Below are 239,706 nucleotides of genomic sequence, written 5' to 3' on the forward strand. Positions count from 1 at the left end.
TAAAACCGGAGCTGAACGCTACGTAACTGTTCGTTTGGTGCGTAAATTCACATTCCTTGGGAATAATCATTGCAATAGGCCATCTCACGAGACGGGTTACTGCGATCTTGAGTTTTCCTGTGACTTGCATGAAGCCTTGTATGGCGTAACCATGGGGATGTTTCCCATGGCTACCTTCTGTTCCATATGACATGAATGCATCAGGGTGGTCATTTGTCAGGTCTAAAGTAGGATCATTTCCTGTCACAATGAATTTATACTTCCAAACTGCACGTGCTCACGCCTTTTACCTGAAGAACTCTGCCAATAATTTTCCAAAATACTATAAAAAATGGAATATTATGCGGATATGACTACATTCACATAAATTATACAGAAGCTCCACTTGCTGAGGCCAGAAAATACCTTTTAGACTACTGCTTGCAGTTATTCGAGTCTCACACAACTTTAGTATGAGTATCCAAAGTTTTGTTAAATAGGTTAAGCATTAGCATGACCGGGGGTAATAAGTTAAGCATTAGTATGACTGTGAGTAATAAGTTAAGCATTAGTATGACTGTGAGTAATGGGTTAAGTATTAGTATGACAGGGGGTAATAGGTTAAGCATTATCATGACCGGGGGTAATAAGTTAAGCATTATCATGACTGGGGGTAATAAGTTAAGCATTAGTATGACAGGGGGTAATAGGTTAAGCATTATCATGACCGGGGGTAATAAGTTAAGCATTATCATGACTGGGGGTAATAAGTTAAGCATTAGTATGACTGTGAGTAATAAGTTAAGCATTAGTATGACTGTGAGTAATAAGTTAAGCATTAGCATGACTGGGGTAATGGGTTAAGCATTAGTATGACTGTGAGTAATAAGTTAAGCATTAATATGACTGTGGGTAATGGGTTAAGTATTAGTATGACCGGGGGTAATAGGTTAAGCATTATCATGACTGGGGGTAATAAGTTAAGCATTAGTATGACTGTGAGTAATAAGTTAAGCATTAATATGACTGTGGGTAATGGGTTAAGTATTAGTATGACAGGGGGTAATAGGTTAAGCATTATCATGACCGGGGTAATAAGTTAAGCATTATCATAACTGGGGGTAATAGGTTAAGCATTAGCATGACTGGGGGTAATAGGTTAAATATTATCATGACCGGGGTAATAAGTTAAGCATTAGCATGACTGGGGGTAATAGGTTAAGCATTAGCATGACTGGGGGTAATAGGTTAAGCATTAGCATGACTGGGGTAATGGGTTAAGCATTAGTATGACTGTGAGTAATAAGTTAAGCATTAATATGACTGTGGGTAATGGGTTAAGTATTAGTATGACAGGGGGTAATAGGTTAAGCATTATCATGACCGGGGTAATAAGTTAAGCATTAGCATGACTGGGGGTAATAGGTTAAGCATTAGCATGACTGGGGTAATAGGTTAAGCATTAGCATGACTGGGGTAATAGGTTAAGCATTATAATGACTGGGGGTAATAGGTTAAACACGATATGAGAAAGGTTAGGTAATAGGTAAAGCATTAACATGGTATGGGTTCAACGGGTAGGCATGATCTGATAAAGAATAATGGGATTGGCAATGGGTAGGGGAGGGTAGTTTGTGAGCAGTATGTGTGAGATTGTGTACACACGTATGAGTTGTGTGTGTGGGGACTTCCATGTTCCCTTTGGCTTCACTGTGAGTGTGTGCTTGTAAATGTCGTTGACAAACAGGAAGCCTCTCTCTGTATGCACATAAACCTATAAACCTACAGTATGACATAGCCCTGGGGCCTCATTTATAAAAATGTTCTTAGATTTATACTTGAACTTAGTCTTAACATCATTTCTGACGGTGTGCTTACGTTCGATTCATAAAAGATACTGAGCATAAAAAACCTTGCTTACGCAGGTTCTAAGAAGCCCATTTGTAACTTACGCACCTGTGATCTATGAAACTCAAATTAACTTAAAATTGACGGCACCTGAACATGCCTTACAATCAGCGATTTCCCCTTACATAATGCTAGCACAAAAGAGGGTTTAGTCAGGAATAACCATGGACCAAAAGAGAAAAGCAAACTTTTTGGAAGATCATCATGCGCAAAAAAGTCATTCCGGTCTCTGAAAACTCTCTCCCTTCTAAAAGCACGGTTTTCAATATATTCCAATAACGCAATTGAATCCTCCTATTCATCTTCTCCCTGTTGTTTTCCTTTATTCTCTTTCTCCTTCATCATTGTCATTATTACAGAATAATGGTCATGGTTTAGCAGAAGATGCATGCATTTCACCATGCGTTTTGGTAATATCTCAGCAGATCTATACTTCAGTAGCAGTGGAGCCACTCCTTCATCGTCAACAGTGTAAGTATTTCCTGTTTTCTCAAAGTGTCTTTTTGACAGTTTCTCTGTTAAAAGCACTATGCAAATGTAATTTACGTGAACTGAACTGTCAGTGGAGAACTCTGAACACCACGGTGCACCCTACAATGCTACCTCTGCACCTCAGTCAATAAGAAAAGCCACCTGTAGAAAGTCCCATTGCACCATCCATCCCTTAACACCAGTAATTTATTTAGATTTGTTTACACAAATTGGTGTTTTATGACACATGTAAAATGTTTTCAGTCATAGAAACCAAGAAATCAAATTTTACTCTTCTCTAAGCCTATTTGCACATGCACGCAAACACACATATGTGCAAACATGCACAAACACACACACACACTCTCTCACAAACGTAAACGTGAACGCTGGAAACAAAGGTAAGAAATGCCATATGGTTGGATGTTTTGAAGGGGGGATGGGGGGCAATTAGTATCACACACCCCCGGGAGTAGCGTCGCTTAGCGATGGGGTCCCTTAAGGAGGGCGTCCACCTCCTCTTCAGGCTGGAGGGTGTGCCACTGGGCTATAGGGCGCCTGGGATTGGCCAGCATGTCTGACCAATGGCGGAGCCCCACGCCGGAGGCCCCGTAGCCAATGAAAGTCTTGCCAATGGCGTCATTGCTGCCCAGCTTGTCGTAGTCGTAGACCGTAATGATGACTTGCATTTTCTACATGGAAAGAGAGGCAGGTCATTAGTAACGTACACTATCAGACTGTCAGAATACTTTTTTAAAACCTTTACCATTTAACCAGGCGGGCCAGGTGAGAACTAGGTTCTCTTTTACAGTGACCTGAGGACTCGATGTGGGTAGGAGATGCAAGGGATTGTGTAGCCAGTCAGCTACATGGGGAATGATCATGTGGCCAGATGTTGACAGTAATTTTTTTTTGTTGGCCCGTGCTCAGGAGATAACACCCCTACTCTTTCCTAAAGTGCCATGTGATCTTTCACGAGCGCACGTATACAGGCGCAGGTGTGGAATCAGTGCTCAGTCTCACCTGTATCTGATCGAAGGGAACCTCAAAACTGAAGCTCTCGTTGAAATAGGGGTTGAGGGTGTTCTTCTTCACCGTGGTCTTCTTCTTCTTAATCCTTTTCCCATTGTGCTGGAGAACCACTTTCACGAAGGGATCTAGGAGGAAGACAGAAATGCATTTTCATTGGCTGAATTCAGGACGTGGAAACACTGAGAGGGAAGGTGCACTTGGCAGCTGGGGGTGGGGGTGGGGGCGGAGCCCCACCGTTTGAGTGAGTGCCATTCATCTCAGCACTCTTTCTCATTGGCAAAGCCTTTAAACACCTGCCGTTCTCTTATCGCTAGGAAACAGAGCAGGCCATTATTTAGGGAGATGTAAAAAAAAAAAAAAATTGAACTGTTGAAACCATAGTAACAATGATGTAACAATGGTGACTGAAACTGAAGCATAGAGTTCCATAAGGCAAAGGCTGTGGATAAGTGGATAAGTTGTAGAATTCAGTATTACAGGACCAGGTTTAAATTTTCTTAGTTAGAACATCGGGTGCTGCTGTTGCACTTTTCAGAAACTTCAAAATTTATTCAACTGTACCAACAAAAAATAATCTGTAGAAATTGTTTACAAAATATGTAACACCAAGAAAGTCATGATTATCCTGAGTAGGGAATATGTATGCATCAAACATGAAAAAAAAATGATGTGGCCATTTTAAAGAGTGATCCAACATTAGCTCTTGAGGATTCATGCGTTCTGAAAAAGGAATTTGCACCAGTTCTGTCTTTGTGTTAACTTGACTATTACACGTTGAATTGTTCGTGTTTGTGGGTGAACACCAGACCTTTTCCGTACAAGAGCAAGATGGAGAGAGGAAAGGTGTAGGAACGAGGTCATCACCTGACAGACCGCCCACGTCCATCTTCTTGAGGTTCTTGGCCTCCATCACGTTGACGGTGAGTTTGCCGGCCGTGGGGACGTAGCGCAGGGAGATGCAGACGTCGCCCAGCCTCTCTTGCTAAGGAGTAAAACAGTTAAACAGATGGAGATTCAACATGGGGCTCTGAGAGGATGCAATCTTAGAGAGGGGGGGGGGGGGGGGGGGGGAGAGAGAGAGAGAGAGAAAGAGAGAGAGAGAGTGGGGGAAGAGGGAGAGAGAGAGGTGGGGGAGAGAGACAGAGAAAGAGGGAGAGGTGGGGGGGAGAGGGAGAGAGAGAGAGAGAGAGAAAGAGAGAGAGAGAGTGGGGGAAGAGGGAGAGAGAGAGGTGGGGGAGAGAGACAGAGAAAGAGGGAGAGGTGGGGGGGAGAGGGAGAGAGAGAGAGAGAGAGAAAGAGAGAGAGAGAGTGGGGGAAGAGGGAGAGAGAGAGGGGGGAGAGAGACAGAGAAAGAGGGAGAGGGTGGGGGGGGGAGAGGGAGAGAGAGAGAGAAAGAGAGAGAGAGAGAGGGGGGAGAGAGACAGAGAAAGAGGGAGAGGGTGGGGGGAGGGAGAGAGAGAGAGAAAGAGAAAGAGTGAGGAAAGAGGGAGATAGCGAGAGTGGGGGGAAGAGGAAGAGAGAGTGGGGAAGAGCGAGAGAGACAGAGAGAGAGGGAGAGAGTGGGGAGAGAGAGACAAAGAGGAAGGGAGAGAGAGTGGGGGCAGAGGGAGAGTGACACCATGGACAAAGAGAAAAGGGGATGCAATGAGAGAGAAAGAAAAAGGGATGTGATGGAGAGAGACAGAGAAAGGGATGTGATGGAGAGAAAGTGTGTGAGAGAGAAGAAGGGATGTGGTAAAGAGAGAGAGAGAGAGAACCCTCGATGGTGTAAGGAGGACACACTGAGAAACAGCAGACAGGGAAGGTAAAAGTAGAGAGCTAAGTGGTCTGAACCTGCTCTTTTTCTCCGCTCTGCAGGTCCCTCCACTCGTGCATGGGCTGGGCCAGGTCCACGCTGTTCATGGGGATTTTCACCTCACCGATCACGTCGTGTTTGGAGAAGCGGTCAAAGTCGTAGACCTGCAAGACCAGGGTCTGGCCACCCAGCTCAGCATAGGGGATCTGACTCAGAGACAGAGGGAGAGAGAACGCCCATCTAAAGCACCATTACACAAAGAATGCCCATCTAAAGTACCATTACACAAAGAATGCCCATCTAAAGTACCATTACACAAAGAATGTCCATCTAAAGCACCTTTACACAAAGAATGCCGATCTAAAGCACCTTTACACAAAGAACGTCCATCTAAAGCACCTTTACACAAAGAATGTCCATCTAAAGCACCTTTACACAAAGTATGTCCATTTAAAGCACCTTTACACAAATAATGTCCATCTAAAGCACCTTTACACAAAGAACGCCCATTTAAAGCACCTTTACACAAAGAATGTCCATCTAAAGCTTGCAGCTTTCCAAATTGGGAGGTCATACAACAATTACTTCAACTATTCAAATAAATATAGATCAGGGCTACCAGCCCTGTTCCTGGAGATCCACGGTCCTGTAGGTTTTCACTCCAACCTTAACAAAGCACACCTCAACCAACAGCTAGAGATGTTGTGGAGCTGATAATTAGTAGAACCAGATGTGCCAAATTGGGGTTGAAATGAGAACCTACAGGGTGGTAGAAACAGGATAGAAACAGGGTTGGGCAGCCCTGATAGAGATGATGACCCACACATCCAGATGGCATCCCTGACCCAGTGCTCCGAAAACAATGAGTAATAAAACATAAAACTGGCAACCCTGCAGAGGTCAGAGGGAAGGTCATGCAGAAAGGTAATGCCACACAAACACCACGCAGACCTTAAAGGTGAAGGTCTCGTTGAAAACAGGGCAGAGGTTCTTGCGCTGAATCTTAGTCTCAAATTTCTTCTTCTTGTCGGGCAGCATGTAGACCTTGACGTAGGGGTCAGAGGTCCCCCCCATGTCCATGGCAGCCAGATCCTGGGCCTGGAGAATCCCCACTATGAGCTGGGAGCGACCAGAGAGAGGGCTTCAGCACTGGAGTCAACAACCAACACCAAGAGACACAGAGATACTCTATACTGAGAGAGACACAGATGCTCTATACTGAGAGACACAGATACTCTATACTGAGAGAGACACAGATGCTCTATACTGAGAGACACAGATACTCTATACTGAGAGAGACACAGACGCTCTATACTGAGAGAGACACAGATGCTCTATACTGAGAGAGACACAGATACTCTATACCAGTGGTCTCCAACCCTGGTCCTGGAGAGCTACAGGGTCTGCTGGTTTTCACAGTGGCTCTGCTCTTCATGAATCAATGACAGCAGTTGATTACACAGTTAACTCAACTCACCTGGTGTCTTGGGTCTCAATTGGGTGCTGATTTTAAGGTGAAAACAAAAACCAGCAGACCCTGTATCTCTCCAGGACCAGGGTTGGAGACCACTGCTCTATACTGAGAGACACAGAGATGCTCTATATTGACAGACGACACAGATAATCTATACTGAGAGAGAGACTACTACACTATACTGAGAGAGATACAGATACTCTACACTGAGACACAGAGACACTATAATCTATAGTGAGAAACACACACAGATACTCTCTACTGTGAGAGACACAGATACTCTATACTGAGAGAGACACAGATACTCTATACTGTGAGAGACACAGATACTCTATACTGAGAGAGATGTACAGTTACAGAGACACACCTGGGAGTCAGTGAAGTTGTAGTCCAGGGTGAACTCCAACTTCCCCAAGTTCTCCTTCTCCTTCTCTGCTTCTCCCTCTTTCTTATCTCCCTCTTCCTGTGGAGGAGAAAAAGAAGACAAACGTGCATTATAATGATGATAATGACGATGACTCCAGCACTGCAATAGAGGAGACGAGAGATGCCCTGTATATGATTCAGCAATGAATGAAGAAATGCTATCCGAATTGCTCTGCCCAACGAAACACATCATAACGACAATCCTTCCCATGTTTGTTCCATTATAAGGGCTGTTATCCCCTTTATACAATATTTCTTAGGAACTATTGAAACACCTTCTATGTAACATGGAAGTACTGTCGCCTCAATGTTCAAAAACAAGTTAAACAGACTGAAGATTACCAGGTAGCATAGCGCAAAAAGAATTCCTTTTTTATGATTTCTGATTTTGATTTATTTGAGTGTCCTACATCATAAAGATGCCCAGCCCACACAGTCTTACAAGACACCATAACTCATACAAATCCATGCTTGAGACAGGGCACAGAGAAGAAAAACAAAAGGATTATCTCAATTCCTCATATTCACCCTTGCAAAACAACCCAGGATTAACAATAATAGGCATAATTCTTGAGTTCTGAACATGAAGGATCCTCTGTCATCTTTTCTGGGCATTAGCTGTAAATTTAGTGCTAAAGGACTGTCCCTCCAGACTAAAATGCAGAGATTCGCTGCATTATCGGGGGTGTGAGGTACGGCTGACCCCCCCCCCCTCTTATTTCCCCCACCCCACTCTGTGTCCCGCTCACCTTCTCTCCTTCCTTCTCTCCTTCTCCTCCAGCCTTCTGCCGGTGCCCCGCCTTCCTCTCCCTCACTTTCTTGGGCTTCTTCTTCTTGCTGATGAACTTCTTGAAGACGCAGAAGGTGAAGCAGCCCACCAGCGCCAGCACCACCACCACGAGGGCGCCCACCGCCCACATGGGCACTGCGAGGACCAATCAGAGCGTGAGACGCCGACCCGCTGTCAGCGCGAAGGGAGGGGCTTCACCGGAGGAACACACGCAGGCACGCAGAGGGACGGATTGCTCCACAGACAGGTGGACTTACGGGTAGGACTCAATTACAGACGCACAGGCACTTAAACCAACCAGGCAACATTAACATTGCATTTTAATGACAACAACAACAGCAATACTACTACTAATAATTATAATAATAAAATAATATAAAGTCTTGTTATTTTATCGTACAATAAATTATTATTTTTCTTCTTCTTCTTCTTCTTCTTATTATTATTATTATTATTGTTATCAAGTTATATATTTAGTATACAGTATATAAGTTATATAAATTATATTTCATGATGTTGTAAACTGGAAAACCAGCTTACAGAGCAATGTTATGTTTTATATATATAATATATAAAATTCAGAAATAGATACATAATATAGGTATTATCCTTTTAATCTGGATAGCATGAAGGTCACCTTGAAAATGCCTAGAGGGAAAACTGCAGCACACATTCAAGGGGTAAATGAAGCGTACATATGCCACAGATATGACTACACATTACGGCAGGAAAGCTGATTGGTAGAACATGCAGGGAATAATGGACGTGGAAGTGAAAGAGAGGAGAGAGGTGGATGAAGGCAGGAAGGTGACTGAAAACATGGACTTACTCTTCATATGGTGGTCTGTGACAGGGGAGAGAAAACAAGGACAAGAAAAGAAAGGGATGTTAATGATGGAAGGGTGAGGTGGGCTGGATTTAAATGAATAAAGCCACTGCATGTTGCCCGTGGTTCTGTTATCTCCACACTCTGCTAAATCCCCTGCCATGCTTTCTTTACCCGTTTTTCTCCAGTCAAACTGCAGTGCTCATAATGACCTCTAAACCCTGTTTCAGGAAGCAGGATTACTGAGTTAACTGGATAACTGCACTGAGTAAAACCCAGAACCCTCTCAAATCTTGAACATGGACTGAAGTAAAAAGAGCTGTTCCGGGTTTTACTCAGCGCAGTTATCCAGCTAACTCAGCAATCCTGCTTCGCGAAATACCCCAAGCAGCACATTCTCTTCCGATGGACACAACACCAAGCAATGCTTCTTATCACGCTGCAAATAGCTGGTCGGACTCACACACAGACATGAGTCTGAGGAAGACTCCTTGTGTGCAGCGGATCCACCAGTAGGGACTGACTGAGACAGTCCCATAATCCCTGCCACTGGTGAAGACCGCTGGACACAGCCGCCATTGGCGCAGTCCGGATTCGATACTACACCAGAGCGTCCTTACTGGAACAGTGACTTAACAGGAAGAGCCACCTGGCAGCTCTGTCTCTTATAACCTGAATGCAGAACCCATTTTATATGACAGGAATACATTAAATTTCCTTCCACTAAATTACAGTACTCAAATTTAGTGCTTAGCAGTGTTACACAGTGAATCACAGTGTAGTGGTGTTCAGTATAGAAGTGTCACACAGTGAATCACAGTGTGGTGGTGTTCAGTACTCATATGTAGTGCTTAGCAGAGTTACACAGTGAATCACAGTGTGGTGGTGTTCAGTATAGCAGTGTCACACAGTGAATCACAGTGTGGTGGTGTTCAGTACTCATATTTAGTGCTTAGCAGTGTTACACAGTGAATCACAGTATGGTGGTGTTCAGTATAGCAGTGTTACACAGCGAATCACAGTGCGGTGGTGTTCAGTATAGCAGTGTCACACAGTGAATCACAGTACGGTGGTGTTCAGTATAGCAGTGTTACACAGTGAATCACAGTGGGGTGGTGTTCAGTATAGCAGTTTTACACAGTGAATCACAGTGGGGTGGTGTTCAGTATAGCAGTTTTACACAGTGAATCACAGTGGGGTGGTGTTCAGTATAGCAGTTTTACACAGTGAATTAGAGTGTGGTGGTGTTCAGTACTCACTTGGCAGTTGCCCATGCTCATTTTGGAACTTGTTCTTCATGTGTACGTAGTTGTGCCCGTGATGGTGATGGGGTGGGGTGGGGGCCAGCTCATGTTCCCTCTCGTGTTCCGGGTTATGTTCCCGCCCGTGTTCCCACTCATGGTCTGGCCTATGTTCCCGCTCGTGTTCCCAATCATGTTCCTGCTCATGTTCCCACTCATGTTCCGGTCTATGTTCCCGCTCATGTTCCGGTCTATGTTCCCGCTCCTGTTCCCACTCGCTCGGATCTGCCGTCCGTCGCCGCCGGCGTTCCGTGGCGGCCAATCGCATCGCAGCTATAGGGGAGAGAAGGTATTGCGGGAAGTCAGTCGCTGGTCCGGTATATTTTATCTGAGCTTTGTGACTTAGATGCTTTAAGTCCCCTGTGTGTAATACCCTATATCTCTGAAAGTACTAATGTACTGGAAAGCCCCATCTGATTGGTTGACTCTCCTCCCTCCTATCCTCTATCCCTCAAGCTTTATCTTCTCCGGACCCTCCTCCGGATCAGGCTTGTGTGCACAAGTGTGTGTGACATCACTGCACTGATACACTCCACATATTTAATGAGATCTGTGTGGCAGACTAAGTCTGTTTGCGACTGCTTACAACTTAACTGCAGTATCACAATTACAGGGACATTGCAGTGATATATATGTCAGTCTTTTTATAAAACTAAATGTCCCTTGTTAGCTGTGTGGACACTGAAAATTTCTATTCAACAATTTTTCATTAGAAAATCGTTAACATTGGTTTGTAAACATGCACCCACTTATTTTATACATTTATTTTGCACATATCTACGCTTTAATAAGAACTTCCTATGAGGATTTGTGCTTTACATTCATTTTAAATTTGCAATATTCATTTAATATGAACCAGAAGGCTATGAATTGGCAGAAATGTATATAGTGTTAAAGCAGTGGGTGTTCACATAACCAGTGTTACAAATCTGCTGACTTCAGTTCATTTATACATACATATCACCACTGCTACATTCAACATTTTTCTTATTTGTAAAGAAATGTATTTAACTATAGGCCCCAAAAGGCCTGACCTTTGCTGTCTGTTCAGTAGTTTTTCTCATTCAAACGGATGTAGCTGAATGTATATGGAGCTACTGTGACAATCAACAGGTTGCTTGCTAACATGCTAGTTAGCATATCAGACTCACAAACAGTTTTTTCTATCCAATAGCAGTTCATTGATAGTTATTATGGATTATTATTATTAGTAGTAGTAGTCATAGTAGTAGTAGTAATACTGTAATGCATTGCCATTTTCATTCATTTTACGTCTAATATGTTTAACAGCATATTCTGAAGTCACCCTGGTGTTATGTGTCATTTACATGTTCTGTATATGCTTTGGCAATACTACCTAATGACCCTAATCTCCCCCTACAATCTGATACTCTGTCTGCGCCTCCCCCCAATCTCTCCGCATTATCATGGCCTCTCCCTACAGACACATAACAAGATTAATTGCAGAAGGTAATCCAACAATCCAAAAGCTTATCTAAATTAGGGATGACTGTACACAGTTGTAAACAGATTGTTTTTCAATGACTGGTTGAAGGCCTATACATCACAGGCATTTAGCAGACGCTCTTATCCAGGGCAACTTACACATCTTTTTAACATAGCATTTGCATTGCATCTATTTATACAGCTGGATATATACTGAAGCAAACAAGCAGGTTAGGTACCTTGCTCAAGGATGCAATGACAGTGTCCTAGCGGGGAATCGAACTTGCGACCTTCAGGTTACAAGACCAGCTCCTTACCTATTAAAATACACTGCCGCTCATTATACCACACTACCCATAGTTTCACTATGACAACGTAACCGATATCAGTTCCGACAGAATTCCAAGGCTGTGCTGATGCATCAATAGATGAGAATGGGTCGGGAGTAGATCTGACGTTAATAGGCTTGTGATTTTAACAGCCAATGTTACAGGGACGTGGTTTGCAGAGTGCACTTTCCGTTGTAATCGTACAACAAAAGAACAATCAGCAACACCTTCTACAGGCTGCCTCGGGGTACATATCCATAATGCAATAATTATGCGTTAGTAATTATGTGTGACACTTTCCCCGCCTATGGTTCACTGCGAGAGAATGCAGGGCCAGCGGAATCTCAGTCTCTGTTTGACCTCTGGATCTAAGCAATTACACTGACTAATTACAACAAATATCCCTGTTAAACCTTTCTTATGAATAATGACTTTAAAACTGGCAACACTTCACAATAAGGTCACATGGTTTACCATTAACTAATGTAGTTGTTAACCGCTAACTACTGAACTACTAAAGTTAATCTGCTTTGTTAATGTATTTGTACATCATCAATTCATGTTAACAACTACGTTAGTCAATGCCAATTCTGTTGGATGAAGAGAGGGGGCAGAATTATTATACAGTATAAGGGGAGAAGGAGAGTAGTGGGATGAGACCTGATGATGGGGAGAGAGATTATATCTGGGAACCACGGATTGGAGTGTGATTGGCCAGTTGAAAAGGCAATGGGTGTGGTTCAGGAGAGTTCAGACAGTGATTGACAGGGTGTCACAGGGAAGATGTATGGGGGGTGGAATGGATGGAATCTGAAACGCCAGTACATTGATTTGACCTGGATTATATATATTATATACGCATAATTTTAATTTATGTTTTATGTTAATAAACAAAAAAGGTTCCTCCAACGAGGGGTGGACGAGGTGGGCCAAAAAACAATGTGAAGCATGACACGAAAGATGTTCGATTTAAAAGGTGATAGACTTCACTACAGCGCTCTAAACGAATTTATCCCAGATTCCCGGTTGACAGATAAAGCTTGGGATTTTCTAGAAAATAATTTTGCACATTTCTGAGTACATAATTTTGCTACCCATGAAAGATCTAAAGACTAACACCGCATAAAGCAACCTGGACAATCGCATATGGTTAAAAGCCTATTTTTAAAAATAAAAATAAAAATAAGATCAAGCACAGGGACACTCACAATAATAATATTGTACATTTCAGCTACGACTCTCCGCTTTGTCTTAAGACAAATGTGCACGTTACATCTTTGATGGAGGGTATGTGGGAGGGAAAAGGGCTCAGGCGGAGGCTGTAAGATTTATTCAGCTGTGACCACGTAAACACGCTGGCACTTTTATAAACACAATGGACTAATGAACCATCATACATGCAAAATTATTTAACTAAAACACAATTTTCCCACATTTCCCAGGTAAACATCGATCTTGAAAAAGTATAAGCAGGCTGTTTTTCTTGGGAGTAAACATTTTCTATTCCACCGTAGGAAATTAAAACCAATATTTTGACTGAACGGAATATGATCTAGCTTCTAAATACGCGAATAAATTGACAACTTTTAATTTAGAATTAGTTCTAAAAAAAGTTTGAAAACAACCTACCCGAGAAAGTTTTATCCTCTCCCAATTCTCTTGACTCTTTTATTGTCGTCTTGGGAATACCTTTGCCTGAAAAATCTGTTGCACCACCTCATATCTCCTACCTCCCCCCCCCCCCCCCCCCTTTCTCTCTCTCTCTCTCCCACCCTCTGCAAACCCACAGCTAATCTCCTACATTTCCCGAATCATGTGCGCATCATCGTTCCTGTATTCTCAGTCTATCTAAGGCGCATCGAGTTGCTAAACCAATGCTCGACTTAATCTCTTTCTATCTGTTTGAGTCAGAATTATTTTGTTTTTACGATGTACGCCTGCCCAGCCATTACGGGAAGAAAAGTAGCTGACGGTTTCTGCCTTGCTTTATTATGTCTCAGCTACAACCCGCAGCGCGCGCTCACATCCTGCCCTCTTCTCTCTGATCTCTGCAATATCCAAAACAATCCCAATCCCAAGGTTATCCATCTGGAGTCAGTTTCTTCTGAAAACAGTTTACCTGTCAATTCATCAACATGTGATACTGGCAAAAAAAGCGAAATAAATATGTAAACAGAACAGAGCTTTGCTAAACTTTACCATTCGATGTTATAATTTTTCAGTTGTTATTCATTGGAGTAATTCAGCGTTCTGTCACTATTCTATTTTCTTGTAGGCCTACATCGAATTAGGATTACGGTTACAGGACCATATTGACCATATGCCACCCCGCAGTCCATCTCTTATATAAGTCAAATTATTTTCTTTGCTATATTTTAGCACGTTGCTGATTTTTTTAGACGCTTTGCTAAACTACCGGTTTGTACACCGTAAAATGTTCGGAGTTAAATCAACTCTTACTGCGTAGGTTACATGTGGTCCCGAATGGACTCAGAGTTGAATTTGCTCTGGGAAATTTACTGTGTAAAGAAGCAATTGCATGTATTATTATTATTATTATTATTGTTATTATTATTATTATTATTATTATTGTTGTTGTTGCTGTTGTTGTTGTTGTTGTTGTTGTTATTATTATTATTTCGGCCAGATACTGTCGCTGTCCACTTTTAATAGTGCTGAACAGCGTATTGCTGTATATCACCGCTACTTTAGAGTCCCCAGTGACAAAAGTGTAACGGACGGAAAGACAAGAAGGTGCTGACTTTCCTGGAAACATGATGTTGGTAGGAACATGTGACGTATAAGTTCAGCTCGCTCCACGTGATATCTGCTTTTCTGCACATCAGAATGGGGTAGGGTTCGTGTGAGGTGAGCGGACTGTCTTAATGTTGTTGGTTGCGTTGTAGCACCTACAGCCTGTAATTTATTTTAACAATGACAAATAATCAATATAATACAATCTTATCATCAACGTGATCTCTCACATAGGCCTACAACGCATGCAAAAAAACCTACCAATATTTCTGAGCTAACATGAACGGGGGGGGGGGGGGGGGGGGGGGAATGGGTTCTGTCGATCTACAAAAGAAAGTGTAGCTGTTGAAGAAAGTTATAACTGACCGGGTACCAAACCTTTTACATGGGCCCTATTCACTTCAGTTTATTATTCTGAATTTATAATAAATGTAAATAAATAGTAATCATGCGGTAACCATGCATTGCGTAATGTGCATTCAGATGTTGAGTTTAATTTTGTACAACTCTGAGGTCATATTGAGTCCTTCAACTCATTGGGCCTCGTTCACAAAACTTTTCACAAAATTGTTTTGACTTTTGTTCTTAAAAATGTTCCTACCTTTGATTTTGTGCATATCCCATGTGTATGAGATGATGAATGCTGACCGTTTATACATTTTATGTGCAATCCTGTTCATGTGATTAAATACAGATAAGAAAAAAAAGATGAATGCCAAAATATTCTTGGAAACGATGGAAATGGATATTAACAAATGTGATCGTACACATTTTGTGAATGACCGGAGGTGTCCAAACTTGCATACAATGGTACATAAACAGGATAAATAATGGTTCCTTTCTGGCAGAGATGTGTTAGACTGTGTGCCCCCAAGTTGCCAGGTTTTGATATGTGAGATATGACTGACGTAATGATATGTGTAATTGCCCTCTGCCAGTCACAGCTTCAGCCTATCATACCTGGGCTGAGGCGTGAATTAGCCTCTTCCACTAGAATCACTGAGAGATCCTCTCATTCACTCTGATCCTTTGTCTGTTTAAAGTCACTTTAAGATGCCCCTCCAGTCTTGTTACCCACTTGCATAAGGACATCACTCTCAGCCCCAATAGATTCTCTGAATACCAATGCTACTCCTCCTCCAATGCTACTCCACCTCCAGTCAATGTGAACAGACAAAGAAAGACCATCGCTTAATATTTTTTTCAATGAACTTTATTTTATTTTTATAAGACTGCTTTCACGGCTCACAAATGCATTTTTGTTGTAAATACGTCGGTGGGGGTGTATTGTATGCAAGAATGCATGCAGCACCGCCATCACCCCCAAACGAATTCAGAGGGACTTGGGCTGAACAAGCAGAGAGGCTCAGCTGCTCCCCAGGGACAGCTTGTCGAACAGGTACTCGGCCAGCTTGTTTTCGGCGGTCTCCATCTTGGAGAGGTTGGTGATGTAGTCGCCCATCTTCTTCATGGTCTCCACTTGCTCGTTCAGGTAATGGGTCTCCAGGAAGTCGCACAGCTGCGGCGGAAAAGGGAGAGAGAAGAGATGTTAGAAGCTAAGAAGAAAAGAGAGGGAGACGGATTCCACCAACGCCACTCGCGACGCTAATAACTGGATCGGCGACCGCAAGGTTTTAGACTCAGATCAGATGCTATATCCTAAAACACCATACTAAAGAACAATTGATGCTGGTTCTCAAAAAAATGTGAAATTGAAAAGCAATGTCCCTTTGTTCCAGATCATGTTTTCAACAATATATGGGAGTTTCCACTGACTCAGATCAATTGCTCTTATCAGCATAAATATGGACATATGGTCTGATATCCATTGATAGCCTGCTCCAAAGTCCAGTCTTCCCACTGCGTTTAGACCCTGAAACAGCACGCAGCACGATTGCTATCGCAGTTAACGTGTGTCTGCAGGCCTTGCGCTGCGTTAAGCTGGGATTGGCTCTCGGGCAGCTGGTGAGAAGTACAGCTCTTCCGTCGGACAGAGATAACGGGGACTCACGTGGGGGTCGGTCTTGTCGGCGGCCATCTTGTGCAGGTCCAGCAGGGCCTGGTTCACGGTCATCTCCAGCTTCAGGGCGCACTTCATGGCCTCCAGACCGCTGCTCCACTCGTCCCGCTCGGGTTTCTGGGGAGGGAGACCGCATCACAGGGAGGTCAGACAGGCACCCCGGTCAGGCTGACCGCATCAGACTGACTAACCCCGCCCCCACCTTCTGCCAAAAGGTACATCAGTATGACCCTTATTAGGCCTCTAAACCCCTCTATACCTCATATATTAACACCTAAGCTAGCTCAAAAGCTGCACGAGCACTCTTAAGTGGATGACTAAATTTGATTGGCCTTCATTGGGGACAATTCTGCTTCAATTCAATCAAATGAAAAATGCGCTATGGTGACATTTCAGGTCATGAACTGAATTTCAATGCATTTCCTCAACTGACTGAACTGAAATGGAACTGATCCTGACCCCGCTGAACAAATTTAACTGAAACTGAAATGTCTGCTAATTTTGATGTACCAGGGGCGTGCTACGTAAAGAAACAATAAGATATTAAACGCCAGTCACGGTGAGGCGTACTCTGGACAAGACAGGAGGGTACGCAGCGCTACGTTTGAGGGAAGCGAGTGCTCGTTCACTCAGCCAGCGCTTCGCGTCTGGGTCCGTCGCGCGGTAAACGGCAGAGCCGTTCTCCAGGCCACTGACCTTGACGTCCTGCAGGAAAATGCGTCCCCCTCTCTTGGTCTGAAAGGACATCAGCTTCTCGGCGTGCTCCCTCTCCTCCTTGCTGTTCTCCTTGAAGAAGTGCGCGAATCCAGGGAGAGCCACGTCATCCCGCTCGAAATAGTGAGCCTGACAAAATACAATAGATTTAATAATACATACAAACACAGGTACTACAGAAAACAGGTTATGAGGTGTGTGGGTATGTGGCCTGCCCTATGACAAAAGGTAAGCCAGTCAATAATATATAACATCATAAATAACTTGACTTTTTAGTAAGACAGCACTGCAGCATAGAGAAAGCGGATAGAGGTTTTTGGCTGCTAAGCTGCTACACAGTAAAATGTCCAGTGTTAATTCAACTCTTCACAGATAACATTTGGTCCCACTCTGGAATGTGGGATCAAATGTTACCTGTTGACAGCTGAATTAACACTGGACATTTTACTGTGCATCGAGTTCAATATCAATAGATGCTCACAGACTGTATAGTAAAATTAGTCATCTGTTTAAATAAAAAGGTAATGTTTTTACTTAGTAAACGGCCAGACGTGACGCACATTGACCTCAGACACTGCGGATTGTTAAAATGACTGCTTCTGTAGTCTGTCATTAACTTATTCTCCTGTCGTAGGTCAAAGACAAATACATGACACACTACTTAAACTTCAATGCATCCTTGTCCAGGGTGACTGACATCGTCATATTTGTTCATTTTTACAGCGGGGGATTTCTCCAAAGCAACTACTTTAGGCTGTCAACTTTGCCAAATTCGTTCACAAATACATACAACCTGCATCCTCCCGTTTCCACAACCTCCAAAACGCTAGTAGGCTACAAATGCCACAATGTCCAAGCGCTCAACACAGGTTTTCTGCGTAATCGACATATCAGGAAAAGCCGACACAGTTTGCCGCAGATAAGAAAACTCACCATAGACATGTAAGTGTAGGATGCGAAGAGCTCCATATTAACCATCCGGTTAACTGCTGCTTCGCTGTCGCGGTGGTAATTCTGGCGGATCTGAGAAGCTTCCATCTTGTCAGTTGATTAAATAAATAAGTTTATAAATACGAACAAGCAATAAATATTCCTGCAAAAACAAATATTCAAGTAGAGTAGTACAAGTTCTGTTCAAGCACTGTTGACCCAAGAACTTCCCTGTTGTCTGTAACTTCAGGTGACGGGCTTCAGTATTTATTGTGTTGGCAGGAGTATGTGGCAACCAATCAGCGACAGTCTGAAAGAGGAAACCGCGGGCGTGAACGAGTACATCCCAGGAACTGGTACAGCCAGGACATGACAAAAAGACATATCATGTGAATGATCATGTGATTTTGTTTCCCCTAAAATCATGCAGTTGTGAGAACATCTTCAAAAAAATCTAAATAATATACCCATATGCATTTTTCAACACTGCAGAGATTACTGAATTCAGTTTCAGAATTATCTGGATTTCAATGTACTATTGAATTATTCCCTTGTGAGAAAGTTGGACAAAGTATTGCAAACGGCTTTTCTCAATAAATTCCTTCATGAGATCTAGTGAACAAGAGTCATTTTTACCTGTCTTTTATCTGATTGGTTTAAGAGCTTGTGGCATTGATGCGGCATTTTGGGCAGCAGTGTAATATAGTGGGTTAGGAGCTGGTCTTGTAACCTAAAGGTCACCAGTTCAAGTTCTGGGTGGGACAATGCTGTTGTACTCTTTAGGAAGGTTCTTAACCTGCATTGCTTCAGTATATATCCAGCTGCATGCATGGATAAATGTAAAAAGTGTAAGTCGTGCTGTATAAGAGTGTCTGCTAAATGGCTGTAATGTAATGTAAAGTTGTCACAAACTTATGTACATTATATCAGAAATTAATGATATTTATTGCTGTGTCACATTACTGATCAAAGCCGAGTATAGAACCTCTTCCACAGAGTGCCAGTCTATTACATCTTTTGTTTACCCTAATCAGAAATAATTTCTGTCATAGGTTTTTAGCAGGGAGTACCTTACTACAAAGTGAATGAACAAAAATGCGTGTGACAGTGCAGGTTTCTGAATGACCAGGGTTTTCTAATGTATGATTAAGTATGTGGGAAACCTAGCCAAGCAATGGCAAATGATTGCTTTATCATTTCTAGAGGAGAGAAGATTTTTTCCCCCACAAATTCATATTCAGTTGTTATTAAACTCATTAAACTCCACTAAATATCTGTGAACATTTCCACTGACATGGCAGTTGGTTTTCAAAGAAACAGCACCAGCAATAAAGATTATATCATTGTTGTATATTCATAGACCTTTGTTCTTTAACAATGTGGGGATTCAGCTATTTCATTGACACAATAGCTTATTTCATAATAAGGTGGAGTGGAACTCTGATTCTAGGTGTTGTTTGAGGTTTGTTCAATTCATCAGTTGCCCTAGTTGTATATTACAAAGAACCAATGCAATGCAATAAAGCAGTTAACCATCACAAATCATATTTTGTCATAATGTACTGTATCAAAGAGTGCACTTTGATGGTGTAATGTATTTTAAGGCAATACACTAGCTGCAAAAGAAGACAATTATGCTGATGTGTAGTGCGATGACTTTGCCTTTTGTGTTACTGCTCAGACTGAGTCATCTCTTGTTATTGCCGTGTCATGATTACTCACCTTCTCCCTCCATGCAGAGTTAATTCGGGGACAGAAAACAGCTGCCTAACTGTGACTCAGCACTTTCAACTGTAAAGGTAACCGTTGGGAGAAGAACCGCCCTACATTCAAGGAATTGTGGCGTGGCTGTTAATGGGCCGTGACTAGTTTTAAAAATTTATAGAGACCTGAGAAACCTAGGAAGTCTGAGGAAGTACAACCAAGCCCAGGTCATGGTTCTGCGGCAGAACAGATAGTGAGACTTGCCTGTGCCGGAACATTCCTCACGCTTTTTAAGAGAAAATACAGAAATAATATACCATGGACGTAGTCGTGACAATGGATTTCCAACTCTATATTAATGATCCTCCCTCAGTATGTGAACATGCAAACTGCCTTCTTTACTCTTACAGTGCTACACTTTTCCTCTCTGAGCAGAAAACAAAATCATTTTAAATCAGCCAAAGACTTGCTTTCCTTTTTCAATCGTTTATGTGATAATCATCTGTCTATAAATGTTAAGAAAACCGAGCGTCTCCATTTCAGATCTTCACAAAAACAGCTCCTCATAACCAACCCCCTCAGCTAAACGATGACTGGTGAGCACTAACACATAGATATCTTGGAATTACCTTAGATACAGTTGAGGCCAAATGTCTACACACACCTAGGCTAAAGACATTCAAACTCAATTTCACATTTCATGTTTCCATTTCCTGTGTTAAATCAATTAGGGTATGTACTTTATTTCCATAAGAGGTCATTTCAAAATAATAGCTAAGAGACAGATTTATTTCAGCTTTTATGTACTATATCAGACTTTCAGTGGGTCAAAAGTTTACATACACTGTTAGTATTTGGTGGCATTGCCTTTTAATTGCTTAACTTGAATCAAACACTGTGGTAGCCTTCCACAAGCTTCACACAATACTTTTCTGGAATTTTTGCCCATTCTTCCTGACAGAACTGGTGTAACTCAATCAGGTTTGTGGGCCTCCTTGCTCAGACATGCTTTTTCAGTTCAGGGATTCAGGTCATGGATTTGTGATGGCCACTCCAATACTTTCACTTTATTGTCTTTAAGCCATTTTGGGGGTATGCATTGTTCTGCTGGAATACCCAGTTGCGACCAAGTTTTAACTTTCTAGCTGATGTCTTGAGGTGTTGCTTCAGTATTTCTAGATAATCCTCCTTCCTCATGATACCATTTATTTTCTGAAGTGCACCATTCCCTTTTCCAGCAAAACACCCCCACAACATGATACTGCCACCCCCATGCTTCAACGTTGGGATGGTGTTCTTCATGTTATTACATACTATCAAATGTAACTGACCTTGCTTAATCAATTGTTCTCAGACCAAAGCTGTTTATACTACGTGTGTCTTGGCCATGCTACTTTTGTTGTCTGCTACTTTATCAGATGCACTCTGGCTGCGGGTGAAACTGAGTATTGCACTACATGACACAGAAAAAAATACATAAAGGTCACTGACACTGCACTTCTTTAGAGAACTGCCGATTCTGTATTTCTCTCCATCATGTTATGTATTAAAGCTTCTCAACCTTGACAGACGTCTCCGCGTAAAACTGAATGTTCACTTCGAAAGTTACCAAACAACATTCTTTCATGAGTCATTTGCAGTCTCTTACCCGAACAATCTAAACAGAGCCGGCCTTACATTACAAGCTCTACCACTAATCTTCAGATTCCAGTTCCTGGCTTTAGAAACAATTATGGTCATAGATCATTTTTTTGTACATATACTAAGACATGGAACATGATTTTCAATCAGAATCAGACCCCTGCTAACAGCCTTCAAACGATCATACCAGCACTTTCTGATTTCATTGATCTTTACCTGAACTTATTGTTCCTCTCCTTTATATTTATAGATTTTCTTTTAATTTTACTCATATGCTTGTTTTCTTAATCTTGCAAATTTGTTCTTTCATTTACCAGGACAGGTCTAGCAGGAAAGAAATTTGACAAACTGACTTGTTGGAAAGGTAGCATCCTATGACAGTGCCATGTTGAAAATCACTTCAGTATGACCCGTTCTACTGCCAATGTCAGTCAATGGAGATTGAATGGCTGTATGTCTGATTGTATGCACCTGTTAGCAATGGGTGTGGCTGAAATAGCCAAAACCACTAATTAGAAGGGGTGTCCACATATTTTTGGAAATAGTGTATGTCTTGTTGGTTAAAGTCGCACAGTAGGCCTACATACACCTCTTTGGTCCAGCTCTATGGTTCATGTTCTGTGAATACTATGTGTATCTGAACTGTCACATCACTTGCGTGTCTGTATGGTAGTTATTGCAATGCTCATTTCTGTGTGAGCTGTGTTGAGTAGCTGCCTTTGGAAAACTACCACTTAAAAAAACTACCACACTGAACTTGGAGAAAAACACGGCTTGTCCGCTGAATTAAGCCAATAATAATAATTGAACTGACGTTGATCAAATAATTATTAAACACAGAAAAAACACTGAAATGTCAGTTAATCGCTCAGCACTAATAACACAGTACAACCCATCTGGGCAGCAGGTTTCAATAACCAGGCTGTGTTCACTAAGTCAAGGTGTTTCTTTTTGTTTTGTCTTTCATCATTAAAAGTGTAATCTCTGACAGTATAGACCGGGGGGTGTCCAATCTCATCCAAAAAGGGCGAGTGTGCGAGCAGCTTTTTGTCTTAGCGCAACACTAAGACAACTTATTGTACTTACCAATGTTTTCATTGAAAGACCACGATTAGTTAATCACTTGAATCAGGTGCCGTAGTGCTTGGCTAAAGCAAAAACCTGTTTACCGGTTTAGGGCAGTGGGGCCCAATCGTGCGACATGGAGGGCCGAGAATATCCAGATTTTCATTCCAAGCAATAATTTCACCTTCCGATTTCATTTATTAACACACCTTCAACCAGAGAGCAGGGAATTCATTACTGAAATCAACAGGTGAAGTGATTGGTTGGAATCCTCCATAGCACATGACTGGGCACCATTGGTTTAGGGCCCAATATTAATGTTGAAACTGTATCTTCAGATCTGCTTATTTTAGCATTTCCAGTTTATATTTTGTAATGATTCTTTACAAACCACACCCAGGTGAAAAAATAGATGGGTCGTTAAGGTTTTTGCCGTAGCCCGCCATTAACGAAAGAATAGCAAAAAAGACTACTCACAAATATGGACAATTTCAAGAAACAACATTATTTCCCATTGTAAACAATCCTTATATTTTACGAACTTCACTGGTTGGCTGCTACACTACTTTTTTCAGCGAATCGTACGCCCTCAACTCTGATTGGTGTAGCCTCATTACTGCCTACTTTTGGGCCAATCAAAGAGGAGAACGCGCACAATGCGATGAAAAAAACAACTTCTCTTTCGACAGCCTGTCCGGCGATGGGGCTAAATTGCTACTGTTATATTAGCTCCAAGTAGCCTAGCCTATTGATGCAACGGCTAGTTGAATGTAGACGGCAATACTAAGAACAGTCGTTTATTGTTTACTCAAGGTAGGTAGCATAAGTAAACGTTGTTTTGACTAACTTTAGCTAGTTTCCTAAATTAAGCTGGCCTTTATAGAAGATCAACCAGCTTACTGTAGGTCCATGGTTGGCCCACTGTAGGCAAGCCGACATTTGCAAAACTATTACGGAGTAGCCTACGTATAGCTAGCTAACTAAATGCGACATACGGGCTTACATATGGGTGAAAAGATGAACAAAAATGTTAAAAAAGCTAGGTCGGTCTGCTGGTTGTTCAGTCATCGATACGAATATGATCTTAAAGCCAACTTGATTGTAATAGCTATGATAGTAGCTAACACGGGCAGATACATCGGCAAGGTCCTTCTTGCATAGACTACGCGCTAGGTTGCTCAAGGGTTAGCTGACGCTAATTAGATAGCTAGCTAAATGTATACGTCTTCAGTGCTGTAGACTCGTAAATAACGCCGAAGTTTGGCAGCTGCATAGCAAATCTGATACCTTATGCTGTCAGAAATCATTAACACACTTTGAAAGTTGTAACACGGTACCAATTGACACTTGGCAAAATCACCAAACGCCGTATTTTAATGTTGTTAACCAGATGGGGTTTGACCTGCGCTCAGTTAACACTGCAAGTTCGCTGCATGTGAGTTCATCATCGAATATCATAAGAATGTGTGACACTTTATATTTAAAAGCACCGTGCTTTTGGGTCACTGAAACTGCCCCTGCTATATTTCCAGGTCATCAATTAATTTCGTTTGGTGAACATGGATGCCTATGCAGTGGTCATGCTCACTGAAGAGGATGTTATGGCAGTTGTCCCAAAGTCCTGGTGTACTGATCAGGGTTGTTACTGGCCACCCTACGCGTCGAATGCTAGAATTCAGAGAGCAGTACAGTCCCACGAGATGCCGTCAAGTACGTGGTATTTACACAAAGCACGAGTTCTTGCTGTTAAAAGTAAGTTCCTTTTTTCCTGTGTCATCATGTTTGAATGAAAATTAGCACATAATATGGTTTCACTTTTTCAAACGTAGGCTATATTGAAATACAAGTCAGAGTAATTTAATGTCCAGTAATTGCATAAACTGTTGAAGTTCATGAAGTTACAGTCAAGTTTTTTAAAAATTCTTTTGGTAGGTTCCTATGAAAAAGCAACTGCATGGTTACGCCACACTGAAGACGCACCAAATCCTGCTACTGAAGATGGGATAAAGTACAACTTAAAGAGGACGAAGAGGTGTGTGAAATGAAAATGAGAAAAATATGTATTTTTATTGGTGGTTGAAATGTTTATTTATCATGAAAGTACGTCACACAAAGGAATTTAGAAGACACCCCTACCCAGACTTAAAATGGAGGGTAATTCTTTGATGTGGAATAAATGGAGGATTGTTGGCAATCTGTTTGGGAGGAAGGGGTGGAAAATGTAGAACGCTGAAGAAAGACGGCAGGCTAAAAGTTATATTAGCATAAGTTTAGCAGTTTAACACAAAATACCCCACCAAGCTTATTTTGAAGCGTGCTTCTAGTCACCATGCTAACATTTTTATTTATTCATAATGCAAGTACTGAATGATCTCACTTCAAAAATATGGTCTCTTGAGTAACAAGTCTAACCTCACAAGTTTCTAACAAGTTTTAACAGCTTGGCTGTCGACATTGCAGTTTTGTTGCTGGGTTTAAATGGTGATCTGTGAAGGCTAAGTTCCATTCACCCTGTTAAAGAGTGCAGTTATTACATTACAGGCACTTGGCAGACTACATAGCATTTACATTGCATCCATTCATACAGCTGGATATATACTGAAGCAGTGCTGGTTAAGTACCAGTACCCTACCCGGGAATCAAACCTGTGACCTTTAGGTTACAAGACCAGTTCCTTACCCATTACACAATACTGCCGCCCTAACAGTGATGAGTCAGACCAGAAGCAGGCTACTGACAGCTCTGTTTTCGATTCGCTGCACTTAAAACGTGCCCTCGTTTCCTTACAGGTCAGTCTCCGAGTGTCTCCCTAATGCTTCCAATGGGCCAATGGCTGCCACTGGTGAGTTTCATTTACATACGTGTTCCTGTCCATTTCCACAATGGCTGTGTATTAACATGTTTCAGAGTTACTATAGCTACAGCTGAAATGTTCATAAAGACCCTGAGAAATCACTTTTTGCTTTGTTGCATTTAAAGTATTCATTAAGCAACAAAATAAATACTCATATTTCACAAATGTATAAACAAATAAGGCAAATAATAAAATGTGCTTTAGAAGTAAAGTATATAACCTTTGTAACGTAAACACCAGAGCTGGGGATCTGACATAGCGTGTCCATTCTGATTGGGTGTTCATTTGCTTCAAGTTCACTTCTTATTGTCAGCCCACTTAGCAGTCAAAACACGTTCTTTTATGTTTTCTGGTTCTTTACGTTCAGTATCGCTTTTGGAAAACGATTTTGATTATAATAAGTCTAATGTAATGCTACGATTTGCCTATTGAACGTCACCGTTCAGATTTATCCAGCGAGTGACACGGATTTCTAGGGCGCTTTTGGTAATGCCGGGGCTGAGTCTGTAGTGCTTACAGATAGCAGTTGTTCAAATACCATCTGTCAGTCAGGGTCATTCATAAAGTACAGCTGCTGACTTTGGGCACCGGCATTAAAAAAAGATAATACATCAGTTGAAAATCATGAGTGTGTCATAAGTATGTTGTACATGTTGTGAAACGGTTCCAAAATAACTGATGGAAAAATGGATTACGGGCTGCACTTCCATAAAATATTGTTTTGGTGCAAGCAAAAAAAGATACGTAAAAATATTTAACGGAAGTGCGGTCCTCATCTCATTTTTGCTCGTCTATCGCAGGACCGGCACCCGAGTTCACATACTGTTGAGTCCAGCGCGTTTCTTTTCCTTCGTTATAAAATGGCTGACGTAATAATGCCAGACAGTGGTTAAGGAAGGCGAATGTGAGAGAAGTGAGAGATGAGTTTCCTGGGCGTGGCCTCAGATTTCCAGGCGGTGGTGCTGCAGCGGCTGGCGGAGCTGGACGCGGCGGTGGCGGAGCTCCGGGCGCAGGTGGAGTACAACACCCTGCTGCTGCAGAACCTGCAGGGCGGGCAGAACCCCGGGGGCGGCGGCCGCGGGGGCGGCGGCGGGGTCGGGGGGGAGGAGTACGCGCTGCCCGCCGACCTGCCGCTCCCCCTGCAGAGCAAGCAGCAGCTGGGCCAGCTGGAGAAGCGCCTGGCTGAGGACCCGGGCCTGCAGGAGTACCTGGTGTGTGGCCCCCGAATCGCCGCCGTCGGACCGTATCTCACCGTCCCGTTCTAAAGCACGGGGTTCCTGATCCGGGGACCCCCCGGGATCCCCTTGATGCCTCTGAGCTCAGGCTCAGAGGCATCAAGGGGACCCACATTATGAGTTTTACATGGTTATGTTTAAACCATTAAAATTAAAAATATTTTCCCAAATCTGTATATAGTAGTCAAGACCTGAAAGGGAGCCCCTACAGTAACCCACCTGTTGAAATCTCAGGTTCTAAAGCAAACTTTTTTTGGCTTGACAATACATTTGGTTCATTGGTATATTGGCTTTAATATTGCAAGCATAGTTTATGCCACCTAACGTGGGTGAGATTCCAGGTAAAGTGGGTGGGAATCCAGGTAAAGTGGGTGGGATTCCAGGTAAATTTGGTGGGAATCCAGGTAAAGTGGGTGGGATTTCTTGTTCTGTGAAATCATGGTTCTGTCTCTTCTCTACACCCTCAGTGCTGGAATCATGTATTAGGCCAACATTAGGACTGTGTAGCTTTATATACTACGATAAATATCATGCCGTACATTTACTTTGCTTTATGAATCTGTTCAAAAACCTAAAACCATCCCTCAGCATGTTTTTAATCAGCTTTTTTTAAACCTAAACTGTGCTGTAACTGAACATATTCTTGTATAAATTTCATATTTAGCATTGGTTTAGCATATCTAGCGGTGCTAACGGTGGAAAAGGGCCGCGGAGAGCTGGAACGAACCGCAGCCCAGGAGCCGCGATGGCCGCGGTCTTAACCGGCGCGTCCCGCCCGTTTCAGGTGTGTTCCCTGGCCAGCAAGGGGGGCCGAAGTGTCCGAAACGCCGTGCGCGCCATGGTCCCGTGCCTCGTCTCCAACACGGTGGCGCGAGGCCTCAACTGGACCGGCGCCGGCGAGAAGCTGGCCTTTCGGGACCTGATCCTCCGGAAAGTACTCAACCGTACGTCGCGGCCGTTTCGCCCGCCGCTGGGCCGACTGTTCAGCCGTTTCCTAGTCTTCCAGTGTCGCGGGAATAGTCCGGCGGTTTTTTGCGTTATTGATTTTCGACTCTCCCACGATAAGCTGATTGGTTGATTGGTCCTGGTATATATTTGAATAATTCTTTTAAAAAATAATGAGCAGTTACATTAATTCTCATGTCGAAAGTCTTAAGATGTAATTGCATTGCTATGCACATTGCGTTGGGCGATGTGTGTGTGTGTGTCCGAATAACGGGAGTGTTTTGCAGGAGGCGTCCGGAGAAACCTGGCCACCAAGGACGCCACCGACGAAGAAATACAGCGGGAAGTTTCGGTGTTCCTGCGGGGGGCCAGCGACAGGGAGGGGGGCAGGAGGGAACGGATGCTCCGGTCGGTCGCCAGGGAGATGGTTTCATCGCTGCACCAATAGCAGCCCCTCACCCACGAGGCTCATAACATTGTACTGTTCACAGAGGCCGAATAGGGACACTGGGATGCGGGAGGAGCTCAGGACAGTTCACAAGCTGCTACGGCGTCGCACAGGAAGCAGTGCTCTGGTATTCTGGAAGTAGCATTCTGGAACTCAAAAGGGATTTCTTTTCCCAACCTTGACACAGGTGAGCTAATTTTGCTCAAAAAATGAGGAGCCATATTTTTGGAATAATTGATGTCTGCGTTGGTGGTCAAGAAGATATTTTCAGGAAAATGCAGGAAAAAAGTCAATTTTTGGAAAAATTATTGACAATAAGGTCCTGAAAATTGAAACCTACTCCCATGTTACACGGTGCTTTATTTACGATATTTGTTAAGTAAAGTTGACATTTTTGGGGGAAATTTCCTTGCTTGGTTGAAAACTTCATGCCGTCACATTTTCTTAAACAACTGACAAATGAACTTGATAGCTGGCTTGCTAGCTTGTTTTAAACCAAGCTCCTAAGGCCAGTGTCCCTTTTATTGACCACCTGCTACTTGATAATTGTGAATATTTATATGTCAATGTTTCAATGTTTTTTTGGTTGCAATGCATGTCCATTAAGTACTCTGACAGAATACAGTACAGCTTGGATACTGATCTTCATTGGCTTCCATTATATTGTGTCCTGTTGCATACCACCATGATCTTTGATTCTTAGGCTGGGATTCACCCGTAAACATCCGTCCTTAACTTTGACGAGAAAAAAAAAGCAAGAATTATTTTTTGTTCACAAGTGGTTTGGCAAGTGTAGCAATGCGCAGAGCTAATTGGCAAACTGAGTTTGTGTAGAAAATGTGTACCCCTTGCATTTACATGCAAGTCAGGACATGTTGATTGAATGCAGTCCTAAAACTTTCAGGGATGTGTTTTTTTGATAATCACATGGCCACTTCTTACAAATCGTGATTCCGTGTTGATGAAGAAAGTTTGGAGCAAGTGATTCAAGACTCACCCAAACTCATGCACTGTTTTCAACTGTCTTTCATTTGTAGCAATCCCATCTACATGCTTTTTGAACCTTTGAGCATGATGATCTTGATCATTCCAGTATGATGATCTTGAATTTTGTGCAGTGTTTCCCACAGGAAAATTTTATTTATTTATTTTTTTTTTTACTTTTGATGAAAATGAGATCTGTACGGCACTTAGCGTAAAGTTGTACCGACAACGGAGAGAATGAACAGAATGCAAAAGGAATCCAAATGAAAACAATTTCTACACTAATGGTCTCAGTTACAGGCAAACTTTTATGGCATCAGAATTATTTGGAGGATAATATAATCACACACAAATTCTAAACATAAATTATAAGGGCTTTAAAGTCATCGGTGCCCTCATTTCTAAACACAATTATTCTCATTATTCTCTATTTAAATTAACGTAAGTAGGCCTAACCGTTTACCGTGACTGTTACTATTAGTGTATTATGGCAACCTCTCTGTGGTTCAGTTTTCGTCCTCCTCCTCTAGCCTTTTTTAAAAAGTATATTTTTTTTACACTCATATGTGAAAAGTTAACGTATTTTTTTTTAGCAATCCTAACGTTAGCTGGGTAAACGCTAATGCTTGGTAAATGCTAACTTAATCCAAATAATGTTGATAACTTTGCAGTCTTGGTTAGGACAGAGGACATGTTTTTTTGGAAGAAAGATGCATAACAACAGGTACATTTTTACATTACAGCATCCAAATCCAGAAGTGTTGCACAAAAGTGTATTTCATGGTCATGGACAACCACCAGTTTTGAAAAACTATTTCGTTTCCTGGCACAGATACGGTCGCATGACCGTCCTAATTATGTTCGCGTTTAGGCACGGTCCTCTCTGCTCTGCTCTGCATACGGCAGCTTCGAGGGGGAGGGGGGAGGGCCAGCTCACTCGGCAAAACGAGTCTGCTGTATGTCACTTTGACATTCAAAAGAAAAATAATTAAGACAAAAGTATAGTGTCTAGCTTATAGGAATAAGTATTTACCTTCAACATTTTTCATTATTTGTATACAAATTAAAGTATAATAAAGCATGGAATCCAGGAATGTTGGAAAATGTATCACACTATTACAGAAATTTGATATTTTATGTCATTATTAAATTATGATTTATACACAGATAGTACAGTCTTGCTTATATTCTCCAATATGGGGTATTGTAGTCACTTGTTTGATGTTTTTGTTGTCAGTACTGAAAGATAAATTCTTTTGCAATTACTTTTTTCATGCATTTAAAAAAGTTTAAATATTTACTCCAAATTTATACAGAGAAAAAAACTAACATTTAGTTGATGTGAATTAGGCATTTAGCAGACGCTCTTATCCAGAGCGACTTACAGAACTCTTACATAGCATTTACATTGCATCCAGCTGGATATACACTGAAGCAATGCAGGTTAAGCACCTTGCTCAAGGGTACAATGGCAGTGTCCTACCCAGGAATCAAACCTGTGACCTTTAGGTTACAGGACCAGTTCCTTAACCATTATACTACACTCCTACCATTTAGTAGTCTGTTGCTAATGCTTGGCTACCCTGCACCCTATTTTGAAATCGTCACCCACACAAATTACTCGTGTATTATAAGTAAAGCATTTATTTGAAATGATTCCTCTTGAACAAATGAGTACTTGGTGTATTGTGGATCAGTCAGACTCTCATTACCTTGAATCCCATCACTGACAGGTCAGTTTCACAGGCAATGATGGGGAAACGCCATTAACGGCACGGCCAGCTATTTTATGGAATAATTTAACGTATTTTAAGACCTTCGATTCTGTTTAAAGACCCGTTTTTTAAAAACTTTATCAATTTTTTGTGTATTACATTTCTGTTCAATGTTTATTGTTTTCATTTTGTTCCATTTATTCTATGTATATGTTTATGGAGTGTGCTCTACAATTATCATTATTATTATTATTATTATTATTACTGTGTGGTGGGGCTCACAGTGACTGCACCAGAGTCCTTTAATCTTCAGGTGTCCTCAGCTGGTTTTAGTGCCGCTTTAATGATGCATTTCATTTGCCCTGCACTTCCTGTCTTCCAGACGACTGCTAATCTGTGTGCACCTGTCACAGCTGTGCTTGGCTTCCGGGGCTGTGCTCCACTGTCCTGATGCTAATGACTCAGGCAGGGAACACAAGCCTGCGGTGTAGAATGAGGTTAGAGAAAGAGAGAGGCGCACAGTCCTCTGGCCTAACTGTGCTTTTATCCCACCCTGGTGAAGACTGGTCGCGTCGACACAACCGTTACATAAACATCTGCGACTTTCTTTTGTACTGCTACTATTAATAACAAACAACCAAGGGGCGGTTCCAATTTAGGATTTCATGCTAATTTCAGCAGTTTATTATTAGCTATTAACATTTTCTTTTGATGCATTTGTTTAACCATCAGCTACAGCAGCAGGATGAGTGTGTATCCTGGGTGGAAATACTTTACGGTGGTCCAGGACAGGACTGCAGCACTGCTGGTGTGTAGACTGAAGTTTAGAAAACCGAGCCAGGGTGACTGCTTTAACTAGCCTGGGACTTACCCCAACGTACAGCTACCGGCTGTTCAAGGTGGGGGGGTGTGCACCCCTGCGTCAGCACCCACAGGGCCCCAGCCCCAGAAAAGCACAGACAAGCCTCAGTCAACTCATGCTTACTTTATTACTGGAACAAGGCTATCCTCAGTCAGGACAGTGTGCAAAGAAAACATGGCAAAATGTGAAGATGCTCAACACATCATTGCTATATTGTCACAGCAATGCCTTTGTTAGTAATGATAAAAATACAGTGATGAACAGCTTTAATGTTAATAGTCACATGATTTCTATATTTTATGTACGGTGTCCACACTAAATTTTCTTTATTTTGAACAGACCAATTTCTAATATATTAGTAAATTTCTCCCTCTTTATTACATAAATGTAACACATTCGATAAGGAGGGAAATAATATTGTGTGTGTGTATGACAGAGGTAGTTATCCAATCTCTCAAGCCATTGGAATGGCTCTAATGATCAGACGTTTATCGCCACAGAAACTGATGTAGCAGACAAACTGCAGTACTGTTTGGACACAAAGTTAGTGTCCCAGTCAGAATCCCTTTCCTTATCAAATGTGACCTTCAAATAGCAGAAAGACGCTTCTAAACTACTCTACTCTTTTTAATTGCCTTGTAAAACCTTAATTTTGGAATGATCATGTACCGTGATGTAAGATTATTTAAACTACGGTGCATTTCTAAGGCTGTTTGAGGGAATAATATGAACCGTGTTCTTTCGGTCACACTTCCTGTGTCCCCGCCCCTGCCTGCTGTCACTCGACATGGCCACGCCCCCTCCCTAGGCAGTGGGGATCCACACACTCTTCCAGTGAGTGGCCTGCCTCCACATCTCCTCCATGAGAGAGGGATGAGAACAAGCCCAGTCCTGTCCTCCGTCCTTCCCTCTCTCATCCCCCACTTCCTCTGGGTGAAGCCACAGGCTCTTCAGGGGGCTACAGCATGTGTACTGCAGGTACTGGCAGCCCTGAGAGAGAGAGAGAGAGAGACAGTGGGAGAGAGAGACAGAGAGAGTGAGGGAGAGAGACAGAGAGAGATAGTGGAGGAGAGCGAGGGCAGGAAAGAGAGAGAGAGTGGGGAGAGAGAGAGAGAGAGAATGAGGGAGAGAGAGAGAGAGAGAATCAGGACAATGTTACACGGCAGAGCCAGTAACTCTATATGCCAAGGCAGGAAAATGGAGCTCACCTCTTTACTGCCCCAGTACCAAATGGCTTGTATGACACTGTGATTGGCCAGTGCCCGGGTCAGCTGGTCTCTGCCACCTGTTATGATGCTGACCACGCCCTCCGGAATAGCAGAGGACTGTAGGACCTAGAAGCAGCGAGAGAGGTTGCCATTTTGTGTAACTACACTGGCGTAGATGACGCAGTGAATTCAGAGAAACAATTTGAGGGGGGAAAAAAAAAGCGCTTTTATAAATTATGGTGCTTTTCACATTCCTAAAATGCTACCTGTACATTTCATCATTTACCTGAGGAATGTATTTGTATTTGTTTATGTAACACATGATTTGATGGTGAACCTTTCTTTTTTGCAAACCCAATTTAGTTGCCCTTCTTTGTGCTTTTTCCTATAGAGTTTCTACATCTTGCGGTGTTTTGAAGACAGACCGCCAAATGGATGATCACAGATGCACACGGGTGGACTCACACACGTCCAGACTACAGGCAGGCGCAGGTGACGGTAATTAACACACACCTGGATAAACTCTAGGGCAGGAAGTGGGTACTTCTCACTGGGTATCATGACCACGGCGTTACCGGCTGCCAGGGTGGCCCCGAGCAAAGAAACCAAAGAGAGGAGGGGACTCCTGTCTGGGAGGACCACGCCCATCACTCCCATTGGCTCTGGGAAAGAGAGGGCGGAGCCAGACTGGGGGAGAGACTGGAAAGAGAGAGATGGCAAGAGGGTCACTTATGATCCATTTCGAATGTAGCTCACATTGCCTACAACTACAATGCGGAAAGTTAATCACAGCAGTTAAACGTTGCTCTTGTGCAGTGATTATAATCATACGGAAAGGAAATAAATGGCAAGTGCTGCAATAAACCATGGAAATAACATCACACTAAGAAGACTTCTGACCTGCACTCCTCCCCCTTCTTTGTCACAGTGGGCTGCCCAGTCGCAGAGCCGAGAAATGCTGAGATCCACCTCCATTTCCGCCTCCTCCAGTAGAATGCCGGTTTGAGCCTGGAGTGACAGGGCCAGGTCCCGCCTCTTCAGCTCCAAGCTCTCGGCGAGGGAATAGAGCGACTGGGCTCGGGAGACAGCGCTTCTCTTCTTCCAGCTGCAAAGCAGGAAGAGAGATCCTTCATTTTCCTGCTGTAGAGAGAATGTAGTCGCTGTCCACGCCGTAAACCACACCGAGCGAGTTACCCCGGCTGAGATTTTGCGGCCGCCTCCACTGCGTTGCGTACGTCCTTCCGCCCCCCGTCAGGGCAGTACGCGATCACGCCGCCACCTGGTGCCAGGACTGCGACACTGCGGCCAGAGTCCGCCTTGCACGGCCGGCCTCCCACGAAGTGGAGATAGGAGCGCGGGTCGCTGAGAGGGGAAAGGGTTAACGCCGTGAACACACTCGCATCGTACTCATCAAAACTCAAAGACACGGACCAATGGCAGAGTCAGCTTGAATCGCGTCCTCCAACTGAAGCCCCGCCCCCAACAAAAGATCACGACTTTTCAGCAGAACCACCCGATTGTTAGCAAAATGCATCCTTTTAAGTTGGCAGGTCTCAAATCAGTGTCACAAGCCTTAAACACAATCCTATATAACCCGCGATAACAATTTAATGTTCCTCCAGTTATAATCCCAGCAAATGTGAAAATATGAAGTTACTGAGCGAGGTCCGCAGGTTCGGGTGCGCCCGGTAGTGCGGGTTGGGTCCCGTCGGTCCCGAATTTGGCATAGTTGACAGGCACAGGAGAGGAGCGAGACAGGGAAGGAGAGAGAGCCGGACGGAGGAACTGAAACAGACCCTGAGAGAGATAGAGAGATAGAGAGAGGTTAGCATCTGCAGGCTAACGGCACAGGACAACAGCATCGCAATTTTTAACCTGAGACACAGGCCAAGATGCTGGAGTCAGTCAGCAATGACTGTGCTCAAAGGTGCCAATACATACCCCCTCCACCCTCCCAAAATCTCCCCCTTAATCCACCCTACCCCCTCCACCCTTCCCAAAGAACCCCCTTAATCCCCCCCCCAATCCATCTCTTTGGTACCTTCAAGCCTGACCTTGTCTCGCATTAATTCCTCTCCTTTCCACAAGCCGCAGATATCATTCCTAAAATTCAGTCCCACACATAAGGCGAGCGTTGCATTCTGGGGGACTGAGTCAGGAGAGGCAGCAGGCAGAGATGGACTCTTACCGCCGGTCCTCCGTTGGCGCAGTTCCCGCTCTCCTTCGTGCCGGAGAGACACAGGGACGGGTCGAAGACGGAGTGTGAGTTCACCCACACCGTGCCGACGGACAGACTGCAGGGGAGAGAGAGAGAGGAGGAGGGGAGGGTGAGAGAGAGAGGGTCATTTGCAGACATTCGGACTTACAGACAGACAGATGTAGACAGACAGACATGTGTACAGACACACAGTCGGATGTAGACAGGTGTACAGACACACAGTCGGATGTAGACAGGTGTACAGACACACAGACGATGGAGACAGATGGGTGTACAGACACACAGAGACGTGCTGCGGAGCCGTTACCTCTTGGCGCACTCAAGGCTCAGGGTCAGGTCCTCGGTCCAGATGGAGGCGGCCTGCCCGTGTGGGCTATGATTGGCTGAAAAGGAGCACAAGCAGCCAGCGGTCACTCCCTCTGCAGTCAGGGCCCCGGGGCCAGCTGATTACCCCCAGGGCCAGCTCATGGGCCCCAGGGCCCCAGCGCCAGGTCATTACACTCAGATTAACTCTCAGGCCTAATTCATTCATTTTATCAGAGGAGCATCTATGAGCCCCTAAATCACTCATATAACGTGAAATAGCAGACATTTTGGTGCTCTGTCAATCCTCTAAAATGTAGATTTACTCCCCTCCAAATTAGTTAATAAATAATCAGTCACTCAGACAAAATTATCATTAGGTTTAGAATTTGCGCCGGTCACATACAATAACATACACCATAAAGAGAAACACCATAAAGAGAAACACAAACACATAAAGCAATGTCATGCACGCACATGCCGCAAAAATGATATTAAATATGATGCTACCCAATAAAGACTGTACCTAATAGGGCTAATGGTTAGAGTGCTAATACACCGTACAACAGGCTCATAGTGTTAGCCCAGTGAGCATTCATAAACTGAACAGATTTCACTGTGCTTACGAGCTGCTCCAGCTCTGAGATCTGAGGTTCCTGTCGGAGGGAAGGCCTGTGCAAAGGGATTTATTTGCATTGTTTTTTTTTTTTTAAACCGATGTTTTGTCTACACTCTATAATATTTACCAACTAGATCCAACGAAGGTGTATAATGCCACTGCAAGTTTTTAATGAAAGTGATGCTGAGGTTATTTCAGTGGAGCGATGGCTATTTCAGTAGAGCATTGATTGTTTCAGGAGAACGTTGGTTATTTCATTAATGTTAGTTATTTCAGTAGAGTGTGGACTATTTCACTATAGTGTTGGTTATTTTAAAACAGTGGTTATTTCAGTAGAGCATGGGTTATGTCAGTCGAGTGTGGGTTATTTCCTTAGTGTGGGTTGTTTCAGTACAGTGTTGGTTATTTCAGTAAAGCTTGGGTTATTTCAGTAGCGTGGGTTATTTCACTTGAGCGTGGGTTATTTCCTTAGAGTGTGGGTTTTTTCAGTACATCGTTGGTTATTTCAATACAGTGTTGATTATTTCCGTAGAACAGTGTTATTTCAGAAGAGTGGTGGTTATTTCTATAGAGCATGGGTTATTTCCGTACAGTGCTGGATATTTCAGTAGAGCATGGGTTATTTCATTAGTGTAGGTTATTTTAGTACAATGTTGGTTATTTCAGGACAATCGTGATTATTTCAGTACAGCGTGGGTTATTTCATTAGTGTAGGTTATTTTAGTACAGTGTTGGTTATTTCAGTAGAGTGCTGTTTATTTCAGTAGAACGGTGTTATTTCAGTAGCATGGGTTATTTTACTTGAGCGCGAATTATTTCCGTAGTGTGTAGGTTATTTCAGGACAGTGTTGGTTATTTCAGTAGTGCATGCGTTATTTCAGTAGAGTGCTGTTTATTTCAGAGGAGTGGTGGTTATTTCAGTATTTCAGAAGGCTGAAGTTACCGATGGTGATCCCCTCTGTAGCGGTTCTGAAGGAGAGGGTGGGTAATAGAGGGCCAGCAGGGGGCGACACCACACAGGGGCATGAGGGGGCAACCCCCCACAGCACGGTGGGGGGGTACAGGGAGAGGGAGGAGGGCGGGGGGCAAGGCTGGATCACCTGAGACAGCGAGAGAGAGAGAGAGAGAGAGAAGATGAACTGAACATCAAAACTACACACATCTCCTTCATAATTGTCACACACACAAGTCACTATTAATATTACTTACATGCTAAGCTTAATATGGACAACAGTACAAAAATTTAATTCTATTTTATGCACTACTTATTCTTATTTGTATATTACTAAATCTGTTTGACTTACAGTTGCCCCCTGCTGTTGAGCCTCCTGTACTGCAGCATCCACAATAGGTCTATCAGATTCAGCCAAGAGAGGAAGACACTTCATTCCTGCCATTCGAACCTTCAGCCGCGCTACGACACCGTCCCAAACTGACTCCTGGACGCACAGTATCCACTGCCACTGAGAGCAAAAGAAAGTGCCCAAGACTGAGAGTGCTGGCCAGCAAACATACACTTATTAAGCAACACTTCTACCTTGTGGCCATGCTTGGAACTGTACGTCATAAAAACACATCATGGAACGTTGAAATTATCCAGACATGGCTCCACCATGCTACACAACACAAGGCACTCCAGGGGAGACAGTAAAGATAATTGAGTAATTGCAACTTTAACTCACGTTTGCAGAGGATAATAAAACAATTCAGTGACCTGAAGGAAAAGAACTTACATCTTTTTTCTTTCTAAAGGCTGCCTCTATCACACCATCCACAGCGCTGTCGATATCAGCAGAATCAAAGATGATGAAAGGGCAGATGGCACTGGTGGACAGAGAGAGAGAAAGAGGGACACCCAACCCTGCAGTCTCCCTGCTCAGAATCTCACCATCCTGAGAGAGAGAGAGAGATAGGGATTAGGTGACATGAGGTTGCTATTATAATATTATTGTAATAATTGCATGAGTAACAGTTTTGTTTGTACTGATGATCCACCTCTCATTATCAGAGACAGTGATTACACAGATACACACAGAACTGAGCAGTACATGCAAGCTATCAGTAAATGAATGGATAAAGTTTCTCATTTAGGGACAAAGCCATGGTCTCCTGTTTCTGTGTCTCCTGGTACTGGTCCGGCCCAAAAGAGTTGCTCTCAATCGCTCACCAGCTGACGAGGCTCAATCAGCTTATCGAGATCACTGGCCAAGCCAATCAGAGCTCAGTCAGTTTCAAGAGATCTCCAGCCAAGCCAATCAGAGCTCAGTTAGCTTAATGAGACCACCAGCCAAGCCAAATAGGAGCTCAGTTAGCTAAATGAGATCTCCAGCCAAGCCAATCAGAGCTCAATTAGCTTAATGAGACATCCAACCAAGCCAAACAAAGCTCAGTTAGCTTAATGACACATCCAGCCAAGCCAACCAGAGCTCAGTTAGCTTAATAAGATCTCTAGCCGAGCCAATCAGAGCTCAATCAGCTTAATGAGATCTCCAGCCAAGCCAATCAGAGCTCAGTCAGCTTAAAATCTCCAGCCAAGCCAAATAGGAGCTCAGTTAGCTAAATGAGATCTCCAGCCAAGCCAATCAGAGCTCAGTCAGCTTAATGAGACCACCAGCCAAGCCAACCAGAGCTCAGTCAGCTAAATGAGATCTCCAGCCAAGCCAATAGTGCTCAGTTAGCTGAACGGGCGGTGGAATCAGTAGCGCACCTGTTTATTTCCGGTGTAAGTGACACAGCTGACGTTGGGGTCCCGGGCCACCCTAACCCCGAGGCTCAGGTCTTTGCCTGTGAGGACGTTCAGGACCCCGACAGGAAGTCCCGCCTCCCTCAGAATGCTGGCAGTCAACAGCGCAGGAAGGGCGGTTCCAGAGCCAGCTGCTACGATGACCGCATTTCCTTGGAAACAGAGTGGCAACATCATTTCAAAGTGAAATGTAACAAACTGTTTTTTAGATATGTAATTGGCGACTGACCAGGTTTCTGTGTCTTTTACACATTAAAGCCAAATCAGGGGTGCCTAATCTTATCCAGAAAGGGCCGGCGTGGGATTTAACTATTTAACCAAACACGGTCTTCAATCAAGACCTTGAGAAGTACAAATCAGGTGTCTTTTCTGACATTTCCTTATAGGGACAAGTCTTGTGAACAAATTATTACATAAACATAAACCTGTTTAGTAATGTAAAAAAACTGAGGATAGTGGGGAAAAAAACATCAACATCACCTGGTGCAGCTCTCTAAGGGTTAACTGGCTATCATCCCTTTCCATCCATACTCACCCACTGCTAATGCTGGCAGGACTTTCAGCAAGAGGGCATACAGGGAGCAGTCATCTGAAACAGCCACAGCCACCACACCTGGGAGAACCAGAAAACACACATACACAAAGAGCACAGTCACATGACCATAAACACAGCCAATAAGCATGCACTATTTCAGCAATGTGCCCAGAATGAAATATTGTCCAATATTTCAGTGAAACGTGGACAGTGGGCATCTTTAAGACTAATGAACCTTTTTCTTTGATGCACTGCTTCAGAACAACTGGCAGTGCAATAACGGTATCAAACACACAGGTCATCAGAGATTAGTGACATTAGTGACTATGATTCTGGAGGAGAGAGAATCAGAGACTGGCACTACAGGTACTGACTGATTCTGGAGGAGAGAGAATCAGAGACTGGCACTACAGGGACTGACTGATTCTGGAGGAGAGAGAATCAGAGACTGGCACTACAGGGACTGACTGATTCTGGAGGAGGGAGAATCAGAGACTGGCACTACAGGGACTGACTGATTCTGGAGGAGAGAGAATCAGAGACTGGCACTACAGGGACTGACTGATTCTGGAGGAGAGAGAATCAGAGACTGGCACTACAGGGACTGACTGATTCTGGAGGAGGGAGATAGGGGAGGAGAGAGCGGGAAAGAGGCAGAACGGTCGGCACCTCGGGGGGTCCAGTCGGGAACGAGGGCGTCCTTGAGCTGGGCCCAGCCGGAGTAGTACTGGGCCAGTCGCACCAGAGCGGACACAGAGCTGGGGGCCTGGGCTAACTCACACAGCTCAGTCAGGCACTGCCCGTGTCTCTGCAGGCTGCTAACAAACCTGAGGGAGAGAGAGACAGGGGCTGCTAACAGCAACACTGTGTGTGTGTGTGTGTGCGCGCGAGTGTGCGTGTTTGTGTGCGGTGTGTGTGCGTCTGCATGTGTGTGTGTGTGTGTGTGTGTGTGTCTGCGTGTGCGTGCGTGCTTTTGTGTGCACGCGCATACGGGTGTGTGTGTGTACAGTGTGTGTGTGTGCGTTTGGGGTATAGGTGAAATTAAGATGACCCTTACATGCACTCATCTCAAAATGTACATAATTCAGCAGCCTGCTTACCTGTGGAAGACTCTGGCTCGCTGGTGGCAGCTGAGCTCGTTCCACACCTTGAACCCGCCGACCGAGGAAGAGGCGGCGAGGGAGACGTCTTCCTCCGCCGCGCACACAGCGGTCCACAGCCTCTGGCCTTCAGAGAGACGAGCGACAGGCGGCTCAGAGTGGCCAACATCACGCGGAACTCAAATGCGACCTATCAGTGGTGGATTATACGCGACTTTACAGCCACAGCAGGTTGTGGTCCGCAGTTGTACTGACATTATGGAAGCTGTCTCCAGCCAGTGTGGCTCATATTCAGACCAGCAGGGGGTGCTATGAAGTAATATGTCTAGCAGGACAAGGCTCCAGACTAAACTCATAAACTGGCTTTGGAACTCACATTCCAATGGGCATATATAGATACCATTTATGTGATACTGTAGGCATTGAATGCAAAGAGATTTGCATAGTTAATATTAATCACAGCAACACACATTTAAAGGTACAGTGTCCTCAGTAAATGATACATTTGTGAGATGTAACAAACTCAGATGCTAACTCTGAAAATCAAATACATATGGAGACAGTTACAGGACTGGGAACATTTTTAAACCATGCACTGCACTGATTTTAAAAAAATAATAAAAAATTACCTGAAGCATCATTTACAGTGCTGGTCTGCCTGTCGGACGGGCAGACAAACGTCCCATCCAAAAACAGACCGAGTGAACGAGAGTGACTCTCCAACCAGGACTGAAAGAGAGCGGTTCAAACGACGATTAATTACACGCAGATAACGCTGGGAAAAATAGGCTGCATGCAGAAAGTGCGGGTATTACGTAAAGGTTCAGACTTCAGGTATCATTCCGACACCACCCCCCTCCCTTCGGTTTTAACTTCCTGTTGGGAGACGTTTCCTCCCACCTGTAGAAGGCGTGGCCATAATTCGGCAGCTGATTGGCTGCAGGGGGTTTCTCCACCCCATGATAATCAATCAGTAACAAAAAAGGACAAACGCCTCCCGTCCTGGTCAATAAATCTCTAAATGAAATTTTGACTGGGATGAGGAATGAGGTCTTTACATTTGATATGCGCCAGTTTGCACTGACATTTATGAAGGCAACAAAGATAAGTCTACATTCTGCCACACTGTCAGTACGATTAGCCAGCCACACAGACTGTTTTGTACTGTACTTAGCTGGCATGTCTCTGTCACATGTTTGTCTTGTGGGTTACAGTAACGAATATCACATGGCAACTCTTCGACACGTACAAAGCAACAACTTGACATACAATAAGAATTATGAACATGTGCTGCGAGAGGGGAAATGTCCATCAAACCGGACAGTTGAGACGAAATTTAGAATGCATCTAAAATGTGAAACTAACAGTTACTGTCAGTAACAATTTTCTGTTCTGCTAATTATCTAGCCAGGCAGGTTTAAGTCAGAGAATATGGCTAGCTATTTATTCTTCCAGAAGAGTCGCAGAGCTGAACAGAATGACAGGCTACAGAAAAGTGCTTAGTTACATATTTACCTGTGCAGTCGCTGTGCTGGAACTAGCTGGTCCGTACTCCATCGACTGAAAAATATCATGCACCGTCTTATTGGTGCTACCTGCCATACTAGTTTGTGAAATTGGCAGAAATGTAGCTATCTAGACGACAGCTGCGCGACAGAAAGTTACCTGATACCAGTCTAGGTATGTTAATTACGTTATATGGTATGATGGATTTATTTAGCTCAGTAAAGTTTATCACTATATTAGCTTGCCAGTTAAGGATCTGTACCCACTGACTGTTGATAATCGAATCTAGATAACGTCTTTAAAACTCCAGGAGAGCATAAATAGCTGGCACTCGCCAGATTTTTTTTTTCTGAATTATGAAATAAGTCTTCCTGGCTTTCAAACAGCTATAGCTATATAACGTCGCGCTAACAAGCTATGAGTTATCGATTTATTTGTATCACCGAATAACTACACAAGCGTCAGCTAACCAGTTTTGCTATTTAAATAAAGTTACCGTGCAAGCTTACAAGCTTGCTAGCCTGCTGTAACGGCGTGCAGAAAAAGAAACTGCCTTCACGCTTCAGCTCAACAACTGCACATGCTCCCTCCCACCCCAATGAAACTCAAAGTTTTCTCAGACGGAACCAATATTTTAGCCAGTTAAACCGTATAAAACGTGTGGGAGTATAGGATTTGTTTCTACAGGGACAAATTAAAAGAGGTACACAGTGAAAAGTCCCGGCCAATGAACATCTGTATTGATTAGCTGATGCTTTGCTTTGGCCAATCATAATCATTTAATTCTGACCCTGCCCCCAGAGCTGTTTAGCTCTCAGATACCGCAGCGGCGGAGAATGATCTTCTGCACTCTGCGAGTCTGCGATCGACTTGGCCTTAGTAAGAGTTCCAAGTGAAACAGTAGCAGCAAGGCTATGTAAAATTGTTTTTAGTTACATTGTCTTTCACTTGCGCAATGCTGTGTGTTGTCTTAGCCGAGCTGATAATACCGCGAGGTTAAAGTAGATACTTTGTGCATGATTGTGTGTTCTGGAGCATCCACGATTTTCCATTTTACACTGTTGTCTTCCAGCAATTTAATTAGGGGCCCTGTCATTGAGGATTGGACTCGAGTATCCACTGCTTTGAAGGAAATACCTGCAGAGAATAGTTTGTTCACATTGTTGCATTCCCCGTTTTTATAGACAAACGTTGACTGGACACGCTTCTTGTTAGCATTTAGATAAGCCTATTTCACTGTACAAATATCGTTGATGTTTTGAACCTAAATTAGCCTCCATTACCAATGGTTTAGAAGAAAATTAAGTGGAAAGGGAAGCACATGCACGCACACAGCTCTGGATCACTTAAACCAAACTAGGTTTTAGGAAAAGTGGACACGTTTTATGTTATAAATAGCCTACCCGTTTTTGTACAAGTCACTAAAATGCAACGGTCACGAAGGATTATTTATTTCTTTATCTTTCAGCGAAGAAAAAAATATAGTAAACTGTTCGCAGCGAACCTTCCCAGCGAGTTGCCAACCACGATCGGGACTTTTCATAGACGTAGATTTTTGTGCACTGTCAAAGGCTGTTTTTTTCACATACTCTACGTCTACATGGATTTCTCAAAATAACCACCGGAGGGTAGTATTGTTTTAGAAATGAACCTAGAACGATCACTTATCTACCGCAATATGTGGGCTAAGCGATTTAACGCTATTAAGTAATGGGGTTTGGATGAAGTAAACTGCATTGTTTTGCCCGTTTGCAGAAAAATGTGGACCGATTTGCAAGGAAAACGCAGAAATCGTTTGTAAGCTGCTGCTGTTCATATAAAATAATAGATTGGTCTCACGATAAATTGGACGTATGACTGTATTTGTCGAAGCCGCTGTAAAGGTGAATGTATTCCCCCCCAACCATTTTCTATACGCGACTTGTCATTGCAATTAAACTGTGTCTGCTGGCTCGAAACGTACATTGCCATCCACAGCGTAGGGTAATCTGCCTTTCCAGTGGAGAGTCATGTGAAATGTGATGTCATCCTGTATTATGCGAATATGTTAGCCTAAATTATGATTTTGTTGTGAAAAAACTACACCTTTTATTTGTCGCACCGAGTCCACTTGACTGTATCCCAGGCATGAACTCAACATGATGTAATTGTCTTGCTACAGCTTCCATACTATCCTTAGTGTCCCACCAAGGTTAAACGTGATTTTAGATCATCATCATTTTGAGCTGTTTATTGAATATGATGATCATTGTGCGATACTAGTTATTCCACTTTGTAAAAAATGATTGACCTTGACGTTTTTATTAAGTTGACTGGTCGGATGCAAAATGTGGTATAAATATGCACCGAGGCTAATGTAAACAGTTGGCAATGCGCGGACGATTTAGTCCGCATATTGCCGGCATTAAAGAAATCGCATGTATTCTCTGTGACGAATGATAAATTCCAGTCAGCCCTGAAAGCTAAAAACAGGGCTCGGATCACATGGATTTTTAAAAAAAGAAAAAGTGGCTTGGAATCACCAGTCTCTGCTATTTTACGCGCGACCGGCAACGTTTTTTTCAGCCCTCGAAGGTAGTTCTCGTGACGACATGGAAACAAAGATTGACAACATACTGATTTAAGAGTACATTCTGCGAATTAGCCCTTTTTTGCGCGACATACACTGTTAATGTTCTCGTGGCCAAAACAGTTTTTTTTGTTGGAGCCACGGTCTGCTTTAGTCAGATAAATATTACATGGTAAAATACAGCTCTGTTTATATTGAAAGGGTAACTGAGAACGGATTTACTTCTAATAATAAAGCAACAACAACAACGATTTTTTTTTACTACTACTTGTGAGGGAGTTGGAGTTTTGGGAGACCAACCGCGACTGAACAGGGGGTTCTTTAAGCTATTAACCCGAGGTAAAATAGCCACAAAGTCTCAAGAGACAAGGGAAAGGAAAACAATACTCCTTAGGGAGAGTATCCCAAAGAAAAGCTCTACACAACCCACGTACTGGGTAAAAAAGAACTAAGGCTTAAGGAGTATGAAAATAAAACAAAACTGCCGGAGCAGAAAACGGGGCAACTCAAAGAAAACAGACCTCGAACCGAGGCTGAAAAAGTAAAACCCTAAAGAAAGAATACTGAGCTTAGATTGTGGCACTAACTTGTTGCCAACAATCTAAAAAAGCTAAAGACTGTTGTGCTAATTTTATAGCCACAACAATCCGATATCGCAGCTCAATCCTTTACCTTTACCTTTACCTTTACCTTTACCTTTACCTTTACCTTTACCTTTACCTTTACCTTTACCTTTACCTTTACCTTTACCTTTACCTTTACCTTTACCTTTACCTTTACCTTTACCTTTACCTTTACCTTTACCTTTACCTTTACCTTTACCTTTACCTTTACCTTTACCTTTACCTTTACCTTTACCTTTACCTTTACCTTTACCTTTACCTTTACCTTTACCTTTACCTTTACCTTTACCTTTACCTTTACCTTTACCTTTACCTTTACCTTTACCTTTACCTTTACCTTTACCTTTACCTTTACCTTTACCTTTACCTCGCTTGACAGAATACCGGCTCTCATGCAACATAAGTGACACTGAAGCAAAGCTTATCGGCTTGCTCAGGGTTTAAATAGAACACCAACAGGTGCAAATAGTAAAAGGAAATTTGCACGTGTATAATTCAATCAACTCAAATGGCCGTAATAACTGAAGAAAAGGTGCATTAAAAACCAATGGCCGTAATAACTGAAGAAAAGGCGCAGGAAGAAAAAGAAATGGTGGCATCAGCCAAAACCATGACACTACTAGCCTACTATTACTACTACTACTACTAATAATAATAATAATAATAACATCCGTGCAGTTACTATTATTATTATTATTATTATTATTGATAAGGCCCCAATGAGAAAGTACAGTGATGCATCTTGTGGCTTGGATAGATTCTTTTATCTCTTCGCAGCTTGATTATTGCAATTTTCTGTGCTCACACTTGAGCCAAAATGCCTTTTCCCTGCTGCTAGGCTTCAAACCAAAGCAATAACAGATCTCATGTTGCACATATCTTAGCCTCACTACACTGGCTTCCTTTGGAATCAGTTTTCTAATTTCAAGGTAAGCTGCGATCTAGCCCCAGATCTCTTAAAAGCAAACACCACACCACAATCCCCAAAACACCCAAATATGTAAGACTATAGCCTTACATCCAAAAAGTGAAAAAATGCAACAATCCTGAATTTGAATTTTCTGTTTTATTTTCAGATGGATAATCTTTTTTTTTTCTTCCGTTTTTGGATGTAAGATGATAGTCTTATATACACTACATGGCCAAAAGTATGTGGACACCTGACATCCAACATCTCATCCAAAATTATGGGCATAAATATGCTGTTGGTCTACCCTTTGCTGCTATAACAACCTCCTCTCTTCTGGGAAGGCTTCATACTGGATGGAGCATTGCTACAAGGATTTGCTTACATTCATCCAGAAGAGCATTAGTGTGGTCGGGCACTGATTGTGCAATTAAGCCTGGCTTGCAGTTGGCTTTCCAATTGATCCCAGAGGTGTTGGATGAGGTTGAGGTCAGGGCACTGTGCAGGCCAGTCAAGTGCTTCCACACCATTCTCGACAAAACCATTTATATATGGACCTCACTGTGTGCCTGGGGGCACTGTCATGCTGAAACAGGAAATGGCCTTCCCCCGACTGTTGGGGAAGCATAGAATCTTCTAGAATCTCATTGTTTGCTGTAGCATTAAGATTTGCCTTTCCTGGGAAATAAGGGGTCTTGCCCAGACCATGAAAAACAGCCCCAGACCAAGGGGTGTCTGGGTAGTTTTTGTCATATGGTGTATTTTGGTATTATGTATTTTGGTATTCTTCTAGTGAAACATCTTTTTCAAAAAAAAATATATATATATAAAAGCACATTTTCATTCATTTGTTTTACAGTGGCTGCGGAAAATTCTCACTTCATAACCGACCTGAGAAGAAAAAAAATAAATAAATAAATTTTTATTTTTTATTTTTCAGTTTTTGAATCTTACTTTATATAGGATAGTCTTATGTATTATGATGCTTTTCCTGTGAAATGGGAAAACATCTTCGAAGACATTTCATGTCTTTCACAGTGGTTGTTTTTTAATTAAGATTTCTCATCCATCTGAACTGGGGAAAAAATTCAGGATTTTTGCTTTTTTGTGTGTTTTTGTAAAATGTATAGGCTTACATTTTAGAGTTTTCAGGTGAAATAGATTTTAATCAAAAATGTTCAAATACATTTTCATTCATTCATCACATGGGTTTTGAATAAATATGAATCCTTATCCATCTGAACAGTAGATTTTTGCACTTTTTGGATGTAAAGTGTCTTTACCTGGCAAAATAGATTTTTCACAGCAAATATTTTTTTGGTTAAGGCACCATTCTGTGGTGCGTGGGTGAGCCTCATGGACTGTGCTGGAGCCTGGACTGTGCTGGCGGGGCGGGGGCTGACTGTGGCCATTACCCCCATTGGGCGATGCAAAATCTGCAACCGCTTCACTCTGGAAAGGGGAGGGTTCAGTCAGAGGGGGGGGGGGGGTCCATGTCCATCCCTCTCTGGTGACCCCTTCTGGTCGACTGGGCACCCGTCGATCGCAGTCAAAGCCACATGCAGTAGGTCTTCTGACCCCACTGTATGTGAGCTTAACTGTAGTCTGCAATGTGAAGATACAGCTGGTGGTGGAGAATCGTTGACGTTTACGCTCCCCCAATCAGGTTTGCAGCATGGATCTGCCTGTGGTTGCACAGGATCGGACATTCCAGATTGGGTTGGGAATCGGATATAATCAGCCCCATGATAAGGACCATATTGATACGTATAATAGATGTAAAATAATAGATTCTTCATCATGTGTTCTCCAATGCATTCTCACTTGTTTATGGATAATTTATGGACGACACAATAGGCTTTGAATAAACTGCCTTTTTTATCCATCTGACCGGGAAAAACACAAATTGGATTTTTTGATTTTTTCAGTGTTTGAAGGAAAGATGTGAACCTTATGTATTTATTTTTTTCGGTGAAACAGATGGTTCAGCAATAGATATTTCATTCAGTTAAGTCACCGTTGTTGTTGTTGAAGAAAGACAGTTTCTCATCCACACTGAATGGAAACTCACACAGTTTGGATTTTCGCCGTTTTTAACTTTTGGGATGCGCAAATATATTCATATGTTTAAAAAAAAAAAATGGAAATTGATTTTTCAGTGTAAATGTCATCACTCTCGTTTTGATTTATTTCATCATGGTTGTTCAATAAGACGATTTCCCACCCTTGCATGGTGCTTGGTGCAGTCTGTAGGCCCATGGACTGTAATACCTCCTGTAGATCCCCAGTGTGGTTGGGTACTCAGTGCCTTTCCAATGCACTTTCCATGTTGTGCTTCCATCTCCACTTTCTCCCATCTGAATAATTAAAAATTACATAAGGCCGCCTGCTCTCCTCTTGCGCTAAAAATTGATAGTGCAATTAATTCCTGGACAAAAAATTTTGTTGATTGTTTTAATATTCTTTAATAAAAAAATATGTCAAAATGCATATCTAAAAACAAGGCTACAGTAATTAGCATTTGGAGAAGATTTCTTGTTTTTTTATTAATATTTTTATTTATCATTTTTTCCCCAGTTGCCTCATATCCATATTGAATACACACAAATATATAGCCCAATGAATTATGAAGGAAACCAGTTGTAGATCGTGCCATAGCAATTTGTGTTTGGAGAGAATGTTTTGTTGATTTCAAATTATTTTTTTATGTCAAATATTTTTCAGTAGCTTCCCATATGAAATGCAGATCTCAAACCAAGTGCATTTATGAAGGCCACACATCCTAGATCATGCTATGGTATGAACGGTTTTGACAATCACTTATGGAAAAAAAAATGCTTTTTTGATTTTTAAAAATCCAATCGATAATGAAAATAAAGATTATTTTTTGCATTTATTGGCAAAAGACAAGGAATAATATTTACGCATTGAATCAGTAGGGCTTATCTTAATAATCAGAACTTAACGATTATCTTAAGCAATCTTTTCTAAGTTAAGACCATTAATTGAAATCGAAACTACAGTTGTAACCCTTCCTTAGTGATGACCAAAATAATGAAAAGATACCAGATGTAAACAACACAAACTTTGAAAGTAATAAACACACTGGACACATATTGAAAATTTTGGCATAAGCTTTTGATATTTTTATTGAATTTTAAAAGATATTTTCTTTTTAAATTTGATTAATTTGTTAGATTTTTCAGTGATTTTGTGTGTTTTTTAAATCATTTTATTATTTTTCCTATCTGCAATGGAGAAGATTTGAGCAGGTAAGTTAGCATTCACGTTCAAACTTTCATACTTTTAATAATATAGCTGTTAAGTCTCATTTTTTCCACAAACTTTGTTAAATTATTGTTTTATTTTTCTTTACACGCTTCAAAAATATAAAAAAGATAAATAATAAACATTCCATTGAAATATATTTTTTACAGTTCTCAATATTTCTTCTTTTTTTTTTGAGTTCTGACATTTTCAAAATTTGAATCCAGCATCAGTCATTATAGCTTTAATTGCATTTACTCCAGTAACTTTCTCTTTCTCTCCTCTCTTTTTCTCATTCTCTCTCTTTCTGACAGGAGAGAGGGGTGCTTGCATTGTGGATGCTGTGCTGTGCGTGCTTCATGTTAACCAAAACCTCTGAGTGTGCATGTATGTGTGTGCGTGTGTGTATGAGTATGTATAAGAGTGTATGTGTGTATGAGTGTGTATGCGTGATGAATGTGTATGAGTGTACATGAGAGTGTATGAGTGAGCATGAGTATGTATGAGAGTGCGTGAGTGTGAATGAATGTGTATGAGCACACATAAGTATTTCTGAGTGTGCATGAGCGTGTACATAAGTGTGTGTCAGTGTGTGTGAGTGTATGAGTGTTCATGAGAATGTATGAGTGTGTATGAGTGTACATGAGTGTGAGTGAGTGTGCATGAGAGTGTATGAGTACGCATAAGTATTTCTGAGTGTGTGTGAGTGAGTGTGTGCGTGAATGTGTGTGTGAGTGAGTGTGCATAAGTGTGCGTGAGTGAGTGTGTGCGTGAATGTGTGTGTGTGTGAGTAAGTCTGCATGAGTGTGTATGAGTATGCATAAGTATTTCTGAGTGTGCATGAGTGTGTGAGTGTGTGCGAGTGAGTGTACATGAGTGTGTGTGAGTGTGCGTGAATGTGTGTGTGTGTGAGTGAGTGTGCATGGGTTTGTATGAGTACGCGTAAGTATTTCTGAGTGTGTGTGTGTGAGTGCACTGTGCTCAGCTTCAGTGTGAGTTTAGACATCTGTGCGAACACCTTCCTTGACATACAGACACACACATGTACTGACCTACGTTGTGCACACTTGCAGTTTTCATTGTAGTCAACAAAGAACAGCCGCCAACCATTATAAAATATAGTTGTTGCTGTTTTCCTCAGTATAAATAATGCCCTCAGTGAATGGCACAACATTAGCATTAGCGGCAGCACCAACACTGGCATGATGTCATTTTCTTCAACACACTGAACGCACCTAATTTATGCAGGTAAATGGGTACACAAACCCCCATATTGAAAATAAGAGCAGAACAGAAAATCTCATAGGGGCGTGTGACAGCTTGCTAGCGATGGGAGCGGGACATGCACGGGCACAGCACTACAGACAGCGCGGTTACCGGGGGGCGTGTCCCACGGTAACACGTCCTGGTTCTGGACCGGGGAAGTACCCTGCTTCGGTCACTCATCCAATCAGGGCTATGGGGACCACGGGAGCCAATGGGGGGTGAGCAAAGCTGTTAGCATCCTCCATACATTTATCAACAGAATCACGAGCGAAGCTGAAGTGGTTTGTTTAGCAAACGGTGATGTTGAAGAGAACTGAAGCCAAAACTACATGCAGGGAAATGGCAGCAAATTAACGGATGGAGACAGACAGAGGTTAACAGACAGATGAGCAGACAGGCTAATCCAGGCAAGCCTGGATTCAGTAAATTTGTCCTGAACTTTGATACGAGATTAAATGCAAGTTTTTGTTTTTATTCTTGAACATAGTTTGGTGAGGTCAGCGCTCAGCAAATTGAACTGAACAAACTGTGAAGAAGAAAGCTAGTGCAGTTTAGTGCAGTTATTTATGCCAAAAGGTACAGGACAAATGTTGTTTGAATGCTGGTACAGACAGACATATGTATCAGTGAACAGATGTGCCCCTTTTGTTAGTTGTATTGTCACCGTGATGCTGTGAAAATGTCACCTTAATCGTATTTTCCTTCATTAAAAATCCACAAGGGTTACCTGCTTTAGTCCAGAGTTGGCCCGTCAGTCTTAATTTGGACCATTGGCATTAATGTGTAATCTAGCACAAAAATCTATACTCCGTATCTAAAGACTGATGATCAACTGATATTCTTGACTGGTTCTCAAGGTTTAACTGAACATACGAGCAATTACTAGCTTGTATAGCAGTACAATACAATTACAATCAAATTTGACCATTTAAATAACCAGTGAAAGGATTCAAAGTAACATAGCATTACGTACATGAAGAAATGAAGATAATCTGAAATGAGTGATAAGAAGGAGTAATAATTATAATAACAACAATCATAAACATTCTGCTTGTGTGCTACCCTCTGTTTCCTGCCACAACAAAGAGAGGTAAAGAGAGAGAACAGGAGTGAAAGAGAGAGTCACAGAAAGTTCTTTCTGGCCATTCAGAAATAAGTTTAGTTTTCTCTTTTTTTTTCACGCATGCGTCATAGTTCAACTTCAAACAATGTGATAGAAAAACGCAAGAACAAGGGATGCAAAAGAGCTTCTTCCTCAAAAATAGTGAAGGAGGGAGAAAAAGAGAGGGACAGGAGGGCGAAGGAGTGTGGGCCTGGAGAGAGGGATGAGAAGACGTTCGGAAGAAAGAGAGCAGGTGCGTCTGCAGAGGGGACTGGACTGCAGGTTATTTACATCGCACGTTTCTGATATGTTCTGTATTTTGTTTTCAAGTAAAGGTATGCAAATGTTGCTCTCGTTTCCATGCTTTTTTTCTCCCCTCCTGCTTTGATCAAATACCCATTGGGTCGGATACCCACGATGCTTTGCGAGCCTGTAGGGAGGCCGAAGGCTACAGGTGACGCGTCCACAGCCCTGGGCGAATCACAGTCCTACGCAAGTCACAGTCCTATGCAAAATTTGGATGGACGTGCCCATGGGCTTATTTTGTTAGGAAACAGAATTATTGCTCTGATAAATGAACTTCCTCCCCCCACCCCAAACAGCCGAAAAGGACAGTCTGCTTTTTCGCACTGAGCTCGAACGAGCCCGTTAGCCTAGCATCAGCCCCGGTGAGCTGCGATACCGAGCGGCGTCGGCAAAGGGCGTTCCACACAGTTCACTTTGTCTTTCTTCCCGTCGTTCGCTCAGTCTTCCCCTTCTGCTGGCTCCCCATCCCTCTCTCTCTCTCTCCATTCCATCACGCAATCTCTCCAACTTCAATATAGCCATTTCAATATATATTACATATCTCTGTAGTCTATTTATGCACGTGTGCCTTATTATTTCACATGATTCTTCCATTCTCTTAGTAGCAAACGTTGTGGCGTTAACAGACACCGTGACGGACGCCATGACGGACAGGGGGAGCGTGAGAGGGGGGATGGAGGGAAGGAGAGGGGAGAGGATGTCAGAGACGAGAGACGGCGGGACCATGAGGTTATGACCTGATGAACGATCGAGGTGGAACCGTTTCAGGAGCCGAAACGAGAACTAAGAAGTACAAAATTCGGCGAATTTGCGTTTCCCTCGTTTTGCCCTCTCGCCAAGCTACATTGTTCCCCGTGTGCGTGGAGCATGAGTCTGTAAAAACGTATGTGAAAGAGCCGCAGGCTAGGCTACTACAACAGTGGACTCTGCTGGCTATTAGTAGTGAGAACAGAAGCTGCCTATTTCATGCCTAATGCTAATTTCTGACTGAGTTTTCCAAACGCCTTTGGCAAGCGGTGAAACATGTCCCCTTGAAATAGTCTTAAAACCTCACATTGCATAGGTAGTTGCTAGGATCCGTCCTCGTCTTAATCAAAACTCGCAGACAATAAAGATAGCCTTGAAAAGATATCCTTTAAAATGCCTCATAGTTAAACAGTTTATAAATTATAAAGCTATTCTTTAGGACCACGTTTCCCTTAATGAGTTAGCAAAATAAATAATTCAAAATAATAAAATGAAATAAGTTGCTCGACTTAGGTAATGCGTTTTGCTTCGGTCTTCTCTGTGTCTGTGATAACGTCAACACCAGGCCGCCAAGCTGGTGTCCCTGAGTGCTTCGCTACAGCTGACCACGGTCAGGGCTCTGCCTGTCTCTGTCCGCTAGGGGGTCTGATCTTGTTCCCGGCAGGACGTGGGACTGAATCTAAGGTAGGACACTCCCATCACAAAGACGATCGACACGCTCATCTAGACGTGCGAATGGATCCCAGACCTGGTCTTGATCCGAGTTTCAGATGAGTGAATGGATGTGGAGTATGGTAATGGTAACGATCATAACTGTGACTTTAACAGACCTCTGTGGTTGTCGCGTTGGACTTTCATTCTGATTGCGGAAATGTCTCGGTGAGCGTTCCTGACGACGGTCCCAAAGTTGAATGGAACCGCGGACGTCTCACGAGCTGAAAAGCACTAATGTGTGCGTGACCGCCGTGGTTTGACCCGGTCAGATCCGGGTTAGATCTTGGATTTCCCGTTCAAACTGAAATTACCAGTTTTCACTCGTCCAAAAGTGCATGATGTGTGAAGCGAAACGTTAAAGCAGCGTTGCAGCGCTGTCATGGAGACGGTCATCTGATCCAGCACTGTCCCGGAATCCAGGTCATGTGACCGCAGTGCATACTGCCCCAGAGTTCACAGTACGTCCCGTATCTTCTGTGTGCTTACGCATGTGAGGATGACTGTACAGATGGCTCAGACAACTGTTCGTGAATGAGGAAGGGGGTGTAAATGTGTATATTGAAATGTAATGGGAAAATGTACGGTTTCCTGTTGGCAATCCCTGCACAGCCTCCCCCTACCCACACAAAGTGGTACAGTCCACAAAGGGACACTAAGGGCGCACTGGAAGCGGCACAAAACTCCTGGATATACCACTGAAAGATGTGTGGGGGGAGTGAACGACAAATCAAAAATGATAACGTAGAGCAAATGAAAGAATATGTGAGAATGAGGAAAAGAGTGAATAAAATCCTTCTCTAAACTGTGGTTTTCATTTTGTGCATCTGAGAAATAGGGGTGACTTCAGATTAGGGGTTACTAACAACATCTACAGGAACGCTGTCAAATGCAATTTTACTTTTTTGAACCAGAACACACACTGTGCAATCCCTGCATTCTCCTGAGATCGTTGAGAGCGTCCAGCCTGGGAATATTTTTTTAAATTTCTTTCTGTAACCCCTAAACTGAAGTCGAATGAACGTTTCCCTTCACAAGGTGAGTACAGAAATCACACATTTGCGAATACAAGAAGCAAGTAAATAAAAACTTTTTTTGGCAAGTGAACATAGTAGTTGGCACCATTGGGACAAAAATGAATATTTGAATAAGTGTATGAATCGGTCTGATGCCTTCGCTAACGTGCTAACGGCAGTCATTGGGATCTGAGCACTCTCTCACTCCACAGGCCACTTTATCTCTCTGATCCCTCTGAGCAGAACACAACACCGTCAGCGAGGTTATTCTGGGTCCTGAACATATATCCTCCCCTAAGCTGCCGTCAGACTCGCTAGCGAGCACAGCGCTGATGGGTTTGGGGCCGTGGTCGTCCGGAAAAGGGGGTCAGGTACGAATGCCAAGCAGCTCCCTCAGTCACCGGGCACCTCAGGACAGAGGACAACCAGACATCGAGACATTTTAAGAGTGGGGTTTTTCACGTTAATCACCCAGGGACCTTTCCAATGCACGGGGCCTGTAGAGCGACGCACGTTTGCTCGAACGAGCCCGTTAGCGTAGCATTAAAGCAGTATCGTTTCAGAGCCAGCACTGGCAGTCTCTACGATTGCAGAGACCGATTCAGCCTGAAGGGGGAGCTCTCTCTCGTGGGACCCGCTCTGACCGTGACAGATTGGGCGGTAACCGCCAGGCGGGGTCACATGATGCAGAAGAGAGAGCGCACGCCACAGCTGCGCTCGTGCGCGCCTTTGAGCTTACAGGGAGGAGGGCGACGGGACGAGACCTCGTGTTCTGGGACCAGGCCAGAGGCGCACGGCCATCTTGTCCCTCCTCCTCATTAAAGTCACATGATCTATAAGATCTAAGGAATATATTTCAAATATATGTCCAGACATATTAAACATATTAGAAAATATACCAATGATTGCCACTGTCATATATATCATTTTCAGCATATATTGTAAAATTACACAAATTGTAAAATACATTCAACAATATATGCAAATATTGCATAATATGAACATGGGAACGACTGATATATTTTGTAATAAATGTCGCAATGATGTGCATCGTGTTCTGATATTTGTTACCTCTGCCACCATGTGTTTATCTGTCCGATGAACCTGATTACTGAGATGATGTTCCGGGATGGAACCACAGCTGGCTGCTATGGCAACGTTTGCGAATGGAAGCAGTATGATCACTCCCCGAGTGTCACTCAAGTTAAAATATGCATTTCATAACGGATCTAACATGTAGGACTTTACACTCAGTGATTCACAGCAGCTACAAACAATTTAACACTCGATAGAGTGATATCCTGAACCTGACTGCAACCCCCCGATAACACGACAGCAGGAGGTTTGACACCTGGCCTGCGACTGATTTAGGTAGCTGAGCTTTTAGCCCGTCAAACGATAATGCGACTGATGTGCGTTTCTCGAAGAAGGAGACCTACTGGGATATAACACCATTCTTAAAGGTGGCAGTGGAGAACAGCTTTGCCTTGCTTTCTCATTGGAGCGCTAACGTACGCTAACTCAGGGTCAGCGGAACCCAGCGTGGGGGGACTCTGGGGCCCCGCAGCGTAGCTGCAGGCCGAGCTGGTGTGCAAGGGATATCTGTGGTGGTTACAGGGCGAGGCCGCCATGACTGCAGGGAGAGGGGGAGGGGTCCGAAGCTGTGCCTTTTTTTTCCATTTTACACAAAAAAAAAAAAACAAAACCGAATAGCGTTTCGCCCTCATCGGTGTTTGTTGATGAAGGCTGGCGGACCAGAGGTGGCGGGCGGTGAAGCGGCCATTTTCTGCGCCGAAGCATCGGTCGCGACAACAACAACGACGACGACAACAACAACAGCGAAGCTCGTAAGAATGAAAAACAGCGAGTAGGCATACCTTCACCCTTCAGCAATGGGCGAACAGGGTGGCAACACGCTGCCCTGGCCCGAACACAGCAGAACAGCCTGCTTCCCCGGGAGCGGCTCCAACCTGCACCTTTCCACAGGTAACTCTCGGAAGATGCGCGCTACAGAGAAGTCCCTCGCTTACGACCCTTTCCCCAAACGGCCTTGCCGCTATTATTGCCAAAAACAGGTGTGGGCGCACAGTACATGCTCTGCACTGCAGGGGGGTTCACTTCGGTCCGACCGTAAATGCCACCCCGTACCCTGGAAGCACTCTAGGGCAAGCGAACTGCTCGGGATTTTCTTTTTTTTTCTTTTTTTTTCTTTTCAAACACGACCTTCCCAAACGGTCGCTGCGGATGGCGGGAAGCGGCAGCGGTCCCGCGGAAGGGCCGGGAGTCGAGGCTACGTACACGAACACGGGCGTGAGGCGATGCCGAAAAACGGAGCAACTGCAGAGCAAAGGGGGGGGGGGGGGGGGGGGGGGGTTATGGAAAGAGTCCAGGAAGCTGGAGAAGAAGTTTGCAGGATCACCGCGAGAAAGACGTATTTGCCGGAGTAGCTGTAGCAGTAGTAGCAGGAGAAGTTCATAGAAGTGTCCATTTCTGGTAGATTCTGTGGGTTTCAATCTTATATCTAAATAAACTAGTCTGACATGTATCTTGCAATCCTATATATTTTTTTTAAATTTCTTAATTTTTTTATATTCAAAAACAAAATATAGATCCTCTTTTTAATATAATCGTTTTGTCATAGTATTTTTTTTTCATTTTAGTTGCATATGACATAAAACCGTCGTTTCATTTCTCCTTGAATTTTTTTTTTTTTTTTTTTTTGTTCTTTTTTCGTTTTTGTTCCCGACCCTCCTCTATCTGAAGTCAGGACTTGCAGAAGTCATGCACAATAGTCATGCTGGTAAACAAAGTAACAAAAATGCATTTTCAGTTGTTTCAATCTTTTTTAAAATAGTTTATCAAAGCATCCATTTTTTTCCTGCTCCTCTTGACCATGTGTTATAATCCCTTTGGAGGTGCAATGAATGCCCTTTTGTACATTTTTCTGAATTTAGCACGTCCTCCTTCTGGCATGTCCCCTTTATCAGTTCAGGAGAAGTTCGCTCGACACCAGTTCCATTAACTCGGTTGTTTTTCAGTTTTTTTTCCCGCCTTTTTTTCCCTTTCACTTGCTTGCTGTTACCCCTTTGCTGTTGCGATTATACTTCGGGATTGTTGGTAGCAGCGTTGCTGTGGTAACAGTGTAAATTCCTTTCGCCGAAACCACGCCCTGTGTCTTTTCCTTTGCATGGATGAAGCTGCTCTTCTCTCCGCGCGGATTGTACGCCTCACGCGTAAATTCCCCCCGTCGAGGCCACGCGACGACGCGGAGCTCAGGAGAGCAGGGATGAACGCTGGGATGTTAAAGGGTTAGAGCGAGAGAAGGAGAAATGTGACCGTTTCACTCGTTGGTGTTTTCGCTCGTTTGTGAGTTCCTTCCGAGGTTTGCAGGAGCGACGCGCGGCGCGTGACTGAAGAACTGGTTCCGATGACTCAGAGCGTCCTTTTCACGGGGCGCGACTTCGCGAGTCTCCGAGTCTCCCAGGGACGATCGGAGTCTTCCTCTGTCGCGGCTGGGTGTTTCACTGGGTCTGATACGCTGTGACTGGCAGGGGCAGTCGGTGCTTAATGATGCAGAGGTGTGTGTGTGTGTGTGCGCGCGTGCATGCGTGCGTGTGTGTTTGTGTGCGTGTATGTGTCAATACTTGCATGTAGTCGTGAGATGGATTCTCATTTGTTGCAAAAATGTAAATCTGACAGTTCAAATCCCTTTGGACCCCATCGGTTAAACGGCATTGCTGAGTGGGGGAGGGGCCGGGGGGATCGAGAGAGAGTGAGAAACTGGGAGATGTAGCTTTAGCGTATTAACAAATTGCATCCATCGTCTATGTAGAGAGCATCATTTTGGTTTGTGTTTGTGTGCTACTCCTCTGGTTCGAAGGTAGTTCTCTCGTGTCACCTGCAGAGTATTTGGCTGCTTTCCTATGTATTAACACACGGTTGAATGATGAAGACAGATGCACTTGGTAAGGTAGTAGATGACAGTGAGAATTAATTTTTTCGAATTCCTGCTGTGCGATAATTCACACTTGGTTCCCAGTGAGTGTCAAATATAACTATTTGACATTTGGGATGAGCTTGAGGCACTTGCCAAATCTCGTTGTGGTCGGTCGTTTGGCTGTGGCTCAACTGAGCTTCCTTTGACTGGATTTCTGAATTAAACTGGAGTTTGGGCGGGTTGTTCGATAAAGTTTTTTTCTTCAATATTCATAGCTGCTGTACTTGAACCAAATGGTTTGCTAAGGTTCACCTAGAGTGAATTGTCCATTAAAGTCTTTGACTTGTCACGTTGGCGACTGATCCACAAGTGCCTGTTGAGATACGGCTCTGCTGAGGGTCAGCTAAAGTCACGGCAGAGGCCCCAACCGAGGGGTGTTGCTTCAGTTGACCCGGAAACCATCTAGTCAAGTTTTGATGCCTGATTTGACTCAGAGGACCCTGTCATAATTTCATAAGTCATAATTTTATAAGTTAACTTTACGAAAGCTCAGATGTGTCATTGAGACATTAGACGAACACTTCTCAGGTCTTTTCCACCCAAGCCCCCGAATAAATTTGTGGGGTAGGGGGCAATTTAAGATTTTCTTGCGAGTTTATCTTGAGTCACATAAGGGTCCTGGCTTGGGCAAATAACGTTTGACCAGAGAGAGAGAGAGAAAGCGAAAGAGAAGGTTCGAAGGACTGAAATGATTTGAGTGGTGGATGGATGGAGATCAAGCTCAGTTTGACTGAATGTAGAGTCCAGAAGTGTCACAAAAAAAAAAACGGCCAATTGCTGTTTGTTTTCTTTGCTCTTGGTTAACATTACTTTGACATGAACCAAAAATCACCCCTCTCTTTCCTTTACCCAGAATTCATTCCTGACAGACATCCTCATCTCAGTTCAATCTCCATTTTTCCCAGAATTCCAAGAATGCAACCGTAATCCCAAAGGCTCAGAAGCTCAATCCCGAATGTTTTCTCCCTGCACGTCCTCTCTCTCAGCTGCTTTCGTTGTATCCCAGTCCGTTCCTGTGGTCCACTGGGAAAATGGAGGTGAGTCCTTCCTGCCAGAGTGGACAGGGTTGAGTTGGAAGCCTCGCTCTTTCTCTTATGAGCGTACGGTGCCACGGTAGGGGATGCCAAACATGAGATGCCTTGCCAGTCTGTCAATCGGAGAGTCGTTCCCTTTTCAGCAAGTGCTACAGTGTGCCAAGATGCATCCTACACAGGCATCTGTTCGATGGGGATTCTGGGTCATGCAGTCATTTGACATATGGTGATGCGTCAGTTAGATGCCAGCCGAGCCTGTGGTTTGCTCTGGTGGTCAGTCAGCGGCAATAGTGAAAGCTGATTGGACGGTCATGGTTTTCCGGGGCGTGATGTTGAGAATGTCCAGCTGTCTGTCAGAGGCCGATCTGACTCGAGTCCCAATGAGGTTGCTTTGGTTACGGTGCAAAAAAAGTCAGACTTCTTTTGTTCTTCTCTTCTGAACGTCCTCCCGTTGTCATCCACACGCACTTTCTCTCTCTATCTCTCTCTCGCTTTCTTGCTCGTTTTATCTCTTCTTCAGGCAAAAAGGGGATTTTAAAAACTCAAGACTGAAAGGCAGAAAAAAACAGGGGCATGATTAGGAGTGAGGTTGAGGTGGTGAAAAAACTGTTCATCAAACTGTTTGACCCCACCCACCCCAACAACGCTGTTACCATAGTAACCATGCAACAACAATTTCCCAACTACTGAGGGTTTTTTCCAACAGTAAACTCACTGATACATGTAACTATGGTATACTTTAACATATCACAGTAATTCGGGGCAATTAAATAATATCTGTTGGTCAAATATAAGAAAATATATTTTACACAAATAGTTAAAGAAATCTTTTTCAACTTTAAGGAAATGCATGCAGACCACAACACACATTTAAGTTTACAAATATCTTAAGGGGTTTTAATGGGCTATTTCTCAAGTATTTGTTCAGTGATTCCACTGCAATACAAGGAATGGCTAGGAATGTCGAAGACATAGGAATTGTAATCTGTATCTGTAATCTGCACCAACATACTATATATTTGCATTGTCATATTTCTGCTTGATAAAGGACAATGAACTAGCTGTTTACTGATGAGAAAACTAAACCAGTTTGTGTTCAGCTTGCAGGTTATATCTTCTTTTAATTGCCTTTACAGAATATTTGTTTCAGAACAGATCTTTTCTCCAATCTGTGACTGGAGGACAGAAAATATTAATCCTCCTCTTCTAACAGGAAAATATGAGGATGAGGAAAAGGAAGATGTACCTGCAGTCTATTTGCTCAGATGTACCTGCAGTCTATTTGCTCAGATTGGATGTCCGCATAGATGCATGTGTGTGTATACTTGAGTGGAGTGGAAGGGGAAGGCTACACAAATGTGCTGTTCCTTAGCTTAGAGTGGAGAACTACACCGATGTGCTGTATGCAGTCTCAATGGGCCTCATCCACAGAACTTTTCTTAAATTATTCTTACTTTTGTTCTTAAAAATGTTCCTACAAAAAAACCAATATGGGATTCATGGACACATGTGCAGACCTTTGTTTTTTGTGATACCTAAGAAAACGGCCATGAACAAATACAGATAAGGAAAAACGACGAATGCCGAAATGTTCTTGGAAATGTTCTTATGCGCAGTTTTACGATCAAAAAGCGATCGTACGCGTTTTGTGAATGAGGCCCGACGTTTCCCCCTCAAAAGCGCGCTGGAGCCCATTGTGGCGACAGAACAGTACGCTAACCGGTCCATCGTCCCAGTGGGCTCCAGGGAAATCCTGGCGCACGGGCAAGGTTAACAAACGGCCCGTCCAGTGCTGCGCCGAGCTCATCTCGTCCCTGATTGGTGGATCGTGCCCTCTGCGCGGACGCGGCCGGCAATCCCCTAAGAGCCCTGCACTGCGCTGGATCGGAGCCAAGAAACAGAGCCAAGGTCAGCGCCTCCGTCCCCGATAGCGCAAGGGCGTCCGCTCCAGCTGCTGGCTTTGATCGTTTATCGCTCTCAGGTCTCAGACGACGTGAATACTCGTCCGATTTGTAGACGTCACAACTCGGCGAAAAAGCCCAAAGGTTTATCGGCGGAAATAGCCGCGATTAAAACCCCCCCGATACGCACAGACGTACCTGTTAGCATGTGCACACGAAATCACAACGTCCACGTGCGTACGCCATTTTGATTTTCACACACAAGTACGCACGTACGTTGAAAATTACGCACACGGGGGTCACGTTTAACACGCGCAGGCACGCACACACTCGCGCTCGCCAGCGCAGACGTTCCCAACGCTCACACCAGCACACCCACAGTTAAATGCACAGGCGTGCGCTATGATTTATACACAATGGGAATACAGAACGAAAAAATGACACAAAGTAGAACACAGAACATAACACGTAACACGAAACAGACAAACATACACTCTTACACTGAGAAGCCATCAGCTTCTTTGCTCCTTTCTTTTGTTCTTTTCCTTCTTCCACAAATCGCTCTCCATGACATCCCTCCTTCTTCCTTTGTCGACAATCCTCTCTTTAATATATAGTTCCTACTCGTCCCCCAGAACATAAAATCTGTCCATCTTTCTTTCTTTTCATTCTTTTTTTGTTTTGCTCTGTCCATTTCTATTCTTGTTTTCTGTAGCTGGTAATCCGTTTTTGGGAAGATTTCAATTTTTAGTTTTTTGTTGATTTCTTTCCCCCAATTTTGTTGTTTTGCTTATTTTAGGTTTTAAAAGTTGTTTTTTTTTTCCGTCCACCCCACCCCCAGAAGCAGTGGAGTTACGTGTAAAAAATACCAAGAAAAAAGGGAATAAGAAGAAGGAGTAGATGGAAGAGAGACACAGACGGAAAGAGAGATGGGGGGCGACGGGTCGGCAGACGGGACAAATAAAAATATCAACATTTACAAAACAGAAAAAAATAGAATACGATCACAAATGATATGAAGAAGAAGAAAAAAATGAACCTTTTAAGGCCATATTTGAAGGATACTGAGATAAAGTATAGCAGGAGAGAGGCGGATACAGTTACTCAGAGTAAGAAAACATTTTAAAACTCCCTCTTCAGTTTCAGAAGGACCGTGGAAGCACTAAGAAATAAATGCTAGAGAAGGGGTAGCCAATGGAAGGGGAATTCCTGAGTTTTGATCAGGGATGAGATCGAAAATGAACTAGACCAAGACAGCAGGAAGAGCGGTACGGAGATGTAGAGAAAATAAACATGAGTGAACAAACAGGGACATGGTTTGGGGGTAATAAAATAAAATAAAATAAAATAACGGGACTAATTAAAACCTGATTCGACCGTACAAGTCAGTACACCGAGCAATAACTAAACTCAGGCTCGGACGATGCCTGATTCCGGTGTCCCTTAACCAGCCTGTGCGTTGCTCTTACTCGTTATTACTTCTCTTTTTTTTTTGTTCCGCTCTAAGTTCCCTCCACACTGCGGCTTTAATGGCTGTGACCCCCTCCGGCCAGAGATCTCCAGCCTGGGTTCTCGTTGTGTTCCCAGGCTCTGTGTGGTGAAGGTCTGAACACGCCTTCACCCTTTTCTCTTTCTCCTGTCTCAGTCTCACTAAGCAAATGGTGTTCTTATCTTCCGATTGGCCCTAGAAGAGCCCTGAACTCTGTAACCTGGCAACGCTAACACAGTCACAAATTCCAGCCAATGGCGGTGCCTCATAGTGGAGCAGTGGGGCCGGGCTACTTACTTAATGGGAGGAGCCAATAGATTTGGCCAACGGTCCAGCTGAGCTCAGTTCCTCCTTTTCTACATTAATGACCAACCTCCCCATATACACAACACTGCAGTGACCAACATCCTTTACATAACCAATCTTGCAATGCTCACAACAAATGCTAATGTTGTGCATTTCAAACAGTCACTGCAAATAAGCATGATGCATGGAATTTGGATAAGACTGTGTTAAATGGTATTTGGTAAATGGATATTTATATCCAGGTACATTTTCTATATTCCGATGAGATCATTTAAGTTTTCTTTCCACAGTTTCTGATAAATGCATTATATAAAATATTCTTTGTTTAACAACACTACTCACTAGCAGCCTGGCTGTCTGTACACCTTGAAATACACCCGTGCAGACTCACTTCTAGAAAACAACATCTCAATGAACTGCCTATTCTTCTGTCGGGCCATTGAGAACATAAGCTAGACCACAAAATGCGACAATGTATTAAATAAGCCGTCCTGTTTCAATAAAACTCATGCAGTTTTGCGTCACGTGGTTTTAGCCACTGGGGCTACAGTCCACACACCGTGGGACCGTGTTAGTCTCTAGAAGACAACATCCAATCAAACATTCTGATATAAAAATACATCTAACTGGCTCACACCATTTGGAATGAATAGGTTTGCTGAGAATGGTAAGAAATATGGTCTGCCCTGAATGGCAGCAATGGCGCAATGTACAAACATTTAACTGGTGACGCGGCCGCAAGGCAACGTTATTTAAACAGCGCCGCGTACTCAAGTGCAGAACCTCGTCTTAATTATTCATGGTCCGGGGCTGAGCCGAAACTCGAGCGGCTCTCTCGGGCTGCTGGCCCATTAGCGCCAATTTCGGTACGCAGTGATTTTCGCGATCAGATCAGATATCGTGACGCCGGCACAACGCAGCCCGTTGTGCGAGCACCTGCCTCGCCCGCGTGCGACCCCTTGATCAGATCAGAGGTTCGGGAGGAACGCGAATGCTACATTTAAATCTGAGGAGCTTCTCGGCTTCGTCTGTTTTTCCAAGACATCTCCAGAGAAGGGGAAGACGGGAATATGAGCGATGGATGGATAGAACGTGGATGGAAAGAAAGGAAAATGAGAGCAAGGATGACAAGGATGGGAGGAGGGGAAAGGAGGATGCATTTAGGGTTAAGAAAAAAATCGGATAAAACGCATGAAGGAAGAAGTGTTTTTTTCTGTTTTAGCATTAATTCACAGTAACTGCTTCATTTTGCATATATCTGATAAGCACGGGGCTTTCAGAATAGTTCTCTGTGAAAAAAGATGAAAAGGGACAAATCATAAAATAATAGTATTAATTATTATTATTAATTATAATAAATCACGAAAAAAGAGAACATATACTTCTATAATAAGTCTTCTATAATATCCACTATCTCCCCCACCCATACCCTTTAAAAAATAATACTATCCCAATTACCCCACCCCACTGCAGTAGTAAAGACCTCCCCCACCCAACAGGCTGTAAGCATGCAGATACAAGCCCCGCCTCTTGCCTGTCAATCAGCAACAGCAAGAGGAATGGTAACAAATCACCTGTCCATTCTTTTCAAGCATGCAGTCAGCCAGTATGTATATATAAATATATACATACTCATATGTACACAGTTATACATACACCATTAGATAAAATTATTTGTCTTATCAAAACATACTCATAGATTATAATATAGATAATACAGACATATTCAGTTCTTATTGCTCGCAATGGAAACCCCATGCATGGAGAAATAACAAACACAAGTTGAAAACTATACATGTGGTTTAGACCATCGATAGGCCTAATCTGAGCGTTCCTTACTCAGGACAAACACATGGAGAGGAGCGGAGGGGAGGGTGGGGTGGGGTGGAGTTTGGGGGGGGGGGGGGGGGGGATGCAGGAAAATAGATCCAAGAGACAGGAAAAGAGAGAGAGAGCGAGAGACTCCACCCCCTGTCCATTTGGCTCCGCCCTCCTGCACTGCACATGTATAAAAACGCGTTTTCTTTTCAAATCATAGATAAGCTCACATATACAGAGATAGACACAGATATGTACATTTCACACAATGACGTAACACCCGTTAAAAACATACCGAGAGTTACTCTGCGGGTGCAGTTACATAAGTCTCTAGTCACTGGCCGATGCATTTCTCACGTTTTGTCGCTACCTTCCTAATGGCCTTTACTTTGGAAATGATATGGTTTTAAATTTCTGTCCTGAGTTTTTTTTTTTTTTTTAATTATTCTTTTTTTTTCACTTTTTGCTAAAATAATTGAGCAAAGTTGCCTTCTCTGCCCCAGGTGACTCATCACAACCGGCGTCTCTGAAAGAAAGCTCTACTTTGGGCGCAACTGTCTTCATTTCACTGAAATTTCGCTTAGCTTTAATGACTATACACTAGAATTGAGAAATTAAAATCATATCATCGAAAGATACTAGTCCCAGACATTTGAATAATAAGACCACAAATCCCTACTATTTTAGTACGAACATTATGTATGGACTTCACTGCCTTTCTAGTTTAAATAATTTAAAATCAAGGCTAAACCTTTTTTTTTTTTTTTTTTAAGCAGAAAGTAACAATGAATTACTCTGGTCTGGGGTTTTTTCTTTAATATCACATGTAGCGTTTGTGACGCTGATTCGGAGCGAGGTGACCGGTCCTCGCTGGTTTTGCGATGGCCCCGAGCCAAAGCTCCGCTGTTTATGACAGGGTCTTGGCTCGGGGTCCAAATGACATCCAGCTGTTTGGCAAATCCAGCGGATTGCCGTCAGCTCGGGAGCGGGCGGGGGCCCGCGGGGGCCTGGCTGTCCTCCAGCACGGCGCTTATTGATTGTATTCACCCTTCACCGGAATGAACTACAGCTCTTTCAGAGGGTCGTCTATAGATCCAGCATTTAATCATTCAATTATTGGAGGAGAATGCAACCTTACTCAATCAATTTCTATTTCTCTCTTTTTTTTTTGTTCGTTGTGAGAAAAAAGGGGGATGAGGAAAGAAAGAAGAGAAGCCAGAGGGGACCTCTAGAAAAATAAATAAATAAGAATGGGAAAACTACTAAAGCGTAATCAATCCATCAAATGAAAGGAAACATCCTTATACGTTAATACAGATGCGTAAGTCAGGAACATTGGTAAAGTAAACATTAATTATACACGCATGTTCCAAATGCATGAGGAAAAAAAAACGAAAAACTAATTAGAAAAATAACTGTACCTTTTCTGCAAATTAATTCTAAAATAAATAAATAAAAATAATGTTTGCTCTTTAAGCGGAATGACCACATACATAATTATAACAATATGGGTATAAAAATAGGTTCTTATCATTACATTATTATTGTCCTATTTTTATGTATATTTCAGAAAAAGAGAAAAAAGGAAAAAGTAACGGCTGATCTCTTGCTTCTGTTGTCCTGCGGTCCCCTCCTGTGGGGGAGGTTCTTTCACTCCCTCTTTTTTTCATTCCTTCGTTTAAAGAGCAGCAACAGAAGAGAGCAGGTCGATTGCATATTGAGTCCATACATTGCGTCTCAAGTAAATAAAAATATATATTGAAAGAGCAGATGTATATCTGAATATACATTTATAAAACATATGCACACATATCTGCAGGATCTCTAATATGATACATACACATACATATGAATACACAAACGTTGTGCATATTTATATAAATGTATATGTATACTAAAAAAAAAATCTGTCATCTTTCTCTTCGTCTACCGACCGCTGTCAGTCCAATATCTGTTCATTGATCCCCCTTTTTAGTTTGTATCGGAGACCGTCGTTCCGGAGGAAAGGGGGGATGGAGAGGAACAAGGGGGAAAATAAAAATAAAAAACAGAAGAGAAAGCAAAAAAGAGAACTAAAAATCCGCTACATCTAAATAATAACTCGGTCTTATAGTAATGTTTATAAAAAGTGAAGCTCAACCAAATCTTAACAAAGAAGTATTTGTTTTCCTACATGAATAAAATCCAGTTCATGTCTAGTAGCATTACTGATCATAACCAGGGGGGAGGGAGGCGGGGATGAGTTTGAGAGAAATACTATAAATTGATATGTATGTATATTTATGATGGACTACAATAAAATAAAATAAAAAACTACATATCTCATCATGCATCTGGATGGGGGTGGAGTGAGTGAGGAGCAGCATTGGCTTTTGATGGACTGACTCCTCCCCTTTCCTGTCTCCCTTCTGATCCACTCCCAGTCCCTCGAGTCATTGCACGTGTGTCGGATCATCGAGAGCAGAGTTCCATAAGCATGCGTCCGAAAAAAAACACTAACGAGTCCCCTTTTTCTCTGCCAACTCCTCCCCTCCACTCTCCCCCACCCCCAAAAAATAACAAAAATTTTTGAAAGAAGAAAGTTCACAGCCCGTCTTCCCCTCCGAGTTTTCGTTACCCACCCCTCCCCTTTAAAAAAATAGTGAATTGATCTGATATTCTTCTCCACGGCGTCTTCGTTGACAGCAGTTCCTCAGTCTTATATTTTTCGCCATTCACGTGGATACGTGTAATGCCATTGCATTGGTTTAAGAATCTGTGTATTGCGCAAAAGCCTCTAGGAGGAGTCTGTCCTTCTGCTCCTATTATTAGTAATAATATTAATAATGATAATGATAATAATTTTTTGAATGCCCTTTTGAAAAAGTATACTTTATTTTTTGCTTTGTGCAGGGTGTCTTCTGTTAAGCATGATGTGTGTATGCATTTGCGTATATATTACATGTATATGTTGCTTGTACACATGTGACTGTTAGTAAAGTGACTTGCTACTTTTGAATTAGTGACAGATACTAACAATCCTCTATAAAGCTAGCTTCAACGGTGCAGGACTGATTCATTCATTCTTTACTTAGACTTAGCAACCATTTTAAATAGTTCGACGTTTTACTCGTATTTTGTGATTTTTTATTTATTTATAGGCTATCTATTGTATTTTGTTTTTGTTTCTGAGTGTGAATCCATGCAAAATTAATTCAGTCAGATGGTCGCTAAGTCTATTTGTGGCTCGTTTATCGGAGAGAAAATGGAACTACTGCGTGTTGTCCATAGGCTCAGTACTAAGGATCTAAAGAGACTGACTTTCAAATGTGCACACTTAGATCTGCCGGAAAAAGACAACCCTTTGGAGTTGGCCTATAGCCATTTCAATCACTGTTTAATTCGGGCACCGCCAAATCATTCAGAATTCATTTACTGCAGGAGTAAACTCAGCAGGTGGGGCATATAGATAATCCTGGAAAGAAAACTTACCGCATTTTATCTCCTAATTGTAAAATAAAGAATGACATGCACCCTCCACGAAAAAGTTAAGAAATCAGTGATTACAATATACCCATTCTTAATTGCATTCTTGTTTAATTTGGAGGGATCTATTTATTAAATAACTACTTACTTATTAACTATTTGTAAACTGTTTTACAAATTTTCTGCCACATTGTAATAATGTGACCATATTAGAATGGTACTTCATTAATGTTAGATGTCATCAGGTCGTTTCATGGGTAAAATGAACATCAAAATATTTAGATGGACAGAAATAAAAACCTGTAATGTTATCACGGGAATTTAGCAAAGTAATCGGCATTTTAAATGTGCACACGTTTTATCCCATGAAAGTATAATGCTGTGCAATCGCTGAGTAATGCTGGTTTTGAAAGCATGTATAATAGGTTATATCCATCTAACACTGTCGTGGATAAAACTACTCGTGAAGGTGATCATTTTTGAAAATGGATATTTGCTTTACTAATCCTTCAGTCTATTCATATGTCTCAGTTTATGTTTAATTATTTTTTTCTTTCTCCAGTAACCCTCTACTCATACGCACGCATCTAAACACCGTGTTTATAATATTTTAATACCCTTTGAGAAGACATTCCGGCCTCCTTTGAATCCATTATCAATCGTGGTCATTATTATCATTATCATCGGTTACAGTATATTACTATGGTCCAGGCAATGGCCCGTTTTTTCCCCCGCGTTGGTTCAACGGTTTTTTCGTTTTAATCTCTTTTCGCTACAAAATGGAGGGGATGGGGGAGCGGCAGCGGCGGAGGGGGCCGGGGGATTCGTAGGGTTCGTAGGGCGAGTTGGTGATGGGCGCGAGGCGCATGGTGGCCCCCGTCATCCCCGAAATGTTATTCAGGCTGCGAGATTTCTCGTAGCCAGTCGCTATCGTCCGTCAGATAGGAAACATTTGTCGAGGGGTATGGGGGAGCGTTTTAGAATTCGGAGAGCCAAATGTTTGATATGCGAGCATTTTAAAAGATTATATTTTTTAATTATTTTTTATTTTATGAATTTACATCGATTAAAGAGTGATCATATAGATCCAATATTCACAGGTTGAGGTAGAAAAATGGTGTATTTATGATTAAGGAGAATTTGATAACAATAATATATAATTTATTTTGAATTATTTCAATATTTATATATTGGAAGTAGAGGGGGAAAATCGATTTTTGTTATAGGAAGAATATTATCAATTTTTTTTAGAGTAAGTATTATTTGTGATATTTCAGAATCAAAATTACATTTTTAGGAATGAATAAATATGAAAGATCATGATAAGGAAAAGAAAGGAAAAAGCAGTTTAATTAAAGTTGGCAAAGTAAAAAAGTAAACAAATAAATTTTAAAAATAAAAAAAAATAAAAAATGAAAATAAAATGGGGGGACAGACAAAGACAGACAGACAGACAGACAGAGACAAGACAGGACAAAAGAGGAAAATGACAGTTATGAGTTATGTCACTCAGTTTTGACCACATCAATAAACACATTTCCTCTTGTAATGAAGCCAAATACACGTGAAATAGTTCAAACATCTTGACCGGTATGAATAAAACACCTGAAGTCGTCCTTCATTAAACAGTGCTGAACACTCCATACACTGGCTGACACCAAAAGGCTCTTGTGTCAAATAATGAGGTTATTCAACACTCAGGTGTTTTATACAATTTTATAATGAGCAACTTTCTTAGCAACATTTGTAAACACAGCGCTGGAAGCAGCATAGACAAACAGAAAGCTCATATTTTACTAACCATGTGACCCCTTTGGACAAAGTGAAGTTGTCAAAGAAATAATGAACCAAGTCTCTACAGCACCATTCTTTAAAAGATAAATATTTTCTGCACACCTCCTTTAATTAATTGCACAACAGACCACTTCATATTTCTTAATCTATTCAGTCTAACCTCTGGGTAACAGTTTAAGGTGGCAGCAACCGAACAAATGGTTTTTTTTTTTGATATATTAACAGTGAGTCACTGACAGTGACTTGTTTGAGTGAAGAATGTGATCAACTGTTTTACTATAAAAAGTAAAACTGGATTTCTAGAGTCAGTATGCTGGGTTGAGTTTAACCTAACCATGGTTTTATACCACATTACCAGCTGACAGGTATACCATTGAAATCAATGCGTAAAACAGAACTGTTTGCTTTTCGCATGCACATTTATCCACATACTTTGTGAACTATAGTATTATTCTTGCCTACGCTGGAACACAGAACTCAGTGTTCCATTTCATACCTGCTTTATTCTGCATTCTTAAGGGTGTTGAGGATATTCTATACCCAGGAAGAAATTCTAAAGAACAGTACACAGTTTCGCAGAAAAGTTTGTCGGCTGGCGATATTTTCTCATATTTAATGTATGGTGTATTTTTTCCCAAACGCATGACTTTTCTTTAGCACCATGACAACTTCACAGGCCCAAATGCGGGTGGCCGCCTACCTTTACATTCATTCCTCTCTCCTGTGATTGGTCCACAAAAATCCCAGCTCAACAGTCCGAGGGATTAGGCTCAGAGATCACGCAACGCCGCTCCGCGTTTTCGCCTCTTTTACGTGACCTTTAGCTATTCGTTCTTCCGCGAGGATATTTATGTTTCCGAAAATGCGGCCCACACACAGAAATGATTACGCAGGAAAGGCTGTGGATAGGTGCGTGGTGCTCCGGCCTAATTTCCCCTGCTCCCTGGGTGAAGGACTGCCTGTCGCACGGGCTCATTAGCGAGAGAGGGGGACGCTAAGCGCTAATGGCACTCCAGCGAGCGGGCACGGCACTCTCCCGCCACAGGGCTGCTTCAGAAGCGGAGGCAGGCGACTTCCTCTAAGAGGCACTTGAGCCCCTGTTTCGCTCTCTGACCTCAGAGAGAGTTTTACATGTTGAGCCTTTTTTAATTTTTTTTTTGTTTGACTTGCAAAGCGGGACTGTCTGAGTTTGGTGTGACTGGCTGAGTTTGGCGAGACTCGTTGAGTTTGGTGTGACTGTCTAAGTTTGGCGTGACTCGTTGAGTTTGGAGTGACTGTCTAAGTTTGGCGTGACTCGTTGAGTTTGGAGTGACTCGTTGAGTTTGGTGTGACTGTCTAAGTTTGGCGTGACTCGTTGAGTTTGGTGTGACTGTCTAAGTTTGGCGTGACTCGTTGAGTTTGGAGTGACTCGCTGCGTTTGGCGTGACTCGCTGAGTTTGGCGTGACTCGCTGAGTTTGGTGTGACTCGTTGAGTTTGGTGTGACTCGTTGAGTTTGGTGTGACTGTCTAAGTTTGGTGTGACTGTCTAAGTTTGGCGTGACTTGCTGAGTTTGGCGTGACTCGTTGGGTTTGGCGTGACTCTGCACGCTGAAATGAAAGAGGGACCAAACACATGCTTGGAAGGAGTGAATGCAGACAGGTAGGCAGCTCTATTTTGTGATCAGTGTATTCTGACCTGAACCTTTTTTTATAAAAAGAGAGAGAAAGAGAGCGGGAGAGACAGAGGTAGGCGTCCCCACGCAAACAGCACCACGCTTTGGGAAAAGAAACTGAGACCAAAAGGAAATAAGAGATCAGTGTTCTTTGTTTGTCAGTCATTGAACCCCAGTCCCCAGTCCCCCACTCCCCCCCCCACCCCCCAAAAAAACCTCGTCTCTACCTTTGCACTTAGCTCCATCATGGTACACTGTTCACCCTGGCATGCCGTAGCACCACACACACACACACACACACACACAAACACACACACACACACTGCTTATCACAGGGGAAGCCTGCTGCACAGTATCAACCGGGCCTTGCCAGCAGCTGCCTTCAAAAAAATAAAAAATAAATAAATCTGCAGCAGCATTCTGCATTCAATGCGACGACGCATTCAGCGCTGCAAACTCATCCCCGCGCAGCTGCGGAACTGGAGTCGGTTGGCTGTCGTGGTCGCTTACTCTGCCTCTATAAATAAAACCGCAGTCTGCGTTCTTTGCGAAACGTGCAAATCGCACAAAGCAAGTGCGACCGCGCCTGCAGAAATGCTCAAGCATGGTTTATATTGAATCAATATTTTTTTTTTCCAGAATGCATTAGGTGCAGTACACTTTCAGAAACCCATCAACTACGGGTTTCTGAAGTGCGTATGTTCTTTTTGAACAGCAGTAAGAATTGGATGCAAATTATGTGGAATAGCTGGATGGTAATTTGAGGCTGTAGAAATAAAACCAGCCTTAGCCTAACCTCCCTGGCCAAGGCGTTTTGAGTTAACTCCAGGTCAGATCTGGCCCAATCTGGTCATACTGTGCAGCGAAGCTTCCCTTGGTTGGTCTGTCTCTCTCAACAGCACTATAAGGGCCATGCAACATGCACTCTAAAAGGAATGAGGGAGAGGGAAAGAGAGAGAGAGACAGACAGACAGACAAAGACAGCGAGCGAGAGACACACACGCACAAAAAAACACACAAATCACAGACGGCACACATAATAAAATCAATCAAAGCAAAAGTCATCTACAAAAATGCAAAAACAAATAGATAAATCAAAAGTAAACTGAAGTATTGAAGTAGAAAGAGGAGTTTACGGTTAAAATACTGCGAACATCTCTAAGGTCTCATTGTTCCGTGCTCACCAAGCTCACACTTCACCAGCACAGTTGACTTATTACGCTTGTGATAGGACGCACACACACTCAAAGGCTCACTTATTCCAGCTGTCATTTCAGAAGGCAAATGGTTTAGCTGTAATCAGGACAGATTAGGGTGTGGATATGTGCTACGCTAGACACTGTGTCCAAACTCCCCTAACCTTAACTCCCCAGGGGTTCATGTTCAATCTTGGGTCACAGTGAAACGCGCCGGACGGGCTTAACCAGGCTCTTCATAAGGCTACGGCAGAACCTGAAACCGTCACAACAGCCTCGCCAAAGATGGCCGTGCCGTGACTCCACTGAAACTCTGATACCCGTGGCCAAGCTCCGCCTCCCCCCCCCCCCCCCCGCCGCCCCCCTTCAATTGGTTGCTTCTTAACGACGCAAGAGTGAACAAAAATGCAGCTGAAACACATTTCACGTTCGTACACCAGTTGAGGGAAAATCAATCCTATTTAATTCCTCTTGCTGCCAGACGCTCTCGCGTGGCTTCGCCGCGATATTCAGATCGGACGCCGCGCCGTCGCAGCTCAACGAGGCAGCAAGCGGCCTCGGAAAACGCCGGAAGGGACTGCCACGCCCAGCGCCTGCCGACGGACCGCGCGTCTTATTTCAGACGAGCATCAGATTCAGGTCTAAGCCCTCGTCACTCTGGTTCAGTCGGTGGACAGAAAAGACACGTCTTCAGGAGGCATTCAGGTTAACTGCTGTGAGCGTTTGAAGGGCTAGCTGGGGAAGATTCTCAGGCTAGCTTCCGCAGTGCGGTTCAGCACCATCAACCCACTGTCTGTCACAGAGCCATCGCTTCAACGCTAAGCGCTAATGCAGCTTCAGCTAATATATGTAGCCTGGTAGGTGCTGCTAAGGAACAGCCTGCTATTCAGAGTAATGTTACACCTTAACTTACATAAACTCCCAAGTGACCTCCTCAGTGTCTTATGCCATAGTAATGAAGACATTTATAACTTTAAAAAAAATAAGGGTTAGGGTTAGGGTTATCGCGTTGGCGATATTTTTGTGGAGTTTTTCCCAAAGAACACCTTTTTTATTTAATGTTATAGATTTGGCACCAAACGTGGCCCTGAGACTGACCAAATCCCACCTCACTTTGGAATGGCCAATCGTCTGCAACCGTGTTCATGCGCGATTCGGGAGAGTGTGCACATCCACGTTTCTCCACTGGAACGCGCAGTGTCACCAGCATGCTTCTTTTCACACCGCAGACCACAGCCAGGCGTGCACAGAGTGGAGTCTGAGGAAGACCTTTCATATGCGGTTCAGCATGCGGCCCGCGGGCGCTCGATCGACCAGCGAGGGGCGCTAGATAACGTTGAATGTGGACCCCTTACCGACTGAAGCTTCCCCTGGGCGATGCAATTCCTCACCTCATTCTGCAGCTACTGCAATGCTCCTTTTGTTTCATTTTTACATCTTTATCTTTAAACATTTAATTCATTCACCAGGGTACGTGCAATAACCTATGTTCATACTGATCATTTTAACATTCAGCGCTCTTACGATGTACGTTTCTGACATTTGAACAGTTTCAGAAAAATTAATCAGCGAATTACCTATATGTTCTTTGTTTTAATTGTTTTTTTAAAATTATGTAATACATTTATGAAAATGGATATTTACAGTAGCATTTCAGATCACTCATGGGCCAATAAAACGTTAATGCTATTCTAATATCACTGATAAATTCCTCCTGAACAGTAAGAAAAATGTATTTGCGGATACAGTATTAAAATAACTGAATGGCATAAATTAAGGCCTTATGTTTATTTTTAAAGACTTGCTGTTATATCCAAAAAAATTTTATCACTGTTGGATCAACTCAGCACACATGTAAGCCTTTCATTATAGGACATCAATAATTATGACCTCAATAACACGTCATGTTTTTCATATAATGCGCAATATAAACCAAAATGTCAAACTAAGGTTTTGCCATTGAAAAATCCCGTCAGAATCCATACCCGATGCTAACGTGGCCTTAAAACACGTAATAAAATGCATCCGTTTCAAGAGATATGGGTGGGCGGGGTCACAAGGGAACTCCAATAGGAAATGAGGTCAAATGTCATAGAAACATAATTGTGCTGGTGGGAGTCTGGTGGGGGTAAAGGTCAGCTACCCGAGGCTTAGTATAGGCCAACATGACAACCTTAGAGCGGACGTGCTGTGTGTAATGCATACAACATGTGGTACTATGCTCCTGCAGATAGCAGCCCGTGTTCACCAGAGTTTAATCTTAGCAGTTACTTTGAATGCCCCCTTTCATGTCATTGAAACCTTTGTGAATTTTCACTTATATGGATAGACTAAATTTGGACATAAAATTGGGTGGAAATGATCCTGAGGGAACAGGCTAAATTAAACACCACACACGCACACAATCCCCTCCCCCTCTCTCTTCTCAGTGGAACCTCCAACCTCAATTTTTCATCTTTCAGAAGGTCACAATTGACAGGCATTGATTAAAAACTTCAATACCACCACAATCAAAAACTCCCAAAAGGTGTTGTGATGCTCTTCTGAAATGATCTCTTGCGATACACATACTTTGTATATATAAACCACTATGACTGACAAAATGTCCTGCGACAGATAAAATAGCTTGGTATAAATTGTGTGAGATTAGGCATAAGGTTGGTGACATCACCCTTAAAAATGCACCATAATAAACTGACACGTAGGTATTTTAGAGCACAGTCAGTTCATTTTGTTAATTATTTTCATTTAAGTGTGTGAATTGCTATGCACTTTTGCAGAAGTTTTATGCCATTTTTAATTTGACAAGGTCTTTATGTTCTACTGTGTTATAAATAAACTTTAAAATAAAAAAGAAACCTACATAAGCAGGGAACTGAGTTTATGCTACTTTTTAAAAATAAAAATAAAATTTAAATTTAGCTTCCCATCACAACTCAGATTCAATTTCTGCATATTCTAAGAATGCAACATGGCTCCAAGTTGCTTTTCTTGAATTCCAGGTGAATGCTTTGTGACATCACTGAACTCTATAAGATAACATTTTCCATTGTTCAGAATGCTGGTACATCTTCTACTGCTAGCCAATAAGCTTTAACTTTATTGTAATACAGGTCAGCACTAGACAAATAAGAGCAGCGGAATATGACATCACAAAGAATATGACTCCCCTCAATGGTGTACAAATACCCACCTCTAATCAGACTTTTACACTGTGCAAGTGTCCTGAGAATGGGGTGTAAAATGACTGTTAATCTGGGATGGCAATGGAGAAGCATGACAGGAATGCAGACGTGCAAATATTAGCTCTGGAGCTGAAAGATAGCCAAACAGATAACAGAATTTTAAAATCGAGAAAATGTCAAATTTACAATGCTATGTCCTGAATTCTGAGCAAATAATTATATTCTATTTGTAGTTCTTTCACAATTATTACTTGTTAATTGCATTGACCACTAAATGTGCAATTATAAAAAATGCATAAAGACAGCTTTGATTTGTTTGCACATTGACTGAAATCATCTTCAGCTTAAAAAGCAGAACATGTCATTTTTACCATCCAGATCAATATTTGCGAAAATAAATTTTAATTTATCATTGTATGCTACTGAGAGAAAAACAGTGTCATACAAATATAACGCAGATGCAGTCTGGGTTCCACAGAATTACTGTACATCTATATATTCCAAAGTCCCAAGTGGTTAAACAACAGCAAGTAAAACAATGAATCATTATGATATTAGAGGTTAGTACATACAGACAGACATACAGATGAGTAAAAAATAAACTTATTGGGACATCAGAGAGCAAAGACATAAATGGAGATGATGACATCTGCACAACTGGACAGGTGTACAGACAGGTGTACAGACAAGAAAGACTTGGCGCAGTAGATGCAGAGTTCTGTGCTACTTCAGGTTCATGCATGTACACACACACACACACACACACTAAAGTGCAACATCCTTCACATTTACTTTATGTTTGTATTTGCATGCATTGTGTGTGTTTGTGTGTATGTGTATATAACTACAGACGTCTTCATACTTTCTCCATTCTTTTAAATGGCAAATACTGCAGACATTTGTGTTTGTAATAGAGTTGGAGTTGTGAATTCCAGATATGTAGATTTAACCCAACAAAACGACAGTCTTTGTTGCACTAAATAGTCCACTCAATTTCACACTCGACACCCATGATGCACATGAACAGATAAATACATACCAGGAATGACCACTGTACATATCTGATGAGTCCATGTCTGAAGTGGAACAGCCAACAGGTTTGGTTTGCTCAGATATGAATGAGATGCGCCCATATTGCACTAACAACCCCACTATTGCCTTAAAATATAATACAAAAGTAATCCATCACTGAATATATTTAAAGACATTCCCCTAAAGGGTTCGACAGCTGTGTACAAATCCCCCACCTATGCTCAGATATGATTGGCTGCCTGTAACAGCCAATGAAGAATACAGCTGCATTTTCCATTTAGCTTAACGAGGAACTTATTAATTATCGATTATTATCAATGAATTATCTCAAAATTAATGTGTCTCAATATATACAAAATATGTTAAAATATATAATCTGAAATGTGACACAGCTCAAAATAGGTGGCATATATTAAGAAATTTTCCATGATTTCATGTATTTATTTTCTGTACATGTTGTATAATATACTGCATACAGTGTATTTGTTTTTATACAACATATGCATAAAATGACATGTACGAAAGCACCAATATTACAAGTATTTTCCATTAAAGTTGAAGTACATTGTTGATATAATCCTCAAATTTGGACTTTGAATTTTGCCATGGAATTACTGAAGCCTACAAAACAGCTAAAGCAGAAATCACGATTTTTAATTTTAGCATAATTGATTTGCCTCTGAGACTGTGGTAAACCCAGTTTAACAAGAGAAACACAAGGCAAATCAAAAGTAAGTGCTTAGTAAGCGCTCAACTCAAATTTAAGACATCCATAAAATCTGAGATGCATTTTTATTCCATCATTAGGATGCTGCTTCATTAACGCAGAGCAGATCTGAGCACAGTGCCTGGGCATTGTTCAGCAACATTAACATCGCCCATGTTTTACAGAAGAAATCAATTACGCTTCAGCCTTCCAAATTAAAAGAAATAAATTAAAACAATGACGCCACCCTCCGTCCCCAACGGTCATCAGACACGATGCAAAGCAGTCGGCGCCAAGGCTACATCAGCAGTGCTGAGTGAATTCTGGGACATGCTTCCTTAGGGTTGACCAACCAGCGTCAGGAATGCCTCGACGGGCTTGTGTCGTACTTCTGAGCAGTCAGAAAAACATGTACAGTAATGTTACTAGTCAAATGCCAGACTGAAAAGACAAATCATGCTTCCCAGCAAATTAAAGGCAAGAAAAAACATAATCAACAAAAAGAGGGTATTTAAATAAATATTCTTAGAACACTGTAAATGTAGCCTTAAAGCACTTCCTTGTATCATTCTAGAATATTATAGCTTCTCTCTCAACTGGAAAATTGACTTAAGTGCATTTTAGCTGCTTGTGTTCAACAACCCTTGAACTCAAGATGCCCTGAAGGGGGATTTTAGCTGGCTTCTATTGGACAAAGACATATTGCTTTTTGGTCTGCTGGTAATTCTGCCACAAAACACTCATTTTCGGCAGTATTTCAGAGTTTCAAAGGCTGGAGTCAGAGTTTTGATTTTAGCGACGTCTTGACTGGTTAAGATGAACCAGTGTGAAGACAATAAATAGTTTGTTACATTTAAAGAAAAGAAAAAATTAAATAAAACAGATAATAATAATAATAATAATAATAATAATAATACATTTAGGGGCAGTGCATCATGGGAACATGGTTTAATGGCAGTTTGTTTTTTATGTTATTTGATTAGTTGCTATTGGCATATATAAATAAACATATTTAAACTCAAATTGATATTATTGTATTTTTTCAAATAACTACTTTATTTTTCTTTCCCACAATTCTTTGATCACAAGTCCCAGAATGCTCTCTTCCACTGTTTCCTTGACAACAGTGGGAATCAAGAAGGGAGGCAGAAAGAGAGAAAGAGTGAGAAAAGGAAAAAGATGATGTGAGAGAGGATGTTTAGGGAGATGTTTGGGGGGAGAACAGCAGGTAGAAATGAATGTTTACAGACAGGGACACAAAACAATAAACAGGGAAAGACAACTACACAAACAAAATCCACACAAACACATACACAAACAACATCTACACAAACAAACAGCTTTCACACAAACAAGTACACAAATAAAACAGAATTCACAAAAACACCTAAACAAAAAAACCACACAAACAAAATCAACACAAACAATATCCACACAAACACGCAAGCAAACACCATCCACACAAACAAACAGCATCCACACAAACAGCATCCACAGACATGAACAATAACACAAAAACAATACACACAAGAGGAGGCAGAACATGACCAATGAAAGTGTGGGGTTGAAAGGGAAGGAAACTGAAGTGAAGGTCAGTTGAAAACTGACTCAACCTTATAACCTTTGACCTTTTTTGACCCCTGTCCTATTCATTTGGTCAAGTGAGGTCAAAGGGGACAACGTCACACAGGAAAAGTCAAGGAGCGACAAACCAGCAAACACACTTTCAGCAGAAGGACATCAAGGCAAACCAGGTCAGGGTTAAAGGAGAGACCTCCTTTAAAATGAGAAGGTCAGTATTTTTTCCGCGGTTCATTCTGGAGTTCTGCGGGATGAATGACTGGTCTCTGGTTTCGTTTATCGGCCCGGTGTGCGCTCTCAGCCGAATTAGCGCACATCGCTCAGAAAAATCACTGCATACGGCCTCGCTACGCTCAGAAAGTACAAGTCCTCCCCAGTGTTTTGTTCCAATCGCCTGGATTTGCTAATTAGCGCACTTCTGCAGCCAGGAGGCTAGAACGAATCAGCGAAATCGGCCGGCCGAGTTTGTGGGCGGCGGGACTTGCTTTGAACTTTCTGACCCCGTAACTCGGCTGCTCTGCTTGACTGCCTTCTCATTTCAAAGCTCTATGCTCGGGGCTCGGGGCAGATCCGTCAAGCAGCTTCCGCCCGGGCGAGCCCAGCCTCAAGCTCCGCCCACTTACCTTCTGCGTCCCCACGGCAACTTGCCCGTCAGTCAGTCAGTCCGTCCGTCGGTTCGTCCGTCCGTCCATTCGTCCGTCACACAGTAGCACGGGGTCTCGGTGGGCATATCAGTGGGTACTTGAGTCCCTGAGTGTCGGCTTCGCGCCCCTTTGAAAGCTAGCTGCGCGGGGCGGCAGTCTCCGCGTCAGGAGCGGCCTACACACTCAAGGCTGAAGTACCAGTTTTGGAAGGTCAAGTGAATAGTATTTCATTAAAAATGCTAGAGCTCGCGTGGGAATCGATGTTATTCCCCCCCTTCATTTCACTCAGGTTTCAAAGCAAACAACCTGCCGTGATGCACACAATGGCATTGGCCTAACGAGGGCGGCGGCCTGCTCCAGCCCCGCCCCCTCCTCCCCCTCCCCCCCCTTCCCCGGGGTGTGACGGGCACCTGGCCACGCCCACAGGAAAGAGAGCACGATTCCTCCTTGCGTGTGGGCGGAGCCTCGGTCGTTCATCAGTAACGGAATACTATTCAGTCCACCTCAAAGTGGTGGTCTGTGTACAACCAGCACCACCCATGACCTCTGCTCCTTTACCCTGGGGAGAGAGACGGGGCGTGACACGGTCTTAGCGACTCCGAATTTTTTAAATACAGTCACAACAACTGTTAGCAAGGAGCAGAGGCTAAACGCGTGAAATAAATCACGAACGCCGCGTTTCGTTTGTTTACGCACGTTTGTTTTCTCAAAATTTGGGCTGTTGCGTCAGAGGCCGCGGTCACACCGCCAGGGTAAACACCAGGAGCAGAAAGAGAGGGCCATAGCAACGCACAAAAGAGACGGGAACACAAAATACGACACACAAAAAAAAGGAGTCGGGAGGACGGCAACACAATATAATACAGAACAACAATAGCCGACATACAAACGCACGATATGACACAACCTGCGAGGGAAGACACAACAACACAAAGTACGTCAGACAACACGCCATCCCTGAGCGACACTGCAATGACAACAACAGCCAACGTACAGATGTGACACACACACACACACACAGCCATACACACACAGCACACACACACACACACACATATACATACACACAGCACACACATACACACACAGCCATACACAGTACACACACACACACACACACACAAACAGCCACACACACACAGCCATACACATTACACACACACATACTCACAAACAGCCACACACACACACACACACACAAACAGCCACACACATACACACAAACACAAACAGCCACACACACACACACCCATTGACTTACATTCATTCCGTAACCTCTAACCCTAACCCTAACCCTAACTCTAACCCCAACCACTACATGCCTAACCTTAACCCTAACCTTAACCTAATTGTAACCCTAACCCTAACCCTAAGTCCTAACCCTAAAACAGCCTCTTGAACTTGTGGGGACCAGCAAGTCCTCATCGTACTATCCTTGTGGAGACATTTGATTCTCACAAAAATAGTAATACATGCCCACACACAAACACACACACACACACACACACAGCACACACACACATACACACACACACACACAGCATACACACACACACACACACAGCACACACACACACACACACACACACACACGCACACACAGCACACACACACACACACACACACAGCCCCACACACACACACACACACACACACACGCACACACACACACACACACACACACACACACACACACGCACACACAGCACACACACACACACAAACACAGTCGTGCCGCGCTGACCCACAGGGGATCCCACGCTACGTCGCTGCGTAACGCGGTTAGCTTAGCGCAGGGACCAGGTCTGATGAGTCACGGACATGTAATTGGCAGACTCGCTCAGAGCAGATTTCGGGTTCTTTGCTTGCGCTACATGCGCTCCATGGACGCTCTCAGCTAGCCTGCGGCTTTGGCTAGCTGAGAGTGTGAATTCTGTAACACCAAATACCGGCCATGGGTTGGGTTAATGCGGGGGTGGGGTGACAGGGGGGGTGGTACCAAATGGGCAGGGTGGAAATCTGGGGAGATGGCAGGAACACATAAACATGACCGGGTTTAGAAATGACAACATTAACCCAACCTTAACCATGTCAAAGCAGTATTTGTCACACACACGTACACACGTACACACACACCCACTCACAAGCGCACATATACAAACATACAAACAAATATTCTCCTGCATACAGTCTTAATACTTTAAGTCATAAACATAACCAAAGTCGATAAAATAGGATAACATTTTAACTCATTGCATTCACCAGCAATCCATTGTCATGCAAAAACTCACACCATTTCATGAATGCTATTTTTTGTAAAGTCTGTGTGTAGTGTGTGTGTGTGTGTGTGTGTAACTGCAAATGGTAAATACTGTTCAAGTTTGTGTTTGTAATAGGGTAGGAGTTGTGAATTCCACAGTGTGATTGTGTATTTTGTGTGTATATGTGTATGTGTGTGTGAGATGAAAAAGCATGTGTGTGTGTGCATGCAAGAGTATGTGAATGTGCACGTATGTGAGAGTGTGTCAGAGTGTGTACGTGCCTTTGTGTGCATGTGCGTGAAATTGTGTGCATGTGCATGTGTGTGAGAGTGTGTGTACAGTTTGTGCGTGCATGTGAGAGCGTGTGTGCAGTATGTGCGTGCGTGTGAGAGTGTGTGTACAGTATGTGCATGCGTGTGAGAGTGTGTGTACAGTATGTGCGTGCGCGTGAGAGCGTGTGTGCAGTATGTGCATGTGCGTGAGAGGTGTTACCTCCGTGCTCTATGGTTTGATCCAGGAAGAGGCGGAGTTTGCATTGAGGTCCTGTTGTAACAGGGGCCCCTCCGGCTTGAACCATTCCTCACTTGGAGGGGAGGCAGGGCTGGCTGCTGCAGCTTCTGGTGTTTGTGTCAGGGATTTAAGGGATTGTTTTAAGGACAGGGGTGGAGTGGGTTGGGGGTGAACCATGTGTGGTTTTTTTGTGGGGGAGGGGTCGGGGTTATTTTAAGTTGGTAATGGGGGTGCATTTGGGAAACAGATTGGAACCAGGGAATAAGCCAAGGAGAAGGGGAGGGAGGGATTGGGGACCAGGAGAAGGAGTCAGATGGAACAGCCAGCAGAGGACAAAAAAGAAGGAAAGAGAGAGAGAGGGCAGAAGGAGAGGGGGTGGAGAGAAGAGGAGAGAAGCAGAGAGAAAGGAGAAAAGGAGGAGAGGGGGAGGAGAGGAGGTGGAGAAACAGAGCGGGGGAGGAAAGGGGGTGAAAAAAAAGGTGAGGGATGGAGGGATGACATGAGCAAAGATGGTGTGCAGGGAGGAGAGAGGAAAAGAAAGAAAGCAATGACCAACAAAGCAATGAATGACAAGAGAGGAAGCAGGAAGGAAGGAAAGAGAGAAAGACAGAAAGAAGGACAGGAGGAGGAAGGACAGATAGAGGGAAAGACAGAAAGACCAGCGGTAGAGAGGAGCAGAAAACAGCAGGCTGCATGTATGCATGTCCAACTGTACTGCAGTGAAAATACGAGCCGTTCACAGCTCAACAGGATAACAGGCTGCTAGTCGAGTTAATGCAATACTACATAAAGCACTGTACAGTACAGCACAGACTGTTTATGAGCTTAATGTTGAATGTGTCAATGGCTGGTTGATAAAAAAAATATGGAAAATATCAATAGCATTCTGATATTTTCCTTGTGCTGTTTTTTGATGTTAAAACTGTTGAAGGTTAAACTCCCTAGAGTGGTCCAATTAGAGTCTTTCACATTTTAATCTCTCCAGGAGATGCTGGTGTTATGTAGGCTGGATTATGTAATACCAGTGTAATGGACTGTAAAATGAAATGAAACGCACAGCCATTACAGTACTTACCATCTGCCTGTTCCAACAGCTACAGTCAGAGTTCTATCTACAGACAGAGAACCGCACCCACCTCTCCCATTCCCATGCCTACAGTCAGAGTTCTATCTACAGACAGAAAACCGCACCCACCTCTCCCATTCCCACGGCTACAGTCAATACTCTCTACAGACAGAGAAGCCCAATGATTTGTGTTTCCATGGCTACAGTTAATTCTCTATCTACAGACAGAGAACCCCACCGACTCTTCCATTCCCACGGCTACAGTCAGTCCTCTATTTACAGACGGAGAAGCCACTCCCATTCCCATGGCCACAATCATTGCTGAATCTACAGACAGAGAAGCCTAATGACTGTTCTGTTCTCATGGCTACACTCAGCGCTCTATCTACAGACAGAGAAGCCCAACGACTCTTCTGTTTCCACGGCTACAGTCAGCACTCTATCTACAGACAGAAACCCACTGCCTCTCCCGTTCCCACGGCTACAGTCAGTGCTCTATCTACAGACAAAGAAGCCCAACGACTATCCCGTTCTCATGGCTACACTCAGCGCTCTATCTACAGACAGAGAAGCCCACTTGCCCCTTCCATCTGTCACGACAGCTTCACACCTTTACCACATGAGCAGCCCATCACGCGACAGAGACCGATCATGTGACGAGGTACCCTGGAGTCACCCGTCGCGTGATCTTTCCCTCTCCCGTGACCAGAGCTCCTCGGGCTCCCCGTCACGCCAAGGTCTCCATAGCGCCAGACGGACGGCGTTCCATGCCATTCCCGTTTGATCAGACACGGATTTCCCGGCTCCTCCGTGCGGAACCCCCAGCCTTTCCACTGGGGCACGGGGCACAGGGAGCCTGTCCCTTTTTCGGCTACCCAAAACCAAAAGCCAAAACCGGCCGGCCAGCGGGCGGGCAGGCCTCTCTCGCCTCCTCTCCCCCTGACCCGGCACACCCATGGAAGAGTAATGAAGCGCTGGGATGGACGGTGAGGGACTGGAGAGAATGGGAGAGGTCCCACGGGGATGAGGGGATGAGGGGGGAAAAGAGGATAAACTTGCGGGATGGCGGGGAATGGGGACCGGGATGGGATCAGGACTGAGGAGACTTCTCTGGTCTGGGAATAAGAGTGACTCATCCATGATGATCAGAACTTCGGGATGAAACTAATACTGGATCATAGAGGGCTCCTGTTGGTGCTCCCTCCATCGTTCTGTCTCTTATTTCAAATAGGAAAGCAGGGGGATCACTGTGTGTGCACTACTCATGTTACAGGCTTGGGAGGAATAAAATCCAGCGGGATTATGCAGGTTCCTGCGGGCCTAAAATGCTTCCTGTCTAACAGGAAGTGGATGGGGAAGAGTCGGGGTGAAAGGGAGCAGGGCCAGGGAGTCTGCAGTCTTTCTTACTGTCAGCATCATCACTGTGTGTGTGTGTGTGTCTGTGGGTGTGTGAGCGAGAGAGAGAGAGTGTGTGTGTGGGAGGGTGTCGGTGTGTGTGTGTGTGTGGGGAGGGGGGGTGTACACGTTTGTGAGTTTATACATGTGTGTTAGCATATGTGTTTGTGTGCATATGCATGTCTTTGTGAGTGTGTATGTGTATATGTGAGTGTGTGTGTGCATACGTGTGTATGTTTATGTTGGTGTGTGTGTGTGCACATAAGTGTCATTTGGAATTAAATAACAATTTGGTCATCAACTACTGACTCAAATTGTTTTTTTTTGTTTGTTTGTTCTGTTTTGTTTTTTCTTTACCACACAGTGGCTTGCTACAAAGGAATGACAGTAAGCTAAATTTCAGTTTAATATTACATTACATTCCATTTATTTGGCAGGTTTCAAATACTACAGAACAGGTCAGATAAGGTACGATATGAATTAAATGTTTAGTAATGTTAATTAAATTTAGATTGTTGCCAAAATTTTTTAGCAGACCCTCTCTGTAATTACCCAGAGTACTCTGGGAATTATAACTCCTCTGACCAATGAGGACGGAGATAACTGCTGGGATGATGACTGCCATTGGCATAGGAACCGACTGGGACGGGTGGGACGAGGTGATTGCTCAAGCCGATCATACTATGGACTTCACTTCCCATAACCCTTATAGAAATTAAAATGGTAAGAAGAAATTTTAGGATAGCGCTTCCGAATTTGCTTGTGTCGAAAGTTCTGCGACGGAAACAGCGATAGATTACCCACTAGCATCTGTCCAAAATGTAAAAAGCCAGGCAGTTCTCACGGTCGGGAAAACTTTTATGATAACGTCAGCTAAAGTCAGTGATTCACAGCGGCTGGAAAGAACGGTAACGGTAATCTTATATTTGTAACGTTACCTATCAATATGCCAGCTAACGTCATTGTTAGCTAGCTAGTTGTCAATGAATGGACTATGATATCTGATAGTATGATAAGTAGCTAGCTAGTTAATAGCTGTCGGTACACTGTCTGAATGTGATGTTCACTTAACTTAGAAAACTACCTGGCGATAGTTGCACTCGGTTGCTATGCAGGGAATTAACGTGACTCCCCATGTTGCAGTGTTAGTATTTTAGCCAATGTTTTGTGTAATGTTATGGACACGTCTTGTAAAATTACAAGTTTGTTTTAGCTATCGATATCTCTTTTTAACGTTCGCTCCCCCTCAATATTTAGAACGTGTGCATTTGTCCCCCTGAATTTGTTTTCCTTTACATTTCCACCATAAATTGATGCAGAAAAGGCACAAATTGGTGCATAAAAATTCACCAGAATGCAGGAAATGAAGTGTTTGACGCTCAAAATTTCCTAGGGGAGTACCCCAGACCCCCCTTAATGAGTCCCCCCAAATGTTCAAACTAAACCGACGCCACTGAACACTGCTTTGAGCCCATGCTGGTGACGGCAGTTTGCTTAGCTGTCCCATGATTGCGCCTGAAAGTTGTTCCGCCTAGAAAGTTTAAATCTGTACTGCACAATTATCACGTCGTTTCGGCTAGCAGAAGACTTAAAATAACCATTACCAGTAGCGGCCCAGCTTTGCTCACAGAGATTAGTCAACCTGTCTAACGTCAACCTCTCTTGAGTTATAACGTCCATATTAACGTGGGGTTTAAAATAAGAATTTGATGGAAATTTATCCTTGCTATTCATTTGCATTATCCGTATGTGAGTAAGTCAGTATGTGTATGTACATGTGTGCATGCGTGTATGTGTGTGTACAGTGTGTATATATGTGTATGTGTGTACATATAGTGTGTATGTATGTACAGTGTGTGTATAGTATAGTGTGTATAGTGTCCATGTGCACAAGTATATGTGCATGTGTGTTTGTGTATGTGTGTGTATAGTGAGCATGTGCATACAGTGTATTGTGTATTTGTGTTTGTGTGTACGTGTGTATAAACTGTGCATGTGTGTATAGTGTATGTGTATACTCCATATAGTGTGTATAGTGTGAATGTGTCTGGTGTGTGTGTATAGTGTGTATAAAATATGTGTGTATAATGTGCATGTATGTACAGTATGCATGTGTGTGTATAATATGTGTATAGTTTGGGTGTGTATAATGTGTGTATAGTGGGTATGTTTATATTGTGTACAGTGTATAGTGTGTATAATGTGTATGTGTGTACAGTGAGTGTGTGTATAGTGTGTAATGTGTATGTGTGTACAGTGAGTGTGTGTATAGTGTGTATGTGTATAGTGTGTGTATAGAGTGTACCATGTGTGTACAGTGTGTATAGTGTGTATGTGTATACAATGAGTGTAGTGTGTATAGTATTTGTGTGTATAATGTGTATGTGCACAGTGTGTGAGCGTATAGTGTGTATAGAGTGCATGTGTGGGTAGTGTGTATAGTGTACAGTGTGTATAGTGTGTATAGCATGTGTGTTTAGTGTACAGCATGTATAGAGTGAATAGTGTGTGTAGAGTGCATGTGTGGGTAGTGTGTATAGTGTTTATAGAGTGTATAATGTGTGTATAGTGTGTACAGAGTGCATAGTGTGTATAGTGTGTACAGTCTGTATGGAGTGTATAGTGTGTATACTGTACAGTATATATAGTGTGTTTCGAGTGCATGAGTGGGTTATGTGTATTGTATAGTGTGTACAGTGTGTATATTGTGTATGGATTGCATAGTGTGTGTATAGCATATATAGAGTACATAGTGTGTGTGTACGGAGTGTACAGAGTGCATGTGTGGGTAGTGTGTGTATAGCGTGTATGTGGTTAGTGTGTATACAATGCATAGCGTGTGTGTACTGAGCATGTAGAGAGCATAGTGTGTATAGTGCATAGTGTCTATAGCATGTATAGTGTGCATAGCATATATAGTGAGCATAATGTTTATAGAGTGTATATAGCGTATAGACTGAGTGCACAGTGTACAGTGTATATAGAGTGTATAGAGTGTGTGTATAATGTACAGTGTACATAGAGTATATATTGTATAGAGTGTGTGGATACTGTACAGGGTATATAGAGTGTATAAAGTGTGTGTATAGTGTATAGAGTGTGTGGATAGTGTACAGTGAATATATAGTGTATAGAGTGTGTGTATACAGTATATATAGAGTGTATATTGTATAGAGTGTGTGGATAGTGTACAGGGTATATAGAGTGGATAGAGTGTGTGTATAGTGTACAGTGTATAGTGTGTATAGAGCGCATTGTGTGTATAGAGTATAGTGTGTATAATGTGTGTATAGTGTGTATAGAGCACATAGTGTGTGTAGTGTATAGTGTACGGGTGTATATAGAGTGTATAGTGTGCATAGCGTGTATAGCGAGCATAGTGTGTACAGTGTATATAGAGTGTATAGTGTGTATAGCGTGTATAGAGAGCATTGTGTGTATAGTGTATAGTGCACAGTGTATATAGAGTGTATAGTGTGTATAGCGTGTATAGAGAGCATTGTGTGTATAGAGTATAGTGTGTATAATGTGTGTATATCGTGTATAGAGCGCATAGTGTGTATAGTGTATAGTGTACGGGTGTATATAGAGTGTATAGTGTATAGAATGTATAGAGAGCATTGTGTGTATAGTGTATAGTGTACAGTGTATATAGAGTGTATAGTGTGTATAGCGTGTATAGAGAGCATTGTGTGTATAGTGTATAGTGTACAGTGTATATAGAGTGTATAGCGTGTATAGAGAGCATTGTGTGTATAGTGTATAGTGTACAGTGTATATAGAGTGTATAGCGTGTATAGAGAGCATTGTGTGTATAGTGTATAGTGTACAGTGTATATAGAGTGTATAGCATGTATAGAGCGCATGCTCGAGGGTCTGCGCGTACCTTTCCTCACATTCCCGTCTGTGGCTCTGAATTCGCCGGTGCTGAGGAGGAAGCAGGCGCGGTCGTGGGGGAAGCGCTCGCGGCTGACCGCGCTTGTCGCCGGGCTCTTCTCGTCCGGCCCCAGCACCTGGTCAATGGTGGGGCAGTCCTCATTGGCCAGCGCGGCGTTGGCGGCATCTCCGTTCTGCTTGGAGTCTGAGGAGGTGCGCGATTGGCCGTCAGAAAACGGGGGGGGAGACGGGGGGGGGGGGGGGGGGGGGGGAGGGGCGTGTGTAGGTGGCAGAGAGTGGAGGCGGAGATCGGGAAGTAATTGAGGATTTGGGTGAAGACGAGGAAAGGAAAGTAATATTGGGTAGAAAAGGGAGGACAAGGAGAAGAGAGAGAAAGAGAGAGTTGAGGTGGAGGAGGTTAGGATGAGAGCAGGAGAGAAGGAGGTGGTGGTGAATATACCGGGGAGGTAATGCAAGAGTAAGGGATTGAGGAGCACATGGAATGATTCGGGGGGAGGAGTTTAGGGAATGAAGGAGGAGGGAGGGTCAGAAGAAGAATATTAGTTTCCCATAGTAACGCCAGTCATTACAATAACATCACAGCACAGGAGGAATCAGGAGGAGAGCTATACAAAATGAAGCACCGCACTTTACTCAATGGGGGACACTCTTCTGCCAGCTGTTACAATTTACTGCAAACCGAGAGTGAGGCATGCTGGGAAGACAGACACAGACACTCAGCCAATACTGTCGCACAGAGCACAGGCCACATACAGACTGGCTCCGCCCCTCTGGGTCAAGCCAATCTGAACTGAATTGATATCAGGTCGAGCAGTTTGTTTCCATAAAAGGCAAGATTTAACAAATCAACATGTTTTTAATGTTGGAGTTTGGGTCCGATTACACTGACAGGCACTGAAACACTTTTGGCAAATTCAGTGAATAATCTGTTGAGTCGACGTGGACAGAAACGTGGGGTGGAAACAATGCTGATTCAGCGATGCTCTGCACAGTGGGAACAGCCTGACCCTGAGCCACGGGTTGGGTCACACCCAACACTGCGCTCACAAACGCAACCAAGAGAAGAGACAAACACCGCACACAGCACAGGGCACTGACTGGAGAGGACACTGCAGCACATTTATACTGCACTGAGAAGGGGGGGGGGGGAGAGCAACAGAGAGAGGGGGGGGGGAAGAGAGCATCAGAGAGAGAGGGAAGTGAGAAAGAGGGGAGAGAGCAACAGAGAGAGAAAGAGAGAGAGGGAAGAGAGCAACAGGGATAGAGAGAGGGGGAAGAGAGAGAAGACAGGGAAGGAGAGGGAGAGAGGGTGACAGAGAGAGGGGGAAGAAAGACAGAGAGAGAGGGAGGAAAAGAGAGACAGAGATAGAGGGAGAGAGCAAGAGGAGACAGGGAAGGAGAGGGGGACAGAGAGAGTACAGAACGAAAGAGAAAAAAGGGAGAGAGGAGATAGGGAAAGAGCTTGAGCGAGAAGAGAGACAAAGCAAGAGAGAGAGAGAGAGATAAGAGGAGAGAAGATGCTGCAGGGTTGTGCTTATAGCTTCCGACACAGCTGTCAAATCTAATGTGACATGAGTTGCTGCTCAACAATTCTCAGGAATCACCCCTGGCAAAGTTGACAAAGAGAGAGAGACGTAGGTAAGGAGACAAAGTGACAGGAAAGGGGTGTTTGCAGGGTAAATAAAAATTGTCTCACGCTATCTGATCTTTAAAGAGCAAACAGCTGAGCTAACTCTTTAAAATTAACCCAGAGCATAAGAACAGTAATACACACAATATGTACCTCATATTATAACATAGCAGTAGTACAATGTTACACCAATTGTCATTCTAAGGGGAAATCTGCTGTTCAGAGGTACATTGCCATCCCCACAAATTCAGTTGGCTGAGAGAAGCTTCTGGACAAGTTATACCAAATAAAACAGTGTATAACATGGAAGAAGAGGGTTGGAATGGACAGTTGCTACACAGTAAAATGTGCAGTGATAATTCAACTCATAACAGTGCAAATTTAACATTAACAAATGAAGTGTGGCCCAACGGTGTTTATGACACAATATACCTACACAAAGGCAACTAAGTCCAGAGTTTTGGGCTTTCTGCTAAATATTGTGTTTGAAATGTATTTAAAATAGAGAGCACATACAAAGAAATAAGAGGTAAAAGTGCTTATTTTAATTAGATATTTGTTATTCTTCAGTCTGTTGCATGTGCCACTGGAAAGGTGTGTAACTGTTGGCATAGGCCAGAGTTTAACCAGGATGAGGAAATCACACTGCCCCTGGTCACACACACACGTACACACGCACATGTACACACGCACACGTGTACAAACACACGCACACACGTGCACACACAAACATAGACCACAAAGCCAAATGAAGCCACTTTTTTAGTCATGCCCAAGAATTTCTGAATGTCCATTTCTAATAAGGCAACCAATATTCACAAATCATCATAAAATTTGTCTTCAGTAGATCATACCAAATATGTCCAAAATACAGTGCAGGTGGTATGGACGCTTCATATTTTCAGTGAAGCAGTATTTAGAATTAAGTACAGTGTTTAATTTGGAGCACAGCAGGATACAAGGCCATCCAGATTAACATTGCTTGCCAAATGTTTGATTAATTAGTCATTTTTAGGTGAAGGTAAATGAATAATATTATGCCAAAGTTGATTTACATTAATGAACATGATAATAATTTTAAAAAACATAAATACAATGTATTAAGTATTGCTTTGACATTATTTATGTTGTTCATATTATAACTCTATATTGTTCAGTTGAGAGCAAAACCATGTCCATTAAAGTGTGCTTTTGACATCCATCCATTTGACTTTATGACATCCAGAGTTTCTGGGGGAAAATATATCTAAATGGATGGTTAGTAGATCCTACTAACTGACGGTTAGTATAATCGCCCTCGGATTAATTTTGAAAATATTTTCATTTTTTCACCGTATTTAATACTTGGCTGACAGACGGCACGCTCTCGGCAACATGAGCTCACCAGCCAATCATAATTTCCAACTCAGCGAGGAAGATGGCTGCCCTCCGGGGTAAGAACCCACCACCCCCCCATCCCCACCATCACAAGCGAAGCCACCCCTCGGTACACGCTCTGAAGAGAACGATTAGCGGGTGGGTGCGCTTTTGATTTAAATACATTTTATACGCCGGCGAGGCTCTCGACAGGCATAATCCCCCGGTCTAAGTTTAATTACATTTCTGTCTTCCATCAAAATCAGCTGTATGACAACCCCATTTTACAACCAAATATTTATACTGCACGCCGCGCTGAGGCGCCAAAATAAGAAGCAGCAATCAGAGATTACTGGATCACGATGGGAATCCGGAGCTGCGTCTGGTTTGTGTCGAAACGAACTTTTCACAGACCGTCGTTTTTTACCGTCTTATAAATCTGTTTAATTAAAGATGCGGTTAAAGGATGGACTCGCGCGCAGCTCTAAACACACACAGAAGCAAATATGCGCGCGCACACAAATACGAGCAAATCTGTTTCCATTCCCCGATTCTTTAAATAGCAGGTCTTCAATTTCCTTATGACAGCTGTGCTTAACTGTTCCCTTTTTCTGTCGCCAAATACTTGGCTTCAAACAGCCTCGCTAAAATCAACGCAGTGATCCTCAGCGGAAAATTCGCACACGGAAATTGGAATCACGCAGACTTTGATACAAAATACTAGACTCGTCAATTTAAGGCTCCTCTCTGCTGCAGATGTTATTTAATCTTAAAGCACATTTATTCAATGACAGGGCCGGCGTATTCCCTCCATTTTAGTGTTTTAGGGCCTCTGTGAGAAAACTTAACACTGTCACAAATCCTCATGCTGATCAGATCAGATTTCTATCAGCCTGTAAAGGAGGCCTGGACCATACAGCTCTGTAATTGAAAACAGGAGAGCGTAGCCAACTTCATACAGAGACGTACAAGGACCGTAATTCCATGTCCAAATAGTATCTAATAGGTTTGTGCTTTAGACATTGCTAACCAATTATTTGACTTAGAATCAAGGTTAACCGATAACATTACAAAGTTTAAATGACAAAAATGTAATAAATGTTTAGAACATCCTCAAAATTGATAAATGTTCATTTGATTCTTTTCCACTCTGTGGTATTTTGCCTCATGAGAGCTATATGGCACACATGCCCTATAGACCATTGAGAGATGCCCCACTCATCAGTAATTTGATCACATCACAGTCACTTTCAGACTTGGTTTTAGTTAGATTAAATGACTCTAACTAAAAAAAAAAAAATCATAACCAGACAGCATCAGTATCAGAATTTCAATAATGTACATCTGTTTATATATCAAGTGTGCTTTTTACTGCACGACAGAGTGGTGGTCTGTTTCTAGTGGATGCATCTTAAATGAACTTTTCCTCTGAAAGTGTGTGAGTTGATGGTGACTGTGTATGGGACACAGCCCTTAGATTAGGATGCATTCCCAAGGAGAGGAACGCTAAGCTGGCTGTCTCACAGTCTCTCTTCTCCAGGTTCAAGTCCCGACAGGGAAAAGTCCTTTCAAAGAGGGAATATCTGGTGACAAAGCTCACGGAATTCCGCTTATGTCAGCACCAGTTGACAAAGCCAAGCCCTGATATAGCTGGCCTAAGCTAGAGAACAGAAAAGTGCTTCTGAGTTACATATTTGTCAAATCATGAACTTACTGGGTATTATGGACATTTCAAATTCACTTGAACTTCAAACTGTTATTGTTTAATTATTTTTGTACTTAAACCTTAAAAATATTCTGTTTAAAGGTCTGTTCATTTTTGCACATCTGTAAACAAAGTTGAAATAATCGAAGTGTTTGGATTTTTGTTCCATTTTGTTTTCATTAGGCAAGTTTCTTTTTTTCTGGACCCTGAGAGAATGTCAGGGGGTCTTGTTCCTACCTACCTCATGAGAATATCTGTTGTCTTCCTTCATATCAAGGAAAAATAGTAATGAGGAAATATCGTGCACATAATGAAGGAAAAATACAGGAAGACAACCAAGCCTAAATATGCACGGACACCGCTTCATCATTGGCCAAAAGAACAAGAGCAAAGAAACCTTAAATAAGCACTCACCCGCACGATTGATTTCGATAATCTCCTCTTGCGCCAGGGGACAGTCCCCCCCTACGCTTCCTGACCCGACAACCCCGCCCAGCACGTTTCCCATGATCCTGTGGGGCGAGGCGGTGGCCATAGCCAGCGCGTCGGGCTTGCAGTAGTTGGGCGAGCCGGGCTGGGGGGCCCGGGGGATATGCTTGTTCTTCTTCTTGGGGAGCTTCTGCTTGGCCATGGCCAGGGAGTAGTACATCCCGAAGTTGTTGACGATGACGGGCACGGGCATGGCGATGGTCAGCACCCCCGCCAGGGCGCACAGGGCGCCCACCAGCATGCCCGACCACGTGACGGGGTACATGTCCCCGTAGCCCAGGGTGGTCATGGTGACCACCGCCCACCAGAACCCGATGGGGATGTTCTTGAAGTTAGTGTGGGCGCTGGCGGTGGGGTCCCCCGGGTCGGCGCCGATCCGCTCGGCGTAGTAGATCATGGTGGCGAAGATGAGGACCCCCAGCGCCAGGAAGATGATGAGGAGGAGGAACTCGTTGGTGCTGGCCCTCAGGGTGTGGCCCAAGACCCGGAGGCCCACGAAGTGGCGGGTGAGCTTGAAGATCCGGAGGATTCGGACGAAGCGCACCACACGCAGGAAGCCCAGCACGTCCTTGGCGGCCTTGGAGGACAGGCCGCTCAGCCCCACCTCCAGGTAGAAGGGCAGGATGGCCACGAAGTCGATGATGTTGAGGGTGCTCTTGAAGAACTCGGCCTTGTCCGGGCAGAAGATGACCCGGAGCAGGACCTCGATGGTGAACCAGATGACGCACATGCCCTCCACGTAGGTCAGCCAGCTGTCGGTGACCACCTCGAAGACCACCTCCTCCCGCGTGCGGTTGTCCACCGTCACGAGCTCCGTCTTGTTGTAGATGGTGTTGAAGGCCTCGTGCGTCTCCAGGCAAAACGTGGAGATGGAGATGAGGATGAAGAGGAGGGAGCCGAACGCCACGTACTGGAGGGAGAGAAAGAGGGGAGGAACAACGGTTTATGACATGAAAACACTTGAGATATCGAGGCAGTTGTGCCAGAATCACACTCTACTTTATCACCAGGGAGTGTGTATGCGCCTAGAGGGTCTTCCTAGTTAGGCGCTAAGGAACTTCAGTTTTACACAAAGGAACTTCAGTTTTTCACAAAGGAACTTCAGTTTTACACAAAGGAACTTCAGTTTTTCACAAAGGAACTTCAGTTTTACACAAAGGAACTTCAGTTTTACACAAAGGAACTTCAGTTTTTCACAAAGGAACTTCAGTTTTACACAAAGGAACTTCAGTTTTACACAAAGGAACTTCAGTTTTTCACTAATTAACTTCAGTCTGGCGCTAAGGAACTACAGTCTGGCGCTAAGGAACTGCAGTCTGGCGCTAAGGAAATACAGTCTGGCGTTAAGGAACTATGGCCTGGTGCTAAGATACTTCAGTCTGGCGCTAAGGAACTATGGTCTGGCGCTAAGGAACTTCAGTTACTGTTTAAATCACTACAACAGCAAGAGAGACGGAACCTTCAGCTCTACCGCACAAGCGCATAACCTCTGCGCTGAGGCTCAAGAGCCGTTGCAGAGACACAAGACGACAAGACGACGCTACCGTAGCTCTAACCCCGGAAGCTGAGTACATTGCTGCAGATTAATAGAGAATGGTGAGACATTATCATTGAACCCGGAGAATAAAAGAGACTGTGCGAAGACACTGCAGAAACACCACGCTTGGCTGCACAGATCTGCAGAAAGAGTCGGAAGACAGAGGGAGCCAAACACCATGAAATGGCAGAGAGGGAAAGAGGGGGGAGAGGGAGAGGGAGAAGGAGAGGGGGAGGGAGAGGGAGAGAGGGGGATGGGGCTAATACAGTATAAGCACGTTGAATGCTGCAATCTCATTGACACTGCGCTGGGGGAGAGGGAGAGAGCAAGAGAGGGGGAGCAGGGGAGAGAGATAGAGAGAGAAGGGGAGAGATAGAGGGGGGAGTGAGAGAGGGATAGAGGGCTGATGGGGATGTGAGATTCACGGGCACCATTATCAAAGCACAGACGTCATGTTCGCTCTTGCGCAGATATATGTCTATTGATCTGTCTGTGTGTGTAGCCACCAGTATAAAGTGTGTGCCATTCTCTCTCTGTCTCAAACCTATCAATCTAGATCAATACTCCTCCGTTAATCTGTGTGTGTCAAGGCTACCTCTCAGTCTTGCTTACAGTTTATGTGTGTGTGTGCCTGAGTGTGTACCTGTGTATGTGTGCGTGTGTGTGAGTGTGTGTGCCTGTGTGCATGCGTGCGTGTGTGCCTGTGTGTCTGTATGTGTGTGCGTATGTGCCTGTGTGTGCATGTGTGTGTGTGTGCCTATGTGTGCATGCGTGCCTGTGTGTACGTGCGTACGTATGTGTGTGTGCCTGTGTGTGCATGCATGTGTGTGCGTGTGTATGTGTGTGTGCGTGTTTTGTTTCTCTCTCTGCAGTCCTCTCATCCTCTTTTTCCTCTAAGACAAACCATTTATTTTACAAGCAGCACCCCCATCTCTCTCTCCTTCCCCATCTCTCCCTCTACCTCTCCCTCTCTCTCTCTCTCTCTACCCCATTTGCTCTGCCTGCCTTCCCGCTCCACCGCCCCCCACTCCCACCTTCACGCACTCTCCTGACATCTATGCAGCAAGCTGCCTGTGTGACTAGGGGTCCTTCAAGAAGCTTGGCCATTGTTCAGGAGCTGTCTCGATAACTGCCTGATCAGATCTCTAGAGACACGGTGCAAAGGGGAGGGGGGGGGGGGGGGAATTAAATAAATAAAAACCCACTAGCTGTTTCCAGGTTTGTACTGAATGGATAACAGGCAGAGACACATTCCATTGGTATATCGATAGATGGTGCCTACCGTACACAGGTGAGTTAAAAATACACATAATTAAAATACAGGCACCAATTTGCAAGGTTGTGCTTTGGGACGTCTCTCGTTGGCATTAGCCAATTTTCGCGTGAAAGGAGAAGGGAGTGAAATCCAGGTCTGATTTTCTCCTAGGAGATTCCCAGCTATGTCAAATTAAATCCCAGTCCCTATTAGCATGGACTAATTTAACAATCCGTCACAGGACGCCCTCATAAATCACACGATATTACTGTTGATACAGTGAATAAAGCGAAGCACTGACAGAACATTCTAGTTTCTTTGCTCACTTCGGACAGTCACAACACTTCCTCCACCAAACACTTTGCTGCTCTATGAAAAATATATAATATAATATACAAATGTGCCTTTCAGATAGCAAAGGGCTATAACCCGGTACATTACATCTCTCCTTGTTTTACATAAGGTTAATGTTCTTTGTACACTGTCCCTGTTCAAATAAACTAAATGAATAAAAATAAATTAAACAGATACTGTCAGTGAGTATTCAATGCAAAATCTCAAACATGGCACAGAAACCGTCCTTTGCGTTTAGAGATGGTGGTATCCCATCAAAACCCGTTAAAATTTTTTGTTTGAAAATATCCACATAAATCCTTCTAGAAAACAGAAGTCAGAGTAAAATTATTTGTTCTACCAGCTGTGACCCTTGTTTTTTTTATTTATTTATTTTTTATTTTATTATTATTTTTTTTTTAATATTGCTCATCTCAAAAACCGGTAGCCGGGGTCGTACGGTAGGTCGTGAGTACGTTAATTCTCTCACCCAGTCAGATTTCCCCTGATAGCAAAGCTGACAAGCAGCCAATGAAATGAAATATCCACACAGAATTGACAGGGTAACCTGCTCCTGTCCACGGACTTGCCCAAACCTGCTCTGGGTGCTGCCTGGCGTTTGGGGTGTACGGAAAACAGACGAGGCATCGTTTCTAGAGTGCAATATTGGGCAACCACAGGACGCAATTAAACGCGCTAGTTAAGGGCTATCTTCTGTGTACCGTGGCGCTGTTGCACATTTTACCGAATGACTGCGTTTTCCAGGCAGGACGAGGTCTGCGTCGTTCCCCATGCCGTGGGGTGTGAATCGCAGCAAAGAAAACCGAACCGCGTCAAGATCCGCCGCGCTTTGCCTTTTCTCAATAAGGCGAGGCTCACAGAACCACGCTCGCTAGGAGAATTACGGCCAGAGCCCGTGCTAACGATAGCATCATGGAACAGAGGACAAACCCCGCGAACCCAGGAAAGAGAGGTGAGCATGCCCTTCTCTAATTCCTCTCCTTCTCCCATCCTTCCTTTCCAGCTCTCCTTCATCTCCATCTCATGAACGTCCTTTTTGTCTGTTCTTACTCACTCCTTTTTTTTGATTTGTTCCCTCCTTCAAAACTTACAAAAATTGTCACTTCTCGCCCTCTCTCTCTCTTTTCTTCATTCTCTCTTTTCCTTTTAGAGGCGTTCACTGCTTCTTAGTTTATCAGGAGCCTCTTGTGTCCCCCTTCCCCTTTCCCTCTTCCCCCCTCTTGTTTCCCTCCTTCATCTCAGGGGTGTACGTGCGTTTCCCCGTCCCTAATGAAGCCCCAGTGCGAAAACCCGAGTGTGTGTGGGGGGGGGGAGGAGTCCGAGTCGCAGTACGCGGGCGCGCTAACCGGGTTTCGGGGGGGTGGGGGGGGGGTGGGCTGGTGATGCATGCCGTGCACTCCTACCAGGACTCCCAGCTGTTTGAATCAGAGTCAAATATTTCGGCCATCGTCTTTGGTGACAAAGCACTCCATTTCTCCAGCCTGTTCCAGTCAGGAAGCCTATAGGAGCAGGGTTGTGCGGCTCGCTACAGATTGAACCTTTTAGCAAAAACGATAGATTGGCCCCAAGGTGATTAACACTCCTGGAGGTCATCAATGGAGGCCTTCAAAAGTAAGAGACGGGTCCCTCAGCGAAGGGAAACGGTTCGTGGGTCCCATGTCTGCATCATTCCCCCAAACGAGAGAGATCCCCACAGAGATTATTTTCATCACAAATGACGGCAAACGGGTGGCACGGTGGTGCAGTGGGTAGCACTGTCGCAGGTATGAGCGTGTGAGTGAATGATGTGTGTGCCCTGCGATAGATTGGCGGCCTGTCCAGGGTGTATTCCTGCCTCTCGCCCGATGCACGCTGGGATAGGCTCCAGGATCCCCCCGTGACCCTGCTCAGGATAAACGGGTATCGATAATGGATGGATGGATGGATGATGGCAAACAGTGATCTTGCAAGTAATGGAGGACCATAAACTATGGTAAGGTAAGATGATATATATCATATATTTATGTGTTTTCTGAGAATAAAACTATTTTCCAGAGAGTTTGATTACTATTTGAAAAGAAAAAGTAATAATAAAAACATGGATAAGAAAATACTGATAAGAATGTTTTTAAATATTTATCAGCCATAATTTAGTTCAGGATACAATAATGCATGCATTCTTAATATTTTACCCAAAGCAAATAAATAAAACCCGAAAAAGTATTTAATGTGATGTGTTGCAAGACACACTAACGTTCTGAGGGTTTAAATTTGGGTTGGACGTTGGCGATCGGAATTGTATCGGAATTTACCACCGCATGTGAAGAAGGTCTGCATTTGTTCTAAAAAAAAAAAACATCAGATACCACGTGTTGTTCTGGTGTTTACACTTAGAACAATTATAGCCCAGCTGTGTCAGATGTGTGGGGAAAATTCAGGTCGGAGTGAGAGAGCAAACGCGCCCTCAGTTAGCTCCTTTATTAGCCAAGTGAGTCATCAAAGGGCAGCGCTGTAGCATAATGGGTAAGGAGCTGGACTCGTAACCTAAAGGTCACAGGTTCAATTCCCGGGTGGCACGTTGCCTTGAGCAAGGTACTTAACCTGCATTGCTTCAGAGTACGTCTCTCTGTATAAATGGATGCTGTGTGAAAGTTGTGTGAGTCGCTCTGGATAAGAGTGTCTGCTAAAGGCCAGTTATGTTATTTCAAAGCCTTGGCAACTGTTATTCCGCCACGACCCCATTCCGCACGGTGTACTCCGAATGAGCCAATCTGATTGGCCGATTGATTAATCGACCCATCAATTGATTGATCGACCGGCTGATTGATAACTTGACGGTGATAACTGATTGATTCTGCGGCCGTGGGGCTGGGGGGGAGGGGGCGGTGCTGACATTTTCCTCAGAGCCCTCGGGCACGGATATATCGACGTCACCTGACATTTCCCAAAAGCTCTGGCTCCGACACCGGCCGCCCAGATCAGACCTTTTGGCCCCCGAAAGGCCACCGTGAACGCGCAGAGAAAAGCCCGGTCGAGCCCAGAGGCGGGGATCCAAGAACAAGGTGCAGTGTGGGCAAAAAGAGGGCGGAGCCATAAGGGACAGATATTATGTTGGGATTGGACAGACACAGGGGAATCGTGATTAAATTGGTAAAACGAATAAATGACAAAAAAAACAATAAATTAACAAACAGAAACGCCCTAAATGAGTAATGCATCCATACATACTCTATAGGAATAGTTATACTGACATGAAAATGGAGGATTAAGTAACCCAAAAAAGCCATAGAACAGTGAATAAACAGCGCAGCCCCTATGCAGTGACTGAGCGATGCATGCTTCACTGCATTGATGAGAGTGTAGTTATGCTGTGCTGTGGGCTAGCAGTACGTGCATCGCGAACGCGTTTCATCTTCGTCTTCGTCGTTTCCTCTTCTGTCGCCGCGACGTGCGTGTGCAGCGGCTACGCGCACCTTTAGACACGAGGTGGAAGAATCCGGAAGCAAACAGAAACCCGCGGAGTGACTCAGACCTTCTCCAGTTATACTCATTTTTTTCTCCCCTTCCAATCTTCTCCCCGTCGGTTTTCTCCCCTCTCCTCCTCCCTTCCCCTTTCCCTCGCTCTCTCTCTCTCTCCCCCCCTCCCTCCCCTTTGCTCTCTCCCTCTGCTGTCTTTCCCCGCTAGTCGCAAAGTGACCTACTTTCCCCATCGCCGCAGTGCATTCTCTCCCTCACAGCCCAGCTCCTCTGCCGGCTCGCGTCCTCTCCCGAATCCGAATCCGAATTCGCGGACGCTCCTTTGGATCGGTCGCACCAGCAAAACGTACATTTCGCACAAACAGCGCGGACGATAAGGTACAAGGGCCTCAGTGATCAACTGATGCAATAATCGCAGTCATACATTCATTCAGAGGCGCTGAAGTCTCAACACCAGTCAATCAATCAAACATAGAGTATCTTTGTCTTTCGGCTGGTCTGCTCTTTGAGCGATGGGGCACACAGTGTCCGTTTCACTCTCTGCAGAGGAGAACGTCCTAGGCACATCTGCGCAAAGCTGTGGCATGTCACACACACACACACACACACACACGCAGCCGCAGCCGCAGTCAGTCTCAGTCAGGACCCCACCATTATCACACAATTTTAAACAGGCCTTTACAGTGGGCAGCTAAGCCCCTGATCCTATAGACCCGGGATATGCACAGAGTTCTGTTCCTGTCCCATGCAGAGCCTGAGTTCTGCCAGACTGCAGTTCTATGGTAGCAAGGAGGGCCTGCTCCTTCTGGGGGTCCCTGTGGGACTTCAGGACCCCGTAAGGCTGTGTTTCCTAGGCAGGCACACCAGGGTTTGCAGAGTGAGGTTGGAGTTTTGAAAGCGGCCAGTACAGTGAGGCCTACTCTAACATACACAACACACATGCACACATGCACACACACACACGCGCACACACACACACACACCCATACAGTGCCCTCCAAAAGTATGGGAACAGTAGAGTGAACTGTCCCCATGTGAACGCTTGATCACACTTGCGTGCTTGGGCGCTTGCCGTACGCGTTCATGTATTTAGCATAAGTTCGCAAGTGTGTTCCATTTCTCGAATTAGACTTTATCCAGACTTACGCTGAGACCGCTCTGGAGCGGTATTCAGCCAAGTACACAGACCCACAATGCACCAAGTTGGTGATGTTTACTGTTGACACCAGGAGGAAAATGCCACAGAAGAAATATCAATGAAAGAAAGATGCAAATGTGGTAAGTTTATATGTTACTTATATCGTAGCAACCATGGTTCTATTGTTAATGTGAATATAATGATAGCTGTGTCACTTAATTTGTCTGTAGTAATCAAGCCCAGAGCTTTGCACAGCTATTATTAGCTATTAATAGTAGTGTGACTACAATAAATTATTTGAAATAGGGACCACAGAAGAAAAAGTGTGTCCCAATTGTTTTAAAAATTGCAGTGCACTTGGGCACTTAAATACATACTTTCACACTATATACTAATTTATGTTCCACATCACAGTACATCCCCAAAGTGTATGTACTGTGTAAGTACCCATGCACACTTAGCCAAGTGTGGAGAACTGGGAGAGGCCCTTTGTTATTTTTTGCTATATACTTTTATTTGAGATCATCTTTGATTTGAGATCATCTTTCATCTGTAGAGATTATAGAGTGGACAGAATTCACCATGATGAAGACCAGAGGACTAACTATGGCTGAAAAACAACTAACATGTAAGCTGAGAGAACAGAAGAATTAATTAAGAAGGACAGAACAGAAACTGGGTATATCAAGTACAACAGTTTGAAGTCTTGAAAATAAAAAAAATAAAAAACACCGACATTTCTGTTTCAGAAATAAACACTGTGCCGGTTGGTCAAGGAAGACAACTGCAGTTGACGACAGATGAATCTTAAGAACTGTGTAGAACAACAGTGACATCACCATCAGTCTCCAGAGGGCAGGGGAGAAAACATCACAAGCCACCGTACACAGAAGACATAGAGAGCAGAACTATAAAGGCTAAACTGCAACGATGCAAACCTCTCATTTGCAGAAAAAATTGGAAGGCCAGAAAAATGTAGAGATGAGCCAAAAGAGTTCTGGACCTAATTTTTATGAACACGAGACCAAAATAAACCTTCTCCAAAGCAATTGAAAGCCAAAAGTGTGGAGAATCGAAAGAACAGTCTATTATCCAAAGCACATCCCTCATTTGTGAAGTATGGAAGAGATAGTGTCATGGCTTTGGGCATGTATGGCTCAAGTCTTAATTGATGACAGAAGGAAGGATGGCAGCAGTGGGATGAATTTGGAAGTGCAGAGACAGATTTTTATCTGGCTATGTACAAAGAAATCCCTCCAACCTCATTGGCCTGTGCTTCGTCGAGCAGCAAGACAGTGACCCCAAACACTCTGCCGATGCAACCAAAGTATTCATCAATGAGTAAAATGGAAAAATTTGGATGGGCTCAGCCATGTATTTCCTATGAATGTTGGACAAATTCGTCAAACTCACTCCAGCGCGAATTAGACACCAAAAGCTCACACCGTGGCGGTCAATAGAAGCGGGCAATAACATTTCACGTTTTTCCCGGATCAAAAAACTTTCTAGGCTGAACAGAAAAGAGGAAAAACGTGATGAATCATCAGATCAGTAGTCAGATTGCATTGATTAGGTGCCCTGATCTCTGATTGGTTAAGAATAAAACTTAAGAGATTTGTAACAGGGTCACGAGACAACCATACTAGCTTCTCAGCTTCATCACACGATGAGGCCTAGCTCCACTGTAGCCTCAGGTTAGTCTCCAAACTACTCCAAATCACCTAGCAACTACATAAGTTACAGCTAGCCACTTAATGTAGGTGAATAGTTTAATTCTCTAGCTTACAGCTAATGGCAATTACCATTGTCTTGTTTCCATTGTGTGCATAATAAAATGGTTTAGTGTCAAATGTTAGACTATGGAGCATGACAATGAAAAGTATCATATTGAGCCTATTTACTTTAGGATGCACAGCATCAAGCTTGTTGGCTAAATAGGTTTCCAGGCTGTTCACACTGCAACCAATATAATGGCGAGCAGTGCACTCAAATATTATATAACCAAACAGTCCATTCACTAATATAGTAAACTAAGTAGCTGACTAAACAATTATTTCAGTAGCTAGTCTAATCGCGGCTAATTTTTCCAGTTTCGCGATGGCATTTTAGAACGAAGGCTGCATCGAAAACAAATTGTCAGAATGCGCCAGTCTTGGCCTGCCTCCCATCAGAGATGCCACTCAACTGCAACGCAGTTGGGCTTAGCATCGCTTCTTGCAAAAACTGTTCAAACTGGAATGCGACTAAAGACACTAGCATTTACATTAAGGAAAAATACTCTTTTTTAACATATGCATATGTCAGGTTTATTTCCTTTAACATGTGTATCGAGCTGCCACTGGTCTGGTATTGTCAAGTGTTGCTAATGATAGCTAACGTAGTGTAATTTAGCTGTTGTCACTGGCAAAAAATGACAGCAGCAGCCATTACACTATGCAAAATGGACAATATGACCATGTTCACATGACGTCACGTTGCCCAATCAGAGAATGAACTATGGGTCATGGAAAATTTTTTTAACAATATACTGTTCCGTGGTATTTACACCAAACATGGCATTCTTGTGCCCCTCTGACCAGAAGTCATTCAATTTGCTCTTTGTGGGTCTCTTGATTGGCTAGCTGAACCACCAATTAGAGAGCTCCTGTACATAGCAATTGTTGCACTCTTGTAGCAGGTAATGTGATCTGTACATCAAAACTAGAATAAAAAGACGGTTAAAAGGTGTGCACAGGGAGCAAGGATCAGCAAATAAATTTCCCATGTCAAATTGATTAGGTAAAAAATAACTATAAATATGTCAAATGAAATTACCCAGCTGTCAGATACCTAGTGTTTGCATTAGGACCTTACAGAGAAACTAGAGAATTGCACACAATATTATTTTGCTTCTAAGAAGCCTGCCTGTTCACTCCTCCACAAACATCAAAGGAAACATATTAGGGGCAATTAAAAGTCATGCTGATACATGTAGGCATGCAATCTATGGGTCCCACCTCCAGCAGAGTTAAGCTCTGAAGCGACACCAGAACGTTAAATGATTTATGGGGTGTCAGGGCCCAGCATGGTTAGAAAAATGCACAAAGATCAAGATTATTTTGATTTTAAGTTTGAACTCAATCTGTGACATTTAATTGAAAGTGGTTGATTGAAATTCTTAATGTCTATATAGATAATGGTTGTTGAGGCCTGGAAGTTGAAATGTTCCAGTTTCAGGCGGAAACCAAAGCAATGCGATTTGGCTTTTGTACATGGAAAATTTTTTTGCCTGAAGGTATAAATTAGAAGTGCTGAATTTAACTATCATTTGTCTACAAATATCACCTCTGTTTTTAGAAGCAGAAGTAAACTTCGATGCTTTTTATCGGTATTGAATAGCTGAACTGAATTACCTCCTAACATATTCAGCTATGGTCTAATTAGAAAGAGGCTTAATTCACATATCTTTTAATAATAATATCATGAAGCCTTGGAAAAGAAGGGTTTTCCTCTTTTCATTTTGGCGGTGGTTCCTTGGTTATGTGTTTTCAGCTTGCTCCCTTTCCTATGGTGCTGAAACTGGAAGAGGGCAATACCCTGGCAAGGTATGTCATATCAGTCTCTCAGTCTTTTCTGATCATTTCAAATTAACGTCCTGCTTAATGTCTTCTGTTTTGTAATTTAGAAGTTGTGAGGCTACCTTCAATAAAGACTGTATGATTTTAATGCACTACTCTAACAGACTCCTTATTTAATTATATTATCTAATCTTAAGACCTGATATAGTTTGTTTAGACCAGTGGGTTCATTCCACCAGGTTACTGTAGACTGGCCTATCGAGGAATTTGGCAATTGATAGTTGTCGTTTTCCAGAATAATTATTTAATTAAATCACATAAAATATGCTTTATATGTAGGTTAAGTGAGGGGTTCTAGCACGCAACACCACTTGTGATCAGTATTCAGAGTGGTGAGTATATTAATGAGGGCATTGACTGTTAGAACCACTGCGCTCAGACAATAAACATATTTTTTTATTAAACTCTCGCCTCCCTGACAGAGCAGTGCAGGAACAGCTCTTCTCCGTTCGACAGTGCCGCCCCCTTCCAATGACAGTAGATGAGGCTTACCTTAAACACAAGCTCTAAACGTAAACACAAAATGAGACCAATAATATTTTGTGCTCAAATGTTCTTTATTATGCGTTATGTCATGAATATAACCCTGGACAGCATACTGGAGTCCCTCCTGTTGACGTTTGGATAAGTGATATTTGGCTCCAAAAGCGGTCATTAATATTTGGGAGTAACTCAGCGAGAGGGATGTTGGCAATAGCCATTTTTAGCTAACGTTAACATTAATAAAACTTTTTTCACGTTGTATATAAATTTGAATGGCAACTGTGGATTGTTGCCAGATTCATATCTGTGCAAACAGCTTCAAATGCGGGATTGTGATTCATTGAAATAGGAGAATGAAAGAGGCTAGCCTGCTTAATGTGATACTAGCATTGGGAGAAAAGTAGCCTGCAGAACAATGACCTCTAAGGAGGAGGGAGCTCAATATGGCATGCCAAATGTAAAGTAAAACACATTTTCCCTAATTTTGTCCTCAAATCTAGCCTAAATATGGTAAGACTTATAATAAATATCAGGTTTTTTCCCTCATATTTAACGTACATACTAAATACTACTTTTATTTCATATTTTCAGATTTTATTAAAAATAAATATACAACCTATATCTCAAATCTGATTTTTTAAAATAAATATTTTATATCATATCTCTATATTTTGTTAAACATAAATGTTTCATTAAAATCTTAAACCTTTGTTTCAAAAACAAATATTTGTTTTAAATGTATATATATTGAGCGTTTTTAGTTCATTAGTATTACATTTATATTTAGCTTATATCTTAATTTACAATTACGAAGTCACTTCTCATTGGAAGATGAGTGGCTTCGCCCTCAGGATTAAAGTAGCGACTGTGTGATCACCCCCACTCATCTCAATGGCCTACCATCTGAGCCATAGGACTACTATTACGATTATCATGATGCAATGATGCAGTAACTGTATGGCCTGGACTTAATAGGACACATGGGCAAGTTGGAAATGAAACATGCCAAATGAAAGTATAGGTATATTGCCTCCAGCTTTACTATCCAAAATTGCCAATGTACTGTACAGAGCAATGCTGTAAGACTAAGAATTCAGCTGTCTGAGAGAAGGCTTGAATCTTGAGCAATCTGCCCTTTGATGAGTACATGTTGTTTGAAGTACAGTAGACATATGCAGGGCTCTAGCAGTTGTAAAAGAGCTGTGCTGGTGCAGTTTTTTGTGTTGTGCTTTGTGATTAATATGCAGTATATACGCATACACATATATACACACATTCAGATGAACAGTTGCATACACACTCACACAGGCTCAGAGATGCACAGCTAATGCACCCATATGCTTGGAAACACAGACACACAAATACACATGAATGCTCATATACTGAGAACCCCCCCCCCCCCCCCCCCCCCCCTATACACACACACACACACACCCTGGATATGCACACACATACACACACAAACACACACCCTGGATATGCACACACACACACACACAAACACACACCCTGGATATGCACACACACAAACACACATGCCCTGGATATGCACACACCCTGGGTATGCACACACGCACACACACACACACAAACGCACATGCCCTGGATATGCACACACGCACACACACACACAATCACACATACCCTGGATATGCACACATGCACACACACACACACACACACCCAACACACACACGCGCACACACACCCTGGATGTGCACACACGCACATGCACACACACACACACACACACCCGGGATATGCACACACACACACACGCACACGCACATGCACACACACACTGGATATGCACACACATGCACGCACATACACCCTGGATATGCACACACACACACACACCATGGATATGCACACACACACACACACACACACACCCTGGATATGCACACACACACACACACGGACACACACACACACGCACAGACACACACACATACACACACACACCCTGGATATGCACACAGACACACACACGCACACACACACACACACACACACACACACACGCACAGGCTCTCTGCACTTGCTGACTGTACGCTAGCGGTTTGACAGACTTTGCTGCATTGATTCTTCTGCAGTGCTTCTCACAGAGGGGAGGGGGAGACAAAACAACAGATATAAGCTGTGGTCAACGCTGCCCTCTGTTGATTATTGGTGGTATTGCCCCGGTATTTTTTCCCTGAAAAGGTATAAAAGGTATGAAATTTCCTTCCTCGGGTTCTCCTTTCGCCTGAGTTGCATAAAACATGAGCGGAGGTCTTCCATTGTGAAAGCCCTTATCAAACAGACTTTGCATTAGCGCCTGAGTCATTAGGCATAGCACATTAACTCCTCCTCTGACCCTGCGGTTAGAAACTCTGCACTAATCTGCTCTCTAATCACTTTTCAAAGTGAAACAGCACCTGCCACCTCAGCTGTGCACACACACGCACGCACGCATGCACACACACACACACACACACACACACACACACTCACTCACACATGCACCCACACACACACACTCACTCACTCACTCACATAAACACACACACACTCACTCACTCACACATGCACCCACCCACACACACACACACACACACTCACTCACTCACACATGCACCCACACACACTCACACACATGCGCACATTTACTCACTCACTTACTCACACACACACGCACACACTCACTCGCCCACCCACTCACCCACTCAGTCACTCATGCACACATACACACACATATGCGCACACACACGCACGCACACACACACATACAAGCGCACACACACACACACACACACACATTCTGGTCTCAGACCTACTGTGGAGAGAATCACACTTAAAAGCCCTGGGCTGATTAGTTAGCTCAGCTCAGATGTGTGTACCCCCTTTACCAGCAGGTATGGCCCCTGACTGCCCCGATTTCCTCTCCCAGACCAAGCCCCACCCAAAACAGGGACAGATTAGCTCTGATGCCTCAGGTACTAGGGCTGAAATGAGCACATCTCAGTGCGCAACAGGATGCTAATCCTGTTGGGCTAGTTCTCTCTGCCAATAGAGGACATGTCAAGGTCTAAACCAAAGTGTGGTATTTAACTGGTCCCTCTTTCTCTCATAAGATCCATAATGAAGATCACTGATTTTACAAACGCATTTGAGACAACACTACTGTTGTTACTTATTAGTGCACTTCCAAAAGAAAAGTTACATGTTGAACTGCAAGTACAATTTCTGAACTCTTGCAAATACAATCCATGAAGCCATTTCCATTACACCTCCTCTTCCATTACACTCCAATGCCATTACACCTCCACTTACATTACACCGCCATTACCATTACACCACCACTTCCATTACACCACCATTACAGTTACACCACCACTTCCATTACACCACCATTACAGTTACACCTCCATTTCCATTACACCTCCACTTACATTACACCGCCATTACCATTACACCTCCACTTACATTACACTGCCATTACCATTACACCACCATTACAGTTGCACCTCCATTACATTACACCTCCACTTCCATTACACCATCATTTCTTTAATTTGAATACCACACATCTACTGTGAGACCAGCCTAATGATTCACTCCCACAGCGGCATGCTGAAAATGATTTTCATATTATAATACACGCGTTGCTATCATTATGATCATCATCGCTGCCATGAATACTGATATGAAACAAGTCAGGGGTAATGGCAGCACTGAAACAGCAAAACATAAAATCAATCGCACTGTCTGTGAGTAGAACAAAGCAGTCTTCGCTTACGAATCGATACGATTAAATCTGCCAGCTAAACATGTCTGATTAAATCTATAAAAAGGTGTTTTGCTACGAATGTGAGCCTTCAGAAACTCACTGCTTTCCAGTCAGAGATGAGCTTAGTGTCTTTAATCACTTTGGAGTGGTACGATGGAGAATATGACTGAAAAATTGACATTTAATAATATATAATCTCTGAAGCATATGCCTGTTTAGAGAGGGACTGATTGCAGCAGTACCCAGGTGAGACTGATTGCAGCAGCAGTACCCAGGTGAGACTGATTGCAGCAGCAGTACCCAGGTGAGATTGATTGCAGCAGTACCCAGGTGAGACTGATTGCAGCAGTACCCAGGTGAGACTGATTGCAGCAGTACCCAGGTGAGACTGACTGCAGCAGCAGTACCCAGGTGAGACTGATTGCAGCAGTACCCAGATGAGGCTGATTGCAGCAGTACCCAGGTGAGTCTGACTGCAGCAGCAGTACCCAGGTGAGTCTGACTGCAGCAGCAGTACCCAGGTGAGACTGATTGCAGCAGTACCCAGGTGAGACTGATTGCAGCAGTACCCATGTGAGGGTGCAGCAGCAGTACCTAGGTGAGTCTGACTGCAGCAGCAGTACCCAGGTGAGACTGATTGCAGCAGCAGTACCCAGGTGAGACTGATTGCAGCAGTACCCATGTGAGGGTGCAGCAGCAGTACCCAGGTGAGTCTGACTGCAGCAGCAGTACCCAGGTGAGACTGCAGCAGCAGTACCCAGGTGAGACTGAATGCAGCAGCAGTACCCATGTGAGGGTGCAGCAGCAGTACCCAGGTGAGTCTGACTGCAGCAGCAGTACCCAGGTGAGACTGATTGCAGCAGCAGTACCCAGATGAGACTGATTGCAGCAGCAGTACCCAGGTGAGATTGATTGCAGCAGTACCCAGGTGAGACTGACTGCAGCAGCAGTACCCAGGTGAGACTGATTGCAGCAGCAGTACCCAGATGAGACTGATTGCAGCAGCAGTACCCAGGTGAGACTGATTGCAGCAGCAGTACCCAGGTGAGACTGACTGCAACAGCAGTACCCAGGTGAGACTGATTGCAGCAGCAGTACCCAGGTGAGACTGATTGCAGCAGCAGTACCCAGGTGAGACTGATTGCAGCAGCAGTACCCAGATGAGACTGATTGCAGCAGCAGTACCCAGATGAGACTGATTGCAGCAGCAGTACCCAGGTGAGACTGATTGCAGCAGCAGTACCCAGGTGAGACTGATTGCAGCAGCAGTACCCAGGTGAGACTGACTGCAACAGCAGTACCCAGGTGAGACTGATTGCAGCAGCAGTACCCAGATGAGACTGATTGCAGCAGCAGTACCCAGATGAGACTGATTGCAGCAGCAGTACCCAGGTGAGACTGATTGCAGCAGCAGTACCCAGGTGAGACTGATTGCAGCAGCAGTACCCAGGTGAGACTGATTGCAGCAGTACCCAGGTGAGACTGATTGCAGCAGCAGTACCCAGGTGAGACTGATTGCAGCAGTACACCACAGCTTGTCAGCTTTTCAGCCCATTATTCTCACTATTGCCACTTAATTCTGAGAATCAGACCTGTGAAATTAACTGCGGTGATAATAATGAGCATTGCTAACGTTTGTTAGCAGCGATGCAGTTATTGATTATTGATATCAATAAGCACTTTTCAACCGAAGACAATCAATCGAAGGAAGGATAAAACGACTGAAGCAAAAATTGAAAAATAGATCCGTCACTGCCACTATTGACAGTATTTACAAGCGGTAATAAAGATCGAAATGAAGAACCGGGACACAGCGGGACGCGTGCGGTGTGTGTGTCGCTGGCGTACTGAACTGCGACCCTCGTCACATCCGCGCGGTGTTGACCATGTGACCGTGTGACCACGTGACGTGACGTACCGTAGGCGACGCGGACCTCCCTTACCAGAGCTTTTCCAAAAGCGGTAAGGCCCGAATCCCCTAAGGCCTCGGAGCAGACCACGTTTTTATAACGATCGTGCCGCGGTCGCCCACGGTCATTCTGTGGTCGAACTACAGTCTCCCACGGTGATCATTCTATGATGGCTAGCGATGGGTATAGCTGTCAATCATGCTGTCCCAGTTGGATTATGTGAAAAAGGAGGAGAGCAGAGAGCTTGTAAGAAACTTATAGGGACAGAAAGGGGGGGGGGGTAGGGAGGGCGGGGTCAAAAACAATAAAAGACCTGAGAAGCTAATATATAATACATTTCTTACATTTATCAAGAACAATCAAATGAGCACAAACAATTGAAATGAGAAAGAAGCACATACATTATCTTTTCACAAGCTAGCCTGGTTGAATACATTGATGTAAGTTTAAGTGAGTGAACCACATGGGACACACACACAAACACACACACACACGTTCAGCTTACACAAACATTCAGCTTATGAGCACAAACACACACACATACAGCGTGCACATACTCAGTAAGACACACACAGTATTAACTAAGGGACGGAGCATGTGCACACTCACACGCACACAGCACTAACACACTGAGCTTGACTGAAATCCCCATAAACACATGCTCACACACACTCCATACACATCCTTCACCTGTAAACCAACTGCATCTGTAGCCCCACTGCACCTGTAACCCCACTGTCGTGTAACCTAACTGCACCTCTAACCCAACTGCACCTGTAACCCCACTGCACCTGTAACCCAACTGCATCTGTAACCTAACTGCACCTCTAACCCAACTTCACCTGTAACCCCACTGCACCTATAACCCAACTGCACCTGTAACCCCACTGCACCTGTAACCCCACTGCACCTATAACCCAACTGCACCTGTAACCCCACTGCACCAGTAACCCAACTGCACCTGTAACCCCACTGCACCTGTAACCCCACTGCACCTGTAACCCAACTGCACCTGTAACCCCACTGCACCTGTAACCCCACTGCACCTATAACCCAACTGCACCTGTAACCCCACTGCACCTATAACCCAACTGCACCTGTAACCCCACTGCACTTATAACCCAACTGCATCTGTAACCCAACTGCACCCGTAACCCAACTGCATCTGTAACCCAACTGCACCTATAACCCAACTGCACCTGTAACCCCACTGCACCTATAACCCAACTGCATCTGTACCCTAACTGCACCTGTAAGCCCACTGTTGCAGGTCTGAATCTCCAGTGTTCCAGAGCTAGTGAGCCCTTGAGAAAAGTACTTGCTTCAAAAAACATCCAGTTGCACCAAAGGTGACATATAAAAGAAAAGCGTAACCTTTCCTATGGAAATAACACTTTAATAACTGAGATGAATATGGCAACGATGTCAAGAGGACATAAGTAAGTAGGGAAGCTGTGGGAAGTCCATGTGTGTGTCTGTAAGAGCGAGCTGTGTTGAGCGTGAGTGTGTGCTTGTGTGTGTGTGTGTGTGTGCGCACGTGTGGGTAAAAGCAAGCTCAGCATTGAGTGTGAATGTGTGTGTGGGTGTCTGCATGTGTGTGTGCGTGCGTGTGTGGGTAAGAGCGAGCTCAGCATTGAGTGTGAATGTGTGTGTGTGGGAGTGTAGGAAAGGATGAGTGTTGAGTGTTTAACAGTTGTGAATGGTGGATCATTTCCCATTGAAAAATATAAACATCAATGAGAGCAGCTTGACTACAATTCCCTGAGAAGGACTGCAGTAAAGTGCTTCTTAACACCCACCTCCCCTGCTCTCTATTTCCTCTATACCCCTCCCCCCCTCTCTCTCTCTCTCTCTCTCTCTCCCTTGCCCTTTCTCTTTCCCTCTCTCTCTCTCCCCCACCTCTCTCTCTCCCTCTTTCTCTCTCCTTTGCTCTCTCTCTTTCCTTCTTCCTTTCCCTCTCTCTACCCCCCTTTCTCCCTCTCTCTTGCTCTCGCTCACACTCTCTCACTAACCCTCTCTCTCCCTTGCCCTCTCACCCTCTCTCTCCCTTGCCCTCTCTCCCTGCTTCATACACATTTCAGGCAATCATTCAGACATATATAGGCTCAGACACTGACATGCAATCAGTGCATTTATATAACCTGGCTCATTCAAGAGTAATGAAGATGTGATAGTGATGTTTCTCCCTGGGGCAGAGAGAGGCTCAGGCCGCTGATCCTGAGTAATGGGTCTGCTACCGACTCTCTAAGACCTTTTACATTAGTGAGTGTGTCACTGATTCTGTAACAGGCTGTACATTGGTGAGCTTGTTACTGATTCTGTAACAGCCTTTACATTAGTGAGTTTGTTACTGTCCTGTAACAATGTTCACATCAGTTTACAGGCATTTAGCCAGAACGACTTACATTGTATCCAGTTATACAGTTGGATATATACTGGAGCAATGCAGGTTAAGTACCTTGCTCAAGGGTACAACGGCAGTGTCCTACCGGGGACTCAAACCTGCGACCTTTAGGTTACAAGACCAACTCCTTAGCCATTATACTACACTGCTTATCAGTGAGTCTGTTACTGGTATCAGTGAGTTTGTTACTGGTACTTTAACAATGTTTACATTAGTGAGTTTGTTACTGATTTTGTAACGACATCTATGTTAGTGAGTTTGTTACTGGTACTGTAACAATGTCTAAATTAGTGAGTTTGTTACTGATTTTGTAACAACGTCTACGTTAGTGAGTTAGGGTTACAGGTCCTGTAGCAACGTTCACATTAGTGTTGTATGTTACTGCTGCATATTTGGCTATATCAAAGGATGCTGACACTACTCGGGTTTTATTTGCGTCAGCTGTCTTCACAAAACCTAACAACCACAAACGGGCTTAACTGGCGGTATCACAAAGGTGGTTATCAACTTCGCTAAGTGAACTAGGGGTTTGTTAATCAAGCTCTGTGTGCGCGTTCCCATAAAAGTGGCAGTGTGTGCAAAAATGAGCCTACTGCAGTACAGCATGGACCGTACCTGAGCAGTGTATGTTCCACCTGAGGCAAAAAGACTCATATAGATGGATATGAAAACCATAGAACAATCATAATGTCAAGAAGTAACACCGTAGCCACCCACAAAACCAGGGAAGAGGGTTTGCAAAAAGATTGCTAATAGTGTAAATTCATTAGCTAATACCTTATTTACCTCACCACCACTAACAAATAAATCAACACACAGTAATTATCCTACAGTTAATTTTAAATGTGAACACTGCTCATTCTAGAGCTCCTAAACCTTACACTTGAGACAGCATATTTAAAATATTGCCTGAACCAATCACACCAAAGTTGTTTTTTCATCACCTCAAAAAGTATGGGGCCCATTGTCCCATAATTAAGGGAAGTAGATATGGATGAGTAGGTTTCAAGAAGCTTGCATATGCAGTGTACTCCGTCCTTTGACAATCAATATCTTTCATATTGGGTATCCACAAAGGAAGCAGCAGATTAATTTGGTCCCTAAATAAGCTCCACCCTGCAAAAACACCCCAGAGCCCTGCAGGAATGAAGATGCCTTTTTCCAGAAAGTTGATTGGTCAAAGGGCAAAGCTTTAATATGTTTCAATCTGAAAGCCTGAACATAATCTACCTCGGACCAGGTTAGCCATAACTTACCATGGCGATATACTCCAATTTAAAGTGAGTCCGCTTCGTGATACAGAAAACCCAGGGTTAAAGTTTCCTCACTAACATTGTCCTGTTACAATGTTTACATTAGTGAGCTTGTTACTGGTCCTGTAACAACATTTGCATTACTGAGTTTGTTACTGGTCCTGTGACAGCCTTTACATTTGTGAGCTTATTTTTCCTGTAACAATCTTTGCATTAGTGTGCTACTCCTGTGTTAAAGCCGACAGCTGTGCCCTCCTGGTCCCTCGGTGTATAGCACTAATTTGCATCTTGCAAAAGAGACTTTAGCAGGACCGTTACGTGTACAGATATAAACCCTCACCACTCCAGGCCTCATGACTTCCTGTTAAATCTCTCCCATGACTTCCTGTTAAATCTCTCCCATGACTTCCTGTTAAATCTCTCACATGACTTCCTGTTAAATCTCTCTCTCTACTGGATGTATTCTTGTAGCAGTGTTTTAGGGGTGTTGACCTTAGGTAACTGAATAACCAATAGCTTAAGAGTCCGATATCTTAAAAGAAGGGGGAAAGGAACCAGGAGTTAACCGAGCAAATTGTCCATCTGACCCAGAAAAAACAACATAGGCATGGGATGCTCTTTCCTCATCTTTATTCGCACGCTCCCAGGATTCAAAGCGTGTAAACTCTTTGAGCTTTTAAGCCCCCAGGGCAGCACCATGAATGAAACCATGACGTTCGAGCCGGAGGCGGAGTCAGAGACAAGGGCACAGAGGTAGCCAATGGGAATTGATGAAAAAAAAAGCCGAGAGGAAGAGAGCAGAAGCTGCGGAACGAGGGACACGGGCACAGAAGAGAGGAAAACGGCGGGATGAGCGGCTGGGGATTTGAGCGGGATCGAGGAATCGTCATGGGAACGGAACCCGAAATAGCACAATGAGCGGAGGCGCAACTCGGAATAGGACCGGAAATTAGGACAGGAGTCGGGAATACAGAGTGTGTGAGGAGGAGCGTTGGAGGAGAGGGCAGAAAAGGAATGTGAGAAGGTGGAGTGTTCGAATGTAAGAAGTCCAAAAAGTCACATGCATATGGGGACATTCATGCACACAGGGACATTCATGCATATGGGGACATTCATGTATATGGGGACATTCATGCACATAGGGACATTCAGGCTTATGGGGACATTCATGCTTATGGGGACATTTATACATATGGGACATATAATTCATACAGGGACATAGAACGCACGCAGGGAAATGAAAGGGTGAGTGTGTAATAAATGAAAGAATGAATGAATGGGGATAGTATCTCTCCTCCCCATGCTCAGGAGTTAGAGGAAGAAAAAGGGAGGATAGGGACTCCCGTCGTCTGCCTTGGTCCACCCCTCCACCCCTCCTTGGTCTCACGAATGTTGAAGTCTTTGGCAAATGGGATTATAGGTCTTCCGGTCTTTTCCCGCCGCCCTGAATGCTGCCGTGGCTAACGCTGCCGCTGCTGCGTCTGCAGCTGGCCTCCTGCTATCTCCTGGCTGCCAGTGCTGACTGACTCTCCTGCTCTCGCTCCTCATTTTCTCTCAGTCAAATGGCTTTCCGGCCCTCTGTGTGGCGCTGTGCTACACTGCTCCTGCGCTGCTGATACTAACTGCGTTGCTTATGCTAACTGCACTGCTGATGCTAACTGTGTTGCTTATGCTAACTGCACTGCTGATGCTAACTGTGCTGCTTATGCTAACTGCACTGCTGATGCTAACTGTGCTGCTTATGCTAACCGCACTGCTGATGCTAAATGCCCTGCTTATGCTAACTACACTGCTAATGCTAACTGTAATGCTTATGCTAATTGCAATACTAATGCTAACTGGGCTGCTTGTTCTAACTGCAATTCTAACTGCAATGCTTATGCTAACTGTGCTGCAAAAGGTAATTGTGCTGCTTATGCTTACTGCAATGCTTATGCTAACTGCGCTGCTGATGAACACAACTACTTTACTGCACCTCAGTAAACTCTGACCCCTTCTGCTCTCGGGCTACTGCAAACACCAGCCAGGCTCCTTTTCCTGTACACACACACCAACACACACACTCACAAACACATACACACACACACACACATGCACACATACACACACTCACAAACACATACACACACATGCACACATACTGTACACACACACACACACACTCACAAACACACACACGCACACCTACACACACACTCACAAACTCATACACACACACCAACACACACTTACAAACACATACAAAACACATGCATTCACAGACACATACACACACTGAAACACACGCATAGACAGTTGTATTTCCTGCTTAGCATTCAATCCAATCTTTGCAGCACACAGAGAATTTGTCCTTGCACAGTTCCCCCTCTCCACTCTCTATCTCTCCCTCTCTCCTTTCTCTCTCTCACCTCCCTTCATCTCTCTTCCTCTCTCTCTCTCTCACACACACACACACACACACACACACATCGTTCCAAAGCTAGTTTGGCAAAGCTGCCCTGCTTCCCCGTTCTATTAGTTGTGAAGACAGAGTACCTCTCTCCCTTACCCTTCGCCCTTACTCCCACAGAGAGGCTCACTTTAAAAAGAACGGAAGAGGAAAGTCACGGACACACAGCAGCCCTGTCCCCTTCTGACGGGCCGTAAAAGAGACAGACACCCCCGCAATCCCCAGAGTCCGTTCTGGGGCTGAACTGTAGACAATGTTATCACCAGCCACCCCCAGAGTGCCTCCCCTGCAGGCTGGTGGTATTAGACACTAGCAGGGGCAGTTCACACTGCAGGCTGGTGGTATTAGACTCTAGCAGGGGCAGTTCACACTGCAGGCTGGTGGTGTTAGACACTAGTAGGGGCAGTTCTCACTGCAGGCTGGTGGTATTAGACACTAGTGGGGGCAGTTCTCACTGCAGGCTGGTGGTATTAGACACTAGCAGGGGCAGTTCTCACTGCAGGCTGGTGGTATTAGACTCTAGCAGGGGCAGTTCTCACTGCAGGCTGGTGGTATTAGACTCTAGCAGGGGCAGTTCTCACTGCAGGCTGGTGGTATTAGACTCTAGCAGGGGCAGTTCTTGCTGTAGGCTGGTGGTATTAGACACTAGCCGGGGCAGTTCTCACTGCAGGCTGGTGGTATTAGACACTAGCCGGGGCAGTTCTCACTGCAGGCTGGTGGTATTAGACTCTAGCAGGGGCAGTTCTCACTGCAGGCTGGTGGTATTAGACACTAGCAGGGGCAGTTCTCACTGCAGGCTGGTGGTATTAGACTCTAGCAGGGGCAGTTCTCACTGGAGGCTGGTGGTATTAGACAATAGTGGGGGCAGTTCTCGCTGCAGGCTGGTGGTATTAGACTCTAGCAGGGGCAGTTCTCACTGCAGGCTGGTGGTATTAGACAATAGTGGGGGCAGTTCTCGCTGCAGGCTGGTGGTATTAGACTCTAGCAGGGGCAGTTCTCACTGGAGGCTGGTGGTATTAGACAATAGTGGGGGCAGTTCTCGCTGCAGGCTGGTGGTATTAGACACTAGCAGGGGCAGTTCTCACTGGAGGCTGGTGGTATTAGACTCTAGCAGGGGCAGTTCACACTGCAGGCTGGTGGAATTAGACACTAGTGGGGGCAGTTCTCAGTGCAGGCCGGTGGTATTAGACACTAGTGGGGGCAGTTCTCGCTGCAGGCTGGTGGTATTAGACACTAGCAGGGGCAGTTCTTGTTGATTAGCCAGTAAGGCTGATGCAGTTCATAACACGTATAGGGGAGTACATGTAAAGAGACCCCACAGCCCCTTCCTGCTGTTCTCTGTCACAAAGCTCCTCCCCCTATCCTCCCCCGTTCCCTTTGCCTTTCCCTCTCCCCATCCCCCTCCCACTCCCTCTCCCCCTGCTTCTAACCCCCCCCCCCCCCCTAGGGCTGCAGTGGTCTGCTCATGAACGCCTGCAGGAATCTCTGCCATTGTGTCCCACAGCGGCCTGGGCTTGTGGGAGGGGGAGGGAGGGGGGCACAGCTCCAATGAGACTTGAGAGTAAAGCTGCTGTTCTCCACCTTCCTCAGATGCACACACACAAACACACAGACACAGACAGAGGCGCACATACACAAACACAGACACACACAGACACAGGCGTACATACACAAACACACACACACGCAGACACAGATATACACACACAAACACACACACACGCACACGCAGACACACACACACACACACATACACACACGCACACGCATACACAGACACACACACACACACACACACAGCTTGTTAATAAGTGACGGGGCCTTTCTGTGTCCGGGACCCACAGCAGGTGGGTGTGTTCTCCACACGCTCAGCCCAAATGCTGCCCTGCCTGTTAGTTTCCCCCGCACCCACCGCCCCCCCCCCCCCCCCCCCCACTCGGGACGTCCCGGGCAGGGGAGTCATCCTTCTGACGCCACTGCCGCATTCCAGAGGGATGGGCACAGATTAGCATCGTGTCCCAGGAGCCGCTAGGCTCGACAGCTGCCGGAACTGTGCACCAAAATAACCAGGCTGCGGTGCTCGCCAGCACTGGCAGAGGTGTGGGTGCCTGTGCCTGTGTACATATGTCTGTGCTTGAGCACCTGTCTGTATGTGTATATGTGTGTGTGCTCAAGCGCCTGTGTGAGCGTGTGTGTATGTGTGTGTGTGCGTGTATGTCTTTTTGTCCGTGTGTGTGTGTACGGGTGTATGTATGTCTGTGCTCGCGCACCTGTGTGTGTGTGTGTATGTGTATGTGCGTGTATGTCTTTTAGTCCGTGTGCGTGTGCTTGCGTGTGTGTGTGTGTGTGTATGTGTGTGTGTGCGTATGCGTGTCTGAGTGTGTGCATGTGTATGTGCATGTGTGTGCGTGTGTGTATGTCTTTTTGTCTGTGTGCGTGTGTGTGCGTGTGCATGTGTGTGTGCGCATGCATGCGTGTGTGTATATGTGTGTGCTCTGCCACCACATGCAACGAAAGACCCCTCAGGTCAAGCAATCAAACGTGTGGGAATCACACAGGCCACCCGTGCTCTGAAGCGCATGCAAAGCGAACGCCTTGGCACACGCACACACACACGCACACGCGTCACACGCACGCACACACACACGCACACGCGTCACACGCACAGTCAGTGAACGTGCACTGACCCTGAGAGCACAGCACCGCCCAGACTCACAGATGCTCACAGACGTGGCTCACAGACCACCGATATGGCCTAACAGGGGTAAAAACTACGGGTTCGCCAGTCACTCGACTACACACATCTCATATGACAGCACAGAATAGCATCGTATACCCCTCATCTGGGCCCCTCTGCTAGCAACCAGCACACCGGGAATTCAATTCCGTACAGACGCCAGTTTCATCCTTCGGTACCAGTGTTTACCATGCAGACCCTCTGCTCTATCAGGAAAGCCCAAGTGCTCCGAGGTTCTGCCGTCTGGAGACGGTGCGCTGGTGCAGTGGTGCAGCTGCCAGCGCTGAGCGTGGACGCGGTCATCGAGGGCAAGCGGGCAAACCAATGGGAGTGAGTCTGGGAAAATGAGCTGGCCAATGAAAGAAGGCATCAGCACTCTTAAACTGCTCGCTGGCAGTCTAACAAGAGAGACGGGGGGGGGGGGGGGGGTCAAGCTTGATTTTATTCCGAACGCAGCACTTAATTTTCTCCCCTGCTCAGCTTCCATTCATTCTAGAGCAGACACTGGCAGCCGCTCAGTCTCACACGTCTCTCTTTCTCTCTCTCCCATCCTTCCCCCCTCTCTCTCTCTCTCTTCTCTCTCTCTCCCATCCCCCTGTCTCTCCCATCCCTCTCTCCCCCCTCCTCTCTTTCACCTCCGTCCTCTTCATTTAATTACCTAATCTATACCTTTAACCTAAAACCCTGATCTATACCCACAATCCCCAGCCCTAATCTGTACACTTAGCCCCCAACCCAAATCTATACTCTTAACCCCCAACCCAAATCTATACCCTTAACCCCCCGCCTTAATCTATACCCTTAACCCCCAGCTTTAATCTATACCATAACCCCCAGCCTTAATCTATACCCTTAACCCCAACCTTGATCTATACCCCTAACCCCCAGCTTTAATCTATACCCTTAACCCCAGTCTCAATCTATACCCCTAACCCCCAGCCTTAATCTATACCCTTAACCCCCCGCCTTAATCTATACCCTTAACCCCAGTCTCAATCTATACCCCTAACCCCCAGCCTTAATCTATACCCTTAACCCCAGTCTCAATCTATACCCCTAACCCCCAGCCTTAATCTATACCCTTAACCCCAGTTTCAATCTATACCCTTAACCCCCCGCCTTAATCTATACCCTTAACCCCAGTTTCAATCTATACCCCTAACCCTCAGCCTTAATCTATACCCTTAACCCCCCGCCTTAATCTATACCCTTAACCCCAGTCTCAATCTATACCCCTAACCCCCAGCCTTAATCTATACCCTTAACCCCCATCCTAAACTTTATTTCAACCCCCTTAATGTGTGTGGGAGATGTTGGATCAATGCTGAAAGATCCTCCATCTCTTGTCAAAAGCCCACATTCTGTCCACTATGCGCACATCTGCACGGGCCAATCAGGTACAGCACAGCCTTCGGAGATTCCTCCAAAATTAAAATTCATTCATTTTCTCCATTTAAAAAGTAAAATCTGCAGAATGCCTTAAGAATTTCAACAAGACCGCGTTGTTTGCTCTGAGGCAACCCAGCAACGAATATTAAATGACGCAAATGTAGCCTAATGGAGATTGACAGCCAGATCAGAAACAAACAGGAACTACTATGTTTTATTTCTGTCTAAATGCGGATCCCCCACCCGTGACGATCTTATACACATAATGGTTCTAATTTTGGGGGGGTGTGTGAGCCAGCCTAATTTGGTTGTTTGGCGGTGTAAAGTCAAGTAGAGGCGAGCTACGTAGCTTTTAGTCACATTGACTGAGATTACGCAGCCTACGTTCCTGATGAAAAAATGATTATATTCGGACGGCTCCTGGTGACTCACCGCCCAACAGATTTATGTAGCGCAATCGATTCCGAAGCTAAAATGTATGTGTAGTCTGCTCATGATCGCATTTTCATTATTTCAGCAATCTGCTTAATGCACGAAGCAGGGATTCCGTCGCAGCCGCGCTCTCGAGGGCGAAGCGCGAGCCTGGACGCTGTTGCCTCGCGAAGTTCTGAAACACGAAAACGCGTGGTACTGAGGCTGGGCCGTTCGCTTATCGCATTTAAAGACAACATGCTCCTTGCCAGATGGATTGCAATCACAGGAAAACGTTTAGCATGACTAGCACTGTATATGTAAATAAGGATTCCCGATTACATCACAGATTCTGGATTTTTTTTTTTTTTTTTTTGCTGATGACAGAAAAAAGCAAATAGTATAGTGTCACTATTGTCTCATAAATCATTAAATAATTTGGTGTACTAAAATAATTGGTTCACAAATGAAAATAACTGGCTCACAAATATGTGTTGGCACTCCCAAACAAATCTCCTTACCAGAATACATTTTAATTTCGTGACAGGTGTTGTTTTTCAGAAAATATTTACCAATATACGGGCATTCATTTGACAATGACCGGATGTGGATTTATGCATCGCCCGGCACGTGTGGAATCGCTTGCATTCATTTGTAGATTTTTCAGACATTTCTCACAGAAAGCTGTGCAAATTCATCCACAAATAGTTTTTTTTTTCACTGCGACTGATTCTACTTTAGCCAAACAGATTTTAAGACGTCCTTTTGCTAACGGCCACGTTACTCCGACCAATCACGTAGGCTATACGCTCACGATCCGACCCGACATCAGAGTTCAGGTCAGGGTGCATATATCACCTTGCCAGTACTAACCTGTCAGATAGCTAGCTAGTTTCAGCAGTTAGGTTGCTAAAACAAGAGAATGTGATGAATGAGCCAAAACAATGCATCAGTTAAATCATCTTCTGCAACTCATAAAAAGAAGGAGATATTTTAGCTTGCATACGTTTATTTAAAAAAATCACACGGGACATTGGTGAAGCTGTTTGGTGTAGCTTTGTCACTTAACGCTGCGCCTGATTCCTCTATCTTGCTAGCACCACAGATTTTTTTTTTAGAATATGAAGAGGTGAGAATGGGTGCTGCATTGCTGTTCTGGATCGATTGGTCGGGTGGGGAGGGGGGAGTTTAGAGGAGGGAGGGGAGGGCGATCCTTTGGACCGTGTGCGGACGTCGTCGCTTTTGTTTCGAGAATGCAGAATGCGGTTTGCGGTTCGTTCCGCCAGGAAAACAGCAAGCTCTGCATTGTGCACCCGGTGCCTTGGCTCGGGCGATCCCGGGGGCCGCGCGGTTGCTATTTGAATTTCAAAGTGGAAGAGAAAGGCGGCGTGTAGTAAAACGAGGGGTAACCCGCTACGCAAACTCATTGACTGACCGGACGGTGCGGAGGCGCTCGACGCTGTGCCCAAGGGAGAGGACTGGAGGAGGACAGAAGCGGGAAGGAGAGGAGTGCGAGAAAGAAAGGCGAAGAGACAGACTCACAAGCTGCTACTCAGTCATGAGGAGAATGTAGAGGGAAAAAAGGCAGTTCTGCAATGCAGCAGCAGGCAGCGAAGTCCTAAAGCACAGACACACGGCGCAGGGGAATCGCGCTAATTCACCATACGCAACGAGCTTCTCCTAGCCAAAGCTTCCCACTGACCCGTTCCATATGGTCGCCGGGCGAGAATCAACGGCTGAGAAACACAACCATGTACACGGATAATGCGCATTTTTAACTGTAACCTGTATTTTAGCTCAGCTCTAATACAGAGCCGAATTTTTCTCATTGCCGAATACCAGAATGAATATATACTGCATTACATAATATGACATGGCACTGCTCTTTAAAATATGAGGCAGGTCATGTTAGTGATTTGTCAATTTAATGATATTGTATTTATTGCGGGTTAGAGACTGTGTTGATTTGTTGTTTTGCTGGAAAGCCGTTGCTGGAAAATATTAGCCCTTACTGCCTGTTCTGTGGTTGTGCAGTCATACAGGTCCTGAAAGCATCGTACCCTGGGCTTTTTTTTCTAAAGAGAAAGCGATGTTGAGTTTTCTCGAGTGGCTCAGTCAGGATAAGGCACATTCGCCAAGCACAAGCTGGACCATGCAGTCTTGAGATTGCAGGTTCAAGCCCTGGCTGTGCCACTAACTGGCTATTTCAAGAAGTCAATGGGTTAATGCTGCAGTAGCTGCTCCCAGTGATATGCTGGTTCATGGGTGCATGAGAGCAGTTCTATTGTTTCGGCTTCTGCTAAATTTGGGATGAAAAAAAATGGGAGAGAAATTGTTTGTGAAAAAAATGTGTAAGATTTGCTTATTCTGAGATACCGAACAGAGATCTGCAAGGTCAGCGAAGCACCAAAAAGCAATTACAACCCAGGCATGTCACTGACACATTCACGAAAAGCCCTGAACCAGAAGGCAAAAGGACTGCCCCTCCCCCACAAAGGAGCCCCAAGCAAGTCCAGGCTCTCGAGGGCCTTCTCCAGTTGTCTGTCAGCACCCTCCCCCAGGGGCCCCCCTCCCTCTGCAGCAGGTGCTGGGGTAGATGCCCCTGAGCACCGGCAGCGAGCGCGCCGGAGGGGGCGGAGCAAACGGCCCGCTCAGCCGCGCGGAATGGCGTTGCGGGGGTTTAAGACCCCACCGTGGCCCCGTTCCTCACGCTCCGCTACGTTACCTGGCGACCGGCACGCGGTCACATGACACGGCGGTCACATGACACGGCGGTCCTGAGAAGGTACAGCAGCCATTAAGACATGCCCTGGGGATATGTAAAACACAGCCTCGGGTAAAAGAGGAGGGGCCTACAGCGGGCACGCCCCCTCCCCATACTATATATGAGTCAGGAGAGGGGAGAGAAGGGGGGTGCCTGGGGAAAAATGAATAAAACTCACCGCACAACCTTTCAGATGGGGATCACAGACACATACATGGCAACCCGGTATCTGAAGAGCTATTGAAATAGAGTATATGCATACAAAATGACGGAAATAGTGTAACTTTGTAAAGAAATTAAGCAACAAATTGTTGCCCCTATTAAATCTGAACTGTGGCTCAGTCACCCCATGCTGTATTTAGCCCATGGGGGCCAGAGCCCCGTCCCACTCCCTCCCCCCCTCCCCAATCCTGTTCTAGCTCTGTACCTTTGGCAGGCCTGCTCACTGTACAGATGATATGCTCATCGGACACCAATCAACCAATCGGCACAGAGGACCGGTTGTGTGCCGGCCCACTGCAGGGGCTCAGAGCCTGTTACCCCAGGAGAGAGGGGACCCCAGCTCTCTGGGCCTGCCAGCATCACCTCCACCTCACAGCTCTCATCGATGGAAACCCACTACCGTTTCTTTAAGGCTTCTGTTAATTACATCACATTACATTACAGAGCGACTTACACAACATTTACATAGCATTTACATTGCATCCATTTATACAGTTGGATATATACTGAAGCAATGCAGGTCAAGAACCTTCCTTGCTCAAGGGTACAACCTGTGACCTTTTTGGTTCCAAGACCAGTTCCTTACCCATTATACTACACTGCTGCCCCTAATAACTCAGTGACAGGCTTGTGTGTGTTCATACTGCTGGTCCTTTGCCTTACATGATACTCAAGACTGACCCACAAGGCCAGCAGTTCTGCTGGTGGTCGTTTCTACATGATAGTTAATTGATTGATTGATGTCACTGATTGGTCACTCCCTTGGTGTCCTTGGTCTAAGACAGTCCCTAATTGGAGGGGAAGAATGATAAACAGCAGATTCGAATATCCCGGCCTAATAGGTAAGTGCGTACAGGTTTTAAAAAGACAGTTTAAAAAAAGGGTGCCTTGCAATGCAATTACCTGAAATTATATCTAGAACATGGGGTAAATGAAACAGAATCAAAGAATGAGGCACCAATTACACTGAAGATTGGAGACATCAGAGTAAAGGGAGAAAAGTGCAACTGTTACATGTTAGTTTATTTTTATTTTAGCTTAATTTTGTCGCAGTTTATTGCAGAACAACTTAACTTCGCAACTGGCTTGTAATACAGCCTCATTACGTAGTCATTCAATGTTACTTTTCTCATTTCAGCATATTAATTATGAAATGTGTTCCTTGGTTATTACAGCATTGTAAAATAAAGTGCTTCCTGTAATCTCTGATACAGCAAGAATGCAAGGCAGTTGTCGTCTTAAAATGATCCTGAGTTGCCTTGAAGTAACCAAGTCCTTCTCCGGCTCGGGTTAATGCGAATGCATCATTTTCATCTGCGTTGCATTAACGCTTTCTATGGTGAGTGCAGTCTCTACGGATGTGCTTTTGAGCCTGATAAATTGATAAAGACATACCTGCTAATAGCACTGCTGTGGGCACCAGTTTCCAGGAACAAATGTGTCCCTGTCAAAATGAGCAAGAATCAGCTGGAATGGTTGCAATAACCAAAGGAAGGCTTTCTGACGTTTTTAAATTCAGACCTGTGACGTGTGATGCATTTGAAGCTAGCTACGTCGCGCTCATCTTAAATGGATCCCCGCTTTAACGCAAACTTGGTTCGAAATTTCATTTGAAATCCAACCGTTTCATTTTCTGTGAGCCGATCGCGTAACTCATCCTCGCGTTCCAAACTGAATCGATTCCAAGAATTTTCTGTGAAGTCGCCGTATGTTTCCGAGGACCTCTCAGTTTTTCTGTGCGTAGGCTGCTAACCCCTAAACAGCGTTAAACGGGCGGTTAATATGCTCCGTGTAATGGTTTGCGTGCGTTTAATGTTTCCGTCTTCTCCTTAAGTAGCCTGCACAGACAAACTTGCTCATCACGTTTTACACCACTGTAGCTGTTCTTACAGATGAACTGTATGAAACGTCTATAACAAACAGCCAGCTCGTGAGATAAAGTGCTGGTTACAAACAATTTTACAGGTCTGCAACTTCTGTGAAGGGAAATAGTGTTCCTTCCCGAAGGACTTTGTCCATTTTTGGTCCCAAGTAGGACCAAAGACCTCGTGGTCCTTCACCACCACATGCACATTGCTGGAAAACACAATACATTTTCGGAGATCGTATACATGAAGTTGCATTCACGTGTGGCTATCCAGCATACCAAATAATTAAAGTACAGCTTAAAAGGCAAACACTTTGGTCCAATTGCAGTGTGCGTAGCTGAACTGCATTACAACAGGAACTTCTATCCCAAGTTGTGCAATGAGGCAGATCAGCACCCTGTTTCAGGAAGCAGGATTGCTGAGTTAGCTGGATAACTGCACTGAGTGAAACCTGGAACCCTCCCAAAACTGGAACATGAGATGAAGTAAAAAGAGCTGTCCTGAGTTCTACTCAGCGCAGTTATCCAGCTAACTCAGTACTTGTACTTTGTGAAAGTACAAGTACTGTTGCAATAGTAATGCAGTTTCGTGACCTAGAGGTTTGAACCTGATGTTCAAACTCCAGCTAAGTACACTGCAATTGAACCTTTACTATCTGCATGCTTAGTGTAGACATTTACATAATTAGTGGTAAATACCCCGTTCTTGAACAATATAACTTATAAATGCCACATGAAATTCGTACAACTGTCTTACTACATCATAACCCAAAATATCAGTGTTTCACTCAATTGTTTTTTATTATGCCTCCACGATGGCACAGCCGTGGCCAGAGGCATTATGTTTTCGGGTTGTCCGTCCGTCCGTCCCATTCTCGTGAACACGATATCTCAGGAACGCCTTGATGGAATTTCCTCAAATTTGGCACAAACGTCCACTTGGACTCAAGGATGAACTGATTAGATTCTGGGGGTCAAAGGTCAAGGTCACTGTGTCCTCACAAAACACGTTTTTGCCTTGGCGGAGGCATATAACCGTGAGGCGGTATTTCTAGTTTTTTTTACATTTTATATCTGAGACCAAAACATCAGCTTCAAATAATGGTTTTCATGTCTTACATGTTTGCACAGGTCAAAATATTGAGATAACAAAAACCTGTCATACCATCAATATAAGTGTCTTAATGTATCTGAAACTTAAGAAGCAAAGAACAGCACACCTACGTTTACACCAGTAGTTTGTATTTGTGAATGACTTTAGGATGCCTTCAGACAGGGCTCCACAAACTCGAGATCAATGTGCTGCGTCCTTTTCTTCCAGGACAAAATGACCAATATACATACAGTATATACTCACTGAGTATATATAACATCAACTGATTAGGTACTTGTACAAGTGCTTAATCAGTTGAAGTCACATGTAATAATACTGCATGCAACCACTGTCCACTATTTTAAGTAAATCCAACAATTCATTTTTTCAGTGTGTAGGCCTATACTTGTATTAGTCCTTTTCATAATTTACACATGAAACAGTGTATAAACGTACATGCATTCATCTCACAGAACAGAGTATTTACAATGTGTCATACAACGCAGAAAACTTAATATCGCAACTAAAAATATTGTACCATAATATAGGACACAGCTCTGCTAAGCGCTGTGCTTTTTATGCCACAGAACTGCAGTCTACGCAGAACTGCAGACCGTGCGGCAGCTGACTATTACAGGGACTGCGGCCTAACCTACAATTAACATGCTGAGTGTAGAAACAATGGTACATGGCGTAGCGTGTTTAACAGGGTAATTTTAGAGGGAACGTGTTTGGGCTGTGAGTGAACACTTAAAGGAGGGTGGGAGGCCTTTGCTTTAGCTTGAAGTATAAAATCTGCGCCTGACAGGACAGTGAACCTGCAGGTTTTATATAGACCACAGCATTGTGAGCTGTTCCAAGGCAAACGTAGGCTATGAACAAGGACTTACATTTAGCATATTCTTGAATTTTCAAGATCACACCTTTCGCATTCGGCGGAGTTCACGTTGCAGTAGATTTCGCGTAGGTGCTTACAGCAGTTGATGAAATTAGAATCACCCTTTGCAGAAACCAATATAACTGCCGGGCAATTACGCCTGACTTAGCAGCACTTGTTTGCCAATTACATGTTTGTGAAATTCACTGAATGCTTGATCATCCTTGGCAAATGGGTGAAGCACCAGTGAACAGTTGGTGTTGCGTTTGCGAGTGCAGACGGCAGAAGGCTACGCGTACAACCGCGAGCTCGAGCGGAGTCGGCCTTTGGACCTGCCGGTACGTATATGCGGAAGACTGGAGTAGGTCCGCGCAGGTGAGTGAGGTTCTGCACAGCCCCCACTGTCCTCTGTGACGTCACCAGTGGCGAGCTGGGGACTTTACCGCGTCCCGCTGCAGCCGGCACTTTACGCATAAAATATGTCATCCACCACGCAGCAAGAGCTTGTCACCCGGATTACAAAGATCACACGGAGGTTAAGTGTCTCAATATCCGACGCTTTGCCAAGTCACCTTTGTCTGACTTTGATCAATTGGAGTCTTCAGCGCGATTTTTGCTGGAACAGATTTTTTTTTTCATTAGTAGATGCCCCGCCCCCCAAGAAATGTGATGATTAAATCATAACACTGGCTTGCGCATTTATAGCCTATGTGTTCATAGAGAAACCGCATCTGTTTACCTTCTGATTAATGAACACACGGTGCACTGTTTTCGATAGTAATTCCCTAATTCAGTTCAGCAGCATTTTCCACTAAAGAAATTGCATTTGGTTAAAGCAAACGCAAGACCAGTGCGCTTCTCAAACGTTTCATGCAACGTTTTCAATCTCCGCTATAACGCGATCGCACAACGTATTCATTCTGAGAACTGCGTGCTATCCCGTATTTAGACTCGCCAGATGCTCGATATTATTATCACTTTAATTCAGCGCGTCTGTCTGTATTCAACAGCATCACTGTGCAATATACATTTTAAACTCGCGTGCACTTGCGTCATGTCGAACCCAGCTTTTTCGACATTTACACAGCAGAGCAGTAGGCCTACTGTGTAATCAATCATGTTCACTGTAACACTGCGCTACACAATAGTGAACAAACCACAGCAGTTGAAAGACCAGCGAAATCGCAACGTAACTTCAGGGGTCGCAAAATGCTTCTCCCAAACGAAATATTCTTTTGTGTTTACTTCTGCGTCATTTCATCGGCCAAGAGTGCCCACGTCGGTCTATGGATGTATAGCTTACATGTCTGAATACAGTAGGCTACCATCTCTGTTTCAGTTGATCCTTCTGCGCCGATCCTTAATTGAATTCTATACGTGTCTATCTATTGCTCGCCACAGATAATGTTAAACAGTGACGTGTACGCCGTCACAATGGCCCTGGATGTGTCCCCAAACGCGCGGGACCGGATATTTTGCCGAGTTTATGAGAAATTGTGTTGAAATTGGGTGTACGTTCAACTGCAGGGTTAGCGGTAGGGTTCGATATTGGAAGAATGCTTCCCGTATCTATCGCGAGGGGCTACTGTATTTAATGATGTAGATTAGATTCAAAATCCTTAAGAAAAAAAAACGGACTTTCGGCTAGCCACTTTGGGAAAACGTGCCTGTGTTTTTATATGAAGAATAGGCAGACGCATGAATGGTCCAACAGAGACATATGAATCGATAAACGGATACGGACACGCAACTTCTACGGATCAGCAAAAAAAAAAAGGGGGGGGGGGGGGAGTAATTCCCTCCAATGTTCTTCCCGATCGAAGACTTTAAAAGGCTAGCACCAGCACACCCCCTCCTCCGCTTTCTCCCTCTCCCTTTCTCTAAGCCTGTATCTTGGTCTACTGCAGTAGAAATGAGCGCGTAGTCAGCTAGTATCGGCACCGCAGTGTTACGCTATAGCACAATGAGAGAGGGACTGAGAGTCGCTTATACCAGTAGTGAGCAATCCAGCGAGGACCTCTGCATTAGTACTGATATCATGTTATTGATGACGATACAGATTAAATATGCACTGACAGCGCAAGAAATTATGACGACATTCCAATTGCTCGGACAAAGAATCCTTCCACATTAGCGGACATCATGAAGATTAGGAGGTCGTCCCTGCAGTGTTATTAAGGTTCAAAGTATACAAGCCGGGCGATTTGAAATACAGACGGGAATATCATATCATCAGTCACATTACATTGCAATCACATAACAATGACCACACATCAATATATTCTATATGTGAGAAAACGCATTAGTATCGCCTCTATTTTAACTATATACCAATAACAATGACTCCGACCGTCACTGTTGATATTAAGGTATTTCGATTTTACATGCACAGTAACTCCCGTATGTTCCTCGCCGACAGCTGATGCAATAGACGTACACTTGTCCTCCGGTTAGATTAAGTTTGTTAGCCTATATCGTTAGCGCAGAAGTACCACGTGCCACTATCCATCCTACACATCACATTTTCTGTGTATTAATTCTCCCCTCTGTCTTTAATTTGATAGGCCTATTTAAAGTGTGTTTTTTCCCTGCACGTGTACTGTATATAATCGCCCTCGCGCCTATGGCGCCACGCCGCCGTCATATACTGTACATGACCCTGAAGCTACGCTTCTCTCATTTTCTCAAGGCCAAACGGAGATTCGGACGCAATTCAGTCAATACACTCTCTTCATATACCGAAGTCAACAGAAAATACGACTTAGCACACAGTTATCCGGGTCACGGGACCGATTTGTCTTCTTAAATCGATATGGATTTTTTTTAACGTAACAGTTAGACAGGAAGACAAACAGGGGGATCACGGGACAGACTTTCCGATTTAGAACAAACACCCTGCATCTAACGAAGTATGGCCTTGCATCGATCATAATTCCATTCAATCATAATGTATTATGAATATTTTTCTCCAAAAGTAAATTCAGGGGCTCTGCCAGTCACCCTCACTTACTGTAGTGTGGTCGCATTACAGCAGATACTGTAAAATAACAGAAGGTGCGATAGCATGCAGCTGCATGTGCTTGCAGAACCTGCAGCTCAGTCAATGCACTGCAGGTTACACAGAGAACCGCAGACTGCAGGTTCCTCTGCGAGCTGCCCAGTGCGGCTCAGAGGGTAAACAGTGCACTGTCATACATTATCACACAGCAGCCCGCGCGGTCGGGTGCCAGAGACGGCTGCCAGCTGACTGCAGCCGCGTCACTGAGAGAAATACCCAGCGGTACCTGTGATCTGGCAGAGGACGGCACAGATAGCCAGTTTGTTACCTGGTCCTAAATCATCAGGTGCGGAACAAAGGAGAAAAGATCAGGTGGCTCAATATCATCAGACACCTGTCTGATATTGGAAAACCAGCAGTCTGTCCACACGCAGTGAAGCTTTATTTAAAAAATGCGTGTGTGTGTGTTTGTGTGTCTGCGCGCGCATGCAAGTATGTGCGTTTGATGGAGTTTGTGTGGTAGGCGCAGACCCCTTTTACATTTTCAGCATGAATTTAAAGGACTATAGAACACACAGATATGGTAACATTAAGCCATCTGCCTCGAGGGGAAGAAGAGAGAAACTCTGAAAGAGGGAGCGAAGTTGTAGATCGCTTCACGAGCGTTCTAACGCAGCGCTTCGCAGTCCGTCCACACGCGCAGAGCAAGTCTCGGAACGCAAACACACTTGGCTGTTATTAATAATCGAAACCCCTGCCGTACTTTACGATGATCTGCTGGTAGCATAACAATGCAGAACACCCATCGTCGCAATCAGCAGAGTAATAGCGACGTCCCCAATGCTTAGTACAAAATCTAGGTTTCTCGTGACCGTTAAAACACTGGCAATTTAGAATAGGCGACATATGTTCAGTCGTCGGCCTACAGCTGGTGCATTGTGCATTTAGAGATATGTGGGAGGAGGAATTTAAAATCCAAAACGATTGAACAGGCATACGAGCGAAAAGAAGAAAATGATTCATGTGCACAAGACAATCACCTGGACGGGAAAGAAACGTGCTGCGCTGTTGATAGCACAGAGAATCTGGTAGATTACTGAAGGATGAAAATAGGCGAATTCATGATAGGTGTGGGAAGGATGACAAGGGAAGAAACGTTTACAGGTGACGTTACTGTACGCGGAAGCACTGCGATAAACGAGAAACAGGACACATATGGAGAGATAACAGGATGCAAGTCTACGGTAGGAAACAAAGGGTGCAACCAAATCAAAATGACACATTACGGAAAAACAGGTGCCATTTATATCAAAGCGACATGCTATTCATAAAGCAAAGAAATAAGTAACCCTTCCACAACTTTTTAAATCAAAATTTAGGCCAACCCCTGGACTGGGGATTGATGGTCACCCCCAAGAGAGACGCGGGCGGGAATGTCGCGCGGATGTGATGGACAGGGACGGAAAGGGCACGAGACAGGACGGTGGGTGACAGTGATCCGTGTTGGCAGAACGCTTCCACAATTCTAGGAATATGAACGACGAAAGAGCGCGGCCCGCGAGATCAGAACCGCGCGTAAAAGAACTACGACGGTGATTTATATTAACAGAGCGGACAGGAACGCATGACGGTACACCTAGAGTAACAGAGGGCAAAAGAAAGTGAACAAGAAAAAAAATCCAGAAAGAGGAAGAGCCAAACGAAAGTGTCGCGGAGTATCTTCTATAACCAGCAAAAAATGTTTGCGCAGAAGACAGTATTATGGGGAATATCCGTTTTAAACAATAATTAACGCACAAACAATTTAGATGCACGTGACATTCGCTGCAATTTACTCATACATTACACAGCGACCTTATGTCTTTCCAAAGAAATAACATCAGCTAAGGAATGTCAGAACATCAGCCTGTCAACGTGAATAAGTGCATGCCTAATAATTATCACAATTCATACATAATTCATATATAACCACACACAAATAAAATACAAACCATAGCCATAACTGAACGGTAAATGAAATTGTACATGACCGTCTGAAAGGCACGGACACTAACCCAAAAAGCCAAGATAGTAATTGAAGGCAACTCACCCGCGCATATTTAGAAGAATATGGATCCTCAAAAAGCGCCCAAATTCTGGGTTGCCACACGTTCCACCAGCTGGCTTTTCTCCCGTCTTCTTGCATACACAGTCTCTTTAGGTCTCCGTCCGCGCCTCCCGTTAGCGCGGGGTCATCTTCCGGAGGGTCAGGTTCGGGGGTCTCGAAGCTGTCCAGTGCCTCCTCCGCGTCCCTGTGTTGGCGATAATTCATCCAGCAACACGCTTCCACATCTGTTTCATCGATGCCCCAAAACGCCAGCTCCTCCTCGAACAACGGACCGCACACGTCGTTCGGACAGTGCAACTTTCCCGTTCGGTAATAGTTGAGGATGAACGCGAAGGTGTTTGGATGGCGATCAAAGAAGAACTCGTCGGATTTGGGGTCGTAGTCGAAGTTGCTAAATGCGTCCGGCTCGGTGAGCCACGACAACCGGGTGCCGGGTAAGGTTTTGAGGGTACTGCGGTAGGTCTCGTGTCTCACCCCCCCGCAGTTTATCACGATTTTCTCGCTTTCTGACGGACAAGTCATGTCTGCGCTGTAACATGCTTTGTTGGACGACTTGTTCCCACCCTTTCGCCCTTTGAATGAGGAGACACACACCGAACTGAGCATAGGGCACCGGAGGGAGGGAGAGGAGGAGAGAGAGAACGGAGGGAGGAGGGGGGAAGGAGGAGCCTGTAGAGAGAGAGAAATGGGTAGATTTAGTAAAAAAAAAAAAATCAAGGAGTCTGCTTGATTTTCATTCAAAGGGTAAAATCTACCGATGTATTTCCAACTTCAACTAACAGTTAAGCAAACATGCCGCAATATGTAGTTGAATGCTTCATTGTGTAAAAACACTGTTATGTTAATGTAGCACACTGCAGTAGAATCCAGGCAGCTGACCTACCACTGAAAAAAAAAAAGACTTTTAATTTTGGTACTTTGGAGTTCACAAAATAAAACATAAACCATTTAGTTACGAGAATGGCATTATTGAATTGACATTCATACACTGGCATTTCTAACAAACACCAGGTATAAACATACCAATGCTGTTACTAATATCAGAAAATACTGATGGAAAATATAATTGTTTATGAAGCACACATTAGAAAGAGACATATAATTGTTTATGAAGCACACATTAGAAATAGACACACATCCACCATTCCAATTAAAAAGAAAAAAACATTTACACATCAATATTCATGGTATAAATAGTCAGAAAAGTTATGGGGTAGGGAGGAAACAAATAACAAATTTGGCATACACATGTGTAGCCTAAAACTAGGGGTTAAGATGTCGATAAGAAATTATATAACCAATAGGTCTCCAAAGATTGAGGTATATGGATTTGCAAGAAATCTTTTAATAATCCTGTTCCCTCCCCCCCTCTCTCTCGCTCTCTCTCTCTCCTTCTCTCTGCTCATTATTCCCCTCTTCCAGCCTGTCTTACTCTGTCACTTTGTCTCTCAGTGTCCCTCAATTCACTAAAACACTTTCTTCAATTAGGCCACGGAGAGATGAATATGATTAAGTGTTCCACCCCCTCCTTTCCCCCTTCCCTCTCTCCTCCCTCTCCTTGCTCATCCTATGGGGGGAGAGAGAGAGAGAGAGAGAGAGAGATAGAGAGCAATTGAGAGAGAGCTTGAGGCAGAACAATTATTTGCTGAGCTCCACAAAATGGAGAGAGAAAGACTGTAGACCATTAAAGACCCTCCCACCCCCCCACCCCCCACCCCCCTCGCTCAGCTCTGTGTTAATGTGCCCAGGAGTGCATTCAGCACAGCGAGCGTGTTTACACTGGCGGACCGTTAACCCCCGCGTCGCCGCGCCGTCCTGCGGAGCACAGTGCACCGTGCTCAGTTTGTCAATTAAGGTCATATTCTACCAACTGTCATTTTGTCCTCCGTGAGAAGATGGAGGAGAGAGGTCGATCACAAGCTTTAAAGAGAGAGAGAGAGAGAGAGAGAGACAGAGAGAGAGAGAGAGAGAGATGAAATGAGGGAGAAAAGGAGACGGGAACGAAGGAACAGTAAGGCTACGGTACGGAGGGGGGGGAGGCGCACAGGACGGGGCACATCATCCACTAACTGGACACTCGCGCACTCGTTGACACTGCACTGAGCACCAGCAGGGAGGGCGCGATGGAAGAGTGAACGCTTTTTTGCTGCAGTAAAAGCAAGAATGATTCTTGCGCCCTTCAACGCTCCCTTGCTCTCCCCCCCCCCCCCCCCCCCCCCCCCCCGCCGCCCCCCCCCCCCCCCCCCCCCCCCCCCCCCCCCCCCCCCCCCCGCCCCCTTGCAATGCGGAGGCAGTTTTTAATGGTCTAAAGGACCCCGTCAGACCTGTCATTGTGTGCCTGCTCAGTTAACCTTTTTTTCCCTCATCCTATTCAAGAGGTACTCCGTTTGCCCCCTCCCCCCTCTCTCCTCCTCTCATGTTCCGCATAGAGGAATCGGATTTCATTCAGCGAATCCGCACTCTCTGCTTCTCCCCCTCTCTCTTTCCTTCTCCCCCTCTCTCTCTCTTTCCTTCTCCCTCTCTTTCCTTTTCCCTTTTGCTGAAGTTTCCGCTTCCTCTCTTCCATCTATCTGATTCTTTCCTCTTTGTTCTGTCCATCTCATTTTCTATTCTGTTCTCCTTCTTTTTCTCTAAATCCTGACTCATGTGTCCTCTTCTGTGATCTCTCTCTCTCTCTCTCTCACTCCCCCCTCTTGTTACAGTTTTCTGGCCTTTCATCTCTTCCTGCACATTTGCACCCATGCTCTACGGTTTCTCCTTCTTTCCTCTCCACACATCTGCCAGGGCCACTCTTTCTCTCCCGGTGCCCTTTCTTCTTCTTTAACTGTCCAACGGCCGATTTCCCACATTACCGGCACTTCAAACCGCAACGGCGCGCTACATTGCTGAACGCAGAAGACTTCCACGGTTAACGCATGAAGTCAGCAGAGAACAGGTGACCAGTGACCGTCCAATCAGGTAAGCCAAAGAAATGATGGAAAGATCAAAGTGGTAGAAGGTACTTCTGCTAGTAATTATTGTAAGTAAAGTAAAGGAACAATTAGTTGCGAGTTAAAAGTAATTCAGGGCGTGGGGGGAGGGGTTGTGAATTAAAACGGATATGTAGATGCACACGGGTGTCAAATATGGTAAAGGGACAAACAGATCAAAAAGAATTTTTAAAACGCGGCAGATTTCCCGGAGTGATGTGAAAAATCGTTGTTTGTAGTGCGCGCATTGTACTTGGCATACCGGGTCGCGTTTTAGATTTCAGGACCTTGGAGAGTGCTTTGGTTTCACTCGGCTGGTTTAACCGCAAAACTGTCAGCGGGCAAAACGCAGTGACACGTTCGGCCATTTCCGGAAGAACCCAGAAAGTTAAGGGAAACTACAGCGCAAGACCGCCGCATGGCAAGTAGTCATTTAGGTTGCCGCGATTTATGCTTTGATTTACTTTTACTTTGACAAAATAATGTCGTTACTTCAAACATTCAGACATACGAGCAGCAGTTAAAATCAGAAGATTAATTCAGAGGTAAAAGACCATTTGGGAAACATGGAAATCAAGAATAAACAAAGAATGAAGATGAGTTCGCTCACATACCTTTGCATATTAAATTACATTACGTTCATTTAGCAGGCGCTCTTATCCAGAGCGACTTCCTCAACTTTTACACAGCATTTGCATTGCATCCATTTCTACAGCGATATATACTCAAGCAATGCAGGTTAAGTACCTTGCTCAAGAGTACAACAGCAGTGGCCTACCCGTGAATCAAACCTGTGACCTTATCCATTAATTCCCACACTATTATTAAATGCCATCAATTTTCTGCGTTTTTTTTTTTTTTTTTTTAAACAAATGTTGATGTTTTTTTCTTCCCAGTGTGGCCACTGAAATTCCAGTGCTGCAGTTACACCCCAGCCAGGGGCTGCTTTTCCCAGGGCTGGCCACACAGTACTACAGGAGAGCTAGCGCCGATCAGAGAACGGGGCTCCTCTCTTACTCACTAGCCTGTGCTGCAGTAACACCCCAGCCAGGGGCTGCTTTTCCCAGGGCTGGCCACACAGTGCTACAGGAGAGCTAGCGCCGATCAGCGAACGGGCACATCACTTCCTGATTAGCCTGTGCGCTAGCTCCGCGTTACAGGGCAGAGGTCAGGCACAAACCCGGCCCCCAGGTGCTTGGCCTGATCTCTTCTTCTTTTTACAGCCCTTTTTTTTACGGTTTATTGACGCAGAAATACCGAGATACTAATTATACTGACTGGGCAATGCAGTCACATTATACGTCAAATCAATGTGAACGCTGAGAGGGGAAAAAGGGACACGACAGCCTCTCTCACACAAGCATACGCAGATGCACGTGACGTTAATCTGCTTGAGTAAAAACCGCACCACAGGTGTGCGAAGCAGGGCCGTGTGTGACGTGCGAACACGCTAAGGGTTAAGCTTTGCTCAGATCGGCACAGCCGGGCTCAAAGACTGCGGCTCGGCAGACTAGCACGAGAAGGGAAGCGCTCTGCCGAAGAATGAGCTTTGAAACCCTCTGAACATGACAAGCTGCATTACCGTTTACAGAAGATGGGGGAAAGGGAGGAAACGAAGATGGGGGGATGGGCGGCTGAAAGAGAAGAGCGGGAAAGATGAAGGAATCCGGCAGAAAAGAGGGAGAGGAGCGAGAGGAACAATGAAAGTAGAGAACAGCCAAGATTCAGCTGCAGTGCTGAGACAGTCACTACACATTTTACACATGCGCACACCAACCAGTACACACACACACATGCACGCGCACACACGCTCGTGCACACACACGCACGCACACACACGCGTGCGTGCACACACAGACACGGGCTCACTCACGCATGCACACAGACACACATACACACACAGCTCACACTCACAAAGCACACACACACACACACACACACACATAGACTCACACAAACACTCACACACGCATGCACACACACACACTGACACACACACACACACACACACACACACAGCTGAGAGCGGGGAGAGAGTAATCTAAGGCACAGAGATGTTACCCAGCCTTTACTCTGTACAATGACTGCATTGACAGTGTGCTACCATAAATCAGCTCTACCAATGCACTGAGAGAGAGAGAGAGAGAGAGAGAGAGAGAGAGGGGGAGCAGAGAGGAGAGAGAGAGGGAGAGGAGAGGAGAGAGAGGGGACAGGGAGAGAGTGAGAGAGCGAGAGAGAGAGGGGGGACAGAGGAGAGGGAGAGGAGAGAGATAGGAGAGGGCAGGGAGAGAGAGAGAGGGAGAGGACGGAGAGAGGAGAGGAGAAAGAGAGGGACAGAGAGGAGAGGGAGAGAGAGCAGGATTATTAAAGGGAATGATGGTGTGGTAAAGTCAGGAATGGGGAGGGTGAAAGAGAGAGAGAGAGACAGTGATAAATTGGGAGGTGTGCTGACTGTGCAGAACAGGCTCCCACAGTCTGCAGAAAAAAGAAAAGCCTCACTGATTCACAGAGAGAGAGAGAAAGAGAGAGAGAGGGAAAGGGAGAGGGAGAGGGTGAAACAACAACCAGAAAGGGGGCAGAGAGAGACAATGGAAGATCGGAGTGAGAAGAGAGGATCGAAAAAGAGTGTTGGGGAAGGAAGGACAGAAAATGAAGAATACACACAGGGCTCACAGAAAAAAAAAATTTTAATACTGAGAGAAATGACAGAAGGCGAGAGAAGGAGGTGCAAGAAGGAAGAATGAGCAGGGACGTGAAAAGAAAGGGGGATGGAAAGAGAGGACGGGAAAAACAGAAAGCACGGAGAGAGATCTCCTATCCGTCCGTTTTGCCTGATGCTGCATAGCGAGGCTACATGAACAGCCTGCTTTGGCTCCCTGTCCCCTTATCTTTCTATGAATCTGTTTCAGTGCAGTGTTGAGGCACCATCTATAGGAATAACAGAGTACTGCAATTGCACAAAATGCTGCAGTCTCCCCCCTCCCCCCGCTCCCCCGTTTCTCTCTCTCTCTCTCTCAGTGCAGCGTGGACGAGTTTCCATGTTCACCTGTCTGCATATGTCTCCATATATCACCCCCCCCCCGCCCCCCGTTTTTTAGTGTCAGTGTTAATACACTACAGTGCCTGGTCAGTTAGTGTGGCTTCATTCATTTATTAGTTTATTCATTTACCCTCTACCATTGACTGTTAACCCATGATGTGCCATAGTGCTTGTGTGTGTGTGTGTTTGTACTTTATATGAATCCTTTCTCTTTCAACACTAGGGTGATTGCACTTACCTACTACTTAACGCATGAATGTTAAGTACCTTTGCCATATCTCACTGTAGTGCCATTTTTAAAAAAATGTTTTTAAAAACATAAGCAGCTGCACAAGACAAAAAGCCATTGTGAGCATCACATATAAATAACAAAAATTGGCAAATCAGGTGGACAGACAAACAAACAGACAGGCAGACAGGCAGGCAGACAGACAGACAGACAGACAGGCTGGCAGGCAGACAGACAGACAGACAGACAGGCAGGCAGGCAGACAGACAGACAGACAGGCAGGCAGGCAGGCAGGCAGACAGACAGACAGACAGACAGGCAGGCAGGCAGGCAGGCAGGCAGGCAGACAGACAGACAGCGATATATGGGTGAACTCGGTGAAGGCCAGGTAAAAGAACATCTTCAAATCTAAAAGAACTGGGGGCACAAACATACAAGTAATATTTAATTTTAGCGAGCCACTAAAGCCACCATTACTGCTTCTCTGTGTACCAGAAATCAAACCTGTGAACAGAGCAGGAGAGAGAGAGAGAGAGAGAGAGACAGAGAGAGAGAGAGAGAGGGAATAAAGAAGAGAGGGAATAAAAAAGAGATATCCAAGAGAGAGGAGTATTGAGAGGTGACCAGAAGCAGAGGACGCAGAGAACATAGTGATCAGCCAATCAAGATAAACCAGAAGAAACAGAAGAAAAAAAAATGTAGCAAAGAAAGGCACTGTGCCGCTGCAGTCCCGTGGAGGCTGGCGTCACACCAGTGCACCGCCCCCTAGAGGCTGGGGGGTCATGACTGCACCGCTAACTAACACTGACACCTGTCCCTGCTTGCACCTTCCTCTCACAAGCACCCAGTGTACACACACACACACGTACACACTCCCTCAATTAGTGGGCCAAGGGAAAGTGAAAAAAGAAGGAGGGAGGGAGGGACAGAGAGAGAAAGAGAGAGAGAGAGAGAGATGTGTGGAAGCATCCATCTCATCAGGAAACCTCTGGGACTGGTCCAGGCCATTCCCATATCTAGAGCTAACAATGTTCCTAAGATAGCTGAAGGCCCGCTCTACCACGCACCCTGCTTCTCGTCTTTCTCGTTAAATCCTAATTAATAAAACTGCCCTTTCCGGTTAATTACGAGCTCTTTATAGTCCTTGATTTAGGCGCATGGGGAATAGCGCGGGAGACGTGTGGCTAGATCGGGGGGTGGGGGGGGGTATAATTGTACTAAGCCGAGTCACATATGAACTCCTCCACGACTGTTCTTACAGGAGGGGAGAACAGGAGGGGAGACTGGAGGGGGGTGAGCACTCTGGGGGAAGGAGGGAGGAGAGGATGATGTACAAAAAAAGAGTGGAGACGACATATGAGGAAAAGGAAAGGGACCTGGTGCAGGAGTGAGAGGGGGGAAAGAGAAAAAAGCGGAGGATAAAGAGGAGGACGAGAGGGCAGGGAAGAGGTCATGGGTAGACGTACAGGTCAACGACGAGGAGGAGCTCAGGTCTGTCCTCAGTGAACGTGAAAGTTGCATCAATAGCAAATTACTGCCAAACAGGAAGTGACATCACGTCCATTGACATATTCTGGTTAATAATTTCGTAGCGACCGTGCTGAATTGAGAGGACCCTCTAAGAGAGTTCACGGGGGTCTTATTTCCCATGCCTATGCCCAAAGGGAACAGGAAACACGGTGCGGGTACAACTCCGAAGAAGCAAGTATGCGAATACGCCCAGAACTAGGCCGTGTATACACGCTAGATACACAATTATTACATTAGCTCTGACATTGTGCTGGTAAATCAAGGGCAATTTGGGGCAGTGTGTCCTTTCAAAAGCAGAAGGGTAAATTCTAGGTTACTGTCTTTCTATATAAAAAGAGATAAGAGGACAGAGACAGAGATTCAAGAAAGGAAGAGGAGTGTGGCACATAGGGGCATAGACAGACAGACAGACATGCAGGTAGGCAGACAGACAGACAGGCAGGCAGGCAGGTAGGTAGATGGATGGACAGGCAGGCAGGCAGGCAGGCAAATGGACAGACAGACAGGCAGGCTGACAAACAGACAGACATGCAGGTAGATGGATGGACAGGCAGGCAGACAGACAAGCAGGCAGGCAGACAGAGAGATGGATGGACAGGCAGGCAGACGGACAGGCAGACAGGCAGGCTGACAAACAGACAGACATGCAGGTAGATGGATGGACAGGCAGGAAGGAAGGCAAACGGACAGACAGATGAACAGAGAGATAGAAATGGACAGAAAACCTTATGCGCAGAAACGCGCAAGGCAGGTGGCCCAGGACACTGAGAGCTGGAGCACTGGCGCGATTAGTGGAGGCGTAACGCCTGCGTTTAAAATGCCGGTTAGGAATAGGCTTCGTTTTCACACGAGATTGACCTGAAGGGCGAGGGCCTTGGGCCACACATCCACCTCCCTGTTCCTCTGACCTCCCCCTCCGCAGCTCCTTCGTCTTCCTCTCCCAACGCCGCCGTCTCTGCGCCACCTTTTAAATCGCCCCACCTCCCCACTGTCTTCTTTCTCTTAACCTTCCCATAAATGTACCCCTCCGTCAATCTCATTCCTACTCACCGCCACTTTTTTTATCTGACCGTCTGTTTACATACAGCGCAGTTTGTTAGAGCTAACGAACTGACCCCTTAAAGAGCACGCACCCGTTGCGCTATGCAGCTCTAACGCAATGCTCGCATTGAAAATACTCAACTGTTTCTGTTAACTTAGGTATTTTGGTGCATAGACCGAAGCATACTTAATATGCAACAATGCGTGTGCCTTGGTTGGACATTTGAAACAGGCTATAGTAGCTTACTGATTCATATATTTAAGTTACGTCTTTGAGGGCTTGCACTCAAAATATAAAGGTATCCACACACGCGCACACTGCAGATACAGGGGGACTACAAAAGAACACGATACTTGTTGAGTTTCACGAATGTATTGTGTACGTATTTCTGCAGTTACCCTCTGTGAACACACACCATATACACCAAAACACACGTTTTCATGTTTTTTTTTTCACCACCTGTACAAAGACGTCCACTACACAAAGCACCACAGACACCTATTTGAGTACTTACTTGATTTTGGTCGGGCTTGGTTTGAGTGTGTGTACAGTGTGCGTGTATACAAACACACACACATCAACACACAAACGCAAAAACAACGTTGCTTTTTGGTTTGTATTATCGGAGGGAAAATAATTTCCAATTTATCTTCGGTTCTCAGTGCAAATCATATTTTTCCCTGCACACCTTACTTGATAAAATTGCTTTAAGTGTGAATTTTGTAAATATTATTGTTATTCAACGTTATAGCAGCGCATTAATAATCATATTGAGCGTGTCGTCTACTGTACGTCTAATTATCTCTCTCGACCTCTCCTATTCACAATCAGCGTCTCGCCTCAAAATATTGGCACATTTTTTGTCGATTTTAAAGCCACCTGTCCTCTGCGTCTTTACAGATCTCAGCAGTATTAATTCTGTTCATTCAATCAGTTTTTATAAATGGAGCCTACTCTGTCTCTTCCCCTACCTTCCTCTATTCTTCTTTCCTCCCCCAAGCGTTACAATAAAAAAGACGGGACGAGCACTGCCCGGAAACACCTCTTTTGCTCGCTTGCACTCTTTTTTCCTCTTTCCACTGGCACGCACGTTTCTGTCTATTTTTAGCTCTCTCTTCTCAAGAGCATCCCTTCTTCTTTTTTTTTGCTTCTTTTTTCAGCAGTCCAAATCGACGGGCAATTTATTTTAACTGGTCTGTAAAAATTAATATCGTACAGACGTATTTAAAACTAAAACGCCGACCGTGTCAAAATGAACCACGACATTCACGTGTCTGCCTATCTGTTCCATGTACAGACTGCACGGTCTGTCTGTCTGTTCCTGAATAGGTGTGTTTATTGGCGTAAATTGGGATTCCCATGTAGACTGTTCCCACTGTAGTGTAACGGTCTACTCCCTCCTTTTCTCTTTAAAGGGAACGGTGCCCCTTGCCTTCTCCCTTGCTTCGAGCCCCACCCATCGGGTCACTGTCGATTTTAGCCAACTGCAAGCCAACAGTAGCCTGCAGTATGTAGCCAGATATATAACCCCGTTCACTAATATCACCGCGTATCATATGTATGTCTCTTTAATGAAACACGTGTCTGCGTCTACCATTTGTGTCATTTATAATGCATATATTGATTTAAAAAATAAATCGTTTATGGCGATAGTAAATCTGAATGGAAACGAAATAAAGAATCTTGAGAATGGACACTTTTTACGTCATAATTCATTCATTCACATTAAAATTGTTCTCTCCAGCCCCTCCCCCTCCTCTTCGCTGCAGACTCTCCACAGGGTGCTGTTATTTTGTGTCCAGTTGGTCATTGTCTCTGTATTGACCCTCCCACAGTGATGTGACTAGTCAGTCCAATGGTTTCTCTTTCGGGAGAGAATAATGACACCACACACACACACACACACATAATTATCTAACCCTCGCAGACACAAGCAATTGTAAACAAAACAGAGAAAACAACAGTTTTTTTATTATAAAAAGCAAAACAGAGATATTTTAATAAGAGTCCAAGCGGTAGTTTTCTTACATCTCTAGAATCAGAGACAAAAGGTTTCGATCTCAGACGCACGGAGAGGCACGCGCTCTCACAGAAACACGGAACACCGCTGTGGCGGCAGCATTACCGCAGACCCCCTCCAGACGGAATGACAAACTGCGTGTCTTGGCACGCGCCACAGGAAATACGACACGTGGGAACCCTCAGCAAGCAGCAGCAGCAGGGAAGAGGAGACTCGCGCCGAACACCAAGCGAACAATACAATACATTTTTGACATTTTAACATTCAAATGACCTCTACGGCTGCCTTCTAAACAGCCGAAGAGATTTAGGCTGGACCAAGGTGACCATATTGGTAACGGAGTGAATGGCTGCTGTGAGATTAAAACTGGCCCGGATCATGCTTTTTACCCACCTGAATTGACATTCAAGGCCTGTCAATTTCCTCTAATTTTGCACAAATCGACCCCCTGACCTCCAGTCCCAAGAGATTCTTAAAAAAAAAAAAAGGAAAAAAAAAAAGCTATGTAACCATGGTGACCTTGTACATCTGCATACTCGACAGTGCACCCATTTGACTAGGTATAATTCTATTCTCTGCACATTACATAAGTAGAAGATAATAGAAACATAGCTAGTTTTCTATATTTAGCCCAGAGAGAAGCCGTTTCGCCCACACAGAGGCCACATGCAGGTGACGGATAAGCTCGATCCAGGGTGACTCTAAATGAACAGACACCGACACCAATCTGCATCAAATCACCCATTCAAAGATATTGCACGGGTTCCATTCAGCGGTCATATTTTATTGGCTCAGTCAGGTCCCTGTGATTAGTTCCTCTCTTCAGATATTACTTAAACTTTATGAAGGGCAGGGCTGCGCACATTTCCAGCGCAGGGAGGTCGGCTGGACGCGTTCGCGAGCGACCCTGCCAAACGGCGCGTTTATACGGGCGCTTCTCCGTGCCCTTCACGCCCCGACGCTCCTTTCAAACCAGCACCTGGTGGTTCAGTCTGTCTGTCAAACGGGCGATTTATTTGTGTGCATTAACCTCTGTTTTTACCTCCTCCTCAGTCTTTTCCCTGTGTATATTTATCTGGCTATATTCATCCTCTCTCTCTCTCTCTCTCTCTCTCTCTGTCTGGCATGCCGCCTGAGGGAAGGAGAGGGGGAGGTGAGAGAGAGAGAGAGAGAGCGAGAGAGCAGGTGGGCGGAAGAGAGAAAGAGAGAGGAAGGAGAGGCTCCAGTGGATTCCAAGGGTAATTTGCGATATGATGCCAAATAACCTCTCCGCTCCACCCCCCCCCCTCCCCCCCCCCTCCCCCCCCCCCCCCTCTCTTTCATTCACTTTACAAAAGCCGAGTCGGCACTGAGAACAAAACGACTGCTTTCCTTTTCACTTCCTGGTGCCTGCAACCGTCAGGCCGACCTCACGCTGCGTGATTCCACAAACATATCGCGACCAAATTCGGTTATATGAGGGGGTAAGGTTTTTTTGTTAAAAAAAAAATAAATAAATAAATAATGTTAATTTAAAAATTCTAATTCGTCCTCTCCGTCTCTTAAATCTCTGTCTCTACAGTAAGTATATACAGTATATGTACACGCCTGTCTTGGCTTCTTCCTCCTTTTTTTCCAAATAAAGAAAAAGAGCGTATCCACTTCATCCTGTGTGGCCTGCCATATCCTTCTTCTGCCTGGTCTGCTGCGTCCAATCCACCCCCCCAGCCCCTCCTAGAACCCCTGCCCCCCCCCCAGCCCTTCCCAGCCCCCTCCCTCCAGCCCCTCCCGGCCCCTCCCTCTTCTCAGATGAGGGCCATTTTGTTCCCTCCGTAGCCCTGGTTCTCCGTGCTGTACATTTTGGGGACCTTCAAGATGTGCCCGTAGAGGTCCCTGCCGGCCTGCGCGGCGGTCCAGTCGGGGAGCTCCGGGACGGGCGCGGCCGGAGCGCCGGCGGGGGCGGCGAAGCTGTCCCGGTACACGGTGGTGCGGCCCCCGTGGGGGACGTGCTGCAAGGGCCGGTGCAGGAAGGGTTGCAGCGACGGCGCGGGCAGAGTTTTGGGAGGGGGCATCCTCCTGTAAGCTTCTTCATCGAAGCTGCTGGGGGAGAAGAGCTCGGACCTGCCGGGGGGGGGGGGGGAGGGAGAGGTCAAAGAGGTCGTCGGCATGGGAACCGCCAACCAAACTTGAGAGGCTGCGTGAAAACATCAGCGTCAGCATCGCCGGGGATAAAGGAGGCAATTATCGTCCCAGAGTCTGGGCACCTGAGTTACACCGTGTGAAACTTGGGTTATAGTGTGTGTGTGTGTGTGTGTGTGTGTGTGTGTGTGTGCGCACGTGTGTGTGTGAGAGACCCTGAAGTCCAGAAATATTTTTAAATGGATGCAATCTGAATGCACGAAAGACAAATGTTTAGAACAGTTAGCTGACTACCTCCTTAATTACTCATACTGATAATCCGATTAATTTTACTGTGCCCGGTCTATACAGTGCAAATGCATTACCTTTCAATTTTACATTATTTTCATATAGTAATCTGGATTATTTACTGAAACTGTAACCTGCACAAACATGCAAGAAAACCTAGCACAAAAATGCAAGGTTATAAATGTGAGCGTAAGACTAATTCATACCCTTCAGTTCCCCAACTGTGATAGGGCATGGAAGCATACCGGTATTTGTCTTATATCGCCCTCTTGTGGATCTCACCTGCCATAGCGCCTGTAGTCCGCATGGGTAGTGCTGATGCTGGGCATGTTCAGAGCAGGGACTTTATCTGTCTCAAACTGTCTACTCAGTGCCTGTGTGAAGCACAAACAAACATTCAAATGTAATTACAGACTATCTGGATCCATTAACACAAAAGGATATGAACGCATTCAAAAAATATCCACCCTAATTAAGTAGTGTCAATGGCATTATACATTACACAATACATAGCTAACAGGACCTAATTTCCTGTATAATACGCATTTGTATATATTTTAGACACGCTCCGAAACTTTTAAAAGCTGTTTACATTAAAACTCAGCTGTCCACAACACTGTCCCTCCTAGATTTCAAATCTCACAGTTCTGAGATCGAGAGTCCATTGCTCTATCCACAGCACCCCTTCCAGCCCGCCCCCTCCCCTCCCGGAGGCGAAGCCCAGCCCATTACCCCTCTCCTCACCAGCAGCGGGGTGTAGTGCTCAGCCTCCGACCTCTGGGGGGCGCTCCAGCCCCTGTAGCGGTCCTGCATCTCGCTCACGGGCGGTGAGATCATTCTGGCGGTGTGACAGTCCCTCAGCTGGGGACACAGGAAGTGGCCGTGAATTTCCAACAATTCCCCACACACAACAGGAAACGCTGACTTTCAGCCCCTTAAATGTCACAGTCAGAGGCAGAGGACTCGTCATAAGCAAACACACCAGCAGCTTTTTGGGTAAGGAACTGGCCTCCTAAAAGGTTCCTGGTAGGGCACTGCCTTGAGCAAGATATATTGCTTCAGTATATATCCAGCTGAATAAATGGATGTAAAAGTTGTGTACATCGCTCTGGATAAGAGCGTCTGCTGCAATGACATGTAGTTTTATTTCTGCAATGTAATAAAACTGTATACTAGAGGCCCCAGAGTCACCAAGGGTTCGAGAGTCAGTATTTCCTGATCCAGAAAAATCACCTCCCTAAATCACACAGAGGAGAGAGACAGTCTATAGACTAACATGCTTGTGATATCCACATACAGTATGGATATAAGGGCATAACTATGAGAGATTCACCATACTGCAACTACATTTGAAATGTGTGTACTATTACTGTTATGGTATCTATTATTGTTAATATTCCTAAAATCATTTTTAGCTTCCATCCTTGTGTGTCCTTTCCAAAAACATATGGGGTAATTGGTGGGGTTTTTCTTATGATCTGGTTTCACAGATACATATTAAGCATAACCATGGACTAAATGGGGTTTTGTATGGAGAATCTCCATTGAAAATAGAATTTAGTCTAGGACTAGGCACCTACACAGCTACCAACAGTACCTGGACATCCACTGTCTGGGCTGTTGTACATGGTTTAAATTAGGCCCCTCAGTTCCAGTGAAGGTAAATCTTAATTCTACAGCATACGATCACATACTAGTCAATTCTGTATTTCCCCAACACTTTGAATAAGGCCCTTTTCTGTTTCAGCATGACAATGCCCCCGGGCACACAGCGAGGTCTGTATATAAATTGTTTTAGTCAAAAACGGTGTGGAAGAACTTGAACTTGACCTGCACAAAGCCCTGACCTCAACCCCATCCAACACTATTGGGATTAATTGGAAAGCTAACTGCAAACCAGGCCTAATCACCAAATCAGTGCCCAACCTCACTAATGCTCTTCCGGCTGAATGGAAGCTAATCCCTGCAGAAATGCTCCAACATCTGGTATAAAGCCTTCCCAGAAGAGTTGTGGTTGTTCTAGCAGCTTACCCTATCGCCAAGCTCGTCCACAAAGTTGACGGTCCAGTGCGGAACAGCCTTTGAATACCGCGGGTGAGTTAGCGGACCCGCCAGCGCCTTCCTACCGTGCTCCAGCCTAACCAAGGAGGAAAAGTGCCCGCTCGGCGGCACTCGGCGCGGCTGACGGAGCAGCGGGGGGAGGAGGTCACCCTAAAACACCCGAGGGAGAGGGCGGGGTTAGGCCTTACTACCCAATGGTCCCCATAATGTATTAGCTATGCCGCAATAGCGGTAGTGACAAAACGATGCATTGGCTTATGTTGGATGTGAGCATCTGAAATGTAATATTGCCATTGTTTGCCATTAATTTTCGGGTCAGGTCATTTTTTAGGTTTACTTAGGGTTACAGACCCTACAGACCTCAGGTAAGGCCTCCATCGTGCCCGGCTGAAATAGCCCGCCTAGAATTGATTTAAAAAGCTATCCCGTACATATCACAGCAGCGACAAAGACAAGGGCATTGAAAAAGGACACTGGTAGCTAGCAACATGCTAAATACATGTACAAAACAGCCTATAACAACGGCAGTAAATTACATGATTGTGCTCACGTGACGATATTATTATTATTATTATTATTGTTGTTGTTGTTATTATAATAATGAAGAAGAAGACTTTGTCACATAAATATGCTCCGGCTTTTAACCTCTGCTCTGCTTTTGAACTACTCTCATTCCCCATTTGATGTTTGTAACTCGTCTACTGTAACTTTGTGTTTTATGTCAGGTCCCCCGTGCATATTTCGATCTCAATAGGGTTTTTAAATAAAGGTTAGCTAAATAATAAAGAAAAAAAGAAAGAAAGAAAGAAGAAGAAGAAGAAGGAACGCACCCGTTGACTTTCGATGTTAATGTCACTTGGCAACGGCCCTTTGTAAACGTGTCCGATACCGGTACTTGTTTGGTTCAGGCTTTGACACTTTTTATCCAACACATCCATTTCTCCAGCGGTGTAACAAAATTCCACAAAAAAGAATAGCTTCACAATATAATGTCCCAACTCTCGTTTGCAGATGCCCAGCTAACTAGGCTATGTTACCAATGTAGCAACTCAAGCAGCTAACGTAAGCGAATAAAATATAAACTAGCCTATAGCAAATAGAAGGGAAAAATCAAGATATTGTAACTGTGAATTGATCACTAGACTATACACACTGCCACTGTACGAAAAGATAACTGAAGCGTGCGTTAGCTTGTAGTTGCTTATGGTTTCGAAGTTTGTTTGGACTTTATCACCATGGAAATACCGCTACATTCGTAAGAAATTGATCTCCCTACCTACAGCAGGCGTATCAACCGGTATCAACCAATCACCTCCACAGCACATTTAAACACGTGTAGAGCTATGCGGTAGAGGTAGACTACAGCAGGAAAACTGGAAGAAATAGAACAGTCTAAAAACATTATCATTGCGCCGAGCAATCCCTAGGATGAACACGGAAACCACTGAATGGTTTGCTATGTAAAAAAAATGACGACAGTTTACAAATAAAATAAGTTAGTCAAACACAACGTTTGGATTCTGACCGTGGGCAACAAGACCAACAGTGTTTTGTTTGTTATTTTTATTTTATTTTTTATTACATTTTACATCAAATAATTACATGTTCGATTGACTGCATTTTGTCACACTTCGAATCGATGCAAAAGAGAATAGCCGGTAGGATTTAGAAACAAATAGCCTAATCACATGGTATAGGCATACAAATCTAAGCAAGTTAGCTGTTCCTTACACTACTGAGAAATTGCACAGCATGACTTTCTCATCGAAGATGATTTATCATTATTTAACGAATTGCGCGGGGCTGCCGGGTCGTGGCCAGTAGCCTATAGTAGTCTATGGGAGAATGGACTGCCATTTCAGCAGGCAGATATAAATAAGCAGCCCAGTAGGTGACGTCAGATATGACATTTTTCAGGCATCTGAGAAACAACAAAAAGTATATCATTTGAAACGTTGCATTTCACAAGTATTAGGTAGCCTACAAAAGTATCAAGATTTAATTGCGCAAAATATAGTGTAGGTCTACACGATAATCTGTCCATGTGGCCAAGTAGCCCATGTTTGTAAAACTGAATGCTGAACGTTCCCGAACACAAATTAACTAAAATGTAAGGATTGGCTTTGGCAAAACAATATATGGGGACATGCGTAGTCCAAGTCCAAGGCAGGAAAGGTGAGAACTCCTGTAATTAATTTACAGCGGGAAATCAATATCACTTCTTAAAACACATCTATCCCTAAAGAATATATCCGGACAGCCTCATTATCAAATGAATGATTTGGCTTTGGCTAAGTGTAATATAATGGGTAAGGAGATGGTCTTGCAACCTGAAGGTCACAAGTTCGATTCCCAGGTAGGCCGTTGTACCCTTGAGCAAGGTACTTAACCTGCATTGCTTTCGTATATACCCTGCTGTATAAATTGATACAATGTAAATGCTTAAAGCACAAACTAGCCTACTATTATCCTTGAGCATGATCACAGATGGGCACGCGCATTTTAAAAATCTAAATACGGCTTGCTGTTACAGCCAATCTGAAAATTGTTTCTCTGTTCATGGCTAACCTAAAAAAAGTTAAGATGGCATCTTGTGCTATTGTGGACACCAAGTTACGATGACGTCAAACTCATATTAAACTCATGCTCTTCATACAAGGCAGCTGACTTCGTATTGGGACACAACCATTGTATACAGTAACTGCAAACTTTTTAATACCTTAGACATGGGGCATTAGTATTGCTGTAATTCATGTGAACCTGATTCACTAGCTCTGGTGATTTTTTGGTTTCTGTGACAGTCACAGAAATATTTACTCTTTTAGGCGCCCTCACGCTGGTCATCACAGATCGATTGCAGAAGAGTTGTGATTACATTTTGCCTTGCTGACATGTTAGGCTATAGCTATTTACACGCTAAAAAAAAATTCCTCAGCCATTTTATTGAGAATGATTATCCATTGCCATGGCCTTTGCAAATGTACTGTCTGTAACTTGTATAGATGGTACATTAGTGACTGGATTGGGCGTGGCAGGTACAGAACAGCTTTGAGAATGCTTGATGACAAGTCATTCAGCCCCTTCCTGTTTAGCCTACTTATTTATCATCGCTACAAATTGAACCTGGGGCACTTCTAGTACAACCATTGTAATTCTTCTCATCTGGTGTCTCATTTTAAAGAGCGAAGTTGCTTTCAGGATCAGGATCTCAATGCAGACTGTTTATAAAACAACTACTCATGATCAATTCAGACATTAAAACTTATTTCTCACATAAAAATAACTTTAAAAAATACTTTAAACTACTTTTAAAAAAATGTTCAGAAATAAAATTATGGTGAATATAAAGGCAGAATGGTTCAGAGAGTGAGAAAATAAATTTAAATAATCTAACCTTTTGAAATGAAATGTGCAATGTAAGGCTTGTATACTTGAGTAAACTTTCATATTATTACACCTGACCATATACCAGTTTTATTAATAGATTTGCTCAGTTGTAAAGCTCTATGACATAATAGATCATTGAAGCACTATGGCATCACAGCACCAGTGGTTGTTTTATACCTTGTGTGAGGTATGATAAAAGCCAAGCCTTAACCATAAATATTCAGAGTCAGGCATTCATTTCATTAAAGTGAAAAGTACAGCTTGTGCTCTGGCTTCACCCACTCGGTGAAATTTTAGCAAAAGTATTAAATGTCTGCTTTTCAGAAGAACAGAGCTGGAGAGAAGAAGAAGAAGAAGAAAAACGGCAAACCTGACAGGGCTGCTGCAGGCAAGTCTGCAGAAATCTGCCATCTGAGATATTTCTGTTCCTAGTTTGATAGACTAAATTGGACTTAACAGACAGCTTGTCTGTCAGTATTAGGCAGATTCTTGGAAAATCATAATACAGTAAATCCTTACTTGGTTTGTACAGGTGATTATGTTGGTTTTCAGAATAATAAAAAAAGCTTTTGTCGAGTGGAAACTGATAGAATAAATAATTACCTTTTCTCAAAAACCACTCTTGTAGTTTATGGGTAAATATTCGTAGTGTATCACCCTTGACGTACAAAAAGTCATTTACTTCCATCTTTATTTCCCCCAAAATATTTGACCGTAAATTAAAATGTAAAGGCATCATATCATTGTGTATTGTACAACAGTAAGTGTGAATTGTTTAATGACCAATGACAACAATTTAACAATATGTGTTTACGCATATAATGGGTTGCCATGCTTATATTGCACATATGCACACACACACACACACACACACACACACACACTTTAAAATCCCAGTGCTGGCAAGCTGTGCAGCCTTCAGTACTGGTCATCCTGCTGAGATCCAGGCTCTTGGAAAGTGAAATTTCACTGGAAGATTTCAGGCCGTGTTCAAACCTTCGGGGATGACTTTCACAGCGTCGCTGCCCACTCCTCCAGCCTCTGTCCCGGCTGAAAAGAGGAAACGCATCGCCTCTCCCTGCGCCGCCGGCAGCAGAACAGGAAGCCGCCGCGGCTGCCGCGACCGCGTCGTCCACCTCCTGGCTCTTCGGCCGTACAAGAAGCTGGAGATCCTGGCGAGACTGTGGAAAGATGGGGTCAGCACCAAGGCCCTGTGGAGCATCCTGCAACAGGTTAGAGAGGGAGGGGGCACTCTGGAACAGGTTAGAGAGGGAGGGGGTAGTCTAAAAAAGGTTAGAGAGGGTAGAACACTCTGGAACAGGTTAGAGAGGGAGGGGGCACTCTGAAACAGGTTAGAGAGGCAGGGGGTAGTCTAAAACAAGTTAGATAGGGAGTACAGCACTGAAACAGTGGGGGAGGATCAGTAGGACAGAGGAATAGCCAGCTTTCTGACATCACAGGAACATCTGTCTCACACTCCAGGCTGGTCTGCTGTGCGGGTGGTAACAGACACAGCAGGCAGGAAGCAGGCTCCAGGCTCCAGGCTTTAAAGCCGTGCCTCCCCTGGAGGATCTTCCAGATGGAACACAATATGATCAAAGCAAAAATTACCGGCCATTGCCGGAGCTACAAACGGGTGTAGAGTTATCACCGTCTGTGGGTGTCTGTAGCAGGCCTACCCCGTGCTCCCTTCTGAGCACACCTGCACCAGTCTGCATACCCATCTTGGTCCCAAAAATAAGAAAACAAACTATAATCTGATTGGGCGCAACCAGCTCCAGTCCTTTCTTGTTTGTGATATCATAGATGCTATATCATGCTAGGAATAGCTGCAGTGAGCTGCAATGGAAATTCAACTATCGCTAAACAGGCTATCGTCAGGTGACCAATCAGAACATGAAGGCAAACTGCTACACCCTAAATCACACTCTCTATCGCCAGGTGACCAATCGGAACGTGAAGGCAAACTGCTACACCCTAAATCACACTCTCTATCGCCAGGTGGCCAATCGGAACAGGAAGGCAAACTGCTACACCCTAAAGGAGAGTCTGTACTGGGAGGTGAACAGGAACTGGCCGGGGTATTCCGAGGATGAACGGAAACAGCTGGAGCACATTGTGTCTCGGTAGGCCTGTGGGTCTGGCGTATCTTAATAGACCGCACGCATGCTGTCAGTTACGGTGTAATGGTGCTGTTAGTTCCCAACACAGTTTTTCCACCAGTGACAAATTTGACAAATTAGTGCTCCCAAAGCCTCCCGTACACCTGTAGCCACACGAATGACTTTGGAACTGCTAAATGACTTCACCGGTCGGCTCGCGCACTGAGGTTTTAATGCTTCTCTACGTCCTTTTCCCTGCAGCAAATTGGAATCTTTGGCGAATAGCACCCGGAAAGAAAGGTGTCTGACATTGCAAAAGGTGACGTCGTCTCCCTTCAAACTCACGAAATATGATCAACGCAGTCCTCTGGACCCCAGCTGGGAACAGGCACACCCACAGCACACTGTCTCCATGGTAACGGCTTGTATGTCCAACCCAATGCTCTCCCAGGAGGACTCCTTTGACCCCTCCCCCAAGCTCAGCTTCAAGTGCCTGAGCTGGCCTGAGGAGCTACGTTTGAGCGCGTTAGGACACCGCGGAGGCCCCCGTGAGGAGGAGCCCACCCCCCCGATCCTGTGCCCCCCCAGCGCCGATCTCGCTGAGGAGCCGCCAGCCTCCGTGGACCAGAGGGAGGGGCTAGGGAGCAAGGAGGGCGGTGCTTCCACCGGACCCGGAACATCCAGATCCAACGAAGGTGTTCATTACCATTACCTCGTTTATCACGTGCGCTTAAAGGTTAACACTGGTTCTGTGAAATCCAAAGGAAATTATAAAGGAAAAAACAGTGCACTATGTGTCGGATACAACTCCAAATCTGGGCCTCATGTTGACACTTCCATTTGATTGGCCTGTGTGACCTCACCCTGCGTTCACACAGCGAGCAACTCGGTTAGCCAGTTGCCGGAAGTCCATTCGTTCTCTGTGTAGCCGAGCGACAGCCTGCAACCTCAGCAACTTGGTAACTGAGCAACCGAAGTTGCCTGAAAAATGTTGCCCATGGTTTATCACAGTTTATGCTCCTGTCCAACCGAGTTGCCTGCTGTGTGAAAGCAGGGTTAAACATACATTCATTCCCTTGTGACTTAAAAAACTCGCTTCCCTCTTCAGGAACTGAAAAAGGGGGCGATGACCACACAGAAGTGTCTAGTGCCGTGCCTGTGGATTACCTTCAGTAAGTAAAAACTCAGTCAGTAAAATTCTTTTTGAAAACTCACCAGTCCTGTCTCGTCTCCTTTTGCTCCTCTGGCACAAACTGATTTGTAATGAATAGCCAGGTAAAGACACGGTGTGCTACTCCAGTCAAAAGGACCTCTCTGACGGAGAGCCGCAAAAAACCATGGGCTGGCTGTATTACAAACATGATGAAGACTAACCCAGGCCCATGAAGCACATACATCACAACCCAGCTCTCCCTCAGTGACATTTCACATTCACTTAGCAGATGCTCTTATTCCACAGTGACTTAGTGAAGTGGAGAACATCAGTGTTACTCTCAGGAACGCATAGGTGCATCATTACCAAGAAGGCACTGAAGACCCATTTATAATCAATATGTGTTAAAAAATCATGTTAAAAATTAATTAATCAATCAATTAATCAATAACAAATACAACTAGTGTTGCAAACAAAACGATGGCGGACACTGAGGAAAATCTGTGCCCTGTTTCAGATTCTCTCAGGGCTCTCTGTCCTCCTTCGCTCCACAGGAAGTACGCGCCCATCGCGTGTGCGGCCCAGCGGCGGCGGTACGCGGCGGACTTGCGGGCCGAGCGCGGCGAGTACGCGGCTCTGCGGCCGCTCGCGGACGCGGCGACCCAGCACTTCAGGCAGCTGCACGCCCAGCTCTGGCGTCTGGAGCCCGGGACCGGAGAGCTCTGCGTGAGGACGGGCTGTGCGGTATCGGCGGGCAGTGGGGGGGGGAGGGGGGGGGCAACCAGAAACATGCACTCCTCAGCCCCCAGTCTGGCCACTACCCCTGTGTGCCCTCATAAACCAGTGCTGTGGGGACATTTTTTTTGTGTCAATGTGGGGACATTTTTTTTTTTTTAAGTGTCAATGTGGAGACATTTCAAAAGCGTCAATGTGGGGACTTTTTTTTAAGTGTCAATGTGGGGACAAGTTAAAGGCATCAATGTGGAGATATTTCAAAGGTGCCAATGTGGGGAGTGGGATTTCAAAAGCTTGGAGCATTGGTCTTTTCTCTCACTCCAGTTTTGCTCACTCGCAAGCTCTGTGCATGAGCGGACAGAAAACAGCCCAGTAGGCTGCACTGGTCAGGACCAAAGTATAGTCAAGGGTGGGGGGGGGCATGCTGCTTTAAGGGGGGTACTGATTGGTCTTTCATTTTCCAGGCTGTGTATGATGAAGTGTGGAGGGAGTACAATCACTTGAAACAGGTAAGTTTGCAAAGAAAATGCAGACTCATGTCTTTTACCGTTAAAATAACAGATGACCAGAAACCCATTTAGCATTGTATATTTCTAACATGGATGCGCGGTCAGGGTAGGCAATAATAATACTGCACAAATGTTCATTAAATGGTTTTCCAGGGACATTTTCTGCAGTGTAAATGTAATTGCATAGTGGAAAAAAAATGCATTGTGTATATTTCAACATAGTGTAAAGGTTTTTGGTCTTATAAATAGCAGTCACCTGTGGTGAGGTACAGTATGTAGTTTGGAAGGTGCTGGGTTAGACACGCCCCTAAATGCAGAGAAGTCCTGTGCCTTTCCATCCACCAGTACACACCGGTAAATATTCTCTGTGCACTGAGTTTCTCACCAGTACACACCGGTAAATATTCTCTGTGCACTGAGTTTCTCACCTGTACACACCGGTAAATATTCTCTGTGCACTGAGTTTCTCACCTGTACACACCTGTGAATATTCTCTGTGCACTGAGTTTCTCACCTGTACACACCTGTGAATATTCTCTGTGCACTGAGTTTCTCACCTGTACACACCTGTGAATATTCTCTGTGCACTGAGTTTCTCACCTGTACACACCTGTGAATATTCTCTGTGCACTGAGTTTCTCACCTGTACACACCTGTGAATATTCTCTGTGCACTGAGTTTCTCACCTGTACACACCTGTGAATATTCTCTGTGCACTGAAGTGAGTCTCCCATCTGTACACACTTGTTCATTTTCCCAGTGCAGTGAAACAAGTCTCTTACCTGTACACACCTGTTCATTTTCCCGGTGCTGTGAAACAACACTCCCATCTGTACACACCTGTGTACGGATGAAGGCAGCAGTGCTCTGTGGATGTCCTGACAGGATGTCCCCAGTTTGACTGTTTGTGTGAAAAGTGTGTGTGTGTGAGAGAGAAAGCTCCACCCAAGAGCGGAAGCTAACCATGTATTGGGCACAGACTCGATCTCAGTGTTTGTGTGTCCGCAGTCCATTTCCACCTACCCCGAGGTACAGAAACGCTGTCATTACCTCCATGACAAGCTGGCCCACATCCAGACGCAGATCGCCCGGTTCGATCGGAGGCGGATCTGGACCTCGCAGTTCCGCCTGGACAAACGGCCCCCTGCGTCCCACAGCTTTCCGACGCGCCCCTCACGTTACTTCCACCCATAATTCCTCTGGCTGCAAAATGTATCAACAGATTGCACTGTTTCCATTTACAAAGATACACTTACCAAGCGAAGCCCATCACTTTGTATGAAATGTATGGAGTATGGCAAACATTTCAGTTTAATTTACATTTAATTAAATTTTGGCACTTATGCAAAGGATTTGAACCAATGGTTGCAGCTTCATTATTTCAGAGGAGCAGATGTGCCTGTGCTGATCCACACAGTCAAGTCTTAATTCAGCGCTATACGCTAACACCATTCTGGCTCAGGACGCAACCGGAACATTCATGAGCTAACACCTGGCAGCTAAACTCACCTTTCTCACCATTATCATGCATTAGCCGTATATATTCAAACTAAAATGTCGGTGCCACCAACACTTCTGGCAAATGCATTTCTGCGCTCTTCTTCGAACAGAGTAAAAGAAAAATGTAAATCATTTCAGTGTTTAAGACAGGCCAGTCAATTCAAAATGTAAGTGCTGTGGATGACAGTTTATAATACAGCTGTATACCAAAGTCCCAGTCGAACCTAACAGTTGACATTAAAATCAATTCAGAAATTTAAAAAATGACAGTTGAAATTCAGGTTAACTATGATTTAATACAGAAATGGCAAGACACGATTACACCCGGATGCAAATATGAAAATCTATCGGTATTTCATGGGTAAATACATAAATTAAATTATAAATTATACGGTAAATGACTGAAGGGGCGTGACCCAAACATATGCAAAGTATGCCGGGTCGCAAGCTCAGGTAACCGAGACATGATCGGGTCGCTGCTCAAGTTTTTTTTTAATTCCTCAGCGACACAAAAAAACAAATAAATAAATAAAATAAATAAAACCTGCTAAACATACCAATGCAATATACTATTTTCATTCACCAATACAAACAAGACCTGTTCCATTCAGCTCAACACTGAAAGAGCATGTGGTTCAGTAGCTTAATGTTGAAAAATTACTCAAAGTTTTTGGATGACCTTGGTAGGTTTCTCTAGTAGTACTCAGATCTGCGGATAACTGTGTTGAAACCACTGTCTAATTTGGATAACATCTGACAACAAGTCTAGATCTAACACAGCTACTTAAATTTTTCCTTTTTCGTTGCACGGTCGCTTTATCATCTGGCTTCCTATTGGACCAGAGGGCTTGGGTAGGCGGGCTTAATATTAGCTTGATTGAAGGACTAGACCAGTTAGCCTCGAGACTCCAAAGACCTGCGAGTGTAAAAAAAAAAAAAAAAAAAAAACAGGGGTTAACTAACATAACTAACATATTGCTTTACCTAAACAGTAGAAACTGCTTCAGTAGACTACTGGCTTCAATTTGCAGCCTTTCCCATGAAAACATTTGTGTTTTACAACACAAACATTTCAACGTTGCTCTGCATCACCAAATGGAAACAAAGGCTAGTCCTGCTGACTGAATCTTCACCTTAACGCAGCGGTTCCCAAACCTCTCCTTGGGTACCCAATCAGATCCAGGTATTTGCTCTGCTCCACCTCAATCACACCAGACTCAACCAACCGTGATAGTCAGCATCAGGTGTGCCGGAGATGGAGCACATTAAATACCTGGATCTGGGTGGGGGGTACTCGAGAAGAGTTTGGGCAACCACTGCCTTAAAGAAACAAAAATCACCTCCTCAGATCTACATGGGATCAGCATTAAAAGGACAGCAGTATTAAACGCTTTAAACTGTGTTTTCACAGCTCAAGTGAATGTTTTACCATCAGTTAAAGATAAATCAATGGCCAGAGACTCAGGGCTTTATTCAACCCACCTTGTTACTTTTTTGCTTCTCTCATAAATTAGTGTGCTGGGAATGAGAGGAACGGACTCATATTTTAGCCAAAATGATCTGAAGGAGGAAAGAGTATGTTTCCTCATTCAGAGAGTTCTGTGGTTGGACAGGGAGAGGTGAGACTAAAGAATCTAGCTCTGTGGTATGAGGGGGACAGGTGAGGGTAAAGACTCTTGCTCTGTGGTATGAGGGGGAGAGGTGAGGGTAAAGACTTGTTCTGTGGTTACAGGGGGAGAGGTGAGGGTAAAGGCTCTTGCTCTGTGGTATGAGGGGGAGAGGCGAGGGTAGAGACTCTTGCTCTGTGGTTTTAGACGGGGAGAGTTGAAGGTAAAGACTCTTGCTCTGTGGTTTTAGATGGGGAGAGTTGAGAGTAAAGACTCTTGCTCTGTGGTTTTGTAGGGGGAGAGTTGAGAGTAAAGACTCTTGCTCTGTGGTTTTGGAAGGAGGGAGGGGGGTTGCTCACGAGTAGCTGGTGTGCTGCTGCCGTCGGCGGGCGCTCCTCAGCTTCTCGAAGCGCGCCTCCATCTCCTCCAGCACCTTGGGGGTGTAGCGCACCACCAGCTTCACCGAGCCCTGCGCTGCCTTCAACAGCTCCACCGCCTTCTCATGGTGCTCCCCCTCCACACTCTGTACAGGGACACACACATACATATACACACACACACACACACAAACACTAAATTATTACTGCTGGGAGATCATGTAAAATACATTCTAAAACACTTGTATTGACTCCACAAGCTCATAGCCCACCAATACACCAATAATAACCATTTTGGGAGTTTGGCAAGTCAGATACAGAAATATTTGCTCTTAAAAGACATTACAGTGAAAATATGATCCATTTTTACCCATTTTTTTTTTACCACAGTTCCTGTGGTCTTACCACACTTTTCAGTAAACTGCTGTTCACACCAGCAAGAGAGGCAAATTTAACATTTATAGAGCAACCAACCAACCCCAAAAGCCGTCCACCCTCTGACCACTCCACCCTCTCCCCCCCTCCCCCCTCTCCTCTCCCCCCCTCCCTGCCCCCCTCTCTCACCACTCCGTTGACGGACAGCAGCTGGTCGCCGCGCTTCAGCCCCCCCTGCCGGTCGGCCACACCCCCAGGGATCACCCTGGAGATGTAAATGGGGGAGTTCTGCTCTTTGCCCCCCATGATGTTGAAGCCCAGCCCCTCCTCAGTCTTTGGCAGCTCTACCACCCGTGGGTGGGCGTGGCCCTCGCTGGCGGCAAAGGCTGCGACTGTGGCCTGGTACATAAACAGTGTTTTATATATATATATATATATAGATTGTTTTATAATATATATTGTAATATATACAGTTTTACTTTAACTTCTTGTTTCACATAGTTTCTTGTAAGACATGTTTGTATTTGTACGGAAAGCACTTTGAACTGCATTTACATGTATGAAAAGTGCCATATAAACAAAGTTTGATTGATTGACTTATTGATTGATTGATTGATTGATTGACTGATTGAGATGCAGTGGCCTGGGCCCAATAGTAAGTGAACTGGGTGCCCTCGGTGCACTGTCGTTACCTTAGCAGTAGCTTGGGCTCGAACCTCAGGCCCTCCGACAATGTCCAGGGTGTCATAGAGCTGCTCGTACACCTGAGAGAGAGGACAGAGGAGGGGTCAGTCCAGCATTTCAGAGCACAAACTCGCAAACTTCCAGGAGCACTTTGCTTTTCGCTGGGAAAAAGCCACCGTGAAATGTTGCCAGGCGGAAAGCTTGCTTATCTGCTAATTTGTGTGACGTACAGTATAAGATCTTGATTTTATGATGCCTAATAAATAATCTAGCAATAGCTTACATGTAAAGTTAGAACCTCCACAGTCCCTCTCCAAGCATGATTGAAGGCCATCATTTTAAACAATGATTGGTCATTCTGGCCACGAAGTACTAACACAGTTATTTATTAACTACTCCTAGACTAAGTATAGCCCTTGGGACCGACAGAAACGAGTACAACCACAGTCCACACAGATGAATCATCACCGGCAGACCACAATCCTAAAGCAACCGAAGGGATTAAGATGTATCAGTGATCTTGCTCCAAGAATTAAACTGGAATTGAGGGCCAGTAATGGCCAATGTGAATACTGTTACAGTATGGGAAACGTCCATGTCACCGCCGCCCACAGTACAGACCAGACAAGAACACGCCCAGTGATTGGATTACACTGGAGCATTCGCTAAGTACTGGTATTAGCGGTGCACGACTATGGCAGCCTTATGCTATTACATGAGCTGCTTATTCTCCCTTTCGCGATAGTGTATGTACATGCCGGTAATCACAACAACACTACTCACAATCGAGCTTTGCCAGATTTCATTGATAGAGATCCCGCAGGCGCTAAGCCGTCAACGCTACCCGCTAGCGTGTACAACGCAGCTCGCAGCGCCGACGGAGTTCAGTCAGGCCACTGCAATACAAGGACGCGGGGTGAGGAAAGGTAACATAGCTTACACACCTCTCGGATGGCGGCACAGAACTTGCTCTGAAGGACTCTCTGTAGAGCTTGCAGTTTTGGTGGGGGAAGCTCGCCGCTTCTCTGCAATCTGTCCAGCAACTCGATCACTCTGCACACATCTTTCGAGAGAGAGAGGGGGGAAGGAGAGGGAGGGAGATGGGGGTCTGTTCGCCTTTTAAATACGCATATAGCTGCAAAGCTTAACTGCAAAATGAACAGGTGGCGTTACTGTTTCCGTAAAACGAACAGAGAGGTATATTGACTATATGCACCCAACAGTTATTTTGTAACAACAGATATGCGCTGCACGTCTTCGATTGCTTCATTTTTTAAAGTGACAGAAAACTAAACGGTAGTGTTACATTAGCCTACATCGCTGTCAGACTTACGCGAGACTTGGTAAAACAAAGCGTAACTAAGAAGCACAATTATTTAACGAGCCGACCAACGGTACAAATGTATAAAGTATCAGCCAGTTCGGTCTGGATGTAGAGATATGCGATACATTTTGGAGAGTGGAATTCAGCTTCCCTCGGGTCTCAGCGCACACGTTTGTCTTGCTAGCTTGTTACTCTAGCTATCCAAATCAGTTCAGTATTACAGCATCATACTGGGTGGCTGGTGCAAACAGCCAACCAACACTCCAGAAAACACCGAAACAAGTGTTTTTATTTTATAGTTAGCTAATGTAACTGACTAGATAGCTGTTAGCAAACTGAATCAGATGTCACAGCTGACACCGACAGAATCAAAGTGATGATCGTATGCAGCATCCGCACAATACTACGTACAAATAAGGAGATAAATCGCTCCAACTACTAAGCAGGCAAGCAAGTCCCCAAGCCATTACTAGTTTATCTAAAGTAATACAACCGAGATATCTATCAGTGGGGAAAAAACAATTATCAAAAGAGAACAACTGGTTCGTTAGGTTTATATGGCTAGCAAGCTAGTTCGCTACCCTGAGCTAATCCCCCTTGTTAGCCATTGCAAGCGCTCAAGCGGGTACTATACCGTTTAATTTCTACGATTCATGAAATATTAGGATAAAATGTCAAGACGTTCAATGCGAATGTCACGCTACTGGATGTGATCTTTTTAAATGCATAGAATTTGCAAAGCTGACAAGCACTTTACATCTAGCTATAGCTACCTCTTTCTAAGCTGAGGGACTCCGTCATCGCCGCCATGTCTGTTTCGTTCGCCCATATAATACCATGACATCATTGAGAAGCCTTTGGCTGTGTTGGATGACATCACGCCATGCAAAATTATGCGCATAATCACTGCACTTGCGTGTGGGTCTCAAATGGTGGACACGTCTAACGGGATATCCCATTCACAGGTTAATATCGTAATATCAGCAAAATTTTGCGCATGCCAAATGCCACGGTTGTGGAGTACTCGTAAGCGGAGGAAGGGGAGAGACTAAAACCAGACACTGGGCGCATGAGTTCGGTCGGTTTTCTGTCCCCAAGAAGCACACGGTATCGCAAACTAGATTGCTGTTTAAAAGGGGAATTAACGGTACCTTCTTCACAAACCATGAGCTACAAGTGAGCAACGTTACACACAAACAAGACATTTTCATGCAAGTTGTTAATATTGAGATGGAAATGCTGTGACACCAAGTCGATTATGAAAAAATCTTTTCTGCAGGGCACCACTGTGCTCCCATATGCATATTTAAGGTTTTGCTGAGAAGATTACCATGCAGGCTTAAATAACTTGAGTATTCAGCTACCTGATTGGAGGGGAGCACTATAATTTGTATCAATGAAAAGATTCAATTCTGTTTCTGAAGACCCATTGCTTGAATGCCGTTTCTGAAGATTCTTCCACATAAACCCCATATCGCATTGACTACCCAATGAAAATACCAATGTGTTTCTGCAAGAGACTCAAATATCACAATTCCTTCTTGACAAACAATGAAAGAAAAATGAAGTTTCTCATTTACAGGCACCAATACAGAAACGCTTGCACACGGTTGCAACTGTCAAATAAAAAAATGCTTCTTTATTGAAGTGTGAACAAAATAAAGGGTAAAAACATACTTTTCAAAATTGACACACAACCTTTCTTTTCAGAGGGATCCAATAGGTTTGGTTCGATTCTGACCATTCCCAGAATAAAACATTAATATAAAAAGGAAACTACGCATAAGAATTTACAGTCTTCCGTTCGCTTCTCTGGGAAAGCCTCAATGTAACACAGCTGTGCAACTTATTGGTTGAAGTCTCGGTAAACGTCTGGTGAACGGCTTGGAGAGACGGGGGCAGTGAAAGCTCAAGAACTAACATTTGGTTCTACTCGACGATAACTGACAATTCATCCACACAGACAGGACACAGATGTGATTTACAGGTGTAAGTGTAGATGATTTACAGGATCGAATGCTGACGGCTAAAACCGAAGCCGGTCGCTCAAGTTCCTCACACATTTAATTTTAATATGAAAGTGAAGTACACTGTCCCATGATGTGCATGTACTGAAATGTAATGTAATGAAGCATTTGACAGGAGTCAGTAGATCCTGAAGTAGACGCAGAAGAGGTCAAACCTCCTGCCAAACGGCTTGAAAATACTTCTCACAGTAAAACCTGCACATTTTCGATAGCTTCGCCCCCGGTGCGCACACTACGTTTCGCGCCCTGACCGTTAACACTGGGACCGCTGGATACGACAGACGTGTAGCGCTAACACCACGCTATGCTACTTCCCTCCCTCGGGGGGAAAAAAGGCCTTTAAAAAAACTGAACGAAAGCTAAATTAAGAGTATCGACGAAAACAAAAACATCATTTTTAAAAGCCGGGATTGGTCAACTACCAGCTGAGGGGAGGGAGGCGCGGTGGGATGGAATCGGTACTGAGCCAGACGGAGGAGGAAGAGGAGGAGGGCCGAAGGACGCGCTTGGTTTTTCCAATCGGGGGCTAAAACTTGAGCGCGAGGTACGCACAGCTGCTCAGCTCTGTAATGGCCTGGTAAAAAACGTTTAAAAAGCAGGGGTCGCAAAATGACGATAAGACACTTACAAATCGCCTTGATGCTAGGAAAGTGACGAGCTCCGCAAAGCAGGGAGCGTTGTCAACGACTAATGGAACGACGGCAGTGGCGATTGGTGGATGCTAGTTCCTAGATACCTAGAGGCGTACATCCACCAATCGCCATCGCTCTTCTTGGGAGTGGTTGCTACCAACGTGGCCTGTGATTGGAGGAGCTCCTGTGCGTGCTCTTCCCGTCCCGTTGTTTATCCCTGAAGCCCGGCCGCCCTGCGCAGCGGGAGCGCTGCCCTCAGTACTCCTCGTCCGCCTGTGTCTCCATCATGTGACCGTTCTCGTTTGCGGTGTACCCCTCCTCCCTGTTCCACTCCGCCTCCTGCTGCGGGGCCCCGTTCTGCCCGTCCTCCTCCCCCTCCTCCTCTGGCCCGGGCCCGTCCTCGCCGTTCCCTAGCGCCTCCGGGCCCTGGGAGGCCTGCCGCTCCTCCCCCCTCCTGTCCCCGCCCCTCTCGCGATCGCCCCGGTCCCGCTTGTGCTCCCGGTCTCTGTCCCTCCTCCTCTCGCGGTCGCGCTCGCGGTCCTTGTCCCTGTGGCTCCGCCTCCTGTCGCGGTCCCGGTCCCCGCGGTCTCGGTCCCGCCCCCTCTCCTCCCCCTCGGCGTTCCCCTCGTCCCGGCCGGGGTCCCCGGGGTTGGGCTCGTCCGGCGCCCTCTCCCCCTCGTCCCCGTTCCCTGAGCCCGTCGCCCCCTCTCCTCCCTCCTCGCCTCCGGCCGCCTTCCCCCTCTCGCGCTCCCTCTTCCTGTCCCTGCTCCTGCTCCTCCTCTTCCTGTCGCGGTCCCTGCTCCTCTCCCTGCTCCTGCTCACCTCCTCGGCTCCTCCTCCTCCGCCTCGCTCCCTCTCCCTCTCCCTCTCTCTGCGCCTGCCCTCGTCGGGACCGCCCACGCCCGGGGGCCCTCCCCTTTCCCCTCCCCTTTCCGCTCCCCTGTCCCCTCCCCTTTCCACTCCCCTGTCCCCTCCCCTTTCCACTCCCCTGTCCCCTCCCCTTTCCACTCCCCTGTCCCCTCCCCTGTCCCCTCCCCTTTCCACTCCCCTTTCCGCTCCCCTGTCCCCTCCCCTTTCCGCTCCCCTTTCCGCTCTCTCCCTGGATGGGGAGGCGCGGCGCCTCCTCTCTCTGGAGCGGGATCTCCTCCTCTCGCCGCGGTCCTTCTCCCGGTCCTTCTCCCTGCTGCGGTCGGCCCTCCGCTCGCCGCCACGTTCCCGCTCGCCACCACGCTCTCGCTCGCCACCACGCTCCCTGGGGGGGGGAGGGGGAGACGGGCAGCGCTTAGCACAGCACACGTGTACACACGTATATATACACACACCACACACAGCACACCTATACACACTACACACACGCATATATACACACCACACACACAGCACACCTATACACACTACACACACGCATATATACACACATACAGGTATACACATGCACGTACAGAGGTATATACACACACGTGCACTCTACTCATTCTCTCATCCACTCACGCTCCTCCTCTCGCGCACTCCAACAGACTCCGCGGGGAAGGGCACGCCCGCACGCAGTAAACACACAGTACGCGCTCACTCACACAATTACGCTCAGCCAGCAGACACCAAACATCCATTTAACGCCTCCCACGGGGGGGGGAGCCCCAGAGGCTAAACACAGCTGCGGGGCTCGGAGGACCGCCTGCGAGCGACGGGGCTGTGACCTCACCCTCCTCCGATGGGCCTCTCGTCGTAGCGCGAGGCGTCGTCCCGGCCCGAGTGCTTGATGTTGACGTCGGGGCCTCCCCTCCGCGTGCCGCCCAGGCCGCCGCCTGCGCCGCGGAAAAAAGGGGTTAGCGCAACTCGTACACGCGTGTACATGCACACGCGTGGACGCACGCACACAGCATGCGCACACACACATGCACGCAGACGAGCGCACACAAACTTGGGAGTAAGAAAAAAAAAAAAAAAAATGGGAGTAACGGTTGATCAAAGCCTTTCTGGTTCTAGGCACTGTGCTGTAGCAGTTAAAATAAAAAAAACCAACAGGATGCTGGGATATGTAGCCAAAAGTATCGAGTATAAATTCAAGGAAGTTATACTAATCTTATACAATACATTTGTAAACAGCACACACACACACACCCATGCACACAGAGAGAGCTTCCACAGAGCACGCCCGTACCGATCTGCATGTGCAATGGCCGCAGGAACGTTCCAGATTAATGCCGGCTAACTGCGGCTAAATTTAGCTCTGAGGGGCCGGTTCTGATTCTCATTAAGCACAACGGCCTTTTCCTGCGAGGGACCCTCCCCTACACGCTGCTACAGAGGCACGCTCACCGCACGGCAAGCTGGGAAATCAATGACACTGAACCAATTACTGCATCCGTCTCACTCACACACACACACACACACACACACACACAGCTTTAAGGTTTCACCTCCAAATTCTACTGCTGTTTACATGCTACAGACTCCACCTCTGCCTTGATTAGATTCTCGATAAGCTTCCGATGACTAACGCCTTCACTTCTACAGCATATAAGATACTTTGACTGAAAAACACCACTGGTGCCTGGTTAATCTCCTCCCCCCCCCCCCCCCCCCGAATCGGCAGCCATATTCCGACAGAGCAGAAAGCTAGTTTCAGAAGCTGCACATCGACACCCCCCGTGTAAGCAGTGAAACGTCGGGCCGCGCTTCCTCACCCAGCCTGCGGGGCTGCCATCCCTTCACGGTGCGCCCTCTCTCCACGTCCACCAGCACTCTCCTGCCGTCGATCTTCTTCCCGTCGGCGTGTTTGTAGGCGGCTAGGAGCGGCGGCAGGAACCGGGATGGAGAGGAGGGAAGAGGGAGGAGCGGGGTGGGGGGAGAGAAAGAGGAACGAAACGTAGCGACGTTAGCGAAACCGCAGCTCTAGCGCCCAATGCGTCGAGAAAGGTGGCAGGGTCAAAGTTCAAGGGGAAGGGGGCACTGTAACCATTGGTCCGTTACTAAATGTGTGAAAATTCCTGGTTGCTTCTCCCATACTGTAGTTGGGGGTCAGGTGGCAGGGGTCAAAGTTCAGGCGGAAGGGTGGCACCAAAACCTTTGGTCCGTTATTAAATGTGTGAAAATTCCCGTTTGCTTCTCCCATACTGTAGTTGCTCTAGTTTGAAAAGGTAAGACTTGATATTTATGCACTGCATTTGAGTTGTGAATGTGTCTAAATTAAATTCCACTGTTTCCCAGACACACAGGCAGCAATGCAGCACCACCACTTAATTTCGGTAGCCACTGCTACAGATTTTTCCGCTGAGCTCAAAGGCGAACGTGCCCATTGGTCGAGAACAATAATTTGAATTGTATTATCTGGCAAACCGTCTTCCTCGATACTACTAATCATCCATCCATCCATCCATTATCTATGCCCACTTATCCTGAGCAGGGTCACTGGGAGGGCGCTGGAGCCTATCCCAGCATGCATTGGGAGAGAGGCAGGAAAACACCCTGCACAGGCCTCCAATCTATCGCAGTGCACACGCACCATTCACTCACGCACTCATACCTATGGGCAATTTAGAGCCTCCGATTAGCCTAACCTGCATATCTTTGGACTGTGGGAGGAAACCAGAGTGCCTACAGGAAACCCACACGGGCAAGGGGAGTACATGCAAACTCCGCACAGAAAGGCCCAAAGCCGAGATTAAATCTTTTGTCCTGTTGCTCATAGCCGGGCAGGAAGTTTGCGTGAATGCTTGCGCTCGCTTACTTTCCCTTTCAAATCGACTCGTAAATATGCGACGTCGCCAGGCATTTGGCAGACGCTCTTATCCAGAGCGACGTACAACAAAGCGTATAACCATAACCAGGAACAAGTGTGTCGAAAACCCTAGAGGGCAGTACCGTTCCAAGTGCAGGGAACAACCGCATAGTTCAACTTGGACCCTGAAGTGTTAAACTGATTAACACTAAACACAAACGAGAACAGCAACAACGCAGTCTACGCAAAAATACAAGCAGTAGTTAAGACGAGTGCGTTAACTAAGTCACCTACGAAACAGCTACCTGGTTACACAACCCTAAGCTTACGGGGTCAGTGAGTCGTCCGAGGGGAATCGGCGAGCTGGAGGGCGCGGGCGTAACCGGCGGGAGGGGCCGGCGGCGGTACTCACAGTGCATGTCCCGCTCGTGCTCGTACTCGATGAAGGCGTAGCCGCGGGGTTTGCTCGTCTGCTTGTTGTAAACGAGGTAGATCTGCTCCGGGGGGGGGAGAGGGGGCGTTGTTAGTGCCAGCTTCCGACAAAACAACGCCGCCCGTCGTAACGGTAAAGGGAAAAAAAAAGACTTACGCGCTTAACTGGCCCGTAGACTTCGAACTCGCGGCGAAGCTTGGACTCCGTGGTGTCGTAGTTCTGCGCGGGAGAGAGGAAAATCAGGTTCTGGACGCACAGCGCGATTTGACTGGTTGTTGGCAAAGACAAAATATTTTCCCAGCACTCACCACTCTAGCTACAAACAGGGTCCTGAAGGCGTCTCCCTGAGCGTTGGGGTCATTGTGTGGGTCCCCTGGAGGGAGAAAACGTCCCCACAAATACAGTCCGTTATCACACACAGCTTCACACACAGGACCTGCACTCACCTTACAGTGCAGCGACTATGGACTTAAACACATTTCATCCACTTTTAATTCAGTGCTTACATTTCTATGTTACACATGGGTGTTGGTTTCACTGTGATTTTATTTGCCAATAGCTCAATGTTGTTCATTTCTATCATGTTTGCATTCCTTTCGGCTGTTTTCAATTGCATGTATCACAGACCTCTTTATACTCTAGTTTAAAATATGAATTTCTGTTACTTTTCTTGTGCAAACATTTCAGCATTCCCGCTTCCGTTTGAATACTGATGTCGAGAAATAAAAAGGAACACTCCCGTCTACGAGATTTTCATTGCGGGTTGCTATGGATACAGTTTTTCTCCTGCCTATCACTTGTCCAAATCCAGAGTAGTTATTGGTTTCCCCTGCAAACAATGCCTTTGAGTGAGTGCAATTAGTGCACAAGACCCAACCAGAGAATTCAAAGTCTCTGTCCCTGCAGGATTTGAACAGGTTTCAGCTGAGCACAAACACTGTAAGCACACACCACTTACTACAGTCAGACTCATAAATTAGTTCATTCAAAATTCTCTGAATTAGATTCAATTATTAGACTAACTCTTTTAGGCATAAGATCACAAATATGTGATTAGAATGTGCTTAACTGAACATTCAAATGCTGATGTCACAATCGCTCCTGGTAACTGAAAGCCCTAGAGTTCTAGAACAGACTCTGAATTTTGAAAAAACCTACTCTTCAAAAGGTTAAATTGCAAAATATGGTTTGCTTGAATTGTTTCCTTCAAATAACCACAGTTGGTTAAAGCAAGGTTTGGTGAAACACCACCCAGGGAAGATATTTCGGCAGCATTATATTTGCTTTACACATGGTCCGTTTTCACATCCCCCCTTCACACACGTTCCCTCTTTACATTACATTACATTACAGGCATTTGGCAGATGCTCTTATCAAGAGCGACGTACAACAAAGTGTATAACCATAACCAGGAACAAGTATGACGAAACCCCTAGAGAGAAGTACCGGTCCAAGTACAGGGAACAACCGCATAGTTCAACTTGGACCCTGATGGTTAAACTGATTAACACTAACAACGAGAACGGCAACAACGCAATCTATGGAAAAATAAAAATAAATAAAAATACAATAAATAAAAATACAAGTAGTCGTTAAGACAGGCGCATCAACTAAGTCACCTATGAAACAGCTGCCTAGTTACAACCCTAAGTTTTAGTCATTTACAGGGGGGAAGGGAGGGATGGGGAGAGGTGCAGCCTGAAGAGGTGGGTCTTCAGTCGTCGTTTGAAATGGGTCACAGTCTCAGCTGTTCTGACCTCCACAGGGAGGTCATTCCACCATCGTGGGGCCAGAACAGACAGGAGACGTGTTCTGGAAGTGCAGGTGCGAAGAGGGGGAGGTGCTAGGCGTCCTGAGGTAGCAGAACGGAGGGATCTGGCTGGCATGTGGGGTTTGAATATCTTGTGAAGGTATGCTGGGGCTGATCCCTTGACTGCCTGTTATGCTAGGACCAATGTTTTGAATTTGATGCTTTACACACACATCCCTCCTTTATACACATCCCACCTTTACACACATCCCCCTTCACACACGTTCCCTCTTTACACACGTCCCTCCTTTAGACACGTCCCTCCTTTGACCCGCCCTTCGCGCACGTCACACCCTTTACCCATGTCCCGTCCTTTACACACACATCCTTTGACTGTTGTGAGCCTCCCAGACACAGGTGGCGCTCATACTTACAGATCTGCAGTTCGGTCTCCAGGACGGTTTGCCTCCGCTCGGCCTTCTCTCGCCTCTGCGACACAAACAAGCGTTAGTACCGTTCCGCTCACTCTGTCACCACGACAACAGAGACCCCACCCCCTTCTCCGGCCACCTACCTTCCTCTCCAGCCTCTCCTCCCTGGTGGCGGCTTTGGTTGGCGGGGGGGCATCTCGGGGATCCTGGGGAGATGAGAAATGAGTCGCGTCCACATACCTCTGCTTTCGACAAAATTCACCTCAACAAAACTAGCCAACCTATGCAGTGACACAACATTGAGCCATTTGGCTGTCTAAGAACAGACAAAAAGAATTATGAAGCAAGCCTTGCAATTCAAAAAAAAAAAAAAATGTTAATGTTCTAAAACCTACAAAAGCCCAAACACTGAAAATTCAAAGCATCTAACAGAGCCTTGGCTTTAACTGCAATCAGGTGATTACAACAGCAGACTTCCCTGAGAGGATAGCTTTATTGCTCGATGTCTTAGTTGCGGTATATTACAGCGCAGGGCATGTAGGATTGACCGGAAGGCGTTTAACGGCTGAAGTTCAGGTCGCACTCGGGTTAATTACCGCCACGTACCTCGAAGTGCCTGATATACGGGGCAATGCCGCAGTATGGCTGATTATGGTGTTTCTCGTGGGGCAATTTCTCCAGCTGCGGGAGGAATGGTATCGGGTCTCTCGGCGCAAAGAGCGCCAACAGGTTAGGGGGTAGAAACTGTGTCATTTTTCACCTGCAACAGAAAGGTTAAATGTGTTCAGTTTTACTAAACTGGCATAACATAAGCACGGCTGTTTCTGAAACGGTTGCAGATTGAGGAATGTAACGAGGAAAATGAGTAGCTCCCGAACTTAACATGTCACAATAAGAGGCAACGTTACTTAATTCCGAGGTTCAGTTTCAGCAAGATTGCTAGGACCATGAGACAATCATCACAGAGAGTGATATAATCGTCACATTGTAGACAACTATACAAGCAGCACACATTTTCATCGTCCACAGACTTTCTACATGAAGAATGTATATATGGGGGCCACAAAGTAAAGTTCCTTTAACTGTTCTTACTGTCTCACACCAAGGCCATCTTACCTAGCCATAGGTTACCTTGGCTAGTGACATAGCTTGATGCAATACAAATTTTGCGAATACAAAAAATGCTGAAATTCACCACGAGTGCCGACTAATGATCACATTCGTGTAATTAAAACAAACGAAATTAACGTAACCTTATTTATTCAACGTCTGGTCCGGGGGGTTTTGTAGGGTTACTACACCAGCGCTGAATGTTGGCTGTCGGACATAGATTAGCCACAAACAATCGATTGTTGTGAAGCTAGCAAGCGCGAACTACCTCGGGATTTGTTTCATCTAACTGCAATTTAAGTTACTGTAAGTAGTTAGTTAGCTGGCTAAACACCATACCGTCAAAATAAATAAATACAAATAATTCGATTGCTAGGGTTAGGCTAGCTTGCTAACCCGGTTTTGCAAACACACAAACGTACGATTGGCGGTGTACAAAGTTAGTCTTGATACTACTAGTCTAAAGCAGCTACCGGACCTCGTGTTCCTAGTGTTAGCAAAAGAACTAGACTATACAACGGTGGTTAGCTTAACTAGTCTAATCAACTTACCGTTTTTAGCATTCAGTCTCTTTATCCGCCCGGATGATGACAAAAGCCGAAATTTAATTAAAATAAAGCGCGATGGGAAACGCTGCAAGCAACAAAACAGCTAACGTTAACTAGCTAATTAAGCAGAGTACCTAGGAAACCAGGTCATTCGTTAGCTAGCTAGCTTATTATAACTCTATTGGTAACACTTGCCGCGTTTCTTCACGAATATTACTTGTGTTTCGGGCAACTAACTACCTAGCCGCCTATTTAACAGTCCAACATTATTTCAACGTGCAGCTCTTCGGACAATAAAAGTTAGCTAGCTAGCTAGCTTGCTAGTTTCTCCTTCCTCGTTTAGCTAAGGCTAGCTAGCTAAGTGGCGCGAGAAGCACCGCCTCTTTTCGAGATATCAGCTCATGCAATAGCAGATGCCAAGAGAAACATTGACGCCACCTAGAGCACCGGCGGACAACTCTATAATCTTCACAGCTAGATAAGTGCCTGCAGTTTAGTTTGTTTCAATGGAAAATTGCATTTCGTTACCCAGGCGGTCAGCAAACAGCATGTGATTTCTTGCTGCAGACTTACGCACAGCTTTCATACACTTCATTTTGTATCATTGCACACTGGGATTGATGAAAAGCCAGGTAAATCTTGGTGAGAAATTTGTTTCAATCGTCTTCAAGTTCCAATTTTAGCAGACCTCTGGAAATAACATGTGCATTCAATTGGAAACACACTGCACTGCATTTATGTTGGTGATATTAGTCTTCTGAAATATGTCACACAAATGTGAAATATATTTTTAATCAAATGCAAGTTTTTCATTTTAGATACAAAAATATGTATCTAGCCTGTTAACCCACAAAATTATACTGAATTGGAAAATCTGTTCACCTGGAAATGTGATCTCAAGTGTTAAAACCCCAAACTCCATTTATATAACCATGGTGCAGATTTATATGACCCTGTGAACTAATTGTTAACTTAGTATATTGATTGATTTGACTTTATAATTTGAGTAAATGTCTTTGGATAAGCTTGTGATACCACACAAACATGTCACTAAATAAAACATACAAACTAAATGGTCATACTTCACATACAGAAATTCACTTTGCTTAAAAAACAAAACTGTGGACAATACTGCCAATAATAGCAGCAATAAATTTGACTGCTTGCATATTTGCAATAATTTCACTTTTTATACCTATTATAGCTGAAAAAGAGGCAGGATGAGAGGGAGATAAATGGAAGACTAGATCACATGACCAGATGAAAAAGGCATGGTGAGTTATAAACAGCGTCACACCAGCTTCCCCTTAGTCATTTTAAAAATAAAAAAAACTTAAAACTGGAAAATTATAATCTGTAAAGGAAATAAGACTCTGGGTTAAAATAAAAATTGTACCACCTCCACAGATGACATGCACTCAACAGGACTTAGGAGCAATTACCATTACACAAATCAACACTCAGTAAAAATATGGCAGGAGTATCTTGGCATTTAAAAAAAAAAAAAGTAATACCTCTTCCTTTTCCCACTTGTCCTTTCCATATCCGGTATTATGAGTATAATGAAGCATGGCATCTAATTATAATTCCTTAAAGTACTTAGTTTCTGCGCACACCAGCCACCAGTATCTACAGAAATTAACCATGTGACCACATTTAAATCGAGCATTTCCTTTATTGAAAACAGACATAGTACAAGTGAGCCAGAGTAGTAACCCAGACAACTCGAGTCATCAGCCTTCAATCTCTGCCACCCTCTAGAACTTCTGGAACTGTTTCTTAGCGCCGGCTGCCTTGGTGACCTTGAGGACGTTGAACCTGACGGTCTTGCTGAGCGGTCTGCACTCCCCCACGGTCACAATGTCTCCCACCTGCACGTCCCTGCAGAGAGAAGGGTTTCAGCATCATCACCACCACCACCACTGCCTTCCATTCTGTGATGACATCATACCCACCCACCCAATCAACAGCTTCCAATGCCTCAACACCAAAACTCATTCATAAAGGAACATCCGCCGTGTCCTCAGAGCTCATTAAACTTTCCAGCAGCAGTGACCGCGCAAACGACAGACAACCGCCAGGACTTTATCAAGTTAAAATTTTGAAAGTGGCTGAGCTGCATCAGTGTTGCCATGAGGCAGTGTCGTCAGAGCCGAATGCTTGGAAGACCATCGTGAGATAAACATCATCTGCAGCTCAGGCTTCTAGGCTCGGCTCCTGGCAGTAAGGGCCAAAAGCATAGAGGCAATATGAATGCCACCCCTCAACTGGTTTAAGTGATATGAACAGATGGTGGCGATGCTCACCATATTATATATGATTCGACAAGACGATAAATAAGGTCTAGTCATTTTCCTGCCACGTCAAAAGCAGCAATGTCCAAACTAAAGCAAACCCTGACCGATTAAACTATAATTAAGGTAGGTCAGGATAAACCATCACCCCTCCCATGGCAGTCTGATATGTGCATGCTCTAAAGCAGGGGTCTTAAAAAAAGGTAACCAGGAAGCAGGTGCGTGCAGGGAGCTGTGAACGTTAGCGGTCAACCTTAGCCACAGCGGCTAACTGCTGGGGAGCAGCTAACGCAGGAGCGCTACCTGAAGGCGGGCGAGAGGTGGACGGACATGTTCTTGTGCCTCTTCTCGAAGCGGTTGTACTTGCGGATGTAGTGCAGGTAGTCCCGTCTGATCACGATGGTCCTCTGCATCTTCATCTTGGTCACGACACCTGGGTGAACATGGGAAGGCGTCAAACCACACGCACAATGGGCAAAACATCAAACCGAAAGCAGAAACGATGCAACGGTTGTTCACAACTCAAGACGGATGCACTTGCGTTTATCAAATACACTCTGGACACAAGTATCTGCCACGTAACATAACATTATCTAACCCTATCTGAACGTTGTGTTATGCAATTATGGCAAACCAGACACCCCTGTTGGTGCTGCAACTCATCTGCTTATGCAGATTAACGAACCGAAGATCATCTTTATGCATGGTGAGACCGTACAGATTGAGCCTGCACTTAAGGACGACGTGTGCGGGGGTCTGGGCTGCATCAGTGTTGCCGTAAGGCATTGTCGTCAGAGCCAACGGCTTGGAAGACCATCGTGAGATAAACATCACTTGCAGCAGACAAACCTACAAACCAAGATTTCCCCTGGTTCAGTGACAGGTAGCAGGGTCACTGACATCTGTCAAAGCACCCTGATTTTCTAACTTTGGCAATGGTAAGAACAGCTTGTGAAAATGGTTGAGGGAAGTGGGAGTGGTCTAGGGAATGGCCCTGACTGTGGACGGCTAGCGGGGGACTGACCGGAGAGGATCCGACCGCGGATGGACACATTGCCAGTGAAGGGGCACTTCTTGTCGATGTAGGTGCCATCAATAGCCTGGGAACCATTAAAAAAAAAAAAAAGTCTGAAAACAGAAACAATCATTCCCCTCCACTCACACCTGAAATAAACTCTGCTGCAGATACATCCTCAAAACTGTTTCCTACACATTGAGGTCAAAATAACCAAACTGTCACTAAAGTTTCAATTCAAGCTCACAGCAAATGAGAAGAGACAAATTCCATCAACATATTACAGCTTCACAAACTGACGCACGTCATTATAAGTTAAGGTACCTGTGTGGATGGAAGCTTTCTTAAGCCAAAGCAAACGTACTCTGCTCAGACTTCAGAGCTGCATCAGTTTTGCCATTAGGCAGTGTCATCAGTGCCAGAAGCTCAGAAGACCATCGTGAGATAAACATCATTTGCAGATCAGACGAACCTACACTCAGTTTTGACTACAATGACCATGTTTCCTTTACATGTTTGTTGAACAAGAATAAAACCAAGTTGACTAGGTATGCTTAGATCATACATTTGTTTCAACATTACAGAAGCCACATCAAAAACATTCCTGAGTTCACACCAGTTACATTCCCAAAATTTAAGGAAATATTTTTTTTAAAAGACTAAATGGTTGGTGCAACTTTACACGACCGCGTGGAATTTCCTATTTCCAGCTAGATACTTCCTCCACGCTTCTGAAAAGGTACTGACACCCAGCATGTTATATCTAGGCTGCAAAATTGAATATGTGCATCAAGTTCTGTTAGTGCTGGGATCCAACATAATAGGAGTCAGACCAGTTTGTCACAGTGAACTGCATGCCCATAGGTGAGGTGGATATGCCCTAACCCCAACATGGTCAAAATACAGCAGAAATTTATTCAACAACTAAACTGTCACTAATTAAACGAAAGCATTACTCAGAATGAACGGCTCACCTCTCTGGGCGTCTTGAACCCCAGGCCGACACTCTTGTGGTAGCGGGGAAGCTTTTCTTTTCCGCCGCCCTCACCCAGCAGAACACGCTTCTTGTTCTGGAAGATGGTGGGCTGCTTCTGGTACGCCCTCTCAGTCTGTAAACACAAAACCAAAACTCATCGGTAACACAGCGCAGAACTTGGAAACGAAACGCATGGGCCTCCGTAACCACTGTACAGCGAATATGACCAAGGAGGTGGCTAGCCGGCTAACCAAAGACGAGCTGCATCAGTGTTGCCGTAAGGCGTTGTCGTCAAAGCCAGTGGCTTGGAAGACCATCGTGAGATAAGCATCATTTGCAGCAGAAATGCAATATTCCCCTACCTAGAATTGTATGGATAACTTTAAATCATAGTTAGTTTCACTGTCAGGCAAGTTACCCAACTGGCCTTGTCGGGCCGACAGTATTAGCTAGCGAGCGTTTAAACGTCACATGGGCTACAGAGATAGCCAGTAATGAGTTTACACCTAGCTTCAGAGTTCCGCTTTTCGTAGATGTTCCAGATAATGTGAAGTTTATTAAAGGTTTGCGTACTGGGATGTGGGACTAGCACGGTCCATTTGACGATACGTGGCCTGTTAGCGAGCTAGTTGCGTTAATATCCGCTCCACATTTTCAGGATGAGACACGCTGCTCAATTGTACTACGCTAGCAAGTTCATAATGCAGCAGTATAGCATAGTTTTAACGGCTGTAAATTGCATATATCGATCGATTATGTATTAGTGTTAATTATTTTAAGATCGGAGCTCATCTGTAATAAATATTTCACAGGTATTTCAGGAAATTTTTGCTACCACGCCGTAACACTGAAAATACCTGTGCGTCCGCCATCTTTGCCTGCCGAGTCGTAAAGAGACCCTTGCATGCGCGCGCAGGGCCCAAGACAGCATGGACAGGAAATGACGTAAGATTTTCTAGGCGGTCCCCAGGAAGGTGGGATTAATGACAAATTTGTGTTTTATGGTTATTTGATAGAATGTAGCTACGGTCAGACTACAACGTTAAGCACGCATATATGCAGGTTCTTCGCATCAAACTGAACGTAAATGACCTGAAAGCGTTTTCATATTTCCACCTTCTCCTTATGGCATAAAAGCCCCCAGGATGCGCTGCAGTAACAGGAAGAATTATGCCTCTAGTGGCTGAACCCTGTATGATTTCTAAACAGTAGGACCCCTTTTGCCTCCAGAGCTGCCCAAATTTGATTCAACAAGGTGCTGGAAACATTCCTTCGGGACTTTGTTCCAATGCTGACTTGTTAGCATAACACAGTTTCTGCAGATTTTTTTTGCCACAAGTTCATGCTAGGAACTTCCCATTCCACCTTATTCCGAAAGTGCGCTGTGGCCTTGAGATATGGGGACTGTGCAATATACTGTACTGTCATGTTTGTGGAACTGGCTTGAGATGATGTGTGCTTTGTGAAATGGTGCATCCTGCTGGAAGTATCCATTTGAAAAAGTGTAGACTGTGGCCAGAAAGGGATGCACATAGTCAGCAACACTGCTGAGATATATTGTGAAATTCAAATTATGCTCCATAGGGAGCCAAATGTGTGCCAAGATAGCTTTACCCACAGCATTACACCGCCACCAGCAGCCGGCAGTTGACACAAGGCAGGATGGGACCATGAATTCATACTGTTGACACTAAATTCTAACCCTACCATCTGCATGTCACAGCAGAAATCGAGATTTGTCAGACCAGTCAACTTTTTTCCAATCTTCAATTGTCCGGTTTTGGTGATCACTTGCCCACTTGCCCACAGGTCAAGAGACACATGCATTCAATGATGTAAGTTTGAGAGTTTCCTTTTTGAATTTTTTGATCTTACTGAATGCCAATGAATGCTCACATGTCTATTGATCCGCAGATACAGATTGGACACTTAGCAAGCCAATTTTGCACTTGAAAATGTGAATTGCAAAAATGTGTCTTATTGCAAAAAAATACACATGGAAATTGCAAGCATATCTTTGGGACCGATATAAAAATATGGGGTATTCGTGCAAAAGGGAAAATATTTATTCACAAATATGTATGCATTTGTACCAATGACTGAACATTAATTTAAATGACAATATACAAGATACAAGTTGAAAGATATTTGTGGATAGTAAAACAAATTTGTGGCTTGTCTATTATTTATGGATCATGATACACGCATTTGTCAATAATTCTGAGACTAATATCTCTGCATATGTTTTTAAGATGCTGGGCTCATTACTCTGGCACCAACAATAATACCACAGTCAAAGTTGCTTAGATCATGCATCTTGCCCATTCTAATATTTGGTTTATCAAACAAATAAACCTCTTCACCATGTCTATATGCTTTACATATTGAGTGGCAGCCACATGATTTGCTGTTTGGAGGAGCAGGCTATTTGTATTAAAGAGTAGGTGTGCCCAATGAGAGGTGGAAAATCCAGGTTCAGGAAGTAAAAAGTCTTCCAATCACCTGGATTTGCTAACTAGCACACTTCTTCAGCACGAGGTAGAACTAATTAGTGAAATCAACTGGCTAGGTTCACGGGTGGAAGAAATGCATGGCAGGGCTTTTAGTTTCTGACCCCTGGACTTTCCACCTAAAAAAATGGCCTGTGTGTGTGTGCACGTGTATGTGTAGATGTATATGTATATACCAATCCCACAGTCAATCATTCTCCCCATTGGACATTTAGCTACATCTGCCAATAGCAACATCTGATTTTGAACGTAGCCAATTGCAGGATACTTGGATACACAGACAAAATGGACATATACGGAAGTGCACATGTTTTAAAAACTTTGCAGTCGCCATCTTTGTTTTGTTTGGAAGCTAGCTTGTTTACTAACTAATAATTGCCAAACAATCAAAGCTATTGCTTTTACAGCAGTATAATCTTTGTGGGAATCTCATTATGTATTTCTAAAATGCATTCTCTATCATTTCACACGTAAACCCCCATAATATCATTTCATGACTACGGATGGGTATAATTTTAATTTTTACAATATCCGTGCTAAAACAATACTTTTGAAATCTGAACTGGTAGTTTCATCTTCTTTAAAATAAGGAGAAAATGATGACATTAAACAACATCTGTTTTATTGCAAAGACACATCCCATTGTTTGAATCCTTCTGGGTGAAATACAGCCACACTACAGTCGTGCTGAGTGTAACATTAGCTAGTTTGATAATCAGTCCACAGAGTTTAACATTAGTAAAGACGGCACCAAAATTAAACACCAAAGTCGGTGTTGAGTTTCAGTCTGGTAGATGTTGGTCGTATGGGAACCAGTGCCATAGTGCTACGGGGTTTTGGGACCCAACCCTGTTCATAACAGTTACATGATTACAAGGTAGGCCCTAAAATCTTGGACTGAATACTATTGCAGGCTTCGCCCAGGTGAGTACAAAATCTGTTTCCAGTGCACAATCTGTTGCCTTCCATACCGGGCGAACCCTTATTGGATAAAACAACTTTGGTGCATTGTTTTGCGCATGCATGCATACAAGTTACTGGAACGTTAGTTTACTTAGTAGCCTTTGTGCAGCTGTATTTTCTATGAAGGTAGCTAACAAGGCTAGCTAGTTGATAATATGAGAGTGATAAAGCCTTGTTAAATTTGATTCAGTTCATATCATATTGGCCTTAATTTCTAGTCTTTCTACAGTTCACTTGCTTTAGATAACTGCTAGGCCTTCCATACAGTCCATTCTGCAGTTCCCTTGCTTTAGCTAACTACTTATCTTGAAGACCTTTAGCCATTTCCTAATGGTGAGACTGTTCAAAACATATCCTTTGTGAATAACCACAATTATGTATGCTTCGCGATGTTTCCAATAAGGGGTTGATACGTATGAATGACACCAGTACAGCAAGCGGAAGGCAACAGGTTTTGCATGGACAACATATTTTATACTGACACCCGGCCAAGGATGTTCTTGGCTTTTGGCTCTTGCCTTTCCTTGTTCTGTGAGGCTGCAACAACGACATTACATGTAGCGATCAAATTGATCAAGAGCATACAGGCAAGATGACTGATGGCCAATTTCACCGTTAGTAAGTTTTTATAACTTGAATTCCTTATGCAATATTGATTTTCAAATTATAACAGAATGTTCCATACATATCTTTAGGTTAAGTTATAAAAGGGGAGCCATATGGATGGTTCATTGATTTTCTGAAAGTGACAATGGTCAAATTGACTGCTCTGCCATTTCTAATGTTAGCTACTTTTTAAATCAGGCTACTGTAGCTTGCAAATGGCAGGTTTCTAAATGAAAGTCAGCTAGGTCTATAGATCATAGACCAACATACTGTCACAAAAGTGGGTGGTTAGGACCCAAAACTCCAAACGGAATTGAAACGAAGACTTTACTTAACAAATCCGGAACAAAAGAAGGGAACAAAAGGCCTCGCAGGGCAACTCAATAAACACAAAGAAAAACTTCAAAACACAGGAAACAAACAAAATCCAAAAATCCAAAAGCACGTAAAAACGGAATGTGGGCAAAAACACAGGAAGCTACTCTCAGGAGGAAACACGCAGGGCAGAAACACAATCAGAAGCACACATAAGGATATAGCACCCGAGTCATGGAAGACAGCACGTAAATAGACAAGACACTGACGAGACACAGCGGGGCACAATGCACAATCAGGCCACAGAGAGGGAAGGGAAAACGAGACAACAAAAAAACAATAATTGAATAATTGAAAACAATAATACAATTAAACAGGGTAACAGAACAGAACTAAAAACTGAAGTGCCGCCATCTGGCGGCCCAAAAAGGGGAACGCAGACAAACCACAGAACCATGACACATACAAACAATTAGCAGGTCTGTCATGTATGCAATACCTAAAGTTCATTGTTTTTGGTGTTTTCACCGATTTTCACTGAAAAATATCCAGATTTTTTAAAAGGAGTTGATTGGTTGAAACTGATTTTCACCCGGATTTTGTTTCCATGCATCAAATGGTTGTTCCTGTTTGCGTGAGCTTATGTAAACAGTGTCCTCTTGAAATTGACCCTTTGTCAAGCCCCGTTTTAAAAAAAAAAAAAAACAGGGCAAATTACATTAAATAATTTAGAAAATCTAGGGTCGCATTACTTTGGAATAGACCTTGTTTAATTTGTGTGAGCTAAGATAGCGAATATTGTTTGTTGTAACATGGCTTCATTTTGATATCAATACTTTTAATGGCAGGCCTAGATATTGTAAGTGTTATTTAATTATTTATAGACAGTGCTTTGAATCCATGAATAATTTGCCATCTTTGTACGCTAAAATCATGTTTTTGTTAAGAGATACGCTACGACACTACCCTTCTCACGCTGTTATTCGTTTGAATAGGCCAGGGCATAGTCATAGATTGTTGTCAGCAACCTCAATTTCACATAGAGTTCTGTGACGGTAAATGTCACATGACCTTAGTTTAGGCGGAACTACAGATTCCGAAAGGAAAAAATCATAATAAGATGGCTGCGTTGTCGGGAGGAAGTGGTCGGGGTAAGTGACAATATGTATTAAATAAATTGGTTACGAACCGGAATACTGAAATGAAACATCAGTGGGATTGTGTATACATCAAATTGATTGATTTATCCCGTATTGATCTCATGTTTAGTTTTTTTTGCTGCTAGATTGCTAGCTAGAAAATAAACTGACGTTAGATATCGTCATGCAGTGGCTTATACCAGCTGAAACATGCCCATACATATTTAGCTAGCCGGACAGTAAATCGGCTCACGACGTAAGGTAAACAGGTTATAGCGCTAGATATGTGGGGACATTTCAGTGTCATTTTCATTTTTGTTACCATGTGAGCTAACCCTTTATTGTCTGGCTAGCCGACATGGAAATCAATTAAATATTTAATGGACGTTAGGTAGCTAAGTTAGATTTTCTGATTTCCGCCGTTTGCTTCGATATCAATGAAATCGTTTTTTGAAAATTGGTGGTTCCAGGCCAATTAAATATCTAGTACATGTGTAAAAGAACGCAAAACTAAAATAGCTTCGAAGATCGGGCGATGTCCAATTCTTTAAGCAAATGTTGTCCTTTATTCTTGACATCTGAAGGAAACTGCTTAGCCAACTACTCGCTTTCTTTTTGCACTGTCATTGGTCATTTAGTTAGTTGATATGTTTCTGTTTGAGTGGAAAATGGTCAACCAGGATTTACTCAAAGTTTGGACAGACTAAACAACTACTCTGATTAATGAATTGCAAAATTACGATGTTCCAGTGTATAGCAAACATACAGCAGTTTGGGTGGTAAACAGCTAGCCTGTTAGATGCTAAATTAGCTAAGTCTATTGTACTTTCGGCTTCCCTTTGTAGACCGGCAAGAGAAGGATAAATGTTCTGTACAAATGCCAACTGGCCTGAAATTCAGATCTGGAAAGAATCTGAATTGGAACGACAGAGGCATCAGTAATTACTTACTGGAAATGCCAACTTGGTTCCATCCTGGCCTTAAGCTGATTTGGAGGTGGGCAAGCTGGCAACAAGATGGTTGAGACAGCAACCGTGCCGGCAAGATCATGTCCAGCTGGTGGACCAGCTTGGTACAAACAAGGGACACATCAGCAAATTCTAGATGATATTCAGCTGGAGCAGAAGCTGGTTCCAGCAAGATTCCATCTTGGGCTGGTAGCTGGAATTTTCATCAAGGCTCCCCAAATGCATATCATTTATCTGTGTATGCTTGGTGGCTTAAATAAATACTGGTTTTCAAAGTGAGCTGAAAGATTCGCAGGGGCTTGAGAAAAATCGCAAGAGTTATTGAAAGCAGCTCAAGTTAAACCACAAACTGAGCTGCTCAGGAATTGTTGTCCTGAGGATGTTTCTTATTCTTTATAGCTGTTCTTATTCTTGAATTTAATAGACAAAGTCAAAGAATGAGAAATCCCAACGACAACTTCAGCAAATATGTAGTGGATAATTTAAAACAGAATTTAGCTTATAAATTCTAATTAAGAGTTATTTTTTTAACTGGCCATTTCTCAGATGGAGGCAGTGTGCTCTATGTAATTTGCCAAGTTGTTACTTGTGTAAAATTATTTCTTTGAACCTGAAAAATGCATAATAACACTGGAAGTGTAATTAGCTAAATTATAATTATTTTAAGAGGAGGTGTGACTGCTGGTAAAATGAACCTTACATTCTTATCTGCTGATGTGTAATAAACACTCGTTGGAAGAAAACTGAAACTGAAGCTGGGGATGTTCTGACTTTGCAGTTATCTGTGTGACAGTTTGGTCAATGCGTTTGCAGTTCCAGGAAGTTTATGGGGGGGGGGGTGCCTAATAATGTAAAACATACTCATGCTTACATTGTCAGAATGACAAGACAAGAATGTAATCAATATGCGTTCTACTAGCTGTGTACATTTGTGGTGTCACTCTGACACGCTTATGTTTTCCCAGGGAAAAGCACAGAGCAGGTATTAGAAGTTGGAACAGCCTTACTGAAGGAGTGAGTACACTTTTCATCCTGTCAGTGTGCCTCATCATATCCATCCATTTGGTCCGTTTGCGAGGGCGGTGCAGTGGGTTCGAATCCCGGCCTGGGCCTTTCTGTGGAGTTTGCATGTTCTCCCCATGTCTCCGGGTACTCCGGTTTCCTTTCACAGTCCAAAGGCAAGCAGGCAGGCAAATTAGAAAGAGTGTGTGAGTGAATGGTGTATGTGCCCTGTGATAGATTGGCGGCCTGTCCAGGATGTATTCCTGCCTCTCGCCCAATGCACACTGGAATAGCACCCCCGCTACCCTGCCCAGGATAAGCGGGTATAGATAATGGGTGGATGGATGGATGGATGGTGCGTTTGCACCCTCATTTGAATCTGAGTGTGTGCACTGTGGCTCTCTCTAGCTTGGTGTGGTCATGTTTACTGTACGTCATGTGATGTACTGTAAGTCATGTGATGTGCTGTCCGTCTGCCATACGCGCCCCGCTGACGCTCCTTGTGCTGCGCCCCAGCTTCATCTTCGAGCGCGTGCGTCGCTATGGGGACGAGAACGCCGTGGTTACCCGCAGTCAGCTGGGAGGAACCGAGCTGTGCGACCCTAACCACAAGAAGCTGGCACAGTGCCTGCAGCAGATCGGAGACGAGCTTGATGGGAACACGCAGCTGCAGAGGTGAGGGGGATGGGAGGGGTTTCTGCGGGTAACGAACCGGGCCCAGTGTCAGACTGGCCTTGTCAGCTGTTGTCAAAGGAGGGGGGTGCAGGTATGTCCACAATACTGAATTATCCCGAGGTGCAAGATTGGTTTGTGTAACCTCCTCTGTTGTTTAAAAAAAATGACACTAATGTACTGTGGACAGTAAACAAATAACACCACGTACAGTATGTTTGGTTTTTGTAAAAATAAATTGTAGTGCTGGGAATTGCCACAGGAGGGCAGTATAGTTTAATGACCTTAATAACCCATGTGTTTTTCTCCCCTCTCTATTTGCTAGCATGATAAACGATTCATCCCTGAAGCCTTGTAAAGACGTGTTTTTCAAGGTGGCCTGTGAGATCTTCTCAGACGGCAAGTTCAACTGGGGCAGGGTGGTGGCGCTCTTCTACTTTGCCTGCCGTCTGGTCATTAAGGTGAACCTTCGTCTTTTTTTCGTATGCAAACCACTGTTTATGCTGGTTTTCATTTCAAGCATAGCTGAACCAGAGCATTACCAACGTAAGGCCGTTATGTCAGAAATAGCCCTGTATTCTCAGAGCCATAAACAGAATGTGTGGTTTTACGCACAGCTATGTCAGGAGGTATACCGAAGTTGTAAACAAGTGTATATTTCACAAACTGATTACCAAAGACCATAAATGACCACTGAATCTTGAAAGGGAAATCTCTATGCCTAAAAACAATGGTAGGATTGTGTGTTTATTCCATATCTAGTGGTTGATATTGATTGTAGAATGACGTGGTATAATCACACAAGAATTTCACTCGTTTATTTCGCTATATAGTGAGCAGTGTTTTTTCACTATTGGCATTCTTTCAGCTTATTGTTTGCTTTATCTTGCTGCTATGAGGAATACAAATTTTTGGTGGTCCAAGAATAGTTTTATGAACTCCCAGATAGATTGTCCAGTTTGTGTAGTTGCAAATGAGACTGGGCTGGGGAGTCTTTGTTAAATGGACGTACCACGTGACAATGGTGGCAGTTAGAAACTCCATATTCAGCATCGTTGTAGTGTATTACTAAAGCCAAACAACAGAGTTTGTTGTTTCGACTCATAGTTTGGTTGCAGGTGCAATGAATGTCTGAGTTAAGCAATCCCAGGATGCCTTGGTTTTCTGGCTACTCGAGGGGCTTGCGTGAGGGGATTTTAATACGTTGAAAGTTTTGAGTTAATGTCAAAACGGTAAACCTTATATCGTGGTTTTTTCAACTATTGTCTGAAAATCTGGACACGGCCAAACCCAGCATGCACAGTGGGTCACAGCAGGGACTGCAAAATGGCTGCTGTAGAAGGCAGCCAGCCGATTGGCTTACTCGGGCACAGTTTCCATGGCTCCCTCTTGTTCCGCCAGGCGCTGGTGACCCAGGTCCCGGATATTATCCGCACCATCATCAGCTGGACGGTGGACTACATGCGGGACCACGTGATCAACTGGATCAGGGAGCAAGGAGGCTGGGTAAGCTTGAACCCCCCCCCCCCCCCCCCCTTCACCATCGCTGAACGGGCGTCACTGCCTGCATTAAAATTCTGGGTTATTTCTTGTGGTCATCGCTTGTTTTGGTTTTACGGTGAGGACATCTCTCTTGTCGTCCGTTTCCCCCTCAGGACGGCATCAGGGCGTACTTCGGCACCCCCACCTGGCAGACAGTGGGAGTGTTTCTGGCCGGAGTCCTGACCACAGTCCTGGTCATCCGCAAGATGTGAAGGCTGACAGCAGACAGCTGGAGGGGGAGGGAAAGAGAGAGAGAGAGCAAGCGAGAGAGAGAGAAAGAGAGGATGCGAGGAGAGGAGAGGAGTGCTGAGAGAAACAGAGGGTCTGGGCAGCCTGTCCAGGAAGAGCACAGCGCTGAGGTCATCACCCGCTGCTCCTGAGTATCGCCAAGCTGAGACCAACTCTGTCACGCGGTTACTGGGAGAGAAAGACAGGGAGAGAGAGAGAGAGAGAGGGGAGAGATGAGGGCGACCATGTGTTTATTTCTCTTTTTTGGATGAAAGACAGGGAAGATTACAATGGGCCTGTTACTTTTCTATCTGTCAGTCAAAAGCCAGGTGTTCATTCACGCACTCAGCCGGGCTGGTCAGCCGAAATGCACTCGGACGACGAGTTTCTGTCGTCAGCCGTGAAGGAAGGAGATACTTCATCTCCCTCGCCGACTGCCATAGGGGGAGACCGCGGCGCCCGGCACAGCCCCTCACGCTCAGTCCTCTGTCACCTTCCTCCCGGACTGCCCCTGCCCGTCCTTACTCCGACCCCTTCCCCCTCCCCTTCTCAGTTCTCGTCCCGGCCCCCACAATGCACTTTGTACCAGCCACACCCAGCAAGAGACCTTTCCTGTGTGGGCGCTTCGAGATTTCCTGTATTTTGTGTGTATTGAAGGTACTCGTAACATGGACACCATGGGTGATCCGCCTCGCTGTAAAACACTCTGCCTTTACCTCTCTCTTTGCAAAACAGTTATTTCACTTTAAATCAGTGATACAAAAAAATTTTAATTACTCTGAGAATTTTATTATTATTTTTTTTATTTTTTTTTTATTTTGTGGGGGTTTTTTTTCTTCAAAAAATGAAATCTTATGTTGCCAGTGCCTTCAACCGTGTGTTTCTTTAAATATGACTTTGATATCTCATTGTTTTTCATCTTTTGTACTTTTGTAAGAAGGTCCTCCACAATAATCACCCTTTGAAGTGACAGACTGGTTTTGTATGTTGTGATAAGACAATTAAATTTTTTTTCTATGGATTTGTTTGTTGTTGTGAATATGTGGCACTGTGAAACCTGTACCTCAGAGATGCTAACAGATGCTAACATCGTAAGACACACTGGCAAACCTGGCCTGGAGAAGCTAACAGATGCTAACATCATAAGACACACTGGGGAAACCTGGGCCTGGAGATTATTTCATAAATGAATCACATTTAAGCAGCTTCACTTTTAACCACTACATATGTCATAACTCCTTGCTTCATTCCACGGCCTCTACCTTCGATTCGACAGCCTAAGCAGTGTTACCATTATGTTGGGCGGCTTTTCACATTCATTGGCGCTGCTGCAGTTCCTCCTCTGCCTATTCCCCTGGTGTCATTGCACCTGTTGGTGGCTATCTCTAAACTTTACTGTGATATAGACCGCCGTGTCTTTTTATATTTTAATCATACTGAGCATGAAAAAGGTGGAGGCGTACTGAACGTAAAGCCTAGGTATTGTTTACTGTTGTGTCTTTGGTTGAGGCTACAAAGTTCAAAGAGAACTTTGCAATGGGCAATAAATGAGCATCATATGTTTATATGGTGTTGAAACTGAACTTGCCTGGATATAGCTGGGCGATGGTGCATAGGGAGAAACAGGTGGCTGAGCCGTGGGTCTGCATTAGGTCTGATACCCGTGTGTCCTGTGTCGTGAGGGGACAATTTGACATTCCAAATTACGAAGGGAATTGGATAGACACAGACCCGCTCTTGGCGCTTTTCGCCTCAGTACATTTAGCGCCGTGCCAACACCGTGCACAAAAACAAAGGTTGTTAGAGACCCATGGCAAACACTCGCGGGGACGGAGTTTTCAATCGAAAGAAACTGTCAAGCGTTGGGTTGGTATTACAGTTCCCCCTGGGGACACTAGATGGGGTTTCAAATTCACCCGTCTATATTACGCCTTTAAAATTGACGGGGGGAGATATGTGGGCCAGTCAGGTGATAAACACGCGGCGGTGTAAAGTTTGAAGCTGCGTGTTCGTTGAGAAGCTGTGACTAACGTACACGCTGACCGTGAAGAAGTCAAATGCCCGTTCAGTTGGGGACAGAAGTGATCTGATTCAAATTGCAGCGGTCTCTGTTGGAAATCTCTCGAAGCGTCAGCGTAATTATAAGTAGAAGTACACGGTCCGCATGGGCAGCATAAGTAAAAGAACACTGCACACTCACACATTTTAGTGGACACTCACACACTATCTTCCAAATAAACGGAATAACCTCTATACTCATATATCTGAATCCATGTCAGAACCCATGAGAGCTGAATAAACACATTTTTTATTTGATATCCTGGAATAGCGGAACCACTATTGTTTAATAAATCAGGATTTGGAGAAAGGGGAGGGAAAATGGAAGGGTTGTAACCACAATGGTTTCATGCTGTCGGCATTAGTTAACCAATCAACATCGACGAATTTTGATGATTCTAACAAAATAAAGATTCCGTAAACGACTGTGGTGCGGCCGAAAGAAACGCCTCCAGGGGGAGAAGAACTGATAAGAAAGGGTAAGAAGGTTCGTTGGGCTGTTCCGCGGACACCACGGCTTTGTACTCTATTTACTTGAGAATAAAGTCTGATATTCTGAAGATTCTGCCTCATCCTCTTTATCTAGATCAAAAAGAAGAAGAACTTTGTCGACTGGAAACCACAACATCTCCAACTTATTTTCCATGGCTGGCACATTGCGCTATCTTGACAAAGTTGTCATAGTTACAGGAGGGTCAAAAGGAATTGGTAAAGGAATCGTCCAAGTGTTCGGTAAATGCTATGCAATTTATAGACTGCCGTCATGCGCCTGAATCGTGTCTTTTATATTTGTTCCCAATTTAAAATTCGTTAAATAACACGATGTTTGTTTGTTTTTTCAGTGAAAAATGGGGCTAAGGTTGTGTTCTGTGCTAGAGGGGGTGAGTGTCCTCGCGCTATTGTTCTCACTGCAACAGAAGAATAACAAAAATACATTCTTAAATTAAATATATTCTTGCACAGAACAGTATGCATTTAATTGTATGCCCAAATACATTATGCTAATTAATTTAAATAACTTTGCAATTTTAGTTTGACAGACGATGTAGAAAGTGAATCCTTAAGTTTGTTGTCTCTTTGCTAGTGCAAGCAGGGCAGGCGCTGGAAGAGGAGCTTAACAGCACAGGTCCCGGAACCTGCCTGTTTGTGCCCTGTGACGTCACCAAGGAAGACAATATCAAGGTGCGACCGTCTCACAGGCGCAAATTCTGTCCGTCCGTCTAAAAGCGGGAATGACATGGTCTCGCGACTCTTCAGAACGTCCCGTTAGGGGTCTGATCATCTCCCTTTACAGTTCTGAGCTGGGGACTTCCTCATGGGGGTGTCATAAGGGGTAAAGAAACTGTCAGGTTTCTGTTCCGGTTTTCTGTCTTCCTTTTGGGCCGCCAGATGGCGATAGTTCTGTTCCTTTTCCCTGTTTAATTGTATTATTGGTTCCAATTATTCTATTGTTTTTCAGTTGTGTCTAGTTATCCCTTCCCTCTGTGGTCTGATTGTGCATTGTGCCCTCCTGTGTCTCGTTAGGGTCTTGTCTATTTAAGTTCTCTTCTTCCCTGACTTGGGCGCTGGTTCCTTGTGTTTTCGCTTGTGTTTCCGTGTGTGTTTCTGATCGTGTTTCTGCCCTGTGTGTTTCCTCCTGAGAGTAGCCTACTGTGTGTTTCTGCCCTTGTTCCGTTTCTACGTATTTTTGGATTTTCTTTGTTTTCTGTGTTTTGCAGTTTTCTCTGTGTTTTTTGGAGAATTGCCCCGCGAGGCTTTTTGTTCCCTGCTTTTTTTCCTGTTTTGAAAATTAAAGTCTTAGTTTCAATTTACCGTTTGGAGTTGAGTTTTTTCCCCTCACTCTGCGTTTGGGTCCTAACACCCCATATCCGTGACAGAAACAATCCATATGATGCCCCAGTCTTCCTGTAGATGCCCTGTCTGCATCAGTGCTTGTATCAGGAAGCATTGCGGTGGCTGCTGGTCCATCATCAGTGGTCTTAGTGGATTGTGGCCAAGACCCTGGTGAGCCACAGGGTACTCTGTTTTGCAATCCAATCATGGATGCTCACTCTTATTTTTCTCTCTGGTCATACTTAGTGCCAGAACCACATGTTGAAGGTGTTTGGTATCTCATATGGTGATATTTCGATGGCCTGTTCAACAGGATGATGGTAGTTGACAAATGGAGTTAAAATAATTTAATGTGAAAGCACAGAAAATCTGACAGGATTGGATGGTATTAGTACATCAATCCATCTTGCCTTCCTGTGTTAGTAAACTCTTAAGTGTCTGCAAAATGCAGTGGTGTTCAGTGCACTGTTGATAACAGAAGTGTTCAGTGCAGTGAGCCTGTTTATTCTGTGATAATTGTCTCTAATCTTTAATCTTTGTGTAGAATCTGATCTCCGTGACAGTTGAGCGCTTTGGTGGAATTGACTGCCTGATCAACAATGCAGGATGGCGTGAGTGTCCTCCTCAATGTATCTGTGTTTATTTGTTGCAGTGTCCAGTATATGTGTACGTACCCTGCATAATATGAAATGGCTGTTTCAGTGCCAGTGTTAATGTACCATTAACAAACTCCCACAGTTTGGGGTAATAGTTAGAGCACTGGGCTTGTGACCTAAAGGTTGCAGGTTTGATTTCTAGGTGGGACACAGCCATTGTACCCTTAACTGTACTTACTTAACTGTAAGTGTGTACTAAGTAAAAATGAAAAATCTGTGTAAGTTGCTCTGGATATGAATGTCTGCTAAATGCTAATGTAATTAGTTATGTGTCATCATAACTTAATGTGTACATAACCGCCCCCCCCCCCCCCCTTCTCTCACTCATCAGACCCTCCCCATAAGCCCATCGATGAGACCACAGCTGAGGAGTTCAGGGATCTGCTCAACTTCAACCTCATCAGCTACTTCCTTGCCACAAAGGCAAGACGCCAAGCCAAGGCTGCCTGGGGGGGGGGGGGACCCTGCCTGAATGGACTGGCTGTAGGTTACTTTCTGTCAAGTGTCAGAGCTCGGGAGCTGAAATTGAAGGAGATTGCTGATAATTTTGATAATGAAGGCTTATCAGATGCCTGTCAAATGAGTGAGTAGATAAAGTGCTTTTCAAGGGGATTTGTGTTGGGTTTCTGATGGTGCCAGCCTGTTAGAGTTTGATTTGGGCCAGTGTGTCTCAACAATTGTTTTTTAAAATTTTATATATATATATATATATATATATATATATATATATAGCAATGAGGCAGTGCTAAATGGTAAACCTTGATCCTATTGTGTAATTTCAGATAAGGATAACTGTACTCCACGTGCGTTACTTAAATGGTTAGTTCACATTTTTAGACCCAGGTCCACTGAGCTACCCACCACAACTTATTTGATACCCAACTTATGTACGCAAAGCTCACTCTGTTTGCCGTTAGCTTTGTTTGCCAAATAACATCGATACTGAACGATGGCCGTGTAAATATTATGATACTAAGCAATGCAGGCTGGTAAATGTATGCACTTTGAATGACCACATGCTGTTGATATGGTAAGATGAAAAAACACAGGACCATGTTACTCTGGGAAGAAGCAATGCTTTGGAATAAGGCTTGTTTTATTTGTGTGAGGAAAGATAGCCAATATTGTTTATTGTAACTTGGCCTAATTATGATATCAAGTTTTAAAGGCTTACAGAAAGTGATTTGTATGTCTGAGCAACTTGCCAGTTTTGTACTTTGAAAATGTTTTCCTTCAGATTAATAAGAGACTATGACAGGAGAGTGGAGGTTTACACTCATGCACATTGACTAGAGGGAGGTACATTAACATCATGCTGAACGTTAGCACGACACCGCTAGCTGTATGCAGAGCAGTTACTCAGTGTCTGTGAAAGTTCACAGCGGTTTGCCCAGCAAATACTGCGCCTGTCATCTGAGTCTCCAGCTGATTCAGTGTTTGCACAGCAGTAGCCTTCAGTCCTGCTCTCTCTCTCTCTTTCTCTTTCTTTCCTTCTTTCTCCCTCCCTCCCTATCTTTCTCTCTTTCTTTCTCTCTCCCTCCTTTTCTCTTTCTGCTTCTCTCTCCCGCTCTCTGACGCAATGCAGAAAGAAATGTGCTTTATTTGCATGAACTGAAAACCTGTTTTGCGAAACCGTGATGAGTCTCTTGTCTCTCTCAGCTGGCCCTCCCCCACCTCCGTTGTTGTCAGGGAAACGTCATTCACGTGTCCAGCCTGGTGGCCTCCATTGGCCAGAAGCACGCTGTTCCGTACGTTGCCACCAAGGTGCGTAGCGCTGACATCACTGTCCTTTTCGCTAGCACTTCACTGTGTCACTTCACTTCCAGCCAAAAAGGCTCACCTTCCCTAAGCTCTTTATGCCACCAGCGTACATTTCCCCATCTAGAGAATCAGGAATTTGGCTCTTTAGTCATCATGCTTTGACTTCCATATGCATTTATGTAAAGCAAAGTATCTGCATTCACTTACAGTGTATTGTATTTGTCTACCGAACAGAGCATAATAATGTGTCTCTTTACTGCTCTGTGTTTGTGTTCAGGGTAAAAGAGCCCTTAAAATGAATTGTATTAATTAGAATAAAACAAATCACAACACCCATGTAGATCTGCTGGATCCTAAACTGCTGAATTGTGTGTTGTAGTCTGTCTTAACTCTTGCGCTGAGGTCTTCACTGCCTGCTGTGCACTATGACTGTGCTAGATTAAGGTGTACTATTCATGCTTTTCCACAAGGGGGCGATCGTAGCTATGACTAAAGCAATGGCCATTGATGAGAGTCGGTATAACGTGAGAGTCAACTGGTGAGTTTGATTGCAGTTCTGCCATCCTGCCCACTGTGGCCCTGTCTTCTGTCTATCTCATTGCATATCATTGCTTTGTTATTCATTCATGTTAGTATTACCATACTTTATAAAACTATTTCCTCTGTTAAGTCCTTAAAGACACAAAGAGCATGCCCATGTTAATTTTTTTAATGTAATTGTTATATGGAACCCTATAATTAAAAGCTCTTAAAATCTGACCCATGCATTGGTATTACCTACACAAACATAATTGCTGATTGTGGTTCAAGGCCTGTGCATGCAGATATTTTCTGTTGTTGTTTGCAGATGTTCTGAATGAGGCCAGCAGTTTGGCTCCGTCACGTGACCTGGAAGGATTTTAAACCCGTGTTTCAATTATTGTAATCCAGGGCTCCCTGTAGGCACTCAAAAAACACAGACAGTTAGCTAATCATACAATAGAGTGGCTAATTGTGACTTTTCAAAATACAGTTAGTTGACCTAATAAGAGAGAGTGATAGAAAGAAAACTGAACGTGGCTAGATCATCAAATGCACTCGCTATGAAAAGTATGTTCGAGCAAACATGACTGCCTGGTGTAGTGCACACAGGCGGATTTATTTCACTTGCAATTTAACAATCAATTCGCACCAAGGAAATCCTGCAGTTAAAACACACACACACACACACACACAGAGAAAGGTCTGAGATGAACCTTGTGGGGGATCGTCTGTCAGTGGGGGTAGGAGCAGCTGGATAAGCGAGCGTGTCATAAACAGCGAGCCAAATCCCTCACCTCAACGGCCCCAGCACAAGAACCACAGCCCGCTTCTTTGCACAAAATCAACACAAAAGATCAGAACAACTAATGGTGCATTTGCATCACAGACAGATCAGCTGATGGGATTTTGTTTTTTTTGTTCCCCGCACATCTTATTTCTTTTTTAAGGAAAGTGCTGATACACCTTACTGCAGGGGTTCCTTGATCTTATCCAAGCAGTTACACACCTGACTTTACTAATCAAGTTGCTCGGCAAAGACTCTAGTGGTTGATTAGTAGAATCAGGTGTGCAACTTCTTGGTTGGAGTTCATTTGATCAGTTAAAAAAATTAACCTCTATGTAATTTTTTTCAATATAGCACAATAATTACAATATGGCCATGGGAATCTTATTCTTCATGGCATGTATAGCTATATTATATGACCAAAGGTATCAGGACACCCCTTGGCCTGCGGCTGTTTTTCATGGTTTGGGGTAGGCCCCTTAGTTTCAGTCACATTCTAGATGATTCTGTGCTTCCCCAACATTTTGAAAAGCACCTAACTAAGAAAAAATAACAGCTTGTTGAAACTACGATTGGGATTTTGGTCGAATGAAAAGACATAAACGTGAACCAAACGCGAACGAGTGATTGACGTTTTCCCGACTCGGAGAAAACGAAGACCCGACATCACACTTACAAGAAGCATTGGATTACTTGGGATTAAACATACTCTCAGTCTCAAGAAATGTGTGAGCTGGCAACAGAACCGTGGGTTATTTTTAGTAGGTCTGGGCTGTAATACCTTACAAACAGTTCCCCAACTCGGTCCCAGGTCTTTGTGTATGATCGAAAAACTTAAAGGTGGAAGTGATTGATTCTACTATGTGCCTACATGTGTGGCTCACTGACCTGTATAAAAACTTACACAGTGAATCGGTGTGGCCGCACGTCACCTGCATTCAATTCCTGTCAGGCTGTTACCTTCTACATTAGCAATCGACTTCTAGCAACCAATCCGGTATTTCAGAGGGTTAAAAACAGGAACGTCACAATTGAATGCTGCAGTACTGCAGTTATCAAAGATTGTGTGTTTTAAATCTGTCGCTGTGGTTCACTTAAGCCTATGTCTTTATTGTATGAAATTTCTTACAGTTCACTTCAAAAAAGCGATTACACGCAACTCGGCCAATTCGTGCTGCATCCAGAATCCCAATTTCTCCGCTCGATCATCTGACATAATAAGGTGTTCTTGTGTACCTTCCTTGGTGTGAAACTCGAAAATCCCCTTGAAAGCAGTAGAAGAATGGATGTGAGATTAGATCCGAAAGTAGTGGTAATTATCAAGGAATATTATCGCGGCGGTGTACTTGGGATAATTGATTGACACGCCTGCCGGTTGGCAGAGGGCTGAAGTACATGTCAGAAAATTATGAGTCATAATGTGATCGGTCACACCCAAATATTTCATATATTTCATACAGGCGTGGTGTTGGTTTATTCTAAAATGTAAAATCATCTACCTATTTTTCATGACCTTACTGCTGTTTTTAAGCTGTTAGACTATGCATTAATGCCATGTATTTTCTTGTCAAACACTGTGCCTGTACTTGGTCTTTCTGCGTGCGTGTCACTGTCAGTATGTCAAAGTCCAGCTAGTGACTAATGTAGCTATAGGCCCTTATTTAGATATTATAATATTTAATAATTTTAAATATTGTTTGAGATTATATTATATTCTTTTTATAAAATGATCTGACAGCGCTAGATAATTCGTATGGTGCTAATAAGCCTGTTTGAACCTGATGAACCTTTTGAGTTTTTCAGTTCCAACCCCCTCATGTAAATGCACAGAGCTCCCTCGCTGGATCCCCTCCAGTCATACTGCCACCCTGCCACACCTGTCGGAATTGCTCATGTGCGAAAGCATTGTTTATCCAGCCTGCATGCTGTCTTCCGGTTCTCTGACCTGATCTAATGTACATACAGAAGCTGTTTATACCGGTAGTAGGGAAAAGCGCTAAGACTAAATTACTTGGCAACTCAGACAAATACACCAAACCCCATCAGAAAATAAATATGCATTGCTGTGTCTATCAATGGCAACATGTTGTGAGTGGGAAAAGTGACTTAAATTTGATGGTCCTGATAAAAAGAAATGGTGACTGCCAAAGCAAAGCCTTGTTTATATGGTCCTGTACTGTTAGCCAAAGATGTTCCAGGTACCTACAGCATTTTAAAAGGCTTTTGAATTTGCCAACTGACAACGTGAATTGGTGTGAATCATTTATGCTCTCTCTCCTCCCCCTCCCCCCCTCTCTCTCTCTCTCTTTGACAGTATCTCTCCAGGTAATGTGATGACTCCCCTGTGGGAGGAGCTAGCCTGTCAGTCAGGAAATGCAGCTGCCACCATCAAAGCAGGCGAAGAAGCTCAGGCAAGCACACAGAGAGACAGGAACAGAGGGATCATTGGTTTTATCCGAGCGCATTTACAATTATGCAAATATAACCAGGCTCCCATCCATGAAAATTAGATAATAATGTTCTCAATATAGCATGGAAAGTGAGCTGTTTTTTAAAAACGTTCTACGACGTGGAATTTAATTGGCTCAGATGCAGATGAGCTCATTCTTTTCTTCTCCTTTTCCTCTCCTCCTGACAGCTGATTGGTCGGATGGGAACAGAAGCCGAGTGCGGATTGGCTGCCCTGTTCTTGGCTGCTGATGCCTCTTTCTGCACTGGGGTGGAATTACTTGTCAGTGGAGGAGCTGAACTCAACTATGGGCACAAGAGCCAAATTAGTTGATCACTGGATGCTGTGAACAGGCCCAGAAGCTTAAAGGGACAGTCTGACTTTTTGGAAAATTTGCTTTGACAGAAATGCACCGTCCAGTATCTCGAAAAGCTGAGTTATTTACACTTGCATCTTGTGTGTTCATTCCGAGTAAAAATAAGAGTAGAAAAATAAGGTCTTATTTGTTTTAGAGGCAGCTAAATTCAGAACTATAATTGACAGTTAACCAAGTATCCATCCCCTGGGTGCAGTGATTAGTAGCTGTGCAGCGCCACTGGAAGTTTGGGGTTGCCAGGGCAGTATTATGGGCTGCAGTGGGAGCGCAAGTTTACAGTCAGTGACATGCAGTAACCTGGCAACCCCCAACTCACACTTGCATTTCCATTAGCAGAGCTAACGCTGCTTCCATCTGCGGTCATTCATAGAGCTAGCACAGTTAGCATGCAGCCTGTAGATACAGTCTAAAACATGTTTTACAGTACGACAGGGATGAAGCTGGTATCAATCTTATTGTCCAATTATGGGTAAGAGCCAAAAAGTAGGACGGTCTCTTTAATGCAATGATAGAGGTGAGCAGGGCTGATACAGTTACTCAGTGAGACAGCAAGTATGACTTACACACAGATATGAAGATTAGAAAACTCACAGGTAGCTTTAGAATGATTCGAAAGCAAATTTGGAAAAAAGGTGAGATGCTTTTTTCATTGATCTGCCTCTAAGCCAATGAAATCAGCCTGCAGACAAACTGCTTGAACCTTATTGGTTCGCAAGAGGCTTGCTGCAGCATCTACCTTACATTACATTACGTTACATTTAGCTTGCGCCTTTATCTAAAGTGATGTACAAAAGCATGTAGTGAATAAAACGTCTTGGACTGTTGAGGGCATTTGCTTAAGGGACTCTAAAGTAGACTAACGGAATACACTATTAGACTGTTTTCACTGGCAACTGTTTTTGACCAGGGAAGTTGCATATACTGGTGATATGTCTCATGTGTAAAAATAGCAACATGTTAACAGCTGGATATCAGTACCAGGAATGTATGATAAGTTTCAGAAAGAAACATGACACGTCACCTGTATATTACACGAGTTGAGTTTAAAGAGAAATAAAGTGATGCAACGCTACACTTTTATTTTACCATTCTTCTCTACTATGTGACCTGGAAGGAAAACCAGTGGTTTACCTGTGTGTACCTGTTCAACAGATAACCATAGATTTTTTCAACAGTTACTCTGTAAAACGTCCCGCATTAAACAATGTGAGTTTCACAAGCCAGTAATTGAAGAGGTATAAATGGTGGATTGACAGAGAATTGTCACTGAAATTATTAAATGGCAGCATTACTGTCCAATGACGTGTTGTTATACAATGTGTAGTGTTACTTTCTCACATGGACTGGCCCCGTTTTGCAGTGTCACACATTTCTGTGTCACTTCGCCTCACCACGTCACAATAAATTGGAATAGCAGTGTACATGTCATGGATTTTCAGCGATTTACACAAATGAATGGATATTGGATATCTAAAATATTTTATATCTTGCGGGTAGGGGTGGGCATGGGGGGGGGGAGCCTGAACTGATCTCCTGGACCATTTGATTTCCTGGACCATGTGAGACTTTCACTAATTTCTTTGCTGGACGCTACTGTTTAAGATTTACAGGTTGTTCTACATTGAATAAAATGGCCACCATTGCCTAATCACAATCTAGTGCTTTGAAATTGTTTTGCAATCTACATTTTATGAGCCACAGTCATAAAATGCAGATATTTTAGGCACTCAGTCAGAGAAAAGAAGCAGAAACAGACTCTGGCCAAATACAGGTTCAGTAACCAGCAGTGGCCGTAGAAAGAGGAAGACACGAAAACCTGGCAACCCAGAAAGGAGTGTGTGTGTGTGTGGTCATGGCATGACTGAGGAACCAGAAGCAGAAATGCACTTTCTCCTCCAGTGTGGGGGATCTTCCTCCCTGTGGGAAACATTTCAAGATAAAATCATAATTGCGTAATATTTCCTGAATTTTCCCACTTAAACCCTGAAGGGACATTCAAAACTGCAATAAAAAAAACAGGAATAACTGCAAATGTTGACTTTTATTCATTCATGTATGCCAACTTTGGCAATGTGTGGCAATATTGTTTAAATAACTTTCATGCCAGTAAAGCTATTTGAATTGAAATGAATTGGACTGAAAATAATTTTGCACCATGTGCTCTGCAAATAAAGGGTTTTATTCAGTAAATTTTGGACAGTTATATTTTAACCATTTAGCAGATGATCTTACCAGAATTACTTATACAGTTTGAATTCTTTACATATAATCCACTTAATGTAAAAATACACCAAATTAATACATATCTTAAAGTTTTTTTTTTTTTTTGGGGGGGGGGGGGGAATTCAAGAGATTTTAGGGTCATGAACCCCCATGAGAAGCTTTTTTTTTTTTTTTTAAATCACTCTGAAATGGTTCATTCTGAGAGGAAAAAAAGTTTACTTTATTCAGCCATTTGCAAAACCAAAGATGGGTATGTTTCAGCAGCAGCTGAAGGTCTGTACACTAAAATGTTGTACATTTTAACAGCTAAATACTTATTAAAAAGGTTTGTTGAAAGTGTTTGGAATCACACTAATGTTGAAGTAAAAATATGTTACTGAATATGAGGTCAGATGTAGAGATCATATTCAACTAAAATCTTGATGGTGAATTAAAGTTAAACTATCAAGAAAAACATTTCTACGCCAAATAAAGACATCTTTTTTTTATGTTTTACTTCAATTAGCTTAAACGTTTAATCAACAGGACTCAAGCAGAAATTGTCTAGAAGGGAAATATTCCAACTACATGAACATTGTAAATTCATTTTAAAACAGTACTTGAACTTGATTAACATTCAACAGCTTTGAATCCTCTTAACCTTACATTTCACAGTTGGGATATAGCTTTCCCAACCTGATGCAGAAAATGTAGCCCAGTAGTATATTAATAGTACAGTATAAGTGTGCAGCTAACGTCCATCCAGAATCCATCCAACAGAATTGCCTATGAAACGGCTTTTACAATTTTGGTTAAGGGAGACGACACTCCCCCAAGTTCAACAACAGTTCAAACCCTGTTCTAGTGCATGGATGGGCCCCATGGTCTGGTATCTGTTAAGGCACTGTTCTAGTGTATGGATGGGCCCCACAGCCTGGTATCTGTTAAGGCACTGTTATAGTGCATGGTTGGGCCCCATAGTCTGGTATCTGTTATGGATGGGCCCCACAATCTGGTGTCTGTTAAGGCACTGTTCTAGTGCATGGATGGTCCCCATAGTCTGGTATCTGTTATGGATGGGCCCCACAATCTGGTGTCTGTTAAGGCACTGTTCTAGTGCATGGATGGGCCTCACAGTCTGGTATCTGTTATGGACTGGCCCCACAGTCTGGTTGAATCTGGACCATGCCACTGTGGTGTTAACTGTGGCTAGCAGTTCTGCAGGGCCAAGCACAGGCGACTCCAGCAACACCCAGGAATGGGAGGGTTTCAGATGGCTGGGATGACAGTGTTTCATCACTCATCAGTCAGTCAGGTACCCAGAATGCACCTGTGGAGCTGCACACAAAGTTTCTTAATCCAAGTCAGGTCCATGCATGCCCCACTTGCAAGCCATCGCGTGATGAGCAGTTACAGCGATATAGTCAGATTACTTCAAAATTGAACTTTTTGGCCAGGCATAGCAGTGGTGGGTTTGGGATCAGTAGAAGAATGGTTGTGTTGAAAAGGTCATGCCTATGGGGCAGTATAGGTGGCAGATCTTTGCATTTATGGGATTGTTTTGGATCTTCAGGTCCAGGACCTCTTCTTAAAAAAGGAATCATTTAGACACGAACCTTTTTGATTGATGATTACCTGCTCAAAACAAGCCTGAAAAATGATTACCTGCTCAAAACAAGCCTTTTTCTGAGAAAACAATTTTATTGTTATTGAACAATATTATTTTCCATTTTATGAGCATAGAATAAAACCCATTACTCGCATTGGTTATTTATTGCCTTTTTTGGTCACCTTTATCAAGGGTGTCAGTAATTCCTGACCTCACCAACTTTTCACGTCTTATAAAGGAGCAATGTTTGGAAGTGACAAAGGACAATGTCTGCAATTTAAGCCAGTAACTTCGGAGATGTCGTATTCTTGTTCCTATTAATCCATGGGACAACTTGTGACAAATTTCCGTTTTACTCGCGCACACACAATTTTAGACATTTGCACGACCTTGCTATGTTCATTGTAGCCTACAATGTGAGCGAGGCATTACTTGAGCGTCACATGCTCGAGGATTTCCCAAATGAACTGAGATTTGAAACAAAACATTACAAGATTTCCTGACAAAACAGCCCAGTGACTGAAAAAGATTGCTAATCTGTGGACATGTGTTGTGCCAATTAGTTCTTATTTAGAACACACGTGGTATTCTGTTGAACCCATTAAATAAGCAGACATACTAATCCAGCTACGATTTTTTTGTTGATGCAAAATATCACGCGTCTATTACCAACCCACCCAAATGGCGTAATCGTGAGTTGATCTACGAAAATACCGGCTCTAAAGCCATTACCCTGAAAGCAGCGGCAACTCCCCCACATAGACCAATCGACTCTCTCTTCACCTCGAATGAACCCATTCGACCTAGAGTTGCCAGATTCCCTGTTTCAAACCGCACTGAACGGTTTTCAAAATAATTTGCACAGGTCCGGTTTGTGGTCCCAACTGGACTCGAATGTACTGTGTGAATAACTGGTTGATTAAATGTACCGTTAGTTTGTAATGAATTCGTGTCTCAGCTACCCCGGTCCGCGATCCATTCTGTTATTCCCATTACAAAATATTTCCCCGTGCAGGTTGTCTAGTGACTGCTATTAAATTTGGCAACCGTAACTCGACCCCTTAGTTTGATCCAATAGCAAGTGCAAATGCGCACACGCCTACCATCAGACCGGCATTAACCCGTTAAGTGCCCTTCTCATGTGGACCTTGATATTTTCCATGACTTTAAATAAAGGGCATTGAAAATCATATGTAGCCTACAATCAATCAGATTCAGTATCTACCTCTGTTCTCGCACACACTAGAATATCCCCGTCATATCGTTTTGAATATTCAGCTAAGATAACACCGTATACAGCAAGCGCACATAAATGTATAGAAATGATTAACCTAGATGCGAAAATAATTAACACGATACTGTTTAGCGTTTAATATCAATTAAGCCAGGTTTTGACAGATGGTTTCACCGAGAAATTGTCAAAATGTGTTTCGATTTAAGTGAAGGTGAAAACGTCATCGGCTACGTCCAATCCGGAACGCAGCGCGTCGCTGCTTTCGGCATTCGCTTCCACTCGGACGCATATCCATTCAATACGAAGCGGCAATGGCAGCACTGAGGACGGTGAGTCCAAAGATCATTTCTCCCGGCCGCTCTTTATCCCTCCCCGGCTATCTGTGTCAATAATTTACTAAAACGTTACGCAGATTTGTTTGCCTGTAGTAGAAAGTTTGGCTATAATGACCTTTTATCTTGCAGCTATCTATTTTTTTATTTATTTGCAATCTCTCCTTCATACGGACTGTAGCATAGCCTACTAGCTTGCCAACTAGCGCTGGTGATGTACGATGTGAGTCTCCGAGAAACGTCGTTAGCTAACATTAGCCAGCAAAGCGGAAGTTAACTTTTAAGCATCAGTTACGCAGCTATGATCTGATGCAATAAGACCACATTGCAAACCTGCCAGCAAGATGCGATTTCCAGTATTGGTGGTTACGGGCACAAATATTAATCTACCGCTATGTAAAGCGTTACAAAAACCAGCTTGCCGATAGCATCGTCTACAGTTTATAATGATGCTTGATATGCATTACTTCACTCAATAGATCGGGTTGATACAGTCCTGAGAGTAGTAGATACTAGCGTCTTTAAATCTGTGAATGAGCTTCGAATTTATGATGTGTAAACAGCTGTTTGGACTTGACAACAGAGGTCAACTTGCACCGCATGTACGTAGCTACTCGCGAAGTGAAACTACACAACAAAGATTACAGTAGCTACAGCAGCACTGACACGCAGGGTGGCGATGACCCACATACTGTCAGTGTAGGAAGGAGGAGAGGGCAAGGGAACTGTAAACATATTTCTCCTTTAACCTTGGACATGAAAAACCACATAGAGCATTGCGTGTAAATGCGTGGTCTATTTTTAAAATCACTTTGCTGTGTACTCTGTACACGTGGACTGAGGGCTCTCGTAATTCAGTTGAATGCTGAAATGTATTCCTCCTCCTCAGGCACTCCATAGACGGCTCAGTCGACCCTTCCCCCTGACCTTGGGGCCCTTGCGTTGGGCCAGCTCCTCTTTCAAGGTAATGAAACAAAGCTAATTGTTATTTGACCGGCTTCCTGTTCCTGCACACCTCAAAGGCAGGCTGCGTGTTAAAGATTTACTGCCTGCGCACAGACAGGATCTGGGCCCTCAGGCTCAGTCTGGGTACTGTTAGAATGCATGGGTGGCCTTGCAGTCGTCGTTCGCCACCCCCGCAACAGCTTCCGCTGTCTGTGCTGGTGTGTGACAGAACGGCCTATCTCCTGCTCTCTCCCCCTCTCTGCCCTTTTCTGTCCCCGTCTCTCTCCCTCTCCCCCTTTCCCTCTCTCTGTCTCTCCCTCTCCCCATTTCTCTCTTTCTCTCTCTCCCCCTTTCTCTTTCTCCCTCCCTCTCCTCTCTCCCCTTTCTCTCTCTCTTCTTCCCTCTCCTCTCCCTCTTTCCCTCTCTTCTCTCTCCCTCTCTCTGCCCCTCCTACTCCTCCCTCTGTCCCTCCCTCTCCTCCCTCTTCTCTCTCTTTCTTCTGTTCCCTCTGCCCCTCCCACTCCTCTCTCTCTCTTCCTCTCTCCCTCCCTCTCCTCTCTCTCGTCCTCTCCGTCTGCCCCTCCCGCTCCTCTCTCTCTCTCTCTCCTCTCTCCCTCTTTCTCTCTCTCTCTCTCTCTCTCTCTCTCTCTCCCCCCCCTTCTCTCTCTGAAGCTGCTGTGTAGACTCTACCCAGGTCTAAGTGGGCAGACCGTTCTTTGGAAGGGGGGGTGGGGGCACAGAACTGTTTCCTGCATGGAGGACAGCCTATAGCCCCCCACTGCCCAAAGGTCAGGGGAACTGCAGTTGAGGGTCCTGCACTGCATCATTTCCACTGGCAGGTTCTGGCATAGAGCGTATCCCAGAATTCACTCAGAGTGTGTTTTTGTCAAAGTGAGTAGACTGTAAAAAACACCTTTCAGACTGTCACAGGCTCACAGCTCTGTAGTTTTGTCAATCACTTCTGAAACAGTCAGTGTTGCTTTTGAAAAATCAATGTTTATCTATTGTCTAAAGTACACATGAGCGGTATGTGCTAAAGTAGAACTGGCAAACTTTGTGTTTGGGCTAGCCAGTGTGGCAATTTGGAACAGAAGAAAACACCATATAGAAAACACTGGCCCAACTGATGTTGTGAAGTGGTTGTTGATTCGCTCAAGGGGTAAACTGGAATATATGTATTATTTGTTAATGAATAATGTCACAGTATTTAGAACTAACTGATGCTTACAGGATTGCTTGTGTTCAGCAGGAGAAGGAAAATTGGCTATGAATTTTTGAGGATGGCTCTTATATTTTAGGAATTATGTTTTGAACTGATGAATAAAATGTGATTTTAAAAATCAAGTCTCTGTCTTTCTCACTCTCTCTCTCTCGCTCTCTTGCTTGCTCTCTCTCTCTCTCTCTCTTTCTCTCCCCCCCCCCCCAGGCGTCAGAACTGACGATCGAGCGCAGTGGAGTGATAAGGCCCAAACCCGACCCTTCCACGCTTGTGTTTGGGAAGCAGTTCTCCGACCACATGCTGACCATCAACTGGTCAGAGAAAGGGGGCTGGGAGCCGCCCCAGATAAAACCTTTCCAAAATCTCTCCCTGCACCCCGCCTCCTCTGCTCTGCACTACTCCATAGAGGTGAGGGAGGGGAGGGGAGGGGCCAGGGCTGGGGCGGGGGCAGGACAGGACGGTTCAAATGGTGCTGTGTTCTGGAGTCTCCATCTCATAGTCACTGCACACTGGATTTGAAATGAAACAGTGAATATGAGGTTAAAGTGCAGACTGTCAGCTGTAATTTGAGGGTATTTACATCCTTATTGGGTGATCCATGTAAGAATGTTTTATATGTACCCCCCCCCCCCATTTTAGGGGACCAAAAATAACTGGACAAATGACCATATATGGGCCCTCATATTTTCAATTTTGGTAGGCCTGAAGCCTCATTATGAAAAATGTAAAAAGACTCATTTTAATTGGTATTGCAGCCCTTTTTAAGTGGTTTGAATGGCCATAATCTGTTTATTGAAGTTAGCAACCAGTTTGTACCGGCTGAAGTCAAATGTGTAATTTGCTTCTTTAATTGATCGTTGAGTAACTACAAATCCCAGCAGCCCCATGCAGCTGTGTAGGCCGTGCCCTGATGTGTCGTGTTAAATCTCAGCTCTTTGAAGGGATGAAGGCCTTCCGGGGAGTGGACAACCACATCCGCCTCTTCAGGCCCATGCTGAACATGCAGAGAATGTTCCGGAGTGCGGAGCGGAGCTGCCTGCCCGTGAGTGGGACCCTTCCTCCGCCCGTCCCCTCCGCCCGTCTCCCGTCACACCGCTGAAGGAAGCCCTTACCGCCAAACACACTTCAGCCTCTTCTGCACACCTCCCCGACAGCTGCCTCCCTACACCCCCCCCCCTCCTCCCCCCAACACCCCTGTTTCTCTCATTAGCGTGTGGTGCTGTAATACAGCGCTGCCAAATGCACTTTAGCGTCTCTCAGCTGATTAGCCCTCAGTGCCTGGTGACAAACGGCACAGAGCGGCCCTGGTTTGTGCTGCGGTAACGCGCCGCACGCGTGATACCGAGCGCTGGGCTGTTTGCTTGTGTGTTCTGATAGGACACACGAGCCAGCAGTGCGCAGTGCTCTGCTGTACAGATCCGAGCATGCTGCACTGGTGTTTCCACTTCACTGTGGTGTGTGCATGCGTGTGAGTGTGTGTGTGTGTATTTACATGTGTGTGTGTATATATATGTGTGTATATGCATGTGTGTGCATATATTTGAATGTGTGTATGTACAGTATGTGCGTATGTGCCTGTGTGTGAATGTACAGCACTGTGCAAAAGTGAAAGACCACCCTTTCGTTTATTCAGTTTCCAGTCAATTCAATTTGTGGGGAATTCAGTTCAAATTTTTTCTTTTCAGTGTCAGACAATAATGCGGGAAACATATATTTAACAAAAATGCAGAAAAGCCTCCATAACCAATATGTAATATCAGATCTGTGAGTATTTGTTCACTCTTTCTTTTGTGCACCCTACTACCACTTTAAGACCTCCATCCTTCCAATCAACAAACCAGTTACAGCCGTGTCCTCCTAACAAAAGCTATTGAGAAGTTATGTTAGAAGCCTTTGTCTTCAAAAGTGACTCTAAAATACAATCAAGCAGCTTTCCAAACACACCTTAGCAGCCTTGCAGATTTAGTTTTTTCTTGTTATGTTTTTACATGAATTAAAACATACTTCATGGCTAAACTAAATTCTAGTCAAAGTTTATATTTTCTTCCATAGTGTTGAAAAAAATGTATTGAAAAATTGGAAAACCAGTGTAGCCCCGGAACTGGAATAATGGAAGACTTTAATGTCCTGTTATTTAAAGGTTGAGAAGCTTATAGCCAAAGAACGAACTGGTAATCTGTGACTTTCTGACCTCTACCCCCACCCCCCCGATAAGTGCTCATTTTAACTTTGCATTATTCCATTTTAAATGATTTATGTCTGCTGTTATTTATGTTTTGTATGATGTATATTTTATTTTGTATAATACATTTTAAAAAGAAGATCGAGCTGCTGGTGTTCCAGAACATGGGAATGACCACTGCAGAGTCCAGACCTCAACATCAGCGCATATGTTTGGGATTCTGACTGATCCAAGGGTGGACGCACTGCATACTGAAAGATTATATGATGTGCATCGTTGTGCAGGTTTCTGTGTAGTTTCATGTTAAATAACATGTTTACTGCATTATTTTCTGACTGAAAAATAAATAACTTGCACTTCATGTCTGCTTTCTCTGGACAGTGAATAAAAGAAAAAGGGTGGCCTCTGACTTTTGCACGGTGCCGTATACACGTGTGTGTTTATGTGTGTGTGTATGTGCAGGTGTTTATATGTGTGTGTGGGCATGTGTGTGTGCGTGCGTGCATGTACAGTGAGCTCCATAATGTTTGGGACAAAGACACTTTTTTTTTTCTCGATTTGGCTCTGAAGAGATGAGGAAAAATTTGTTGAAATACATCAGTATGGAAAGGGTAACAAAGCCATTTCTAAGGCTCTGTGACTCCACTGATTACATAGTGGGAGCCGTTATCTCCAAATGAAGAACACTTGGAACAATGGCAAATTATCCAAGGGCACAGTGACAACTCATCCAGGGAGTCACAAAAGATCCCAAAAGAATGTCCAAAGAATTTTAGGCCTCTACCCTCAGCTAAGGTGTGTGTGTATGTGTGTATATACGTGTGTATGTGTGTGCATGTGCGTATGTACATGTGCATGTGTGTGTATGTGTGTGCATGTGCGTATGTACATGTGCATGTGTGTGTATGTGCTTGCGTGTGATCCTGGGCGGTCTCTCTCTGTGCAGCTCTTTGATAAGGCGGAGATGCTGGAGTGCATCCGGAAGCTGGTGGAGCTGGATCAGGAGTGGGTCCCGTACTCCACCGACGCCAGCCTCTACATCCGACCCACCTTCATCGGCACTGAGGTGAGAAGGGGGAGTAAGTGCCAAACCTGCCGCTCTACCCGCTACTGCACCCGCCGCTTTACCCACTGCTCAACTCAGTTGCTGTTCAACCTGCTGCTGAACCCACTAATGAACCAGCTAATAAACCCACTACTGAACCCTCTACTGAACTCTTTACTGAACCCACTACTGAACCCTCTACTGAACTCTCTACTGAACCCACTACTGAACCCTCTAATGAACCCTCTACTGAGCCCACTACTGAACCCACTAATGAACCTTCTACTGAGCCCACTAATGAACCCTCTAATGAACCCTCTACTGAGCCCACTACTGAACCCTCTAATGAACCCTCTACTGAGCCCACTAATGAACCCTCAACTGAACCCTCTAATGAACCCTCTACTGAGCCCACTACTGAACCCTCTAATGAACCCACTACTGAGCCCACTACTGAACCCGCTAATGACCCCTCAACTGAACCCAGTAATGAACCCTCAACTGAACCCACTAATGAACCCTCTACTGAACCCACTACTGAAACAGCTAATGAACCCGCTACTGAACCCGCTAATGAACCCACTACTGAACCCTCTCTAACACCTGGCCTGACAGTGGAATGTGCTCACACCTCTCTGTAATAATGACGCTATCAGTGCGGAATGTACTGTAAGAAACATGGCGGGAACAGTGTGCCAGCGTGCGGTTTTCAGTTGAGCTGACTCCGCCCTCTTCTCTCGCAGCCTTCCCTGGGGGTGACACGGGCCGGCCACGCCCTGCTCTACGTGATCTTGGGCCCCGTGGGGCCCTACTTCGCCACGGGGGCCTTCAACCCCGTGTCCCTGCTGGCGGACCCCAGCTTCGTCCGGGCCTGGAGGGGGGGCGTCGGGGAGTACAAGATGGGGGGGTGAGTAAACATCTCCGCATTGGTCTCTGTTACACCGCGCGGCGTCTTTCTCAGAGCCCGAATAAAAGGTAATGCTCAGCTCTTTTCAGGTTTCGTTCAACGATTTTCCCGTGAAGCTTTATTTCCAGAGCTGTAGGAAATGAAACTTACTGTCTGTCTGTCAGATTTATGTCGTAATCTTATAATTGCTTCTAGGTTTTTAGTGCGCATTGCATTATGGGTGCTTGACAGAGTTGTCTTGAATTGCCGTCCTCAGTTGGCACCCTGCCTATACAAGATGATGATTTATTAGGAGTAACTGGTGTGTAGTTTAACAGTAAAGCACATCCCTAGGTTATGTGTTGGCACATGTCACATTTAACTGTCAAAAAGGCCAGGCTACTGTACTGACATATCAAATTTGTGATATTAATGCAGTGTGTGATTACATTCATTTATCTTAATAGTGTAAACTCCATTGTTACGTTTAGATCATTACCTTTGTGTACCTCAATTTCTACCTCACAACAAAGAGGTTGCCATAGATTAGCACTGATCTCCCAACACTGCCACCTCCTGGTGTCCTCCAGGCTCCAGCATCTCCCTGTTGTAGCCTTTTGATGGAGGGGTTCATTAGTACTTAAGTAATACTGTTCAGTTGCCCATGTTGTTAACTTTGATATAAATGGCTAGATTTGCTTAAAGGGAAACTCCATCCAAAAACCCAACAGTCTTACCCTTGGTATAATTGGTGTGAGCTTTGTTTCTTGTGTCAAGCCCGAATATGTCCTCTGTATAAGCAGAAGACCATTTGAATTCATTATACAACTGTAATATAACTTCCTATCCTAACAGGAAATGGAGGTGTCTTTTGAGTTGTTATACTGTACTGTGTGCCAAATCTCTGGCATTCTCTATATTTCTGAAATCACAATCATAGTTTTGAAGACATAACTGGAGGTTTGGAGTATTGTTTTAGTCGCATCTGAACTGCAGCCTCCGCCAAATTTTTTTGAATCCGTTCTCTACAATCGCTCCCTTGCAGCCCCGTAGGCCTAACAAAGTCAACGAACTGTGAATATGGCGTTGATGAAAACCGCGTCCACTAACGTCGCGTATCTGATTATCAGCCCTTATCTCTGGCTGTCGATTGGATAAACAGATGGCCTTTTAGCTTGGTGCTTATCTAAGGGTTGTTAGTGTTTACCTCCACATTTAGCTGCGCTGTCTCTGTTTTCCCGTGTAGCCGTATATACAGTCTGGACAGGTTCTCACATGGTAAACTCAGACAGACCGGTGACCAATAAGCAGATAAGCAGGTCACTCGTCTGTCCGTGCATTTGCATAAACCTGTTGCCCTTTACAAAGGAGGGGTCAAGCAGTCCAGCTGTATCTGTCAGGATAACATTTATTGTCAGGATGAACCGGAGTTTGTGCGTATGCAGCAGTGCTACTTGGCATGCATGAGTCAGACGCCGAATTAGCAGGAGTGTCGTGGGTGTGGCGCATATGGCAAGCCATTTTAGCTTTAATTTCTAGAGGATATCGCAAATACAATCCTAAGTAGTTAGAATGCAAATTCTTGATATCAGAAATTCAATTGTAACTAGTTATAATTCAAGCGTTTTCCCCATTCATTTCAATGGGACCTTTCATTTTTGATATCAAGAATTGAATTTTAACTAGTTAAAATTGAATTCATGATATCAGAAATAGGTATTTTAACTAGTTGAAATTATATTGTTGATATCAGTAATTGATTTTCTGATATCAGAAATTGGCTATTTTAACTAGGTCAAATTCCAACTCCCATTGAAATGACTGAGAAAAACGTTTTAAATCTGACTAGTTAAAATAGAATTTCCGATATCAAGAATTGGCATTTTAACTAGTTAAAATTTAATTTCCGATATCAATAATATGCATTTTAACTCGAACAAATAATATATGTTTCTGAAATCAGGAGTTTATGTTGACATGTATCGCGTCTTTAAAATAGACCCGCTTTTCCTTTGTATCGTTCTACGTGTGACGGTCTGTTTACCTGCTATTTACCAAAACACGTGTTGCTACATGTTCCAGTATCCAGTTTCTGTGCATGCACCGAAACATTTGTATGATGGGCTAGCTCCGACCATGGCTTCATGTCAATGCAATCTCAACAAACACCTAAAGAAAACATTTTGGCTAGTTAGGTCCACGGTGCGTTTTTGCTAACTGGTAGTAGAGAAAGGTTAGGTGTTAAACCAAGCCATGTCCCCTTTTCCCAGGAGAAATGTATTCTGAAAAGCAGGTTTGCACACCTCCCAAAATGCAAATACTAATCCGGAGAGTTGACAGGTTGCATGGCAACCTGGAAAAACTTGCCTTTCAGGAATTTCGTTTTCAGTGCATGAAAGTGCTCATAGATTATTGTGTGACTGCTAGCTACATTTACAGTGACCTCCAAAAGTATGGCAGCGGTACCGTGAAATTTTTTATTAAGATATTTGGATTTCAGGTCAAATGATGAATGTGAATTGTCTTTTCATATTTTAGAGCTGGGGTCCCCAGTCTTATCCAGAAAGGGCCAGTGTGGGTGCACACACCTGATCCTGATTCTACTAATCAAGGTGCTTAGCAATGACTCTAGTGATTGAGTAGTTGAATCAGGTGTGTGCACCCACACTGACCCTTTCTGGAACCCCAGCTGTAAAACATGAAAAGCACCTAATTAAGAGAAATTAACAGCTTGTTAAAATTCTGGGATTGCTGTTGAGGTTGGAATGAAAACCAGCATACACAGGGGTCCCCCAGGACCGAGTTTGAGAACCACTGTACTATGCTTTGGCACATACTGTTTATCTGGAAGTTTCTTGGGTGCCACAGGGCCTAAGGCACCACGTTTTGATAAGGGGTGCCCAAAATGGCTGTCTTGGGTCAGTTCTTTCTAGCCAGACGGTCAAGATGGTGGTCCACACACTTGTGGGTCAATTTGAATGCATAATTTCAAAAGAACAACGTAGAGGCTCAATTAATAACAAACAAACTGTTCACTGAAAATAATTAAGTGCGTACCTGCCGTAGAACGACAACTCAAATTGATGCAGTCGACCCAAATATTGCACAAGGTGTAACTTCAAGTGAAGTAATTAAAAATTCTGCATTCAAAACACTTTTTTTCCTGGCAGTAGAGCTGGTAATACTGCAGCCTGATTTCTCTGACTCATATACTCCTGTCTTTATTCGACTGTGCCAGAGTCAAGCAGGTTGTGTGTGTCTCTTGACCGATGGGGGGCGGTTCACTCCCCCATGAAGACTACGGCATGTAGCGCTTCAGCACTTCTGCTAACCAGTGCCCAGATGCTATTCCACTAGTCTCGCAGTTCTCTCAGACTGTATCTCAAACTTCCAGAGGTCTGACGTGGTCAGGACCATAGAGCAATACTGCGGACTAAAACTAGCAAAATTGGACAAGGAGTATTTTAACGTTTCTTTTTCTATTGTGAATGCTGCAGTTTTGTAAATTGCAAGCCAGCGATTGTTACCGGGGATAACGATAGCTAGTTCCATCCTGGTGTCACTGCTAGCTGTCTAGCTAACCGGCTGTCTAACTGTTGTCCACGCTTAGCTCGTTGCATCCTAGCTTGATTCAAGTCATATCACAGCAGGGGTGGGATCTCAGTACAGAAATTTCTATGGTGGGGAATCGAATCCCCGCATGAATGGGGGGGTGTGTGGCTGGGAGTTTATGGGTTAGAACTCAACTGCCTTGTCTAGTCTCCCCCGTTGCCGAATTAGTGATCTTGGCAGGCAGGGGGTTCTGGTGCAGCGGGGTGTTGAGCTGTGCAGTGCTCTTGGGACAGGAGACAGTATTCCGGGGCCTGTGGGTGAGAGCCAAGAAGCTGACGGCTGTGTTTTGGACAGGCCCCAGCCTGTTTGGGCTCCCCTCGTCCACCAATCCAGTGGCCTTTTCATGTTGACTCCTGAGAGGTGAAAATTACAGCAGGAACAGAAATGCAGACTGACGGGTTGGAGAATTCCTCAAAAGTTAGCTAAAGTAAGAGTTCTGATTGGCTGTATCGACGGGGACCACCCAACCAGGATCAGGAGAGAAAGGGTGGATGTGGTCTAGGTACGCTGTATAGAAGAGCATGGAGAAAGATTTGGGGCCGCTTAAAGGGAACCCCGCCTGTTAAGACTTGTAGGGCTTAATATGTTGTAAATGCCCTCAACTATGGAAATGTGTTGTGAAAACCACACAAAAGATTTCAGTTATTTATAAAAACCCCAGCCTTTAATAGAAATTTTGAACTATGGAGGTCGCCAATATTTTAGACGCGCAGTGCACTTTGGGTAGATGACGTAAAATGGTTGCTCTGAAAGTTAACTCAGTTGTTTTGACCAGTTTATGTTATCACCGGTTTATGCTCACATCGTAACGTTATTATTGATTCATGTTATATACACACGTTCACTAAGTATTAATTTTACAGAATCGGACATTTTAATATGGAAATTATTTTTAAAGAGTAACAAAATGGCTACTTTTCCACTAGACTGAAAATGATGGTTGTTTGTTATGTGGTGGAATTCCGTCCTTGTTGTTGGACATCTCTGACAGGGAGTCTCTTTTTTTCTGTCCTGAGCTCTGGATTAAGTTTTTCAGAGTTGCACTTTGTTTAGCATTTAGCATTTAGCTGAAGCTTTTAGCGACGGTTAGAAGGTGCGTTTAGCACAACTAAATATAACCACCATTGCCATGCTTTTAAACAAACCTGCAATATAATGGGGGGAGGAGGGTGGTTATTTAAGTAAATCTAGACTGAGAATGTTGGGTTTCTGTCTCTGTGGTGACCACCTACTGTCCCTTTCTCCCTCTTTTTCTGGCTGTTCTCTTCTGCTCTTTTCGTGCGTCTCTCTCTCTCTCTCTCTCCCGCTCAGGAACTATGGGCCGACGATCGCGGTGCAAAGCGAGGCGGTGAAGCAGGGCTGCCAGCAGGTGCTGTGGCTGTACGGAGACCGCGAGGAGATCACCGAGGTGGGCACCATGAACCTCTTCATCTACTGGACCACCAAGAAAGGAGGTGAGGGCGAGTAAACCGCACCTCTGTGTGCAGAGGCCCCGTCCACTCTGTGTGCAGTGACCCCGCCCACTCTGTGTGTGTGTGCAGTGAGAACCCGCCCACTTTCTCTGTGTGTAGTAAAAACCCCCCCCCACCCCACCCACTCTGTGCAGTGTGCCACACTTTTTGCCGTTCCCTTCATACATGTTCCCTTGACAACATTTTCAACATGCTTTGTCTCCCCCTCCTGGTTGTGCATACATACATATATACATACATACACACAGACATATATACATACAGACATATATACGTACATACATAGTGTGCATGTGTGTGTGTATGTATGTTTTTTTTACAGTGTACAGGAGCTGTCAGACTCTGCTCTGATGAAGGCCAAACCGCAGAAATATTAAGATGCTCACCAAATTTTAACAATACGTTAACAAAAGCACAAACAAAAATTTCTATTTTTTTTTCGTGCTGAGAAGCACACCCACCCTATGTGCCTGTCGCTTCTCTTCATGTTTGTGTGAACAAATATGTTTGGAATAGTTTGGGTATCTGAGTGTACAGAGAACTTTGTGTCCCTGTTTAGTTACATTGTGGGTGTACATACAGTGTGAACAATGTAATGATTGTGTATTTTTTTTGTTTTGTATAATGTATAAATTGAGTTGTTCTGTACTACTGAATGAATGCATGTGTGTATTGTTTGAAACTTGTCAGCCTCTCTGTGTGAGCAATATTGATTTGTGTTTATTTGGAGTCACTTGTCAGTATAAAGTGAAACTTGTCTGCATGTCTGTCCTTCTAGAGAGGCTGTGTGTATACTGTTTGAATCGTGTCTGTCTGTCTGTCCTTCTAGAGGGGCTGTGTGTATACTGTTTGAATCGTGTCTGTCTGTCTGTCCTTCTAGAGGGGCTGTGTGTATACTGTTTGAATCATGTCTGCCTGTCTGTCCGTGTAGAGAAAGAGTTGATCACTCCACCTCTGGACGGAATTATACTCCCGGGAGTCACCAGGCAATCTCTGCTGGATTTGGCCCGAGAATGGGTGAGAGAGAGGGGAGGAGGGGAAGAGAGGGAGGGAGGGAGAGAGAGAGGGGATGAGGGGGATAGAGGGAGGAGGGGGAGAAAGGGAGGAAGAGGAAGTAAGGGAGGGTGAGAGAGAGGGAGGGAGGGAGGGTGAGAGAAAGGGGAGGGGGGAGAGAGGAGGGAGAGGGAGGGAGGGTGGAGGAGTAGAAACGAGGTGGGCCTGACAGAGGCCGCCCGCTGTTTGAAGTCCTAGGCGGTGACGTTGACGCTGTTGCCCCTGGCGACCGTCGGCGTGACGACGTGTGCCCCTCTCCCGCAGGGCGAGTTTAAAGTGACGGAGCGCACCCTGGACATGAAGGAGCTGCTGCAGGCTTTGGACGCTGGCCGGGTTCTGGAGGTGTTCGGGTCTGGAACCGCCTGCGTCGTCTGCCCCGTCGGCAGCCTGCTCTACAAAGGAAAGGTACTGGCTGCCCTCATCATCATCATCATCATCATCATCATTATCATCATCATCATAATAATAATAATAATTATAATAACAATAATGCATAGTTAATGGCAAGCCTTTATGTACCCCAAGGCACAGAATCCTGTCCATCTTGTTTTTACATTGTTTTAACTCATGTACATGTATAGATGTATACAGCAATAAATGAGTTGGACAGCAGGGTTGGTTTTGAAAGAGAAGGATGCTTCTCGTTTAGAAGAAGTTAAAATGGGCGTAATTAAGGTGCAGTGAAAATGGACTTGCTTTCCACGGTCCCAGGGCACTCCGGATTGCGGAGGGAGAATTCGGTTTGAAAGGCCTTTATTTGTTCGGTGTGGCCATTGACATATCAAAAGTGGGCGAAAGAGATTGGATTTGGGTTGCGCCTTTTGATCTTTACAGGGAAGGGGGGCGGGGTTTGCCTCAATCGCCGCCCATGCGCAGTGCCCGTCTTCACCACTTCCTGTCCGTTCCTGTCGTGTTAATCCTACGTTTTCTTTCAATCTTTGTTTTAAAGACCTATGAAATTCCGACCATGAAGAACGGTCCAGACCTGGCCAAACGATTCTACCAGGTGCTCACGGACATTCAGGTGTGTACCGTGTGACTCCAGCATGGCTTCATTACGCATAGTGCAGTTCTGTTATTTTCATACTGAAAATGTCTTCTCCCTTCTTTTTCTCCACTCCTTCCCGCTCTTCCTTGATTCTTCCCGCTCGTTCCCCCTGATTACCCGTCCTCTTCCGGGTGCAGTACGGAAGGACGAAGTCTGACTGGGCGCCGTTGGTGATTTAGCTGATCTGTCTGTGAAGGTCACCTGTCAGTCAAGGCCAGCTTCACTAATCACTACAAAGGATTGGAACTTCTGGACTCCCAGCTCCGCCCACCACTGCACTTTCACTGATTGGCTGAGTGGCTGAGATGGGCGGGTTCTGTGTGTCTTGGAGGCAGTTGGACTGCAACTGCCGTCCGTTTCATTCTCCTCGTTAACTTTAAAAAGGGATAGGTGTTAGCAAGTCTCCACGCCTGCTCTCTGTGCACTGGGGAAATAGGTTTCCGTTTCAGTGTAAATATGTATTTTTTCTGAACTGTACAGCGCAAATCATTTCTTATTCACTCATTACTCCATGAAATAACAGGACAGGACGCTGTCTCTACGCTATAGGAAAGCACTAAAGTGCAACTAAAACAGACAAACAAAACGTTAATGTGAAATTGCACAATGAGTGCATTTATGCAGCAATGGTAGTACTGTATTACACTGGTGTTACACAAACAGCTGTATTTTCCCCTTAAATTTACATTTTTAACAAGAACCCATATGCAGTTTAATTTTTTAAAAAGTATATATACAAAGGACAGACAGAAGTGCAGTAATTTATCAGATTATTTTTGATGTTCAAACGTCGCAGGTTTGAATGCAGAAGTGTTTTTCGACAATGAGTGTCAGCATCGCCGGGGTTACTATCCATTATTGAAGGTTTTGTCTTCTTTTCTGAAAACTATGATGTTGTCAGAACTTGAATAAGATAACTTTTTGGATAACTTTATTTATGAACATATATATTTAACCTGAGGTGCTTTTTAGCAATGTCACGTAAAAGGGTTTGTGCTGACCCACGTGTTTTAAGCTGTGTAGGGATGTACATATCATATGTATGTGTGCAAATGAGCTGGAGAAAAAAATGGATTATGTACCACTAAGTAAAATGTACTGTCGACCAATACGAGAGGGTGATCAAAAGTCAGATGAAAAGAGACTTAACGCACATACGCACAAAAAGAAACAACATCAACAACAAAACAAAACTAACGGGGAGAGAAGATGGGACGTGGAACATTGAGCAATCTTGGAAGTATGAGGACTGGACTTGAAACTGCTCTTCAGACAGACGCTGTTAGCTCCGCTGCACTTGCCGTTGTGCTGCTGCAAACCCGTTGTCTGTTGTGTGTGAACAGTGTGTAGTGCTTTTAAGACTCCAGTTTTAAGTATCGCTAACTTATTTTGTATCGTCCTTGGATCGGTACTGCGGATCGTGGTTTTTCAGTTTTTTTAAAAATGTTTTAAAATTTCGTTGTTTCTTTCATCGGCACTCCTGTCTGTTACCCAGCGACACTCCCGCCTCCCCGCCTGCGGAAGAGCCTCGCTGCACGCAGCGCTCTCTCGCGGCGTGCTCACGCTCCGTGGTTCCCTGTGGTCAGTGGTCCTGTCCTGTCCTCTCGTCAGGACTTAAAGTTGTTACTGAACTCTGCCTCCACTGTATTTTTACAATAAACCTTTGCTTTCTGCTCCATAACTGAGCGCGTGCGGCTGTTCATTTGGTGACGATGATTTGCATTAGCGTTTTGATTTTTGCTCTTTGGTTCAGTTTAAACCACAGAGCTCATGCTCCTGGAGTTGGAGGATTACTGTGTCTGTAGGTTTTTGTGGTTTCCTTTAAATTAGTGGTCAGTTTTTTCATTGGAAAACATTACATTACAGGCTTTTTTATTAGACGCTCTTATCCAGAGCGACTTGCACTTTTGAACTTTTTTACATACACATTTAAACAGCTGGATATACAGTACACTGAAGCAATGTAGGTCAAGCACCTTGCTCAAGGGTACAATGGCAGTGTCCTACCCGGGAATTGAACCTGTGACTTTAGGTTACAAGGCCAGTTCCTTACCCATTATACTACACTGCTGCCTGAAACAGAGATTCAACATTTATTGAATTATCTACACTCCTGGGCAAAAAAAATTGGACCAAGCCCAAAATGGCAAAAATAAAGCTTTTAATGGTCTTAACAACAAATCATTGGTCAGAAAATTAGCAAGAATTCAACAAATGCACTCCTGAGACCTCCCTAAAATAAATTTGAACAATCCTAATGCCTGTCTCCTACATATGATGTTAACCGAAAAATTGCATATTCCCTTTTATTGAACACCAGAGGGTTCTAAATACTTCAGAATAAAGGTAACACCACACTTAGTGGGGCAGCATAGATCAAAATATCATAACAATTGTTCATTTTGTGATAAAAGCACCAAATTTGGCAGATGTGTTGATAGATATATTGGGAACAAAACTGGATATTGGGCCATCACAAACTCGCACCCTGGTGGCCGTGGCAGCCATTTTTCAAAATGGCCACCAGCGGTTGGTCAAACTTTCATATCCCATTGGACCCACATGCAATAACGGACATAATCTAGATCCTATTAACCCTGAGAACCAAATAAAATACTCACTGACAATTCTATGGACTTTTACAAAGTTATTGTTCATTTCATTATATTATAATTTTAATATATAGTGCTGTGAATCAGTTAAAACATGATATTACCATTACAATGTAGGCAGTCAAGTCACAAAAATAAGACTTTTCAATAAACCACAAAATTAGTGCTTACGTGACTTGTGTCTGTAAGCTTACAGAACTTTTTTCCCATACAGACCTGTACTTCAGTGTTAGTTACTAGGTTTTGAGGTTAATAAAACACTGGGGAACGATTTTATGTGTCCTGCGTTTAACATTATAATTCCAGAACCATTTAAAGATGATGTCCTGTTTCGCACGCCAATGTCACGTCCATAACGTTCTAGAGGAAACATTTCTGTAAATCAGGCATTATAAATAATATCATACTGAAACTTCCTATGCAAAGCTACCTTTTATTAAGGTGATATATTATCTATAATTGGTCTCTTTGATCGTATTTTTTGTATTCTATTTAAGCGCTACAGACGGGACTGCTACGGACGTTACATAACTTGGACAATTTATTCTCCAGTCTCCACTGTCTCCACTGTCTGAAGCATCGCGACCAGGCACAAGAGGAAAATAAGAATTATAATATAAATACATCTGTCCTTGCATTGACAACAGGGGGAAATACCATTTCTCAGATCCTGTTCTGGCTGAGTGAAAGCCATAAAAAGTGACTTAAAAAGCATGAAGTTATTTCACATGGCAGAAGTACGGAGACAAAATGGTCATTCCGAGAAGCCGGCTATATTGGCTCTGTTCACTAAAAAGAGACATTCGTTTGGGTCTTTGTTCAATTATACGTTTGTTCCAAGAAATGCGGTTTGAAACTTGCACTTATGTCCTGTGAGTGTGGGACGGATGCAACAGTGCTACTAGTGTCAGTTCTATCATTTTATTTTCTGTAATCTGCTTAATGCATTATAATAATAATTCTATTAATTACCTAAAATGGGGTAAAATAGTTGATGAAAAAGTTCAATTGTTCTAAAATTTGTTATTTATGTGTTGTTCTATATTCTAATTGAATATGTTTAAATTAAGTTAAAATCTACTTTTATTTGAAATAAATACATCAAACAAAATCTTCCTTGGACCTTACATACCTTATTGTAATTAAAAATAAAAACTAAAAGAAATGTACTTTGATGATATTTTGACTATGCATATTTAGTCTATTTCAGACACAGACTGTGTCAAAAAGGTTTGTGCTAAAAGACACAGGGTGTCCAACACACTGGACATTTTCTAATTCACAGCCTGCAAACAAGATAAACTGGGCACTGTGTGTCATCTGCCAAGAAGACCATAATGAGACGCTGACCGACCCGATGCTGACCCGAAGAGGAAGGAAGCTGGGAGCGCATACACGTCGTTAGCTGAAAGTCTCCTGAAAATGAATGAACTGAATGAACTACCCAAAAATATACAGATAGAGAAACTAGATGAAGGTGAGGGGCTTGAAGCTGCTCTGGTTGTCAACAAAGCTCGGTGGCATCAATCGTGCAGGTTGGCATTCAACAAGACAAAGGTTCAGCGGCCCGAGAAGAGAGTTCTGAAGAAATCTAGCAGTACAGGCAACAATGACACCATTGCAGGCCCAAGTAAACGCACCAGGGGACTGAGAAACCAGCACAGGAAGCACTCAGTTTTTTTCTGTTGCAAGCCGGCTGGCACTGATGGTTTACATGAGGCAGCAACATTTCAGCTAGACAACCGAGTTTGGACATGTGCAGGGCTCTTAGAGGACACAGAACTGCTGGCTCGACTTAGTGCAGGAGATATGGTTGCACTTGAATCCAAATATCACAATAAATGCTTGGTGGGCCTCTACAACCGTGCCAGAAAACACAAAACTCAAGAAATGGGGGGAACTGACGAGGAAAAAGTGATATCAGGAATTGCTTTTGCTGAAGTTGTCATGTACATTGAGGAAGCACGCTTTGATGACAGCACTGCACCAGTCTTCAAGATGGCTGATCTGTACAGGTCGAGGATGGAGCAACTTGGCATTAAGCTCGATGCAAATCGAGCTTAATACGATGTAAATCGACATACCTGCCGTGAAGAAGTCACTATCTTGCGCCAGTTGCTATACGACCGGTAATAACATAACATATCGGACCGAAGTGTGCAACGCTGATTTTAGTGTTTATTAATTTCACAGCCGTCTGCAGTACTAATACACGCGATCCGTTGTGTCGTTAGCAAAGTAGCTAACGTTAAACTCGGTGAAAATGGCGAAAGTGGAACTGTCTAAAGTGTGGGTGTATTTTATTTTTATTTCACAAATATGAATGAGTTTCCACCAAAGATTATACAGATGCAAAATAAATAGTTTAATTTTTTTATTTTTAGTTACCCAGCAAGGCAGTGTAATGAGTAAGATGTTTTCAATGAGTCCGAGGGGAAATTTGAACCTGATCTGTGACACTCACACATACAAAAGTGTCGCAGGCAGATGCGCTTGCCAGTGAGGTCCTAGTGTAGCAGGAGACATAGGAACAGCTAAATTTTGCTGTTTTAAACGAGGGCACTTCTGTATGTCATTTTGCGTGTGCATCCGATGAGTCATTAGCAAGGTCGCTAACGTTAAATTCTGTTAAAATGGCGAAAGCGGAACTGTCTAAAGCGTGGGTGTATTTTATTTTAGTGCTTATTAATTTCACAGCCGTCTACAGTATTAGCATTATACACGCGTTCTGTCGTGTCATTAGCAATGTAGCTAACGTCAAACTCAAAATGCCGAAAGCGGAACTCTGTAAAGCGTGGGTGTATTTTATTACTTCAGTGCTTATTCATTTCACAGCCGTCTGCAGTACTAACAAAACATTATACTCTCGGTCTGTCCGTTGTTAGCAAGGTAGCTAACGTTAAACTCGGTTAAAATGGCGAAAGCGGAACTGTCTAAAGCATGGGAGTAATTTTATAACTTTAGTAACATAAGTAGCTATTCCTACTGTTGACTGGCCTGGCCTGTCAATCAATTCACTGTCCAACTGCTGCTTTCCAACTGCCACTTCTCTCAGAAGGGCCACTTCTTTCTCAAGTCAGTTCTTAGCAACATGTCGGTAGGCTATTTGACAATGTCTCACGGTACCCTTGAGTACAGTGTGCACCACAGCTAAGTCCACATACAAATGTCCTGAAATGTGAAGTGCTTGTTCTCTGTAAAGGATTTTTATGTGCAAAGAAGACCTCTAAATCAAGTCAACTCAATTGAACTGGGATGGAGGGTTAGTGCAGTTAGGAAAAAGAAAAATACAAATTTTTACAAATCTTTTATTTTCTTTAACTGTAATTGTACCAATAACTTTACCTAGTCATTTTAACTAGTAGGAACTGTACACTAAATATAGACCTACTTTTTCTGAGGATGACTGCTTATGAGAGTAAAAAATTGTCTTTGGAACCGTCTGAACACTGAGCAACAGTGATTTTTTATATATTTTATTATTATTTATTATTTGTATACTACAGGAAAAAAACCAACTCTGTCGTAAAAACCCACAGGCAAGTAGACCTCATGTCACCTTGCCCTTGCGTTAGCTTTTATGAGAACAATTCAAAAACGTATGCTATGTCACTTATACCACCAATCTTTGGCAGACTTGTTTTCTATCAATAACATCCAACCGGTCTCTGTGTACACCTGTACAAAGGCAGTCCTCTTCAAGCGTTTTTTCACTTTCCTAAAACATTAATAGTTTTGTGGACAGTACTTATATTTGCATAGCTTGAATACTGGCAACATCAGCTGCCCCTGCTGGTTGTCAGGCTCCCAATTCACTTCTAATCATTTTCGGGACTTTCTCGATAATAGTTCCTCAAACTAACGACTGGGGATAATACATCAATGCAATATTTTTTCTTATTAAAGGTATCTGTTTTTGTGAGCTAATAAGCTGTTTTCAGGTTGCTAGCGTTCTCGCTATGCAAATGGGTAAGCTCCACAGAATTACTTGGGTTATACCAAAGTGAACTATCCCTTTAAGGAGAGAACGCACAAAATCTTAAAAAAAACTTTTTTTTAAACCAAAATAACCAAAAGAAGATTGCTGTTATATTTATGGTCATTCAATAAATCCTTTAAAATAACAAATGTGTATGATAGGATAGTGGATTATATTATACACAGCAAAGCATACTGAAATAGAACGTACATAAAAAAAACAACTACAGATAAGAGTGATCTTAACTCTTAACTGTACAAGTAGGACTCAAACATTATGTGCTCTGGTAATTTTTCATTGCATTCTGAAAGACACATTTAGCACTGTTAAAGCATCATATTACAATATAAAGAGCAGTGTCAGTTATCATTGGTTCAGTGTTTCCCCAGTAAATGCAATACATATCTGGGAATACATATCCCAAAGTAAAAATACAGTAATTTCTTAATATAAGAAATAATACTAACAATATAATGCCACTTTTATAAATAAATATTTGGTAAATATTTGGGATGCAGCCACCATTTTAAAAGTAGTTTTCTTTTTCTTTGGCAGGGAGGAGTTGAAGAAACTTTCCCCAGGAGTTCAGACAGATTGGTCCTTGTGTTTCCGTGCTGGGTCGAGAGGCTGGCCCTGGTGTTTCTGTGCTGGGTCGACAGATTGGTCCTTGTGTTTCCGTGCTGGGTCGAGAGGCTGGCCCTGGTGTTTCTGAGCTGGGTCGACAGATTGGTCCTTGTGTTTCCGTGCTGGGTCGAGAGGCTGGCCCTGGGGTTTCTGGGCTCCATTTCACTGCTCTCTCCTGGCCTACTTGCCTGCACCCCTAGTAGGGACATCAGCCCAGCGCGGCTGCCGATCTCGTCCAACCCAAAACCATGTGACGCACATGTAATCAGCTTTAAACTGTACTCACAGAACAACAGTCATACCTGTACTAAACTCACAGAACTGCAGTATTCCTACCTGTACTAAACTCACAGAACAGCAGTCCTACCTGTACTAAACTCACAGAACTACAGTGTTCCTACCAGTACTAAACTCACAGAACAGCAGTCCTACCTATACTAAACTCACAGAACTGCAGTGTTCCTACCAGTACTAAACTCACAGAACTGCAGTGTTCCTACCTGTACTAAACTCACAGAACGCCACTGTTCTTACCTGTAGTCAAACTCATTAGCACAGCCAGGCCATTTACATGGACCAACTCTTACCTGTACTCATAAAAGAGCAGGTACGCACAGCTGGCTCTCTGGCAGAGCACTGACTCCAGATCAGTTTGCTTCACCGTCTCATCGTCAAACAAGAGCCAGTTTCCATCCCGGTCAGCGCATTCACTGATATAATGGCCTGTAGGATCACAGGGCGGGGTAATCATTAACTGAAAATGTCTCCTGACCAGGTGGAGGTCACAGCGCTAAAGGACACCTGAGTGAGGGTGAGGGTGAGTGTGCTTGGCTGCACCTCACCCAGGACAGGGCTACATTTACGCTGTATAGCACTTTGATCGTGAGGAGAAAAGGCAGTGCATATATTCAGTTGTTTGTCTTACTTAACACCACATGCTCAGCAGGCGTACAGTGTGAAAGACGGCCCCGAGTCGGCGAACCTCGCGGGAGGCTTACCGTGGCGCACGCTGGCCCCGATGTGAGACAGCACGCTGGTCAGCCTGTATTCGTGGCGGCCTGCCGGCTGGTTCTGGGAGACGGAGGACACAGGAAGTAAGACTACCGCCCAAGATCTGCTCCCGGCAGATGGCATCCTTACGGAACCTGCGTCGTGTTGTTGTTCCAGTGACCATGACATGCACTTTCGTACGTCGCTTTGGATAAAAGTGTCCGCTAAATAAATGTAATGTAATGTAAGAGATCGCCAGCGTAAACACCAGCACCAGAATTCGGGCCCAGGAGCCAAAGGCAGTGTCAGAGACCGGGTCAGCGGCGATAGCAACCCTGCCTAGCAACCCGAGACCGGTGTGGCCGACGTTTAAGTTTAGAATGACATTTTAGAACACTCTCCCTTGCACCCTCGTCTCTGTCTCTATATCTCTCTCTCTCTCTCTCTCTCTCTCTCTTCCTGTCTCTCTCTCTCGCTCTGTCTCTGTCTCTCTCTCTCAATGTCTCTCTCTCTGTCTCCTCACCACAGTGCAGCTGTACTGCTCTACCCTGTCTTCTGCTCCACACTTCACTGAGCTCTGCTTCTTTCCCGCTTTTGGAGGAAAACGAGACAAAAACCACAAACAGCATCAGTACTCCTCCTGCCCCTTCATCACTACCACAGACTCTTTACACACACCAGATGCTCAACTCTTCATCCTAAACAAAGTCCTGGCTCCCTGTCGTTTGAGCCAAAACATGAAAATTTTTAGCACTTCTTTGAAATTCATTAAGGGCTGTGGCTAAGTACAATACTGTGGCAATGGGCGTTCACACTGGAAACTCCTGTTACCGACCAGGACTGCCTAGTTAAGAAGCTTTAAAAGTGCGCAGGAGCAGAGTATCTGGCGATTCTATAGAATCTGTGCAAGTACTTCACTTCTTCCTACTCCCACCAGTCTGTGGGGGTGGAAGACTGTATTCTCTGCTCAAATTTCTTGCCATTACTGTTAGTCTTCTTGTTTACTCTTTCCCTGTAAGCCAGGAGTGTTAAAACTCCAGTCCTGGAGGCACATAGCAACTGCAGGTTTTTGAGGATTACGTTCATTGAGCCTCACCCAAAAGCCTGCAGGCACTGCAGCCGTCCTGGACTGGAGTCTTGACACCCCTGCCCTGGATGGTTTTCCCCTACATGCAGAATGGAATGAAGTCTCTCTCTCTCACACACACACACACACACACACACACACACTACCTGCAGTGGGGACAGCGTCCCCTTTTGAGGAGGAGGGCTCGTGGCAGTCGCCGTAGGTCGCCGTGGCGTCGCTGTGGTCCTGCAGGCTGAGCACTGGGGGGATCTCCAGCGTGTCCTGCAGCTTCACCAGCGTCAGCTTGGAGTTGAAGGTGAAGCGCTTCAGCTGCAGGACTAACACACTGGACACAGAACAGTCCGTTATTTAACCCTTTGCAGAACAGGAATATTCTGTAATTCTAAGTTAATAGAACTCCATTGTATTCATTTACCAGTAACGATTGCTACATCAGCATTAGAATGTTAAGTTGGGATCTCATATTTGGGATCTTACACCTTAAAGGGTTAACCAGGGAAATACTGACTCAGATTAGGTCTCAGGGTCCACATTTCACAAAAAGACTGAGAAAACTGAGACACTGAAAGACTAAAATTAGACAGAGTCTAAAAGACTTAAGACTGTGAGACTGAAAGACATAAACACTAAAATACTGGAAGATAAAAAGACCCTGAAAAGGCTGGAAGTGATTGGATGAGGCTACATTACCGGGGTAGCGACTGCAGTTTCTGCTCTACTATGGCCAGCTGTGCAAAGCAAACACTGCACTGGCACTCCACCTCGTAGTCCTGCAATGACAAAACACAGAATTCAGCACTGACCTCACACAGACCACAAAGCACAGCATTCAGCACTGACCTCATACAGACCACAAAACACAGCATTCAGAACTAACCTAATACAGACCACAAAACACAGTACTCAGCACTGACCTCTTACCAACTCCAAAACAGCACTGAGCACTGACCTCATACAGACCACAAAACAGCATTCAGCACTGACCTCATACAGACCACAAAGCACAGCAATCAGCACTGACCTCATACAGACCATAAAACACAGCATTCAGCACTGACCTCATACAGACCACAAAACACAGCACTCAGCACTGACCTCATACAGACCACAAAGCACAGCATTCAGCACTGACCTCATACAGACCACAAAACACAGCACTCAGCACTGACCTCATACAGACCACAAAGCACAGCATTCAGCACTGACCTCGCACAGAGCCCACAGCACAGTCAGAGGCACTGATTGACAGTTCTGCTGCTGAACGGGGGTCGGTGATGGTGGTCCAGATGCACGCTTACCATAAAGTAAAGTGCCAGGCTGTCCTCCACGGAGCCGCCTGAGACCAAGTCCACAGACAGGGAGTTATAGGACTCCATTTTGTGTACCGTCTCCCCACAGCTTGGAGAGTGAAGCAGAGAAACAGGAGTTAACATTCACAGCCAGGGCTGGGACAAACAAGTCCAGTTCAGTTTCCACTGCAATTCAGTCAAGGAAATACGACTCAAGATTAAATTCATGCATTCAATGCTAAGAATGTATTTCTCTGTAAAAATGTCTAATGTTAGCTAGGCTATTGTCAGTACATGCAGCCTAACTAACACTCAAGTCATTCATTCTGTCAAGCAAAGGCGTAAAGAAATAAAATAATATACATTTATTTACGCCTGTGAATTAGCTTGCCAGAGAGAAATCTAGCACTCTATATCTCTCTATGTAGCCTGGGAGGTCACAGGCTAGCTAGCTGGCCTGTGATATATCTCCAGCTAGCTGGCTGGCTAGGGAGTGAGACAGATCGCAAGCCAGCTAGCTAGGGAGAGAAAAAAAATTAGATAGATTGCAAACTAACTAGTCGTCCTTCTTAAAGAAGCTTAAAAAATATGCTTTCAAACTGATTTGGTACACAAATTATGAAAGATTAGGTTTATCAGAATCAGTTGAAACCCCAAAATGGTCAAAATTTTTTTATAAGAGCAGGTCACTTTCGCTGTGCAACAGGAAATGAAGATGGCCGTTCAGCTTAACCAAGCTGACGGGAGAGACGGCAGGTCAGACGGCCTACCTGAGGCACGTTCTGCAGGACAGGAGGTCGAACTCGAAGTTGGCCTCGACTGGGCAGGTGTAAGGGTGAAGCCCGTCGGCCGTGCTGAGGATGGAGCCCTCCTCTTTCATCTGGGACATGAGAACGTTCAGGAACTCGTGGGCGTCCTGCGCAAACGGCAGAGAGTGCGGGTGAGAGACCGAGCGGGGCGCGGCCTTCAACCGCGCGTTTGGAGACGGCCCTACGCCGCACCCGAAGCCCCGTTCACAACCAAAGATCCGCCACGAAGCCGCTTTAGAATGAATCAGAGAGGAGCTGCAGCATATTGATAAATGGTAAATGGACTGCATTTATATAGCGCTTTTATCAAAAGCGCTTTACAACTGAGCCTCTCATTCACCCATTCACAAACACACTCACACACCAACGGTGAAAGGCTGCCATGCAAGGTACCAATCAGCTTGCTGGGAGCAATTAGGGGTTAGGTGTCTTGCTCAGGGACATGCCCATGGCAGAGGATCGAACCGGCAACCCTCCGACTGCCAGACAACCGCTCTTACCTCCTGAGCTGTCGCCTCCAGGTGTATGCGTGTGCGGACACTAGCGATACAGTCTCGTCTCTCACCTGTTGTTCATGTCCACAGAAGTCCCTGCAGTTCTCTGAGACTGACTTTTTCAGGGTCTTCAACAGATCAGTCTTTTTATTACTGCTACCGCAGCGCCGTGCTGCGTGCAGCTCTGCTACGCACCTACAGGGGGCGACAGAGTCAAAGTGGTCAGACAGCGACCGCTACGGTTGGGACAGAAATCACCGTACAAAGAGGAATAGCCGGACTCAGGCTGAGGACCCCTGGACTAGAGCGCAGTAAAACATGTTTTATAGGGACACAAGAGTAGCTTTCATCTGTCGCTCATTAGAACATCAATACTTTCATTTCAAAATGGCTGATGATCCAGCTTGTTACATTTTTAAAAAGAGGCCTCCGCTGCCAGTCTTTTATCGAGGGCCAAGATGGAAACCCTGATACTGGTGTTAACAGCACTGATGTCTGCATACTGTAATCCAGCAACAGCGGATATGTCGACGTACTTCATCAAGCGTGAGCTCTCCTCTCTCCTCACGTCCTCCATGAAGTCTTGCAGACTGAACAGACTCTGGAGAGTTGCGTTCATGTAACACATGTTCCTCAGATTTGGCAACCTGCGACAGAGACATGAACACATCTTTACCGTCACTGCACATGAGCCAGGTAATAAGAGAGTCACTCAGACCAGCTGACAGACGCTCTGTTTCTGAACAGAGGCTGAAATCAAGTGGGGCAGAAAAAGAAAATCTTCCAGCTGGAATGCCAAATTTGGACCTGTGAGAACTGCTCATAGAGACACTTCGCAATGTGATTGTATGGCTTTGAGGAAAATGTAATTAAAGACCTGCTCTGTACTCAGTTGTTAATCAACAAAAAATTACGCGGTTGCCAACTAAATACTGTGGTGGATCATGGTACTTGTACTTTTTAACGTCTTGTACTGGCATCTTGGTAACCTGCTTTGGTTTGGTAACCAGTGACATTAGTGGCCTGACACTAATTGCAAACTCTTTCTTTTTCGTCTTTTTGCTCGTTGCAAGACATTAGAATTTTATTAGCAACCAAATTCACTGAGTGGGGCCGTTAGCTTTCTCTGCATGGTGTAAAATTTGAAAGATACGTCATTCTTACCCAAGGACAGTGTACACCAGCCTCTTGTTCTGGGTCTCATCCTCACCGGTACGCTCCTTCACAAACTTTTTGAGACTGTAGCAGAGTCTGCCAAACCACCCCGTTGCCTTCACCTCAGCCGTGACCAGCTGTTCTGCGCAGTCGGTGAGGGTCGGCTGTTCCGCGCAGTCGGCGAGGGTCGGCTGTTCCGCGCAGTCGGCGAGGGTCGGCTGTTCCGCGCAGTCGCTGAGGGTCGGCTGTTCCGCGCAGTCGCTGAGGGTCGGCTGTTCCGCGCAGTCGCTGAGGGTCGGCTGTTCCGCGCAGTCGCTGAGGGTCGGCTGTTCCGCGCAGTCGCTGAGGGTCGGCTGTTCTGCGCAGTCGCTGAGGGTCGGCTGTTCTGCGCAGTTCGTTGTCAGGTTCAACAGCTCAATGCAGCTGGTTTTCAGACCCGGTTGTTCTTCACCGCTGGTTGTCAGGGGCAACAGCTCGATGCAGCTGGTTGTCAGACCTGGCTGTTCTTCGCCGTTGGCTCTGAGGCCTGGCTGCTCTCTGCAATCGGTTATAAGGGCCAGTGGCTCAGTACTGTTGATGTGCTGAGCTGGATGATCTGAGCAGGTGGTGACAATGGCTGACTCCTCTCCAAATACATTTTTGGCTTTCCTATCCTTGCCTCTCTTCCATTGCCATTTCTTCTTCTTTTCCTTCTTCTCTGCCTTGGGTTTTCCTGTGTCTTCATCGTCCAATCCCTGGGCCCATACATTTAAGAAATTAAAACGCACTTCACGTTACTTTCTAACATGTTTCACAATAATTATACTTTTATTTTATAAACTTGATACTTTACTTTTATTTTAACAAAACATATTTAGCACTGTATTTATCCTTCGTGTCATTAAATGAATACGAACAATTTAAAATAAACTATGCTAAAAGACGACAGGACAATTTCCTTCGCGAGATTATGAGTTTACCGGACAGAAGCACAACAGGGAAAACAGGCGCATTTTTTGCAATAGATTTCACGGGTCTTGCTCAGTCTCATTCAACGATAAGGTTGTGATCAAGCATGAATTGGTAGCAATATATATATATCCAGTATGTTTGTGATACGTTGTGACGTCACAAAACAACAAAACTTTTTGCTCCCTGCGCTAATAATTGTTTTCTTATGACGTAGCTATTCTTGAATTGCCTTTCCCAGAAATGTTCGGTAGTTGACATTGATAGACCTGAGCAACTTACCAGGAGTGTGATTAATTTAGGTACATACATTACGTTAGATTTATTTAGCAGACGCTTTTATCCAAGCGACGTACAAAAAGTGCAAATCACTACAAAACACAAGTTCAATAAGGTACTAATTTCGTACAGCTATTTATAGGCAGGAACACAGTTCAGTTCACGCAGTGAACATTATTCTGACGTAATTTATGCCAATAAGCCAAACTAGGGAGAAGAACAAGCTACAATATTAGGACAAATATAAAACGCTAATTTAAGATATCTCTAATTGCATGCTAATTTAAGATATCTTTAATTGTATTGTGACTAGTCAAAACGTTAATTTAAGATATATCAAATTACATTTTGATTAGTAATATTTCGCCATTAAGTTCTCCAATTGGAACTCCAATTAAAGATATCTACAATTCCGTTTTTACTATCGAAAACGTGAATTCCATATATCTACATTTAAATTTAAATTAAAGAATGATATTTCACGATATCTGGCTAGTAAGATATGGCAAGCCCTGTTAACATCTGATAGCTTGTCCGGATTCACATTACAGATATCTGACTGTAATTCATTTATGAGTCAAAACGGAATTAGGGATATCTTAAAGTAGCGTTTTGACTAGTCAAAATGTAATTAGATATCTTAAAGTAGCATTTTGATTAGTCAAAACGCTACTTTAAGATATCCCTAATTCCGTTTTGACTAGTATGATTTCGCCATTAAGTTCCATGGAACTACAATTAAAGATATCTACAATTCATATCTACAATATCTACAGTTTTGACTATCTAAAACGTGAATTCCGGATATCTCCATTAAAATTATGACTTGTCGTAACTCAGATTCGAGATATCTTCACTTTAGTTCTGACTAGTCATAATTCCGATTAAAGATATCTTTAATTCCTTGTTACTGAAGATATCTATATTATCTTTTTTTTTTTTTGATATCTTAAACTAAGGTACTAGTCAAAATAAAATTGTAGATATCTTGAACTGGAGTTATGACTAGTGAAAACTAAAGTGGAGATATCTCGAATTTCACTTAGCTACTAGGCCTACTCGTCAAGTCCTTTTAAGATATCTACAAAGAAGTTATGGATATCTTGAAGCGAGACCGATCTTGTAATTATGACTAGTCAAACATTGTAATTATGACGAGTCAAAATGCATTTGTAAATATCCTAAATGTAGGCTAATGTTAAATGTTAAGAGGGCTTGCCATAAATGTGTATTTTGATGTGTGATACGTATCATTTATGTTTCCCATTCATTATAGCAATATGTTAAATTTAAAAGTTACGATATCCATCAACCACATTTTTCGCTAGACAGCTTAGCCAGAAAACATTATTTTGTTCAGAAATAAATGCTGCAGATGACATAACGAAACACCTGACAGTGATGCCATATTTACATTTCAGCACTACTACTGCCTTATGCAACCTAACGCAGCCTAACGTTGCTTCGCGGTTTCACACACTCATTTAATATCCTCTTTAACAAGAAAATAAAGCAGCGTTATTGTGGGAATTCCCGAGTAAAACAGCGTGAACACAGTGACGTCAGAAGTTGGAAATTTTCCACTTGAAATGTCCACGTTCCCAATAGTTTTGAACGCAGCATAAGACCCGACATTACTTGAAAGCAGGATTGGGTTACTTGGGATTAAACATCTTGACAGCCTCAAGAAATGTGTGAGCTGGCGACAGGACTGTCGGTTATTTTTAGTTGATGCCTATAATACCTTACAAGCAGTGTATGCTGGTTTTCATTCTAACAAGCTGTTACTTTTTCTTATTTAGGTGCTTCACATGAGGGGTTATTTACCCTTTTAAACCACATTATGTCAGAAATACAATACATGGCCAAAATTATGCGGACACCTTACATCCATCTTCTCATCCAAAATTATCGGTGTAAGGTAAAATTTCAATTTTCCCAATCAACACACTGGTGGAGTTGTAAAATTCCACTGCCGTACATGAGTGGAGCCATAAAATGCCCCAGGATGGGGACAGCAGCTGAAAGCTGCATGGATCTTTTGCGGCCCCATTTATTGAGGGGAAGCAATCTTCGAATGGCTTATATCTCCTGGAAGAGTTGGAGGAATCAGATGACAGAATATTACCCTCTTGGAGCTGTGGCCATACCAGGTGAAGGGTCAAGAAGAACTTTAATTGGGGGCCATATACTGCTGCTCTGCAATCCATGGACAATGGCCCAGGCTCTCCTTGGTGGGGCAAATGTTACCGGCCTATTCGTATCCAGACCTTATTTGGGCAAATCAAGGGAGCTGTGGGGTATGGAAGGCTTTCTCAGGATTAGATTTAAGGGAAGTCCAAAGAAACATTCAGGGAGAATCTGCTTAACAGTTATCCTGGTACCGTAGTCTTTGCTGTACAGAATATTTGGGCATTCATCAATAATCACTTTGTGTTCCTTTTCTTTGTCTTAGTTTGTTACTTTGTATGTCTTTTCATAGCGGTCTTTGTCTTGCTTTGTAAAATAAAGTGTTCACCTTTTCCACCATTGAAACTGCCTATCCTCGGTTATTGCCAACGGTCATATCGTGTCATAATAAACAGTTTTTTTTTCCCTTTTTCAGAGCAGCCAATGCACGTACACGCGAACCTGTATTCACATACATCTTTACAGGATTTGAAGTTAATGGAGTCCGATAAACATGTTTTCCTCCCTGCGACTAAATCTAATTCCTTGCTGCTCTAACAACCTCCACTCTTCTGGGAAGGCTTCATACTAAATGTTGGGGCATTGATCCAGGGATTTGCTTCCATTCAGCCAGAAGAGCATTAGTGAGGTTTGACACTAATTAGGCGATTAGGCCTGGCCATCATTTGGCTTTGCAACTGATCGTAAAGGTGTTGGATGGGGCTGAGGTCAGGTCTCTGTGGAGGCCAGTCAAGTTCTTCCACACTGTTCTCAACAACAATATTTTATATGGACCTCGCTGTGGGAAAACTGTTGGGGAATCACAGAATCATCTAGAATGTGATTGTATCCTGTGGCATTAAGATTTTCCTTTACTGGAACTAAGGGGCCTGGCCCAAACCATGAAAAACAGCCCCAGACCAAGGGGTGTCCTGATACATTTGGACATAGTGTGGCTATAAATACCACAAAGAATAAAATTCCCATGTTCATATTGTACTTATTGTGTTACATTGCAAACTATTACATAGAGGTCAATTATTTTTTAAGATCAAATTAAAGACTGAGTATCAATAGGCTCCAACTGGAAGATGATGAAGAATTCAAAGACAAAAAGACAAAGCAAATGATAATCAGTCAAACCTGCAATGTGTAAATAAGTTTAAGGGCAAAATTACCAAATAAATTCAACATGTGTTCAGCAACCTAATTAGGAGCCAACTGATTAACCCCAGTCTTTCATTTCATCTAAAAAATGTGTTTACCCCTTTTATGAAATTGTAAATCATCCATCTTGACATGAAAAGCACTTAATTTAAAAAATTTACACCTTGTTAAAATTTAGGGATTGCAATTGCGGTTGGAAGGAATACCAGCATACAAGGCGACCCTGGGACCCAGTTTGGGAACCACTGCTTACAAGCAATTCAGGGCAGTAAAGTTGGGGTTCTCAGTCTTATCCAGAAAGGGGGAGTTGGGTGCCGGCTTTTGTTGCAACCAAGAAGCTGTACACCTGATTCTACTAATCAACCACTAGAGTCTTTGTCTAGCAACTTGATTAGTAGAGTCAGGTGTGTAACTGCTTGGTTGCAACAAAAGCCTGCACCCACACCTGCTCTTTCTGGATAAGATCAAGGAACCCCGGCAGGTAGGTGTATCAGCAAGCAGCTGCAATGGACTTTCCTAGAAAAACAAATAAAATACGTAAAAAATAAAATAAAATCCCATCAGCTGATTTGTCTGTGACCGCAAATGCACCATCAGTTGTTTTGATCAGTTCTTTCATTTAGATTTTATGCAAAGCAGCGGCCTGTGGTTCTTGTGCTGGTGCTGTTCAGCTGCTGCTCCCTACTTTAATTACAGTACAGTACAGCACATTACATTACAGTACATTACAGTAAATTACAATACAGCACATTACAGTACATTACAATACAGCACATTACAGTACAGTGAGAACCCCTGCAGCTAAAGGTCACGCTGTTCTGCGCCACAGTAACCCCCAGCCAGGGGCTGCTTTTCCCAGGGCTGGCCACACAGTGCTACAGGAGAGCTAACGCCGAACAGAAAACGGGCACGTCTCTTACTGACTACCCTGTGCTGCAGTTTAACTGCGGGATCTCCTTGGTGCGATTCATTGTTAAATTGCAAGTGAAATAAATCAGCCTGTGTGCACTACACCAGGCAGATACAGTTGCATTTGTTCACTCAAACATACTTTTCATAGCCTGTGCATATGACATTCTAGACATGTTCACCTTTATTTCTATCACTCTCCTATTATTAGGTCAACTAACTGTATTTCAAAAAGTTACAATTAGCCACTCTATTGTATAATTAGCTACCTGTCTGAGTGCCTATAAGACCCCTGAGTATAATTGAAATACAGGTTTAAGATCTTTCCAGGTCACATGACAGAGCCAAACTGCTGGCCCTATTCATGACATCTGAAAACTACAACTGAAAATATCTGCTTGCACAATCAGCAATTATATATATGTTTGTATGTTTGTGTAGGTAATATTAATGCATGAGTCAGATTTGGAGAGCTTTTAATTACAGGGTTCTATATAACAACCATATTTTTTTTAACTAACATGAGTATGCTCTTTGGTGTGTCTTTAAGGACTGAACAGCAGAAATTGTTTTATAAAGTATGGTAATACTAACATGAATGAATGACAAAGCAATGGTATGCAATGAGATAGAGACAGAAGACAGAGCCACAGTGGGCAGAATGGCAGAACTGCCATCAAACTCACCAGTGAACTCACATGTTATACCGACTCTTATCAATGGCCATTGCTTTAGTCATGGCTGTTATCGCCCCCTAGTGGAAAAGCTATGGATAGCACACCCTCATCGAGCACAGCATTGTCATGGTCAATGTACAGCAGGCAGTGAAAACCACAGAGCAAGAGTTAAGACAGACTACAACACACAATTCAGCAGTTTAGTATCCAGCAGATCTACATGGGTGTTGTAATTTGAATTATTCTAATAAATGCAATTCATTTTAAGGGCTCTTTTACCCTGAACACAAACACAGGGCGGTAAAGAGACACATTATTATGCTCTGTTCGGTGGACAGATACAATACACTGTAAGTGAATGCAGATACTTTGCTTTACATAAATGCATATGAAAGTCAAAGCATGATGACTAAAGAGCCAAATTCCTGATTCTCTAGATGGGGAAATGTACGCTGGTGGCATAAAGAGCTTTGGGAAGGTGAGCCTTTTTGGCTGGAAGTGAAGTGACACAGTGAAGTGCTAGCGAAAAGGACAGTGATGTCAGCGCTACACACCTTGGTGGCGACGTACGGAACAGCGTGCTTCTGGCCAATGGAGGCCACCAGGCTGGACACGTGAATGACGTATCCCTGGCAACGACGGAGGTGGGGGAGGGCCAGCTGAGAGAGACAAGACACAGTTTCACAAAACAAGTTTTCAGTTCATGCAAATAAAGCACATTTCTTTCTGAATTGTGTAAGAGAGCGGGAGAGAGAAGCAGAAAGAGAAAGGGAGGGAGGGTGAAACAAAGAGAGAAAGATAGGGAGGGAGGGAGAAAGAAAGGGATAAAGAGAGAAAAGGGCTGAGGGCTAGGGAGAGAGAGAAACAGAATGAAAGGAGGGAGAAAGAAGGAAAAAAGAAAGGGAAAAAGAATGAGGGAGAGAGAAGGACTGAGGGGTAATGCTGTGCAAACACTGAATCAGCTGGAGACTCAGATGACAGGCGCAGTATTTGCTGGGCAAACCGCTGTGAACTTTCACAGACACTGAGTAACTGCTCTGCATACAGCTAGTGGTGTCATGCTAACGTTCAGCACGATGTTAATGTACCTTCCCCTAGTCAATGTACACGAGTGTAAACCCCTACTCTCCTACTCTAGTCTCTTATTAATCTGTTATACAGTATAAATGAAATAACTCCACCCTCTCAGCCCAAACACTGTCCCATCAGCAAAACCAGCATCTGGCACTAAGTATGACCAGAGGGAAAAATATGAGTGAGCATCCATGATTGGATCGCAAAACAGAGTACCCTGTGGCTCACCAGGGTCTTGGCCACAATCCACTAAGACCACTGATGATGGACCAGCAGCCACCGCAATGCTTCCTGATACAAGCACTGATGCAGACAGGGCATCTACAGGAAGACTGGGGCATCGCATTGGCTGTTTCTTTACCCTGTGTCGTCCTCATGAAGAAGTCCCCAGCTCAGAACTGTGGAGAGAGATGATCAGACCCCTAACGGGACATTCTGAAGAGTCGCGAGACCCTGCCATTAATGCTTTTAGAGGGACGGACAAAATGCGCACCTGTGAGAGGGTCGCATCTTGGTGACGTCACAGGGCACAAACAGGCAGGTTCTGGGACCTGTGCTGTTAAGCATAAAGGAAATGTAATGTAATGTAATGTAAATACAGATGAAGAAGAAGAAGAAGAAAGAAAAAACTAGAAGTAAATTGACACCGGTTCAATCACGTGAGGACAATCCCCTCCCCCCAACATCATGTTATTTAACAAATGGAAATGGAAAAAGGGAATCTTTTTCAAAAACAAACATAAAACACGCCGCACGATTTGGGAAAACGACGGCAATGTATATTACACAGCATTTGTCGAACACGTGGACGATTCCTTTACCAATTCCTTCTGGCCCTCGTGTAACTATGACAACTTTGTTTAGATGGCTGTGGAAAATAAGTTGGAGACCACTGCAGTTTGAATATAATTACCAAGCTGGATCGGCATTTGGTTTCTTTACTGTCAGCGTTTATGTTGGTGACAGCTTCCCAACAAACACACCCCTCAAATATTACACCACCTCACGTCCATCAGCTGACTGGCTTACAGATCTTCCCCGTCAACTGTAATAGGCCTATTTCACCAGATGGCGACCAAAACCAGATGTAGGGATACTTTGTTTCCGGTTACCGTTGCTACGGACGCAAGTCCATTTCTGACAGCGAAAAATTGAGACTGAACAGCGACGTGTGTTCTCACAGTCCCTGATAGCTCTGCCAAAGTTCACTGTCTGATGTTATCCGCATTGTCGAAGCATTGCCAGTGAACGTTAAGCGGTCTAAACTGGACAAGGGCTATAAATTCTTTTTTGAGAAGTTTATATTCGGTTATGAAGGTAAGTATAACGTTAGCTCTGGTTCACCAGAAAGCTAAATAGCTAGCTTGCTAACCACATCAAGTTAGCCGATTAAAGAGATGTTGCACTTCGACGTAACATAAATTCTTTTCTGGAGGCGACTCCATTGTGTTTTCGTAGCGTGAAGCAACATCTGCTGTCCGTTAACAGCGTCTCTGTTCCTCTCGGTTGTCCCGAAAATGAATGAATAGGGAGCCTGACAACTGTGAGGAAAAGCGATTCTGTTAACGTTGACGGTCAGCAGGGAAGTTCAGGGGAGGGGGGGTTCAGGGGAGTTAACCGAATATAAACTTCTCA

At 44.2% G+C, this 239,706-nt stretch overlaps 12 protein-coding genes, 1 long non-coding RNA gene and 4 other non-coding genes across 34 annotated transcripts; 5 read left to right on the forward strand and 12 right to left on the reverse strand.

Annotated features, from left to right (window-relative positions):
• Positions 1–2,547: 2,547 nt before the first annotated feature.
• Positions 2,548–13,512, reverse strand: syt5a (synaptotagmin Va). Of its 2 annotated transcripts, XM_035398814.1 has the most exons (10): positions 13,407–13,512; positions 9,961–10,275; positions 8,705–8,719; positions 7,835–8,010; positions 7,027–7,122; positions 6,137–6,304; positions 5,224–5,391; positions 4,255–4,372; positions 3,382–3,515; positions 2,548–3,050 (listed from the first exon to the last, which is right to left on the reverse strand). In XM_035398814.1, the coding sequence occupies exons 2-10, from the start codon at positions 10,268–10,270 to the stop codon at positions 2,841–2,843; spliced, it is 1,395 nt and encodes a 464-aa protein (XP_035254705.1). In that variant the 5' UTR covers positions 10,271–10,275; positions 13,407–13,512; the 3' UTR covers positions 2,548–2,840. The 2 variants fall into 2 exon arrangements, with proteins under 2 accessions (XP_035254705.1, XP_035254706.1); XM_035398815.1 differs by lacking the exon at positions 8,705–8,719.
• A 2,214-nt stretch (positions 13,513–15,726) lies between these two features.
• On the reverse strand, positions 15,727–18,475 carry LOC118216669 (ferritin, middle subunit-like). The gene is made up of 4 exons (XM_035398056.1): positions 18,199–18,475; positions 17,248–17,394; positions 16,543–16,668; positions 15,727–16,050 (listed from the first exon to the last, which is right to left on the reverse strand). Exons 1-4 carry the CDS (start codon positions 18,301–18,303, stop codon positions 15,898–15,900), a joined length of 531 nt encoding a protein of 176 aa, XP_035253947.1. The 5' UTR covers positions 18,304–18,475; the 3' UTR covers positions 15,727–15,897.
• A 4,803-nt stretch (positions 18,476–23,278) lies between these two features.
• Positions 23,279–33,374, forward strand: LOC118216668. Of its 5 annotated transcripts, XR_004763052.1 has the most exons (10): positions 23,287–23,418; positions 23,996–24,040; positions 24,138–24,357; positions 24,538–24,637; positions 25,395–25,447; positions 26,405–26,670; positions 27,479–27,638; positions 27,927–28,274; positions 31,169–31,283; positions 33,248–33,374. XR_004763052.1 is itself a non-coding variant. In XM_035398055.1 (8 exons), the coding sequence occupies exons 3-8, from the start codon at positions 24,165–24,167 to the stop codon at positions 28,085–28,087; spliced, it is 891 nt and encodes a 296-aa protein (XP_035253946.1). In that variant the 5' UTR covers positions 23,285–23,418; positions 23,996–24,040; positions 24,138–24,164; the 3' UTR covers positions 28,088–30,233. The 5 variants fall into 5 exon arrangements, 3 of the variants coding, with proteins under 3 accessions (XP_035253945.1, XP_035253946.1, XP_035253944.1); XR_004763053.1 differs by lacking the exon at positions 31,169–31,283; XM_035398055.1 differs by lacking the exons at positions 31,169–31,283; positions 33,248–33,374 and having other exon boundaries at positions 23,285–23,418; positions 24,138–24,315; positions 27,927–30,233.
• Positions 31,757–42,485, reverse strand: aldh16a1 (aldehyde dehydrogenase 16 family, member A1). Its single transcript, XM_035398052.1, has 17 exons — positions 41,890–42,485; positions 41,004–41,103; positions 40,375–40,501; positions 39,944–40,101; positions 39,275–39,352; positions 38,704–38,891; positions 37,730–37,888; positions 37,301–37,459; positions 36,940–37,096; positions 35,382–35,457; positions 35,045–35,150; positions 34,514–34,653; positions 34,051–34,218; positions 33,757–33,961; positions 33,370–33,555; positions 32,857–32,982; positions 31,757–32,638 (listed from the first exon to the last, which is right to left on the reverse strand). Exons 1-17 carry the CDS (start codon positions 41,974–41,976, stop codon positions 32,453–32,455), a joined length of 2,406 nt encoding a protein of 801 aa, XP_035253943.1. The 5' UTR covers positions 41,977–42,485; the 3' UTR covers positions 31,757–32,452.
• Positions 42,486–51,681: 9,196 nt separating this feature from the next.
• On the reverse strand, positions 51,682–144,746 carry kcnc3a (potassium voltage-gated channel, Shaw-related subfamily, member 3a). 9 transcript variants are annotated; one of them, XR_004763173.1, is made up of 7 exons: positions 143,924–144,745; positions 134,582–135,268; positions 94,429–95,413; positions 89,313–89,507; positions 81,081–81,101; positions 61,827–64,410; positions 52,249–59,973 (listed from the first exon to the last, which is right to left on the reverse strand). XR_004763173.1 is itself a non-coding variant. In XM_035399363.1 (6 exons), the coding sequence occupies exons 2-6, from the start codon at positions 135,203–135,205 to the stop codon at positions 69,177–69,179; spliced, it is 1,980 nt and encodes a 659-aa protein (XP_035255254.1). In that variant the 5' UTR covers positions 135,206–135,268; positions 143,924–144,746; the 3' UTR covers positions 65,328–69,176. The 9 variants fall into 9 exon arrangements, 7 of the variants coding, with proteins under 7 accessions (XP_035255259.1, XP_035255254.1, XP_035255255.1 ...); XR_004763172.1 differs by lacking the exon at positions 81,081–81,101; XM_035399363.1 differs by lacking the exons at positions 52,249–59,973; positions 61,827–64,410 and adding an exon at positions 65,328–69,331 and having other exon boundaries at positions 143,924–144,746.
• Positions 144,747–147,198: 2,452 nt separating this feature from the next.
• Positions 147,199–151,097, reverse strand: zgc:193811 (uncharacterized protein LOC559801 homolog). Of its 2 annotated transcripts, XM_035399042.1 has the most exons (5): positions 150,727–151,097; positions 149,867–150,046; positions 148,580–148,696; positions 148,118–148,209; positions 147,199–147,529 (listed from the first exon to the last, which is right to left on the reverse strand). In XM_035399042.1, the coding sequence occupies exons 1-5, from the start codon at positions 150,832–150,834 to the stop codon at positions 147,214–147,216; spliced, it is 813 nt and encodes a 270-aa protein (XP_035254933.1). In that variant the 5' UTR covers positions 150,835–151,097; the 3' UTR covers positions 147,199–147,213. The 2 variants fall into 2 exon arrangements, with proteins under 2 accessions (XP_035254933.1, XP_035254934.1); XM_035399043.1 differs by lacking the exon at positions 149,867–150,046.
• A 3,338-nt stretch (positions 151,098–154,435) lies between these two features.
• On the forward strand, positions 154,436–155,719 carry LOC118216469. The gene is made up of 3 exons (XR_004763018.1): positions 154,436–154,515; positions 155,285–155,409; positions 155,647–155,719. It is a non-coding gene; the product is annotated as an uncharacterized LOC118216469 (long non-coding RNA).
• A 3,839-nt stretch (positions 155,720–159,558) lies between these two features.
• On the reverse strand, positions 159,559–164,580 carry lin7b (lin-7 homolog B (C. elegans)). Its single transcript, XM_035398461.1, has 6 exons — positions 164,423–164,580; positions 163,270–163,388; positions 162,334–162,405; positions 161,831–162,040; positions 161,249–161,412; positions 159,559–160,198 (listed from the first exon to the last, which is right to left on the reverse strand). Exons 1-6 carry the CDS (start codon positions 164,457–164,459, stop codon positions 160,177–160,179), a joined length of 624 nt encoding a protein of 207 aa, XP_035254352.1. The 5' UTR covers positions 164,460–164,580; the 3' UTR covers positions 159,559–160,176.
• Positions 164,581–165,263: 683 nt separating this feature from the next.
• On the reverse strand, positions 165,264–174,683 carry snrnp70 (small nuclear ribonucleoprotein 70 (U1)). The gene is made up of 11 exons (XM_035398462.1): positions 174,305–174,683; positions 173,250–173,403; positions 172,787–172,849; positions 172,647–172,701; positions 170,771–170,835; positions 170,619–170,681; positions 170,442–170,523; positions 168,996–169,097; positions 168,011–168,113; positions 167,353–167,560; positions 165,264–167,175 (listed from the first exon to the last, which is right to left on the reverse strand). The coding sequence occupies exons 2-11, from the start codon at positions 173,394–173,396 to the stop codon at positions 166,564–166,566; spliced, it is 1,500 nt and encodes a 499-aa protein (XP_035254353.1). The 5' UTR covers positions 173,397–173,403; positions 174,305–174,683; the 3' UTR covers positions 165,264–166,563.
• A 1,269-nt stretch (positions 174,684–175,952) lies between these two features.
• Positions 175,953–179,548, reverse strand: rps11 (ribosomal protein S11). The gene is made up of 5 exons (XM_035399317.1): positions 179,444–179,548; positions 178,585–178,719; positions 177,620–177,695; positions 176,899–177,028; positions 175,953–176,182 (listed from the first exon to the last, which is right to left on the reverse strand). The coding sequence occupies exons 1-5, from the start codon at positions 179,456–179,458 to the stop codon at positions 176,059–176,061; spliced, it is 480 nt and encodes a 159-aa protein (XP_035255208.1). The 5' UTR covers positions 179,459–179,548; the 3' UTR covers positions 175,953–176,058.
• LOC118217465 lies at positions 176,414–176,495 on the reverse strand. Its single transcript, XR_004763217.1, has one exon. It is a non-coding gene; the product is annotated as a small nucleolar RNA SNORD35 (small nucleolar RNA).
• Positions 177,353–177,434, reverse strand: LOC118217466. The gene has a single exon (XR_004763218.1). It is a non-coding gene; the product is annotated as a small nucleolar RNA SNORD35 (small nucleolar RNA).
• On the reverse strand, positions 177,989–178,070 carry LOC118217463. Its single transcript, XR_004763216.1, has one exon. It is a non-coding gene; the product is annotated as a small nucleolar RNA SNORD35 (small nucleolar RNA).
• Positions 178,844–178,925, reverse strand: LOC118217467. The gene has a single exon (XR_004763219.1). It is a non-coding gene; the product is annotated as a small nucleolar RNA SNORD35 (small nucleolar RNA).
• Positions 179,549–184,041: 4,493 nt separating the features above from the next.
• Positions 184,042–189,552, forward strand: baxa (BCL2 associated X, apoptosis regulator a). The gene is made up of 6 exons (XM_035399323.1): positions 184,042–184,131; positions 186,053–186,101; positions 186,606–186,764; positions 187,087–187,222; positions 188,163–188,267; positions 188,417–189,552. Exons 1-6 carry the CDS (start codon positions 184,101–184,103, stop codon positions 188,513–188,515), a joined length of 579 nt encoding a protein of 192 aa, XP_035255214.1. The 5' UTR covers positions 184,042–184,100; the 3' UTR covers positions 188,516–189,552.
• A 1,328-nt stretch (positions 189,553–190,880) lies between these two features.
• On the forward strand, positions 190,881–200,628 carry hsd17b14 (hydroxysteroid (17-beta) dehydrogenase 14). 4 transcript variants are annotated; one of them, XM_035399132.1, is made up of 10 exons: positions 190,881–191,076; positions 191,176–191,297; positions 191,432–191,470; positions 191,674–191,771; positions 192,967–193,033; positions 193,410–193,501; positions 194,738–194,842; positions 195,310–195,377; positions 198,460–198,556; positions 198,784–200,628. In XM_035399132.1, the coding sequence occupies exons 2-10, from the start codon at positions 191,234–191,236 to the stop codon at positions 198,925–198,927; spliced, it is 774 nt and encodes a 257-aa protein (XP_035255023.1). In that variant the 5' UTR covers positions 190,881–191,076; positions 191,176–191,233; the 3' UTR covers positions 198,928–200,628. The 4 variants fall into 4 exon arrangements, with proteins under 4 accessions (XP_035255023.1, XP_035255022.1, XP_035255021.1 ...); XM_035399131.1 differs by having other exon boundaries at positions 190,881–191,068; XM_035399130.1 differs by having other exon boundaries at positions 190,886–191,076; positions 191,176–191,321.
• Positions 200,629–204,192: 3,564 nt separating this feature from the next.
• bcat2 (branched chain amino-acid transaminase 2, mitochondrial) lies at positions 204,193–219,009 on the forward strand. Its single transcript, XM_035399294.1, has 11 exons — positions 204,193–204,344; positions 205,237–205,311; positions 206,719–206,919; positions 207,443–207,553; positions 209,640–209,759; positions 210,482–210,645; positions 215,548–215,690; positions 216,640–216,725; positions 217,026–217,166; positions 217,711–217,785; positions 217,947–219,009. Exons 1-11 carry the CDS (start codon positions 204,327–204,329, stop codon positions 217,986–217,988), a joined length of 1,176 nt encoding a protein of 391 aa, XP_035255185.1. The 5' UTR covers positions 204,193–204,326; the 3' UTR covers positions 217,989–219,009.
• Positions 219,010–239,706: the final 20,697 nt, after the last annotated feature.

Source organism: Anguilla anguilla, chromosome 17, assembly GCF_013347855.1.
Source record: "Anguilla anguilla isolate fAngAng1 chromosome 17, fAngAng1.pri, whole genome shotgun sequence".
NCBI lineage: Eukaryota > Metazoa > Chordata > Actinopteri > Anguilliformes > Anguillidae > Anguilla > Anguilla anguilla.

Excerpts from the sequence above, each read along its gene's own strand:
- syt5a (XM_035398814.1), bottom strand. The coding sequence starts at position 10,270 with ATGCGATTGGCCGCCACGGAACGCCGGCGGCGACGGACGGCAGATCCG. Across the intron at positions 6,305-7,026 it reads ACAACTTCACTGACTCCCAG|CTCATAGTGGGGATTCTCCA; the intron begins GTGTGTCTCTGT and ends GGTCGCTCCCAG. Across the intron at positions 3,051-3,381 it reads TTCCCTTCGATCAGATACAG|AAAATGCAAGTCATCATTAC; the intron begins GTGAGACTGAGC and ends CTTTCCATGTAG.
- LOC118216669 (XM_035398056.1), bottom strand. The coding sequence starts at position 18,303 with ATGGAAGCTTCTCAGATCCGCCAGAATTACCACCGCGACAGCGAAGCA. Across the intron at positions 16,669-17,247 it reads TTTTCCTGCAGGACGTCAAG|AAACCCGAGCGGGACGAGTG; the intron begins GTCAGTGGCCTG and ends CTCCCTCCCCAG. Across the intron at positions 16,051-16,542 it reads CCGACAAGACCGACCCCCAC|CTGTGCGACTTCCTGGAGAC; the intron begins GTGAGTCCCCGT and ends TTTCCGCCGCAG.
- LOC118216668 (XM_035398054.1), top strand. The coding sequence starts at position 24,165 with ATGGATGCCTATGCAGTGGTCATGCTCACTGAAGAGGATGTTATGGCA. Across the intron at positions 25,448-26,404 it reads TGGGCCAATGGCTGCCACTG|ATTTCCAGGCGGTGGTGCTG; the intron begins GTGAGTTTCATT and ends GCGTGGCCTCAG. Across the intron at positions 27,639-27,926 it reads CCTCCGGAAAGTACTCAACC|GAGGCGTCCGGAGAAACCTG; the intron begins GTACGTCGCGGC and ends AGTGTTTTGCAG.
- aldh16a1 (XM_035398052.1), bottom strand. The coding sequence starts at position 41,976 with ATGGCAGGTAGCACCAATAAGACGGTGCATGATATTTTTCAGTCGATG. Across the intron at positions 35,151-35,381 it reads AGCCTTGAGTGCGCCAAGAG|TCTGTCCGTCGGCACGGTGT; the intron begins GTAACGGCTCCG and ends TCTCCCCTGCAG. Across the intron at positions 33,962-34,050 it reads GCCGCAAAATCTCAGCCGGG|CTGGAAGAAGAGAAGCGCTG; the intron begins GTAACTCGCTCG and ends CCTGCTTTGCAG.
- kcnc3a (XM_035399362.1), bottom strand. The coding sequence starts at position 135,205 with ATGCTCAGTTCGGTGTGTGTCTCCTCATTCAAAGGGCGAAAGGGTGGG. Across the intron at positions 95,414-134,581 it reads ATTCTTCTAAATATGCGCGG|TACGTGGCGTTCGGCTCCCT; the intron begins GTGAGTTGCCTT and ends CTCTCCCTCCAG. Across the intron at positions 89,508-94,428 it reads TATCGAAATCAATCGTGCGG|ACTCCAAGCAGAACGGAGAT; the intron begins GTGAGTGCTTAT and ends GCACCTCCTCAG.
- zgc:193811 (XM_035399042.1), bottom strand. The coding sequence starts at position 150,834 with ATGGATGTGTTGGATAAAAAGTGTCAAAGCCTGAACCAAACAAGTACC. Across the intron at positions 148,697-149,866 it reads TGGACGAGCTTGGCGATAGG|CTGAGGGACTGTCACACCGC; the intron begins GTAAGCTGCTAG and ends CTGTGTCCCCAG. Across the intron at positions 148,210-148,579 it reads AGCACTACACCCCGCTGCTG|GCACTGAGTAGACAGTTTGA; the intron begins GTGAGGAGAGGG and ends TGCTTCACACAG.
- lin7b (XM_035398461.1), bottom strand. The coding sequence starts at position 164,459 with ATGGCGGCGATGACGGAGTCCCTCAGCTTAGAAAGAG. Across the intron at positions 163,389-164,422 it reads GTCCCTCAGCTTAGAAAGAG|ATGTGTGCAGAGTGATCGAG; the intron begins GTAGCTATAGCT and ends CTCTCTCGAAAG. Across the intron at positions 161,413-161,830 it reads TGCTGTCCGTCAACGGAGTG|AGTGTGGAGGGGGAGCACCA; the intron begins GTGAGAGAGGGG and ends GTCCCTGTACAG.
- snrnp70 (XM_035398462.1), bottom strand. The coding sequence starts at position 173,396 with ATGACACAGTTTCTACCCCCTAACCTGTTGGCGCTCTTTGCGCCGAGA. Across the intron at positions 168,114-168,995 it reads ATGGCAGCCCCGCAGGCTGG|GCGGCGGCCTGGGCGGCACG; the intron begins GTGAGGAAGCGC and ends TCCGCGGCGCAG. Across the intron at positions 167,176-167,352 it reads ACAGGGGAGCGGAAAGGGGA|AGGGAGAGGGAGAGGGAGCG; the intron begins GTGGAAAGGGGA and ends AGGCGCAGAGAG.
- rps11 (XM_035399317.1), bottom strand. Across the intron at positions 177,696-178,584 it reads GGTTCAAGACGCCCAGAGAG|GCTATTGATGGCACCTACAT; the intron begins GTGAGCCGTTCA and ends AATGGTTCCCAG. Across the intron at positions 177,029-177,619 it reads CCGCGGTCGGATCCTCTCCG|GTGTCGTGACCAAGATGAAG; the intron begins GTCAGTCCCCCG and ends ATGTTCACCCAG.
- baxa (XM_035399323.1), top strand. The coding sequence starts at position 184,101 with ATGGCTGCGTTGTCGGGAGGAAGTGGTCGGG. Across the intron at positions 186,102-186,605 it reads GGAACAGCCTTACTGAAGGA|CTTCATCTTCGAGCGCGTGC; the intron begins GTGAGTACACTT and ends GCTGCGCCCCAG. Across the intron at positions 187,223-188,162 it reads CCTGCCGTCTGGTCATTAAG|GCGCTGGTGACCCAGGTCCC; the intron begins GTGAACCTTCGT and ends TTGTTCCGCCAG.
- hsd17b14 (XM_035399130.1), top strand. The coding sequence starts at position 191,234 with ATGGCTGGCACATTGCGCTATCTTGACAAAGTTGTCATAGTTACAGGA. Across the intron at positions 193,034-193,409 it reads GATCAACAATGCAGGATGGC|ACCCTCCCCATAAGCCCATC; the intron begins GTGAGTGTCCTC and ends CTCACTCATCAG. Across the intron at positions 198,557-198,783 it reads AAGCAGGCGAAGAAGCTCAG|CTGATTGGTCGGATGGGAAC; the intron begins GCAAGCACACAG and ends TCCTCCTGACAG.
- bcat2 (XM_035399294.1), top strand. Across the intron at positions 210,646-215,547 it reads GGGGAGTACAAGATGGGGGG|GAACTATGGGCCGACGATCG; the intron begins GTGAGTAAACAT and ends TCTCCCGCTCAG. Across the intron at positions 215,691-216,639 it reads CTGGACCACCAAGAAAGGAG|AGAAAGAGTTGATCACTCCA; the intron begins GTGAGGGCGAGT and ends CTGTCCGTGTAG.